The sequence below is a fragment of the Chelonia mydas genome, chromosome 17 (assembly GCF_015237465.2).
Source record: "Chelonia mydas isolate rCheMyd1 chromosome 17, rCheMyd1.pri.v2, whole genome shotgun sequence".
Lineage (NCBI taxonomy): Eukaryota > Metazoa > Chordata > Testudines > Cheloniidae > Chelonia > Chelonia mydas.
This window is the reverse complement of record NC_051257.2, coordinates 21,966,617-22,235,684: the sequence shown is the minus strand read 5'-3', so window position 1 is coordinate 22,235,684 and position 269,068 is coordinate 21,966,617. Positions and strand designations below refer to the sequence as shown.

The window sequence follows — 269,068 nt, the reverse complement described above, 5'->3', positions numbered from 1 at the left end:
TAATATGTAGGAGGAAATATACCTCGTGTGCAACTGTTCAAGGTCTGTACAAGAGTCTGATACTGTCACTTTCAAAACTTTAAATAGTGCGGTCTCTTATTGCTGGGGGTGTGTAACAGCCCAGAAGTTGAGACTGAGAAGGCTCCCACCAAGGCTACTTCTCAGGCACCTAGAATTCTGAAGAAAACTGCCTTTTAGGCTAGAGAGGAAGGCATGGCCCGGTTATTAAGGTACTGTTGTGAGACTAGATTCATAGGGTGCAGTTATCCCAAAGTAATTCCTGGAGCAAAGCTTTTAGGGAAAAACCCAGTCTTGATTTTAAAAACTGCCAGTGATGAAGACTCCACCGTGATCCTGGTAAATTGTTCCAGTAGTTAATTACCTTTACTGTTAATGTAAGCCTTATTCCCAGTCTGAATTTGTCTAGCTTCTGCTTCCAGCCATTGGACTTGTAACTGGGTCTTGGGCAAATCACTCTGGTCCTCAATCCCCATCAGTGAAATGGGGATAATAGCTCTTCCCTACCTCAGTGGTATTGATACATGAAAGAATGTGAGTTGCTCAGATACTCCCATGACTGTACAAGTGCAGTAGGCTGCAACTCTTTGCTTCCCCACCCCCAAAGTGAACTTTCTGGGGAGTTTACAGTATCATTTGGCTGGTACTTTGAACAAAACTTCCTCGCTAGTTTCATTGAATGCTTGTCTGGCTCTCACGATCCCAACAGCTTCATTTTCAATGTTATTGAGGACACGTCCCTTTGGCATGTCTGAAGAAACATGACTTCCAGATAATGAAGTTAGCCACTGAGGACATTTCACACTGCTTAACACACAGATGAGTCATGCTGCAGATCTACACAGAAGCCATGCGGATTGGGACATGATGGGTTACGATGCTTATCTCCGTGATTAATTGCCCATTCGAATAAACAGAAGAAACTAAAATCTTGAGCCAGATTGGAAACTTTTGCTGGTGTTTATACTATCAGTTCAGGGTGTGATTATTTTTGTGGGGAGTGTGGGGAGGCACCATTTTTATACTGGCAAAAGTCCTCATGTAGACCCAGACCAGCATAAAGGTGCTTTTGCCAGTACAGCTTCTTTTACTTGGGACCACGTATAAGCTATAGCCATATAAACTTTTTTTTATGGACAGTATAAGCTGCATCTGTGCCTGGAAGATATGCCAGTATAGCTACACTTGCAAATCTTTCCTGGCAAAAACTAGGTTTCTTCTGATGCCTTCTTGTATTTAAAGGCAAAATGCTAAATAAATGCAAACCTAGTTTTTGTAGCAACTGTCTTGGAACTTACCGTCTTGGAACCATGCACTGCTACAGACTAGGGACCGAATGGCTCGGCAGCAGTTCTGCGGAAAAGGACCGAGAGGTGACAGTGGACGAGAAGCTGGGTATGAGTCAACAGTGTGCCCTTGTTGCCAAGGCGGCTAACGGCATTTTGGGCTGTATAAGTAGGGGCATTGCCAGCAGATCGAGGGACGTGATCATTCCCCTCTATTCGACATTGGTGAGGCCTCATCTGGAGTACTGTGTCCAGTTTTGGGCCCCACACTACAAGAAGGATGTGGAAAAATTGGAAAGAGTCCAGCGGAGGGCAACAAAAATGGTTAGGGGGCTGGAGCACAAGACTTATGAGGAGCGGCTGAGGGAACTGGGATTGTTTAGTCTGCAGAAGAGAAGAATGAGGGGGGATTTGATAGCTGCTTTCAACTACCTGAAGGGAGGTTCCAAAGAGGATGGATCTAGACTGTTCTCAGTGGTAGCTGATGACAGAACCAGGAGTAATGGTCTCAAGTTGCAGTGGGGGAGGTTTAGATTGGATGTTAAGAAAAACTTTCTCACTAGGAGGGTGGTGAAGCACTGGAATGGGTTACCTAGGGCGGTGGTGGAATCTCCTTCCTTTGAGGTTTTTTAAGATCAGGCTTGACAAAGCCCTGGCTGGGATGATTTAGTTGGGGATTGGTCCTGCTTTGAGCAGGGGGTTGGACTAGATGACCTCCTGAGGTCCCTTCCAACCCTGATATTCTATGATTACAATATGTACTGAGACCAAACATGACATATTTACAAGGAGTCTGAGTTGCTCTGTTGTGAAAGAACTGAATTTCCTGCCTTGCTGTAGTTTAAAATCTCAGTGAGTGGGGCTCTGGCTTGTGCTGTATGGTGGAAGCCTGTCAGTCTGTTCCAGTGGATCTCAGAGTGGAATGGGGAGGTGTGAATGCTTTCTCCAGCAAAGATGCTGGACTTATCTGAGGCTCCTCTGGAACCTAATTTTTAGCTCCTGGAAAGTACAGTAGAACCTGAGTGCATTAAAATGTGAGACTCAAACTGATCTCTCTCTAGCCTTTAGTATGGAGACCTCACTCTAGGACCTGCTCTGAAATCCAAGACTTTTACAGCATATCCTTGCTCGTGCTGTTGCTAGTGTCCTCTGTGGTGTCTACACACAAACTGCCTACAACTCAAAAGAACAGTATGTTTTGTGATGCATAGAACACCTTTAATTGCAGTGTGGGTTGGGATGAGGGGTTTCGGGTGCAGGAGGGGGTTCTGAGCAGGGGCTTGGGGTGTGGGAGGAGGTGTGGGGTCCCGGCAGCGCTTAGGCACATGGGCAGCCAGGGAGGCTCTATATGCTGCCTTCGCACCTGCAGGCGCTGCCCCCGCAGCTCCCATTGGTCAGCGTTTCCAGCCAATGGGAGCTGCAGAACCAGCACTCAGGCGGGGGCAGTGCACAGAGGCTGCCCATGCACCTAGAGGCCATAAGGACCTGATGGCCGCTTCTGGGAGCTGCGCAGAGCCAGGGCAGGCAGGGAGCCTGTCTTAGCCCCAGGCCCCCTGCTGTGCTGCTGACCGGACTTTTAACGGCTCAGTCAGCAGTGCCACTTGGAGCTGTCAAGGTCCATTTTTGACTGGGCGTTCCAGTCAAAAACTGGACACCCTGGCAACCCAGCTGAGCCCAAATGTCTACATTGCAATTTCATAGCCCTGGAGCCGAAGTCAGCTGATCCAGCCCAGATGCAGAGGTTTTATTTAGTGTAGACGCACCCTCGGGCTCCATCAGGAGCTCTGTAATGAGCTGGAAATCAAAAAGGATTCCACCAAAAACTGGAAACATGGATGCATTAATAAGGAGAAGTACAAAAGAACTCGATTTCCTGCTTTGATTGCATTACTGGCCTAGTGGATAAGGGCACAAGCAGTAGATGTGATATCTTGTTTTTAGGAAGACTTTTGACACAGCCCCACATGACTTTCTCAAAGCAAAGAGGGAAAGGTGGGTGTGCAACTGGCTGAAAGACTGTACTCCAAGAGTGGTTATCAATGGCTCACTGTCAAGCTGCAGGTGGGGTGGAGTTCCCACATGGGTCAGTCCTGGGTCCGGTGCTGTTCAATGTTTTAATTAATGCCTTGGACTCGGGAAGTAATTATCCTGCTATGCTTGGTGCTGGGGACTGTGTGTCCAGTTTTGGGTGCCACACTTTAGGAAAGATGTGGACAAACTAGAGAGAATCAAGAGGGGAGCAACAAAAATGATCAGCGCTTTAGAAAACTTGACCTACGAAAAGTAGGCATGTTGTCTTGAACAAAGACTGAAGGAGATTTGACTGCAGTCTTCAAATATATGAAGGGCTGTTATAGAGGACAGTGATCAGTTGTTCTCCATGTCCACTGAAGGTAGGACAAGAAGTAATGGGCTTAATCTGCAGCAAGGGAGAGCTGGGAAATGCCCTATGCAAGCGCTTTGCTCACTTTCCTTTTGTGGGAACAGAAGGTGGGGCTTCTGAGGCCAGAAATAGTACAACTGTGGGCATGGATTTCTGCATGCAAGGTGTTACTTGCAGGGGCAGGGATTTCAGCCACTGGGTCTTCTGCCTAAGTCAAGCTTGGTTTCCCTTTTCCCTTTCCAATGAATTGATTGTCAGAAGTTTGGAATAAATTGACTGATCAATGGGGGAGGAGGGTGTAAGCAAGAGGAACAGACAGTTTGGATAGTTTGAAAACTTTCTGGAAGGTGTAATTCACAGCAGCTGCCTCCCCTCCCGTGCGCCTGCGCACACACCCTTCTGCTGCTGGTAAATAGTTTATGCCACTGCTTCTGAAAAATGTTACCACTTCCTCATCTCTCCTTGCCCCCAGCCTAGCAGCCAGGGTCTAAACTCTCCATTGCTGTAGTGTCCCTGGGGAAATGCCTGCTTGGCTCCTGGTTGGCAGAAAGGAGGTGTACTAAAGCGAGTTGTGTGAACTCCCATGAAAGGGGAGAGAAGCCATTGCTAGGGCCAGTGGTGTTCACCCGTTTCTCGAAGGATGCCGAGGCAAGGGCAAATAACTCAGTGTTGTGCGGGGCTGGGCAGTAAGCACCACGCTTTCCTCTGAGCTGTGGAGGGGTGGCCCAGAATAGTGAGGAGCGAAGGGGGTCGGATGGCGTATACAAGCTGGAGTGGATTTCTGGCGCTGGACCAGCTTTGTTGTCTGTAATCACTAGTGCGTAGGAGGGGAACGAGGCCCCTCTGGGAATGTGACATTGTTGCACTAGAGGAGTCACCTGGAAGCCCAACGTGCGCAGTCAGTGTCCGCACCAGAGCGGGAGCCATCAATCGGCCTTAGTGCATGCTCAGAAAGGGCACAGAGGGAGAGTCAAACATAGGTGCTGGAACTAGGGGTGCTTGGGGTAAAGCAGCACCCCCTGGCTTGAAGTGGTTTCCATCATATACAGGATTTATAGTTTGGTTCAATGGCTCTCAGCACCCCTGCTATAAAAAAAAAATTTTCACCACATTTGTAAGGGGACCCAATGGGTGAGAGTAAAGGGGAAAGCCTGCTTCTTCTAGCAGTCCCTGCCTCCCTCACGGCCTGTTCCCTCCCTTCTGGTCTGTGAAGACAATGGAGTTTGGCAGCTCTGGTTTTGTCCCCAAAGTCAGGTCGGTAGGGGGTGCTATAGGGAATGGTGTAGGAGGGCTGGCTGTGGGGTGCGGTCCCAGCAGGGGGGTGCTATAGGGAACTGTGTAGGAGGGCTGGCTGTGGGGTGCGGTCCCAGCAGGGGGTGCTATAGGGAATGGTGTAGGAGGGCTGGCTGTGGGGTGCGGTCCCAGCAGGGGGGTGCTGTAGGGAACTGTGTAGGAGGGCTGGCTGTGGGGGGCGCTGGAGGAAACGTGAAGGAGCAGTTACCACAGCTGGACCCTGCTGACATAGGTGCTGGAACTGGGGGTGCTCCTGCACCCCCTGCCTTGATGTGGTTCCATCACATGCAGCGTTTACAGCTCCAGTGCCCCTGCCCGCTGATGACGCCCCAGTGGCCCTGGCTGCAGTGAAGGTGGGTCAGTCCACGTGATGCCTTCGCGCCTGGGCCACAGGAGCGCTGTTGTGTCTCAGCCTCCGAGTGGATGCTCTGAGGCGCTTGGGTTTCCCGCTCCCCTATCCCGAATCCATTCGTTGCCTAGCGTGACGCTAGCAGGGCCCCCAGCCCTGCTGGGCTGACCTCCAGCCAAGGCAAGAGTGTAATGCCTGGCATAGGAGCCAGCACGCCCCTGTGCCCCGGGGGCTGAGCAGCAGGAGCCAGCGCCTCAGCCACCAGGCCCCGGTGGGGGCACATGGTTGATAAGGGGGTGCTGGTCCCAGTTGTCCCGAGGTGTTAGATAGCGCGGCACTCCCAGCTCCAGCCGAGGCTGCTTCGCATTCTCGGCTGGAGCTGGGAGTGCCGCGCTATCTGCCCCTCGCGCCCCGGCCCGCGGGACCCACTTATCTCAGGATACTTGAGGTGAGGAGTTACTTCATTAGCGCAGCTGCTCGTCAAGGGCAGGCTGCCCCTTCCCGCCAGCCAAGCGGGTTTGCCTGGCGGGGACCCAGCTTCTCTGAGCCCCTGAGGGCGCTCAGCTCAGGTTATAACTGGCCTGGGCTGGGATGTAAATGGGACCCTCCTCGCATTCCAGACCCATGGGCTCTCCGAGGTGGGGCCTGGCTCTGGGATACACTGAGGGGCCTGCCTGCAGGTGGGGCGCCAGCTGTGGGGAACCCAGTTGTTTGAAGTGTAGGTGGGCTCTTAAAGGGGCCGTGGTCACAGGCAGTGAGAGGCAGAGCGGGGAGCAGGCCCTACCTCTGCTGTTCCTACTAGGCTGCGCTGCTCCTGGCCTGGATGCTAGCCCACTGGCTCTCAACCTTTTGGGGCTCAGGCCCCATTTGTAAATCTTGGGGGCCTGCTGTGAGCTAGTGACAACCCCCCTGGCTTACTACCCATGTCCTAGCCACGCTATGTCAGACACACCTTAACGTGCTCCAAACTGAATAAGTGTCCACGCGTACCATAGCTGCCGCTCCTGGGGCTCCTGTCCCGCAGGGCTGGCTGGGCTCACCGCTCCACGCCGGGCATTGGGCTCTCCATTGCAGCGCTGCTCAGGTTTGGCCCAGCGCCCTGAGGGCAGGCCCTCAGCTCCCTTGTCCCCCACATGACCCTGTGGCACACTCCAGTGACCCAATGCTGGGTTGTGACCCACAGGTTGAGGAGTGCCCCCCAAGTGCCAGAGCTATCCCAGTGCATGCTGGGGCAGGACACTGAGCCATTGCAGGGCTGCCCACAGGGGACTGGTGGTAGCAGTGGTGAAGCCTGCCCAGTTTATCATGCCCAGCTCCAGACACGATGTCTTTGGAGATGGATTTCTAGATCTTCTGCTCAGCAATAAGAACTGTAATCCCAGCCTCTCCCAGCGGGGGCGCCGTGGGGCGCGGGACAGGAGCGCTGGCTGTGCGGGTGCTCCCAGCTATGCCAGCCCAGCCTCTCCCAGCAGGGGGCGCCGTGGGGCGCGGGACAGGAGCGCTGGCTGTGCGGGTGCTCCCAGCTATGCCAGCCCAGCCTCTCCCAGCGGGGGCGCCGTGGGTCACCGCGCGTGCTGGTAACAGACCAAGCACAGCTGCCTCCTAATTCCCTGCGTATGGGTTAGGAAGAAACCGCTCCCCACGCGCCAGCCCCAAGGCGGTGCCCCCTGCTGACAGGCCCATGGGCCCGGGGTGGCAGCCGAGCGACGTCTCTGCTCACGCGGCAGCAAGACGAACCGGAGTCCAGGACAGTGAAATGAATCACAGCCCCCTGCACTGCCACAGCTGCCTCCCCCAGGCCCTACCTGCCTCCTTTCCCCTCCCCTACTTCCTGTGTCCCAGCACCCCCTCCTGTAGCCCTCCCCCCCACACCCATCACCCCCCTCCTGCAAACTCTCCCCCCCATGTCCTACACCCCATCTCCTCCTGCAGCCTGTCCCCCCAACCCCTCTCCTCCTGTGCCCCCTCAGTGCCCACTCGCCTCCTGCACCCTCTTACACTGTCACTCCACTGACGCACCTTGCCTGTTTCCCTGGCTCCCTCCCACACATGCCAGCCCCTGCCCCCAAGTCCCTCTCTGCTCTGGCAATGCCCTGCCCCGGCCCTGGATCGCTCACCTGCCTGCCTAGCAGCACTGCCCTACTGCGCCCCACTGCCCACAAGCTGTAGGTGCTCACCCCCACCCCATCAGCACCCGCCTCGCACCCCTCTTGCAGCCATGTGCCTTGCCAGATCCACCTGCCCCAATGCCCCTTGTCCCCTGTCGGCCTCATCTCCACGTCCCTATCCCCGTCCCTGGGTTCCCAGCTCTGCCCGGTCCCCGTGTTCCCCTCTCGGCCTCATCTCTACGTCCCTATCCCCGTCTCTGCGTTCCCAGCTCTGCCCGGTCCCCATGTCCCTAGCTCTGCCTCATCCCTGCGTCCCTATCCCTGTCCCTGCATTCCCAACTCTGCCCGGTCCCTGTGTTCCCCTCTCGGCCTCATCCCCATGTCCCTATCCCCGTCCCTAAGTTCCCTGTGTCCCCCCTCTTGGCCTCATCTCTATGTCCCTATCCCCGTCCCTGCATTCCCAACTCTGCGTTCCCCATGTCCCCATCCCCACATCCAGCCCTGCCCCATCCCCATGCTCCTCTCATCCCTACATCCCAATCCCCGTGCCGGCATCCCCATCCCCAGCTCTGCCCTGTCCCCGGCCCTGGCTCTGTGCTGTCCTGGGCACGTTTCCATGTGGGCCCAGCCTGGCGCCTTTGGGAGGCAGCCGTGAGGGGTGGAGGTGTCACGGGGCCCAGCACTGTGCTGAAATCTCCTAAAAAGGCAGCAGAGCCAGAGGGGCAAGCGAAGTGCAGGGGCTGGGGGGGCGGGGAACCTGGTCATAGGGGCATTACCCAAAACAGCCATGGCCGGAATCCCATTGGAGCAGCCAAGCTGCCTATTAATGAGTTATAAATATGGCTTGGCGGATGCCTTTGGTCCCCCCGCCCCACAGCACTGTCCTCTGGGGTGACCTTCCCTCTGGCCCAGCACAAACCCCGGCCTCTGGGTGACCTGCCCCCCATGTCCCCCAGAACAGCCCCCTGAGCCGCGCTCTCTGGGCGACCTTCCCGGGTTCTGAACTTTGGATTCTTTCCCCGGAGCCAATATTGACTTTTGCTGCCCAGGAGTCGGGGCTGCTGCTTTCATCTTCCCCAAACAAACAGCCGAGCACAACAGCTGCTGGGAATCCCATCCAGGGAGCCAGCCTGGGCCGCCTCCCGCTGAGCCCCACCTGAGCAGAGGCAGGCTGGCAGCACGCTGGGGGGCCCTGCCTCCCCGACCCCGAGCCGCGGGAAGCTTCCTGAGCAGCGGGGCAGGGCAGGGAGTACCCCACTCGCTGCTGAGTCCCCCAGGAAGAGCAGGCCCTGCCCTGGAGCGTGAACTGCTAGACCTTGCTCTCCCCAGCCCCCGGAGGACCAGGCATAGCGGGAGGGAATGCCACTTGCCAGAGACAAGAGCTAGCCAGAGAACTCCTTGGCCCCCATCTCGTGTTTTCCACCTGGCCTCTCAGGCATCCCCAGCCAGAGGAGGCAGCAGAAGTGACCCAGCCCCAGCGCCTGGGAGAGGCCCCGGCTCCTGGCCTGTCCTCGAGTGCTGGCCTCGCTGGGAGCCTCCCGGGGCTCGGCTGCAGTTCTTCACCCTGGGCCTGCAAACCTCTGCAAAGACAGCGAGGCCTTAGCAAACACCATGCAGCTTGGCCGACAGGAGCAGGCTGCGAGCTTCCCAGGGAGACACCCCTCCCCATGGGGCTTCAGTCCATTGTGACCCACAGAGCGGCAGCACCGTGGCAAAGCCTCCACCAGCCAGCTGGGTTGGAGGCCCTGCTCCAACTGAGGCCAGGACGTGAACCCAGGGCTGCCCTCGCCACGGGCTCTCACACGAGAAAGGTCTGGGTTTTGGGTCCCCACGCAGCGGCCCTGGCTGCCAGGAGACTGGTCACAGCTGAGACTCTGGCGCCAGGTTGCCTAGCAAGCCAGGTCAATGGGAGTTAGGTGCCCAAATATCCTGGAGGGGATGGGGCTAGGCCCCACACATTTTCTCTGTGGTGCCCTCCAGGGCTGTGCGGCTCCCTTCCCTGACACACACAGCAGTACCCAGGGCAGCGCATGGAGCCCGGCGAGCGCTCTCCCCCCCGGCTGGTGGCTCGCAGCACGGCCTTGCTCTGCGGATGGGGACACGGGGCGGGGGCGGTGCAGCAGGGCTGGGAGGCTGACGCCAGCTGGAGGAATTACCTTGGCCTTGGCCTTCACATGCTGCTGCCTCTGGGCCTCTCAGCGGGCAGCGGGGGAGGTGGCTGCCTGGGGAGGAGGAGAGGGGCTAGGCGGGGAGCATTTGGAGCCCTGTGCCCCGCTGGAGGGCGGAGACAGGCAGGAGTGGGGCCCCAATGCACTCAGCCCACTGGCCCATGAGCTGCAAACGCCTGCCCCCCAGCTGTGGCTAATACCAGATGCTGCATCCAGGCTGGGGGAAAAAAGCCCCTAACACTGTTATTTGGGGGCGGGGAGGTCGGTTCCTGACCTCGAGGCAACCAGCTCATGCCTGCGTTCACACTGAAGCCGGATCCCCTGGGCATGCCAGCTGCGTGAGCACCAGGGGGCATCCGCCATGGGCAGCACTGCCTTGTGGCACGGCTGTGGGAGGCAGGACAGGAGGGGCGCAGCAGGCAGCAGCCCCAGAGCACAGGGCCCCATGGGCGGGGGGCAGGTTCGGGGGTCGGGGCGTGGACCAGTCTGGCACTCAGAACAGCTCTCGGGTCAGAGCTGGGTTGGGGGCTGCAATCCAGGCCTAATGCTTGGCTAAGCAGGCTCCGTCCGCTGCCAGTTCTGCCCTCACCCAGCGGCTGGCCAGGGAGCCTCATGCCCCACTGGTTAGCGCCAGGGCTTCCTTCCCGCAGCCAGGATCTGCCACAGGGAGCAGGGCCAGCAGGAGCCGCAAAGGGGCTTGTGGGGGGAGGGGATGGGAGCACACTTGTGGTGAGAGCACAAACGGGCCATTCATGAGCACAGCAGATGTTTTCTGTAGGAAGGTCGTTAAACCAGGACACTGCTCCTATTGAAGGGCCCACCCCCACTCAGCCTGGGCACCAGCTCCAGAACCCACCCCTTGCCCGGCCCGGGCACCGGCCCCAGAACCCACCCCCTGCCCAGCCTGGGCACCGGCCCCAGAACCCACCCCCTGCCCGGCCCGGGCACCGGCCCCAGAACCCACCCCCTGCCGGGCCCGGGCACCGGCCCCAGAAACCACCCCCTGCCCGGCCACCAGCTCCAGAACCCACCCCTTGCCCGGCCCGGGCACCGGCCCCAGAACCCACCCCCTGCCCGGCCCGGGCACCGGCCCCAGAAACCACCCCCTGCCCGGCCTGGCCACCGGCCCCAGAACCCACCCCCTGCCCGGCCCGGGCACCGGCCCCAGAACCCACCCCCTGCCGGGCCCGGGCACCGGCCCCAGAAACCACCCCCTGCCCGGCCCGGCCACCGGCCCCAGAACCCACCCCTTGCCCGGCCCGGGCACCGGCCCCAGAACCCACCCCCTGCCCGGCCCGGGCACCGGCCCCAGAAACCACCTCCTGCCCGGCCCGGCCACTGGCCCCAGCACCCACCCCTTGCCCGGCCTGGGCACCGGCCCCAGAAACCACCCCCTGCCCGGCCACCGGCCCCAGAACCCACCCCTTGCCCGGCCTGGGCACCGGCCCCAGAACCCACCCCCTGCCCGGCCCGGGCACCGGCCCCAGAACCCACCCCCTGCCCGGCCCGGGCACCGGCCCCAGAACTCACCCCCTGCCCGGCCCGGGCACCGGCCCCAAAACCACCCCCTGCCCGGCCACCGGCCCCAGAACCCACCCCCTGCCCGGCCTGGCCACCGGCCCCAGAACCCACCCCTTGCCCGGCCTGGGCACCGGCCCCAGAACCCAGCCCCTGCCCAGCCCGGGCACCGGTCCCAGAACTCACCCCCTGCCTGACCCGGGCACCGGCCCCAGAAACCACCCCCTGCCCGGCCTGGGCACCAGCCCTAGAACCCACCAACAGGCCGGCCACCGGTCCCAGAACTCCACCCCCTGCCCGGCCTGGGCACCGGCTCCAGAACTCACCTACAGCCCAGTCCGGCTACCAGCTCCAGAACCCACCCCTTGCCCGGCCCGAGCACCGGCCCCAGAACTCACCCCCTGCCCGGCCCGGGCACCGGCCCCAGAAACCACCTCCTGCCCGGCCTGGGCACCGGCCTCAAAACCCACCCACTGCCCGACCTGGGCAACAGCCCCAGAACCCACCCCTTGCCCGGCCTGGGCACCGGCCCCAGAACCCACCCCCTGCCCGGCCCGGGCACCGGCCCCAGAACTCACCCCCTGCCCGGCCCGGGCACCGGCCCCAGAACCCACCCCCTGCCGGGCCCGGGCACCGGCCCCAGAAACCACCCCCTGCCCGGCCCGGCCACCGGCCCCAGAACCCACCCCTTGCCCGGCCCGGGCACCGGCCCCAGAACCCACCCCCTGCCCGGCCCGGGCACCGGCCCCAGAAACCACCTCCTGCCCGGCCTGGGCACCGGCCCTAGAACTCACCCCCTGCCTGGCCCGGGCACCGGCCCCAAAACCACCCCCTGCCCGGCCACCGGCCCCAGAACCCACCCCCTGCCCAGCCTGGCCACCGGCCCCAGAACCCACCCCTTGCCCGGCCTGGGCACCGGCCCCAGAACCCAGCCCCTGCCCAGCCCGGGCACCGGTCCCAGAACTCACCCCCTGCCTGACCCGGGCACCGGCCCCAGAAACCACCCCCTGCCCGGCCTGGGCACCAGCCCTAGAACCCACCAACAGGCCGGCCACCGGTCCCAGAACTCCACCCCCTGCCCGGCCTGGGCACCGGCTCCAGAACTCACCTACAGCCCAGTCCGGCTACCAGCTCCAGAACCCACCCCTTGCCCGGCCCGAGCACCGGCCCCAGAACTCACCCCCTGCCCGGCCCGGGCACCGGCCCCAGAAACCACCTCCTGCCCGGCCTGGGCACCGGCCTCAAAACCCACCCACTGCCCGACCTGGGCAACAGCCCCAGAACCCACCCCTTGCCCGGCCTGGGCACCGGCCCCAGAACCCACCCCCTGCCCGGCCCGGGCACCGGCCCCAGAACTCACCCCCTGCCCGGCCCGGGCACCGGCCCCAGAACCCACCCCCTGCCGGGCCCGGGCACCGGCCCCAGAAACCACCCCCTGCCCGGCCCGGCCACCGGCCCCAGAACCCACCCCTTGCCCGGCCCGGGCACCGGCCCCAGAACCCACCCCCTGCCCGGCCCGGCCACTGGCCCCAGCACCCACCCCTTGCCCGGCCTGGGCACCGGCCCTAGAACTCACCCCCTGCCTGGCCCGGGCACCGGCCCCAGAAACCACCCCCTGCCCGGCCACCGGCCCCAGAACCCACCCCTTGCCCGGCCTGGGCACCGGCCCCAGAACCCACCCCCTGCCCGGCCCGGGCACCGGCCCCAGAACTCACCCCCTGCCCGGCCCGGGCACCGGCCCCAGAACCCACCCCCTGCCCGGCCCGGGCACCGGCCCCAGAACTCACCCCCTGCCCGGCCCGGGCACCGGCCCCAAAACCACCCCCTGCCCGGCCACCGGCCCCAGAACCCACCCCCTGCCCGGCCTGGCCACCGGCCCCAGAACCCACCCCTTGCCCGGCCTGGGCACCGGCCCCAGAACCCAGCCCCTGCCCAGCCCGGGCACCGGTCCCAGAACTCACCCCCTGCCTGACCCGGGCACCGGCCCCAGAAACCACCCCCTGCCCGGCCTGGGCACCAGCCCTAGAACCCACCAACAGGCCGGCCACCGGTCCCAGAACTCCACCCCCTGCCCGGCCTGGGCACCGGCTCCAGAACTCACCTACAGCCCAGTCCGGCTACCAGCTCCAGAACCCACCCCTTGCCCGGCCCGAGCACCGGCCCCAGAACTCACCCCCTGCCCGGCCCGGGCACCGGACCCAGAAACCACCTCCTGCCCGGCCTGGGCACCGGCCTCAAAACCCACCCACTGCCCGACCTGGGCAACAGCCCCAGAACCCACCCACTGCCCGGCCACCGGCCCCAGAACCCACCCCCTGCCCGGCCTAGGCACCAGCCCTAGAACCCACCAACAGCCCAGCCACCGGTCCCAGAACCCACCCCCTGCCCGGCCTGGGCACCGGCTCCAGAACTCACCCACAGCCCAGCCCGGCTACCAGCTCCAGAACCCACCCACCGCCTGGCCTGGCCACCGGCCCCAGAACCCGCCCCCTGCCTGGCTACCAGCCCCAGAACCCACCCACAGCCCGGCCACCGGTCCCAGAACCCCACCCCCTGCCCGGCCTGGCCACCGGCTCCAGAACCCACCTACCGCCTGGCCTGGGCACTGGCCCCAGAACCCACCTACCGCCTGGCCTGGGCACTGGCCCCAGAACCCACCGACTGCCCGACCTGGGCACCAGCCCCAGAACCCACCCCCTGCCCGGCCTGGGCACCGTCCCTAGAACCAACCAACAGCCCAGCCACTGGCCCCAAAACCCACCCCCTGCCCGGCCTGGGCACCGGCTCCAGAACCCACTCCCTGCCCGGCCACCGGCCCTGGAACCCACCCACCAGCCGGCCACCGGCCCCGGAACCCACCCACTGCCCAGCCTGGCCACCAGCCCCAGAACCCACCCACCGCCCGGCCTGGGCACCGGCCCCGCAGGGTAGGGAAGGCTGGGCTCTGCCCCTCACCTGGCAGCCAGCAACCCCCTGCCCTGAGCTGGGTGAGGCTGAAAGCTGCTGTAGTTCTGACCCCTGCTGTCCCGCAGCCCAAGGAGCTGGGGGTTGGGGAGTTACCTGGCCTCCTCTGGGACCCTCTGCACAGTGACCACCCCACTCCTCCTGGCCAGAGCTGGGTGTGGGACTCAGCTCCGCTGCCGGTGTTTCCGCCCAGCGGCCTTCAGAGTCTGCCTCTGACCTCCAGCGCTATGAGCAGCCTTGGAGATGCAGCCAGCGAGACCCCTCCTCACTCCCTTTGGTCGCCTGCAGCAACGTCCTGCTGGGGGGGGGGGGAGGGGGGATGGGGAGAGGACCCGGTGCAGCAGCTCCCACCACGGCTGCAGGGGACACTGTAGGGAAAGGCACAGGTGCTGTGGAGCTCCCATCCCGTGTGCTTTCATCCATCTGTCTATGGCAGTTAGCACAGGAGCTGAATGGCAGCGATTAAATGCCCTGCCGATCAGGATTGCTCCTGGCAGCCTGCTCTCCAGTGCCTCAGGGGTTATTATTACAGCAGCTCCTAGAGGTCCCAGCTGAGATCTGGGGCACATTGTGCTGGGTGCTTGGCATGTACAGAGCGAGAGACAGCCCCTGCCCCAAGGACCTCACAGTCTACATAGACCAGACAGGGTGGAAGGGGAAACTGAGGCACAGAGAGGGGAAATGACTTGCCCAAGACCTCACAGCAATTTAGTGATAGAGCCAGGAATAGAACTCAGATTCCCCCTGACTCCCTAGCCAGTGCTTTAGCCCACAGATCTGTGATATAGATCTGCTAATTGGGCTATTTCCCAGGATATTCCACTTCACTCCATAATTCCTAGTTATGTAACCTTGGAGTCGCTCCCAAAAATGATCCGTCCTCCTGCACAGAGTGTTGACCTTCCAGGTACCTGTCACTTGCCCTCCCGTCATTGGTGTTTAGCGCTTTATATTTCACATGTTGAATTTCTCCAGACCCTTAAGCATGAATGCTGCTCTTCTCTGTGTTTCTTTCTGTTTTCTGGCATCTGTGGCATAGAGAGAGCCTGGTACCCAGCTCTCAGCTGCTTGCTGAAGACAAAGGAGTATTTCCTTCTGGGAAGACTAGCTGCATGATTCCAGACTGACATTGTTGATGTAATCACAGTCTATCTTAACCAGGAAACATTTACTAAAGAAAATGGCTACAAACCATAGACGCAAACACAGCTTGAGTTCCAGCTCTGTTTTCCTTGTTTACCAGGGATCACAAGCTGTCTGGAATGCCTGAATACTATACTGCAAGGAAACACATTACAGCCTCCTGCTCTGGAGTTGAACTAACTCAAGGGAACCTCAGGGACTAGCCTGCTCTGCTTGGTGGGTATCAATCACAGCTGTACTATTCAAGCTGCCTTACAATCCTTGCATGGGGAGCTTTCACAGCTGGATCAGACACTGCAGAAAGTTGGGCGCTGGGACTCCTCTGTGCTGGATGTGTGTACTGGACTGACAGGCTCCCGTGCTCTAATACCCCAGGCCCCACAAGGCTCCAACATGACAGCACAAGGCTCACTTGCTGCCTGTTACAGGCTCAGTATGTGAACTCTGAGCACCGTGTCTCTTGGAGGAAGGAACCTCAGATGTCTGATTTCTCTTGGCAGGTGCATGGTGGAACCAGCGTGTTCTCTATCAGCACTGCTGAGCTCCCATCCTGTCTCTCCACCTGACATGACGCTGAGCATCTTCCAGCGGGAGCTCCAACACTGAACTGGCCTTGTCCAGGTGACCTTCTGGTTCCCCTGCCTGTCTCCCCAGCGCATGGAACCTGGCTATGCAGGACACAGATGTGTGTCCAAGGGGGCCCTCTCCTTTGGCTCCGGAGCATCAGTGAAGCGTGGCTGAATGGAGTGGCCGCCTTTGGCTAGGAACACTGAGACTGGGTGGAGGTGGCCCTTGGCCAGCTGTACAGATCCACCCACACTGGGCCCGAGACAAGGGAAACTGTGTTGTTAGAAAGTCTTGTCCTGGCTGCTGTGGATTGTCATGTGTAGCTGGTTCGTGTGAAAGTAACAGATTCTCTAGCTTCCCTGTGACACAGCCCTGGGGACATGCGGTGAATGCACTAGTTTGTGTCCCAGTGTGGCTCTCTGCACCTATCCAGCTCACATAGGGCAGCACCTGGCCCTGCCAGGGCAAGGGCGTTGGCTGGCATCAAAGGCTCTGTCCTTGTCATTGGCTTGTGAGGCGGATTCAGAGCTTCCTAGCATTTACGGCCAGAAGGGACCATTCCAGAAGCTAGCCTGGCCTCCTGCATAGCTCGTCCCGCCAGCTACCCCAGAGCGAGTGCAATAGCTTGCATTTAGCTGACATATCTTCCTGAAAGGCCTCCAGCCCTGAACTGCATACACCAGGCCCTGGAGACTCTGCCTTTCCCTTGGGTGTCTGGTCCAGAGGTGACTCACCGCAGTGTGAAAAGTCTGTGCCCTGTTTCTGGTTGGAATTTGCCTGGCTTCAGCTCCTGGCCATGGGGTTTGTTCTGCTTTTCTCCGCTAGGTTTCAGGGATTCATGGATCCTAAGGCCAGACGGGACCTCTGAGATCATTTAGTCTGACCTCCTGCAAGACCCAGGGCAGAGCCCTGCCCTGAACTAGAGCAGATCTCTTAGCAAAGCACCCAGCCTTGTGAGGCTGACAGTGCAGGCTCAGAGTCCCCACTCTCAGGGATTGTTACTGGCCCCCACGTCTTCCTTCTGCTCCTCCCCTGCACGCGCAAACACCCATCATGCTCCTCCCTCAGGTCTGACGTATTTTCCTAGTACTGTGGGGTAATGGGCCCTGAACTCTGCTCACACAGCGCACTGCCATGCACATCCCTGACACCCGCCAGGCTCAGCCAGAGCTCCCTGCTCCAAGCTGGCTGATGGCTGTTTGTCACGGGAGACTGGCTCACTGGCTCCTACGGCTCTGACCCATACCTTCTTGTGACGGGATCTGCCCAGGGTGCAGCCTGTGGGGATTGCTGTGCCCCCTGAACTGTCTCCAGCCTGGGCTGTCTCTCACAATGCCTTGGTACTGACCAGCAGCAAACCCCTCCGGGCGTTGTGATCACTCAGCACAACAGCACGCGGAGCCCCCACACCCAGCTAGATCGCCTGAATGTTCCCTGAGCCACTCATGAATCACACGAGAAAGGCACCAGAGCCACATCCCCCCAGCTCCCAGCACTGCACCCCAGGAATATACCATCTTGCACTGCTCAAGATGGGCAGTGCACATTTATAAATTGGTGTCATGGAGTCCCTGGGCGATGCTCTGGAACTGCTCCCCATGAAGCCAGTCAGGACTCTGGGGAAGTCTCCTCTCTGTGAGCAGCCTGTCTGCAGGACACACAGCTCACACAGCTTCCACCTTCCTGGGTCTGACCTCGGAGCATTCAGCCTCCTCTGCCCCTCCGTGCGCTTCCCACAGTGAGTCCGCTCAGGCGGGGTCCTGGGGAAGCCAGAGGGTCCTGCCCCCCAGCTCCGCAGTCAGACGTGACTCTCAGCCAGCCAGTAACACAGAAGGTTTATTAGATGACAGGAACACGGTCTAACACAGAGCTTGTAGGTGCAGAGAACAGGACCCCTCAGCTGGGTCCATTTTGGGGGGCAGTGAGCCAGACAACCACGTCTGCACTTCACTCCTCGTCCCCAGCCAGACCCAAACTGAAACTCTCTCCAGCCCCTGCCTCCTCTGGGCTTTGTCCCTTTCCGGGCTAGGAGGGCACCGGATCCCTTTGTTCTCCAACCCTTTAGCTCTCACCTTGCAGGGAGGAAGGGCCAGGCCATCAGTTGCCAGGAAACAGGGTGTCAGCCATTCTCTGTGTCCAGACCCCTGCACACACCTGCCCTCTAGGGCTCTGCAACGATCATACACCCTTATCCCACCCCCTAGATACTTAAGAACTGCACTGGGGAAAATGAGGCACCCCCACACTATTCAGAGGAAACATTAAGAACAGTCCTGCTTCGTCACAATTGGTTCACCACTTCATCAATGGAAAGTGGACATACACCAGCCTTTGTCAAACCTGAGCAGATTTGCCCCACACTTCATACAAATTCACTGGTAAAGATAAACAATTAAACAAATTTATTGATTATAAAAGGTAGATTTTAAGTGATATTAAGTGATAGGCAAAAAGTCAGAGTTAGTTACCAAAAGAAATACCATATAATCACGCAGTCTAAACTCTCAACCCTATTAGACTGGGCAGCAACTAGATGAAGCAGTTTTTCTCACCCCACTGGATATTGCAGTCCTTAATATACAGGTTTGTTCCTTAAACCTGGGCCAATCTCCTGTGTACACTCTGTCTGTTTTATACCCTCAGTCCATGTACTTGGGGAGCACAAGTCCAGGCATGGCTGGGGGGCATTGCTGAGTCTCTCCAATCAAGGTTGAGCAATTCCCGTGGTGGGGCTTCATGCAGGTGAGTCATTGCATTGTAAGTCCCTTGCTGGACAATGGCTGTTGATGGGTTGTTTGACACCCCGCCCGAGTGTTGGTTACTTTCCTTGCTGTTGCCTCTGGGGAGCTAATATCTGGGTGATTCCCCAATTTACAGCATCTTTTAGTGATCACCATACAACACAATTCTCATAACTTCATATGCATGAATGATACACATATATGGATAGAGAAATAACTTTCAGCAAATCATGACCTTTCCCCGACACCTTATAAGGCATGCTTTATATGTGAGCTCATGATTATATGAAAATGAGGAATATGGAGGTTACAGCGTCCAAGGTACAGAATGTCACACTTGTTCCCTTCCGCACTGCGTGCCAGGCCCCCTGCTGCTGCAGGGCTACAATGGAACAGGCTGGAAGCCTGCAGTCTACCCGCCACACGCACGTTAAACCTCTGCAGCCAGGCTGGGCCTGCAAAAGCTGCCTAAGGGATCTGGACACTGATCTCCTGCTAGTTCCTAGTGAGAACGGGGCATTTAAACTCCTTGGGTGGCCCCTGGTCTTACTGTGCCCCCCCTTTCATGGAGCAGCAGAAGGAGAATGGATGGGCCAGTGGTTCAGGTGTGTGCCATTCAGTTCCCTGCACTGCCATGAGTGCCCGGGGTGGCTTTGGGCCAGTGAGTCAGTCGCTGTGCCTCAGTTCCCCAGCTGTACAGTGGGGGTGAATGGGGCCATGTCCTGCCTTAGCTGGGGGGAGGGTGAGGCTAATGACTGTGAAGAGTGTGAGGCGCTCAGGTCCTGTGGTGATGGGGGACATATGAGCGATCGATAGACAGAGGGGGGTGTATGAGGATAGATAGATAGATAGATAGATGGGGCTGCATGGGGATAGATAGCTCGACAGATCTATGGCTGGGTGTGGATGGGGATGGACGGATCTCTCTGGGTTACCCAGGAGCGCATTGGTCGGGTTCAGTTCAGGCTGATATTAGGGACCCTCAGGTGACAGCTGCATTTGCTCAGGGGGTTGTTTTGAACCCGACAGGATTGTGAGGACGTTACTGTCCCCTTCTGCCCTTCCCAGCTCTCTGGCTCCGCGGTGCTGTTCCCCTGTGACCTGGAGGGGTGCGGGGGCTGGTCATCCAGAAACTGGTGCCAAGTGGTTGCAAAGAGGCCCTGCTGCCTTCCTCAGGAATTGTCCCAGTGCAGACCCTCCTGGCCCAGCGCAGAGACATACCCGCGCCCAGCGCCGAGACCCCCCTGTGCCGATCCTCCGCCCAGCGCAGAACCCTGCCACCCAGCACAGAGTCCCCCCTGCCCAGTACAGAGTCCCCTGGCCCAGCGCAGAGTCCCCCAGCCCAGTGCACAGCCCCCCTGCCCAGCTCAGAACCCCCAGCCCAGCACCAAGTGCCCCCTGCCCAGTGCAGCCGCCCCCCCCACCCAAGCCCAGCGCAGAGCCAATGCGGTGCTGCCTCCATTGAGGCCCTGTGCTCTCGGGGACAAGGGGAGGGGGATGACTTGGGCCACTCCTGCCACCAAGTGATTCCCCTTGGCCACAAGCCCCAAGGGGCTCTAGCAGCAGGAGCACAAATTCGGGCAGCCTGGCCAGGATGGCGGTGCTGCTGACAAGGGGCATCACTGGCTCCCCATCCTGTCCCGCTGGGCTCAGCCCTGCTCCTGGGCACCAGCCGCTCGCACCCACCTCCCTGGCCCTGTGGGCTGCCTTGGGCTGAGCCTGGGGGCTCATTGCCAGTGTGGGTCCATAGCGCCCAGAGATGGGCCAGCGTAGGGGAGAGATATGGTTGGCCCTGCAGGGACTCAGCTGGGGACTTCCCTGCAGGCTGGGCCTGACTAGCCTCTTGTCAGCATCTTGGGAGCATATTTCGGGGGGTTGTGGGCTCCGGGCCCAAGGTCTGCTGTGGGATGCGCAGCGGGCTGGGGGCGGAGCGGAAGGGGGCAGTGCGGTGGGGGACGACGCTGCGTAAGGAGGGAGACACAGAGCCTTGAATTGAAAGGACCAGGGGGCAGCCAGTGGGGACACTCAGAGATGGGTGCGTGGCCAGAATGGGGGGCTGCGATGAGCTGGGCAGCTGCCGGGGGTGGGCTGGAGGCCAGACAGAGCAGGGCCTGGAATCAGCGTTAAGTCTTGGGACAGAACGCACCTGCCCTCTGCTCTGCACCCTCCGTCCCCTCGGCTGCGTCCCTCCACCTCCCCCGGCCCAGCTCCCAGCCGCCCTGGGGAACAGCAAAGGGCTCAGTGGCTGTGCACAAGGGCCAGGCCAGGCCCCCAGGCCCATGGGGGTGGGGGAACATCTCTCACCCTGGTTCACTCCAAAGGGACCAATTTGAAAGCAGCCTGAAGAAGGGAAGGGGGAGCGGGGAGGGGAGGGGAGGGCAGGGAGACTGGGACACTGCCATGGACATTCTGCCCCCCTCCCTGCTCTTCCACCGCTACTGCCCCCTGGCCATATCCTCCCTGCGTCACAGGGCTGTGGGCAGACCTGGGCCATGCCCATCCCCTGGGCAGCAGGGATGTGCTCACCCCAAAGCCAGGCTGCCCAGTGCCAGAGCTGGAGCCCCAGGGAGTGTGGCTGGCAACCTGTGCATTCCCTCGGTTAGCCCACCTCCCACACCCCACCCACAGGCCAGCACTCAGGCCTCAGCTCTCACAGCGCCCCCTGCCAGTGTTTTCCCCAGCAATTGAACTGGGCGGGGGGTGTTTGAATATACAGGGGGAAGGGAGGTGATGGCTGACAAGGATTGAGACCATTATGGGGAAGGTGGGCTGTATGGCACCATAGTAAAAACTGAAAAATGTTTCACAACCATTTTATTAGCTTTAACTCATGTTTTAAAATCATCACAGAAATTAAAGTTGGCTACTCAAGCCTACTATGAAGCAGTACTTGGTACATCTGCATCCTTCTTGGTTTCTTCTTGTAAGTTTTCACAACTCTTTGGTGTCTTCTTGTGTATCCGGTACTGCCAGTCCTTCCTGATATGCTCATGATCAGGCAGAAGGCGACTTCTTTCAAAACACAAAATTCTATTCAATGAGGAAAAAGAACGCTCAGCTGTAGCTGTTGTGACTGGGAGTAGCAAGAGATGAATTCCTACTTCTGTCATCCCAGGAAACAGCACAAAGATCGGGTCGAACCAGTAGTGATGATAAAGAAGAAGTTGAAGTCAAATCTTCATTCATTCATCGTATGATATTCCACTCTGTGTTCAAATTCTCTATTCTGCCCTGATGACATGGCAGCCCCATTGCTGGTCGTGCCTCACTCCACTCAACTGTCGGTGTTTTATGGGACAGGCATCTGTAGAAGCTACGTGGAGGTTGAGTAGAATCCAGAAATCGCTGTTGTCGATTTGTAAGAATCAAGTCTGTGTGCTTTTTCAGCTGGCTTAGCAAGCACTTCTTGTCCTTTTCACTTCAGGAGTCAATATAAGTGCCTTAATTAGTCAACTTCTGGACTGAAGTCTTTACTTCTTCCAGTACGTTTTCAATGGATAGCTCTCTGATTGATCCAAGTGTAACTTCTATTGATGGACAGAGATCTACTACTGTTGTAGCAGATGCCTGGATGGCATTGTTTAATGACCCAAGTGGTTTCAACAGAAGACTTATGAGAGAGAATGGCGATTGTCTTCTCTGAACTTAGTAGCAAAAGTAATCCACGAGCCTCATTACTTAGATCAGTCCCATCTTGTTAGATACTTTCCAAAGCCAATAATAATGGTTTCAGTAATTTTAAGACAACAGCCAAGAACTGTTCATGAGAAAGCCAGCAGGTTTTCCCAGGTTGGACTAATCTGAACTTCAGTCCCAGTGTATCTTCTATTTGTTTCCAAGATGTTCAGTCCTTTTGGACTCTTGCTGAAAAGAGTATAACAAAGCAATTACATTTATGCCTTTTTAACATCTTTTGAAGATTCTGCAGCTCGTACTAGTGCTATTTGGAGTAGATGGCCTCTGTAGTGTGTATAGGAGAGATTAGGGTTACTCTTTTCTCTGAGAAAAGCTTGTACTCCACCATGTCTTCCAGAGAAGTTTGTAGCTCCATCAAATGCACAAGCAGCCATCTGTTTGGGGTCCAACTGACAAGCATTTAACTCTTCTAAGATGTCACAGATGCAGCTGATGTGTCTTCTAGAAACTGAACATCTAGAATGCATCTACTGGCCTACCCCTGACATCAAAATAACGTACACAGTGACTTAATACTTGATGCCCATTTGCATCGGTGCATTCATCAGCCATGTATGCACATTTTTGAATATGGTGAGAGAGTCTTTCACTTTTTCAACTGCTGAGTCTTTCACTGTTGCACCACATGCTTCTAGCCAGTCAGCTAGGTTTTTTCAGAAAGACAACAAGCATTTACCAGTGTTGTTCAAAACCAGAGTCCAACTTCAGGATTAACAAGTGACAATGCACTTAACACTGGCCCTCAGTCTGTAGTGTGCGGTGTCTCTTGCTTAAATAGAAAGTAGGATTCAACAGCCATGTTGGGTCACATAAACTGAGTTGTGTCTCCAGCATTCTTAACAGCCTCATTAAGTTCTTCTAAAATTGGCTTTGACAGTGACTGGCTTATAAGGCTTTCTGCATGTTGATGCATTTCAGAGGCTTGGTGTTTTGCAGCCTTTTCATATAGGTTGTCAATATTGGCTTGGCTGATCAGTCTGGCAAACCAAGCTCCTCCACTTTTACTGTATAAAAACATGGTACGCCCACATCTTGAATACTGTGTGCAGTTCTGGTCGCCCCATCTCAAAAAAGATATAATGGAATTGGAAAAGGTTCAGAAAAGGGCAACAAAAATGATGAGGGGTATGGAACAGCTTCTGTATGAGGAAAGATTAATAAGACTGGGACTTTTCAGCTTGGAAAAGAGACGACTAAGAGGGGATATGATAGAGGTCTATAAAATCTTGACTTGTGTGGAGAAAATGAATCAGGAAATGTCATTTACCCCTTCACTTAACACAAGAACCAGGGATCACCCCATGAAATGAATAGGCAGCAGGTTTAAAACAAGCAAAACGAAGTATTTCTTCACACAGCACACAGTCACCAGTGGAACTTTTTGCCAGGGAGGTTGTAAAGGCCAAGACTAAAACAGGGTATGAAAAAGAACTAGATCAGTTCTTGGAGGATCGGTCCACCAATGGCTATTAGCCAGGATGGGCAAGGATGCAACACCATGCTCTGAGTGTCCCTAGTCTCTGTTCACCAGAAGCTGGGAATGGGTGACAGGGGATGGATCACTCAATGATTCCCTGTTCTGTTCATTCCCTCTGAAGCACCTGGTATAGCCACTGTTGGAAGACAGGATACTGGGGTAGAAGGACCTTTGGTCTGACCCAATATGGCTGTTCTTACATAAAAAATAATTATAATACTAAAAAAGTTTAGTACAGAAACTCCCCAAGATAATGACTTCTTGAGATAGCGATGATGTGAGATAACGATCTTGGCAAATAATGCATTTTTAAAATCTGGGCCTACTAGGAAACGTATATTTATATAAGTTTCCCAGTCATAAATCTAGCATTCTGGAGTGAAGTCACTAAAACATAGTCCAACAAATAAATGCTCTGGCCGCTGTTGTTTGTCATGCCACCATTCACTCTACCGCTCCATCCCCAGTGGCCTTGCACCATCACCTTCTGCTGCCACCTGCCACTGTGACCCCTGCGAGTCGGTCTCTCGCGGTTACACCGGCTCTCAGTGATATCAGCTCTCAGTGGGGGAACCTCACAGCAGTACAGTCTGGGCTGTCTCTTCCACAGAAACACTGTCCCCACAGCAGATCTAAGCACTTAGACCTGATTCTCAGTGATTTCAGCTGCAGTGGTCACTTAACAAACCGAAAGACTCTCTATGGAGCCTAATCAGCTCTCTCTCTAAACATGAAAGTGTGGCAGGTCAAATAGTGTCTGTGACTCTTATGCAGAGCCCACACCACCAAGCGAAAAACCTGTTCCTCCCCCCCCCTTCACTGGGATCTGCCATCCAAACCCCTTGCTTAGCGAGTGCAGCTCAGTTGAGGGTGACCAGGGCTTAAGTTGTAATGAAAGAGGTGCCAGGGCTCAAGCAAGTTTGTTACTTTCATAATGGATGTGGCAAGCCCAGAGGTGCCGGGGCTATGAACTGCCGAGCCTAGAGGTGCTGGGGCTCGGCCCTGGGAAAAATTAAGCTCTGAGGGAGACCCCCCCTCAATCAGGACAAGCTAAGCACAGTTCTGCTGCCCTTTACTCTTACAATAAGGATAACAACATGTCATGACCCCCACAAAGTGATTTGTAACCCAGCACCAGCCAAAACTGATCACTTGGGCAGCACAGCTCCGTCCGCTGATACCTAGGCAGAGTAGGTGAGTTCATGTAAATACATTGCCGAAACGAATGAGCCGACGTTGTCAGAAATAACAGCCGTGAGAGGAAGCTAGTCTTTGTTCAGACTTTTCAAACACATTCTGCTTTCTCAGATACAAGTATTTTCTCATACACTGTTTCTGCTTTTAAAGTGTGTATTAATGTTTCAATTTCAATTCAAATTTCCAAACGAGACTAAATTGGCAACGCTACATGTAACTGGGGGGTGTTGGGGAAATTCAGGGGAGGTGTACACCCCCATAGGGGGGTCTAGGGAAATCTCTGCCCCCTGCTGAGCAACAGGCCCCCCCCCACCCGTGGGGAGGGCCCCGCAGGGGGTTCCAGACTGCACCCGGGGCCTACGAGCACAGGCTCTCAGGTCTCCCGGTACTGGCCACTTGTGCGGGGAGAAGGAGCCCAGGTGGAATAGCCAGCACCTTCCACTAAGGCCAGCTGAAGTGGATGCAGATTAGCTCATTCGGTGATTTCCATAGAATGTGGAAGGGCACACAGCCCGGCAGCTCTGGGACCACAGCCAAGAAGGGCCCTATTGGACACCCAGTGCAGCAGAGGGAGCTGGCCACGGACAGGCCCCTCTCTGCCACCCAGTGCAGTGCGGGGCAGGTTGGGTGGAGGGCTCAGGCCACGGCCAGCATGGCAGAAGCTGTCCGGGGGGATCAACAATCCAGAGCACTTGGGCCCTCACAGGGCAGACATTGCTAGGACGGTTCAGCTGTGAATCGACGCGCGCTGCGTCTTCTCCTCCCCCCAAGATACACATGCCCCCACTAGTACACCGCATGCCCCCCCCGTACAACCGGCGATGCATTCACACGCTCTCATATACCCTTAGACACACACACACCTGCTCTGGGACATGTGTGCACACATCCCTATCTGCATATACCCTGACACACCCACAAACGCACACAATCTTGCACACAGAGACCCCCCCCGCGCCAGACAAACATCAGGCCTGCCAAGATACACCCGTGCAGTTGACACAAAACCACACAGCTACACACACATGTACAGATGCACACAAACCCTGCACACTGCACACACACAAAAACGGAGTGTGAGCTGGGCTCTAAACCTTGCTGAGGAGCTGCCTCTTATCTCCTGCCTTCAAAGCAGAGCCCCTAGTGCTGTTGCGGCTCTGGGCCGGATTAATGTTCCAAGTGAAGATCTCCAAGGAGCGCGGCTCCCCACTTGGGCCTGAACGCACCAGCTCCCAGGGGAGGGGGAGGCAGATGTTTTATCAGATCGCTCTCTCAACTTCTCCTGAAGACAGGGAGCCCCAAAGGGGTTGGGGGGCGGATTAAAGGCGCTCCCAACATCAATCACATCAGATTGAATCGAGTGAGCAAAGGAGCTTCCATGCTCAGATCTGCAGGGCTGGGGCTGCGGTGTCAGGCGAGCAGCAGAGACGCTTAATCCTTTGGCTGCTGCAGCTGCCAAAGCAGCTTCCATGGAGTCTTGACCGCCCACGAGAATCAGGCCTCTGCCAAGCATCAGCCTCGAGCCCCCACACCCCACACATACGACCCTGAGCAGCACCCAGCATAACCGCTGTCCCCATGCGGAGACAGCAAAATCAGCAGCATTGCATGGCTCCGTGCCCCCCTAGGGTCCCTCTGGGGGGCTCTGGCACAGGCCCTGGTCCTGCAGGGGCGTGGGGGACCTGATCCCTCATGCTGATGGAGGCTGAGCATGGATCCCAGCGCTCTGGGTGTTGGGCACAATGCTACCGGAGCCCTGCCCCTCTAGTCCGGCATGGATTGGTGGGGCTCTGGTAGCTGCAGTGTGTGGGGGACTGGAGCGGCCAGGGGCTTTTCACTTCGGCCCCTGGGGGCTGGGAGTGGTGACCCTTTGCAAAGCCCCCCATGCAAACCCACTCCCGCGAGTGGCCCCTTGCAGGCAGAGAGGAGCCAGCTGCTGGAGTCCCACCGAGGCAGCCTTGTCTGCACTGAGGCTCTTGTGTCTGGTCTCCTCAAGGATGGGCCCTCGCCCTGGCTTGCTTAGTAGGCTGGCTTTCCCCAGGGCCTGCGACAGGGCAGCATTGCTGAGAGAGAGGCAGAGACCGCAGCTCCTCGGCCAGCATCAGCCCGGCTATGCCCCATGAGGCCTGAGGCAGTAACTAGCACCACTGGAGGGTGGGCGGAGTGGGCCGGGCAATGGGTGGAAGAGGGTCCGGCCTTGCTGCGCTGATCCGTGTTCTGAGGGAAACTCGCAGTCCTGGAGCACGGGGCTGCAATTCCCAGCAAAGGCTACGAACCCCCCAGCAGGATGCGGCCCCAGGCTGGTGCAGGCAAGGGGGCTGCTTTATCTTACGCCCTCCTTGGGGTTTCAGAGTAACAGCCGTGTTTGTCTGTATTCGCAAAAAGAAAAGGAGGACTTGTGGCACCTTAGAGACTAACCAATTTATTTGAGCATGAGCTTTCGTGAGCTACAGCTCACTTCATCGTTCCACAGTATGCATCCGATGCAGTGAGCTGTAGCTCACGAAAGCTCATGCTCAAATAAATTGGTTAGTCTCTAAGGTGCCACAAGTCCTCCTTTTCTTTTTTCCTCCTTCGGGTGTTTTTCCTGCTACCCCCGCCCCCACCAACTGCACCCTGCTGAGCACGTCAGTGGCACACGTGTCACTCCCCAGCTGGAGGCTCCCCAGGTTAATCTGCCACGGAGACCCGTTTCAGCAGCCATGCAGATGGAGCGAGGCTCCTGTACGGCCATGCCTGACTCCCTTGAGCATGGCCCAAGGCTGCCCTCAGCACTGCGGCCCCCTGCAGCATCTGGCCCCTGGTGTGGCAGAGCGTGGGATGCTGGCAGCGTGCAATTGGGTCACTTTCAAACACTCAGTGAAAAGGAGTTTTATTTACTGCCCCCCCCCAAGCCCCAGCCCACTGACTGGGCTTTAACAACAGCTTTTCCCTGTTCGCTGAGCTGTTTCTCTCTTCTTGCTGCCTCTGTGTGAGACCCGCCCTAACCAGCAGAGGAGAGTGACGGATTCTGCTGGGGAGAGAGCGACAGAGATTCAGCACCCAGCTCTGTCAAAGCCGCTCAGCAAACCAGGCCCAGCAGAGCAGAGCGCTCCCCCTCTGACCTCTGCCAGCCCTAGGGATCACAGCCGGCTGCAGCATTCAGACACAGGTGTGGTTTGTAGATTCGTTACGTCCAGCTTTGTTCCTACATGGCCCCTGTTATCCTGGTGTCTGACACCGCGAATCTTGCTGAGGACGTGTCTGCACCGAAACCCTGCACCAATTTGCCCTTAAGTTGGTTTTTAACCCAGCTTAAGTAAATCGGTGCCAACCCGAGTGGACATTCGCCTTTCAGTTGAAGAATGGCATGTTAAATAGACTCAAGCTAAACCCACCTAACATGATCTTAAACCGAACTAAGAGCGTCTATATGGGGGTGGCACTGGTTTAATGAAAGTTGTTTAAGTTCACACTGTATGTTAAACTGGTGCGACTTCCTCCTGTCCCCAAGGGCTGCGGCAGCATCCATGCAGGAGGGCAAAGGGCTGAGTTTGGTGGCTGGGCCAGCCATGTGCGCTGAGTGGGAGTCTGCTTCACTGAGTCCGTGTGGCTCTGCAGGAACTTCCAAGGACTTACCTTGCCTTTACGTGGGAGCAGCTTATGGCCCTTTCTAGGTGCGTTGAAAGACGTGGTGAAAAACTCATCCATCCACATCCCTCCACGGCTCTCCTCACTGCAGTATCTCCTAGCACCTTCTGGAGGTGGCTGGTTTCAGCCTCCGGAGAGCATTCCCCAGGTCAGGGAGACGCAACCCCATGGAGACCCAGTGCAGATGAAGGCTGCAGGATCACCTTAGCAGCAGCAGGGTGGAGATCTCTCTCCGTGACAGAAGCACCAGCAGACATTGCTGCTCCACTGAGTCCCCCACACCGGCTCAGGATGGGCGAGAGGGACCCCAGCCCTCACATGTGACAAACTGCAGGGATGGGGCACTTGGACCTGGCTGTGGGCTCCTGCAGGTCAGCGATGAGCAAGGTCCGCAGCTGCAAAGAGACCGAGAAGGCGAGGCTCATGCATGTCTGCTCACCCATCGAACCCCCACCTGGCTACCTTGCTCTCAGCATCGCGAAACCTGAGCGTGTATCCCGCACAACACCTGTCCGGATCTGACAGGCCTCATTGCAAACTGACTCTCCCAGACATGTGGGTCTGGCATAAGCTGATGAAGGCAACCAACTTGTCTGAACGGCTAGGGAGTTGCCACAACACCTCTGTACTGAGGCAATAAAAGTTCCTCATTAGCTCAGCAAACAGCCTGTCTAGCAGCTGGTATTGGCCGTGTGCCTCTTCCTGGAGCGGACAGAGTGAAGACTGCCCGGGATGCCACAGCAATCCTGCTCCTTGGGGAGAAAACACTTGCCAGGTATTGCTGGAGCTGCCTGATGTGACGGAGCAGGGAGTGGGGCGGACTGACCTGGGAATATCGCAGGGGAGTTTTACTGGGACTGTCTGCATGGGGGACGGGATAGCAGGGGGTGGCTTCACTGGAGGGACAATACCTGAGCCTGTAACCTGAGCCAGGAGAGGGGTTGGGGGCGAGGTGACACCTTTTCCCTGGGGAAGCTGGACAAAGACTGGAGGAGGAGCCTGGGGGAGGCTGGGTGAGACGGCTGGAGGGGATTTTGAGTTGGGAGTGGACTGGGAAAACAGAGGGAACCCCAAGGCTGGGGTCTAAGTTCCCTGCCCCCCAGGAGGACCTGAATGAGGGGTCCTGGTTGTACCAACAAGCTCTGTTTGGGATTGTGTTCCCATCATGCATTAAACCTTCCATTTTACTGGCTGGCTGAGATTCAGGGTGAATCGCAGGAAGGGGTGCAGGGCCCTGACTCCCCCACACTCCATGACACCTGGGGAGTTGGTCTTGCTGGAGTTTCACCAGGACTAGCCAGAATGGGAATGCCCGGTGCTTTCCAGCCCCTGCGCTCTGATCCTGCTCCCTGTGGGAGGGGTGAGGATTGTGCCTTTGAAATCCGGTGGCAGCAGCTGATTCCCAAGTGCAGAACCCAGCTGCGGAGGACAGGGGTAGGCACCCCGTGAGGGCGATGCAGCAGCCCAGCAGGAGCGTCTGGAGGGCATGGGCAGCCTTCAGGCCTCCTTCCAAGATGGCGGCCGGGGAGGGCTTGAGTGGGCTCTGCCTGGGCTCTGTTGTCAGCTAACACAGCATGCGTAGAAGATGCCAGAGACAGCCCTGCCCTTGAGTGGCCTACAGCTCCCAGCAGGGCACCATCACCTCTCTGCTGATGAGCTCTCTGTTGGGAGTGGGATCCTGGGCTGATCCAGACCTGCTCAAAGCCCCAGGTGCTCCAGGGTGGCTCGAAGCCCCAGGTTGCTCAGCCCTGCGTGGCTGAAAGCCCTTGGCTCTCAGAAGATGGACTTTGACCACTAGGGGACATAACTTAGCCCATGGCCCAGCTCATGGTATTCTTCACCTGTTCCCCACCCTGCCATTCTGCAGGTGTCCTCGCCCTGGCCCACCCCTTTCCGACACGCAGCCCGCATCGTTCCTCATATTCCCATGCGCCTCCAGCGTGCCTCACGCCCCTCCAGCATCCCCCATCCTCCCATCCCACTCCATCATCCCCATGTTTCCCACACCCGCCTTCCCTTGTGGGAAGGAATGAGACTCTGCAGGCTGAGGCAGGAAGCCCTTGGCCAAGCCAGACAGCCAGGGACTGTCCCCAGCAGAGCCTGCCAGGAATGCCAGGAGCATGCTGCTGCCCTGAATTAGCAGGCCCAGCAGACCAGCATGTGCCCCCGCCCAGGGCTCACCCGGGCACAGTGGGTGAAAGGCCCATCTTGGGCTCAGCACACATGCAGTGGGAGCCAGACCCTGTTTCTCTGGGGTTCCATTTGTCAGGGTTGAGATAACCATGAGAGGCAGGCAAGCAATGGCGGCCGTGGCGGGAGGAGGGGAGAGGTGTGTCGAGACTGGTAGCAGGCCCTTCTCTTTTGGGCCAGGAGTCCTCCCTTTGCCCGCAGGAGGCCATGCGGGCAACCTGCCAGGTCCCCACAGGAGGAGGCAACCTGACCCGTGTAATAGGAACTGGCCTGTCTGCAGCCTCCCCAGCCTTCACCATGGAGACCTTGCATGCAGCAGCTACTTGGGCTGAGATGCAACGCTGCATGCAAGGCTGTGCAGCGAACCCAGCACCCAGTACTGCCACCTCCCCCTCGCGGTCTCTCACCTGGGGAACCTGCACCACTAACCCCTGGGCCCTCCTGCTCCAGCTCAGAGCAGGAGAAACCGCCCCCTTCTCAGGGCCCCGAAGCGAGGGCCGAGCCCCGGGGGGCTGCCAGAGCAGGAGGCGGGCCTGGCTTTGGCATCTTTTAGCTCTTGTCCTTGCAGCGGATCCTGGCTCCATTCAGCCCCAGATAAGGCTGGCTGCTCAGGGCACTGCCCCACAGTGGCTGGGCTGGCCAGGGTCCCCCAGCAGCTCCTCTGGAGGGGCCACAGTGAGTCCCCCTCTGGGGTGCAGCTTGTGCCAGGGGTGGATGGGGGCTACTGCGCAATGCCATGGCGTTGCCTGAGGGTGGGCAGGGAGGGCCCTAGCTGCAGTGCGGGCATGGAGCAGAGGGCCCCCCCCTGCAGCGAGCATGTTAATGAGCTGATTGATGGGCTGGGCCTGTGCAGTGCAGTGAACCATACGTGGGAGATAAACACCGTCATGACTGCTTGTTTCCATGCTTCCTAGGCCTTAAGCACCTGCAGGTACATTAGCACCAGCTGCCTGGGGAGCCTGCCCCAGGCCGGCCCTGCCTCAGGCCCCTTTCCTGCCAGTGAGAGCATGGGCAGCGCTTCGCCCACGGCAGGATGTCCTGCTGTCCTGCAGCTGCTCTTTGTAGCAGGGCTGAGACCCCGCAGGCAAGGAGGAGCCCAGTGCTGCAGGGGGTGGAGGGGAAGCTCTCAAGGTGAGCGTGGGGGATATTCAGGGGCCGACTCCAGGCCTGCTTCCTCCCCCCTGCCCTCCACCCCCAGAGCGAGGCAGAGCAGGGCACCCACAGAGCTGGCTTCTCCACTGCCCGAGCTCTCGGCGCTCTGCCCCATGCCCCTCCTCCTCCTCCCCCCACAGGGGAACAAGGTGGAGAGATGGCAGGTGGAAATGCCAACCGGTCGCACTGACCTGTGCACGGAGACCCTAAAGCCAGGGGCTGCAGGCACAGAATCTGCTCCAGGTCCTTCTTTGCAGGGCAGCAGCTGGCAGGAGTGCCTGGGAGCATCGTCCTCCTCCCGTCACCCCAGGGGCCGGTCTGAGCCAGCCCCGTGGGCACTAATGCTGATCCTGTTAGCTGGGGCTCCTCACTCAGGCCACGCAGGGCCCGCTCATGCCCTGAAACAGGCCCCACCTCCGCACCTAGCCACCCATCCATCGGTGCATCCCCCAGACCTTACTCCCCGCTACCCCTGTCCACGGCTGTGCAACTCCCTGCTGACAGAACCTGCACTCCCCCCCCCCACCCCACAAAAAAACCTACAGCATCAGGAGGCCCTACTCAGGGGCCGGCTGGCAGCCTCCAGAACAGGACTGTGACCCCAGGAGCCTCCCGGCAGCCCTGGGCCTCTTTCCCAAGGGCACTGCTCTGCGGCAGAGCTGACGTGACTGGAGGCAGGTGCTGCAGGACCAGCTCCTCCTGCAAGTTCTGCCGCAGCCTCCCACCCGTGGCACGTCTCCTACCCCCACAGCCGAGAAGCCAGCCCTGGGCAACCTGCACAGGAGGGTGAGGAGCGGAGCCCGGGCCCTTTCTGGCTTCTTTACAAAGGGACCTTGGAGCTTTGTTCTAAATCACAGGCGTCCACCCAGCTCCGCCAGCCCACTCAAAGGCAGCCAGGTCAGTCTGGTCCTGATGGAGGGCTCCCTGCAGTACCTCCCTCCCACCGTCGCCCCCAAGGCTTTAGACTCTGTGCCCAAGAGTCCCCCCACATGCCCATCTTTCCACACTCTTGGCTCTCCACTGGCCATGCCGTGCCTGCTCTCCAGTTGCCGTAGAGCCCTGCCAGGGGGCCACGCAGGAAAACTGCTCGCTGGGACAAACCCTCACAGCCGCATTTCTACCCCAGGAGGAAAAGGGCACAAGCTCCCGGCATGTTTAACTCTGGAGATCACCGGAGCACAGGGCACAGCAGAGCCCTTAGACCGCTCCAACGTAGGGCCCAGGGTAGGAATAACATCACCTACAAGAAGGATGTGGAAAAATTGGAAAGAGTCCAGCGAAGAGCAACAAAAATGGTTAGAGGACTGGAACACATGAGTTATGAGGAGAGGCTGAGGGAACTGGGGATGTTTAGTCTATGGAAGAGAAGAATGAGGGGGGATTTGATAGCTGCTTTCAACTACCTGAAGGGGGGTTCCAAAGAGGATGGCTCTAGACTGTTCTCAGTGGTAGCAGATGACAGAACAAGGAGTAATGGTCTCAAGTTGCAGTGGGGGAGATTTAGGTTGGATATTAGGAAAAACTTTTTCACTAGGAGAGTGGTGAAACACTGGAATGCGTTACCTAGGGAGGTGGTGGAATCTCCTTCCTTAGAGGTTTTTAAGGTCAGGCTTGACAAAGCCCTGGCTGGCATGATTTGATTGGGGATTGGTCCTGCTTTGAGCAGGGGGTTGGACTAGATGACCTCCTGAGGTCCCTTCCAACCCTGATATTCTATGATTTTGTGTCCCATGGCCCAGTCTGAGAGCAACCCAAATTCCTGCCGGGAACAAATGCGATGGCCTCAGCGTAGGGCCCGCTCCCATGGCTTCACTGGGAGTCCCGCGCATCAGGGGCAGAGGATCCAGCCCTTTAACGAGCATGTCCCCGATAGCGAGTGACCTAGCTCCGTGACTGTGCCCAGCCCCAGCCCCATGCCCAACGTTAACACACACAGGCAGGCCCAGTGACCCGTAGCGTCAGGACACAGTCAGCCAGCACAGGCGCACACACCAAGCCACAACAATGCGTGTGCATGCACCCCCGGGGACATGGTCACTTGCACCCCCCCAAGGCACAGCTACGTACAGTGCTGCATGCGTGTGTGAACTGCAAGCCAGAGGCACACACGGACCCACACGGTGTTTGGGCAGCAAATTCCTCACTTGCGGCGAGAAGCCAGCTCCCCTCCCCGTGCCCCATGGCTAGCTCCCTGCCCCCAGGAAGCTCATTGCACCAGCTGAGTGCCGAGTTTCTCTCCGGACAATGGGGAAGCTGAGATGGGACTGTAACCAGATCAGAGGATAAATTAAGCCGCACAAGTTTCCATTCGCCGCACCTCAAAGCCAAGATGATCCCCTCCCTGTTCAGGTCCAACTCCCTCAGCCTGCAGCCCACCTCCGCACTCAGACCCCAACCTTCCCCATTCAGGGTAGGCACAGTCCTCCATACTCCCCGTCCATTCAGACCCCAAATCCCCATGTCCCCTTTCCCTCTCCCCCTCACACAACCCCCACCCCTTTTTCAGGCACTGAATACCCCTCTCCCCCTGGTTCAGCCCCAGAGCTTCCCTATGGAGCTAAATCCCGCTCCCCGTGCTGGCCCAGGGCATGCGTTCAGGACTTGTTTTGGGGGAAATCAGACAGTGACGTGTTTCCCCGCCGCTGTCGAAGGCCTGGGGTTCCCCCCTGGCACTGAGCTCCGGTGGCGCGAGGTACCAGCACAAGTCACCTACGGGGAGCCGAGTGGAAAACATTATTCATGAGCCTGACACTCGGCATGAAAACTGGCCTCCTGCGGCGGGAGGGGGCGGGTGGAGCAGGGTGCCAAAACTAGCACTGGGGAGCCAGGCAGCTACTCCGGCCAAGGGGAGGGGGAAGGGAGCCTCCCCAGGGGGCTGAGTAACCCAGTCCAGCTCCAGGGGAGTGATCGCGTGGCAAAACAAACAGCCCTGGAGTCGGACTGGCCCATGTCACCCCCCCCCCCCCACACACACACATTTGCCTCCCAAATCTGACCTGTTTACAAACCAGCCTCCCACTGCTCATTGGCTGGCAGCTGCAGGATCTCCCCAGGGAGCACATGCTTCCAGAACCCAGCGCTCGCTTGCGGTAAAACTCATGTCAGTGCGAGGAGCCGCAGGGCCAGGCTGGTGCAGGAAGGGAGCCCAGGGTTTTCCTCTGAGCAAATATAAGACAGCTGGTGTGTAAGCCACATGGCCAGCCTCCGAGGGGAACTGCGCTGGGACAGCTCCAGCCTTCCGCACTCTGGGGGCTAGGGCTGCCAGGGCTGGGAGAGCAGAGCAGAATGGGCGCAAGGACTGAGCGGTGTGGGGAGCCCAGGACTAGAATAGGAGGGGGGTGGGCTGCAGGTCAGGGCATCAGCAGAAATGTGGGGGGCTCAGGTGTGAGACAGAAGGGGAGCTGCAGCGTATGGTCAGGCTGTGTGTGCGTGGGCACAATCACCCCACTCAGCAGCACGACTGTCCCCTCTGGCACAAGCGACAGTCCCCATTAACGTTGCAGCTCACCACCCCACGCCACTCGTCCAGCCCATCGCCCTGACCCCCACACCGCTCCATTGCCAGCGGGCGCCTGGAGTCCCTCTGCTAACTACCAGCCCCACTTCTAGCGCTCGGCTAGTCCAGCCCCGCCCCCTGCCGGACCCCTTCACCAGCCCAGTTCCCAGGTCGGGTGGGAGGGGGTGTCGCCCAGGTCAGGAGGGGAGCCACGCACCCAGCCCTCAACCCCCACCCCCCAAACAGCGCGAGGCTCGGTTGAAGTAACACATCAGGGTTTATTGTTTCCATTCCTTGCAGCTAATGATTAAAAAAAGTTCTAAAATAAATTACAGAATTAAATAACCTCAGGTTGGATTATACCCCCCGCCAAAAACCAAGGGTTAAATCAGTCACTGGGTTTGGCAATAGCAACAAAAAAAACCAAACACTCAAGGAAAAGCAGCTACCGGTTTAGCAGGTATCACGGCACCTGGGCCAAGACCCTCTGCCAGGGAGCTCCCGTCGGGTCCCTCGGCTCTAATACCCACGTGCCAGGGTGCATTCACCTCCTCACAATTCAACCTCCTCTTTTCCCCACTCCTCTGTTGGGCTCTGCGTGAGCACCGTGCCGCTGGCCAGCCCTGTCCCCCCATGCACTCAGCAGGCCCGTTCTCTTCCCTCCTAGTCCCTTACCCGTGAGAGATTCTCTGTGCTGCGTCCGCAGTCAAAGGGAGACCCCTGCTAGACGTGAGTGGGGTGGTCCAGGTAAGGGTCTGTTTTGGTCATGTGTAACATGACCGTAGGGGCTTTGTAATGGCAATGTGCCCCAGTGCAAGTGACCCCGCTGCATGGCTTCTCCCTAGTCCTCATGCCCAGTTTTCTGTTGCACAGGCTCTGCCAGGTCTGGAGCGTTTTGGAGCTCCACACCCACACGCCACTGGTGATGCCCACCACCAGCGACATGAAAATCTTTAGCATAAAGACGGCCACGGTGGGTACCGAAGCTTCCAAGGAGCAGTGGGCGCTGCGCCTACTGGGGAAGGCCATGCAGCCATGCTCCAATGCCCTGAGGTTCCAGTAATCCATATTGAGCCGCTCGTAGAAGTAGCAGACGATGACGCATGTGGCTGGGACGGTGTAGAGGATGGAGAAGACCCCAATCTTCACCATCAGCTTCTCCAACTTCTCTGTGTTGGTGCCTCCTGTCTTCATGATCTTCCGGATGTGGAAGAGGGCGACAAAGCCCGTGAGGATGAAGGAGGTGCCGATAACCAGGTAGCAGGAGAGTGGGATGAGCACAAACCCCGTCAAGGCACCAACGTCCATGCTTCCCACGTAACAGAGCCCGGTGAGCTCATCTCCCGCCACCTTCCGCATGGTGAGGATGACGATGGTCTTCATGGCTGGGATGCCCCAGGCAGCCATGTGGAAGTAGCTGCTGTGGGCTTCAATGGCCTCGTGACCCCATTTCTTCCCAGCTGCCAGGAACCAGGTCAAGGTCAGGATGACCCACCAGAGCGAACTGGCCATGCCAAAGTAGTAGAGGATGAGGAAGACGATGGTGCAGCCAGTGCTTTCTAGCCCCTCCTGGATGACGTACAGCTCCCCGTTCTCACGGTCGCAGGCTATGTTCTCAGCCCCAGCCACCGAGCGAATGATGAAGGCCACTGAGTAGACGTTGTAGCACATGGAGAGGAAGATGATGGGTCTCTCGGGGTATTGGAACCGGTGCGGGTCCAGCAGGAAGGTGAGCACTGTGAAGGCCGTGGAGACGAAACACAGCGTTGACCATACCGCCATCCATATGAAGGCAAAATCTTTGTCCTCCCGGGACCAGTACACGTCCACCCCAGGGGAGCATTTGGGGGCACAGGAGAGGCTCTTCTCCACATACTGGAACTTCTCGGGGTTTTCACATGACCCCAAGCTGTTTGGCCCCCTGCCCTCTCCAGTCCCTGAGGGCCTGGGGCGCGGTGCCACTGGGAGCATGCCCTGTCCCTTCGGAGCGTCCCCGGGGGTGGCGTTCTCGGGCGCCTCCATGCACAGGGCATTGGGGTCGTTCTTGGTGGGCAGCTTGCTGCAGTCCAGGGACTCCGGCCAGCCAAAGTTGAACTGCTCCATGATGGGGGCGCACTTGTGCCGGGCCTGCTCACACATGGGCTTGCAGGCCGGGATGCTGGTGCTCACCTGGTCCGTGCACATGGGGGCGTAGAGGGAGCAGAGGAAGAAGCGCAGGTGGCCGTGGCAGCCGTACTCCACCAGGGGGGCAAACTCATGCAGCTTGATGGCTGCCTCCTGCTGGTTCTCGTGCCCCATGTAATTGGGCATGCGGGTCATGTTGTAACCGATGCCCTGGCACATGGGGATCTCGATGGGCTGGCATCTGGCCTCACGCCCCCGCTCGATGTCATAGGAGCCGATCTCCAGGGTGGAGCTGGCCACCACCAGCTGGCACAGGAAGGACAAGGTGATTTGCAGGCGCAGGGCTGCCATGGCCGGCTCCTGGCACGTCCTGGGCACCCCGCTACCGCCAGGGCTGGGCGCTGCCAGGGCGCTACACAAACGCCCCCATCTTGCCCCAGGCACGGAGGGCACCAGCCGGGCAACCCCCTAGGCGCGTCGCGTCGCCTCGTCTAGCCCCGGGCTGGGCAGCGCCCCCCAGGCAGTCCCATGGCAGGGGCCGGCTCGCTCGCCCCTCCGCAGCCCAGGCAGCCGGGTCCCTCCCGCGGCACCGAGCCCCCGCCGGCGCCGGCGGCTCAGAGCGGCGCCGAGGGGCCGCTCCCCCCACGGGGCGCCCGGCCGCGCCGGGGCTCCATGCGCCGGGCACAGGCGGACGCGCCGGGTCGGGGACCTAGGAGCCGCCGCCGCCGCTCCTGCCTCCGCGGCCGCTGAGCCGCCGCCAGCCCCCGGAGCCGGCTACACCCCCGGGAGGGCGGGCCCGGCCGCCGGGACCTCCCCCAGCGGGCGGGGCGGCGTTAGAGGCGCAGGGGCTGCGGCCGGGGAGCTCCGCGCGGGTGGGGCTGGAGGCCGTCAGCGGGGGGCGAGAGCCCGCTCCGCCGATCGGCCGGGGCAGCGCCGGAGACACCCCCCTGGCCCCCCTTTCACCCCTCCTGGCCCCCCCTTACACCCACCCCTGCCCCCTTGAACCTCCCTGCACCCCGCTTACACCCACCCCTGGTCCCCCTTTTACCCCTCCTGGCCCCCCCTTACACCCACCCCTGCCCCCTTGAACCCCCCCTCCACCCCCCTTACACCCACCCCTGCCCCCTTGAACCTCCCTGCACCCCGCTTACACCCACCCCTGGTCCCCCTTTTACCCCTCCTGGCCCCCCCTTACACCCATCCCTGCCCCCTTGAACCTCCCTGCACCCCCTTACACCCACCCCTGGTCCCCCTTTTACCCCTCCTGGCCCCCCCTTACACCCATCCCTGCCCCCTTAAACCCCCCCTCCACCCCCCTTACACCCAACCCCTGGTCCCCCTTTTACCCCTCCTGGCCCCCCTTACACCCAGCCCTGCACCCCCTTACACCCCTCTGCCTCCCTGCACCCCTTAAACCCCCTTGCACCTCCCTTACACCCACCCCTGCACCCCCCTTTTACACCCCTCCTGGCTCCTTGCCCCCCTGCCCCCCTTAAGCCACCCTGCAGCCCCTTTACACCCAGCCCCTGGTCCCCCCTTACATCCACCCCTGCACCCCTCTTATACCACTCCTGGCACCCCCGCCCATACACACACACCCTGAGAAACACACACACCCTTACGCAAGTCTGAGCCACATACTCTTACTCATACACATAGAGCCCGGCACTCAGAGGGCACCCTTACACATGCAAACACACACTTTCTGAGACACACATGGACCCATTCCCTTACACACACAGATACAAATACATCTGGTGACACACGCACACTCATCTACACATAGACCCATGCCTACACACAGATGCACACACATTTGCACACTCATTTGCTCACAGACACACTCACATGGAGACCCACACACACTCACAGATAAGTGGACACACATGTCTACACAAACACACACATCCCCTTTCCTCTGGCTGAAGGCATTAATGATGTTTCAATAACTTGAGCAAAATGCAGGAGATCCCAGGGAATTCTCTACCTGGTAACAGCTGAGGGCTACCCAGAGGGGCATCACCTGGTGAGCGAAAGGGACCCACCTCTAGACCCCATCCCCAGCCATGGTGCTGGCAGTGATTTTCAGGGGGCCCTGGCTGAGATGATGGAAAATCCCATGCTAAAAAAGCAGGCCCTGTCCCCTGGTAAACAGGGCAGGGTGGGGGCAGGGGACATGTTTAATTCATTAGGGAATGTTTATAAAGTGCTTTGAAGATGAAACGCGCCCTAGAAGTGCGCGGGTTGATTATGTATGTGGCACACACGGCCAAGAGAGACGGGGATGCTGAGGTGCTGGGATTTCATCCTCCAGAGCGTGCAATAAACAGAATATTTAACAGGCAGTCTGTTGTTAAAAGTGCCCCATTCGCCTCCTCGCAAATGTTCCTCCCGAAACACACTGCACTTCCCCACAGGGCTGCTGGGATTGACGGAAACAGGAGAACGGTCCTGGGCACCCAACCACGGCTCTCTGTTCCCAGTGTCGCTGAGAGACCTGCGGGGGACTGGCTGCTGGGAACGTCCAGTCACTGCCCCAGCAGAGCAGGCTGCCAGACTCCCAGTGGGGAGGAACTTTTGATCTGTTAAATCTGTGTGGCTGGTTCAGCGCTGGTAGGTGAAAGGCGCTGGGCTGGCAGCCCCGGGGACCAAAGTCCCGTTTATGTGTGCAGCAGCAGGACAGCTTCCTACCTGCATACCCAGCAGGGCTCTCCCATGTGCATGGGCGAAGGTTGGCACAGCTGGAGACCAGGGGATCAGTAACCCCAACCCGGAGTGCTGTCCCTGCAAGGCCAGGGCACAAGCTGGCAGCCTCACTCTGTGACTCACCGGGGGACGGGCCCTAGATTCAGCTAGCCATTGTCGTGGGTTGCTCTTCGCCCCCTGCAGGGAAGTCTCGCACCTTGCTTTGGCCCTCTAGGATTGTATTTGGCACAAGGGGAGAAATGCCGGAGGCTCCATGGAGTCCAGTAGGGACTTGGCTATTGCTAATCGATTTTATGTACCAGGTGCTCAGATACTACCAGGATGGGCAGCCAGAGAAAACAGAGAGAGAGAAGGTATTTGGTGAGGCTTTAATTGCCGTTCCTTATTGTTAATTATTTGGGCAGCATTATGGTGAGTGGGAGAGGATGCTTTATAAATGACGTTATTTTTGGATAGTTGGAATGATCAGGTGTATTGGACACAAATCTGGGAGCTGGGAACGCCTGGCTTCTAACCCCAGCCTCACACTGACTCGCTGTGTTCCTGATGTGCACGCTTAGCGTAAAGCATTTAAACCAACCCACTGATTTCAAGGGGACAACTCAGATACTTAGAGCTGAGCCGATGCTTCAGTGCTTTGCTGGGCTGAGGCCTTTAGCTGTCACCAGCTGAGCACCTAAAGACTGAAGCTCCATAATTTGGGGCCACTCTTGAATAAGAAGGTTTTAGCCTCGCCAGGTCTCAGTTTCCCCATCTGTAACTTGGGGATAATAATGCGCCGCTGGCTCAGATGGCAGTGAGTGTTCATACAGCACTTCACAGATGCAAAGTGCCAGCATTTAATTTGTGCCAGGGCCTGGCAGTTCCTAGCCCCGGCACTTCTGGGCCTGGCAGTTCCTAGCCCCAGCACCTCTGGGCCTGGCAGTTCCTAGCCCCAGCACCTCTGGGCTTACAGCGTCAGTTACGAAAGTAAAGACATTGCTTGAGCCCCGGCACCTCTTTCATTACAAATTAAGCACTGGAAAGTGCTACATCAGCATCGGCATTAATTAGTATTATTAGCGCCTCTTGATCAAAGCTGAGAACTGGAAAATTCACTTAGCTCAGCAGCAAAAGCCAGCGAGTGTTAAGTGACTCTCCAAACACGGGCAGTCCACACCCAAGCAGCCCAGCACAGAGCACCATTGTGCGTGCGAAGGCAGCTCTTCTTTCCTTTCCCTTCATTTCTTCCCTTGTCCCCCGAGGGAGAAGAGATATTGATGACAGGGCAACTGACAGTTTAATTAAAGCCAGTACTTTACACGCAGGTAGCATATTTGTGACCAAGTGGGAGAGCAGCAGAGAAAGCAGCAGTGGGAGCTGGCAGGAGACCTGGTGAATTTCCAGCGGGTCAGGTTAACAAAAACTGCTCCTGTCTTTCCACAGAGGTGCCAGCTGCTCAGGGCACTGCCCTCTCAGGGCTGTCACCAGGAGGGGACGTGGATGGGGAGGGCTCAGGCACTGCAGAGGAAGGCAGTTGGAGAGATGCCCCAAACCCATTAGGACAGAGGAGCAGACAGGCAGACGGATAGGGAAGGGGAAGGGGAATTTCTGTGTCCAGACTTTTAGCTGAGCCTTGACCTACTCGGCCTTCTGCAGGCTGCCCCAGAATGAGGTAATCACGGGAAGCTGGGCTCACAAAGGCAAGGGTGGGAGAGGGCTCCCCAAACATCAGCTGCACATTTCGCACAAACCCTCGTTAGCGCATACCGCCTCGTTAGCACAGGTGGAGAACAGACTCGTTTCTGAATGTTCTGCTGCCCGGCCCTCAGATACCATGGTGTTGAGCTCAGGATAAGAACCCACCTAGACTGGAATCGGTGTGCATGGACACCCATTAGCCCACACAGTCCCCCATTAGCACGGATCCCGGCTGGCATGCATAGACCCCTGTCAGAACACATGGACTCCCCGTTGGCCTGGAAAGTCCCCCACCTGTGCAAAGAGGAAAGTGCCCACTGGCCCAGTGCAAGCCCAGCAGTGCTAGTATCGGATATAGGGCCTGCAAAATGCACCCAACTCCCTTTCCAGTTTCCCAGCCCCATTGCATTGCAAAGGCAGCAAAATCTCTCCTCCTCCCTGTGGACTGAAAAGACGGGTGCGGACGCGGAGGGCCTGTCTCTGCTGCCTGGCTCCCTTGGTGCTGCCATCCAGTAGCGGTGCCCCCAGGGCACTGAGCTTCCGCAGCAGGAACAAGTTGGAGCGAGGCTTGGAAACAAGCATTTATCTCCAATGAGGAGCACAAGGCCATGAGACAGAGACAGCTGCAGCTGGCTCTAGTGGCAGAGGGAAACAACCTCCGGCTCAGCCCCCTGGCTTCTCCGGGGCAGGCTGGGGGCTTGGAGGATGGTGTGACAGCTGTCTGTGCAGGGGGCTGCCGATCGTGTTGGGATGGGGTTTACGGCCAGGGCTGAGTCTCTTCCTTGGCATCCACCCGCTCGCTGACATCGCCGAGCGGCTGGCATCAAAGGGAACTCACCCTGCTGGCTTTCCTCTTTGCCTCGCAGGCAGGGGAGTGAGATGCCCATGTGCCACCTAGCTACAGGTCGCCCCACACCATGCCCACTGCTGAAGCACAGAGACAAATCAGCCCCCTCCCTTGGCAGATTGTCCAGCAGGGCCCTCATGGGCTCTGGGTTATGGCACTGTGACAAAGTTCCTGCTCTCCCTTGGTGGATCTTGCGCTTATTGGCGGATTTGCTCACCTTGGAGCTCACGGCAGCCCTCAGCTTGGCCGTTTTTCTGAACCCACAGTCCAGGTCGACTCCTCCTGTGTCTAACCAGGAGTTGGGAGAATTTGGGGGGAACCCGGGCCTGCCCTCTACTCCGGGTTCCAGCCCAGGGCCCGGTGGAATGCAGCTGTCTAGAGCGCCTCCTGAAACAGCTGTGCGACAGCTACAAGTCCCTGGGCTACTTCCCCATGGCCTCCTCCCAACCCCTTCTTTATCTTCACCATAGGACCTTCCTCCTGGTGTCTGATAATGCTTGTACTCCTCAGTCCTCCAACAGTCCACGTTCTCACTCTTAGCTCCTTGTGCCTCTTGCTCCCAGTTCCTCACACACACACCACAAACTGAAGTGAGCTCCTTTTTAAAACCCAGGTGCCCTGATTAGCTTGCCTTAATTGATTCTAGCAGCTTCTTGATTGGCTGCAGGTGTTCTAATCAGCCTGTCTTAATTGTCTCCAGAAGGTTCCTGATTGTTCTGGAACCTTCCCTGTTACCTTACCCAGGGAAAAGGGACCTACTTAGCCTGGGGCTAATATATCTGCCTTCTATTACACTCCTATAGCCATCTGGCCTGACCCTGTCACAGGCACCAACACAAGGGGAAAGAGAGAGGCAGTTTGTCCCTGCTGTTCCCACTTCAGGGCTACTGCTTGGCCTGGACACTCCTGTGCCAGGTACCTCCCTGGCCTGGTATTAGGAGCTCACACACCCAGGGGTGGGTGGCACTTCAGCACAGACTCACATGTGATCTGATCTCTTGGCGGGTCTAGTGAGCCCACTCGCTCCCCAGAGGTCATCATCAAAGCTGACATTTCTTTTGGTGGAGAATGCAGATTCAGTGACCCCGCAAGGTTTGGTGAATTCATGTGGGCTTTGCCAACTTGTTCATTTAAAAAACAAACAAACAAACAAAAAATTCCAAAACATTCAAAAATTTTAAATTTTTGGGGTTCAATTTCAAAACACTCAACATTGAACGGAAATGTTTAATTTGAAATGCATTTCTTTTCCAACTTTTCGATTGGCCACAAAATTCAAAACATTTAGTTTTTGGTTTGACTTAAATCCCTCCCGCTCTCCCCCCCTCCCCCGTTTTTTTGGAACGGCCCGTGGACTGGAAAATCTCTCATTTGCTCGGCTCTCATTGCCATGTCACCTCCATCCTAAGTCACCTCTAAACATGGAAACGGCAGCTGAGTGTCACATCAGCAGGCATTGTGCAAATGACGCTCCTGACTCTATGTTCCCAAACCACATGGGGAGCAATAACAGGCCCCTCCAGCAGCCTCTGGTGGGTGCTCGCCCCATCCCCTTGAACCCCAGTTACATGTCTGCACCCCCCTGCCACACTCCAGTCACACATACAACAGAGAAAGAAGACCACAGTGTATTTTTTATAAAAAACTGGTTTAGAGGGGAAGTGAAAGGAAGTATTTTTTAAAAGCATGTGTAACAAATGGAAGAGAGAGAAAGATGATAGCAATGAATATAAATAAGAAGCTAGGAAAAATAGAAAATTGGTAAGGGAAGCAAAAGGACACAAGGAGAACTCCAAGATCAGCAAAGTTAAGGACAATAAGAAGGAGTCTTTAAAAGTGTATTAGGGACAAAAAGAATCCTAACAATGGAATTGGTCTATTACTAAATGGAAAGGGCAGAATAGGCAGCAGCATTCAATAAATATTCTGTTCTGTATTTGGGAAAAGGTCAGACGCTGTATTCATATCCTATGATATTGATGAAATACTTTCCATTCCAACAGTAACTAAGGAGGACATTAAATCAGCAGGTCTGAGTAACTTGCATCCAAGAGCTTTAAAACAGCTGGCCGAGGAGCTCTCTGGACCATTCATTGTGATTTTCAATAACTATTGGAACACTGGGGAAGTTCCAGAGGCCTGGAAGAAAATCAATGTTGTGCTAATACTTTAAAAGGGTGAACAGGATGACCCAAATAATTATGGGCTGTCAGCCTGACAGCAATCCTGGACAGATTAATGGAATGGCTGACACAGGACTTGATCAATAGAAAATTAGAAGAGGATAATATAATTCATGTCAATCAGCATATATTTATGGAAAATAGAGCTTGTCAAATTGACTCGATAACTTTTCTTGGTGAGATTACAAGTTTGGCTGGTAAAGGGAGTGTCACGGAGTCCCCAGGCGATGCTCTGGAACTGCTCCTTACGAAGCCAGTCAGGACTCTGGTGAAGTCCCCTCTCTCTGAGCAGACTGTCTTCAGGGCAAGAAGCTCACACAGCTTCTACCTTCCTGGGTTTGACCTTGGAGCATTCAGCAGCCTCTGCCCCTCTGTGCGCTTCCCACAGTGACTCCACCCAGGCGGGGTCCTGGGGAAGCCAGAGAGTCCTGCACCCCAACTTCGCTGTCAGACGTGACTCTCAGCCAGCCAGTAAAACAGAGGTTTATTAGATGACAGGAACATGGTCTAAAACAGAGCTTGTAGGTACAGAGAACAGGACCCCTCAGCCAGGTTCATTTTGGGGGGCAGTGAGCCAGACAATCACGTCTGCACTTCACTCCACGTCCCCAGCCAGCCCCCAACTGACTCACTCTCCACCCCCTCCTCCTCTGGGCTTTGTCCCTTTCCCCAGGCCAGGAAGTCACCTGATTCCTTTGTTCTCCAACACCTTTAGCTCTCACCTTGCAGGGGGGAAGGGCCAAGGCCATCAGCTGGCAGGAGACAGAGTATCGGCCATTTATGTACACTGGCCCTTTGCTCTGCAACAATTACAGCCCCTTATCCCACCACCTAGAGACTTAAGAAATGCATAGGGGAAACTGAGGCACCCCTGCAGTATTCAGAGGAAACATTAAGAACAGTCCCACATCGTCACAGGGAGCAAGTTGATGGAATACGCAGAAACGTCTATGAGGCTTTGGGCTTGGTACCGCGTGGCATTTTGATTCACCATGTTTATTATGGTAGTGCCTAAGGACCTACCACAAATGGGCCCATTGAGTGAGGCATGACACAAACACAGAGCAGCAGAGGGTCCCTGCCCCAAACAGCTGACAATCAAAATAGAGAAGACAGACAAAGGAGGGAGAATCTTCGCATCATAGAACTGCAGGGCTGGAAGGGACCTTGAGGTGTAGTCCAGTGCCCTGAGCTGAGGCAGGGCCAAGTAAACCCGACAGCTGTTCGTGCAGCCTGTTCTTGAAAACCTCCAGTGACGGGGATTCTGCAACTCCCCTCGGAAGCCAATTCCCGTACTTACCTGTCCTGATAGAAAGTTTTTCCTAATATGTAACCTAAGTCTCCCTGGCTGCAGATTAAGCCCATTGCTTCTTGTGCTCCCTTCAGTGGACATGGAGAACAATTGATGCCCATTTCCTTACAACAGCTGTTAACATATTTGAAGACTGTTATCAGCACAGGTGCTGACTTTCCAAAGTGCCAGGGGTGCTCGATCCCAGCTCTGCCCCAGGCCCCACCCCCACTCCACCCTTTCCCCCAAGGCTCCTCCCCACTCTGCCTCTTCCTGCCCCCACTCCACCCCTGCCCCGTCTCTTCCTGCCCAGTTTGGCCCCCTCCCCCGAGTGCATGCTACATCCCCGCTCCTCCCCCCCCCCCCCCCCCGAGCCTCCTGAATGCTGCAAAACAGCTGGTTGTGGTGGGCGGGAGGCAGGGGGAGGGAGGAGGAGGTGATGATTGCTGGGGCTGCCGGTGGGCAGGAGGCGCTGGGGGTGTGCGGGGGAGCTGATGGGGGGCTACAGCCCTGGAGCACCCACGGAGTTGGTGCCTGTGGTTCTCAGGTCACCCCTCAGGCTTCTTCTATCATGGCTAAACATGCCCAGGTTTTAACTGTAGGTCAGGTTCTCTAAATGTTCTATAATTATTGTTACTCAGCTCAGGACTCTCTCCAATTTGTTCAGATTGTTCTTAAGTGTGACGTCCGAAACTGGACCCAGAACTCCAGCTGAGGCCTCACCAGAGCTGAGCAGACCAGGACAATTATCTCTTGCATCTTCCATACAGCACTCCTGTTCATGCACCCCAGAATAAGATTAGACTTTTTTGCAGTTGCATCCCATTGTTGGCACATGTTCCGTTTGTGATCCACTCGAACCCTTGGACTCTTTTCAGCAGCGCTGCCGCCGAGCCAGTTATTCCCCAGTTGGTACTTGTGCATTTGATTTTTCCTTCCTAAATGTAGCTCTTTGCACTTGTCTTTACTGAATTTCATCTTGCTGATTTCAGACCAATTCTCCTATTTGTCAAAATCATTTTGATTTCTGATCCTGTCCCTCCAAAGTGCTTGCAGTCCGTCCCAGCATGGGGTCAGTCGCAAATTGTATAGCACCTTCTCCAGCCGTTATTCAAGTCGTTGATGAGAAGGGATAGAACACACCAGCAGAGTGTGCAGTGTGATGGCAGCCAACAGCATGCTGTTTATTTCCATGATTTTTTGAGGGGTGGGCTCAGTTGGGAGGTGTTCAGCGACATGCTTGCCTTGTAGCACCTCCTGCTGGCCGAGTGTGGCTTTGTGGAGTCCTGTTTCAGTTTCCCCTTCTCTCGGGACTCCTTAGGGCTGGCTAATGCCGTCCCTGCCTGGGCTGGTGTAATCACATAGACAGTTCAAATAGGGATGTAAAGTACTAAATGGTTAAACGGTAAACCGGTAAGCATTAGTCTTACCGGTTAACCGACCCTAACCGCTAGCCCCCAGCCCTGGGCCAGCCGGCCGACCCCAGCCCCAGACCGTGCTGGACAACCCCAGCCCCGGGCCGCACCAGCCAGAGCAGTCCCAGCCACAGAGGCCCCCACCCGTCTCCCTTTAATGTGTTAACTGTTTAAACAACATAATTTTAATAGTTTAAACAGTTAACTTTTTAAATGGATATTTACATCCCTAAGTTCAAAGCAATCCTCACAGTCCCCAGACAAAGTCCATCACAACAGCACAAAAGCCCCAGCTTAGCTCTGGCATCTTCAGCCAGTGCTGGAGCGGTTCTCCTGTCCCACTCTGCTCTTCGCCAAGCATTTCCCAGCCCTTCCCGCCTGGAGCTCAGCCTTCTTCTCTCTGGCTCAGACAGGTCAGCAGGCCACCCCCTGGGGCTGCTCCCCTGGGCTCCCCTGGTTCCTCAGGGTGTCCTGCTCTCTGCAGCCTCTGCCACAGCTTCCAGCAGTGCTCTTACATCCCTGGGTTGAGAGAGGTCAGGGTGTAGCCCGCTTGCCCTGCTGCTGATTCCCCCTTCCTAAGGCACAGGTCCCTTCCCTTAAACCCAGCTGAGCAGCAGGTAACCAGTCACATGTGCACTGGACTCCCCCACTCTCTCTTAAAGGGGCCAGTCACCCTATGACATAGGAGATGAGCTACATGGAAAGAAAAGTGAAGGGAAAGGGGACATTGAAAGGATGGGTAAAGGGCGACAGGGCCGGGGAGAAGGGGTAGGAAGAGCAGGTATGGAGTGAAGAAACTAGAACCCAAGAAACTAGAATGATACAAGGTCAACATGGCCCAGATTAAATGGATTAATATCTAGCTAACTAACACGGCTCAAAATGTAACTGTAAACGGGGAATCATCATTGAACAGGAGTGTTTCCAGTGAAGTGTGGCAGGGATCGGTTCTCGGTCCAGTGCTATTTAACACTGATATCAGTGACCTGAAGAGAACACAAAATCATCACTGATAAAGTGTGCAGATGACATAAAAACTGGGGGAGTGGTAAACAACTGATGCAGAGTGATCTGAAACTATACGCATTTAAATATGGCCGCAGGACCCCAGAGTGGGTGGGTTTGAGCCCAGACCTCACTGGGAATGGGGCCTAAACTCCATCATTCTACAGTATGGATGCAGCTCAGGCCCTGAGAGTCCACCAACACTATCCCACAATCCCCTGGGCCGGCCGGTATTCTTCGTTCCCTCTATTCCAAGAGTAGCCAATTGGCTCCCGGGAAATGGAGGCCACCTCCCCATGTTGAAGTACAGCATCTCTGCACTGAACTCGTCCATTTCCTTCTGGCCGCTGAGCTGCAAACACAGTGACCTTTCTCCTGTGCTTGCAGTGGCCACCAGCCAGAAGAAACCCTTTGCCAAGTGCGCTGCTCCCTGCTTGCAGGAGCATGGGCAGATATTGGTGAAACTCCGGTGTGAGGCGAGTAAGTGTCTGAGGAATGACCACGCACACCAGGAGACAGCGAAGCTGGCAGCGTGCGGGATTCACCGGGCTGGGGACGAGTGCAGGGGGTAGCGTGAGCAGCCTCAGACAGTACCGGAAAGCCAGGGATGAAAACCGCACTCCTGGGACCTCACCATCATCCTGCCTCTTTTATGAGGACCTTGACTGGGTGCTGTGCTGAGCATGGAGCCACCAGCCCTTCACAATGGCCTGGTCAGCTGTGAGGGCGACCATCTGACCCCCAAATCCAGCCACCGGACCAGGGTGAAGCCAGCAGGCACTGGATCAGTAGCCAAGTGATTGTGGGGCTGGAACTTGTCCCTCATGAGGCTTTGCTTCTGGAGCAGCTGCAGCAATCCTGGGCCTTACTCGGAGGAGGGTTTTGATGCCACCACAGAGCAGCCTGTCACAGAACCGGCAGCAGAAACAGCAGAGACTGAACTTGCCTCGGAGCTTGGTAAGTTTCTGTCTCCATGTTTGTTTGGATTACTGTACGAATGGGAGGGATTTCCAGTATACGAACCACTGCAAACACTATTACAAGCCCAGGGCAGGAGTGTGTATCCACGCCTGGTGGGTTGCACATGGAATTCGGAATGGAGACTGGGAAGCACAAACAGTGAACCATGCATTTAAAAAGTGAAGTTTTCCTAGAAATTTGCACATTCTAGCTAAGATGTGTTGGGCACGTGGAGGCTGCAGAGTGGGAGGACAGAGAAGCCGTGCAGGAGCCGACACTCGCAGACACTGGAACAGGAACTTGGTTGAGGGAGGACGACCTGTGTGAGTGGCTGCTTTCGCTATTGGCCACAAGAGAGCAGGCTCCTGCAGTCCCCCCAAGGTGCCAGGCGCTGCAGACCAGTGAGACTTTGGACAATTCCATGGTTGGGTGGCCCATGTAGCCAGGACTTAGCAGCAGCAGGACAGGGCAAATCTACACCCTGCATACTGCCACCCCCACGCTGACCCCCTACCCCTGCGTACTTCCACCCCCATGCTGACCCCCTACCCCGCATACTTCCATCTCCATGCTGACTCCTACCCATTCATACTCCCACCCCCATGCTGACCCCTTCCTCCCAGCATGCATCCACCCAATCCAGGCCCCTCCTGCTTCCAGTCCACCACCCACTGCAGGCCTCTATGCCCGGACAGCAGCACTAAGTGTGTGCTAAACGCACAAGGAAGGGGAAGGAGAACATGCCAGGGGACATGCACCATTTGGGATTGTTGGGCACTGTTTGCACTGTCCCATGTTTGGTTTACGCCCTTTGTTTTACTAGTGGCTGTGGTGCTGGTTTATGACCGTTGTTTCGATGCTCTAATGGCAGCTGGCCTGCCTGACGAAGCTCTAAGACTGTTCTATTTGTAATACAAATAAAGGAATGTATGTGATCACAAACGTTTATTGCCAGCCCTCGCTCACATCTTATAATGTGTGTTTTGAATAATTAAGATAAACACATGGCGAGGCACAATGGGCAAGTTGTATCCAACTGTAATTTCTCAATACATCTGTGTACATCAATCCATAATGTAAATGCCCCACCCAGCCCAGGAGATGAGCAGTCTTCCGACAGTGGCCAGTGCTTGGTGCTTCAGAGGGGGTGAACAGAACAGGGCACTCTATCAAGTGATCCATCCCCTGTCATCCAGTCCCAGCTTCAAGCAGTCAGGAGCTTTGGGGCACCCAGATCATGGAGTTGCATCCTTAGCCCATCTTGGCTAATAGCCATTGATGGACCTATCCTCCATGAATTTATCTATTTCCTTTTTGAACCCAGTTATACTTTTGGTCTTCACAACATCCCCTAGCAATGAGTTCCACAGGTTGACTCTGTGTTGTGTGAAGAAGTACTTCCTTGTATTTGTTTTAAACCTGCTGCCTATTAATTTCATTGGGTGACCCCTGATTTGTGTGTGATGTGAAGGGATAAATAACACTTCCTTATTCACTTTCTCCACATCACTAATGCTTTTACAGATCTCTGTCATATCCCCCTTTAGTCAGCAGTCTTTTTAATCTCTCCTCCTATGGAAGCTGTTCAACACTCTAATACATTTTGTTGCCTTTCTTTGTACTTTTTCCAATTCGAATATATCTGTTTTGAGATGGGGTGACCAGAACTGCACTCATTATTCAAGGTGGGAGCATACCGTGGATTTGTATAATGGCATACTGATATTTTCGAATTTATAATCTATCCCTTTCCGAATGATTCCCAATGTTCTGTTGGCTTTTTTGACAGCTGCTGCACATTGAGTGGCTGTTTTCAGAGAATTCACCACACTGACTCCAGGATCGCTTTCTTGAGTGGGAACAGCTAATTTAGACCCCATCATTTTCTGTGTGTAGTTGGCACAGCATTTCCCATACCAACACTGACACACATGCACATGCGTGCATGGACATATCCGTACGCGCCCATAGCCACACGGGCACTCACACAAATACATACACAAGCACACACCCCTCCCGCAGCACACACTGCCAATACAAGTTTTCTATGCATGCTAGAGTAGGAAAGCTCTCAGGCTTGGCAAAAAGGGGGATATACTCTTTTGGTCTGCATGTGTAGCTACAGGCGCTAATCCAGAGCCAGTGTCATAGAACAGAATCATAGAATGTCAGGGTCGGAAGGGACCTCAGGAGGTCATCTAGTCCAACCCCCTGCTCAAAGCGGGACCAATCCCCAATTAAATCATCCCAGCCAGGGCTTTGTCGAGCCTGACCTTAAAAACTTCTAAGGAAGGAGATTCCACCACCTCCCTAGGTAACGCGTTCCAGTGTTTCACCACCCTCCTAGTGAAAAAGTTTTTCCTAATATCCAACCTAAATCTCCCCCACTGCAACTTGAGACCATTACTCCTTGTTCTGTCATCTGCTACCACTGAGAATAGTCTAGATCCATCCTCTTTGGAACCCCCTTTCAGGTAGTTGAAAGCAGCTATCAAATCCCCCCTCATTCTTCTCTTCCATAGACTAAACATCCCCAGTTCCCTCAGCCTCTCCTCATAACTCATGTGTTCCAGTCCCCTAATCATTTTTGTTGCCCTCCGCTGGACTCTTTCCAATTTTTCCACATCCTTCTTGTCGTGTCGGGCCCAAAACTGGACACAGTACTCCAGATGAGGCCTCACCAATGTCGAATAGAGGGGAACGATCACGTCCCTCGATCTGCTGGCAATGCCCCTACTTATACATCCCAAAATGCCACTGGCCTTCTTGGCAACAAGGGCACACTGTTGACTCATATCCAGCTTCTCGTCCACTGTAACCCCTAGGTCCTTTTCTGAAGAACTGCTGCCGAGCCACTCGGTCCCTAGTCTGTAGCGGTGCATGGGATTCTTCCATCCTAAGTGCAGGACTCTGCACTTGTCCTTGTTGAACCTCATCAGATTTCTTTTGGCCCAATCCTCCAATTTGTCTAGGTCCCTCTGTATCCTATCCCTACCCTCCAGCATATCTACCTCTCCTCCCAGTTTAGTGTCATCTGCAAACTTGCTGAGGGTGCAATCCACACCATCCTCTAGATCATTTATGAAGATATTGAAGAAAACCGGCCCCAGGACCGACCCTTGGGGCACTCCACTTGATACCAGCTGCCAACTAGACATGGAGCCATTGATCACTACCCGTTGAGCCCGACAATCTAGCCAGCTTTCTATCCACCTTATAGTCCATTCATCCAGCCCATACTGGGTCGGCAGGAGGGGCCTGAAGCCAGACGCTGGGAGCCAGGCATACGACCAGACACCAACAGGCACAAAACCACAATGCTACACAGACAGGGCATCGCCTGGTGGAGGGGCCCCTGCACAGAGCATCAGCCCCCCCCTTCCCACCTCCCCAGCTGGGTGAGGGGCCGCTGCAGAGTGTCAGCTCCCCTCCCCCCACTGCCCCCAGTTGGGTGAGAGGCCCCTGCACAGGTCCACCCACCCCGGCTCACAAGCTGGGTCAAGCGGACAGCCAAAGGGCTGTCAAAGGACAGCAAAAGTGTCATCTGCCCCTTTGCTCCCGCCGCTGCGTGTGAAGACAGGTGCTGAGCCTGGCACAAGCCTGGGCCATGTAGGACCAGTAGGCCCTGATCCCTGTCACACTGAGCGAGGGAGAGATGTTGTCATTACTGAAATCCTCTAAGTGTGGGCTCAAGTGGGAAAATGTCCCGGGGGATCTGGCCATGTGCATAGCAACGTGTCTTTGTTAGCACACACATGGGCTAGTGTGTATGGTAGTGTATGTGTGCGTCGGTGTGCATGTGTATTAGTGTGGGGGTGTACTAGTGTGTGAACATGTATATGTTTGTGCAGTATTAGTGAGTGGATGTGTGTGAGAATGCATTATTAATGTGTTTTCACTGGTGCGTGGATGTGCACAATGTAATTCCAGAGCAGTCCCCTATACTAAATAAATAACAGGGCATTAGTATTGTATTGACATAACGGACTCTTGAGAAACTGCCAGATCTGGTGCCAGCTCTTGCCAAAGTCCCCCAGTCTCAACAGACCACTGAGCTGGCTCCAGGCACTCCCGGTCCTGGGTGCCCCACCCATCAGCGCCCCCCTGGACATTCCTCCCAGCAGCAGCCCCCCTAAATGTCCTCTTCCATGGCCATCAACTGTTACAGGCCGTCATACCTAGACAGTTGGCCACACTCCAGGAGAAGCTGTGTCACCATATCATCATGGATTGGTCCGTGAGGAAGTGCGGCAGACATTATGGACCGGGCCAACAAGAGGTGCAATCCAAAAAGAGAGAGAGATTCACGGCAAGAGGAGAGGCAAACAGAAAGGCTCAGGCTGGCTGCGCAGCGGGAGGACAGGGGCAGATACATGCTGGAAGAGGCACGGCAGTTATGAAGATAGAGCACAGTGCAGAGAACTACTGGAGTGGCTCCTTTCACTAATGGCCACCAGATGGCATGGCCTGAGTCACCCGGGCACAATGGGCTGCAGACCAGGAGCGGTTTGGACAAAGCCAAGGCTGGGTGGGCCAGGCCCTCGGGCCTATCAACGGATGGACAGGCTGTGCAGTACCCCGCCCCCCTAGGCACCTCCACCCTCCGTCCCAGTGCCGAGCGTGTGGCAGATGTATAAGGAAGGGAAGGGAGAAGGGGAGGCCAGGAGACATGGCCCAGTAGGGGGGTTCCATCTTGGAAGTTGTTTCCCTGGTTGCTGGTGTTCCTGCACTTTGCTCATGGGTGTGTTAAAGGGTTTGGTCGCACTGGTGTTTTGGCATGCTAACAGCAGCTGGCCTGCCGGGCAGTGGATCAATATTGTGCTTTTCTAATAAAGATTTTAAAATAAAGATTTTTATTTTATTAAGAAAATGTGTCACCCTCACTGCTTCCCGTCAGATGACGTGTAGTTCCGTCCATACTGACAAACACACGATAAGGGACAACTTTGAAGTGGGGTGCGACCATTACTGGTTTGTCAGCACAGACACCCAAATCCGCAGTTCTCCCCCACCCATGCCCACCCGTTCAATAAGTGGTCACGTCATTCACAAGTACAACACATGGCAATCAACCCTAATGTCCTGGGAGCATTTCACACTCAAATTCACAAAGGTACTAGTCTCCCGCTGCCCTTGGGCCAGGCGAGTCCACCTTGTGGGAGCACAAAGCGGCCTCGGCTTCTGGTGCCAGGGAGCATCCAGCTCTGGACTTTCTGGCTGAGGGTGCCAGGTCAGCAGCCGCCGCTGTCATGGGCCCACTCAGGGGGAACGGCTCACTCTGGCTTTGCAAAGAGTATGACGATCACAGGTCCTGTGCTAGGAGAGTGCAGACCAAAAGCCGGATGCGTGGGCAGGCTGCTCCCAATCCCGGTGATGAGTGGGCGTGGACGGTCACGGTTTCCACACTGAACCACAAACAAAGGGCTGGAGAGGCCATGTTTCAAGAGGGCGCAAGGAAGTCTGGGATCTGGTGGGATGGACTTGGGTCTGTGTGCTGTGGTTGTGGTCAAACATTCTCCACCTGGGGTGAGGAATCAGTGTAGATGCTCAAGCCCTGGTTTGCTGACTCAAGTTCCTCTAACCCTGGGCTTCCAGTGCAGCGTGGACGTTCTGAGTGTGAGGGGGCTGTTGCCCCCTTACTAACATTCATTGGGGTGTTTTGGTTGGCTAGCTCCTAGTACTAAAAGGGGAAGGGTCTATGGGAAATCAGGACCCTGAGACTGGTAGCCCCCAGGAACAATGGGGAGAGGCCAGTGCTCCAGGTCAGCCTGAATGACAGGGCGGGCAGGCTAATCAGGGGGTCAGGAGGCCAGGGAGGTCCCGTCCTCCGTGTGAGCTGGATTTGCCTGGGTCAGACAGAGTGGGGCCGAGCTAAGGAGAAAGCAGGGGCCCGAGCTGAGCTGGGGAGCAGAGCTGGGCCAGATCCAGAGGGACCAGAAAAGCAGCCCAGAGAGAGCAGACCCTGTCCTGGGAGCAGAGCTGCAGCCCCAAAGCCAGAGGCCCAGCCCAGAGAGAGCAGACTTGCCCTGGGAGCAGAGCGGCAGCAACCAGAGCCAGAGGGGCCAGAGAAGCAGCCCAGGGAGCTGGAGGCAGAGCAGCAGCAGCCGTGCAGAGACCGAGTGGTGGAGCTGGGGCTGGAGCAGTCCGGAGCTGGGTGTGGTGAGCAGCTGGGGAGAGCGAGGGGGACCCTGGGCAGCGGGCCCAGCCCAGGGAGACGCCTCAGCCAAGAGGCTCTGCAGGCCAGGCTTGGATCATAACCCCGACAGGGCGGGGGCGACACTGGGCAGAAGGGTCCTACCACTGAGAGCCTGAGAGCGTGTGGCCACCATCAGAGCAAGTGTCCGACCCGCAGCATCCCTGCAGCACAGCCAGGGCCGGAGCAGGAGGCCTGGGACTTGCAAGGAGCAGACTGTGAACTGCCCTGACGTTCCAGAGACGCTGTTTGTGATGTTCCCTGCCACAGAGCGGGGTGATGTGTTTCCTTTCACCTTTCCCATTTTTCCCTTATTCTTTTTAAATTTAATTGTTGATTAAATAACTTGCATTTGCTTTAACTTGTATGTAATGGTCAGTGGGTCAGAGAAGTGCCCAGTGCAGAGAGAGTACCTCGGAGTGGGGACACCCTAGCCCCTGTCCTAGGTGACCACAGCAGGGTTGGGGGTTGAGCCCCCCAGGAATCCTGGGCCCAGCCTTGTTGGGGTTACGAGGACTCTGCCAGACAGAAGAGTGGAAGGGGAGTCCTCAAGGGCAGGGAGGCCACTGGGTAAAGGAAGTGGGAGCGAGGACTCCCATCCTTTCGCTAGCCCACTTCACCGGGGTAGTGCAGAAGCCAGGAAAGTTCCCCACAATAGCGGGACTATTCCCCCGCTTACATAATTGGTGTCACGAACAGGATCCTTTCCACAGGGTCCACCCCACTGGTTTACTGGTTGAGTTCTGGTAGCACTGTCCAGGCCTGGTCAAGCACCCTACCATGGCTGGAATTGAAGAACTACGGGCCCAGTTTGCTGAACTTCAGCGCAGATTGTCAGACCAAGCTGCGGCATTACAACAAGCTAGAACAGAACAGAGACGTCTTATCACTGGCTAAGGCAGTAATGGACCAACAGGCAGCAGAAGGTAAGAAACCCCCTACTATTTATGTCCCACGGGAGCAGAAGGTCACAGAGTTTGGTGGCTTCCCGGCAAGATCAGGAGACATTACGGCAGAGGAGTGGGTCAAGTCTGTGAAGGTGGCTCTGCGTGTGCCAAGACTACCTGAATAAGATAATGTGGACTTCGTAGAGGAGCACCTCAAGGGCCAGGCCAAGGCCACAGTAAAGTTCATGGCAGTGGCAGACAAAAAAGATGTGGAAAAGGTGTTTGAACTCCTCCTAGAAATGTATGGAGATAAGGTACCTATTGGAACCTGACTAAAGGAGTTCTTTGAGCAAAAGTAGGAGCCCCGTGAAACTATCCAGGCATATGCATATGACCTCCAGGAGAGAATGAGCAAAGTGGAGCAGTGAGACCCTCAACGAGTTCTAGACCCAGATACGGTTCTGAAAGAGCAGTTAGTGCTGGGGCTCCAGGATGATTCCCTCCGCCATGAAATGAAAAGGATGTTTAAGGAAGAGCCCAGTAAGAAGTTCCATAAACTCATGGAGGCTGCCATTATGTGGTCAGAAGAAGAGGAAGTTCCTGTGACAGAGACAGCCAAGCCTAACCCCCGTACACGAAGTGGGGGCCTAGTGAATGCAGCTGCTGGGGAAAAGGCCCTGCCCCAAACACAGTTAACACTGGAAAGTTTAAGTGAGGCTGTCCAAAAACTGGCGATCCAACAGGAGGAGATGATAAAAGTGATGACTGAGTTAATGAAAGAAAAAAATCCCATTAGTATGTCAAAGTATACAAGGGCACCAGGATCCCGAAGAGCCCCTCTAAAGGATGAGCTGGGAAGGTACATATGTTACACTTGTGCAAAGCCAGGGCATACTAGCCGGGAATGTCCACTGAGAAGGAGAACAGTGTCCCAGGCACTGAAAACCAATGGGGCACCAGGAGCGAGTGGTCCATCTACAGTAGAAGGGCAAGCAGGGGCAGAAGGATTCGTAGGCCTCTCCTTGGTGGAAAATCACTCTGCATACAGTGTTGAAAGGAATGTGGGCAATGTCAGCATATCTAGTGACTTCTGTAAACGAGCATTTGGAAACTAACTGCTGACGTACGTATAGCAGGGGTGAAGACCAGATGTTTGTTAGATACTGGCTCAGAAGTCACCACCATTACTGAGTTGCATTTTCAAAAATGTTTGAAAGACAAGGAGCTGACCATGCACAGCACAGAGTTTGTACGTCTAACAGCAGTTAATGGACTGGCAATCCCAGTGGTGGGATGCCTCGAAGCAGACACAGACTACATGGGCCAGACACTGCCAGGGAAATGCATCTTCATCCTGAAAGACAGAGACTCTGAAGGGAGCCATATGGGAGAAGGAGTCCCAGGGATTCTAGGGATGAACATCATTAGTGAGCTGAAGGAGCTACCATGGCTAGAAGAAGGAACCAGGAGGATGAACCGTCATGGGCACGCTAAGAAGAATGCTGTGCGGAGTAGAGTACTGGCTCGAGCACAGAGACAAAACCATTCATTGGGCCCTGCAGGGCAGATTGGAAATGTTGAAGTGGGCAGAAAACAGAAGACTGTTATTCCTCCTTGGAGAGGGAAGATCCTTGACAAACACTGCTGTGTATCAGAAAATACCAATAGATTTCGAGCTCTTGTAGAGCCTACATCTGGGGTAAATCTACCTAATGGACTTCAGTTAGCCAATGTACTGACTAGTGCCATCAAAGGAAGAGTACCAGTGAGTCTTCTAAACTCAAGCGTGAAGGCTAGGGAGTTGCAGCCTGAGGAGGTGATCCATCAGGTGAAGGTAACATCTGGGGAGAGGGGAGAACAAGTTACCTTTCCTCAGGAAAGATGTGGTGGGGGACTGCCAGTTCCAGTTCAAGCAGCATGCCAAGGGCTGATTCCTGCACAGGTGGCTAACTTAAGGGTGTTGCCAGAGAAGCATCAAGAAGCCTTTTCAAAGGATGAGGTGACCAGTTTTGATCACTGGGTCAAAGGTGTCCATGACAGGCCAAAGACAGCCTGTTGCTGAACTGAAGTTGCTTTCAGTACAACTAAAGACACAGCCCAAAGTAGGAAAAGGACTTATGATCGCAAGTCCAGTGGGGCTCTCATCAGACCTGGTGACTGTGTACCAGTTTGTAGCCACAGACGCCAGAGACGTAATAAAATACAGGACAAATGGGAGCCAAATCCCCACACTGTGGTCACCCACAACAATCCCGAACTGCCAGTGTACGCTCTCCAGCCTGAACACGGAGGTCCTGAGAGAGTAGTACGTAGGGACCAGCTAAAGCATTGGACTTCTAGTCTTACCAGGGCTCGTAGGAGGCATAGAGCAGCATTTCCAGAGGAGACTAAAACAAATGGGGTAAACCCAAACCCTAACAGGAATGGCCAGATCCCTCAAACTGACCCAGTATTACCCGAGAACAGAGAAATAGAAAATATGAGTAACGAACCACCAGTTTTAAGAAGGTCCCAGAGGGCTAATAAAGGTGTACTTCCTCTTAGACTTAGAGATGATTAGGTTATTGGTTCTATGTAGTGTTTTAATGAATATTGTTATGTATAGTATGAAGAAGTAGATGTAAAACGTTAAATATGTTAAACCTTCTTTTGATCATTGTTAATGGGTTTTTGATATATGATCAGATGTGGGTATACGTTGTTACTATAGGACCCAGATGTACTGGTGTGAATATTGTGGCTGTGGCAGAATTTTAGCAAGGGGGAATATAAGGGGACTGTTACCCCCTTACTAACATTCAGTGGGGGTGTTTTGGTTGGCTAGCTCCCAGTACTAAAAGGGGAAGGGTCTATGGGAAATCAGGACCCTGAGACTGACAGCCCCCAGGAACAATAGAGGCCAATGCTCCAGGTCAGCCTGAATGACAGGGTGGGTAGGCTAATCAGGGAATCAGGAGGCCAGGGCGGTCCCGTCCTCCCTGTGAGCTGGATTTGCTGGGGTCAGACAGAGTGGGGCCGAGCTAAGGAGAAAGCAGGGGCCCAAGCTGAGCTGGGGAGCAGAGCTGGGCCAGATCCAGAGGGACCAGAAAAGCAGCCCAGAGAGAGCAGACCCTGTCCTGGGAGCAGAGCTGCAGCCCCAAAGCCAGAGGCACAGCCCAGAGAGAGCAGACTTGCCCTGGGAGCAGAGCTGCAGCGACCAGAGCCAGAGGGGCCAGAGAAGCAGCCCAGGGAACTGGAGGCAGAGCAGCAGCCGTGCAGAGACCGAGTGACGGAGCTGGGGCTGGAGCTGTCCGGAGCGGGGTGCGGTGAGCAGCTGGAGAGAGCGAGGGGGACCCTGGGCAGTGGGCCCAACCCAGGGAGACGCCTCAGCCAAGAGGCTCTGCAGGCCAGGCTTGGATCATAACCCCGACAGGGCGGGGGCGACACTGGGCAGAAGAGTCCTACCACTTAGAGCCTGAGAGCGTGTGGCCACCATCAGAGCAAGTGTCCGACCCGCAGCATCCCTGCAGCACAGCCAGGGCCAGAGCAGGAGGCCTGGGGCTTGCAAGGAACAGACTGTGAACTGCCCTGACGTTCCAGAGATGCTGTTTGTGATGTTCCCTGCCACAGAGCGGGGTGATGTGTTTCCTTTAACCTTTCCCATTTTTCCTTATTCTTTTTAAAATTAATTGTTGATTAAATAACTTGCATTTGCATTAACTTGTATGTAATGGTCAGTAGGTCAGAGAAGCGCCCAGTGCAGAGAGAGTACCCCGGAGCGGTACCCCGGACTGTTCCCCCGCTTACATGAGGGAACGTGCAGAAACACGTTTACACACACAGAGTGCTCTGGTGGGTACAGGAATTCACAGGCGATTCAAGCTCAGTTTGGGGCAAACTACAGTATAAGCTTCAATTAAATTGTAAGCAACATCTCATGCTTGATTGTTTGTTAAACTAATTCACACTGAGCTAATTGCATGCCAGATCAGAGAGGAAATCCTACAGCCGTGCCCTGTGCTCACTGCAATAAATCATCATCCCTTCTAGGGAGCATCAGACACATTTCCTTACATGAAATGCAGTGGCAGTGTTGTTAGATGCCCACGGGGGAGCCCGATATTATCTTAGGCCCCGGTCCTGTGACTGCGGCAAGGCAATGCGACCTAATGGACGGACAGATCATTGGACAGGGACAAGACCTGGGCTCTGCTCCTGGCTTTGCCACTGACCTGCTGTGGTACCTTAGAGACTAACAAATGTATTTGAGCATAAGCTTTCTTGAGCTACAGCTCACTTCATCGGATGCATTCAGTGGAAAATACAGTGGGGAGATTTTATGTACACAGAGAACATGAAGCAATGGGTGTTACCATACACAGTCCAACAAGAGTGGTCAGGTAAGGTGAGCTATTACCAGCAGGAGAGCGGGGGGGGGGGGGGGGGGGGGGGGGCGCAGGACCTTTTGTAGTGATGATCAAGGTGGGCCATTTCCAGCAGTTGACAAGAACATGTGAGGAACAGTGGAGGGGAGGGAGGGAATAAACATGGGGAAATAGTTTTACTTTGTGTAATGACACATCCACTCCCAGTCTTTACTCAAGCCTAAGTTAATTGTATCCAGTTTGCAAATTAATTCCAATTCAGCAGTTTCTTGTTGGAGTCTGTTTTTGAAGTTTTTTTTGTTGAAGAATTGCCACTTTTAGCTCTCAGAGTAGCAGCCGTGTTAGTCTGTATTCGCAAAAAGAACAGGAGTACTAGTGGCACCTTAGAGACTAACCAATTTATTTGAGCATAAGCTTTCGTGAGCTACAGCTCACTTCATAGGTCTGTAATCGAGTGACCAAAGAGATTGAAGTGTTCTCCAACTGGTTTTTGAATGTTATAATTCTTGACATCTGATTTGTGTCCATTTATTCTTTTACGTAGAGACTGTCCGGTTTGGCCAATGTACATGGCAGAGGGGCATTGCTGGCACGTGATGGCATATATCACATTGGTAGATGTGCAGGTGAACGAGCCTCTGATAGTGTGGCTGATGTGATTAGGCCCTATGATGGTGTCCCCTGAATAGATATGTGGACACAGTTGGCAACGGGCTTTGTTGCAAGGATAGGTTCCTGGGTTAGTGTTTTTGTCGTGTGGTGTGTGGTTGCTGGTGAGTATTTGCTTCAGGTTGGGGGGCTGTCTGTAAGCAAGGACTGGCCTGTCTCCCAAGATCTGTGAGAGTGATGGGGCATCCTTCAGGATAGGTTGTAGATCCTTGATGATGGTTGGAGAGGTTTTAGTTGGGGGCTGAAGGTGACGGCTAGTGGCGTTCTGTTATTTTCTTTGTTGGGCCTGTCTTGCAGTAGGTGACTTCTGGGGACTCTTCTGGCTCTGTCAATCTGTTTCTTCACTTCAGCAGGTGGGTATTGTAGTTGTAAGAATGCTTGATAGAGCTCTTGTAGGTGTTTGTCTCTGTCTGAGGGGTTGGAGCAAATGCGGTTGTATCGTAGAGCTTGGCTGTAGACGATGGATCGTGTGGTGTGGTCTGGATGAAAGCTGGAGGCACGTAGGTAAGCATAGCTACACATACACAAACATGTGAACACCTGCAGCACACACATACATGCATAGCACAATGCAAACGTATTTGGTACTTGCTAAGGTATGCAGTATACACTCCCACAAACACACACACACATCTCGCTTTCACACACAAACAGCGAAAGGAAGATGAATGCACTCACATGCACACAAACATGCACCCATGTGGGTGCACCTACTTGCTCATTCAAGCACACACTTCTGCACGTGCCCAGTCACACACCTGCAGGAATGTACATACCACTATCTCCACACCTCTTGTCCGCACAGACACAAACATCCTTTCACGCATGTGCAGCAGCACCTGTGCGAGTACATTAGAGCACAAGCAAAGATACTGATGCAGTTGCATGCACAATCTTGCACACAAATGCATGCACATGCACGACCCCGCACGTATGCACAAGCCCACATTCCTCCAAATGTATACACATGCCCAAACATTCACTCACCTACTCACATGCAAATACAGCCTTGTCATGTATACACACACTTACACATGCACATTTGTGCACATGCACACAAGCCATGCCTATAAGTAGGCATGCAGAGGCACATGGATCCATACATAGGCACCCATACACACAAATATTGATAAACATGAGCCACTGCATCACATGCATAATACACACACACACTCACGTGCACACAGTCGTACGCAGGCTCTCAGACCTATTGCACACAACTATGTATATTCATGCATGCACACCCATACTCACTAATGCACACAGGCAAAAGCACCCCTGCTTATATAACCACCCATGCAACTCATTTGTGCATTATTGTGGCAAATTGCCGGCACTACTATGATGGGTCTCACACTTTCTCTTCTTGTGTGTGTGGGGGGGTTTTCAGGGCACCATTTCTTGCCCCTGATCTGGGGTATTAACTGTCCCACTAGTATCCCAGAGAAGGGGAGTGGAGAAGGAGGGACCCGGGCCCACCCTCTACTCCGGGTCCCAGCCCAGGGGCCCTAGGGATAGCGGTAAACCACTTGAACTAGCGATTCCTTCCCCTGGGCTACTTCCCTCTCCGGCCCTTCAGCTTGTGGGGCTTCCTGCCCTCTCTCTGCTTGGGCCAGGTTTCTCCCAACCCCTTGTGTCTGTGGAGTCCCTCCGCTCTGCACAAGCCGGGTTTCCCTTTACGCAGGGTCTTTGTCTTCTGGCCCACCACAGCACTTCTCCAAACTCTCCTCTGGTTCCCTCCAAACTGCTCTTTACTCCAACACCAAACCCCTCTGCTTCAACTCCTCCTCCTGTCTGATTGAAGCAGGGGGGTTTTATCAGGTGACTGGCTTCAGGTGCTCTAATTAATCTATAGCAACCTCTCTTCCCTCTACAGGGAATAAGGCTCTCCTCATCCTGGGACTTACATATCTCCCCTCGATCACCCTCCTGCGGCAGGCAGAGTTCCTCTCCACTGACTCCCTTGACGCCTTTGAGGAGCAGTGGGCGCTGTCCGGGGTCCTCTTCTCTGTGTCCCCGTCCGGTTCCCTTCGTTTGACCCTTTGACCGCACTCCTGTCCCTGTTATTTCATTAGTTGTCCCCCGGATTTATTTGGTATCCAGGTCCTGTGGATCCCCCTCTTAGGCTGGGGGGGATCCTTTAGCAGTGGACGGGCTTCGGGGAGGGGAGGGTTAGCTCTGTGGTTTGAGCATTGGCCTGCTAACCCCAGGGTTGTGAGTTCAATCCTTGAAGGGACCATTTAGGGATCTGGAGCAAAAATTGGGGATTGGTCCTGCTTTGAGCAGGGGGTTGGACTAGATGACCTCCTGAGGTCCCTTGCAACCCTGATAGTCTATGATTACCACTGATAACGCAGCTAATGGGGCCAAATCTGTCAAATGTATAATTGAAGAAGAGGAAAAAAGATGAACTTGATGATGAGAGTGAAAAAGAGGGGGACAATAATGAGGACTTTAAAAAAAAAATCACCCTCCTGCTGCCTTCTGGTCATGATGTATCACAATATGCAAACGCAATCATGCATATTCCTATATGGGGCTCACCAAATCTTGCACATGAGCTCACACGCATACCTGTGCAAACATATTTCAGCATGTTCATACAAGCAAGAACTCACACAGGCATGTACAGCTATAAACACTTATGTACACAAACTCACGCAATGCTGTCACTTGCCCTCTCAGGTCCCAAATGCACTCGCTCACCCACTCTCAAATTCACAGACCTACATGCCTGTACGCACATCACAGCCCTATGCTGACACATACATGTATTTATCTGTGTTTATGTACACACTCCCACGCTCGTTTGCCTATAAACACATATGCACAAACTCACACATGCACAGCCCCGCTCGTGCAACCATACCACTTCATGTCCAAATGCTGGCGTGAACATTAAAGGGTGTGTCCACACTGCATTGTAAACCTAGTCTATGGGACTGGGGCCTGGGGACTCAGTGTTTCCAGTCCTGCTCTGGAGTGTCCACACTGCATTACAGACCTGGATTTACAGTTGCTGGACCTGGGTCTCCCAGCAATGCTAACACGTTCAAACTGCACTGCCCAGACCTCTTGGCTTGGGTCTGCAGCTTGACCTGCGTCCACACTGCAAAATGACAGGGCTTGAACCCTGGTCGCAGAGGGACACAGGCTCTGACTCACGCCCTCCCCCTCCACGGGTTTTAGGACCTGAGTCAGACTGACTTGAGTGTGGACGGAAGTGGCACATAAGCCAGAGCCCGGACTTAGTGTGCAGTGTAATGTAATGCCCAGATGCTAGTGCACATAAACCCATGTGCACACATTTGTGAACAAGCAGACATGTACACACCAATTTCCACACACTCACTTCTGCCCTTACACACATAGGAAAACTCACTTGTGCATGTACACAATAATGCACATGTATATTTCCCCCCCACACACATACACACATACTCCAGGCCACGCAAAACCGCACATCCCATGCACAACCACACGCCCAGACAGCCACCCCCATCCACACACTCACTGTCTACGCGCATGCTGTCAGGTGTATACCCATGAGCGCGCACGCAGACTCCCACACTGCAGGCACCACTCCCTCCCACGTGCACACAAACTCACAGGCATGCCCTCATGCTCAGCTCACCACCGGGCTTGGGGCCTGTGGTGCCTAGACCAGGCAGAGATGAAGGGATGCCGCAGCCCTGTACTAAGACACCTGCTGCCCCTCCTGCACCTGCTCACACCTGCACCCTCGCCCAGGCATGCACACCCCTACATGTGGGTGCACACAAGCGTGCAAACAGATTCAGATGCTGTCACGGAGTCCCCGGGCGATGCTCTGGAACTGCTCCCTACGAAGCCAGGCAGGACTCTGGGGAAGTCTCCTCTCTCTGAGCAGAATGTCTTTAGGGCAAGAAGTTCACACAGCTTCCACCTTCCTGGGTCTGACCTTGGTGCATTCAGCATCCTCTGCCCCTCTGTGTGCTTCCCACAGCGAGTCCGCCCAGGTGGGGTCCTGCACACACGTGTCTATGCTGTCAGACGTGACTCTCAGCCAGCCAGTAAAACAGAGGTTTATTAGATGACAGGAACATGGTCTAAAACAGAGCTTGTAGGTACAGAGAACAGGACCCCTCAGCCAGGTCCATTTTGGGGGGCAGTGAGCCAGACAACCATGTCTGCCCTTCACTCCATGTCTGCAGCCAGCCCCAAACTGAAACTCTTTCCACCCCCTCCTCCTCTGGGCTTTGTCCCTTTTCCGGGCCAGGAGGTCACCGGATTCCTTTGTTCTCCAACACCTTTAGCTCTCACCTTGCAGGGGGGAAGGGCCAAGGCCATCAGCTGGCAGGAGACGGAGTGTCAGCCATTTATGTACACTGGCCCTTTGCTCTGCAACAATTACACCCCCTTATCCCACCACCTAGAGACTTAAGAAATGCATAGGGGAAACAGGCACCCCTACGGTATTCAGAGGAAACATTAGGATCAGTCCCACTTCGTCACATCTGTCCCCCCTTCGAGACCGAACTGAGCGAGGTCACTATAGCTGGTAATCTGGGGAAGTTCGAAGCCACCAACGTTCGCATGGATGCCCCAGCATCTCTCCCATTCCTTGGTGGGAGTTACACCAGGCCCTTCCAGTTTTATGCCCTTCCTTGGGTCGGGTGTGCTTGATGGCACTTGCTGGTGGCATGTGGGAAGGTTTTTGCGGCCCATGCCCTTTTTCCACCCCAAAACCCCAGGGATTCAAACTGGGATTGGGTCTTCTCCCAGCAGTCCAGTCTGGAGGGCTGTGATTCGGGCTCTCTTGGTTAAGAGCCCCCATCTTGACCTTGGCCACCCTCTGACCATGTGTCTCTGTCACCCGCCGCTCGGCATCAGCCCCTTTCATTGGATGCAGCCACGTTGGGGCAGAGGGGTCAGGATACACCGCAAAGCGCTGCCCCAATAGGTACGGCTGCAGCTCTTTAAGGGCCTGCCCCATGGCCAGGCATTTCTTCTTTATGGCCACGTCGTTCTGCTCCCAGGGCAGCAGCTTCTTGCTTGGGCACCCAGTGGGGTGTCTCCCCCCCTCAGCATCGACCTGCATCATCACCGTGCCCAGCCCTGCGTCTGAAGGTTGGTGAACACTGAAAAGGGCTTGGCACTGTCCGGGTTTACCAGATTTAACAGGTCCTGGGTTAGAGCCTCCTTCAGCGCACAGAGAGCCCTCTGACACTGCTTGGTCCAGACCACCTTGTCTGGCTTCTCCTTCTTACATAGCTCAGTGATGGGGGCATCTAGGGAGCTAAAGTGGGGTACAAACCCCCAGTAGTACCCCGCCATCCCGCTAAAGGCCTGGGCCTGCTTCTTGGTCTGGAGAACGGGCCAATCTCTGATCCTCTTCACCAGCCCGTTGGACTGAGGGTGATATGCAGAGGTTCAGGGCCAGACCCCACATTTCTCCCACAAGCCTCAGAGCCGGGCTGTCATGAATCATAGAATATCAGGGTTGGAAGGGACCTCAGGAGGTCATCTAGTCCAACCCCCTGCTCAAAGCAGGACCAATCCCCAATTTTTGCTCCAGATCCCTAAATGGCCCCCTCAAGGATTGAACTCACAACCCTGGGGTTAGCAGGCCAATGCTCAAACCACTGAGCTATCCCGCTTCTGAAATTTGAAATTTGACCCCTAGTCTGGAAGGACTTCGCTGGGGACCCCTTCTTTGCTGAAGATGGTCAGCAGCATGTCTGCCTCGGCGGAGGGCAGATCCCCCACCCCTGGGTAGCGGTTGGCGAAATCCATCACCACCAGGATGCATTTCTTCCCCAACCGGATCGCCTTGCTAAGGGGCCCCACTATGTCCAGAGCCCCCTTCCCTGCCGTGGAATCACTTCCCAGCAGCGCCTCTGGACCAGGCAAACCTGGTTGGCAGCCGTCCTGCCCTGCCTGTGGGGCCCCCCACTCAGCTGGGGTCTTATCTCCCCCCGTGCTCAGCGCTGTCCTTGCTGTCCCAGTGGGGGCAGGCAGCGAGCTCTCTGCTCTCCTTACAGCATCAGAGCCAATGTGAGCCCCCTCTCCGGTGTGCAGGGGGGCAGGGAACATCCTTCTGTCCCACTCAGCCCCAGGGGTCTTTTTACAGGCAGGCAGGTAGCCTGAGCCTAGCAGCTCCTCCCCGCTGCCAGCCAGGTCATCTGCATTTTCACTGACCATTTCCCTCTCCGCCGATTGGTTCCCTGGATTCAAATTCCTTGGCCGTTACAGGAGCAAGGCCTGGATCCTGTCCCAAAGAGACACAGTCACCCCCCAACAGGGTCTCACAGCTGATATCCTGGGGGAACCCCAACGACCAGCCAGGCTAACCCCTACTGGGTCTGCACAGGGATCTGGGCCATAGGCAGGGCGAGGGGCTTTGTCCCTAGGACCCTCACCCAGGTCACACAGCCCCTCAGCATCTGCTGAGGCTTCACCACCTGGGGCCTGACAACAGTTCTCTCTGTTCCAGGGTCTCGCCACCCCAGGAATGTCTCCCCATTGACCATCACCTTCTGCTCTCACTGGGGGTCTGAGGGGCCTGACCCCAGGAGACTCCACGCAGACCTATAGGTTGGGGTCAGGAGTGGGAGCCTGTCCACCTCCCCACCCATCTGGCTGATTGCATCTATGGCCTTGGGACCCAGCAAGGGAGCTAGACACCGGAGTCCCCCTGGTTCAAATCACCAGCCTGGTCAAAGGCAGTGAGGTGGGCATCCACACCCCCCCCTCCTTAACCAGGGGCAGCAATTAGTCTCAAGCTTCCCTGCGGAACTGGCACCCTGGGGTCTATCCCCACTCACCCCTGGGAGGTCCCCTATGCCTCTCCGCTCCCCCACCGCCAGTTCATGCTGCTGCTGCTTCTGCAGCTTTCTTGGGCTCCTGCTGTCTCTCACAGTCCTCTTGCTCTCTCGGACACAGCTCCAATCCCGTCCGTCTCCGATTCTCCGATGGGGAACCTGATCGTGAAGACCCCTGTCTGGTCAGGGACAGGAGTCTCGGAGATGCCTGGCTACTACTCCAGCTGCTCCCAGATCCTGCTGTAGCCCCATTTGGGTCAGGAATCTGCTCCTTAGAGTGGTCATCCTCCTCCAGCTGCACAATTAACTCTACTTTGGTGAACTTTCCAATGCTCAACCCTCTCTTTCTGCACAGGGTTACAATGTCCTTCTTCAGGAGATGGTGACAGGCCATCACTCCTCTCTTCCCAAGTTGTTGTGGACTCACAGGCCTGTGTGCTCTCAGCTCCCCACTGTTTCCAGGGAGAACCCCTAGTGTGCCAGCCCTTCTCCAGGTCACCGCCTGTTTGCCAGGGTGAACTGCAGACTCCTCCGCCCCTGGGACCGCTTGCTGCAATCCCCCAGGAGACCCAGTTACTGCAAAAGTCCTTCTGGCTGGTCACACACTCCCAGGGGTTAACCGCCCCCCCAAAACCGCTCCTCTCTGAGCCTTCAGCACTCCTGGTCCTTGTTACTCCCCCTTCATTTTACTGCTCCTCAGTCACTTACTGCAGGAAGCGCCATCCACGGGTTGCAGTACATCCCACCACTGCCACCAGTTGTCACAGAATCCCCGGGCGATGCTCTGGAACTGCTCCCTACGAAGCCAGGCAGGAGTCTGGGGAAGTCTCCTCTCTGTGAGCAGACTGTCTGCAGGGCAAGAAGCTCACACGGCTTCCACCTTCCTGGGTCTGACCTCGGAGCATTCAGCATCCTCTGCCCCTCCGTGCGCTTCCCACAGCAAGTCCGCTCGGGGGGGCTCCTGGGGAAGCCAAAGGGTCCTGCCCCCCAACTGCGCAGTCAGACATGACTCTTAGCCAGCCAGTAAAACAGAGGTTTTATTAGATGACAGGAACATGGTCTAAAGCTTGTAGGTGCAGAGAACGGGACCCCCCTCAGCTGGGTCCATTTTGGGGGGCGGTGAGTCAGACAACCACGCCTGCACTTCACTCCACTTTCCCAGCCAGCCCCCAACTGACTCACTCTCCAGCCCCTCCTCCTCTGGGCTTTGTCCCTTTCCCGGGCCAGGAGGTCACCGGATTCCTTGGTTCTCCAACCCTTTAGCTCTCACCTTGCAGGGGGGAAGGGCCCAGGCCATCAGTTGGCAGGAGACAGCGTGTCGGCCATTTATGTACCCTGGCCCTTTGCTCTGCAACAATTACACTCCCTTATCCCACCACCTAGAGACTTAAGAAATGCATAGGGGAAACTGAGGCACCCCTACAGTATTCAGAGGAAACATTAGGAACAGTCCCACTTCGTCACAGATGCACACCCAGGCCTGCCCTTTCCTCCCCATAGACCTGCCCCACCCTCAGCCCCTCACAGCTGCTCATTATCACAGGGGAGTGCTCCACTGCCAAGCCCTGATGTGTGTGGGGTGGTGGGGGAGCCAGCCCATGGAGGGGATTCCTGGAGAGCTCTCCACACACATGCAGGGCCTGGGCCCATGGCAACCAGGTCCCTGCAGCAAGGGAGAGCCCTAGAGATGGGCGGGGGGTGGAGCAGGGCTGCTGCCTTTCTCAGTCATGCAAATCTGAGGGGAAGGAGCAATGAGCCTTTCCCACTCAGGGTGGGGGGCGTCTCCATAGAGAGCAGCGGGGAGGCCTAGCCAGCCTGCGTAGCCCCCACCCGGCCCCTCTTTGTGGTGCTTGCCCTTCCTTTACAATTGGGGAACAATAGCCAGCCTCTCCACTGAAAGGGAGACCACGAGGGGCTTCTTCCCCATCAAAGGGGCGGGGGTGGGCAGGGAGCAGGGGAAGGGGGAGCCGGGATGGGGGTGGGGTGGGAAGTGGGGGAAGGCCGAGAGCCGGGGCAGGCGCTGGCAATGGTTGGATGGCGTGTAGCTTGGAGGAGATTCCCTCTCATTTCCCCTGAGCAGTCGTCCAAACCAGGTCTGCCCCCTCACCCCCCGCCCCACCCTTGGCTGATGCTCCATATTGGCCAGGCACAGACACCAGTTATGGAGTCACCCAAGGGGCCATCTCTGCCCGGTGTCAGGGGCAGCAAAAGGGCTGCGGGCAGCAAGGGGACCCAGCTGTTGGAAGGGCCTGGGCACACTGGGGCTGGGCGTGCCAAGGTGTGTCCCAGGACAGCGAGGGGAAAGTCCTGTACACAGCTCTGGGGAGCCAGAGCTGCCTTGCCTCTGGGCACTTGGGTCCCTGCACCATGGGAGGGCTGGGCCGGCCCTGTCTGTGGGGAGACTCCACCTGGGAACCCGTGGCCAGGCCTGGGCACCCCTTGGCAGAACAGGGAGAGCAAGCTGCAGGGAGCCCTGGGAGGCGGTGGGGGGGGGATGCAAAAGGAGGGGGCAGCTCCTGGAGAGCATTGTCAGGGGAGTTGCAGGGTGCAGGCAGGAGCAGTGGGGTGAAATCAAAAGGAAAGACACAGGCTCAGGACCAGCAGAGGAGAGGCAGCGTGGCCTAGCGGATGGAGACCTGGCTCCCGTTCTTAGTTCTGCCATCGACCAGCTGGGGCAAGTCCGTCCCCTCTCTGGCCTGGCTGGGCGGAGCAGGCTGGCAGCTCGCTGGCTGTGGAATCGGCTGCCCCAGGGAGTTACCTGAGCCGAGTATTCGGGGTTTTCCCACCAGATGGAGGACATGGCAGGGCTCCAGCAGCTGGCTCCAGGGCAGGGAGGTGCGGCACATTTACACCCCAGTCTCTGAGTCTATTACATGGGGAAGAGAACCAGAGGAGCCCAAGGCTGACTGACTGCGACTGAAGACCCTCAGCAATGCAACATGCCCACGCCATGCCACCCACTGCAGGAATGTAGCCACCTCTGGGGTGGAACGTAACTGCTGTATGACAGTGCACAGCAACACCAGGGATCAGTTTAGGACAGGAAGAGAAGACGAATGAAAGAGCAGGGGGGGTTCAGGAGGGCAGAATGGAGTGACCGGAGCTGGAATTAGACCAGAGCCACAAGACTAACACTGCAGCTCCTGTGCAAGGCACCCTGAGACTGCTTGCTGTGTGCTGCACCAGACAAGCAGCCCCTTCCAGCCCAGCAACACCCCATTCGACAGCACCCCCTTTCCTCAGCAGTCTCCCAACCAAGTACTGACTCAGCCCTGCCCTGCTCAGTACAAGATCCAGGAGAAGAGACACCTGCAGGCTCATGGCTGGCAGGCCCGATGCTGCCCTCAGAGAAGCCCCGGACAACCCAGGCCTGGCGCCCCCCCCACCCCGCCCCAAGGCTATTTCAGAGCCTGACCTTCCCACATGGCTCAGGAACGCAGGTCTGTGGGTGCGCTGTGTTCGGGATTCATGTTCTTCTGGCTCATAAAAGGAAAAGAACTAGAAACAACACTGGTGAGTGGCTGGCACAGTGTGGGCAGGCCCTGTGCCCATGAAAGCAGCCGCAATGCTCCGCCAATCCATCGCACGCACCAGCTGCAGCCTGGCCTGCTACGACAGCCTTTGGTCCACACACCCACCCACAATCCCAGCATGGAGCTCCCTGGGCTACATGCACACACGGTGCCCCTCAGCCCCAGCCCCCTGCTACCCCAGCCCACGATGCTCTGCCAAGGCCTGTCAGTCTCCACCTCCCCCCGCCCCTAGACTGTACCTAGCTATTTGAAATGGGCGTCACCGGAGACACCTTTCCAGGCAGGTGTCCCCACCTGCTCTGAAACCAGGAGCCGGTTACTGTCCCTCCCCCTAAACTGGCACCTTCTCCCCCTGCCATGTGCTAGCTCATAGAATGGCTCTGCCGCCCCTGGATGCCCTTCTGCATTGAGTGTTCCCCAAGTGGGGAGGGGCTGTTGGGCCCCCTGTCCACGGGGAGGGGGGCACAGGAGACATTATGTAGCTTAATGAGCCGTGAAGAGAGATGGCTCTGTATTGGGGGCAGGTGAAAAGCAGCAGCTGATCAGGATCTCCCTGGGGGCTGGGAGGGACTAGCACACTCCAAGGCTGCTCTGGCTCTAGGCAGGCTGGGCAGCTGCTCCTTGGACCGTAGATTTGGCCTGGCCTGGCTGCCATCATGATGGAAGCATGGCTGGGCCAAGTTTGAGTGGCACTATGAACCCCATGCGCCAGCTCGCAACGCCACTCGCTCCAGTTTGGCCCAGCCACCCCTCCACCATGGGTTTGGGTGGCTCATGAGGCCCAAATGATGCATGATCCATGCAGTGTTGCCAACTCTCATGAGTTTGTCATGAGTCTCAGACTCGTGGTTGTTTTCCTTAAAGCCCCAGCTCCTGGAGTCAGGTGATTTCAGCCTTCATTCTTAAAGAAAAAGTAAGTGGCTGTGGAGAAAGCTTCAATATGTGACCCCAGTGCACCCTAAAGGCTCAAAAGGCCAAAGGCAAATTAAAAGAACCCCACAGCTATTCTTTGTGCAGAATCTCATGGTTTTTGGTGAACCTGATGCATGATTTTTGAACATTTGGGGCTGGCAATACTGGCCATGCTGAATTCCAGGTGCTGGATGGTGAGAATGGCACAAGACGCTCAGCCCCCCCAGACCTGCTGCCTGTCCCCCCAGCCCTGGGAGAGACATCCCAGCCCCATTACCTGGGTCCCCGGGGCGACACGTCCCCCCAGAAGCCTAAACCCAGCCCCCAACCTTGCTGCGATCTCCGGTCCAGCGGGGCCTGAAAACCCGCGCTGCCCCTGGGAAGTTTGCCATGGGACGTGTCCCCTGCCTGACCCAGTGCCTGTTCCCGGGGGCAGAGCCTGAGGCAACTGGGGTCCGCTTTGGCCAGATTATCCCCTGGGCCAGCAGCACTTGTGGAAGGGGGAGCAGGAGGCATTTTCCATGCCCCTCTTTGGCAGCAAACAATAGGGCCTGACCCCAGGGGCTAATCCCTCTGATCTGTGCTACTGATCACAGGGTCTCTGGCAACCATGGAAACCGGAGCCTGCGCGAGGGGGGCTGGGCTCTGGAGAGAGATCCCTCCACCCAGCCCTGCTCCCCAGCACCCCCAAACACCCCAGCCGCAGCACAGCCTTCAGGAACGGCCTGCCCAGCCTGCCAGTGGGGCAGGTCTCGGTCCAGTTCTGGCTCCTGCCCAGCGTGGAGAGCCAGGCAAACCCTCCTCCCTCCGTAAAGGAAAGCGGACCTGGGTCTGACCACAGCCAATGCCCCCCACTGGGGCTCTGGCCTGGGGATTCTCCACAAAGCCTGACAATGCAGAGGCCACACATCCCGGTGGGAGGCAGCACCAGAGACACCCCAACAAAGGCAAAAGCTGGAACAGGCTGCAGCCTGGCTAGGCGAGCGACACCTCCTGCCATGGGGGAATCCTCCCAGCCTGCATCCCACGATTCCAGCAGAGGCTGGGGCAGGAGGTTTATTTCTCCCCTGGCAGACGGGAGAAGGGAATGAGTCGTGTGGCTGGAGCCCCAGGGCTCACATGGGACAGGCTCTGCTGTGATATGAGGCCCTGGTGGGGAGGGAACTTCCCGACTTTTCCTGTTTAGCCTCCAGCTACAGCTTTGCTTTAACTGAGTGCTTGGCTCTGGGAATGTTCTTGGTTTTCCAAACAATCTGCCCAGCATTCTGCCCTGGTGTGATGCAGCAGGGAAAGCGGCCTGGCTGACTCTCGAGATTTCATTGCCCGTCTCCTGGAGTCTGGGGTTTAACTCAAAGCCCCAGCTCCTGGAGTCAGGGGATCTGGGCAGAATCGCAGCTTTGGGTTACTTTTGAAAGGTCAGTTGCTAGCCAGAGTGGTGGAGGAATAAAGCATGAAAACTTGGCTCTAGGGCACCCTGAGGATGCTGAAAAAACATGGCCCAGGGACACCCTGACGGCTCCAAAAGCAGAAGGCAAAGGCACAGCCCTGGTACTGATTATCTTTTAAAAAGTCTCCTGGTTTTTAAACCAATCTCATGATTTGGTGAGGCCTGACTCAGAGCCTGGGAATGTCTGAGGTTGGCAAAACCAGACAAGCACTTTCCTCTGCCTCCCCCACCCTTCCCTGCCTCGCGCGCTGAGATCTGCGTCTGGCAAGCGCGATGTCAGAGCTGGGGGTGTCATTAACCCCGGGGTGCTCAGGGAGGACTTGCACGCTGGGCCCAAAGACAGCAGCACCATCAGGTCTCTTTCGTAAACATTGGCTGCTCTTGCTCTGGGACCGTGCCTCGGTTTCCCCAGCTGCACCACGGTGATTGAGACTCACCCACTTGGGCCAGGGGCATCGCCATGCATGGCTGAAGAGTGCTATGGAAATGCCTGGCACTGCATACGAGCGGTGCCTGGCCTGCCTGGCACTGACTGGCATATGCTGGTCCTGAAGCCGCTGGGCTCGAGTTTGCAGTGCACTGGACAGTATGGAGCTATTGCTGGGGGATCTTCGGGGCTGTAGAGAGCAGAGGGGTGCAGCTGTGTCATATGAGTCCTGGACACATCAGGGTGGAGGCCTTCGGGGTATCGAGGCCCACGGCCCCTGCATGGGGGCAGGGCCCCAGGGGGACCTAGCCCCCTCGCCCACAGTTCACCATGGGTCAGGGTTGTTGAAGCAGCCCGTGGGTGAGCAGTGGGCATGAGGCTCCCGCCTGGGGCATGGGGGACACCCTTGTGCCTTTGGTCAGTCTGGCCGGGGAGCAGATGCCCCCACGGAGGCAGTTTGCAGTGAGCTGCTGGGCAGTAACCCAGATCCCGCTGGTGTGGCTGCATACACCCCCCACTCTCATTTCCCCCACCAGTCTGGGACAGAAGCTCGGAGCTGTGGTCAAGCCGGGGGGGGTGGTGCGGGGAGGAAGGGAAGTGGAGGGCGTCACCTGAGAACCCCCCAGCACACTCCAATCCCTTTCGCACGCCCCCAGCTCCTGTCAGCCGGGGGGGGGCTGCTCTGAAAGATGCTTTTGTCCCGGCTGAGCTGCGGCTCCTGTTTCATTGACGTTGGAACCTCCTGCTTGTTTATACAGCCCAGCTCCACAAAGGGAAAATTCAGCAGGAAAAAACCCCAAGAGCCTTGCAAAAGTGGGGCAACGTGAACAGGGCAGCATCTCCTGCCGCACCGCGGGACACGCTCCATCCCCCCCAGCGCCTGGGCACAGCCGGAGCAACAGCCGCGTGGGCCTGACAACACAGAACCTCACCCGATGCAAAGCCACAAGCTGAGCCACCTTGACAGCTCCCCCCAGGCAGGGCTGGGACGGGGTAGCTGGGACTTCCCCCCACAGCCGCTGCACCTGCCCCGCTCCCCACAGTGCCCCCTGCTGGGAGAGGCCAGAGCTGGCATAGCCAGGAGCTCTCCATACCGGCCGCCCCACAGGACTGGTGCCACGGTAGCGACTCTCTCCTTGCAGGAAGCTCTAACCCAGCCTGGTGCTGACAGGGCACAGGGCGCTCTGGCCTGGGCAGTGAAGAGTTAACAGCCCAGAGGAGGGAGGGAGAAACTAAAAAATCAGTCTTTTAATTTAATTTTGCTTTAATATGTAAAACTGTTGCTCTTGGCAGGATGTGCCAGGGCCCAGCCAAGAGCAATACGTGGATTTTCAAAGTCAAGGGGCTCTTTTTAGCACCGAGGCTCCGCTGTCAATCACCTCCTCCCCCCCACGGGAGGGTGGCTGACACCTCTGCCTGGCCCTGCTTCACACACCCACGCCCCTGGTGCCCAGGGGGATGCCCCGGGCTGCCGCCATGTCTCCCAACCCTCTCGTCACACTCCAAGGGGTAATTTTCTATGGGCTCATTCAAACTGGCGCTAGACAACCAGACGCCACCACCTGCTGGCCACAACGCAGGAGCTTCCTCCAGGGGCCTCCGCGGGGTGCGCCCAGCCCTGTGCAGAATGGGGTCCTTCTCCCACATGAGGGGTCTGGCAGAGTCCCTGTTGCCTTCTCGTGGGCCCAAATGAAACTAACAGTGACGCCAGGCGCCTCGTGGACATGCTCGCTCGGGAGTGGGGCAGGAGCAGCCAGTGTTACCAGTACTGCCTTCCCCAGCCAGCTCCCCAGAGCTGGGAGACAACATTCCTCCATCGGCCAGAAATGACCAGCCCTCGCGGGACTGTCCCGCAGCACCAGCCGAGCCTGCTCTGCCATGGCATAGCGCTCAAGCTGCGGTCTGACAGTCATGGTGGGGATGGGAGACAGGCAGCACAGGGTACTGGTTAGTTAATGTCTCCTGTCCTGATTAGTGCATAGGTCTACACCCCCCAGCTCTGACACAGAGAGGCTGTGTGCCCTTGGCCAAGTCCTTGCTCCTTCTTTTTCTATGGGGGAGGGTGTGATGGGGATCAATGAGGTAACTAATACTCCCCAGCCTGCCAGTCGTGTTGCAAGGCAACACGCCCATGTGTCTACAGCACTTGGAGATCCCTGGCTGGGCACAGTATAATTACCCATCCTGTGGTTGTGCCCAGTGCTTGCCTTCTCCCCTGGGATGGAGACCAGCTCCCCTCCGGTTGGTGCTGGAGCCACGACTGCCTGCTCTGAGTGGCATAGCAGGGGCGGGTGTCTGTGCGGGAGGCTGCCGTGGCCAAAACATTGTCCATTCGGCTCCCTGTCCTGTAATCCTGCAGTGGGGTGTTTGTGAGCAGGGCTGCAAGAAGGTGTAGGCATAGAGAGGAAGGTACCAGCAGAGGCCTCTGCCACCTGGTCTATAGCAGGCCTGTAGGGTATGGGAGGAGATATTTGGGGTGGAAGCTACAGCTCCCTCTGGAGAGCGGCGTGACCCACGCAAAGCCAGCACTGTGCATAGTCCTCTGGCCATTAGACATTCACAGAGTTCAAACCTAATGGCTGGGTGCCCATCCGTGCCTTTCCTTCCCAAGCCTCCCTTGCACTAGGACATCAGGGCTGTCCCATCCCAAGAGCGCCACCCCACCAACCCCCTTGCTACCCACAGCACCAGCCTAGTCATGCTTGACCCCTTTGATGGAACAGGGTCAAGTCTCCATGGGCAAGTCATAGGCCTGAGTCTGGCAGCTGACCTGGCCTCACTCACACAGCATCATCATGTGGTGAGCTCCAGCGTCAGCCATGGACATCAGCTGTTCTGTCTCTTCTACACACTGCAAGCCAGTCTCTGCCACCTCTCCTGGCATCAGTGGTCCAGCCCTAAGGAAACCTCCATCCTGCAGCCTTTCTAAGGGGGCATAGTTCACTGCCTGCCTGCTGCCCACGGGCCTGAATGTGACCATGAAGTGCTGACTGGCAGCACCACTGGACTCTGGAATGACAGCCTGCGCCCCTGGGCTGCTCACGCCTGCAGTTCAGCTTCGGTGTGGGAGGGGAGTGGGCGCAGAGCTAGGAAGGCAGACACTCACACAGAAGTAGCTCTCTCAAGCAGATCTGGAAGCCTTGCAGAGAAAACAAGCACACCAGGTAGCGAAACAAAGCCGATTTATGGCTCTGGAAGCGTCCCCGGGCTGGGAATCCAATCTCAACAGCTGGAATAAAGAAATCATAGACACTGTGCAGAAATCCTGCCCAGGAAGCGTCCTGGCCGAAGGAGCCAGATTAAAGCTGCATCTCCGGAGGCTGGGAGACTGTGGTGCCTGGCAATCCCTTTGCGCCTCATTTCCTTTCTTCCCGTCAACAGAGCCCACACACCTGGGCAGGAGACTTGGGAACAGGAGGAGACGCAGATGGGGAAGGGCAAGGGTTTGAAACCCCCCCAACCTGATGCTGGAGGGTGTGAAGTGGCTGTGAGCCCAGAGCAGCGTGAGAGGAAGCCGTACTAGACAAGAGGGCAGGGAGATCGGAAGGACCTGAGCAGACTGCAGAGGGTTGGAAATGATTCTGCAAGGCCGGGGTAGCTCTCTGTCAGAGCCAACATGCTCACAATGCCCGCATCACTCCAGAGGCCCTTACGCCAAGTGAGCTGTCCTGGGCTAAGAGGGAAGATCCTCTCCTGGCTCAGTAACTGGTTAACAGACAGGAGGAAAAGGGTGGGGAGCAATGGTCAGTTTTGTAGTCTATAGGTAAATTAGCTGTTCCCACTCAAGAAAGAGATCCTGGAGTCAGTGTGGCTAGTTCTCTGACAACACCCACTCAATGTGCAGCGGCAGCCAAAAAAGCCAACAGAATGTTGGGAATCATTCGGAAAGGGATAGATAATAAGACAGAAATAATAATAATGTCACAATATAGATTCATGGTACGTCCATTCCTTGAATACTACGTGCTGTTCTGGTTGTCCCATCTCAAAATAATATACCAGAACTGAAAAAAACTACAGAGAAGAGCAACAGAAATGATGAGGGGCATGAAACAGGTTGCCGATGAGGAGAGATTGAAAAGACTGGGACTGTTCAGTTTGGGAAAGGGACAACTACGGGGGAGATGACAGAGGTCTATACAATCATGGCTGGTGCAGAGAAAGTGAACAGGGAAGTGTTATTTACCCCTTCACATCACACAAAAACCAGGGATCACCCAAAGCAATTAACAGGCAGCAGGTTTAAAACAAACAAAAGGAAGTATTGCTTCACACAACTCACAGTCAACCTGTGGAACTCATTGCCAGGGGATGCTGTGAAGGCCAAAAGTATAACTGGGTTCAAAAAAGCATTAGATAAGTTCCTGGTGGACAGGTTCATCAATGGCTATTGGCCAAGATGATCAGAGATGCAACTCCAGGTGTCCCTAAACCTCCAACTACCAGAAACTGGGACTGGATGATAGGGATGGATCACCTGAAATGACTGTTCTGTTTGTTCTCTCTAAGCATCTGCCATTGGCCACTGTCAGAGACAGGATACTGGGCTAGATGGACCATTGGTCTGATCCACTATGGCCGTTCTCATGCTGTGTCCTAGCCTGTAGACTCCGTGTCTCATCTCGAGGCTTTGCCGCCCACTTTCAGAGGGTAGAGGCCTGTGTTTGGCTCTGGGATGGTTAAGGTTTCTATGGAGAGAGATAGAGGCTCCTGCTGCGCAGTCACGACAGCCCCCAGGGGCCATCTCAGCCGGCAGTGATCATGGGATCATCGGAGGCCCCAGCCTCTGACATCTCACAGTATGGGGGAAGTTGGGCTGGCACCTCCATTCCACCTTCCAGAAATGTCAGCCCGTTACAGCTCCAGGCTGGCGCAGTCATGCCCATGCAAGGGGGCAGACCGCTTCCGCCCCCGACCCCCTAGCAAAGCCCTGAGGAAGGCGAAGGAACCAATTAAAATTGATCCATGAAGAGGATTTTCCCATCCTCAAGAATATCACCAGAATAACGATCATGTCCCTCGATCTGCTGGCAATGCCCCTACTTATACAGCCCAAAATGCCATTGGCCTTCTTGGCAACAAGGGCACACTGCTGACTCATATCCAGCTTCTTGTCCACTGTAATCCCCAGGTCCTTTTCTGCAGAACTGCTGCCTAGCCACTCGGTCCCTAGTCTGTAGCGGTGCATGGGATTCTTCCGTCCTAAGTGCAGAACTCTGCAGTTGTCTTTGTTGAACCTCATCAGATTTCTTTTGGCCCAATCCTGTAATTTGTCTAGGGCTCTCTGTATCCTATCCCTACCCTCCAGCGTATCTACCTCTCCTCCCATTTTAGTGTCATCTGCAAACTTCCTGAGGGTGCAATCCACACCATCCTCCAGATCATTAATGAAGATATTGAACAAAACCGGCCCCAGGACCGACCCTTGGGGCACTCCACTTGATACCGGCTGCCAACTAGACATGGAGCCATTGATCACTACCCGTTGAGCCTGATGATCTAGCCAACTTTCTATCCACCTTATAGTCCATTCATCCAGCCCATACTTCTTTAACTTGCTGGCAAGAATACTGTGGGAGACCGTGTCAAAAGCTTTGCTAAAGTCAAGGAACAACACGTCCACTGCTTTCCTCTCATCCACAGAGCCAGTTATCTCGTCATAGAAGGTAGTTAGATTAGTCAGGCATGACTTGCCCTTGGTGAACCCATGCTGACTGTTCCTGATCACTTTCCTCTCCTCTAAGTGCTTCAGAATTGATTCCTTGAGGACCTGCTCCATGATTTTTCCAGGGACTGAGGTGAGGCTGACTGGCCTGTAGTTCCCAGGATCCTCCTCCTTCACTTTTTTAAAGATGGGCACTACATTAGATTTTTTCCAGTCATCTGGGACCTCCCCCAATCACCATGAGTTTTCAAAGATAATGGCCAATGGCTCTGCAATCACATCCGCCAGCTCCTTTAGCACTCTCGGATGCAGCGCATCCGGCCCCATGGACTTGTGCTCGTCCAGCTTTTCTAAATAGTCCCAAACCACTTCTTTCTCCACAGAGGGCTGGTCACCTCCTCCCCATGCTGTGCTGGCCAGTGCAGTAGTCTGGGAGCTGACCTTCTTCGTGAAGACAGAGGCAAAAAAAGCATTGAGTACATTAGCTTTTTCCACATCCTCTGTCACTAGGTTGCCTTCCCCATTCAGTAAGGGGCCCACACTTTCCTTGACTTTCTTCTTGTTGCTAACATACCTGAAGAAACCCTTCTTGTTACTCTTAACATCTCTTGCTAGCTGCAACTCCAGGTGTGATTTGGCCTTCCTGATTTCACTCCTGCATGCCCAAGCAATATTTTTATACTCTTCCCTGGTCATTTGTCCAATCTTCCACTTCTTGTAAGGTTCTTTTATGTGTTTAAGATCAGCAAGGATTTCACTGTGAAGCCAAGCTGGTCGCCTGCCATATTTACTATTCTTTCTACACATCGGGATGGTTTGTCCCTGTAACCTCAATAAGGATTCTTTAAAATACAGCCAGCTCTCCTGGACTCCTTTCCCCCTCATGTTGTTCTCCCAGGGGATCCTGCCCATCAGTTCCCTGAGGTTGTCAAAGTCTGCTTATCTGAAGTCCAGGGTCCGTATTCTGCTGCTCTCCTTTCTTCCCTGTGTCAGGATCCTGCACTCGACCATCTCATGGTCACTGCCTCCCAAGTTCCCCTCCACTTTTGCTTCCCCTACTAATTCTTCCCGGTTTGTGAGCAGCAGGTCAAGAAGAGCTCTGGCCCTAGTTGGTTCCTCCAGCACTTGCACCAGGAAATTGTCCCCTACATTTTCCAAAAACTTTCTGGATTGTCTGTGCACTGCTGTATTGCTCTCCCAGCAGATATCGGGGTGACTGATGTCCCCCATGAGAATCAGGGCCTGTGATCTAGTAACTTCTGTTAGTTGCCTCCTCCACCTCATCCCCCTGGTCCGGTGGTCTATAGCAGACTCCCACCATAAGATCACTCTCGTTGCTCACACTTGTAAACTTGATCCAGAGACACTCAGGTTTTTCTGCAGTTTCGTACCGGAGCTCTGAACAGTCATACTGCTCCCTTACATACAGTGCTACTCCCCCACCTTTTCTGCTCTGCCTGGCCTTCCTGAACAGCCTCTTGCTTTTCATGCTGAGATCCCCTCCCACAAGCACCTGGTGGTATCATTCCCTAGCGGTCTGTCCTGGATCCAGCTACTGTCTGCACAAAGGAGCTATGCCCTGGGCACAGCAGGGTCCCTTGGGCCATGTGGAGGGAGGGGGCGGTTGGCACTCGGGGCAATTCCCTGCTAGTTTAACTCTGGCTCCTTAGCTGAGGCAGGAGCAAGGGATGTGGTTTGTGCCAAGGGACCCATATATCCCATTTCCATCCGTTTTCCTCTCAGTGACTCATGCCAGGGATAGCACCGCCATTCCTGCCGGGACTGCTTCTGCTCCCCCCACACCCCCCGCCAGCCTGCCACACCAGGACACTGGGCACCCAGCTCACCCACCCAGCCAGTCGCACCGGGACATCAGGCACCCAGCTCACCCACCCAGCCAGTCGCACCGGGACATCAGGCACCCAGCTCACCCACCCAGCCAGTCGCACCGGGACATCAGGCACCCAGCTCACCCACCCAGCCAGCTGTGCCAGGGAAGGTTTTGGGCCCTTGCCAGGCCCTGTGTCCAGAGACCAGCCACACCCTCTATTCTTCTGCCCATTAAGCGTCCTTTGTAGGGGTCTCATTGATGCAGGTGCCTGCCATAGATTGTTCCTGTCTGCAAATGTCTTTGCCGAGGGCATTAGGGATGAGGACGTATTTGTGTATTTGGGGGTCTGTCCACTCAGCCCATCCCCCGACACGTACACACACACTGCAGGGGAGGGGCCAGACAGAGTGAATTTGCACTGAGCAGGCTACCCAGGTCCACTCATTGCTTTGCAGAAGTACATAGGGCAGCAGGACCATGGTGGGCTCCACAACCCCATGGATTTCAGTGGGGCTCCAGGCCAAGGAGGGCATCTGCCTCAGACTGAGACATGGCTCGGCATCAGTCTGAGCTGGGGGCTGGGAGCCAGCACCGGGCAGACTCAGTGCAAGGGAAGCTGGCCTGATGCCATGGAGAAGGCTGAAGCGGGCGTGGGGAGAGCTGTGAGAACCTGCTGAGATTCGAGGGGTGGGCAGGGGCGAGAGGGGGAGGGGGCGCTCCGCTGACCCATCCTCAACCCCAGGACAGTGGGCAGAGCGAACGGAAAGGCCACAAAGAACAAAGCGTTTGGCTCCTAAGCCAGGTACTGAGAGGGCAGCACAATTAGCACAAGCCCCAGTGAGAGGGGGAATTAACAGCCACGCTAATTATAAACTGAAGCGGTGGCTATTTTTACTCCAGCAGCCGAGGTTAAGCTCACTGGCATTTCCTCTGCTGGCCTGGCTGCACGGTGTGTCATCCGGCTGGGCACTCACGCCCAGAAGGGCTGCTTTTGGATGCCATTCCAGTGTGGCCAGCACACGGTCACTCTCTGCAGCCAGGGAGAGCAGGGAGCGGGGGGGCCGTGCCAGCAGCACAAGGTGTCAACGAGCTCCGGTTAGAGGGGCGTGCAGCTGTCTCCTGCTAGGGGATGGGCCCACGGGGACGTTCCCGGAGCCCGTCGGGCCCAACCCCATTCGCTGCGAAGCCGGCGGGCACGTTTCCCCCTGGGCTTGACCCTGCCGCCTGTGCCCCTGCAGAGCCGCATCCCACTGCACTGGCAGCCCCAGGGAGTCCCCCAGGCCACCTCAGCCGGAGAGGGGCTGCCAGTGCGGGGGCCCCTGCTGGGAGCTGGCTTGGGCCCTGGACGGACCCAGGCCCAGTTGGAGCTAGGTGCCCATGTCCCTTTGAGGACCTGGACCACACAATCTGTTTTCGCTGCTGCTGCTCCTGTGATTTTCCATGTGCTTGTAGCCCTGGCCTGTGTGAAGGCTGAGAACGGTGGGGGTGAGCCCGGCCAGCCCCCTGAGACGAGGGAGCGCCACAGAGCAAGGTACGGAGGGCAACAAATGAAAGAACCAGGATGGGCATGAGGTTATGGGTCCAAGGGAAGGGAACCGGATAGGGACCCTGAGCAGAGAGCACCCCCCGGTCCGCTAGGATTGCCAATTTTCTAATCGCACAAAACCGAACACCCCTGGCCTGCCCCGTACCTGAGGTCCCTCCCCTTCCCTGCCCCGCCCCTTCTCTGAGGCCCCGCCCCCTGACCGCTCCATCTCCCCTCCCCATCCGTCGCTCGCTCTCCCCCACCCTCACTCACTTTCACCAGGCTGGGGCGCTGGGCTGGGGTGCGGGAGGGGGTGAGGGCTCTGGCTGGGGATGCAGGCTCTGGGGTGGGGTTGGGGATAAAGGGTTTGGGGTGCAGGAGGGGGCTCCGAGCTGGGGCAGGGGGTTCAGGGTGCAGAGTCCCAGCGGCGCTTATCGTGACTCCCAGGAAGCAGCCGCCAGCATCCCTGCCTTCCCCTTTCGACTGTCCATGCGCAGGGTTCCCCTGCCGCTAGGGGCTGTCCCTGTCACCCTCAGTTTCCCAGGTGCTCGTCCTTCTCCCGCAGGCTTCCTGAGGGGGCTCAACTCATGGCTGCAAACTTCTTCCTTGCTCTTATTTCACAGTGCTGCTCTCCAGGGCTTCCCCCCAGCACCTCCCGTCCGTAGGGCTGCTGCAGAAGCCGGTCCCTCCCTGCAGCTCCTCTCCGTTGCTCCCCAGCCTTCAGTTCACGTACCCCTTCGGCTTTACCATCACCGCCTCTTGGGCTCCACCGCCTCCAGCCCCCTCCTGGCTCAGGATAACCCACCTCTGGCCCCGGCTTCATTTACCCAGCCTCCCTCCCAGCTCAGACCCTTCCAGTTCTGGCTCCAGGCCTCTCAGGCTCGTTTCAGCTTTTAGCCCAAGAGAGGAAACGTTCAGCTCCCTCTCTCCTGGGCCCCCTCCCTGACCTTCTCCCACTGCCCTGTGCTCCTTCCGCTGTGAAGACCCAGCTCCTCCCCAGCTGGGTTTGATCACTGTTCTTGGGGTGCCCAGGCCTGCGAGTCACCTTGTTACCCCCGGCTTCTAGTGAATCTTGCCTGTGGGGGCTGGGTGTCAGCTTGCTACCACCAGCAGCCTTTCAGCCACTCAAACCCTCTCCTCGGGGCTGTGCCAGCCAGGGCTTTGCCTTGCAGGTTAACAAGAGATGCACCCCAGCCCCTGAGTTCCCCAGTGCTATCCAGCTCCTGACACTGGCTGCTCACAGAAATCCCACCTCTACTGTCCCTCAGGAGCAGTGTACCCCATTTTACCCAAACCTTCGCTCCTGTAATACCCACGGCACTTGGAAGGGAACAAAAGAAGCTTAATTTAAGAAGGAACAGAAATTCCAGTAGGAATAAGAGAGAGGGTGGAAACAATGGTTAAACACAACACAAAACAAAACCAGAAAACACGAACTAGGGCCTACTCATTAATAGTTATCTTTCCTATCTACAAAGCAGGTCCTGCCCCACACCGCACCCACCAAGTTCAGTCTGGTGCAGAGCTGGCTGGCTTCACAGGAACCAGGATCCAAACTTTCATGCAAAACATCCCTGCTCCCCAAGATGTTTTCTCAGTGACTGGACACAGAGGGCCTCTCCCCACTCGGTGGTATATTGAAATAATCTTTTGTCTCTGTTCATAGACTGTGGGATTCCCTGCCTGGTTATTCTATGGTTCCTTTTTTACCTCCAAGTGATTTCCTTTGTTTGCAGTTGTCTCTGATGGATTTCCAAGGATAGTCTTGGGATGGAGCAAGGCTGGACAACTCCGCCTTGCATTACGTCACCTGCTAACCCAGGAGGGGTGACAACTCCCTCCTGCTGGAATGGGCCATCATCGAGACATCTTCTCCCCTAGTGACTGACTTTTACTCTAAGACCACAAAGCAGACCGTCACTATAGTTACATTATGCCTTAATAGGTTACCTGTACACACAAGTCAACAATGATATGAGTCTTGATAAGTTTTACCCTGTCTGTAGATACCTTACATGATACCCCTTATGGATAAATACCCCGAAAGACACATTTGGGGCAGTGAATTTGTCAGGTCTGAGGTGAGAGTTGTTTGCAAAGAACAGGGGACCCTTTGCCAAGAGGTCTCTGTGTCACAATCACCAATTATGCCTTTCACCCTCCAGGTGCCACCCACTGTCCTCATTAGGCCCAGACTCCAGTTAACCCATGGTTAACCAGTGTTGGGTTTATACATTCTATCACCTGTACATACTCCATTAGCTACGCACCAGAGATGGAATTTCTGTCCTCCATCTAAAGAGAGGGATGGGTCCCATCAAGTTACAGATGTTGTCCCTTTGTTGGAGCAGCACATAGGAAGCCCAGGAGTGACTCACTATGGAGAGGGATTCCACCCCCACCTCCATGGTGCCCATCCCCATAGTATCTTAAAAGGAACAATGTGACAAAGCCAAGGAATGAATTCCCACCTCCCCGGCAGAGAAGAGCATGCAGATGTTTCTTCCAGGTCCGGGTTGAGGTCATGGCTCATGTCTGGGTGGACAGGACTGATCTCCAGCTCCCTGCACTGGACACAACCTGCAGAGGCCCCGGGGCTCAGATTCAGTGGCTCTGTATAATGCTGCTGAGAGTTTGTGTTAAGAGGTCTCCTTTTGTGGGTGTGTGGTTTTGGTAATTCTAGCAGCTGTGAGAGCTGGATCTTAGAGGAAGGTCAACATGACCCATTCCCCTGTCCACATCTGTGTGTGCCTGGGGGCCCCCCAGAACTCAGGCCCTGAGAATATAGCTTAGGAAATGCTGCACATTTAACAAACTGAGATGGAAAGTTTTGCTCCTAGGGAAAAGGAATCAAACCCGGAGCAAAGCCTGAAGTTTAACCTAAAAACTCCCCACGCGTGTGCTGCGGGCTGTGCTTCTCCAGCCACACGGGCCCTGGCTGGCTCCTCGGGGTTTTCTCTCCTTGGAGAATGTGGTATTTTCCCCTGCTGGTTGTCTGCCTTGCATTTCCAGCTGCGCCTCCTGAAAGGCTGATTGTGCAGCTTGGCCAGGAAACAGCCCGGCAGGAGCTTTGGCTGTGAGTTGTGTCTTTTCCAGTCCAAATGGAAGAGAATGGGGCCTCTGTGCAGTGCTGCCCACACCAGCCGCAGGGCTCCAAATCCCGGGGGGAAGCGCTCACAGCCTCCAGGGAAGGAGAGAGAGGGAGCGAAGCACTGGGCCCTGTGCACCCCGGGGCTTGGTGGCCTGAGATGATCGTCATCACCCTCATGAGCATTACTGGACGGTCCCCTCACAGCTTGTTCCTGTGGCCTTTCCAGAGCGGCCGCACATAGGATCATGGAAAGGTTGGGCTGGAAGGGACCTCGAGACGTCAGCCAGTCCAGCCCCTGCGCTGAGGCAGGACCAAGTGAACCTAGAGCATCCCTGACAGGGGTTTGTCCAACCTCCAGTGACGGGGATTCCACAACCTCCCTTGGAAGCCCGTCCCAGAGCTTCACCACCGAGAGTTAGAAAGGTTTCAGAGTAGCAGCCCTGTTAGTCCGTATCCGCAAAAAGAACAGGAGGACTGGTGGCACCTTAGCGATGAACAAATTTATTAGAGCATAAGCTTTCGTGGGTTACAGCTCACTTCATTAGATGCATAGATCCTGCTGATAATAGCTCATCTTAACTAATTAGCCTCTTACAGTTTGTATGGCAACTTCCACCTTCTCTGTATGTATATATATATATCTTCTTACTATATGTTCCATTCTATGCATCCTTCCCACTATAGTACTTTGCACTTGATTGAATTTCATCTTGTGGATTGCAGACCAGTTCTCTAATTTGTCACGGTCACCCTGGACTCTAATGCGTGTGCCAGGGGGCACGTTGGTGGCATGTCACACCGAGGACACCAGGCATCTCAGAAACTGCTCTCGCCATGTTCTTTCCTTCAAGTGCTAATTCTGTTTTACAGGCCAGCACAGTCGGGGTGCTGGGATGGGGCAGAGTGGATCGATCCAACGATTTTCCGTCTCCTGCCTCTGCCAGGTGTTGTGTCTGATGGGGCAAAAGGCCCTGGTAATGCAGCTGGCTGACTGAGCATGTGGGGTAAAGACTAGTCCAGGAGCAGGAGAGCTGATGAGCCCAATGTGGCATTTGCAGTACCAATTATTATAATGATTACTAGGTGGTATTCTAGGACTCTGGAGACCTGGGGACAATTCACTGCTCTGCTATAGACTCCCCCTGCATGGAATATTAAGGTTGTAAGGGACCTCAGGAGGTCATCTTGTCCAACCCCCTGCTCAAAGCAGGACCAATCCCCAATTTTTGCCCCAGATTCCTCAATGGCCCCCCTCAAGGATTGAACTTGGAACCCTGGGTTTAGCCGGCCAATGCTCAAACCACTGAGCTATCCCTCCCCCCGTGACCTCAGGCAAGTTACAAAGGTCCTGATCCTCAACTGTTTTAGGGTCCTAACTTTCACTGAAGTTTGAGGCTCTGGCCCTTCATCTCTCTGTGCCTTTACTCCCCGCCTGGCCCATGGAGATAACAGCCCTGCCCTACCTCGCAGGACGGTGTGAGCTGCTCAGATGCTCTGATCATAGGACCCATATAAGTGCCATAGAGAGATGATAGTTGGATGATCGTGCCTCTCTTAAAATCCATCTGCCTCCTGGGCTCTCTGCAGATGCAGACCCCCCGGGCTGGCAACGCCCCGTGGGCAGCCGGCATTACTAGAGTCACTCAGCCTTTTTAGCATTAAACGTGGATTTATTTTTTGCCAGAAAATGGCCTTAGACCAAACACATGTCCTGAGCAGTTCTCGTATGTATGTCCTTTGTGATCAACCCACCTGCCCTTCGCAGTGGGTGACCCCTTGGTCTGGTCCACCAGGACAGAGTACAAGGCAGAGACTGGTCGGTCTCATGGTGCCCCTCCTTAAACCCTCACCCAGGAGCCCTCCAGCTCCCCTCTCGCCAGAGCTAAATAAGCCTCGTTTTTACAACCTTGCTGGGTGTTTATGTGCAGAGTGTTCAAGAAACAGTCCTCAAACACTGTCTCCTTATGCACCAGGGCACGTCAGCGTTCAGGGTTGGAGATCAAACAGATGGAAAATGAAGCTAGAGCTAGTTTTGGCCTCAAAAGAGGAAGACATGGGGAAGGATCAACACTGGGCACCAGTCAGATTTCAGCCTAAATTACAGGAAAACCAAGAACATCCTCAAAGCCATGAGCACAATGAAAATGCTCGTCAGCCCTCCTACGGGCCTGTGCAGCCATTAATTCTGTCATGCCCCCCAGCCCGCTGCACACACCAAGGGATGGAGAGCCTTCAGCGAACTGGGCATGGGCAAGGAGTCCGTCTGAGCGTAGAGCGCCAGCGGCTGCAATCTGGGGGCCTGGGTGGCATGGCCCATGGAGTTGGAAACCTGATGACTCCCCCGGGTGGGATGGGAAAGCTGCAAACGTCTGTCGTTTCTGCAGAGGTGATGGCAGCAAACCTCCTGCTCAGTGCAACCATTTTAAACCCATGGAGCCTGGCTGGCCATTGGAGACAGGGCTGGAAACACAGGCCGGCCTGAGGGGGTGAGGGTCCCTGGCACTGAATGCCCCTGAGGAATAGCACCTTGGTGGACAGAAGGTGAGCGCACAAGGGCGCCGGAAGAGATCCTGTAACGCAGGGGCATTGGGCCTGGCCAGGCAGGAGGCACAGCCCTAGCCTCACACCCCAGAGCTGCTCAGACGGCGCCTTGGAAGAGATCCTGCCTGAGCCATGCTTGCAGCAGAGTGTTTGAGCCACCCCTGCAGGCCAGGGGTTGTAGAGTGCTGGGAGGGCCCCCGGCTTGGAGGCCAAGCGCTGTCGGTGCCCCCAGCACTGGGCCCTCCAGTTCAACCCAGCCCCGCATGGGAGTGCAGAGCTCCTGGCCAGAGCTGGGGGGCTGGGACCTGACCACACAGCATCCCTGGTGCAGGCTGCTCCCAAGGATCTGTCCCCTCCCAGTCCAGCTCCTGGCCTGACCTGCCTCCCGTCCCAGCCGGCTGCCTGCAGCTTCCCCGGAGCCCTGTCCCCGGGGACACTAGTACAGCCCTCAGCTGGCTGATGTTGCAAACACAGCACCCAAGCAGGAGGCAACAGGGCCCAGACCCTCAAAGCTATTTAGGCGCCTAACTCTCATTGGAATCAATGGGAGTCAGGTGCCTAAATACCCGTGAGGCTCTGGGCCCTGGTTCCTGACCCCATGGGACAGTTGTGAGCTGACCCCGGTGCAGCCAGACCGAGCACTCGACCCACTGCCATTGCCACCCCACCAGTGGCAAAGCTCCCTTGATTGTCAGCCCCACACTGCAGCCATGTGGCAGAGCCGGGCTAGCGGCTGCCTTGGGAGAGCCAGGGACATTCGCAGCATCCTGGCGGTTTAAAAAGCAGGGACGTGTGTTCCAGCGGTGCTGGAAACCACCTGGCAAGGGCAGCGCTGGCATAGCCATCTGGGACCGTGCCACCCGCTGGCACAGTGCAAGTGGGGGCCAGGGCTGGAGCATGGCTCCCCAGGATTGAGGGTGCCGAGCACACCTCCCTGCACTGCCCCACCCCACCCACCCTGGAGGGCGTCCATGGGCGGGAGAGGGGCGAGCTCACTTTGTGCCCCCTCCACTCTCTCTGCCAAGGAGGCCAGGCAGTGCCAGCTGGGGTGGTGGGTTATGTGATGTGGGCACTGGGTTGAGACAGCCCCCAACTCATTCCCTGCCGGCCCCTGGCAGCCGTTAGCTGGGACCTGCTCTCAGGCACTAGGACCCGGTGAGAAGCGGCCACTCAGTCCAGGGGCTCCATGAGCTGTGCAGTAAGGGAACCGGCCCAGCACAAAGGACTCCTCCCAGAGGAAGTATTGCCCAGTGATTAGAGCACTAGCCTCTGGCTTCGGAGGCCTGGGTTAAGTCCCTGCCTCACTCCAGGCTTCATTTGTGACTTTGGGCAAGTCACCTGTCCTGTGTGTGCCCCCGGCAGCCACCACTGCCGAGCCCACGCTGCTGAAGATGGAGTCCTGGGCTCTGGCAGCTCGTTTGCATGGCCTCTGCGAAGTCCGAGCTCGGAGCTGCACAGACACTGACATGGGGGAGCAGGGTTACCACAGAGCCGCGATCCCTTCCTGCAGGCCATTCCAGGCCTCGGCTCTAAGGACACATCCAGGGCTGGCTGCGAGGCTCCTGCTCCCTGGACAGCCTGGGGGGCTAAGTACAGCAGGAAGCACTGCCCAGAGATGCCCTGACAGGCTGGGCCCCCAGGGGCACTGCCTGGCCCCGGCACACTGCGTAAGCCTGCAGGGACACCAGGTGCAGCTAGGTGGATCCCCAGCTGGTTGCTCCTCTGCCTTGCTTCGGTTCCGAGCGTCTGACCCTTGGCTCTGCTTCTGTGTCCGACCCTTGGCTCTGGCTCTCCCCACTAGCCCTGCCCATCCGTGCGCTGGCTGTGACACTGGCCCCTGCGGGGATGGCCATGCTGTGACCGATCAGAATAAGCCATTTCGACGCCTCTGTGAATGATCAGATCCAGGTGCAGCCCTTGAATTCCCTAGCCCCCAGCTTGGCAAGAATGAGGTGGGAGGTGGGCATGGTGGATGTAGCCCGTATTGGCAGTGTGGAATTGGGGAGAATGGCCACTCCAGCGAGTCAGGACCCCTCGATGGACCATCTGGCTTCTAAAGGAGCCTCGGGACATGCAGGCAGCTGTTCGAGTGTTTATCAGGGTTCGGAGCAGGGGGTTGGAGAACCAAAGGGATTTCCAAACTCCTCGGCTCTCTTGTCAAGTGTTGCTGAGTGTGCTGGGCACGTCACTCCTTCCCAGCACAGGGATTGCCCCTATGGATTTACTAGGCTGACACACTGGGACTCTCTTTTTAGCTGGTGTGGGTGCTTAATCAGGGCCTGAGCATATTAGCAATGGAAGCATCATGGCTAAGATTTTACAAGCACCAAAGTCAAGAAATTCAGGGTTGTGGCAAAGCAGCCATGGTGCACAGACTGGGCCAAGGGAGCTGGGCACGCACGTCGTGGGGCGCTGCTCGTTCCTGGAGGGCAGCATGTGTCCAAAGGCATGACCCTGCCCCACCCTTCCTCCAGGAGCGCCTGCGGGTGTTGGGGAGTCTGTGGGCTATAGGAAGGTGTGCAGGATCGGGGCCTGCCCCATCCACCTTCCTGCCTTGGCGCTGTGGAGTCCCAGCAGTGAGCCAAAGGGGACGCCCAGGGGACGGGGCTGCTGGAGCCATTTGGCCACAGGCTCTGTCCTGGCTCAGAGCAATTAGACACTTAGCACTGGAAGGCTCCGAGTGCAGAGGGGGGCTGGCTGGAGAGAATCGGGGGAGCTGGGAGCCCCTGGGGTGGCAGGGGGCGGGAGTGCTGGGCCTGGTGCTTCCCTCCAGTCCAGCTCCCTTCCCCAGCCAGCCCCGTGGTCATTTTTAGCTCTGGGAGGCTCCAGGGCCCAGCTGATAACACCGCGGGGGCAGCCCAACGGGCTCGTTACAGCCTCCTTGGCGGCCTTGGAACGCGCGTCGCCCTGGAGCTGCAGGGGGCACGGAGGGAGCCTCCCTAGTCCATCAAAGGGCTCCCCACTGTGTCCCACGGACCCGCACCCCCAGACAGTCACACACCCCCTGCTCCCCAGGGACCCGCCCCCCCCGGACACTCACCCCCCCTTCTCCCCAGGGACCTGCCCCCCCAGGCTCTCACACACCCTTCTCCCCAGGGACCCGCCCCCCCAGACACTCACGCTCACCTTCTCCCCAGGACCCACAACCCCAAGCACTCACACCCCTGGGCACTCACCCCTCTGCTCACCAGGGACCCCCACACCCCCGGGCACTCACCCCCCACCCCCTTCTCCCCAGGGACCCCCCGACCCCCAGGCACTCACACCCCCTGCTCTCCAGGGACCCCCGAACCCCCAGGCAATCACCCCCCTGCTCACCAGGGACCCACACTCCGGGCACTCACCCCCACCTCCAGCCCCAGGACCTGCACCCCCGGGCACTCACCCCCCCCCCCAGGGACTCGCACCCCCAGGCACTCAGACCTCCTGTGTCCCAGGGATTCGCAGTCCCACGCAGGTTTCAGAGTAACAGCCGTGTTCGTCTGTATTCGCAAAAAGAAAAGGAGGACTTGTGGCACCTTCGAGACTAACCAATTTATTTGAGCATATGCTTTCGTGAGCTACAGCTCACTTCACCTTCCTGCCGCGTGCCCCCCCCGGGTCTGCCAGGGATCCCTGCTACCCTACAACCCTGGGCACCTGCACCCCCCCCCAAACCTCAGGGTCCACACTCTCCACTCACTCAAACCCAGGAGTGGGTGTTGCTCTGTCATCCCTGGGGCAATGGGGGTGGATGATGCAGTCGTCTACCAGCAGCAGAGACCCCTCCCCAGCTGCTCCAACCTCCAGCCAGGGTGAAGAAATGGGGCTGCTCCATCCCTGGCCTTTGGCTTGTCCCAGCACAGACCCTGGGGAGTGACTCAGGGCTGTGACATTGTAGGCAGCATGGGGACACGTGCAGGGTGGAGCGTGGGCTGAGTCGTGGGGCCTCACATCCATCATGAGCCCACTCGGGTTCTTGCAAACAGCAACATCACAGGCCTGAAACTGAGCCAGGCCCCCAGCCTCTGCCTCCAAGCACCCGGCACCCCTGGCTGGAGCCACATGCTCTGGCCACTGCTCCTGCCCAGGGGCCTGCAAGCAGTAACCAGGCGCAGCGGCCTTTGCTCCGCAGCTGGGGCAAGCGGCCTGGCTAGAGCATCCCGCAGCTGATGGCAGGATGTAGCCAGCCCTGGGCTAGGAGGAGCAACCGTGGAAGCCACCAGAGTTTGCGGGACAGCAGCCCAGGGTGGTAGCAGAGGATTCTTCCACTCCAAAAGCCGTAGTTCGGGCCTCAGGGACGGGCATTTGCCGCCACGCGCGGAAGGAAGGGACCGCAGAGCCGTCGACCGGGCAAAGGAAGCCTTTAGTCAGTCACATGTGATCCCAGGTTCCTGCCCCCAGCCTGCACAGCTGTGCTGCGGGGCCCAAGCCAGGAGCTGGGGAGAGCCGGCACGCTGACAGCACCTTTGTCTTTCCTCTGGGAGCCCCGGCTCCGTCTGCGCCCAGCACCCTCAGCAAAGGCTCCAGCCGCGTGCTGGCACACAGCTGCCCGCCGGCATTGCTGGCCAGTGCCGGGTTTACCATGGCTCCAGTGGCGCCATGGAGCCGGGCCCATGCTCCGCTTGCCCTGCGCCCCGAGACCCTGCTGGCTCCCCCCCCCCCACCACCTGCTCCTCCCGGCCTGCCCGCTGGCTGGCCGACGGCTCCTCTCTGCCCCCAGGGCACCCCCCTGCTCCTCTCTGCCCCCTGCCCCCTCCACTCCTCTCCGCCCCCTGCCCCCCCGCTCCTCTCCACCCCCTGGCCCCACCCCGCTCCTCTCCGCCCCCTGGCCCCACCCCGCTCCTCTCTGCCCCCTGCCCCCTCCACTCCTCTCTGCCCCCTGCCCCCCCGCTCCTCTCAGCCCCCTGGCCCCATCCCTGCTCCTCTCAGCCCCCTGGCCACCCCTGCTCTTCTCTGCTCCCTGCCCCCCTCCCCGCTCCTCTCTGCCCCCTGGCTGGACCCCAGGGCACCTCCAGCTCCGGGCAGTCTCTGCTTGCCCCACCTGTCCCCCCGGAGCGGAGCTGCCTGGTACTGGGGCAGAAGCCCGGCCCGTCTCCGCCAGGTGTGGGGGGGAGACAGTGGGGGGGCTTGGCTGGACCCCTCCAGGCAAGTGGGTCCTGAGGGGGCCCGGCCGGGCAGGCCCTGGCCTGGCTGATCGCACCACTCCCGCGGGGCCGCAGCGATTCCCGGCGCCGGGACCAGCCCTGGCTGCGCTGCCGGCTCTGCCCGGCAGACACAGGCGCCTCCCAGCAGGGCCGGTGCGTGCGGCCGGGAGGCAGGGCGTGGGGCCGGGGGCCCGTGGGGAGCCTGGGGGGTGCTGGGCTGTGAAGGGGCGGGGAGGATCTGTGTGTGTTGGGGCACTAGGGAGCGGGGGTCCTGTGGGGGGGCGCTGGGCAGGTGTGGTGGGGCTGTGGGCAGGGGTGGTGTTGTGCAGGGTGCTGTGCATTTGTGGGTGGGTCCGGGGGGGCTCTGGCCATAGGGAGTCAGGGGCAGTTGGGCAGGGAGGCTGTGTGGTGTGGCATGGGCCTGCCCCCGAGGGGAAGGGACATGCTGGCAGCACAGGGCCGGGCAGGCCACTGTGTGTCTGGCAACCGCCGGTTTGTAAATAGCGCCCACGCATTGGGCGGAGCGGGGCCGCCCCTGCCATGCCCCATTGCCTCGGCTGACCCCTCGCTCCAGGGACTGACTTCCCCGCGCCACGCTCCGCTGCCTCCATGGGGGCTGCAAATATGTTTTGCGCCGGGCCCACAAAAGGTTAATCCGGCCCTGCCCAGGGCCAGGCTGTCTGGCTGAGCCAGCCAAGAACATGAATGGCCCTCCCATTCACCTTGGTGGGGTGTTGACCCTGAACCCTAATGATGCCAGTGTCAGTGGCAGCCTTGTTACTGGTTTCAGCAGATCCCTTCAGCTACTCAGGGGTTGTGGCTGGAGTCTGAGTATAGCCTTCCCCCACCCCCACCCCGATCCGTGCGTACCAGATCCAGCCTTCCATGCAGAGTAACTGGCACGTGTGACAGCCCTGAGGCCACCCCTAGGTGTGGCTGCGTGCCACTCTGCACCTGGCATGTGAGTTCCTAGCATTGGGACAATCTGGCCACTGCCCCCCACCTTCCCTCACACCTCACCCACAGCCGGCCAGCCCATCCATCCTCAGGAGCCTAACAAAGTGCTGAAGAAGGTCAGCTCGTTAGCAGCGGGTTCCGTGGTGCCAGCCTCCTCCATCCCACAGCCGGGTGACGTCTGTGCGCCCCATCCCCGCGGCCTGGGAGCTGCCTCTCCCCACCCCTGGCACAGAAGCCCTTTCATTCCCTGCCCTGCTGCCTGTCGCCCACTGTATTTTGCTTGGACAGAGCAGCTGGACCGGTGCTGGGCTGCCCTCCCCTTCCTGGCCCCCCTCCCCGCTCCTGCTGCTGACACACACTCCAGCTCTCACCCCGCTGTAGTGCATCAGGTCCTGGTGCGTGCACAGATTGCTCTTTCTTTGCCTGCCTCCCCCTCAATCCCCAGCCTGGCCCAGCTCATGGGCCCAGGGCTGGCAGGCTGGCCTTCTGCTGCACAATGCGCCTCCTTGTTCGCCCCGTTGCAGGGCCGGCTTTTGGGGAATGGCAGGGAATCGCCTCCATTTCCTGCTGGAGTTTTATTACATTCTCCATAGAAATAAATAAATACCATAAAAAAGAGCCCAGGCCAGCTCGGAGCCTCTGGGATGCTGGAGCCGAGCCTCCAGCAGCAGCATCGAACCTCGACTCACGCCGAGGGGTGCAGGGTGTGGGGCACTGGGCATACAAATGCCTGGCCCTGCCTGTGGGTCCTAGACCCCACGCTGCACTCTGCTCCTGAGTGCCGGATCCACCCCCTTACCCCAGCCTCTGAGCGCAGGAGCCACCCAGATGGGGCGCAGGATTCACACTCATGCTGGGGAGCAGAATCTATGCAAATCCATCTCCACATTCATCTACCCTAGAGTAAATGATCCACCCCCAACCCATCCCCTCCTGCCCCAGGGTGTAGGATCCACCCCCACTTCCAGCCTGAATACAGGATCCTGGGGGGGGCGACAGAATACATTAGCCCAGTGTCTTGTTTTAAACATCGGTTGATTTAATTCACCCACAGAGGAAAGCTCCTGAAAAACAGGGGTCATGGCGACAAAGGCAGTCTGGTGTGCCATGCAGCAAAGACCCAGTCTCCCCCAGTGGCCGTTTACGGGGGCGGGCACGGGGCGTGACACACAGTGCTGTGGCTCAGCGCTGCCTCCCAGGGAACAGCATCCCCCTGAGTCACCAGCGCCACTCCCTTGGTGGGCCTGGAGACCCCCCCATGCTCAGTGTGTAACATCTATACTCCCAGCACGGGCAGGGGCTGCAGGCAAAGCGTTCTGACTGGTCAGTGCCCAGCTTGGCGGGTGTGCCCGGGTCTCTGCGTGCCCTCCCCTGTGGCTCTGCGGGGGTGGGCAAGCCCTGGGAAGCTGTCATGGGCAGGCACCTGCCCATTCAGTCTCACTCTGCTGCAGCTCCAGCACGGAGGGGGACGCGCCTGCTTCTCCTGCAGGCCGGGAGCCATCCCCCAGCTCAGCGTCCTCCAGCCCTGGAGAGCCAGGCGCCATCCTGCGGAGCAGCAGGCAGGAGTTGGGACCACTGGCCATGTTAGACGAGCTACAGGCCTGAGACAAAGGCCACCGAAGGCCATGGGAGTCTCTCCACTGATGTTAATGGGGTTTGGATCAGGCCTGGCTGCCATGCCTGAGCTGACTGGAGCAGGAGGCAGGGAGTCGGGGGGGGGGTCCTCCAGGAGAAAGAAGGGGGGAGCAGCATCGAGGGCCCCACAGCAGTGGCGCTGGCTGAGGTTGATGCTGTGCATCCTGGAATCTTTCCACAGGAGGACTCACCCCCGCCGGGCCAGGAGAGCGAGGGTGGTGTGGAGCAGTTGCTCCGAGAGGGGGAGCGTTGGTGCCGTAGGCACGGGGAGACGCTGGGGCAGCAGTTCAGTTACCAAAGTGGCGCTACCGGCTTCTGGGTCCCCCAAGTCCTCTCCCCTCTGCCAGTTGGGGATGCCCTGGCTCTGGGTATAGCCGGGGCAGCTGGGTAGGCCATGCACACCAGGCTGGTGTGGTCAAAGCATGGGGCTGGCACCGCACAGGCCAGCTCTGAGCAGAGACTGTTGGCACTTGACAGGCTGCAGCTCGCAGCAGAGCTGGGCCAGCCCCCTAAAACCGCAACAAAAATAAAGACAAAATCAGGACCCCCCAGAACAAACCCATGGATTTTCCAGTGAAACGAACAAGTGAAACATTTTCATTTCATTTGACGTTTTAAAATGTTTTTAACACTAAAATGGACTGAAATTCTGCAACTCACCCTCTGTCTGAAAGGCAAGGTTGAAATAGCTTATTTCAGAAACGCCAAAACCAACCCTGCCACTCCGGAAGGGGCGGGGCTTCCTGCCACTCCAAGGGGGTGGGATCATATCATGGGGGCGGGGCTGTAGAGAGGTCCCATGACTTGGTGTGCCTGGGTTGCACTGCTGGGCCCCCTCTGTTTTGCCTAATGGCACACAGGCCATCGCAGGCGAGGCAGAGACCCTGGGTTGCAAGCACCCAGCGCTGAGTCCCTACAGCCAGGGAAGCTAGGGCCAGAAAAGCCATCCAAGACCAAGTCTGGCTAAGAGGCCCACGGGCAACATGCAAATCCTGGCCTGCCTGTGTGGCTGAGCCCTGCTGAGTGCCCTGGGTCATTGGGCCAGGGTGGCCAGGGGAGAAGATCTCTGCATTCTGGATTACAGGCAAAGATTCAGGTGATGGGGCTTCTACCATGTCCCCTGGGAAATGCCCCACAGCCTGGGCGAGCTCCTGCCTGCAGCCCAGACTTCCCTTTGCTCAGCAGTGTCTTGCTGCGTCCTCAGCAGCTGTCAATCGTCCTGGTATGGAAACACGAGGCCTTTCCCCCCCACTCCTTGCCTCTTAGGTTAACCTAACTCACACAGATGCCACGGTCTGGAAGATGCTCCATGGCGTTATTTATGGGATGCACTGAACAATGCACAGCAGCTTCAGTAATATCATCCCTTAACAAGGGCAGCTCAGCCTGGGAGCATGGTCCACAGTTCTGCTTTCCCATCCAGCGGCTGTAGGTCTCTGTCCAAGAGATCAGTTGTGCTGTGTTTGCTCTTCCTGCCAGCGTGCCCCATCGTTACAGGGGCCCAACGAAGGATGTGTCAGCATCAGCCAACTACATTGGTCACTACTGACTTATCCGAATTGGGGTGCATACGTTACCATGGGCTCTTAGGCCCACGGATTCACAAGCACCATTAATTGTTGTGACTCTTAAGTAACTGCACAGACACCATGGGTGTCATTGGACATCGAACCTGGGAGCTTCAGCACCAAAAGGACAGGCCTCTCCCACTTGAGCTACAGAAGAACTCCTGTAACACTGGTGTGCTCAGTCGGCTGTTATAGCTGCTGTGACCAGCCTCGAGAGGGAGACATGGGCATACACAGAAGGCCAGTGGATTACATGCTCCCGCATTAGACAAGTTCGTCCCAAGGGTCTGAGGTCTCCAGTAGCGCAAGTGCTAACTGCAATCACTTGTATACAGATGGCACTGTCCCTGGCTGAGCTCTGCCACTTGAGCTCCACGCACACACATTGCCCCCACGGATGAGCCTGCCGCGCTGTCAATCCACCATGAGGCCACGCTGGTCGCATGCCCAGGAAACTAAGTAGTGAGGCTCGGCACTCTCTTGTGAATCTACCCTCAGATACCTGCTCACCCCACCTGTTTGCTTTCTCAGCACCTAGCCTGTTGCTAAGCAAATTCACATGTGCTCAAACATGCTTGATGGCCGGTGGGCTGGCTAGACGGAACTCAGCTGGCCTGCCTGCCGTGACTTTACTCCTGCAGTGACCTGCCATTTTGACGAGATGATCCATGACAGAGTCTCTTTCACAAACACAGGCTGGGGATGGACAGCTGGATCCTCCGTTTTAAACACTAGAAAGGCAGGCAGGAGCCCAGGGCTACGTTCCACCAGCCACATTCCAGCCTCTTCCCATTCTAGGCTCAGCCTCTGACCTTTGGGTTTGGGGTCAGACATGCTGGTTCCATCATGGAAAGGTCCCGTGGCATCTCTGCACAGGTTTTGATCCGTGTACACTTTGTTGTTGATTTAGATCAAGCCAGATCTCCAGAGGCCTCAACAATATGATCCTTCGAGTCCTCCCGAATCCTCCTCTGACGGCTTTTGGAAGTTTAGTGCCTCTCTCGAAGGCCCTGTTTTCTGTGCACAATGCCTGCTGTACTTTGATCAAAGCGCTCCTTGAGCACGCAGCAAATTGCAACATACCTGTGGTAGCTGGCTGCAAATGTCAGTCTGGGAGTTCTACCAAGTGTCACCAGGAAGCCAGAGCATCAATCCTCCTTCAATCAGCCATGCGTGCAGCCAGTGGGGGCTTGGGAAGCTCAAGGACTGCGGTAGCTTTTCCTTCTCTCTCAGCGAGGTCTAAGGTTTATGGTTAGTGCACCCAACACCAGCAGTGCATGCCGAAGTTCTCGCATCTCTTCCATTCCATTTTCAGGGTCTAAGCAAGTGGCTGAGACATTCTTGTCATACTTTTCTCTCCATTCTCAGATGGGCTCTTCAGCACCTTTGAGTCATAATATGCTGCTCTTTGCTTTTCAGGTATAGAGTCAGTACCATTACATAGAAACCGGTTTTTCCCACCTGGCTGCTCATAGCCTTTATTGGGTCATTTCTTGTGTTTGTTCACCCACCTTCCATGAAATGCCAACACTGGGTCTTCTATCTCTTCCTTTCATCTTCTCCTCTGTTTCTTCTGCAGCATCCAATAATGGGCCTGTGAGCTTAAATCTGTCTGGAGGAGCATATCCTAGAGTAAAGTGCTTCAGTTCTTTCTTTAAATTGCTTATCTGGTGCTACGCAGAAGGTGACATTACAACTTCCTTTTTAAGATGAAGTCGTTGCCTTGGGGCTGTTTTGATGGCATGAACAGAAGTTAAACTTTGCCATTTTTGGGGTGTGGAGGTCAGAGAGAGCTCCCGATTGAAGCTGATGCCAGAGAGGCCTAGAACAAAGACATAAATGATCACAGCAGCTTTGTTTTGATGGGGACAATGGAGGGCATGTCAACACTACAAATTAAGTCCGCTTAATTAATTTATGTTGGCATAGAGCTACCGCAGTAATTCCATCACTCATGGGTGTCAACATTTTGCTCCTTGTGTCCGCGTTGCGTGTCCTCACCAGCAGCGCTTGTATTGATTGTACTGGCAGAGTGGGGCATTGGGGGATGGCTTCTGAAAGCCAGTAACAGTTGATATACGCAATGCAGTGTCTATACTGACACTGTGTCAACCTAACTACATCAACCTGGACCCTACACTGCTCGTGGAGGTGGAATTACTAAGCCGGTGTAGCAGGGCAGTTACATCAGTGGGACAGAAAATTTTAGTGTAGACACTTGGATAGTTAGGTCTATGTGAGCTACCTTGCATCCATCTAGCTCCCTAATATAGACACCAGACCTGAGAAACTGCCCTTTAAGTTCCCCAGGGCTCTTTCCCACTTCACTAGACAATGTTTCAGGCAGCGGCACATTGGATCCTGAAGAATCTGAAGCATTAGATTTTCTACTCGTTTTGAGATGAGCATGAATCTTTTCCGTCTTGCTGTCTGACAACTCCTGATCTTGGTGTTTTCCTTTCCAGGTATTATGGTTTCATTACTTCAGTCCCTCCAGTCACCTGTTTCTTATCACTTTCTGCAAGTTTAGGTGAGCTGAGTCAGATCAGCTAATACAACCTCTCAACACTGATCCCCGACTACCGTATTGATCAGCAGCTTTCACTGCTCCACAGACAGGAAATCACCTCCCATGGTACCCTGACCTCACTGAAGTCAACAGCAAAATTCCCACTGACTCCAGTGGAGCTGGGATTTTATCCTTAGTGAAGACTTAAAAACAAGATGACCAGCCTGTTTTACACAAAACCAGATGATCAGTCTGCCCACCCACTTCCTAGAAGCGTCTAGATTTTATTAATCCAACCCCCCTTTAACAATTCACAGCGCCACCGGCTCCCCTCTGCTCAACACCCAGGCAGCACTGATCCCACCCACAAGCCCGGCCCCTCTCTCCAGTGGCTCCACCTATTCCTCTGGGCTTCTAGACAGTTCTATAATGTTTTTATAGCTTCCTAACAGGCGTACCAGGAATCTGTTTTCATTACGTCCTGTTAGCACTTCAGAATGGTTAAAAGCTTTTGTTCATGATGAAACTGGACCTTAATGTTTTCAGCATAAAGAAATTCAAATGTGGCAAATTTCACGGAAACACTTCAAAGTGTCACAGCAATTTAAAAAAAAAAATCAAACCTCCTTTTCTTTCTTTTTCCTTGGGGAAAAAAAAAAGTCTTTTCACAAATCTAGCCACTGTCTCTTTAGGAACATCCACACATATTCTGCAGGCCAAACCAAGCGCTCCGAAGGAGGAAAATTTGGAGTGGAAACCCTCAGGTATGTTAAATCAAAATATTATTTACCGTTCACTTACTAATCCTGTTCTCCTGTAGAAAAAACAATATTTATTTAGCATAACTCAGCAGTTTTGGGTTCTGCCGATGCTACCTAAATATAGCTCATGAAAAATAAATCGCCTTCTGAAGGCGGGCGGGGGTGGGCCCCATTCCCAGTCGTCTCTGCGCCCATCCCGCTCTACAAATGACAACAGGAGAGCGGCAGGTTTCACTCCTGAGCTGGGGGCAATTGTTATATATTGAAAGGAATAACGAGAAGAACCGTAACAAAATAATCAACCCCCCCCTTTAAAAAAACGTGTCATTGTTCTGAATAAAATGAACAGTGAATGCTCAGATCTTTGGAAAGCGACAGTAATTGCAACCAGACGGCCCAGCTGGTGCCAGGTGGGTGCTTTTCGCTGCTCTCTCACAACGGCCTTCCAAAAAGCACAGCTCTCCAATGTTTGCAGAGCAAAGGGCTGTGGCCAGTGAACCATTTCCACTCCCCCCTGGGGGCAGGACGAGGGTCTTTGTTTTGCACTCACCACGTACAGGCTGAGTGTTTGTTGGCAGCAGGGTGGCTGAACTCTGCCCTTTGGGGATGGGGTGAGCCATTGTTTATTCTGGAGGAGACAGCACAAACCCTGAGCTGCTCTGCAGGGATGGAACAGGTGACAGGGACCTGCTGGGCGAGCATGAGCACATGCTTGCTGTGTGTGTGTAAGCGCGCGCGTGCGGGGCGTCACTCAGGGGTAGGACAGCAGGGGGCTGGCTGGGCTGCACAGACAGTGGCAGTTAAGGAGTCTGTGGCATTTCTGTATTTGAACCTCTCATTGCTGGGCTGCCCTGCCCGGCGCTCTCTGCCGTGGTCCCAGGTATCTGATACACCAGCAGTACAGCAGGTGTCCTCTGCTTGGCTGCACCGGGGATGCTCAACAGTAGCTAAGCCGTTCCTGCTCCCCGCAGGTGCTAAGCCATGCACATTGTACACGATGGGGAGGGTGCCTAGCGTACAAGCTGTAAACTGATGCAGAGTCCCAGGAGGAGGATCCTTTACTGGCTCCCACCTCTCTTATGGGAAGGTAGATCTGGCACTTCCAGATGCTTGGCACAGGGGACTGGCAAGGAAGCCAAGAGGTAACACACTCAGAACTGCTAAGAAAGAACTACTGTTTACACAACGCACACTTGGCCTGTGGAACTCACTGCCACAAGATCTCACTCCCACCACCAGCGCATCAGGATTCCAAAACAAGGCCCAGAGCTTTTATATGGCCAATGAGGCCCTCCAGAAATACACAAAACAGGATACAAATGGAAGGGATGGAAACCCTCCCACTTCAGGACATAAACCAGCCTCTGACTGAGTGGTCTGGGAAGAAACTTCCTCCGTGGGCAGGTTATTTTGCCCTGCAGGGGTTGTTGCACCTTCCTCTGCGTTGGTTCTGGCCACTGTGAACCAGACGGACCCTGCTCTGATCCAGTCTGTCCAGGCCTAAGTCCCCTTTCCCCCTTCCTTTGAGGCCCTCACGCTCTCCCCCCCGTCTCCCTCGGGCTCTTTGCCCTTCTGTTAAATCCAACCCCAACCCCTGCTCCCCAGGCCATGCAGCCATCTCCCACAGGGGCTGCAGGAGCTGAGAGCACTGGACTGGGATCTTTTTGGGGGACAGCCTAAAGACACTGTCAGGGCTGGGCTTTCTGTAGCTGGGGAGAGGCCCCTGCCTGTCACCAGGCCACGTTCCAGGGCGACCGGGCTCAGCTGAGCCTGACTGCCTGGAAGGGGCAGGGGAGGCTAAGCGCTGGTCTTCAGCAGCGGATTTCCAAGTGGAGCCTGGGAGGGTTATCAGCAGCCCTCATGAAGTCCACCCATCACCTTTTGCATCCATGAGCCCGGGGATTGGAACAGACAGAGGGCAGGGGTTTCGGATAAAAGCTGCCTAGTAGAAAACTGGGTTCTTTTTAGCCAACTGGATCCACGGAGGTAAGGACTTCATCTGCCAGGCAAAGGGCCCCCAGCTGTCACAGCTGGGATATGCGTCAGAAGCTGAACCTATCAGACTTTGTTACTTTGAACAGAAGTTTTCTAAGATAATAACCTACACTTTTCTGGGTCTTTAGCATTCTTAGCACTATGCAAATATCTCCTGCTTCTTTTCCATGTAATTAATAAAGCCTAAATCAGTTTATTACAGTATTGGACTAAGCATTGCTTTAGAATCATAGGAAATTAGGGTTGGAAGAGACCTCAGGAGGTCATCTAGTCCAACCCCCTGCTCAAAGCAGGATCAACCCCAACTAAATCATCCCAGCCAGAGCTTTGTCAAGCTGGGCCTCAAAAACCTCTAAGGATGGAGACTCCACCACCTCCCTAGGGAACCCATTCCAGTGCTTCACCACCCTCCTAGTGAAATAGTTTTTCCTAGTATCTAACCTAAACCTCCCCCACTGCAACTTGAGACCATTACTCCTTGTTCTGTCATCTGCCACCACAAAGAACAGCCGAGCTCCATCCTCTTTGGAACCCTCCTTCAGGTAGTTGAAGGCTGCTAACAAATCCCCCCTCATTCTTCTCTTCTGCAGATTACATAATCCCAGTTCCCTCAGCCTCTCCTCGTAAATTAAGTGCCCCAGCCCCCTAATCACTGCCCTCCACTGGACTCCCTCCAATTTGTCTACATCCTTTCTGTAGTGGGGGGCCCAAAACTGGACGCAATACTCCAGATGTGGCCTCACCAGTGCTGAATAGACGGGAATAATCACTTCCCTCGATCTGCTGGCAATGCTCCTACTAATACAGCCCAATATGCCATTGGCCTTCTTGGCAACAAGGGCACACTGCTGATTCATATCCAGCTTCTTGTCCATTGTAATCCCAGGCAAGCCAGCTATGGTCACTCAATTAGGGTGAACTGCAAAGAATGGGGCAGACAATCCCCGAACACTGGTGGATATTCCAATACCTAGATTCACCAAACCAACACATACAGCTTCTTTATTACCTTACTAGTTACTCAGAAGTCCAAACAACACAGTTCCCTTAAAGTGATCCAGCCTCAGGCCCCCATGCAGGTATCCACATCAAATATGATGAAAATTTCTGTAAATCTTATTTCATCATATAAAAGAAAAGGTTCTACCAATCCCAAAGGATCGGACACGTCACCTCCCAGGTTCATGAATGTTCCAGATCTTACCCAGATACACGCTACAGGTGTAAGGGAAGGTGGGGGAGTAGCACTGTATGGTAAGGGAGCAGTATGACTGCTCAGAGCTCCGGTACGAAACTGCAGAAAAACCTGAGTGTCTCTGGATTAAGTTTAGAAGTGTGAGCAACAAGAGTGATGTAGTGGTGGGAGTCTGCTATAGACCACCGGACCAGGGGGATGAGGTAGATGAGGCTTTCTTCCAGCAACTCGCAGAAGCAACTAGATCGCACGTCCTGGTTCTCATGGGTGACTTTAATTTTCCTGATATCTGCTGGGAGAGCAATACAGCAGTGCATAGACAATCCAGGAAGTTTTTGGAAAACGTAGGGGACAATTTCCTGGTGCAAGTGCTGGAGGAACCAACTAGGGGCAGAGCTCTTCTTGATCTGCTGCTCACAAACCGGGAAGAATTAGTAGGGGAAGCAAAAGTGGATGGGAACCTGGGAGGCAGTGACCATGAGATGTGCAGGATCCTGACACAGGGAAGAAAGGTAAGCAGCAGGATACGGACCCTGGACTTCAGGAAAGCAGACTTTGACTCCCTCAGGGAACGGATGGGTAGGATCCCCTGGGGGACTAACATGAAGGGGAAAGGAGTCCAGGAGAGCTGGCTGTATTTCAAGGAATCCCTGTTGAGGTTACAGGGACAAACCATCCCGATGTGTCGAAAGAATAGTAAATATGGCAGGCGACCAGCTTGGCTTAACGGTGAAATCCTAGCGGATCTTAAACATAAAAAAGAAGCTTACAAGAAGTGGAAGGTTGGACATATGACCAGGGAAGAGTATAAAAATATTGCTCGGGCATGTAGGAATGAAATCAGGAGAGCCAAATCGCACCTGGAGCTGCAGCTAGAAAGAGATGTCAAGAGTAACAAGAAGGGTTTCTTCAGGTATGTTGGCAACAAGAAGAAAGCCAAGGAAAATGTGGGCCCCTTACTGAATGAGGGAGGCAACCTAGTGACAGACGATGTGGAAAAAGCTAATGTACTCAATGCTTTTTTTGCCTCTGTCTTCACTAACAAGATCAGCTCCCAGACTGCTGTGCTACATGGGGAGTAGATGGCCAGCCCTTTGTGGAGAAAGAGGTGGTTAGGGACTTTTTAGAAAAGCTGGACGTGCACAAGTCCATGGGGCCAGACGAGTTGCATCCGAGAGTGCTAAAGGAATTGGCGGCTGTGACCGCAGAGCCATTGGCCATTATGTTTGAAAACTCGTGGCGAACGGGGGAAGTCCCGGATGACTGGAAAAAGGCTAATGTAGTGCCAATCTTTAAAAAAGGGAAGAAGGAGGATCCTGGGAACTACAGGCCAGTCAGCCTCACCTCAGTCCCCGGAAAAATCATGGAGCAGGTCCTCAAGGAATCAATCCTGAAGCACTTACATGAGAGGAAAGTGATCAGAAACAGTCAGCATGGATTCACCAAGGGAAGGTCATGCCTGACTAATCTAATCGCCTTCTATGATGAGATTACTGGTTCTGTGGATGAAGGGAAAGCAGTGGATGTATTGTTTCTTGACTTTAGCAAAGCTTTTGACACGGTCTCCCACAGTATTCTTGTCAGCAAGTTAAAGAAGTATGGGCTGGATGAATGCACTATAAGGTGGGTAGAAAGTTGGCTAGATTGTCGGGCTCAACGGGAGGTGATCAATGGCTCCATGTCTAGTTGGCAGCCGGTGTCAAGTGGAGTGCACCAGGGGTCGGTCCTGGGGCCGGTTTTGTTCAATATCTTCATAAATGATCTGGAGGATGGTGTGGATTGCACTCTCAGCAAATTTGCGGATGATACCAAACTAGGAGGACTGGTAGATACGCTGGAGGGCCGGGATAGGATACAGAGGGACGTAGACAAATTGGAGGATTGGGCCAAAAGAAATCTGCTGAGGTTCAATAAGGATAAGTGCAGGGTCCTGCACTTAGGACGGAAGAATCCAATGCACCGCTACAGACTAGGGACCGAATGGCTAGCCAGCAGTTCTGCGGAAAAGGACCTAGGGGTGACAGTGGACGAGAAGCTGGATATGAGTCAGCAGTGTGCCCTTGTTGCCAGGAAGGCCAATGGCATTTTGGGATGTATAAGTAGGGGCATAGCGAGCAGATCGAGGGACGTGATCGTTCCCCTCTATTCGACATTGGTGAGGCCTCATCTGGAGTACTGTGTCCAATTTTGGGCCCCACACTACAAGAAGGATGTGGATAAATTGGAGGGAGTCCAGCGAAGGGCAACAAAAATGATTAGGGGTCTGGAACACATGACTTATGAGGAGAGGCTGAGGGAACTGGGATTGTTTAGTCTGCAGAAGAGAAGAATGAGGGGGGATTTGATAGCTGCTTTCAACTACCTGAGAGGTGGTTCCAGAGAGGATGGTTCTAGACTATTCTCAGTGGTAGAAGAGGACAGGACAAGGAGTAATGGTCTCAAGTTGCAGTGGGGGAGGTTTAGGTTGGATATTAGGAAAAACTTTTTCACTAGGAGGGTGGTGAAACACTGGAATGCGTTACCTAGGGAGGTGGTAGAATGTCCTTCCTTAGAAGTTTTTAAGGTCAGGCTTGACAAAGCCCTGGCTGGGATGATTTGATTGGGGATTGGTCCTGCTTTGAGCAGGGGGTTGGACTAGATGACCTCCTGAGGTCCCTTCCAACCGTGATATTCTATGATTCTATGATACAGCCAGTTCTTATTAACTAAACTAAAATGTATTAAAAAGAAAAGAGAGCGTGGTTAAAAGATCAATATCCATACAGACATGAGTTCAATTCTTAAGATTCAGATTCATAACAGAGATGGTGAGCTTTGAACTTGCACAGAGTTCTTTCAGAAATAGTTCATAGGTTATAGTCCAATGTCCAAATATATTCAGGGCGTACCAGCATAACTGGGACCTGTCTTGCGACTCAAACTTCCCCTGATGAAGCCTAAGCAGATCTGAGATGAAAGAATCAGGCCCCAAGGATCTTTTATCCAATTTCATGTCCTTTTTGACAAGTTGGAGTTCAAAAGGTTATTAGCATGACTTTGAAGGAGATCCATCACTGGAACTTAGCTATAGAATTAACATAAAGCAATTTGCTTGTTCCTCCACCATTCACAAATTATTTGCTATACATTTCAAAGAGAGATGAATACTGAGATATCCCGTATTTACAATTCTTTTGACCTCTGAATTATCAGAATACAGCATAAACAGGGACTGTTGATTACATCGTTGACCCTACTCATACGTATGTAAATACACAAACATTATCCCTCCACATTTCTTTTGAGGATTATTTATTTTGCGGGATGTTTAACCCTTTCTGACCATGTGTCACAGTAATAAATATCCAACATTAGTAATAATGGGCTACAAATCGCATCCCAATACTCTTCAACAGTCAGACATATCCACCCTGAAATCAAATTCCCCCTCCCCCCAGCTTCTGCAGTATCTGTCCTCACCCCATTTGTATAATGGCAGCCTTACTGCAGTAATATAGAATTGAAGCCTTGTTTTAAAGAAATATTCTTTTATCACACTGCAAATCCAGGTTGCTGATCAAAAGCAGTATATAAGAGCTTGGTATTATTATTAATTATCATCTTCTTGTTCCTCTGGCATAATTTGTCTACCCAAATCCTGTTCCCATTGTATCACATATGGGCATTTCCTTACCAGTAGAGACTGATCAAAATTAGTTATCACTGAATTGCTTCCTATTTGTCCAGAAGCCATCCCTTTTAATAAAGTAGCTTTCTGTACAAAACAGCTTTTCTACAAAGCTGACAAAAATAAAGCCTAATCTAACAGTCCCATGAGAAAGTGGGACGATTATGGATGGTTTTGATTTCTAAAAAAATTAGAAAAGTCTCTTTGGCAAACAATTGACCAGCCACGTGTATTCCATGGCTCTCCACCCCTGGAAAACTCTTTGGTTCATTATTTGGGCAGGGCAGTTTTGTTGCCAAAAGTGGCATTGAGTGTGTCCACCTTCACTGGTTTGCTACCAAAAGCTGCCTTTTGCTGACAAAACTCTGTAGGGGAGATAAGGCCTCAGAGTCTCTTCTTTTCCCTTGTACATTCTACCAGTGTCCATGCTATAACTACCACTGCTTGATCTGGAACGTCTGCAGGGAGATTTTGAAATGAGAAAGATAGCCTGGAAGAGATGTTTGTTTTGACAGTGGCTATTCGCCCCGAGCAGGATAATTCTCCCAGAATTCTGCATCTCCGCTGCTTTACTCCTCTCTTTGTTGTTTAATGTTGTGCTTATCACTGGGAAGTCCGACAGTACATGGGAGCAATGGTTTATAAACTGATGCCTAATAACACTGAGTGATCCGCCGATCCTCAGGCAGAATCCCAGCTGCTGCATTTTGTACCAGTTGCTCACAGCAGGGTCCATCAGCCTTTCACTCACTGAATCACTCATAACCCGGGTGTGCAGGACACATTCGCTGGCGTCATCCCAGAAGAGCCCCTGGGATGAAGAAACAGAGGGGGGCAGGGAGGTAGGAATAGAGAGCAGTGGGTTGATAGAAGGGAGAGGCAGAGACAACAGCGACGGTAAAATGGATGTGTGGAAAAGGGGTAAATTTGAGAACGAACATCCTAAAGAGAAGAACTTTAGAGAGAAAAGTTAATGGAAATATTTATACAGGGTGAAAAATGTGTGTATTCTACCTAAAAAGAGATGTTTTTCTTGACATTCAGCCTAAACATTTATTTCCTTAATTTTGTCCCATCAGTCCTAGGTAAAACCTTAGTATCTCACCCTAAATCATGGCATTTTGGAGGGCAAACTGGCTAGCTACTTCCACTCTGTGTGGTCATGCTCGATTTCAAAGCCAGGGACACGGCCAGCCAGTCATATGTCTGCTGTTATGATGCCTGCTTCCTTATATTCATGAAGAGCTCTCCCTGGGGTAAGCAACTGACCCTGAGGAGTCAGAGCAAAGTCAGGACATTGGCTCTAGATTATTCTTGTTATTCCCCTCAGAGGTCACATTCTAGCAATTTCTATTTGGGTGTAGGCATAAACGTCCTGCTCGTGAAAGCTGCCGGCTGGATGGCTCTGGAGATGGAGTTGAAGAGCTGGTCCAGCAGCCAGGGCAGTGTTGCCAACTCTCACAATTTTATCATGAGTCTCGAGATATTTGGTGGTTTTTTAAATCTACAGAGAAAAGCTTGACAAGGTGACACGAGGGCACCTGAAAGACTCACAAACCCAGATGCAAATAGAAGAACCCAACAGCCGTTATATTTTTAATCTCATGAATTCTTGGGACCCGACTCCTGTTTCTTGAGCTTGTGGGGTTGGGAACACTGCTCACCAGCCTGTGCGTCCAAGGTGACCGAGTCAGCTCTGACCTGGAGAGCCTTTGAGGGGCAAGACGGCAGCTCAGCCTGCACAGCCCATTCAATCCTGCAGAGGCTACCAATGGGGGGGCCCAATTAGCCCCAAGATCATTAGGAATAAGCCTGACACCAAACATGGCCTGGGCTGGATATGAACCACCAAGCTGTAAGGCTCTATACTCCATTGTTAATCCTGAGACAGGCTGACCCTCCATAATACCCACTTCTCCCCATCTCCTCCACACACACATGCACGAATATCAGAGCAAAACCAGCTCTGCCGCTGGTGCACCCAGGGCAGGAGGGCTCCAGTTTCTCGGGCAGGCCCACCCCACAGCACTCGATAACAGGCTTGTCTCCTGAAGCTAACACAATAGAAGGGCTCCAGAAGGGCGGATTGCTGACTGATGGGGGAGGGGGAAACGGGCTATAAATACACACACACAGAGGGCTGCTGTATTTATGTCGAGGTGAATGGGGCTGGGGGTATTTATATCGCATTCACGGAGGGTACATGCATGGCTCACACTGTTTCCTGGGGATGGGTATAAATAGCACGAAGGCATGCGTGGCTTATGCCCAAACAGACCGTTGTACGTACCTTTCCCCTTTTTCTTCCTTTCTCTCTGGGCCCAGACTGTGCACATCTAATATTTTCCATCTCACAGCAGCACAGCTCAGCCAAAACAAAACCCAGCGACGTGTTCAACTAACACATTGCCACTGCCTCCCCTCGAGAAGAGCATTGGGTCTGTGGAGCGATGGGGTGGGCCCTCCCCGCTCGGACACCTACCCTGAGAGCAGAGATCAAACCGCTCCCTCGGGCCTGGCCATAGCCTCTCTCCCCAGAGCTGTGTGTGTGTCCCTAGAAGACCATGGTTGCAGGGCTAGCTTTACCTCTGACTCCTCTCTGGTCTCTCTGACACCTCAGGAGTCAGGCCACGTGCCTTTACCTCTCCTGGGGTGGAATTCCACCATCCCCCCACTCCTAGACCAGGCCCCGGGCTACAGAGCCCCATGGATCCCCTGTTCTTACCCTGAAGGTCCGACGGGGCTTCTGGCACCTGCGGTTCTTTCCTTTGGGAGTCTGTGACCAGGGGATAAAGTGATCAAGCAGCTTTACACCAAACACATTGTTCAATTTCAGCAGTAGGAGCAACACGATTAGAGAAAGGCTTTTAAAACAACAGCCTCGACCCACGTCTGTCTTGCCCAGAGTGCTCCCCCACCCCAGTGTCAGCCTATGGCAGCTGAGTGTCTTTAGACACCCCGGCAGGTGCCTGGGTCAGTCTGAACAGCAACCCCAGCAGCTGCTCCTTTCTGGAAATGGGCAGTTTTTTGAACAAGCCGATTTCCTCTCTCTTTCTCCAGGTCCCGGCTTTTGGCCCTGCTTGTCCAGAGCCAGGTGGCGGCTCTGCCGGGGGCTGAGCCAGCATCTCCAGAGGCAACAGCAACGTTGTCCTATAACAACCCCCAAGTGTTTACTGGGGCGTGGCTCTTCTTGAGCCATTGTTTCTCTTTCCTGCTCGCCCGGTTGACCTAACCCAATATCCACATACTGCAAACAGTCTAATGAATTCTCAGCACCATAAATTCTTCCAGAGCCGCTCACATCCACCACGCAGCGTATACGGACACATGCTGCAGCAGCACTCCCCACAGAGCTCTCTGAGCACCTCTTCTCAGGAGGTTGCTTGTACATTGGCTCCACGTTACTCAACAAGCTGTGCTCTGGCTAAGGAAGCTCTCCGGCTAGTCCTGAAAACACCTGGCTCCCCAGAGTGGGGGGCAGGGACATGGGGCCTGACTTGCAGGTGTGCCGGAACTGAACCACACCAGCTGAAGTCCATGGAAGCTGCCGGCATGCAGTGCTTATTGAGGAAGCAGTGCAGTGTAGCAGCAAGAGACCGGGAGGCTGGACTCCTGGCTTCTACTCCCTGCCTGACTTGCCACCTGCAAGATGGTCTCATGTACCTGCCGCTGTCTGGACCTCGTCTGGGCGAGGACAGAAGTGTGTGGTTAGGGCGCATTCGCTGAAAACCTCCTGTGGAAAGACCAGGGTGGACAAGGCCATGTTGTCCCCAACATGGGGTAAGTTGGCTCCGTGAAAGCCTGGACTCCTCCCTATGGGGATGCTGCAGCTGGAAGCGTGAGTCTCAGCTCAGGCAGACACACCCTTGCTGCCTTTGATCGAGCTACCATGTGGCCACAGGGTGCTGGCGGTGGTTCGGGCTGGCCATGTGGGCATGGACTGGGGACCTCAGACGGGACTGCACTCGGGTGACTAGCCCAAGCCACCACCAGCGCTCTCAAGGCCATGCTATTTTTAGCACACTAGCTCAGTCTAAGCTAGCGTGTGTACGTCTACGCCAGCTGGAAGTTACACCTCCCGCTGCAGAGGTAACACAACCAGCTGGGCACACTCGGAAAAAGTTGTGTGAGCCTTGTCTGCATTAGCTAACATCCCGGGCGGTTCGAGCAGCCCCGACACCAGCCAGGCACCTCGGGGGTCTGTAAAGCACATGGCCACCCTCTGAGCAGAATGCTCTGTAGAATCTCTTCTGTCCCCAGGCTCTCGTTCATGACAGAGGGGCCGGTTCCGGTAAAGCCACAGGCTGACCCAAAACAGCACAGTGGAGGGGAAAACAACGAGAAACCAAAAGCAGACGCCTGAGTAGGGATTTTGGTGCCTAAAGTAGGTATTTTGGGGGTTCAGTCTAAGCACTCCATCAGGCTGGGCCCAAGGAGTCTTCTCCTGCCATAGATATCTACATCCAGTGGTGCTAATCACCTTGGTTCCCAGGGCTGACCCTTCATGGGGTGGGGCCCAGACCTCCTGGGGCCCAGTTCAGTCCCCACCGACTCCAGGAGGGGCAGGACCATAACGAAGGAGATTCTCCCCCTGCTTTTGACACCCAGAGCCGAATCATCCCTGGGGGGGCTCTATGGGAGGCAGCAGACGAATCTGGCCCCCTAGTTGCCGAGCCAAGAAGTTCTCTTGTGGCACGGCCAAGCTCCTCCGCTGTGGTCACTGCTGAGAACACCTGGCTGGCTGGTCGGCAGCAGTCAGCGGCCCATCTGTAGCAGCTGCACTCCCGATGCCAGTGCAGTGCTTGCCACTTTGTGCCCACTAGAGTTCACCATCTACATAGACAAGACAGGGCGCGGGGAACCCAAGACCCGGGGGTGAGGGGAGTGACTTGCCCGTGGTCACCCAGCAGGTGAGGGGCAGAGCCAGGAAGGGAGTACAGGTCTCCCAGGCCAGAGTCCTGCTCACTGGCCCACGCTACCCCCAGGGAACCCCAGGAGAGAGGGAGGAAAGAGCTCCCGGCTCCAACCCATCGGCTGCAGAGGGCAGGGACTGAGGCAGACCCTGTACGTATAGGGAGAGGCCATACTGCTGCCAGTGAGTCCTTCAGGGTAAAATCAGATATTATGGGTCTAATTCCCCTGGGTCTACAGGACAGAGGCCCCCAGCCCACTGTCTGCAGGTTCGAGTCTCTCTTTCAGTCCCATTCCTTTGCCTTTTTTCTCTATTTCTTGAGCAGCCCTAAGCACACATGGCGCCCCAGCCATTCAGCATGCCCAAATGATATGGCTGCACATCAGGCACCAGGGCAGCCTCACCTCTCCCTTGCAAGGCTGTGCAGAGCTCTGGGCAAGGCTGTGGAGAAGGTGGGACTTCACGACCACACCTGATTTGCTACAAGAAAGGCTGAGGCCAAAGGCCCAGGTGGGGCCCAACATCCAGATGCCTTGTGCTACCAGTGAGGGCTGGGCTGACCACGTTCTGCCCTGAGTCTGACAGGCTAGTCGCAATTGCCCTGAGCATCCTCCACAAGCAAAGGTTCTTTCTCGCTCCCTGCTCCAGCCCCCTCTGGCATCCACATTTTTCACTTTCACTGCATCTGCTTCAACCACAGAGGGAAAAGCAACAGCTTGGAAAGCCAGCCTATTCCAGGAGCAGCCATGCCACCTCCTTCCCCGCCCCTTCACAACCATAATGTTCTGACTAGGTCCTGATTAGATCAGTCACTCCTGATCTCCAGATGCTAGGTGCAATGTGATGGGCATCCTAGTGACTCCTGGATCTCATGATACCTGGGTCCCAGGGACAGCACTGGACCAGGAAGGTCCATCACTCTGTGCCAGGTGTCTTGTTGTCCTGCTCTGCTGCTGAGATGCTCCCCCTCCCTCCAAGCTCTATGGGCCTCCAAAGCCAGGAGCACTCCCCCACTTGGCAGAGCTGATTCCACTGGCTGAGGGTTTTGAGGAAAACAGTAAAAGCAGCAGGACCTGAGGCAGGTAAGTAACCGCGCTGTCATGTACGGGACCAACACAGCCTCTTGGGAAAAGAACCAGAAGCAAAGTCACTAGCATTTGGAAAAGTCCCTGCAATTTGCCCTGATATTATTTCTCACATTCTGCACTTCTCCACCAGTTCCACCTAGGAAGGAGCCTCTCGGCTCCCAGGCCAGCCCTGCCATGTGCTGCTCTCACACCAAGCCCTGAGTAGAAACATAGTGTCCAGCCATAACTGCCTCTGCCTTATTGGCTAAAGCGAGCAATTCCCAGAGAGAACAACCAATCAGTCGCTATGAATGGGGAAGCATCTGAAACCTAACCCAGCTGGGAGAAGTGGTTAGCTCTGACCACTGAATACTTGGGAGGTTCTGTTCCTTCCTCCCTCCTCCCCCCTATCCCCCTCCCATTTACTATCCCATTGCTGGGACTCACCACTGTACCCTCTCTTCTCCCCTTAGACTGACTGAGTCAAACACTCACTCCAGGGCAGGGACTTCAGTTTTAAGCTTAGACCCCATTTTCCATTTTAAGCCCAATTCTCAGCCCCCTGCTCCCGAGCCCTGTCTTCACTGCATGCTCACAGAAAAGCTCCTTTCTGCCTGAAGCTTTTCATGTGTGGTCTCCTGCCAGAGGAGAATTTTTGGGGGAAAAGTTTGAGGTTAATTGGACAAGGCGTTTTTGAGATGTGGGGCTTTGGAAAACACAGATTGATTTCCACTCCTGGAAAAATCCAATCTTTACACACACACACAAAGTCATGTTTCAAAGAAAAAAAAATCCAGCTCTGTCTAGAAACTTCAAATGTGTCTTCAAATCCTTCCACAAGAACTAGTGCAGAGAGCTATTTTGAATAAGAGTGGGTAGATAATTGGAGTGATTTGCTATGCAGATGCAAAGCCCAAGGCTACATGAGGTCTCAGTGGATATTACAGAGCATATTGCTTGGTCTTGCAGAGCTCTCGTGCTTCAGAGACAGCCAGAAGAGCCGGTCAGGTCAATGAGTCAGATTACTCACGTCAAGGAGCTTACAAGCCCCAAAGCTCTTAAATTCCATGATCCTCCCACTAGTTCAAGGAGTTTTCAATCTCTGCTGGCAAATATGGTAGAACTTGTAAACCACCCATCACCATCACAGCAAATGCCAAAGGGACTGGCCTCCTTGCAAATGGAGGGCCACCCAGACTGATCTCTGGCAAGGTGTGTAAGGGGGTCTGATCGTATATTCAGTTTATGACCATTACGGGCAATCTTATCATTCCACCGAAGCTTTTGGTGCCTACCTGATCACTGGCCATGTGGCAACACGCCTTGGTACATAAGCTTTGGATTTAGCTGGTCTTCCATTCCTATCATATATGTCACACCAAGCTGCTGAAACCAAACCAGTCCTGACTAAGGCAGCTGCTGGGTTCAGCTTTGAATATCCTCATTGCTGATCTTGTCCTGCCACGTGACATGGAGCAGCTGATGAAGACAAGACTCAAGAACATCACTCCAGAGTTCTTCAGCCTTGCTGAGCACCCACGTTTCACTTCCGTACAGCGGAGCTAGTACACCTGTGGTTCTATAGATCCGCAGCTCTGTAGCAAGCTTGACAGCAGGACGTCCCCACAAAGGCCACCCAAATAGTGCTGCTATGGGAGCATTCACATCCCGTCCTCCAGCAACTCCTGTGATGCTGCCCAAATATTTGCCTACTCAACGTCCGGTCTGGACATTTGCTCTCAGAAGAGCAGCCGTGTTAGTCTGTATCTGCAAAAAGAACAGGAGGACTTGTGGCACCTTAGAGACTAACCAATTTATTTGAGCACAAGCTTTCGTGAGCTACAGCTCACTTCATCAGTTTTCTACTGCATGCATCCGATGTAGTGAGCTGTAGCTCACGAAAGCTTATGCTCAAATAAATTGGTTAGTCTCTAAGGTGCCAACAAGTCCTCCTTGTCTGGACATTAGTTAACATTAGTCGAGCTGGTTGTAAATCTGGAGCTGGAGACTGCTTGATGGTAATGGTGAGGGACTTCATTTTATTCAGCTTAATAACTGGACTTACGCATACTGCTTCTTGTCTGACCAAACTGGCCATCAGCTTGTACCTTGGCCCAATAACTATCCATGGGCCACAGACTCTGCACAGCCCACAGAACATTGTATACATCAGTCATTCTGCAAAGAACAACAGAGAAGTTGAAGGGTCTGCAGAGAAGCCTCAAGCAAGGGGGAATTGGTTGGCAGAGGAGTATTGGAACATTTAACTTGGGGCAACTGCAGGCGAGGGGAGGCTACTAACCCCCATTAACTTTTCTATTACACATTCACCATTTAATAAAATTCCCTCGAGTGTTAACAGGCAGAATGACCAAGTGGTAAGGAGGCTGCCAAGCAGGAGAGTCAGGCCGGAGTGCTGGAGATAAGAGACACCTGGTAAAGGAGGGTTCCACTAGAATGCTGAAGCACAAGAAAACAAAATATGTGAAAGTCAGGAAGTTCCAGGCTAGGGCTTCACACCTTTCCTTACCTCTGAGCCCCTAACCCTGCTGAGACTCCACCTGAGACTAGAAAACCCCCTACCAAGCCCACCCTTCACATCTACATTTCCAGACTGTGCTACCCCAGATTGCAGGTAAGTACCAGTCACCACAGACCTGACCCACCACCACCTCGTCTACACCTTCCACACGCGGACTGGAGTCCCAATCCTCTCAAAGGTTATTCTCATACTATGAGCCAATATCACCATACCTTCCTTTACTCGGGCCGGTTTTGTTCAATATCTTCATAAATGATCTGGAGGATGGTGTGGATTGCACTCTCAGCAAATTTGCGGATGATACTAAACTGGGATGAGTGGTAGATACGCTGGAGGGCCGGGATAGGATACAGAGGGACCTAGACAAATTGGAGGATTGGGCCAAAAGAAACCTGATGAGGTTCAATAAGGATAAGTGCAGGGTCCTGCACTTAGGACGGAAGAACCCAATGCACAGCTACAGACTAGGGACCGAATGGCTCGGCAGCAGTTCTGCGGAAAAGGACCTAGGGGTTACAGTGGACGAGAAGCTGGATATGAGTCAGCAGTGTGCCCTTGTTGCCAGGAAGGCCAATGGCATTTTGGGATGTATAAGTAGGGGCATAGCGAGCAGATCGAGGGACGTGATCGTTCCCCTCTATTCGACATTGGTGAGGCCTCATCTGGAGTACTGTGTCCAATTTTGGGCCCCACACTACAAGAAGGACGTGGATAAATTGGAGAGAGTCCAGCGAAGGGCAACAAAAATGATTAGGGGTCTGGAACACATGACTTATGAGGAGAGGCTGAGGGAACTGGGATTGTTTAGTCTGCAGAAGAGAAGAATGAAGGGGGATTTGATAGCTGCTTTCAACTACCTGAGAGGTGGTTCCAGAGAGGATGGTTCTAGACTATTCTCAGTGGTAGAAGAGGACAGGACAAGGAGTAATGGTCTCAAGTTGCAGTGGGGGAGGTTTAGGTTGGATATTAGGAAAAAAATTTTCACTAGGAGGGTGGTGAAACACTGGAATGTGTTACCTAGGGAGGTGGTCGAATCTCCTTCCTTGGAAGTTTTTAAGGTCAGGCTTGACAAAGCCCTGGCTGGGATGATTTGATTGGGGATTGGTCCTGCTTTGAGCAGGGGGTTGGACTAGATGATCTCCTGAGGTCCCTTCCAACCCTGATATTCTATGATTCTCTCCACACTGCTCCTAGAGACATCCCTTCCCAGCCCCACTGCACTAGGAGCCAGAGAAGCCAACAAACAGATGAGAAACCCCCTGGATCCACTTCACTCACCCTCCTGATATTACCCTGAGGGTGTGTCTCCGTGGCAGGGTTAACTTGAGTTATCAACGCTCAGGTTACTCCTCTCCAGTTAGCCTGGTTCGAGTGAGCATGCCCACATGGCAGAAGCATATCGAGCTGCTTCATTCAGACTGGCGCTGCACTCACTCACAGGTGCTCAGCCTTGTGGGGCATATCCCAGGGTTCTTAGCACTGCAGGAGGCTGAGCTGCTCTGGGGACCCCTGCCAAGTGAATTGTGGGAGAACTTGCCTGTCCTTTCTGGGCACACGGGGGAATTGTGGGAAGGAAGTGGAGACCTAGCACGACTTGAGTGGCGCCAACCTGCATACACACTACAGAGTGGTCGTGCTAGCAGCTGATGAGTTGCACTTCACTTGGATTTTAGCTTCTACCCTCTCTCAGGCCAGCCAGCTAGCGTTAAAAGCACCATTGCACTCAAGTGAAGGATTTGTGTGCACAGCCAGGACTCAAATTAGGGGTAACACTCGAGTTATAACTTACGTTAACTGTCAAGTGGAGTAACCCCTTTGTGTACTAACTCACGCTGCAGTGAAGACAAGCCCTTAGATGCTATTCTTCATCCATGGGCCACATAGATGCATTTTCATCCACAACATACAGGACCAAGTTCAACCCAGTTTAATGCCAAGGACCCCGAGTTTGTGAGTTGCTATAATACTTCATAGATGCCCATTAGGGGGACAGTAGGCCAGGATACGGGTCACGAATATGGAGTCTGTCCAGACTGGCTTGGCAAGTTAACTCAGTTTTCTGAGTTTTAGATGTTAAAGCTCTTTTTAAAGCATAACATTCTGAGGAGGTTTTTTCTGTTCATGGCCTATAAATAACTAGCTTTAACTTTATCCTTAAAGAGCTTTTGTACTGGTACACTCAAGAGAGTTTTCCCTGCACGGGGAGGGAGACGACCGTGTCATCCATGCCACAGAAACCGGCATCAGTAGCAAAAGCAAACAGACATTCACTGAAACAACTGCTAATTTTTACCAATTATGCCTCATTCTTGAATGATCATAATTACACGGGACCGTCCCTAATGCATTTCCCAGGACTGTAAAGAATGATCATAGCTGACAACAGGGAAAAGAAACACATTCACTTGGCTTCTGCATTTTGAAGCCAGACACAATGGGGGGTTGTGTGTGTTTACATTCCCTTAAAAGAAGAAGAAATATGTACTTGTGCAATACTACTGCTATACGCTTCTCCGGGCCTTTCATTTGAGGAGTTCAAAGCATGTATAAAACATTAATCATGTCTCATCGTGGTTACGAGGTAGATAATGAAGATCTAGGGGGACAGCTTTACCCACTACTGAAATGCAGCCACTTCTCAAGTGGAACATGGCAGCTGATTTAACAGCACACAGCAACACTGCACAATACTTGAGGACAGAAAGTGAAGGAAAAGCACGGTCAAGGTAGTTGTGTCATAAAGGCGCTGGAGGAATTGACCTAGGGTCAATTCCCTGCTCTGCCACAGACTGTCTGCATGATGGTGGGAGAGTCATTTAGGCTCAGATCCTGCAATCAGTGGAAGTTCGGAGCCTGGAGGACCTGGGCAGTAGTCTCTCTGTGCCTCAGTCTGTCTGTCTGTCTGTAAAATGGGACTAGTCTGTCCCTGCCTCACAGGGAGCTTGTGAGGGGACGTTTGTGCAGCTCAGTGCTCTATGAGGAGATAACTGGCTCTGTGGATGAGGGGAAAGCAGTGGACATATTATTCCTTGATGTTAACAAAGCTTTTGATACGGTCTCCCACAGTATTCTTGCCAGCAAGTTAAAGAGGTATGGGCTGGATGAATGGACTATAAGGTGGACAGAAAGCTGGCTAGATCGTCGGGCTCAACGGGTAGTGATCAATGGCTCCATGTCCAGTTGGCAGCCGGTATCAAGCGGAGTGCCCCAGGGGTCGGTCCTGGGGCCAGTTTTGTTCAATATCTTTATTAATGATCCGGAGGATGGTGTGGATTGCACCCTCAGCAAGTCTGCAGATGACACTAAACTAGGAGATGTAGATAAACTAAACCGGTAGATACGCTGGAGGGTAGGGATAGGATACAGAGGGACCTAGACAATTTAGAGGATTGGGCCAAAAGAAATCTGATGAGGTTCAACAAGGACAAGTGCAGAGTCCTGCACTTAGGATGGAAGAACCCCATGAACTGCTAAAGACTAGGGACCGAATGGCTAGGCAGCAGATCTGCAGAAAAGGACCTAGGGGTTACAGTGGATGAGAAGCTGGATATGAGTCAGCAGTGTGCCCTTGTTGCCAAGAAGGCCAATGGCATTTTGGGCTGTATAAGTAGGAACATTTCCAGCAGATTGAGGGACGTGATCATTCCCCTCTATTCGGCATTGGTGAGGCCACATCTGGAGTACTGTGTCCAGTTTTGGGCCCCACCCTACAAGAAGGATGTGGAAAAATTGGAAAGAGTCCAGCGGAGGGCAATAAAAATGATTAGGGGGCTGGAGCACATGACTTATGAGGAGAGGCTGAGGGAACTGGGATTATTTAGTCTTCAGAAGAGAAGAATGAGGTGGGATTTGATAGCTGCTTCCAACTACCTGAAAGGGTGTTCCAAAGAGGATGGATCTAGACTGTTCTCAGTGATACCAGATGAGAGAACAAGGAGTAATGGTCTCAAGTTGCAGAGGGGAAGGTTTAGGTTGGATATTAGGAAACACTATTTCACTAGGAGGGTGGTGAAGCACTGGAATGGGTTACCTAGGGAGGTGGTGGAATCTCCTTCCTTAGAAGTTTTTAAGGTCAGGCTTGACAAAGCCCTGGCTGGGATGATTTAGTTGGGGATTGGTCCTGCTTTGAGCAGGGGGTTGGACTAGATGACCTCCTGAGGTCCCTTCCAACCCTGATATTCTATGATTCTACAGGGATGAAAACGAGACAGAACTCAGACTGCAGGGGAACTAGAACTAGATCATGGACTGAGTGTTAAAACCACCCTCACTCAGCTTGTGGAAAGTGCCATGAGAGCTTTAACGAGCATAAATCTTCAGACTCGTTTTTTAGATTTGTTTTAAAGTCTCACTCAAAAGGCAGGATCTCCAGCAGCACCATGGCATGACCAGGTAGTGCTCCGTACAGACTCGGGGGGGAGGGAATATTCTAATGGGGTACCTCGGCGTTCCTGGGAAGCCTGCCATCCAAGTACTGGTCTGGATCAACCCTGCTGAGCTTGCGAGACCTGATGGGATGAGTGTGGAAAGAGTCATGGATGCAGGAACAGTTCGATACTTGATACGGGTTAGACCAAACACCGGTTACTGCACAGGCCGACTGCATTAGGACACATTGAGAGCATGACCTCCCAGGGAAGGGGTTTGAGAACACAGAATCAATAAGCATATCATGCAGGGTGAGGTGGGCCTGGCCTGCATGGCCCCCTAGAGGCCTCTCCTTGCCCAAGGCACAGGGAACAATGCAGGAATTCCAGAGCAGGCTCAGAACAGTGGGTCAGGCCTGGATTCTTGTCTCAGAGTGGCCAGAACTAGATGCTGCCGCCGAATTCTGCAATAAAGTGCCCCAAGGAGACATTTCTTCCTAAGGCCAGAATCAATGCTTGGTTTGGGTCCTGGATCACGACAGCCGTCCTTCCCGCATCCAATCCCAGCTGCTGTAATGAAAGCTACACCAGCTATTCATACTGATTGAGTTCTACTGATAGGCATAGGGGCCTTGTACTAGTTCCTGTCTGTGTGCAGTAACCACCTTTCAAAGACAAATGTCTTGGAGGCTTTACGGGGGTGGGGGGGTGGTTAGCCCAAAGTACTTTTTTAAAAAAATAGTTGAATCATTTCATTTCATAAATCACAGCAGGGGTGAGTTGTACCGATCCAAAGGCGTCTTCAATTTGCTCCCTTTCAATTCCATAACTCAAACGAGGCCACGCCATTTTCTTGTTTCAACATTTAAAGGAAGAGGAGTTCTGTCTAGCTTCCTCTTCACGGGATCCTGTGCAGCTGGTGGCAGCCAGCAGTGCAATTTTATTTGCAGCTGAGTTCTAAAAATCCTTGGAAAGCAAAGCTCTGAACGATTAACTCAGACGCAAGTTCGCAGCCCCTTGTGAGCTGCCCTAGCATAACCCCTGTGGCAGAAGGCCTGTCAGAGGAGCTGTGCCCCAGCAACTGTGTGGATCAGCCTTTGATTCCTTTTTGCAGGGTCTGCTTTTGTTTGAGAGTCTAGTCTATTAAGGGCTTTGTGAAAGAAATCTCTCGCCATGGTATTTCTAATGCACTTATCACCGGAGCATCGAGAGGCCACATCCCAGACCCTTCTCTAAGGTTACAGTATCCTACTCAATTTACAGGGTAATGTATATTAAAATCATGTTCGTGTCAGATGTGTACAGAGAGACCATCAAGCTGAGACAAGCTCATGAGCAATCGTGCTGGCCCTTCCCGTGGGGGTGGGATGGCAGGAGGGGGAAGGGAGATCTCTCTGGGGCTCAGCAGCTGGAGCAGCTGCACATGGCCATGGCCAGGTCACCTACGTGCATGAGAAAAGGGTTCAGGTCCATGTCCCGTTCACTCCTCAGCCTCCCCATGGCCATGTCCAGCTATGAGGGAAGTTTCTGATAAAAGCCGACTGAAGACCAGTGAAGGATCTCTACCTGGTCAGCATTTCGTTCGTTACTGCCACGGGCTGGATTTGAACAGTGAGCAGAGAGTGACATTACTCTGACTTCCGGCTTGTGGCCAAACCCTACATCGGACATGTAACCCCCTAGTTAGCAACATTCCCAAAGCCAACACAAAACCAGGGACCTCCATGGGCCCAGAGAACAGGGCTTTCACGGAAGCCAGGTCTCCCCTCAGTCACACCTTGTGCTGAGCTGTCTCAGCCAGTTTCCACTGGTGGCACATTTTACATTCATGCTGTCCTACAACTTGTTTCTCCAGACACAGCCCTACACTGACATCAAGGTCTCCATGCAAATGGCAAGAGTGATACGGCAGTGCCCAGCAGAAAGCTGTTGATAAGCGTGATGCATTCAAGTAGTTTCCGCCCCTCCAAAGGTGAACTGCCAGCTGCTGTGTATTATTTACAGCAAACACACAATGGTTTGCCCAGTGTTAGCCTGCTGCTCTCAGGGTGATGGCCAGGAGCCCGGCTCCCTTTCCAGGTGGCCTGGATGAGGAGGCATTTCTGAGGCTGGAGCCTCAAGTTTATCAGACCATGCAAAATGACCTGAATGTGTCAAGTGCTGTGACTAACTCAACAAACAACACCGTCTCAGGATGCGAGTGCTCTCTCCTTCCCCTCACTGCCCTGCACTTCAGCAAGAACACAAGAGATGAAAACAAACCTGTTAACCCCTGGACTAAGCAAGGCCTCCAGCCTGTGTGTGTGCCTGAGACCTCAATGTTTCTCCTGGGCTGTGCAAGACTGGATGCTCTGTGGACGACGAACCACCTGAAGCCCCTCAGCATGCCTGAAAGGTTCTCCAGCCCTTTTCACTCCCCACCCACAGGCCATGGGGGTTTGTGGCTTTCCCAGGGAATGGGTTAGAACTAGCTACTGAGCTGGAAACGCCACCTCACATCACCTTGCAGCTGCATTCTCCAAGGCAAGAAAGCCCTCGCTGCATCAGTCCCCTTTCAAAGGAGAATGGATTTAAATAAAATACATGTAATGTAGCTCCATCCCCCTAAACCCGACTGATGCAGGAAAAGTCTTTACCACCTACTAAAGGAATGAGCTGAGTAACCCTGTGAAGCGCACACAGGATTTCCTGAGATTGAGCCTCTATGATGCGTGATCGAGTTGTGTCAGGAAATGCCAGTTTTCAGTCCACTGGACAATGCCGGCAGCAGACAACCACTTGCGTCTCTGCTCCGAAGAGAAAAATCCCCCTTAAACCAACATACAATAACAGGGAAATCCTGTGACAGAAAAAAGCAAATGAACCCCAAAACTGGACTGCACAGATCTCCTCTGAATTCGCCCTCAGAGAATCTCATTCCTCACATACAAAGAACCCGCTCCATCGCCGTTTGGGAGAAGGCACGAGGGTGGCTCGATTTTGCAGCCAGTAGCGGTACCAGCACACTGGGGCAGTGTTCCACCACCCTGGGAAAGAAAGGAATTTCTGTTTAAATCCCAGATACCATCAGGTTTCTCACTTCCCTTCCACCAGAAAAGCCCAGCCCTCAGAATAGTGCTGCATGAAGAAACTTTTATAGATATTTTTGGAAGAGGGACTTTTTTCTGCAAAAGAACCTCTTTCAGCTAATAATGAAGTGAATATTATATTAAGAATGAAAACACAGTCAGTGTAACTTACAGAGAGACAGAAAACCTTTTCATAACACCCTGGCCACAAACACAACTGCCAATTAAATCAGCTCCATTCTCCAGCAACTGCCAACGCAAACGAGGGGAGGAGGAGAACAGAACATGCAAAAATAGTAGCGCTCAAGGCGCCAGTTCTGGGGTTCACGGCTGCGAGTCAGCTGGCGCCAGCGGGCAGTTTCCGCTCGCTGAGTTTCAGAAACAGCAGCCGGGAGTAAAAGGCTTCTCAAGCAGCCTGTGTTACAGCCGGGCCGCCGCTCAGGCGGCCTGGGAAATCCCTGCAGTGAAATAGATTTCACCAGCTCTGAGAAGAGGAAGCAGTGAGAGGCGACTATAATGAATTTGGGAAAGTGACGGCTTGCATCAAGCAAGAAGTGACTGAATTCCTGCATCCCTCCAGCTCCAGATGAAAGTGAGCAGAGAGGGGAGATGCACTGTGATAACCTCCTGAGATACATACCTTGCTTCTGAGGGCACCACAGGGGCACTGGGCTGTTATTCCTGGGCATCTGCTCCAGTGTAAAATTATACTGGAAAACTGCTTTAAAAACAAAACCCCTTTGGTTCACGTCCTCTCCCTCCAGCAGAACCCTTGGCCTGGCTCCTGTGACACTGAGCACTCCAGCCCTGACCACGGCCACAGGGGAAGATGATCATTAGCTATTAGAGTCCCTACGGTCATATATGCAAATAGGCACAGAGCAGTGTGATTTATATGACAGCAGTGCCGAGAGGTCTCGACATGGTAGGTGTTGCACAGAAATTCTACTCCAAATGAACAAGATGGATGAACGGTGGGAGGGGAAAAGAACCTCAGTGAGGCAATGTCGCTTGTGTAAGGTCATGCAGGACACCAGGGGCAGAGGCAGGACTAGAACCCAGGGCTTCAGATTGCCCTGCCAGTGCCCTAGCCGCTAGATGATACGGTCTCCTCAGACGGTCACAGGCTTCACCGAGTGGCGCAACTTAGAATATTCAACAAATGGACAATTCAGAGTCCCAGGGAGCCAGAAGCCAGTCGGGGTCCTGGTGGCCCTCCATCTCTCCCGCCATCCGTTCTTAGCTAGGTGTCCGCATCTCCTGACAGTCTGTGCAGAGGAGATCTCAGCTCAGAGTCTGGGGGCCATAGAAAAAGATGAACAGGTGCTGGGGAAACTCTCATGGTTTTCCAGCCCCCTACAGAGTATGTTCATGCCAAGCTTAGACTGTCACCCACTCATGCATCCCCTGATGTATTTGACCCACTGTTTGGAAAGGAAGGAGCTCTCACCCTCATCGACCAAGTAGTTACAATGCTGGTAGTCAACCAACTTGTGTGGGAGCTTAGATCTTCCATGGCCAAGCAGTCACAGTGGTGGTGAGCGGAGAAGAATGCAACCTTCTAAGTATGGAAGGCAGTGGGGTCATCGCCATCCCGAAGCTTTTGCTTACCTACCTACAGTTCTAGCTTACCGTGACTCCATCCAGAAGACAGAGCCCGCTGAACCCACCTCAGAAATGGTAGACAATGTGAGGTACCATGCAGCTGGTACCTTAGCTTACCCTGGATGCCTAGCTGTTGAAAACCAAGATACCATGGTATTCACGCTCTAGTAATTTCAGTTGTATTTACATTTGCATTATATTTCTTGTGTGGTTACTAGCAAAGATGCAATTTGTAAGAGCTGGCAATAACCAGGAAATACTGACTCATCTCTCCGGCACATAAGAGCCAATGTGTTAGTTTATTTTTTAGAATTAATATGTTTCATCTTAGCTTCACAGACTGCAGGGTAGAAGTGGGAGCAGACTATGTCCTGGTCTTTTGGCTAAGGTCAAGTACCTACATAGGGAAAATACAGCTGATATTATGTGTCTCTTAATTTAGCAGACAAAGGCATAACCAGATCCCAGGGCCAGATGTTGACATTTGAAAAATCCGAACTGGAACTAGGACAACTTTTGAATGGTGAAGGTAACGAACTCTTGGAATAGCATACCAAGGGATGTGGTTAGTTCTACAGCTGGTTGAAGTTTTTCATCAAAAACATTTTCTTTTGATGAAAGATAGCTTTTTGATCAAAATTAAATTTTCATGGATATTTTTCATTTTGGTTAGTTTTCTGGGTTCATGAGTAAAAAACCCCTAAAATTCTCAGTAAAATTGTTTGGATTTTGGTAAAAATTTCCATTTTTCTTCATCTTTTTTGTTTTGTTTTTTGTGGAGAAGCTGAAAAATTTTCATGGTAAATTTCAGAAGAGAAATTATCCACATTTCCTGCAGGAAATAACTGGTATTTTTGGGCAAGCTCTAGTTAAATCACGTGGACTGGCTGTCTTCCTAGGGATGTGCTCAAGGTAATCCACAGGTAGAGAGAGGAGAAACTCTTTTATTGGTTTCCTGCAGTTTAAAAAAAAAAAGTTTGTGTTTTGTTTCAGGTCAACTGAAAACTGAAATTTTTCCACTATTTTTGATTAATTGAAAATTCAGACACAAAACAGTTTGGAGTCAAAAAGTGTTTCATGGAGCAGGAGACAGAAATTCACCGCCCACCCCAGTAGTTAGGGCCCTCACCTGGCATTTGGAAGACCCAGGTTCAACCCCCTCTTCCTAACCACCAGGCTCTTTGCTATTCTGGGATGAATCTCCAATAAATATTCATTGAGCCACCGAGTGAGGAGGAGTGTAGTCTGGTGGTTAGGGCACTCACCTGGGTCAGGAGACACTTGGGTTCTAGGTCCTGTTCTGGTGAATGTTTAATTTACACCAAGTGAAACAACTCCTACAGGAGAGACAGACCCCCACCCCAAAATAACCAATAGTGTAGCACCCAGAGCACTCACCTATGATAGGGAGACCTGGGTTTAAGTCCATGCTCCAGGTGGGTGCCCTAATCACTGGGTGTAAGGGATACCTCTGCCTTCTCCTCCGATTTGTTAGTCTTTAAGGTGCCACAAGTACTCCTTTTCTTTTTGCGAATACAGACTAACACGGCTGCTACTCTACATCCCCTTGTGAATTTAGCCCCCCAAATTAAAAGGATAACTCCTTTCACTGCAGGAATTACTGTGTGAAATTCTATGGCCTGTGCCAGGCAGCAAATGATCACAAAGGTCCCCTTCTGGACCCAGGGCCCAATCCTGCAACCTTACACCACTGCTTAACTTTATACACTCTGAGCAGTCCCATTGAACAAGACTATTCACATGCACAATGTTAAGCAGAGGTTTGAGATTTCTGCGGGATCTGGGCCTTAGACTCTGCGAATCACAGTGTATAAAGTTAGTAGCTGGCAGATTCAGCCTTTGCATAAGGTGGAGTCAAATACTGACACAGATTCTATAGGTTTCCATCCCTAACTGTACAGCACCTGTGTTCATTAACCACGAAAGACAGCATGCTAGCTCTCCTACAGTGACCATGCTGGACAAAGCTAGCTGCTGGATAAGGTCTGGAAGCATAGTGGAAAGCTCCTGCTGCTGAAGACATGGGTAGCTACGTAGTGGAACTCCATTATACATGTGCCTTCTTCAAGAATTTCTCTCGTCCTCATGTGGAGTCATGAGATACGAAAGCTCTCTGATTCTGGCAGGGAAGTGCCATCAGCTTCTGATCAAGGAAGTAATCAGAACAATTTGTAGAAAAGATTATTAATATTCAGCAATATAAAGTCAGACAGACACTAACCCATAAAAGTTGCTTGTATTTATGAAGAAGAGGGATATATTGCCACCTAGTGTCTAGTCAATAAAATCTACAAGACTCATTTTAACATCTTCGGTATCAACTTGTTTCTTCAAACCTATCAGTGCCTAAAAGAGACATGACCCCCTAATATTTATCATCCTGAAAGAAAAACCGCACACAGAGCTAAAATATAACTTGCCTGAGAAGCTGGCTGCACATTACATCTGACAAAAGAACAGTTAGGACAAGGAGTAAGATTAGGTCTCAATCGTTACTGAGGCCTGTAGAAAAATCTGTCAGGTGAAGCAAGATCAGATACATGCACAAAACAGAAATGATAGTTCATGTTTACAATTTTATCTACTTGTGTGTTGGCTTCGTAACTCACACCTAATGACCCAGCTAAGCCTTCCTGGCATGCACCGTACGGAGTTCAGTTGTGGATTACTGCAATGTGCTATTAATCAAGACCTAACATGAGCCAAGTCCCTAAATCTATTACAAACTAGGAGAGTTATTAGCCAAAGCTACTATATAGATGCATTTTCCTTCTCCCCAAAGAGAGAGTTTTAAGCTCCTCTGATCCTTTAAAAGGAGCAGATATGGAAGTCTGAACTGTTCTGCTTAGTTTAACTTTTTTCCTAATGTGCTAATATCCACCAAGTCCACACACACTTTCATTTTGGGCCCAGTTTTACTCTGAGTTAGACAGGTGCAACTGTCACTGGAGGTCAACGGGAGAATTACATCATGACACAGAGGAGAATCTGACCCTCTGCCTAGCTAAATAGGCTGTAGGATGTACTTTCTCCATAAGCAACAAAGTCTAGCATAAATTAATCATGCTGTAAATTAAATATTTAGTACTGTGCTTACAAGACACTAACAGATTAAGTCTTTCGGCACCGTAACTTACCAGTGTACTATCTTCGCTTGCTGATATTTAAGTCAGTCAATAACAACAGTTAAGTTTGTTGCTCATGTGGAATACAAGAGCCAGAAGGTGGAGAAAAACAGGTTGAGAAAGCTCAAGTGGTTTCTTTCTTGGCAAGCAGTCTCTGGAATGTGCATTCACCAGGGGTGATTCTCCTTCACACCCTGCTCATTTCCTTACCACTGATGTGCAATGTCTAGAGGGCATGAGCTGGGACATACAGGGTGGGAGCAGTACGTTCTGCTTTGCCAGTTTCCCCTTCCATGGAATCTTTGTAAGGTTTCTTACTGATTTTGTATTTGCTGTATGTTGTTCATTAGCATGCATTCAAATCTACATTTAACAACTCAGTCACTCTGCAAGGCACAACCATTCAAAAACAATTCAGGGAAAGTGCATGTTTTTCTCCAAAGGGAAATCTACATGAACTAAGTGGGGAGATTTGATACTTGGGGGAAGAGGAAAAGGTAAGGGGTATATTCTGAAGTAACTTGGGATTTAGCATCAATATGCACGAGAATGTTCATAAAGCAGAACATCTTGTATTATCTAACAAGTGAAGCAGCAAGTTGGCAAGACAAACCAAATCATGTTTTCAAATTCTGATTCCTCACTTTAGCTTCTTAAAAAAAAAAAAAAAAAAAAAAAAAAAATCACCCTTGGACAATAAAGTGGGGCCAGTCCTGCTAGGGTTATTTCCCATAGATCTGTTTATTTTTTCAAAACAAAACCAAATTTTAAACATAATTATTCTACGAACAATCTGCGTAAATACAAATTCCATGGCATCCTACTTTTATTTACGTATTTCCTCTGAGCAGCCCAAAACTTGGAAGAGGTCGGAGAAGACTGAGAAAGTCTGTTTCAAAATAAAGTAAATATCAGCTTCTGGGAATAATCCAGGATTCCAGTAATGAGAGAGAGTAAAGCCCGAGGGGCAGTCTCTCCTTTTCTACAGCAGAGTCTAATCTTATTTTCGAAGATTGAGACTCAAGATTTCACAAACAGGAATTAATATCTGGAAAAATACGTTGTACATATAAAACCGAGAACAGGCTTGCAGCATCCTCAATTCTGAGCTCTCCAGATGAAACAACGTTCCTTCCTCCTTCCTCCCAAAACATGGAAGCAATGTTTGCAGGCTAGAGGTAGGCTTCCTTCGGTTATGGAACCGTTCCTTTCATCTGCAAAGGATTCTAGAACAAAAACCACAATCTGCAACATTCAAACACTAATCACGAATACAGTTTGATTAGATCTGATTGGCTGTAACTGCTTAAAGCCTAGTTTATTCTCAGACACTTGTGATTTATGATTGACATTACTGGCTCTGAAAGAATGCTGTATTTATTCACAGCCCAATACACAGAACACAGTAAGAGTGAAGTTCCCACAATATTCCTTCAACAGCTCACCTGTGGCCTGAAAGGGAATGCCATCTCTAAATATTATGGACTCCAATCTAGCCTTTATTTACCCTCGTAGTCCACTGAGTAACTTTCCCTTCACTAGCATTTATACCCATCATATATACTTGTAGATGGTTCCCACCTTAGTTTGCCAAGAAACAAATGATTCAACTCTATTCAAAAACAGTCAATACTCCCAGCCCTCTGATCATTTTTGTTCCTCTTATTTACTCCCTTCTAAATTTGTCAATATCTTTTTGGGATCGAGGTGCCCAGAAATGAACGCAGGTACACCTGAGTGTCACCTCCTTACTCGGTGACATAGTTGTACAAGAAGCCCCCACAATGCACTACAAACCCCTACCTAATTTGCTGTCTCCCATCACACACAGGTCTCTTCAGCATTACGGCTTCTCTGCTTTCTTCTGCTCACTGAATATTTGGGTTTAAAGCATTAGTTGGCATTTTTCTAATCTGTTTGTCATTTTTTGTCTGTTTTTCCAATCAGAGTCCTTTTGTGGTCTTTACTGATCCTCACATCACCTAGGTTATCATCTTATTCTAGATTAACATGGTTCAGTCTTCATTATTTTATCCAAACTCTATACCAGCCATTGGATTCTTCCTTCAACGCTACATTCTCATTTAACAAGACCTGAAGAAGAGCTCTGTGTAGCTCAAAAGCTTGTCTTTTACCAACAGACGCTGGTTCAATAAAGGATATTACCTCACCCACCTTGTCTCTCTTTTGTTTGTGGTCTTTCAGCTAGTTTTCACTCCAGATGATACTGTTCTTCTCCAAGTCTATTTGAATTATTTTTGTAAATTTTGGACAGACATTACAAAATGTGCCACTCAAACCCAGTTATAGCACACATACTGCAACACTTATTCTCTAGTTTTATAATTCTACCTAAAAAGCCGTCAAGTGTGTCAGGCAGGATTTGTTCTTTAGGTTAACCCACACTGCTTGCTGCTCATGATTCTATGAAGCCCTGCCCCCCCATTTCAATATCCTACTGCTCACGACGCCACAACATACCGAATTGTTTGCAGTCACAAGTGGTAGCGTTGGAAATGTTCGCTAAGATGCACTAAGGACCAAGAAGATGTTCTACCCACTTGCCCCACACAGTGTCTCAGATAGGACTAACCCAGATTTAGAAGTACTCAGGCCCTAATCCCATTTAGGATACGTCTACCCAACAAAAAACCCCAACGGCAGTGAATCTCCAAGCCCAGCTCAACATACGCTGCCTCATGGGGCTCATGCTACTGGGCTGAAAATAGCAGTGTAGGCATTTGGGCTCAGGCTAGAGCCTAGCCTCCCAGACCCTCCCCACCTTGCTGGGTTTATGACCTTGGGCTCCAGCCCAATCCTGAATGTCTACATGGCTATTTTTAACCCTGCAGCGCAAACCTGAGTCAGTCAAGCCAGGCTCTGAGACTTGCTGCCAGGGGGAGAGGGTGTCTTTCTGCTGTGTATATGTACCCTTACACTGAAATTCAAGCTTAAAAGAAAAGCCATTGTCAAATTCGCTAGGAGTTAATCCAAATCTGTTCATGCAGTTCATGCAGAGTGAAAGGTAATCAAAAAACAAAAAGTAGTGTATATGCAATGGCTGTTTTATCTTCTCTTAGTTCATAGTATCCACGTTTCACTTGTTACAGTTTCAACAGCTAGATCCACTTCAGTCTGTTTATCAAGCCAGTTACATAGCTCTTGGGTCATCACCCCACTCTGCAAGCTTTTAAAAATTAACTTCCCAGTATTTACTTATCTGCAATGATATGAAGGAGAACAGGCCACAATTTCCAACTCACTAACCAAAACACAAAGCCCAAGAACTGGGAGAAAAACAGATCCCTCACAGGCAGACGGCGGGAAAGGCCAATGCACAGCAGGAGGCAGGAAAGTTATCTTTTTTGCAATATTCTATCAGAACACAAAATATTTTGCACTTTTAAACCCTCTTCTGTCACATGGTCGTAAAGCACTCTACAAACGTTTCACTTGTAAGTCTAGTTCCATTTCAAGGCTATGAAAGGCACTTAGGGCCTGCTTTGACTCCAAACAACCTCAGTAAGATTGGGATGAGGCCATTCGTGAATTCAGACGGGTCTGTCTGTGAGGTAGCTATCCCCATTTTGCAGGTCAAAGTGAAATCATGGAAAGGTCACACAAGCAAGCCAGTAGCTGGACTGGGAGTTTCCAGATGTCTATTCGGGCACTTTACATCACTAGCCCATCCTCCCTTCAAACTAGGTCAGCACATCCCTCACTACTGCGACACTGTCCTAGTTCAGACTGAATCATCATGGGGCTTTGATATGGGATTGAAATATGCAATATTTTGAAGCCAAACTTTAAACACTCCTGGGTTCAGGAGGGTGGTACAGCTCTCGGCTGTGCCATACGCTGCCAAGGGTTCATCCTGAAAGGAGGTGGCGGAAACAAGGAATTAGGATGGGAAGGAGAAAATCTTTATATATCACTCTCTTGACGGCTAATCCACTGGCTCTGAATGCCAATCAGTCATTTACTGAACCTGCAGCCCAAAATTCCTATCAGCTATGACAAAGTATGACAGATGTTTTTAGATAAAGTACTCCGTACTTTATTAGAGCAAAGCATCGCTCGACCACGCGAACGCTGAGCCACCTTCCATGTTATGGACATACATAGCTCTTTTTATAGGTCCCTGACAGGCGTACTTAAAGATAATCACTTGATGTTTCCACTGGCTGTTAGTTGTGCTTGGGGTGTCTAGCTGGGTGTAAAAACTGCATCTACTGAGACTTCTTGTGCACCATAAGGGGAGAAAATGATCAAACTAAGAATCTTCTGTGATCATGGTTATTTGAAGTAATAAAGTCTTTACATGGAGCTAATTAAAAATATTCAAGCTGAAACCCTAAAGGCATTTCAAGGAGTGTCTGATCAGTTCATCTCTTTCATTTCCACCTAATGGCTACACAATCACCAAGGAAGCGGAGGGGGACTCTGTGGCCTTAAAGGTGAGAAGACCTGGACTTTGTTCAAGGGGCTGCTGCTCTGGCAGGTAGGAGAACTACGTGCCCCAACCAGGCCATCCCTCCAGTGTTTCTCTCCTTCCTTTAAAAGTGGTTTGGCAAGAACTACACAAAAATCAACACAAACATATGCTTTCAAGCTCAGAGAGAAGTCTGTTATTCACAGGGCTTCAGGAAGACAAAAGTCAGTCATGAATTTATAGTTAGGAAATGCCATTTCACGGGTCATTTAAAAATCACAATTGCCTTTATTCTGCATTTAAAACAACAGTTAACAGGCAGCATTTAACTAATACTTTTAATTATTTTAAGCAGCCTGGACACTGGTGCCTCCAGAGTCAGATCAGCAGCCACGCAGCAGGGCTGCTAAGAGAGAACAGAGATTGCTCCTCTAACTCTGCTTCCCTGCCAGCCTCTCCTAAGGCAGTGGGAAGAGCAGTGCTGAACAGACACATCACTTACACCAGAGCTCGGGCTCTGCCAAAAATATGCAGGCGTGTGGAATCTGGAAAATAAGCACTGCACACTTCTTGACAAGGCACCAATCCAATGAGGAGAGTCCCTGCCCTTTAACCCTCTCATTAAATCCAGGCTCCACACGGGCTGCTCTCAAGCGACTCACTGAAACAGGTCCATCTGCTTGGCATCACACCCATCCATCCACATGGAAACATCCATCGGGTCAAAAAGTCATGGAGATCGTTAAATAAAAACCGGTAATGGAATTTGTGACTTCTGTGAGTAAGATGCAGCCTTAAACAGAAGACGAGCTTGAGCTTTTAAATGAAAGAAAAGCAGCTCTCCAGAAGGGTAAGACGAAAGCTACTTTTACAAAGAGAATGAGCCATCAGTTTTACACAGGATGCCTCCAATTTCAATCGGGATTTCAGTTTAAAGTCTGATGATATACTACAGCCCAAGAGCGTTAGGGTGTGTGTTCGTTTTCAAAGCTGGCCTTCAGGTCAATATGGCGCCTTCCATGCTCAAGCTATAGAGGAGCCCTCCGTAAGGTACAACCAAAGCTTGGGAACAGTATGCACACCAGTGGTGTACTGTACTATTCAAGAAGTTTATGTCCCAGATCTCCAGACCAGCCAGATTTAAAAAGGAACACAGCTGGCTGGTCTACAGTTAGCAGGAGTTCTCTTTGCTCCTTCTCACTCCTTTTGAATTCCACTGTCTGAGCTCCTCAGTGTGTGTGTATCTAAAGTTAGCTACTTCTGGAAAATCGGTATGCTTGAGAGTAGGCAACGAAGTATCTGGTAAGAACGTGCAATAGCTCAGTCTAAAAAATTGGAAGCTGCTTGTCCAATTGCCATGCGGTTTAATGCTCTTATTGATTAAATCTGACTGAGTAATTTAATTGGCCAGGGGGTTCTGCTCTAAATACAGAAAAGGCACTCACAGCTGAAGGCCTGGGATGCAAGATCCCTGCAATTACTGGCCTGAGGCAGCTACAGTTGACAGGGCTGCAACTGCTTTAAGTTTCAGACCTATCCTTTAGGGCAGGCCCTCAGGAAATATACGAGACAAGGTTCAAGGTGGCAATTTAGATTTTTGCTGCCATTTGCTGTTTGCATACAAAGTTATTTTTTTCCTGATCAAGTCTGTTTAATCTGAACATGTTCCCCTTGAGAAAGAACTAACTATTTATATGCTCACCACACCAAACCCCACTCCAGGAATGTGCAATTCTGGCATGACTGGCTCATATATTTTCCAACACAGTAGGAGCAGGATATTAGAAAGGGAAGAAAGCGGTTTAACAAATTTGTCTCTTCCTGGTGAAGTGACACCAATCTAAAAATCACATCAGCTAAAAATATGTAATTTGCTATTATCAGAATGTCTTGTATCAAGAAGAGTTAAGTCAGAAGGAAAGGAATTGCACATGGATTTTACATGGTACCATATGGCAGGACCGGAAATGCTTGCCATTGGCTCAAGCTCTCATTAAAAATTACGTTTCTAGCTCTTACGGTTGTAAGGTCAGCTGCTCCCACACAAAACTGAACGTTAACCAGTCCAAGTCTGGCATTCCAGAGCCTGCAGCCAGCAGAGCGAAACTGAAGAGACAAACAACTTTTCCACTACTGCCAAATGATTCATAACAGCAGCAGTGCTGCTAGACAGAGCTCCAAGTCCCAAAAGCAGGCTCTGTTTATGGAGTCCCCCCCTCCTATCTCCCCTAAAACAGAGGTTGAGATCAGAGCAGGGTAAGAGAGAGCCCTTCGCAGCAGCCAAGCAGGAGGGCGGGGGAGAAGTGTAGCAGAGACCCCCTCCCACCTCCCTCAGGAGTGCAGGGTAGGGAGGCCTCATGTTGAGAGACCAAACTCAAAGAGTAGTTATCGATGGCTCACTGTCAAGCTGGAAGGTCCTATCTAATGGAGTTCTGCAGGGGTCAGTCCTAGGTCTGGTACTGGCGAATGCTTTCATTAATGACTTGGATAATGGATGGAGAGTGTGCTGCTAACATTAGCAGATGAGGCCAAGCTGGGTGGGGTTGCAAGCACTCTGGAGGACAGGATCAGAATTCAAAATGACCTTGACAAATTGGAGAATCAGTCTGAAATGAACAAGATGAAATTCAATAAAGACAAGTGCGAAGTACTACTCTTAGGAAGGAAAATTCAAATGCACAATTATAAAATGGGGCATTAACTGGCTAGGTGCTGAAAAGGAACTGGGGATTATCATGGATCACACACTGAAGATGAGCCAAAAATGTAATTGATACACAGGCAAAAAAGACTAAATGTTCTGGGGTGTATAAACAGGAGTGTCCCATGTATGACACAGGAGGTAGTTGTCCTGCTCTACTTGGCACTGGGGAGGCCTCAGCTGGAATCCTGTGTCCAATTCTGGCCTATGTGCTTTAGGAAAGATGTGAATAAATTGGAGAGCGTCCAGAGGTGAGCAACAAAAGTGATAAAGGTTTAGAGAACCTGACCTATGAGGGAGGGTTAAAAAAAAGGACACGTCTAGTCTTGAGAAAAGCAGACTGAGGTGGGGACCTGATAACAGTCTTCAAATATGTTAAGGGCTGTTATAAAGGAGGACAGTGATCAATTATTCTCCATGCCCACTGAAGAAAGGACAAGAAGTAATGGGCTTAAACTGTGGCAAGGGAGACTTAGGTTTGATATTAGCAAAAACTTTCTAACTCTAAGGGTAGTTGAGCTCTGAAATAGGCTTCCAAGGGAGGTTGTGGAATCCCTATCACGGGAGATTTTAAGAACAGATTGGACACAACAGCTCTGAGGTCTGGTCTAGGTTCACTTGGTCCTGCCTTAGCACAAGGGGCTGGACATGAGGAAGTCTCGAGATCCCTTCCAAACAGCAAAGTTCTGTGACTCTATGTTTCAGGCACTTACTAGCTAGGTGTCTATATTAAAGATGGCACCCCTGAGCACAGTCCAGGGACAGTATCCTGATAGGAATCGCAGAACCTCCTCCTTACCACAGTCCCCTTTTAGAGGGAGAGAGGGGAGGGAGGAAGGAAGGTGAAGAGGGCTTGGACCTTTCACCAGCACATTGTATTTGAATTTCTCTGGTGCTACAGCTCCGTCATTTGTACCACTCTGTGGGGACTCATCTCCTTGCACAAATATTGATGTGAATCAGCGTAACACAAACTTGTTTGGGGTTTTTTTTGGCAACAAAGTTATCACATTCCAAGAGAGCAAAACACCAAAGCTTACACAGAGCAGTAATGTTACTGGAGCACACGCTAGTGCCTAATGCTCTTATTCACGTCCTTGTTAACACCATCTCCTCTATGCCTTCTTCCACACGGCCCCCTAAGCATGCTCTCGCCCTGAACTGATCCACAAGGCCCCTGCCTCATCCTCATTCTTCAAGACTCTAGTTCACTTATCTAAAAAAAACCCCTACTTTGGTGGTGTTCTTCCCCTAATTTCTGTCTGTCCATTTGTTTGTACACTGAGAATGCCTCAGGAGAAGGATTGGCCTGCCTTCAAGATCTGTGACGTCCCTAGCCCATCACAGGCACTGCCATAGCTACAGCACTGTCCTGCAAACCAGAAGGAAGGGCTGGGATCTGAAGAGACAAGAGTTGCGAAACAACCCTAATAAATCTTTTTTCCTTCTTCTCCTTATGGAGGCTTTTCCCAGCAGGGGTGGTGTCTAGTTAAGTTACGCATGAAGCCTTCTTGTTATTTATAGCAGCACTCAGCTACTTCACAGAACTTCCTTACCTGGGAAACCCCCGCAGGTAGGGTATTTTGAACCTGCTGAAGGAACATGCACAAATGTGTGTGAACTTGGTAGTGTCTTAGATGTGCAGCTCTGTACCATGAGTCCACATAGCACGGGCAGGAGGCATTTTTAAAGTCTATACCTCAGCTATAAATGGGTGGGGTGGGAGGGGAGCAGCAAGTCACTGTTTACTTGAAGCCTGGAGTTATCCCAAGTCAGGAGTTTTGACTGTATTATGCTCATACTCCTCAGTTTATTCGCAAGTCTTTTAGCTCATTAGGTCAGTTTAATTGGCAGCAGCCGCTGGTTCTAAGCCCAGTTATAGTCATTTCTACCTGGCGACCCAATCCCAGCGCGGCAGCCAAGTCTCACCAATTAATAGCAGGCCTAGCAATCTGGACGCCATTCCTAAAATCTAGACGTTTGACCTTAGGAGTCACAGTTTCCTGCTGTAATTTCAGCAGCGCTTGTTGTCATTGGAACAGCTCTAAGCATTGAGCCTCTCTCTCTCTGGTGTATGACAATTAGAGCGTATATTAGAGGCAAGCTTTCAACTTTGGCCCACCTTAGTACAAGGAGACTCATCCTTCTGGAATGAAACTATCCTCCTCCCTGAGCGCACAGACATTTCTAAGGAGCCTGCTCCACATTCACAGAGCAGCATATGAAAGAAGGATTTCTTTAGTTCCCTGTTGCCTACACGAGGCTCTGTAGGGCAAGGCATGGATACAAAATTCCATCCCAGCCATGTGAAGGAGCAGAAATCTTTCCATGCTAACAGTCCAGGCTTCACAATACAACAGTGAACTTTGGTAACCCAGCTTTCACTTCCTACCTCAAGTTTTCAGATAATGGCCCCTCACCTATGTACAACTCCCCCCCCCCCCACACACCATGCATGTGCACTGATCATATGCACACAATAAATCCCCTCACTTGAGGTATGTAGGTGATGGGGGGGCGGGGGGGGAATGTGAAAGTTTTGATTGTACAATTGTAGTGCCCTGAAGTAGGATAAAGCAAACAATTGGAGTCCACCTACTTTTAGTGGGCAAAGAGTCAGGCCCTGTCTTTCTTTGCCAGAAGTTAACCCACTATGGAAAACAGGCACCCCACTTAACAATTCTTGCTCTCTGAAATGTTCATCATCCGTCTCCTCCCTTTCTCCCAGTGTGGAATTCAGGGCTGTGCTAGAAAGAGGCAGTAGACACGAGTGCACATGTTCAGTTTCTCCGCTTTCCCTGCAACCCTAAAAAAATTCTGGAGATGGGCAAATCCCGCCACCATTTGCAATTCAAGAAGCAAGTCCCAGGAAGTCAGTTTTACAGCTTTTATTTTCCATTCCGTACACTTATCTGCACTTTGCCTGAGCTGAAACATGCATGTGGGATGAACAAGAATTTTAAAATGCTATTTAAAGAGCCTAGGAGTCTTGGTGTTGACTAACTGAATTGAAGATGGTGCCCAGAATTTTGCTGATCCCAGCTGCTGACCCTATCAGAATTCTTGAGGTGAGAATGTACTGAGAGTTTTCAGCTCCCATGAACAGCTGTCAATGTCTGAGCTACCTTGCAACAGTTGCAACACCGTTCAGCCTGTATTTTTGCATGTCCAGAAGTCAGGTACTGTATTTAGCATGGTCAGAGTATAAACTGAAATGATCACTTCTGAAGCATTCTTCACACCTTGGGACACATGTCTGATCGGGGGGAGAAGGGGATGGAAGGGGAGAGAGGAGAGATTTATGCCAACCGGAATCTCCACAAAGAAAGTCTATTCGGAGCAAGACACTGCTTGTGGTAGCTAAAGGCATGCCCTACTTTACAATTCCTGTCTGACAGGAAAGGATCAATCTGCAAGCTTGATCTGTGGCAACACCACATAAACAGGCTTGCTGTTAGAGACAGGCCAATTGATATTCCAAAATAGAAAAAAAAAAATAATGATGATCCAGGCCACTCATCCCTGACGAGTTGGAGATGCCAAGTAGCATGTACTAAGCATTAGAGAGAGGCTGGGTATGCTTAATCATGTCTAGCTTGACTTGTCAATAGGTAAGGTTCATGCCTCCAGGTTCCTGGATCAATGCAGAGAAATTGTTACAAGAACAAATGGAGGTAAAAAAAAAAAAAAAAAAAAAAAAATCAAATAAGCACTTCAAAAACTGGTCAGCATTAAATGACTATTGTCAGGGAACACCTACACAGAGGTTGTGTGTGTGAATCAGACAGTTTTAAGAAAAATCCAACAAAATGGCAAAATTGTAGGCTTGAGTACTGAATTTAGCTAGACATTAGTCCAATTTCTCACCGGTGATAACAAAATTGACTGTGAGTAATCTAAAAGGCTTTAATAATTTACCTATGTGCGGTTCTTTAAAGTTGGCTATATGGGAAAGGTTTGAGAGTAATTTTAATGAGTAATTTTATTAGATTATGTTATAAGGAGTACCTGTGGTTTCTTTTTAAAGCATCAGTTGACTCCAAATGTTCACAGGCAGTAGACCTGAGATAAAATGATGAGACAGGACCAATTACGGATTGGCTTAACATAAACTTCAGACTGTAACCCCAAGTTAAGACAGATCTTACCTCATTTCTGCATTAGTTCTAGATAACCACAGTTTCCTTTTGATAGCGTTTGAGCTAATTACAGCTGCAAGAGTTTTGGTTTGATCTTTATGTGGACTTATTTAGCCAATGCATTTTTGTTTCTGCCATGGCATGCTGAAGTGGCCTCGTGGTAGAGTGAACTGATACCCTTGAAGAACCTTGGCAGCAGCACGTACAATAGATTCTATTGCAAAGTCTCAATGGATTGCATTCAGTTTAAAGTTGTCGGGCGGAGGAAGGTTAAAAAGCAATCTAGAATGGCACTAGCCCTAGGAACTTCACAAAACAAGAACTAGAGGATTTATGGGTTCTCAACTTTCACAGTTTAAGCCTGGATGAATGACAAAGAGCTCCAGTGACTGTAATGGAAGAAAAGCAGCCACTGCAACCTATTGCACTAGTATGATTCAATATATATTTACCAATGACCTGGCACCTACTGTTTAACCCTCTACCCTTCTCAATTTCCTTGGGGAAAATGCTCAACGCATTAATTGGCAGTGTCAGACTGGAAATAAGGCATAAATGTAACAGTGAGAGTAATTCGCCATTAAAACAAGGGTTGTAGTGGATTTGACATCACTGACCATTTTTAAATCAAGTCTGGATGTTTTTCTAAGAGACCTGCTCTAGCCATTATTATGGAGCAGTTCTGTGGCCTGTGCCATATGGGGGATCAGACCAGATATCACATCACTGGCCCCTTCTGGCCACAGAACCTATGAATCTACTAGTAGCAATTTCTCCCCTGGGGCGTTCTCAATTAAAGGGTTACGTCACTCCTCAGCCTCTACTGGTCTTTTTAGAATGTTGTTTTAGAGCCGCTCTTTCCCTGCCACATTAAGTGTGCAGAGAATTAACAAACCACACCGAAACAGGGACCTTTCATTTTTCCAGCCCAGATTCAGGAAGGGCTATTTTAAAAAGGAGCATGTAAGCTTACACCTAAGTAGAAAGGTAACCTTCCCCTACTGCTGCTTCTGGGAAAGAACTGTTGAGGAAGGAAAACAGAGTTCTGGCTCACCACTCTATTACTCAGGAAATTACGCATTAATAGCTCGGTCACAACAGCAAAAAACCCTCTCACCCAGCTTCATACTCCTCCTCCAACACCTAGGCTGCAGTCACTCGTGGGAGTCAGATCCAAGGCTGACCACCACCTGAAGGAAGAATGAGGTTCTTGGCGTAGCTGAATGCATTGCCGTCAGTACTACTGTGTTAACACCCCATCGTGATTTTCCACTGTGGCACTAACATGTAATTAATAGGTTAAAGGAGGCAAACATGCCAGGACAAACAGCAATGGGCCCAATGTGCAACAGAACATTTGGACTGACTACTTAAGCGCGCACACTAAAACTACAAAAAGTTAATTCTGGTCTCTTACCGACTGTAGTTAGGACCCAGAACATGGATCATGATTTTTGTAGATTCTGGGAATGTTGGAGGTGGTTCCACGGTAACAGTTTTTCACTGCCTGGTATCAAAATATCAACTCTGCCCACATATCTACACCAGCGACACCATCACAGCACCTAACCAGATCAGCCACACCACCACTGGTTCATTCACCTGCACGTCCACCAATGTAATCTACGCCACCATGTGCCAGCAATGCCCCTTTGCTATGTACATCGGCCAAACTGGACAGCCCCTACGTAAAAGGACAAATGGACACAAATCAGATATTAGGAATGGCAATATACAAAAACCTGTAGGAGAACACTTCAACCTCCCTGGACACACAATAGCAGATGTAAAGGCAGCCGTCCTGCAGCAGAAAAACTTCAGGACCAGACTTCAAAGAGAAACTGCTGAGCTTCAGTTCATTTGCAAATTGGACACCATCAGCTCAGGATTAAACACAGACTGTGACTGTCTTGCCAATGACAAAAGCAGCATCTCCTCGTGGTGTTCACATCTCAACTGCTCAAATAGGGCCTCATCCTCCCTGATGGAACCAACCTTGTTTTCCCTAGCCTAATTCTTGCTTGAATATTTATACCGGCCTCTGGAAATTTCCACTACATGCATCCGACAAAGTGGGTATTCACCCACAAAAGCTTATGCTCCAATACATCTGTTAGTCTGTAAGGTGCCACAGGACTCTGCCGTTTTGCTACATATGTTTGTCTTGTGGGTACTTTGGAAGTACAGCAATATTATTGTTGTTAGGAAAAAGTCACAAAGAATAGTCAGTCACAGTCTGCTATGGTTCCATGGTCCAGACAACCACCCTGTGTGTCCAGAGGAAGATCTGACCTTGTTTCTATGCAAGATGATCGGGAAGTGTGGGGAGTTGAACTACCGATGCTTTTGCCAAGGCTAGATGGGCTCCCAGTACCTGCACTAACGGGCCCTGTAGGGAGCCCTCCACAATGCTGGACTTGGTGTTTTATCTTCCTGGATACTTTGGGAAGTAAAGTGTTGAACTGTACAAAAGAACCCCCTTGCTACAGTCCAGTAAAAAGCCACCTGTCAGAAAAACAAAAACCAGAAAACCCACTCTTTTCCTTTCCACTCTGTAAAAGAAGTGTTGACACCCCCCTGCAAATAGATCTTTGAGTTCTCTCTCTGCAAAGGCATACAGAATACAGAATTCTTAAATATGCCGTTTTCACACAGCAAACCTCACTTGAGATCAATCCACTGAGGCGTTGTTCTTACCCAGAACACCACCACCAACATGGAAAACATGGTGATGGACACACTGACGGATGGAAATTGCTTTCTAACAGTGGCCATTAGAACGAGCAAACTGACGTAACACATGGTAGAACCTGGATCACTCTCCCCTTTGCGTCAGGCAGAAAGGCCCTGAAAGCCAGCGAGACAAATTTAAAATTATATTTGTTAGACCTCATTACTCTGGCTTACTTTGAATAACACTTGTGACATATTACGGATGCATAGAATATCCAAGGACTATAGCATCAACTTTATAAATGTTACATGTACCTGCATGGTCGAGGTATTGTATTCTAGCTCCACAGGGGAGTTACCGGACTTTCCTGTGGGAACTAAAATCACTGCACGGTAATTAACTCAAATCCCCGGGCTGATCACCAGCCTGGAGAAGCTTTGCACCTTGCGGAAAGTTGCACAGACTGGTTTGACCTGGTTAAAGAGAAACTGGTAAACAAGGGACAGAAAACTGTATGAAGTGACCACCCTAGCATAAGGGGAAAGATCACTCTCACATAATCCTCACTCTCTACTGTTGTTAAGTCCTGTTTTTGTAATGCTTTTTTTCCTAAATAAATAAATACAACTCTGCTTTGTGGACGTTGGCTGGTCCTTGGCTAACCCTGTCATTGCTCTGCAAGAATAGGACTGCGGGTGCTGAACTAAGGGAGGATTGCCCCAGCCACTACTTTCCAAAGGGTTAAAACCTCAGTGTTTAAGGCACATGAAGACACAAGAGTGGGGATCAATAACTACAGTACATGAAGTACTGGCACATTTTATCTGTGGGCTGTAGTGAGTTCATCCTTCACTACCTGCAGCATTGTTTGTGCCATGAGCTGGTTTGAACCCTGATTGGGAAGGGAGGGATTGAGGGGATCAGCAAGAGAGTCACATGCTGCTGAGGTCCATTCGCTACCGCGTCTCATAATGAAGATTGTTGGCATAAGACACTTAGAAGACAGTCAGACTACAGCATGTCTCAAGGCAAGCGCTAGACTGCCCCCAGGGAGACAGTGATCTCCCTAACGGTTCTCACCAGCTAGTAGGGGCACACAGACAAACTGCAGGTGGGTGGCGAGCAGAGGCCTGTATTCTAAGATATGCAAGGTTACAAACGCAGCTCCGTCAGCGATATAAAACTGTTTATAAAAACAAGCCAAAGCTGGAGACCAATGCTGGTACAAACTGGATTGTTAATGTTAAAAGGACAAGCTTCAGGTTAAGTCACAGGTAGACAGGACAACAATCAGAAAGATTCTGTAAATGGGAGAAGGTGGTTAGGTTGAAATCAGAATACTTTGATTGGTTAATCACAATGGGAAGAGTCTGCCTCCCCCTTTTGGGCACTGTGTATCTGGAGATCAGGGAAAGACTCTGGGGGGCAGCAGGACAGGAAGGAGGAAGTGTCACCACATCATGGCTGCTGCTGCCCCTCCTGTCTCCTGGGATCCACCACGGAACCAGTGGGCTTCCACTGCAAGCCAGAAAGGGAACCAGATGACATCCCAACCTGTTTGGCAAAATCCTGAACATCTGAAATGTGAACTTATGGTTCTGCTGTTAAACCCTCCCCCTAGATGAGGAAGGAAAAGGATGTCTCTTTTTGCCCCATCTAACAAGAGCCTGGCTTAACTGACCAAGACAACTCCACCTTTTGCAACACTGCTATGTGCCTGTGACCAGAAAGCAACACCTCCCAATGTTGGTTAAGTTTGCCAGATCTCAGAAAAGCTAACAGCAGTGTGTATTGGGCCTTTCTCTCCAGAAAGCTTGGTTGCAAGTGAAAACAAGCAGAGAAGATGACAGATAACGTATCTTTTGTTAAAAGACAGTTACCTTTTCTATAACTGGTGTTCTTTGAGATGTGTTGCTCATGTCTATTCCACAATAGGCGTGCGTGCTCGCCACATGCACCGGTGCGGAAAGTTTTTCCCCTAGCAGTACCGGGGGGGGAGGGGAAGAGCGCTCCCCACGACCCCTGGCATGGCGCCTGCCTGGCGCGATATAAGGGGAGCTGCGCGCTCCCTCCACCCTCAGTTCCTTCTTGCCAGACAACTCCGACAGAGGGGAAGGAGGGTGGGGTGTGGAATAGATATAAGCAACACATCTCGAAGAACACCAGTTACGGAAAAGGTAACGGTCTTTTCTTCTTCTTCGAGTGATTGCTCATGTGAATTCCACAATACGTGATTCCAAGCTATGTCTGTTGGAGGTGGGTAGGAGTTCACAAGTTCCCAGGACAGAGGACAGCCCTGCCGAACCCAGCGTCATCCCTGCTTTGGGAGACGATTGCACAGTGCGAGGTGAATGTGTGAACCGAAGACCACGCGGCGGCCCTACAGATGTCCTGGATGGGGACATGGGCCATGAAGGCAGCTGATGAGGCCTGCGTCCGAGTCAAGTGTGCCCTCACAATGCGCGGCGGGGGGAACACCTGCCAGCTCATAACAGATACACGAAGTGATCCGATTGGAAAGCCGCTGAGTGGAAATCAGCTGGCCCCTTGCACGCTCAGCCGAAGCAACAAACAGTTGCGAGGACTTTCTGAATGGCTTGGTCCACTCAAGGTAGAAAGCCAGAGCCCGTCGCACATCGAGCGTTTGGAGATGGCACTCCTCACTGGACGCTTGGGGCAGAGGACCGGAAGAAAAATGTCCTGACCCATGTGGTTGGCGGAGACCACCTTCGGGAGGAATGTGGGGTGTGGGCAGAGCTGGACCTTATCTTTATGAAAAACCGTGTACAGCGGCTCGGAGGTCAGGGCCCCGAGCTCCAAGACTTGCCTGGCCGACGTGATTGCAACCAGGAAGGCCACCTTCCACGAGAGGCGAGACCAGGAGCACGTGGCCAGTGGTTCAAAAGGGGACCCAGTGAGACAAGCCAACACCAAGTTCAGGTCCCACTGCAGGACTGGGGGTCTAGAATATGGGAAAAGACAGTCCAACCCCTGAGGAACTGGCCAGTCATAGCATGGGAAAATACTGTGTGCCCCTGCACCAGCGGATGGTAGGCTGATATGGCTGCCAGGTGCACCTTGACTGATGAAGGCACCAGGCCCTGGGCTCTCAGGTGGAGGAGGTAGTCAAGAATAAGCTGGATTGGAGCGGTCGTGGGAGATACACCGTGGTCCGCCGCCCATCTAGCAAAATGGGACCACTTCGCCAAATAAGCACAGCGAGTGGAGGGCAGTCTACTTTCAAGGAGGACACACTGAACCTGTTCTGAGCATGTCCTCTCCTCTACGCCTAACCACTGAGCAGCCACGCCGTGAGGTGAAGAACCACTAGGGTGGGATGGAGGAGGCAGCTCTGGTCCTGAGAGAGCAGGTCCGGGTGGAGCGGCAATGGCCACGGCACAGCTACCGCCAGGCCCGTGAGGATCCTGCACCAATGTTGCCTGGGCCACACCGGGGCAATCAGGATGACCCAGGCCTTGTCAGTCTTTATCTTCTCCAGGACCCTGCTGATTAGAGGGAACAGGTAGAAGGCATAGAGAAGCCGGCCTGACCAGGACAGGATAAAGGCATCAGAGATAGCGCCTCTCCCCAGACCCCCCCTCCCCCAGGAGCAGAACCAGGGACATCGCTGGTTCTGCCGAGCTGCGAATAGGTCCACCTGGGGAGTTCCCCACCTTCAGAAAAGCCAGTGGGTCACTTCCGGGTGGAGGGACCACTCATGTTGTGAGGAAACGTCCCTGATCAAGCAATCCGCTCTCTTGTTCTGGACACCCGGTAGGTGGAAGGCCTTCAGGTGGATGTTGTAGGCTATACAGAAGTCCCACAGCCTGAGGGCTTCGTGGCAGAGGATCGGGCTCTGCCCTGCCCGTTGATATAGAACACTGAGGCTGTGTTGTCCGCGAAAACCCTGACTACCTTGCCCTCCAGGTGCGAGTGGAAGGCCAATCACGCCAGCCACACTGCCCAGAGTTCCTTGACGTTTATATGTAGAGTCAGGTCTTGGGCCGGCCACAGGCCTTGGGTCTGAAGGTTCCCAGCATGGGCCCCCCAACCCAGGTCCAACGCGTCGGACACCAGCTCCAACGACGGGGACCTGTACCTGAATGGGATCCCTTGAAGCATGTTGTTTGAGGCAGACCATCACCGTAGGGAGGTGATCACAGAGTTTATTTAGTTGGGGATTGGTCCTGCTTTGAGCAGGGGGTTGGACTAGATGACCTCCTGAGGTCCCTTCCAACCCTGATATTCTATGATTCTATGAGTCAGGCACAGTGAGGATCTTGTCCATCCTGTCCGCGGCCTGGGAGAACTTCAAGGCCAACCAGAGTTGGAGAGGCCTCATCCTGAGTCTGGCATGATGGACCACGTACATGCACGCCGACATGTGACCCAAGAGCTGCAGGCAAACCCTGGCTGTTGTCACCGGGAACTTTGAAACCGAGTCCATGAGACCTTTCAAGGGTCTTGAATCTGTTTGGTGGGAGAGAGGCTGTGGCCGACACTGCGTCCAGGAGCACCCTGATAGTCCTGGTCCAACGCATAGAGTTTAACGTGGATTTGGTGCTGTTTACCAACAGGCTGGGCCACGTGGAGGGCTTCAGGAGTGGAAGGCATCCAGGCTACTCTGCTCAACGTGAGTCGGAGGCCTGGGGAGTGGGGAGTGAGGACTGCCCAACATGGGTCTAGCCTCTGTCCCAGATTTCCCTTGGTGCCGCTGCGAAGAGGGAGTCTTCCTGGCCCTCTTGGCGTGCCCTGTGAACGGGGAGTGATGCCGACTGGTCGATGGCACGGGAGGGTTGCTGCATACTGACGCTGCGGTACCGGTTCGGAGCAGCGTGCCAGAGTCAGGGTCAATGTTGACTCCATCAGGATGGCCCAGAACCTAATGTCCCTTTCTCTTTTGGTCTGAGGCTTAAATGACTTGCAAATCTTGCACCTTTTGCTTATATGGGTTTCTCCCAAACAGCACAAACAGTCTGCGTGCGGGTCACTTCTTGGCATAGAACACTTACAAGAGCCGCACGACTTAAATCCCGGGGTGGGCCCAGGCTTGCTGACTAACTAAACAGCTAACTAACTACAGGTACTAACACTGAACAAATTAACAGTACTGGGGATCGAGCTACAGCAAAGCTAGAGCACAGTAGTTCCGACACACCTTCACTGGCGGCAAGAAGGAACTGAGGGTGGGGGGAGCGCGCAGCTCCCCTTAAACTACGCCACGCAGGCACCACTCCAGGGGTCGCGGGGGACGCTCCCACCCTACGGGTACTGCTAGGGGAAAAACTTCCAGCACCAGTGCACGTGGCAAGTACGCACACCTATTATGGAATACACATGAGCAATCACTCGAAGAAGAACCTTTCTTTCTCCCTGTATTGGACTTAATAGAAACAGGATTGGACTTCAACAGCAACAACATTTAAAATAACTTTCTTCAACCCCTCAAAAAAAGAACAGATCAAATCATTTAAAGAGACCGTCAAGCAGTAACTTCCCCCCTAAAAGAGACTCTGTACAGTAAAAGTGAATAAGGAAAAGAGTTAAAATAAATGCCTTTATTCTTTATGACAGGTTTCAGAGTAACAGCCGTGTTAGTCTGTATTCACAAAAAGAAAAGGAGTACTTGTGGCACCTTAGAGACTAACCAATTTATTTGAGCATAAGCTTTCGTGAGCTACAGTTCACTTCATCGGATGCATACTGTGGAAAGTGTAGAAGATCTTATTATATAAACACAAACCATGAAAAAATACCTCCTCCCACCCCACTCTCCTGCTGCTAATAGCTTATCCAAAGTGACCACTCTCCGTACATTGTGTATGATAATCAAGGTGGGCCATTTCCAGCACAAATCCAGGATTTAACAAGAACGTCGGGGGGGGGGGGGGGGGGGGGTAGGAAAAAACAAGGGGAAATAGGCTACCTTGCATAATGACTAAGCCACTCCCAGTCTCTATTCAAGCCTAAGTTAATTGTATCCAATTTGCAAATGAATTCCAATTCAGCAGTTTCTCGCTGGTGTCTGGATTTGAAGTTTTTTTTGTTGTAAAATAGCGACTTTCATGTCTGTAATCGCGTGACCAGAGAGATTGAAGTGTTCTCCGACTGGTTTATGAATGTTATAATTCTTGACATCTGATTTGTGTCCATTTACTCTTTTACGTAGAGACTGTCCAGTTTGACCAATGAACATGGCCACTAACCCAGGAACCTATCCTTGCAACAAAGCCCGTTGCCAACTGTGCCCACATATCTATTCAGGGGACACCATCACAGTGCCTAATAACATCAGCCACACTATCAGAGGCTCGTTCACCTGCACATCCACCAATGTGATATATGCCATCATGTGCAAGCAATGCCCCTCTGCCATGTACATTGGTCAAACTGGACAGTCTCTACGTAAAAGAGTAAATGGACACAAATCAGATGTCAAGAATTATAACATTCATAAACCAGTCGGAGAACACTTCAATCTCTCTGGTCACGCGATTACAGACATGAAAGTCGCTATTTTACAACAAAAAAACTTCAAATCCAGACTCCAGCGAGAAACTGCTGAATTGGAATTCATTTGCAAATTGGATACAATTAACTTAGGCTTGAACAGAGACTGGGAGTGGCTTAGTCATTATGCAAGGTAGCCTATTTCCCCTTGTTTTTTCCTACCCCCCCGCCCCCCCCCGACGTTCTTGTTAAACCCTGGATTTGTGCTGGAAATGGCCCAACTTGATTATCATACACATTGTAAGGAGAGTGATCGCTTTAGATAAGCTATTAGCAGCAGGAGAGTGGGGTGGGAGGAGGTATTTTTTCATGGTTTGTGTGTACATAATAAGATCTTCTACACTTCCCACAGTATGCATCCGATGAAGTGAGCTGTAGCTCACGAAAACTTATGCTCAAATAAATTGGTTAGTCTCTAAGGTGCTGCAATTACTACTTTTCTTTATTCTTTATGTTTTAAAGCATTTAACTGTTTTCCTTTTTCTGTGTGCTTAATAAGGGGTTGAGAAGATTTAGGATGATTACAATGGGAATAATGCCAGTGCAGACACAAAACTCCAGACCACACTTAATTGCTTAGATGTTATAGAAGCATGCCAGGTTTTTTATCCACATCTTTTCCCTTGCTGGGCCTGAGATGCCCCCTAACCACCACAACAGTGGCATGGACTTGTCAGTCCCATGTGTGGAACTAAGCTCAGTTCTCAAAGCGGATGGTGGAATGCTGCTTTCTGCTCCAATATGTTTCTCTCATGACCCAAAAGTTATCAGATTCTCACAGTTCTGTCAGCAAGAGAAGAGAGCTCCTGTGCTTATCTGTAGGCAGTCTGGGTTTATTAGGCATATAAGTCAGAACAGTTCCTCTGGTCGGTGTCTGGCAGATGCTATGGTCACAGAGAAGGAGATCTGTAGCATTCACTACCTGCATAGAAGGTCTCCGTACTGACACTTCAGCCTCAGCAGAATTGATCAGAGAACCATAAGTGACCTGTGCAGGCAGTGAAATGGAACAGGGCCATTGATCCTGAGGGAGGATGGCTTCCCTGATGTGCAGTTTTGGAAGTGTATGAGGTCCATCAGTCTTTGCGAACAGGTCTATTTGTTTAGCTGCTAATAGACAAGATTGGGAGTGGGGCTGGAGAAGTTTCTAAATTGAACCTGAAGTTGATTTATGGATTAGGATAAGAAGGTGACTGCTACATCTCTACTCACTGCAGACTAGATCCAGTGTGTGACTCTCAGACACTACTAGCCTGGATGTAAGCCATGATTGCTCCTGGGAAGCTGAGATTATTGGCCAGCCAATTCGTCCGGCTTTACAAGGGTGAAGCTAGTTATTTTGAGCGCAGTGGACTCCAATGTTGAATCTGACTTAAGCTCCTTCAGTTTCAGATGGGAGTTGGTAGTTAGGAAATGTGCCTATCAAGACTGTTGTCATTTGGGAATGGTACTCCAGCACATACACTAAGAAGGATTTTGATTTAAGAGTGTGGCTCTCTTGCATGGCCTCGGATGCAAACCCTGGAGACATGCCTTATTTACCAGCCTTGGAGTATATCTGAGGTGAGAGCACAGGGCTGGCAGAGTTCTCCAGCCACATTTTGGAGATACGCAGGTCAGGGTATCTCAACCAAGATCAGATCATATATGAAGGTTTTTGTTTTTATGACCTTGATATAGTCACTTGACTGATATACCCCTTTATTTCCTGCAGGCCAATCTTTCCATGGCCTTAGAGTAGAAGCACGTGTGATTGGAAGTAGTTTATGGATTTGCTCACAACAAAGATTTAGTGGTATCAAAACAAAAAAACAAAAAACAAAAAACCCCACCCCAGTTCCAAGTTCTTAGCGCCAGTTCAGATATTGCAATTGGGATACACATCCAACTCAAAGAGCAGAATTACTCACCTATACAGCAAAAGGCCAATCTCAGAATTCTGAAAGCCTCCCAAATTCCACTTTAGCTAAAGCACATATCACTAATGCACCACAGTCTAGGGACAGCCAATCCCAACATTCTGAAGCCATGTCCCTGCCAATGTACTGCTGCATTCTGTCCTCAGCCACTGTGATAAGACATATGGCCTTCTCTGGAGGCCTGCAGTCCTGTTTAAAATGCATATTAAGATTACCCAGCATCTCAATACCATGAAGCAGAACTCCAGATTGACCCTCTGAAGCAATTTTCTCTTATAAGGCAGGCCACACCTAGCTTTCCCTGGAACTTGCCGTTGCTGTGGTGATCAGGCAGGAGACGTGGGGGTTGTGAGGGGAAGAATGAGTTGCTGAAGATGTTCTTGTTGCCAGTTTAGCGATTTCCTAACCCATTGATCTGCTGCTAGACTGCCCAACTGATAACCCTCCTCTCTGAGAGCAGAAGGTTACTCACCTTGCAGTAACTGAGGTTCTTCAAGATGTGTCCCCCTGTGGGTGCTCCACTCCAGGTGATGGTGTGGCCCGGTGCCATTGATCAGAGATCTTCGGTAGCGGTGCCTGGTTGGGATGCATGTGCTCAGCTGCTGTCCCGTGGCATAGTTAGGGTCTGCCTAAGCACGCACGTCCCGCACCCCCCTCAGTTTCTTCTCTACCACAGAGATGAGAGAGTAGTACTCCAAAGTAGAGGGAAGGAGGGTGGGTAGTGGAGCACCCTTAGGGACACACATCTTGAAGAACCTCAGTTACTGCAAGGTGAGTAACCTTCTCTTCTTCTTTGAGTGCTGTCCCTGTGGGTACTCCACTCCAGGTGAATGTGAAGCAGTACCCACTATGGTTGGTGGGATTTTGGAGTTGCTGCAGTGACCACTGTAGACAGTAGCGTGTGACCTACTATGGTGTCTGCCGTAGTATCCTGTGCGATAGCATAATGTTTGGCGAAAGTGTGGTCAGATGCCCACATGGCTGCCTTGCAGATGTCAGTAATAGGTACGTTATGGAGGAATGCAACTGATGTTGACATCGCCCAAGTAGAATGAGTTCTAATGCCCTGGCACGGTTGAGCATTCTGAATCTGGTAACAGGATCTGATGCAGTCAGAGATCCACTTGGAGAGTCGTTGCTTAGAGATAGCCGCACCCTTCAATCTCTCCGAAGTGGAGACAGCCTAGGGGATTTACAAAATGGCTTAGTCCATCTACATAAAATGCGATTACCAGTCTGATGTCAAGGGTATGTAATGCCGCTTCCTGTGGAGTCCTATGAAGTTTGGGATAGGATGCAGGCATGTATGTTGGCTGGTTAAGGTGGAAGATAGACACCACTTTGGGGAGAAATGTAGGGTGGGGTCGCAAGGTAACCTTGTCTTTAGAGAAGGTCGTGTAGAGAGGGTAGGTCATCAGGGTGCTTATTTCCCCTATTCTTCTCGCTGACATTATGGCAACCACGAAAGCTACTTTCATAGACATGTGGAGCAGGAATGAGGTAGCTAAGGGCTTGAAGGGAGGTTTCATAAGACCTCGGAGGATAAGGTTGAGATTCCAGGCGGCCGCTGGTGGATGAATCTCAGGGTAGAGATTTTGCAGGCCTGTGAGGAAGCGTTTTATTGTGGGGTGGGCAAAAAGTGAATATCTGTCCAGCAAATCATGGAAGGTGGTGAGAACTGCAAGGTGTACTCTGATGCAGCTGAGCAAGAGCCCGCCCTGTTTTAATTTCAAAAGGTAATCTAGGATGTCAGGGAGGGTCACGGCGTGGGGCGTCAAGCGTCTATGGGAGCACCATACAGAGAAGCATTTCCACTTTCGCAGGCAAGTCTTATGAGTGGAGTCTCTTCTACTGTGCAGGAGGACATACTGGACCTGCTCAGAACAGGCTAGTTCGTGGGTTTGAAACCATGAAGGAACCACGCCGTCAGATGGAGTTTCTGGAGCTGTGGATGAAGAAGCCAGCTGTTGTCCTGAGAGAGAGCAGATCTGGTCTGCTGGGGAGAGTCCTTGGAAGACGGATGGACATGTGCAGCAGGTAAGGATACCATGTCTGTCTGGGCCAAGCCAGGGCAATAAGCATGACCCTGGTCTTGTCCCCTCTGATCTTGTGTAGAACCCTGTGTATCAGTGGGATCAGTGGAAAAGCATACATGAGGGAGTTGTTCCATGGGATGAGGAATGCATCTCCTAGGTATGTGGTCCTGAGTCCCGCTCTGGAGCAAAATAGATGGCATTTGCGGTACTGGGTTGTGGCAAAGAGGTCTATCGACAGGGTGCCCCAGTGGGAGAAGAGCTGTCGTAGTATCGTGGGATGCAATTCCCATTCGTGTTCCTCGGAGAAGTGTCTGCTGAGTGTATTGGCGGTAGCGTTGACACACCCGGACAGGAAGGAAGCGGTGATTTTTATGTGATGTTGTATGCACCGATTCCATAACCAGATGGCTTCTATGCATAGGGAGTGCAGTAGTGCTTCCCCTTTCCTGCTGATGTAAAACATACATGCTATATTGTCTGTCAGGATCCAATGGATTTATTCTTTATGATGGAGAGAAAGTGAAGGCAGATGTGTCTGACTGCTCTGAGCTCTAGGAGATTTATGTGCAGACGTGTCTCGGACAGGGACCAGCGGCCCTGTGTCGGGTGTTCCCCCAGGTGCGCTCCCCAACCTATCAGGGAAGCGTCCGTGGTAAGCATAAGCACTGGGGAGTGTTGATGGAAGGGAACGCCCTAGCATGTGTTCTCTGGTTTTGTCCACCAATGTAGGGAGGCCAATACGCTCGCTGGAGGAGTTAGTGTCATGCAGAAGCTGTGTCTGCTGGGTTTGTAGTTGGAGTTGAGCCAACCCTGAAGACCTCTCATGTGCAGCCTGGCACACTTGACCACGAAGGTGGTGGATGCCACGTGGCCAAGAAGTTGTAGGCAGGTTCTTGCCTGTATTCTGGGGCAAACGGAGAGCATGCGTATGAAATGTGTAACAGTGAGGAATCTGTTGTGTGGGAGCGAGGCTCTAGTTCCAGTTGAGTCCAGATGGGCTCTGATGAATTTGATCTGCTGTGTGGGTGTCAGGGTGGATTTTTAGAAGTTTATTTGCAGACCTAGAATGTGGAAGAAGGAGATGGCAAAACGGGTCGCTTTTAATGTCTCATCGTATGAGCCACCTTTGATGAGGCAATCGTCTAGTTGGGGAAAAGTATGATCCAATGTTTGTGGAGATGGGCCACGACTACGGCTAGGGTATTGAAGAATACTCTCGGTGCTGTGGAGAATGGGAATACTCTATATTGGAAATGGTCGTGTCCGAGTGTGAATCGTAGGAAGCGCCTCTGTGCTGGATGAATGGATATGTGAAAATAGGCGTCTTGTAGGTCGAGGGCTGTGAACCAGTCCCCTTGTTCCAGTGTGGGTATGATTGTGACCAATGTGACCATCTTGAACTTCTGTACACATACAAATTTGTTCAGCCGGCGTAGGTCTAGTATAGGTCTCCATCCCCCGCCTTCCTTCTGGGTCAGAATGTAGTGGGACGGTAGTGAACAGAACCCTTTTCCCCAACGTTGCGTTGGTACAGGCTCCACTGCACTTAGCTGTAGAAGATGAGCCACTTCTACGCGAAGTAGGTGCTCGTGAGAGGGGCCCTGAAGAGGGACGGGGAAGGGTGGGTGGGGAGGATATGAAAGGGATGGAGTAACCTGAACGAACTATTTCCAGGATCCAATGTTCCTGTGAGACCTGTTGCCAGGCATGGTGGAAAACCTGGAGGTGGTGGCCAAATGGGCAAATAGGTGGCAGAGTCAAAGGGTGGTCACGCAAACCCCCGACCAACACTTCAAAATTGCTGTTTGTTTCCCGAAGGGTGGGAGGTAGCTGGTTGTGCATGGTTTTGTCTGCGCCTAGGAGGTGATTCCTCCCTATATCATATGGTCCGGGCTGGGGCTGGTGATATTGTTGTGTGCGGCGCCTCGGATAAGGTTGATACCATTATACCCATCCCTCCCCAGGAGACATGCCCAGTGTGCGCGGGGTTGCTCTAGAGTCTTTCATAGTGTGACGGACTTCATCGGATTTTTTTTAGAAAAAAGCTTATCTTTATCAAAGGGGAGGTCCTCCACTTTGGTCTGCAGATTTTTCGGGGAAACCAGATGCAGACAGCCAGGAAGACCTGCACATGACCACCGCAGTTGCGGTAGTGCGGGCTGCTGTGTCCGCCATGTCCAGGGATGCTTGTAGCGCTGTCCTGGACACCAACTGACCCTCAACAAGGACTGAAAGTCTGCTCTCCTGTCCTCTGGGATATGGGAGATAAAATCAAACAGCTTGTTGTAGTTGTCCAAGTCATAGCTTGCAAGTAGGGAAGAGTAATTTGGAATTCTGAATTGCAAAGCAGAAGAGGTATAACCCTTGTGGCCCAGGAGGTCAAGCCATCTGAGGTCCTTGTCCTGCGGGGTGGGCCGATATTGTGGCTGTTTTGTCCTGTGTGTCGCTGCATCCACTACAAGAGAATTTGGTTGTGGATGAGAAAATAAGAAATCTACATCCTTAGTGGGAACACAATATTTACGTTCAGCCTTTCTGCATGTTGGTGGGATGGAGGCAGGGGTCTGCCAGAGGGTGTCAATTGGTTCTAGCAGTGCTTTGTTTATGGGTAGCGCGATCTTTGAGTGCGCAGAGGGTTGGAGGATTTTGAGGCGCCTGTGTTGTGTCTCCTGGACCTCCTCTAAAGGAATGTCCTGGCTGAGTGCCACCCCCTTGAAAAGTTCTTGGAATTGCTTAAAATCGTCCACATTCTGTGGAGGTGGAGGCATGAGGAGCTGATGGAAAGTTAAGAATCGGTGAATTAGGGTATGGTTCATAGCCCACCTCTTCCGGGAGGGGGAGGGAGTCAGGAGCTCTAGTTGTGCATGGAGCTGGAGACAGAGGTGCAGAACAAGCTTGTGGTCTGGTGGAAGAGTCACGAGGATGAGTGGCAGCAGAAGCCAACCAAGGGTACCACTGAGGCCAAGACATGGGGTAAAAGAAGTGAGGTCCCACCCATGGGGGAACAAAGTAGGGAAACTGAGGCTGGTGCTTGTGAGGCACCGTGCCTTGAGGTATATATGGTTCTGGTGGAGGAGGAGAAGCAGGTGGGGAGAACTCTGCCTGCTGCTGCATGTCGGTCTCGCTGACAGTGAGGGTAGCCAGGTCGGGTGGCGAGAGCAGCTGGTCAAACAGTGAGCGCTGTGTGTCACGGCGCGAAGAGTCAGGCTCAGGGGTCACTGAGATGTCCTCTTGATGTAAAAATTGCTGCTGCTCCATGGGGTGTGATCCTGCAGAGTGTGAAGTGTGAGCGGAAGCCCTCAGCGACTTTTGCTTTGCTTTTGTGGGTGCTGTGGGCCGTCTATGGGCACCCTGCAGGGGGTCCGCGTCTGCTGTGGGAGTGATGGGCAGGTTTGGTGCTGACATTCTTGTCGGGGCCGGGGTAGAATGCACTGTCAGCACCAGGTCTGTCTTCGGTGCCAAGGAGAGCTTCCCACTGCGGGAAGTTGGATCCCTGCTTTTGCACTCCGCATGAGCCATGGCTGAAGTGCTGGGGCGGTTGGAGGCGCCTGCCTTTGGTGCTGTCAGCACCAAGTGTAAAGATCTCACATGAGACCCTTTACCTTCTGTGAGGTGACACTGGGGCTTCCTGCCTCTTCGCTTGAGACGGTGAAGCCGCGCTCCCAATCGGTTCTGACCTAGCCAAGGAGCGTTTGGGAGAGAGCTTACTATTGCCCATCTCCATAGGTGGCTGTAGGGATTTCTCCATCAGGAGCATTTTTAGCCACAAGCCCCTGTCACGACAAGCCCTGGTTTTCAGGCTGGTACAATGAATGCACTTAGCAGGGACGTGTGTCTCACTGAGGCACTTAACACAGTGTAAGTGTCCGTCAGACCACAGCATAGGCTCCTTGCAGGAGTTGCATTTCTTAAATCCTGGGGACCCTGGCATTATTGAACTAGGAATGTTTGGAGAGGGCGTTTCAATGGGAGACGAACGTGAGGAAAAAAGTTTGGGTTTTTTTGTTTGTTTGTTTTTTTAAATTAGGTTAACTATTCTAAGGGAAAGGAAATATTTCTCACTATTTCTATGTCTTTGTACTTATTTCCTTCAGTGACCAGGGAAGAGGTTCAGCACTGCCCCGAATCCCGTCTTCAGCCAAGGACGTTTGAGAAGGAACTGAGGGGGGGTGCAGGATGCACACGCTCAGGCAGACCCTAACAATGCCGCGAGACAGCAGCTGAGCGCATGCATCCCGACCAGGCACTGCTACTGAAGATCTCCGATCAACGGCGCCAGGACGCACCATCACCTGGAGTGGAGCACCCACAGGGACAGCACTCGAAGAACACCACATCTTTCCTCATAGCATTAGGGTGACTAAATGTCCCGTTTTTAAAGGGACAGTCCCATATTTAAGCCCTCCTGCAGGTGTCCTGACTTTTTCTTAAACGGACAAATTGTCCTGTATTTTCTGTCTCCCCTCGATCAGTACTGGTGGGTCCTGCTGCTGGCTGGATCCCTGCTAGTCAGATGCCCGTCCGTGGTGGCGGTGGGAGGGGTCCAGTGACTGACAATGGGGGTGGGTGTGAAAGGCTGGTGGCGGAATGAAGATGCAGCATGCAGGGCCGGCTGCTCCCCTGGCTGGTCCATTAGCACAGGCCCAGCTGCATGCCGACTCTCAGCCAGCAGGGCCCCGCTGCTCGTCTCATTTCCGGCAGGCACTGGCTGATGAGTGGGGGCAGGCACCAGGCGGCCAGTCACCTCTGCTGCCCACCCATCAGCCCTTTATGTGCTCCCAACCTTGCTGTCCTCTCCCTGCTTTGCCCCTTCCTCCCCGCTCCCAGCCCCGATGCTCCTCCATATCTCCCTCGACGGGGCACGTCCCGCTCCCAGCGCTGTGCGGAGAACCAGCCTCTGGTCGGAGTGCTCAGCTCACCAACTGCCTGGCTGGGCTGGCGCCCCGCGAAAACCCAAGACCCTCCAGCCTGGGGCACTAGCCAGGGGGAGTCAAGCGCTGCATGTGCCAAAGCCCCACACAGCGCTGGCATGGGGAAGCATCTCCGCCCCTCAGCTAAGCTCTGGAGTGCAGGGGGGGGTGGGGGTGCGGGGGAAGCGATTTCCAGTCTATTCACGCCCTGAACCTGCAGGCTCCACAGCAGCCCCCGGGGCAGGGGCTTAGCACCTTCTTCACCCTGGGTCCTTCCCTCAGGGAGCGTGAGGCTGCTCCGTCCCCTAGGCACCCTCCCATACTGAGACACCTCTCTGGCCGGGTTCGTTGAAGCCTCTGCAGTCAAGTTCTCTGGGCCCTGGTGCATAATGCATCTTCAGGACTTAAGCCCTTCCTGCCCACACTGTAGCCGGGATGATGTCAGTGGCCAGCAGCAACCTGGAGTTAACTGCCTTTTGACACTGTGTGGACAGGAAGGGACAAGCTGCTTCCAGCCACACGGGAGGAGGAAAAGAGATGAGCTCTGCAAAGACATGGGCCAGGTCATCCCTCCCCCACCCCCGCCGCACTCCTCCCCTGCGGCTGGAAGCAGCTCCTATCGCTCCCACACAGTGCTGAAAGGCTGCTGCTGGCCACATTCTGGTATGAACCTGGCAGAAATTGGGGGAGGAGGGGAGAAGCAGCATGTGATCCTGCATGCCCCCCTCCCCGAACCGGGCAGGGAGGGTTGGGTCAGTCGGTCATCCCCACGTGTGTGAGTATGAGAGTGAGTGAGAGAGAGTGTGTGTATGTGTGACCCCTCCCCATGTAATCCCTAAAGCCTTAAAGATAAGAAGGTAAATAAAAAGACTCCAACTACGCAGTATTTCTATTTAACAGGGGCTCAGTCAACTTGATGTTAAATTTCAACTTTTGTGCTGCATAGTTCTGAGAGATTGCCATTGAACTCGCTTGAATATGAGTAATTTTACCAGGTGTCCCGTATTCAGCATAGGGAAATATGGTCACCCTACAAAGTGTAGACAACATTTTACAGGTCCAGAAGTTAGCGTTGCCACCCGTTTCAACCCACGTGCTACTCTTGAGTGTTCTTTGTTACCTTTACTTCTGGTTCCACGGGAGAAAAGCTGAGAGGAGCGAACATTCTGCAGCACATTTCCTTCTCTTTATCCATATAGTCCCTGTAGCAGCTGCAAAATAGAGCACATTGTTATAGGATGGCTACTTCTCCCGCTAGACCAATATATACACTGAGGGAAGAACCGCTCTGAACAGGGCTGTACCAGGACAGGATCACAGGTGTAAATGATAGGTTTCAGAGTAACAGCCGTGTTAGTCTGTATTCGCAAAAAGAAAAGGAGTACTTGTGGCACCTTAGAGACTAACCAATTTATTTGAGCATAAGCTTTCGTGAGCTACAGCTCACTTCATCGGATGCATACCATGGAAAGTGTAGAAGATCTTTTTATATACACACAAAGCATGAAAAAATACCTCCCCCCACCCCACTCTCCTGCTGGTAATAGCTTATCTAAAGTGATCACTCTCCTTACAATGTGTATGATAATCAAGTTGGGCCATTTCCAGCACAAATCCAGGTTTTCTCCCCCCCCCACACACACTGGAGAGTGGGTTTGTGTGTTGGGGGGTGGGAGGAGAAAACCTGGATTTGTTCTGGAAATGGCCCAACTTGATTATCACTTTAGATAAGCTATTACCAGCAGGAGAGTGGGGTGGGGGGAGGTATTTTTTCATGCTTTGTGTGTATATAAAAAGATCTTCTACACTTGCCACAGTATGCATCCGATGAAGTGAGCTGTAGCTCACGAAAGCTTATGCTCAAATAAATTGGTTAGTCTCTAAGGTGCCACAAGTACTCCTTTTCTTTTTAGGTGTAAATGACAGACTTATCACCTTTTTGACTGTACTAAAAACTTCATTTTTGATTCTATACAAACAGAAGTATGTTGCAGAGTTGGAGGTGTCCGAGACCAAGTCTTTTTTGAGCCATCACTACCACCAAGTGAAATACATCACTACGCTCCAGACACAAATCTCACCATAAAAAACAACCTTATTCTTTCAGTTTTGGAAACATAGGTGAAACAGGGAGGATACATGTAGGTGGCATAGCAGGTTCAAACATTTTATCTTTGGAAATCCAAGTAGAGGCCATGCGAAAGCAAAAGTCAGTCTAGATGACACCTGTTCACATCATGAAAGCCATCACAACCCAATAAAATGGGGAACCTACCACAGCTAACAAAAGCTGTGCTCATAAGCACCAAATGCATCTGGAAGCATTTCTAATGGTTCTGTAACCTCCAAAAAATCATGCTTTGATGGGATCTTGCCTACATTATCCCCACTGAGAACAAGTTTGGGTTTTCCATCACATTTGACTTTTGAGACAGTTGAATTATGGTTTTAGCTGTGGTTTTTCAATACTCTGTTAACCAGTGACATCCAGTTATTGAATGAGCTCTACTGATGAAAAGAGCTATATAAGAGCTGGATATTATTACTAATCAACATACTCTGTTGTTTTTGAAAAAGGACTTAAATAGGCAAGTAGAAAGCCTTTTGAGAGCTTGGTATTATTTTAAGAACTGCTGGAGAACAGAGCTCCACCAAATGATGGAATGATTTAGTTGGGGTTGGTCCCGTGCTTTGAGCAGGGGGTTAGACTAGATGACCTCCCAAGGTCTCTTCCAACCCTGATCTTCAAAATCAGGGGTCTCAAACATGCGGCCTGCGGGGTTATTTTCTGCGGCCCGCCAGCTCCCCGTGGGCTCCCCTGCCATTTACCTAGAGCAGCTCCAGCCGGGCGTGCACCAGGGACAGGGCAGGCTCCCTCCCTGCATGCCTGCCTGCCCTGCCCCCACGCCGCTCTGGGAAGCGGCCAGGACCTGGGGGCGGGGGAGCACAGGGGTCTGTGTGTTGCCCTGGCTGCTCCTCCAGGTACCTCCCCTAAAGCTGCCATTGGCTGCGGGCAGGGAGGGGGCAGAGCCTCATGGAAGGGGTGGAGTGGGGGAAGGGGTGGGGCTGGGGCAGCGGGGGGTGGTCAGTGGTGCGGCCCTCGGGCCAATGTACTAGTCCTCATGTGGCCCTGGTGGTCACTTGAGTTTGAGACCCCTGTTCTAAATAGAGAAATTCTCCTTTGGCTGGTGTGGATTGTTTTGGATTATACTCCATCTTTTGTAGTTTTTCCCAGATCACATCAAGGAGCCTTAGAGGTGTGCCAATCTGACAAAGCTAAACAGGTTTAGCCAGTTACCTCACAGTTCAGCCTAAAAACAGTTTTCTTCTATTTTACATTATCTTTCTTTTTAGAGTAGTAAATTGCAAAAAAAAAAAAAAAAAAAAAAAAAAAGCTAATTTTAACTTCTGACACCAACTCAAAGAAGCAGATACTCCAAGCTGACATTCCCTTAGCGAGCTCCCCCATTGTGCTCAAGTTCCAGGGTGTATGTTTTTTAAATTGCACATGCCGCAGCACCCAAAGACAAAAAGGGGGAGAAGACGACAAACTTGAATTCAACCTGGCCTCTAGAGAGTCTAGAGCACCTTGTTAGTTGTCTGTGGTTTAGAAATATTTTAATCTGATGGGTTTTATTTTGCTCAACTCACACTTAAGAAAAAGATTAGGATTAGCTCATAAAAGTCAAGAGAACGACACACCTTGTACTGGTCAGAATGAGACCCTATATCTATCATCAAGAGTCTTGACAAAAATTTAGATGGTCTAAACTTAACGTAAGATTTTAGGTGAAGTTACCCAGAATCAATTACTTCTTGGGCATCCTAGTACAGTACAGATCAGTCCACAAGCTATAAGACTGGATCCAAAATCTAGTCCTGAATCTAATAGGCTAACTACCTAGTAATCCAGAATCATTTTATAATTACTGCTTGTTTAGATGTGTTTGTAATGCACTTTGTGCCTTGGGATTTAAATATGTAATTGACAGATTAAGATGCTGAACATCATATTTCATAGTCCCTCATCAACATCCACTGTCCTCTGTAAGGCAGGCTGCTACTTACAACTTGATTACAATTTACAAACAGATTAACAGCACAAAACTGAGTTCTGAGAAATAGAGCCTTTCACCCACACTGGTAATGCAATTTTCCACAAATGGAGAAAGGAACAAACAAGCCCATGCCTCAATGGGGACATCATTTTCCATCCCTTTATTTCTCTTTTCTTCTGCCTTCTCTCTAAGGGCACAGAAATAATGCTCCTGGTCTCTCATAACACCAGGTCCATTTCACTTCCTCTGTTCTGTATTTTCTCTAGTCTAATTCACGGGCAGAGCAAAGAACTAGAGGATTGCAAAACGGCCAGGCAATACCAGAGCTCAGTGAGCAGTCTGCCACACTGCAAGCGCTTCAACCAAGGCAAGATGTTGTCATGCCAGAGAGCTGAAGAGTGGAATGTCCTGACATATACAGGACAGCGAAGAAGTATGCTTTCACCTCTTCCATTGCAGACTTGGCCTGGAGTTAACCTGGGCTGACCAGAATGAAACTGGTTAGTTTGATCCAACAGATGTTCTGATGCCTACCTAAAGTGAGTTGGTGACCCCGCTGTAGCTCTGAGGCCCTCACTGCATAGTTCCCACAAGTGTTTGCAACATAACGGGCACTAATAGCTCCTCTGTTGGTACTTTCCCAAGACACAAAGAACAGAATGAGATGGGGACACTAGAGCTGGTCTCATGAAAACATGACCAAGCACATTGGTAGGGAAGACTGCTGCAACTGCTTGTGGTGTTCTTATTCTGTGGGCAAACAAAGTTTATTTCTCCAATACTGTTGATTTATTATCTCCAAGACAGCATGAAATTCACTTTCAAATCTTCCCGCAAATTAGTCAGTGTTTGCAGAGTGCTGTACGTTGTAAGTAGAAAAGCAGGGGAAGTCAACCAACACATCTTAAAGGACACAGAACCCGATCGCAGTGAACTCTATTGTACAATATTTTATTGATGTCAAGATACTTCAGCACTCTCAGTCTAGCCTGTCATCAACAGCCTGCCCTACCTACTCAAGTGAAGTGTATAGCAGCTGCAACAGAGATATCCCCCCCAGAGCAACTGTATGGAAACAGTGGATCTCTGTCATCTACTCAACCGTCACTCTTAAGTACTGCATGCGCAAATTAATCAAACTAAATCCCCCCACCTTTTTTTTTTTTTTTATTTAAAAGACTGGTATTCCCACAGTTCAACCATTTGCTGATTTAATCCTTACAAAAGCTAGTCTGCTGGCTCTTTCTTTTAACACATTATAAAGAGAATTTCTAGACAGTTATTTGCCTCGTGGAAGTGAGGTGTGTATTTTTTTGTCCACCTAAGCATTCTCTCCCGCACATCTCACAAGAAGCTAAAAGGAGTTCTCTCACCTGGCCAGCTTTTTCAGCTCATTGTTAATATCATGGTTAAAGGGCTGTTCTTTTTGAGCTCTGACAAGGAAATCCCGAGCTTTTTCATACTCTGTCAGAGAGAGACAAGCCTGTCATTGAAAGAAGGTCAAGAATTAGAGAACAAACATCTACTCACAGTAGCTCTTCAGGATTCCTTTATGGGAATATATGTTTCAAGTTTTGGAAATAGGTAATTTCTAAACAACTCTCTGGATGCATGTGTAACGATGCTGGTTCTGGCAGTACCCAACTGAGAGTGCCAATTCAGGACAAACTGCTTAAAGCAGGGCAGTTACAGCCCAAGGCTCGGGTTTTTCCACCTCTAAGGCAAACCAAACCAGAGCAGACTTTGGTCTCACCCCGCTGGCTAACCACAAGTCACACAAACAATTCCCTTAGACACTCCAGTTTCCCAGTATCTCCACCAGTGCCACTCATTATGGGGACGAACGGTTATGAAAACCAATACCCCAGTAAAAGAAAAAAGGTTCTCTCGATCCCAAAGGATCAAGCCCCAGACCCAGGTCTATACACAAATCATAGAATCATAGAACATCAGGGTTGGAAGGGACCTCAGGAGGTCATCTAGTCCAACCCCCTGCTCAAAGCAGGACCAATCCCCAATTAAATCATCCCAGCCAGGGCTTTGTCAAGCCTGACCTTAAAAATATCTAAGGAAGGAGATTCCACCACCTTCCTAGGTAACGCATTCCAGTGTTTCACCACCCTCCCAGTGAAAAAGTTTTTCCTAATATCCAACCTAAACCTCCCCCACTGCAACTTGAGACCATTACTCCTTGTTCTGTCATCTGCTACCACTGAGAACAGTCTAGATCCATCCTCTTTGGAACCCCCTTTCAGGTAGTTGAAAGCAGCTATCAAATCCCCCCTCATTCTTCTCTTCCGCAGACTAAACAATCCCAGTTCCCTCAGCCTCTCCTCATAAGTCATGTGTTCCAGTCCCCCAATCATTTTTGTTGCCCTTCGCTGGACATTTTCCAATTTTTCCACATCCTTCTTGTAGCGTGGGGGCCCAAAACTGGACACAGTACTCCAGATGAGGTCTCACCAATGCCGAATAGAGGGGAACGATCACGTCCCTCTATCTGCTGGCAATGCCCCTACGTATACATCCCAAAATGCCATTGGCCTTCTTGGCAACAAGGGCACACTGTTGACTCATATCCAGCTTCTCGTCCACTGTAACCCCTAGGTCCTTTTCTGCAGAACTGCTGCCGAGCCATTCAGTCCCTAGTCTGTAGCGGTGCATGGGATTCTTCCATCCTAAGTGCAGGACTCTGCACTTGTCCTTGCTGAACCTCATCAGATTTCTTTTGGCCCAATCCTCTAATTTGTCTAGGGCCCTCTGGATCCTATCCCTACCCTCCAGTGTATCTACCTCTCCTCCCAGTTTAGCGTCATCTGCAAACTTGCTGAGGGTGCAATCCACACCATCCTCCAGATCATTTATGAAGATATTGAACAAAACAGACCCGAGGACCGACCCTTGGGGCACTCCACTTGATACCGGCTGCCAACTAGACATGGAGCCATTGATCACTACCCGTTGAGCCCGACAATCTAGCCAACTTTCTATCCACCGTATAGTCCATTCATCCAGCCCATACTTCTTTAACTTGCTGGCAAGAATACTGTGTGAGACCGTGTCAAAAGCGTTGCTAAAGTCAAGGAACAACACGTCTACCACTTTTCCCTCATCCACAGAGCCAGTTATCTCGTCATAGATGGCAATCAGATCTTACCCACAAATCACGCTGTTGCCAATCCTTTAGAATCTAAAAATCTAAAGGTTTATTCATAAAAGGAAAAAGATAGAGATGAGAGCTAGAATTGGTTCAATGGAATCAATGACATACAGTAATGGCCAAGTTCTTGGTTCAGGCTTGCAGCAGTGATAGAATAAACTGCAGGTTCAAATCAAGTCTCTGGAGAACATCCACAGCTGGGATGGGTCTTTCAGTCCTTTGTTCAAAGCTTCAGTGCAGCGAAGTCCCTCCAGAGGTAAGAAGCAGGATTGAAGACAAGATGGAGGAGCTGCAGCAGCTTTTTATATTCTCCTGCCATGTGGTCTCTGCTTTCTTTGTCCCAAAGACAAGCTGTCCATCACATGGCCTGGAAAAACCTCAGAGTTCTGTCCATAGGCCCGTCCCTGCATACCTTGCTATGGTGTGTCTGCCTTCTCTCAATGGGACAATTGTACAGCTGATGGTCCTTAATGAGCCATCAAGCAGGCTAGGCAGAGCTGACACCAACTTGTCTGGGGTGTCACTCAGAAGCACAGCATAAGTTTGAAATACAGACAGTATAGAGCCAATATTCATAACTTCAACTACAAAAATGATACACACATATAGACAGCATAACCATAACCAGCAAACCATAACCTTGTCTTAGACACCTCATTTGACCCCCTTTATACAAGATTTGGTGCCACTACAGGACCTTGGTTGCAACAATGATCTATATGGTCCCAGTTCAAGTCAATAACATCATAGCATGAAAAAAACAGAGCAATGCAATGTATCTGCAAAGGGCCAGGTTTTCAGATGTGAGCATTCAGTACAACTCCCACCAACTATTATGGTAGCTGTGGGCACACAGCACATCTGAAAGCCTGGCCCAGTATTTCTAACAGATTTTCTGAGCGGCTCATTTTATTCTATTGCAGGTCCTCCCCACAGACTAGAAAGGCTGGGGTTTAGCTTGATGCAACCTCTTAACCCAACAGAGGAATCTACTTTTGCTCACCTGGCCACACCTGAATAATGCTTTTGCATTTCTCTTGTCAATCTCCAGCGCCTTTTCTCCATATGTCAGAGCTCGGACAGGACGCTCCAGCTTCAAGTAAGTAAATGACAGATTCAGGAACACCAGCAGTTTGGCAGCATCAATCTGGCACTGCTCATCCCCATTGGAAGGCCTGCGACACAGGATCAAGGAGGCCTGGACAGATGGGGTTAAAAAAAAAAAACCCAGAAATAATGCACAGTGCATACGTTTGTGGAAAATTGAGGACTTTATCTGACCACTGATCTAGAGAGAGACATCAACTTAGCCACCTTTGAAACGTTTCAGATAAAAAGCAAAAAAACAGAATCGCATTAGCAGGATGCATCCTGAACATGACCAATCAGCTCAGTCATTCGCAGTGTGGCATAGCATACCTCTTCCCTCCTTGCTGATTGAGATTAGACCAGGGACCTCGTTTCTGTTTTTGATTTTAAAGTGCCTATCTCATTGTGAATGCTACAGAGGTTGTTCAGTGTTTGTTTGGAGTTGCTGTTTTTTCAAACATATATATATATATATATATATATATATATATATATATATACACACACACACACACACACACACACACACACACAGCAGAAAGGAAAAATCGCACAAATTTTAGAAATGTGGGTGGGAAGAGGAAACCATCCCCGGAAATTTCACGTAAATACATCCATTCACAGGCAAAAAGTGGCGGTAGAGAAGGTATCCTCAAACAGGAACAAAATTTCCATAAGACACAAACATTCATGTCCTAACTAAAGACTAGGAGTGTGGAGTGCATCTTGTAGCATTAAAAACAAAAAGATAAAGTTACCCCATCACTTGTTTCTGGGAGACATTTCCTTGCTGGGAGACTACGAGTAAAATTTTCAAAAGCACTTAAGTGATTTAGAGGGATTAGACTTTAATAAGTCTTGGTGTTCCAAGTGCCTAATGACAGGTTTCAGAGTAGCAGCCGCGTTAGTCTGTATGGGCAAAAAGAAAAGGAATACTTGTTAGTCTCTAAGGTGCCACAAGTACTCCTTTTCTTTTTCCGAGTGCCTAAGTCACTTCTGAAAATTTTATCTCAGAGCTCTCTCACTGCCCAAGGCCATGCTCTGTGGAGACTCTCCTCTTTCTGTTGAAAGCTGTGCTGGCAGATTCCAGCTAGGTGATTGTTGCAATTGAAGTAAATATGTTCAAAGCCTGCAAGCCATTTCTAGAACTTGAGATGTATTCCAAGTACACCAACCCATCTGTACATTTCCTTGCCTATACTAACCGGGACCAGCAAGGTGTAAATGTGGGGGAAGCGAGTTCACATACTAGTACCAACCTGTATTTCCTTTCATTGCAGCTCAACACATACCTTGGCTGAGCATACGAAGACAGCTGCTTAATACTGTTCTTAAATTATCAACGTCTACCAGAATTTAAAACGTTAGCTTAACTGTGTCTCCCAGGTGTATTATGCTAGAGGGTAATTGTTCTCTGAACTGTTTTCCACTTTGTGCTTTCAGCTAATGCTTAGTCGTGACTTACTATCTTCTACAGAGTGCATAACCCTGTTATCCTGGTTTTATTACCCGCTTGTATCTCTCTCTGGCATCCATGAAGCGCTTCTGGCGGAAGAGGTAATTGCCAAACTCCCTCTCTGTATTTGCCACTTTCAACACCTTCTGTAGGGGGAACGTATCCTGCTGCTCCTGTGTACAGAAGCCAAAATTCAGCTGTTTAGTAGACACAAAATAGGAATGCTGAGACAATAGTAAGTACCTATAGCACTTCCAAGTGGTCAGACAAGAGAGTAACATTCCGAAGTCTAACACATCCAGAGTTGGTATAAGAACAGCTTCAAAAAGGACACAGGAGACCTGTGGCGACAATAGGCCTGTAGGAGTGGAAGCCATCCAACCAAAGAGCGACGCTTGGAAAGGTCAGCTCAGGAGCAAAGAAAATGCCCTCCCCAACCTAACAAACACTGATAAGAATTTCCTACGTGGACCACAAGTTACATCCTTGAGCAGTTTCACAGGAGTGAGCTACATGCCAAGGTTCTTGTAGGACTCACTAGAAACAACAAAATGCCACCCTGACTAGCTTCTCCCCTGGATTACACTCTGAGTTGCAAATATGCAAACATGTTTATTTGCAAACATGCAAAGCAGTTTTAAGAACTACAGCTTCAGTTTGTTTTAATGCTACTCCCAAGAGTCTATTTTCTTTAATTTATACTTTGAAATGTTCTTGATGCAGGCTGGGAAGGAGAGAAGTTTCAATTGTGAGGGAAAACTGGAAGATTTTAGGGCCAATCCTTCAACTGGTTGTAAACAGATGTAGCCCCACTGACTTTCACTGGGCTGGAACAGCATTTTTTAAGTCACATTAAGCATCTCAGCATGCTTTATTTTCTTTGCAAGCTACAGGGCCTGGAACATGGAGCACTGCAAGGAGTGAGATATGGACAGTATGGTGCAAGCATAACCGTGCTGTCATTTTAGAAGTACATAAATAGAGGCATGAACATGGACATCAAGCCCCTTCACACAAACGTACTACAGATGCTATTAGCTGGAAGCTATTTTGAACAAGAGTATCTGACATCATCCTATTACGGCAGCAATAGGCATACATAACAGGGAAGACAGCAAAGAACAAAGTCTTAAAATTCAGTGTTTATGGCTCAAAGCTACTTGTATAACTAACTCACAGTAGTCAAAACAAAGAATTTGTCAGATTCAGCTGAGTCTAGAAAGTCCAGCAGCTCCATCTCAAACAAGACTGTGGCATTAGGTGGAATCAAAGGAGGACAGCCCAATGCCCCATAGGCATAACTTGGTGTGAAGAGAAATCTTGCCAACTCTCCCTTCTTCATGGTCAGTAGGCCAACCTCCATTCCCTGTAGCGTAATCTCTGGCAAAACAAGAAGTGGAACTTTTGATGCGGCCCTCAAAATCCTCAACTTGAAGGACTCATGTGTCTTAAAACCTGGTTTTCAAGCCTTCGCTTTTCCAATTTTCAGCATTTTTGACTACCAATTCTTAACCAGCAATGGTAATTTTATACACATCCAGCAGCACAGCATGCACCCTGGATCACAAAAATGATCCACCCGTATTCCAGTAGCCTGGCAGACACCAGTATTCAGTCTCATGTTGATAAATGCAAAGTAATGCTCATTGGAAAACAATCCAACTATACATATAAAATGATGGAGTCTAAATTAGCTGTTACCACTCAAGGAAGAGATCTTGGAGTCACTGTGGACAGTTCTCTCAAAACAGCCACTCAATGTGCAGCGGCAGTCAAAAGAAATCGAACAGAATGTTGGGAATCATTAGAAAAGGGATAGATAATAAGACAGAAAATATCATATTGCCTCTATATAAACCCACAGTACGCCCACATCTTGAATACTGTGTGCAAATGTGGTTGCCCCATCTCAAAAAACATATACTGAAATTGAAAAAGGTTCAGAAAAGGGCAACCAAAATGATTAGGGGTTTGGAATGGCTTCCATATGAGGAGCGATAAATAAGACCGGGACTTTTCAGCTTGGAAAAGAGACGACTAAGGGGGGATATGATAGAGGTCTATAAAATCATGACTAGTGTGGAGAAAGTAAATAAGGAAGTGTTATTTACTCCTCATAGCACAAGAACTAGAGGTCACTAAATGAAATTAATAGGCAGCAGGTTTAAAACAAACAAAAGGAAATATTTTTTCCCACACAACACACAGTCAACCTGTGGAATGCCTTGTCAGAGGATGTTGTGAAGGCCAGACTATAACAGGGTTCAAAAAAGAACTAGATAAATTCATGGAGGATAGGTCCATCAATGGCTATTAGCCAGGATGGGCAGGGATGGTGCCCCTAGCCTCTGTTTGCCAGAAGCTGGGAATGGGTGACAGGGGTTGGCTCACTTGATGATTACCTGTTCTGTTCTTTTCCTCTGGGGCACCTGGCATTGGCTGCTGTTGGAAGACAGGATATTGGGCTAAATGGACCTCTGGTCTAACCCAGTATGGCCGTTCTTATGTTCTCTGCCTCCAGCTTTGGAATGTAAAGAGTGTTTAAAATACAGCATAAGTTGCAAGGCTCATGTGTTAAGCAATCAAAGCAAGCATCCATTTTGAGCCACAAAATACAGCCAAATTCTACAACTCACAAGTAGCTTACATTGTCCCCTCTGGACTCATTTCCAGGAGGGAAAAAAAGCTCTCAATCATCCCTTCCCCCACACCTGGAAACAGGAGGCAAAGGCACAGCGGTAGCTTGTAATCCCACAAACAGTAATGCCAACATTACTTAGAACATATGACATTATGAAAGCACAAAACCTATACCAGGCTTTAAGGTATTAACACAACCAGAGGGCTATAGAAGGGGCAGGGTCCTTACAGCCTTGTACCTTCAGTACTAGTTCTTCAGTCTGGATTTACCTTCTCCAAGTTTCATCAGCCTAGGATTCCTCCTGTACCAGTTTGTGTCAAAGGGCTTATCCATGTATTCCAGGTACCCAGAATATTTCACTGCAAGAGTTCCAATACAAAGGGAGAAGGGCAGGAGATGTTAGAGAACTTACGTTACAAAATACTCAAGAAAACTGATCACTTCTTTGGTGATACACCCGCTAACCACTCACTCTCTCATTGTACTGGACAGTTCTTTTGTTCTGCTTTTCCACGGGCTGCCGAACAGCAGAGGGAGCACAGGCTACTCACTCCAGGATCTCTCTGCCATCAAATAAGTAGGACAGTGTTGATTTCACTCAGCGCTGCCTGCAACTTTTTACAATACAACACAACTCTGTCTACCAGTTTGTCATTTTCTATCTAGCACAAAACGTTGATTTAAAAAACGTGTGTGAATTTAGTACTGGGGAAAGATGGGCAGATGGGGAGTCCTAGAAACAAAATCCTTGATCTATCTGCAGAATGCACACAGCATGTACAGCGAGAGCACACAAGCTCACCAATGTGCTTGAATGCTGACACAAAGGAACCAACGCTCAAGGGTGGGCCCCTTACTCAGAGCACTGCTGCGACTGCCATCTCCTATTCGCATACATACAACGAAGACCATTAGCATAGGACTAAAGCCAATCTCATGTCTGGTCTCCCATGTTTAAGAGAGATGAACTCAAACTGATACTAGTGCAGAGAAGGGCTACTAGGATGACCAGAGAAATGGAAAACCTACCTTACAAGAGGAGACTCTAGGAGCTTGGCTTGTTTAGCCTATCCAAACTAAAGCTGAGGAAAGATATGATTGCTCTCTATAAATACAACAGAGAGATAAATACCAGGGACAGAGAGGAGTTAAGTTAAGCACCAATGCTGACACAAGAATAGGACTTGGTGCTGATGGGGGACTTCAACTACTCCGACATCTGTTGGGAAAAAATACAGCAGTGCACAGGTTACTGGAATGCACTGGAGTCAATTTTTTGTGTCAGAAGGTGGAGAAAGCTCTTGGGGAGAGGCTGTTCTAGATCTGATTTTGACAAATAGGGAGGAACTGGTTGAGAATATGAAAGTGGAAGGCAGCTCAAATGAAAGTGATCGTGAAATGAGAGAGTTCATTATTCTAAGGAACAGTAGGAGGGAAAACAGCAGAACAAAGATAATGGATTTCAAGAAGGCTGACTTTAGCCAACTCAGGAAGTTGGTAGGTAAGATCCCATGGGAAGCAAGTCTAAGGAGAAAAACAGTTGAAGAGAGTTGGCAGTTTTTTAAAAGAGATGTTACTAAGGATACAAGAGCAAACTATCGCACTGCACAGGAAAAATAGGAAGCATGGCAAGAGACCACCCTGGCTTAACCAGGAGATCTTCAGTAACCTGAAACTCAAAAGAGTCCCACACAAAGTAGAAACTAAGTCAAATTATGAAGGATGAATATAAACACACAAGCATGTAGAGATAAAATTAGAAAGGCCAAGGCACAAAATGAAATTAAACTAGCTAGAGACAAAGGGTAACAAGAAAACATTCTACAAATTCGTTAGAAGCAAAAGGAAAACCAGGGACAGGGTAAGTCCATTACTCAATGAGGGGCGAACACAGTAACAGAAAACATGGAAATGGAAGAAGCGCTAAATGACCTTTTTGTTTATTTTCACCAAAAAGGTTAGTAGCAATTGGACATCTAACATTGGTGAATGCCAGTAAACAGGATCTGAGGCTAAAATAGAGAAAGAACAAGTTAAAAGCTACTTAGACAAGTTAGAGGTCTTCAAGTCAGCAGGTCCTGATGAAATACATCCTAGTATACTCAAGGAGCTGACTCTGGAGATATCCGAGTCATTAGCAACTATCTTCAAAAAAATCATGGAAGACAGAAGAGATCCCAGGGGAGAGGAAGAAGGCACATATAGTGCCCATCTACAAAAAGGAGAATAAGGATAACACAGGGAATTACAGACCAGTCAGCTTAACTTCAGTACCAGAAAAGATAAAAGAGCAAATAATTAATTTGCAAACACCTAGAAGATAATAAGATGAGTAACAGTCAACATGGATTTGTCAAGAACAAATCATGTCAAACCAAGCTAACAGCTTTCTTTGACAGGGTAACAAGCATTGTGAATGGGGGGGCGGGGGGAGAAGAGTAATAAATGTGGTATCTTGACTCTAGTAAGCTTTGATGCGGTCTTGCATGACCTTCTCATAAACAAACTAGGGAAATACAACCTAGATGCAGCCATTGTAAGATGGTTGCATAACGAGTTGGAAAACCGTTCCCAGGGAGTAGTTATCAGTGGTTCACTGGAAAGGCATATCGAGTGGGGTCCTGCAGGGATTGCTCCTGTTCAATATCTTCATCTATGATTTAGATAATGGCATAGAAAGTACACTTATAAAGTCTGCGGATGACACCAAGTTCAGAAGGGTTGCAAGTGCTCTGGAGCAGTGGTTCTCAACCAGAGGTACGCGTACACCTGGGGATATGCAGAGGTCTTCCAGATCTAGATCATCTAGACCAGTGTTTCTCAACCTGGGGAGTGCAACCCCCTGGTGGGTCATGGGACAGGTTTAGCAGGGTTGCAAGTACAGGGACAGCATTAGGGGGTGGCAAGCAGGGCAACTGCCTGGGGCCACCCAGAGCTAAGTTACATGCTTCAGCCCCAAGTGGTGGGGCTCGGGCTTCAGGCCTGGGCAGCAGGGCTTGGGCTTCAGTAATCTGGAAAGGTTGACAACCACTGCTTTGGAGGATAGGATTAAAATTCAAAATGATCTTGACAAACTGGAGAAAGTCTGAAGTAAACAGGTTGAAATTCAATAAGGACAAACGTGAAGTACTCCACTTGGGAAGGAACAATCAATTGCACACATAAAAATGGGAAATGTCTGCCTGGGAAGGAGTACTGTGGAAAGGGATCTGGGAGTTATGGTGGATCACAAGCTAAATATGAGTTAACAGTGTAACGCTGCTGCAAAAAAAGGTGAACATTCTGGGATGTATTAGCAGGAGTGTTGTAAGCAAGAAGTAATTTTTGATTCTATTACACACTGGTAAAGCCTCAGCTGGAGTATTGTGTCCAGTTCAGGGCACCACATTTCAAGAAATATGCGGACAAACTGGTGACAGTCCAGAGAAAGGCAACAAAAAAATGATTAAAGGTCTAGAAAACCTGACCTATGAAGAAAGATTGAATTGGGTTTGTTTAGTCTGGAGAAGAGAAGACTGACGGGGGACATAACAGTTTAAGTACATAAAAGTTGTTACAAGGAGAAGGCTGAAAAATTGTTCTTGTTAAACTCCGAGGATAGGACAAGAAGCAAAGAGCTTAAACTGCAGCTTCTTGGGTGGTTTAGGTTGGACATTAGGAAAAACTTCCCAACTGCCAGGATATTTAAGCAATGGTACAAATTGGCCTAAGGCAGTTGTGGAATCTCCGTCATTGGAGATTTTTAAGAACAGGTTAGACAAACACCTGTCAGGGATGGTCTAGTTATTACTTAGTCCTGTCTTGAGTGCAGGGGATTGGACTAGATGACCTACTAAGGTCCTTTCCAGTACTACCCTTCTATGATTCTATAAACTGGCCATCAACAAGTTCAGGTTTGAAATTAGATGAAAGTTTCTAACCATCAGAGGAGTGAAGTTCTGGAACAGCCTTCCAAGCGGAGCAGTGGGAGCAAAAAAACCTAACTGGCTTCAAGACTGCAACTTTCTCAAGAAAGCACCCCCCCGAGCGCTGCAAGTTTCAGCGCTGTGAAGTGGCAGCGTAGACAGTGCACCAGCACTGGTAGCTACTCCACTCGTGGAGGTGGGGTTTTTATAGCATTGGCTGGTGGGTCTCACTTACATGCTCAGGGTCTAACTGATTGCCATACTTGGGGTTGGGAAGGAATTTTCCCCCAAGTCAGCTTGGCAGAGACCCCGGGGAGTTTTCGCCTTCCTCTGAAGCCTGGGGCACAGCTCAGTTGCAGGTTTAAACTAGTGTAAACGGTGGGTTCTCTGTAACCTGAAGTCTTTAATCATGATTTGAGGACTTCCATAAACTCCGGCTGAGTTACTGGTCTATTACAGGAGTGGGTGGGTGAGGTTCTGTGGCCTGCAACGTGCAGGAGATCAGACTTGATGATAAAGATGGTCCCCTCTGGTTTTCAATCTATGAGTCATGTCACAAAAGGCAAACCCCCATCAAACTGAAACAGCTTTCAGCCAATACTGACCGAGGCTCAATCTAGTGGTGAAATGCTTCCTGCATTTCTTAAAAATCGACATGCCTCTTCATTTAATCTATTGTACACTGCACTTTGATGCCAGCACTTGGAACAGAATCTGTTAACTTGTAACTCCCTCTGATTGTCAGCTTCCGGGACAGCAAACAAAAAAACTATAAAGATATGTTAGTGTCTTTATGACACCAAGAAAGAAAAGCTCTACAAGCCATTGCAATACTGGAAGATACTCTCCAGCCAATCGACATTTCAGCTTTCAGTCAAATTTGAGTCTAAACTCTTCAACAATGTACTTTATAAAGAGTAGTCACCTCAGGTTCACAAGAGTAGTACTTCTGGACAGCCAAAAATACTCACCGAAGGCACAGATCCTGCAATAAGAGCGAGACCAACATGTGCAGATCTCATTGCAGGGCTGGGATCAGCTGACTGAACATGAACCTAATTGAAACCTACAGCTTTCAGGAAAGAGGTGCGATTCCTTTTACAGATTTCCTTGAGCAATACAACCCATATTTTACCGAGACTGATTTTTTGAAGCAAGCAGTTTAAGAACAGCCTAAACCAGCAGTCCTGAACAAGACATTCTTAAATAAAAATCAAGCACATAGGGCACGGCATATTGCTCTCTATAGCAAATTATGGTTACAGCTCTTTTTTGCAACATCTTTGGCGTCTCCTGGGAGGGGAGTCTGTGATAAAATTGAATTCAGATTTGTATATTGTAAGTGTTCAGAGACATGAAGGGGCCTAGAGAATCCTAGAACAAACTGGATGCATCAACAACTACCTCCATTTATTCACATGTGCTGCAGAGAAGCACAGTCACCTAGGGCTAGGGCAAGGTTTCTCAACCAGTGGGCTGCAACCCAAAATTGCATCCGATGAAGTGAGCTGTAGCTCATGAAGGGTTACGCTCAAATAAATTTGTTAGTCTCTAAGGTGCCACAAGTACTCCTTTTCTTTTAACTCAAAATTGGGTTACCAGAACGTTTCAGAGAGTCGTGCGGCAACTGTTGTGGCTGCTCAGCTCTCCGCTCTGGGCATTGTGAACTCCGGGGTTGCAGTGCCACTCTGGTTTGACCCAGATGCCCCTCCATCATAAGAGACTGGCTGGGACAAGTTTGAGTGGCACTACAACCCCATGTACCAGGTCGCACCCCCACTCACACAAACGTGGCCCAGCCAGCCAGGGCCAAGCCTGGATGCTGTAATGTCCAAAGCAGGGAGCTGAACCCAGCCAGCCCTGCGGGACCAGAGCTGCAAGAGCCATCACTGCAAGATGAATGCAGGGTGGGCTCTGGAACCCCACCCCCAGGGCTTCCCCCTTCCCCTGGGGGCAGGATCCAACACCCCCCACACCACCCATTTACTGGATTGCAACAGGCCATCAACAATTACAAATGGGTCCTGAACCCAAAACGGCAGAGAACCAGTGGTCTAGAACAGTAGTTTTCAACCTTTTTTCATTTGTGGACCCCTAAAAAATTTCAAATGGAGGTGCAGACCCCTTTGGAAATCTTAGGCATAGCCTGCAGACACCACAGGTTGAAAACCACTGGTCTAGAATACCAGCCACTAAGCAAAAGTCAAAATTATAAAGTGGATGTGGACACTTAGTATAAAAACAAAAACAAAACACATACATGCTCTTTGGCAGATAATCCCAGTAACAGGCCTCCAACAAAGAAACTGGTTTTACCTAATACAGAAGCATCCTCAGGCACCATTTCTCCAGCACCAGCACGGATAACCTCCTTTAACACCCCTCTATCACCAGTAATATCCTGCATGCGTTGGCCCAACCGTTGGTAAGGAGACTATGAATGGTGGGAAAAGAATGAGGCCACTTAGCCATCGGAACGTAACAGTGCACTTCTACATTATTAAATGAAGACGTTGCAGCTGTAATTAGAGGGTTTCCACTCTGAAGGACCCTAAGCCCTGTGCTGAAATACTGCAGGACAGGAACAATCCTGCCTCCAAGCTGTATTGTGACAGAAGCATCTCATGCTCCAGACAGCGTGCAGAGCTTACGCAGCTGTGATGTTCTTGGATTTCTTGCACTGCAACAAACTTTATTCACTGCCTAAAATTTAAGGCAAAAACCAGATATTCACTTTCTAACGTGCAGGGTGCAGAATGCAGATTCGATAATTAAACAGAGGGATAACTGTAACCTCTCCCATTGCTGCCAGGACCTCTCGGGTCTGAGCACCGCCCTGGGAGCTCCCGAGCACAAGAGCCGCCCTAGAGACAAGCCAGCCCCACCTAGTCTCCTGCCTGGGCACCCAGGGGATCTGCGCTTATGGAAACGGGCTTTTCCCCTCCAGACTTCGGGGTGGGCCCCGCGAGGGAGAGAAGGGGAAATAAACCCGCTTCCGACCCCAGCCGAAACAGGCCGCCGCTCTGGCCGGCTGGCGGCGGGGCTCAGCACGGCAGGTCCCCGCACGGAGCGGAAGCAGCCGCAGGCGCCGGGCCCCGCGCTCGGGACCACACGGCGCTGGGGGGCCGAGTCGCTTCGCCGCCAGCAGGGGGCGCCAGGCTGCACCCCGCGGCCGCTCCCGGCGTCTCCCGGGCCGCTGAGGGGCCCCAGGCCGCGGCCGCCCCGCCCGATCTCCAGCCTCACCGCGCCGCCCCCGGCCCCGGCCCGCGCGTGCAGCCCGTTGAGCTGCCCCCGCTGCCACCCGCGGCCGCGCCCCGCCATCCCCCGCCGCCGCCTCCTCGCGCCGGCTCAACCGCCTCAGCGCCGGCCTCAGCGGGCCCCGCCCCCACACGCTCCAATCCGAGCCCGTCCTTCCCGCTCCAGCCAATCACGCTCCGAGAGCCCTCCCCCGCCCGAGCACATGCCCGCTCCGCTGAGCCTCAGGCCCCCCGGCTCCCCGGCTGCCAATCAAAGCTCCCGCGTCCCCAGTCTCAACCAATCACACAGAGGAAGCGTGGCGACGACCCTGCCCCACCCATGCACCGCCCACCGAAGAAGTGAGGCATGCTGGGACATGTGGTTTCCTTAGCGCCCCGCCCCCGCCCTGCCCCTGCCCACCTCTTCCCGCCCCCACTCCAGCCCTTCCCTCAAGGCCACATCCCCACCCTGCCCCTCCCCACCTCTTCCCACCGCTGCCCCACCTCTTCCTGCCCCCGCTCCAGCCCTTCCCTCAAAGCCCCACCCCCGCCCTGCCCCACCTCTTCCCGCCCCCGCTCCAGCCCTTCCCTCAAAGCCCCACCCCCGCCCTGCCCCTCCCCACCTCTTCCCACCCCTGCCCCACCTCTTCCCTCAAGGCCCCACCCCCGCCCTGCCCCTGCCCACCTCTTCCCACCGCTGCCCCACCTCTTCCCGCCCCCACTCCAACCCTTTCCCCAAGGCCCCACCCCCACCCTGCCCCTCCCCACCTCTTCCCGCCCCCACTCCAGCCCTTCCCTCAAAGCCCCACCCCCGCCCTGCCCCACCTCTTCCCGCCCCCGCTCCAACCCTTTCCCCAAGGCCCCACCCCCGCCCTGCCCCTCCCCACCTCTTCCCGCCCCCGCTCCAGCCCTTCCCTCAAGGCCCCACCCCCGCCCTGCCCCTCCCCACCTCTTCCCGCCCCCACTCCAACCCTTCCCTCAAAGCCCCACCCCCACCCTGCCCCTCCCCACCTCTTCCCACCCCCGCCCCACCTCTTCCCTCAAGGCCCCACCCCTGCCCTGCCCCTCCCCACCTCTTCCCACCCCTGCCCCACCTCTTCCTGCCCCCGCTCCAGCCCTTCCCTCAAAGCCCCACCCCCGCCCTGCCCCTGCCCCACCTCTTCCTGCCCCTGCTCCAGCCCTTCCCTCAATGCCCAACCCCCGCCCTGCCCCTCCCCACCTCTTCCCGCCTCCACTCCAACCCTTCCCTCAAGGCCCCACCCCCACCCTGCCCCTCCCCACCTCTTCCCACCCCTGCCCCACCTCTTCCCGCCCCTGCAGGAGGTGCTGGGTGGGGCGGGGGAGGTGCTGATGGGGGGCTGCCGAGCACCCGCCATTTTTTACACCTGGATGCTTCAGCCTCGGCGCACCTCATGGAATCGGCACCTATATACTTGCTATCTGACACTGCCAGGGGCCATGGCCGGGGTGTGGGGCGCCACATCTGTGATGCCCTGATGAATTCCAGTCAGGGCCTCGCAGTTGCTGCTTATTTGCTACTAGAAAAGGCTCAGCCTGCCTCCCCATTCCTGCGCTGGTCCCCCGACCCCCAAGAGGCTGTGCCACCAGGACTCTGACTCAGGACTGTGAACTCTCTCTTCACTTGCCTCCACCCTTGAATCCTGTCGCTGGCTTCCTGTCTCCTTTTGCATCACACCTATGCTCTCCGTTCTCACCTTCAAGGCTGTATGTAATATTGCCCCCACCTACACCTCAGTTCTTGTTTCCTCCTCTCTCCCTCCTGCTCCATATCTGTCTCCCCATCCTTTCTCCTCACTGCTTCCGTTAGCTCCTTGTCCCACTCTTCGCAATCTCTGTCTTCCTGGCATTCTCTCCCAAGCCTTTTCAAATCCCTCTTTGGAAGCCTCTTCTTCCTGGACTCTGTTTCTCCTGCAAAGATTTCCTCATTTTCTATTCATTACAAATTTTAAGCTCTAGCAGTGCTCGTGGTGCTTTACAGGCATGTAAGATGAAGTCCCGGTCCCAAGGAAGTTACCATCAAAACTGGACAGGAAACTCATTGTCATTACTCAATAAAAGGACACTAAACTCTCTAAACTACTACATGCCACAAGGGGTCACAACACTGGTTCCCTTAACCTACCCAATAGTATTGTTAATCTATCCAACTATACTCTTAGCCCAGCAGAAGAATCTGTCCTATCTCGGCGCCTCTCCTTCTGCCCCTCCACCCCCACAAACATGATACAGTTCTGTGGTGACCTAGAATCCTATTTTTGATGTCTCCGACTCAAGGAATATTTCCAACACACCCCTGAACAACATACTAACCCACAGAGACCTTTCTACCAAGACTACAAAAAGAAGGATTCTGGGTGGACTCCTCCTGAAGGTCAAAACAACAGACTGGACTTCTACATAGAGTGCTTCCGCCAACGTGCACGGGCTGAAATTGTGGAAAAGCAGCATCGCTTGCCCCATAACCTCAGCCGTGCAGAACACAATGCCATCCACAGCCTCAGAAACAGCTCTGACATCATAATCAAAAAGGCTGACAAAGGAGGTGCTGTTGTCATCATGAATAGGTCGGAATATGAACAAGAGGCTGCTCGGCAGCTCTCCAACACCACTTTCTATAAGCCATTACCCTCTGATCCCACTGAGGGTTACCAAAAGAAACTACAGCATTTGCTCAAGAAACTCCCTGAAAAAGCACAAGAACAAATCCGCACAGACACACCCCTGGAACCCCGACCTGGGGTATTCTATCTGCTACCCAAGATCCATAAACCTGGAAATCCTGGGCGCCCCATCATCTCAGGCATTGGCACCCTAACAGCAGGATTGTCTGGCTATGTAGACTCTCTCCTCAGGCCCTATGCTACCAGCACTCCAAGCTATCTTCGAGACACCACTGACTTCCTGAGAAAACTACAATCCATCGGTGATCTTCCTGAAAACACCATCCTGGCCACTGTGGATGTAGAAGCCCTCCACACCAACACTCCACGGCAAAGATGGACTACAAGCTGTCAGGAACAGTATCCCCAATAATGTCACGGAAAACCTGGTGGCTGGACTTTGTCCTCACCCATAACTATTTCACATTTGGGGACAATGTATACCTTCAAATCAGCGGCACTGCTATGGGTATCCGCATGGCCCCACAGTATGCCAACATTTTTATGGCTGACTTAGAACAACGCTTCCTCAGCTCTCGTCCCCTAATGCCCCTACTCTACTTGTGCTACATTGATGACATCGTCCTCATCTGGACCCATGGAAAAGAAGCCCTTGAGGAATTCCACCATGATTTCAACAATTTCCATCCTACCATCAACCTCAGCCTGGACCAGTCCACACAAGAGATCCACTTCCTGGACACTACAGTGCTAACAAACGATGGTCACATAAACACCACCCTATACCAGAAACCTACTGACCGCTATACTTACCTGCATGCCTCCAGCTTTCATCCAGACCACACCACACGATCCATTGTCTACAGCCAAGCTCTACGATACAACCGCATTTGCTCCAACCCCTCAGACAGAGACAAACACCTACAAGATCTCTATCAAGCGTTCTTACAACTACAATACCCACCTGCAGAAGTGAAGAAACAGGTTGACAGAGCCAGAAGAGTACCCAGAAGTCACCTACTACAGGACAGGCCCAACAAAGAAAATAACAGAACGCCACTAGCCATCACCTTCAACCCCCAACTAAAACCTCTCCAACGCATCATCAAGGATCTACAACCTATCCTGAAGGATGACCCATCACTCTCACAGATCTTGGGAGACAGGCCAGTCCTTGCTTACAGACAGCCCCCCAACCTGAAGCAAATACTCACCAGCAAACACACACCACACAAGAGAACCACTAACCCAGGAACCTATCCTTGCAACAAAGCCCGTTGCCAACTGTGTCCACATATCTATTCAGGGACACCATCATAGGGCCTAATCACATCAGCCACACTATCAGAGGCTCGTTCACCTGCACATCTACCAATGTGATATATGCCATCATGTGCCAGCAATGCCCCTCTGCCATGTACATTGGTCAAACTGGACAGCCTCTACGTAAAAGAATAAATGGACACAAATCAGACGTCAAGAATTATAACATTCAAAAACTAGTTGGAGAACACTTCAATCTCTTTGGTCACTCGATTACAGACCTAAAAGTTGCAATTCTCCAACAAAAAACTTCAAAAACAGACTCCAAGGAAAGACTGCTGAATTGGAATTAATTTGCAAACTGGATACAATTAACTTAGGTTTGAATAGAGACTGGGACTAGATGGGTCATTACACAAAGTAAAACTATTTCCCCTTGTTTATTTCCCCACCTCCACCCCCCACGGTTCCTCACACGTTCTTGTCAACTGCTGGAAATGGCCCACCTTGATTATCACTACAAAAGGTGTCGCCCCCCCACCCCCCAGTCCTGCTGGTAATAGCTCACCTTAAGTGATCACTGTATGGTAACACCCATTGTTTCATGTTCTGTGTGTATATAAATCTCCCCACTGTATTTTCCACTGAATGCATCCAATGAAGTGAGCTGTAGTTCACGCAAGCTTATGCTCAAATAAATTTGTTAGTCTCTAAGGTGACTCAAGTACTCCTTTTGTGAATACAGACTAACACGGCTGCTACTCTGAAACCTGGGAGAGAACAGTAACAGTAGGAAGGGATAATTTTAGGAGGGAAGCAGATGGCACATTTTCTTTCTTGTAAGTTTATTGATATTCCACAAAGAGCTGCGAGAGTATAAGAATGTATCGATTTAATCTGCTGCTGTTTGGTGCCCACTGAATCTAGGTATAGAATAGCTTCATTTCTGACCCCCCAAAAAGGCCCAAACCCTCTCATTTGGGGCCACTGTTCTAACTGGGAAAGGGTTTATGTGGTTTTATCTATGGCACTCGATACACGCTTGTTAGATTAATAAATAATAAGCAAATGTTTCTCAACATAATTCTGTACAAAAGGAAAACCTAGCCCTGCACCACCAAACTGCAGGAGAGGTATTGGTGGAGAGCCTAGATCTGTTTGGTCTATATAGCCCCTCTCACTGTTGTATCTGAGCACTTCACAAACATTAACAAACTCTATCCTTATAACAGCCCTGTGGATGGGAAATATTATCAACCCCATTTTACAGAGAGACCCAAATGATTCGCTGAAGGTCACACAGAAACATAGCAATTGCAAGACTGGATCAGAGCAAAGCAGTCCCTCTCTGACAGTGGCCAGAACTATCTGCTTCAGAAGATGTTGGAAGAACCACACAGTAGCAGATATGGGATAATCTGACCCACATATTGGGTCTCCTAATCCTTTTTTGTTAGAAATTGGCTTAAACCCTGAAGCATGAGGTTTAATATGCCATCCAAAATATTTTCATTAACTACCATAAAAGTTTCCCCCCGAAAAAAAAAATTCTCATGAAAATGTTTCTCTAAACTGTTTTCAGTAAAAGTTTCAATTTTTGGTTAAATAGGTGACCAAAAATTGAAAAAAAAATCGTTTCTGTTTTTGTAGAAAACCCAGAAAATTTCAACCCAAGTGAAAATGTTTTTTTCATTGAAAAAATGTTTCCATCAACTCTGCCAGTTGGACTGGATCCATGTAAAACCCCAAAAGCAATGGTACTCGACTGTTCGAGACTACTATATCCCTTTCAGGAGGCTGATTTGTCTTGTGTACCCCAAGTTTCACCTCACTTAAAAACTTCATGCTTACAAAATCAGACATAAAAATACAGAAGTGTCACAGCCACACTAGTATGGAAAAATTGCGTACTTTCTCATTTTTACCATATGACTATGAAATAAATCACGACCCCCCCCCAGGTTGGGAAACACTGACATAGAGCAGTATAAACAAGTCATTGTCTGTATAAAATTTTAGTTTTTACTGACTTCGCTAGTGCTTTTTATGTAGCCTGTTTAAAACTAGGTAACTCTCTAGAGGAGTTGACGTACCCCTGGGAAGACCTCTGTGTACCCCCAGTGGTATGCGTACCCCTGGCTGAGAACCACTGCCTAAAGGACTTCCTTGGAAGCCGCATGCTGACTGAAATAACCATCTGAATCTTTCTTATCAAGTGTGGAGCTCTCGGTGGCTGGCTATTCAGTCATATGATGTGTGTGTTTACACCTGATTTACAGTGAGCACAGGGGGAGTGGAATAAGGGGTGTGATAGGGTGTTGTCATGAGGTAAGCACCATGGATTGGTGCAGGAAGATAGCTAGGCTCTTGTTCTTAGTACTTGTTCTCTCCATGTCTGCGGGCTGTGGTGGGTCCCATCTTTCTGTACATTTGTGGGCCAGGTGTAAGAAGACAAGGGGGAGAGCTCTCAGTAGGATTTAAAGAAAAGGGAAAAAGAAGTGGGTGTGAAAGGGCGCTCTTGCTTTGCTGCTGTGGAAGCTGCGTGTCCATCATTTGTCACAGTTAGCTGGATTCTGTCTGCCTAAGGGGACTGAACGTTTCTGTCAGTCACGGACAGGCTGAATAATACCCCTCAAGGTCTGATCTCTTGTCGAGCACCCTGCAGCTTTGAAGGGGCAAGCAGGGGAAGAAAAGAAAGACTGAGCAGTGGAAGGTGAGTAGTTCTGGGGCTCACTGAGGGCTGTAAAGTTTATATAGAGGAGTTTATTTTGAAAACCCTCCCCAATCTATGCACTGTGGAGCCATCAGGTACTGAACTTGCTTCATCTGAAGTGTCTTCTCCAGCCTCTCTCCCCACTTCAATAAATCAGCCAAGCCTGGTCCTTTTTATCTGTGTTTTTAGTCTTTTACTATCTTGCAATTATGTATTTAGTTTTTGTTTTGGGCTGTGATTATATTCTAATTCTTTGGGCACTGTCCGAAGCACAATCTCTCTGGGCATTTGTCCTGAACTCTTTGCATTGGGGTTTGAGTCATGTTGCAAGTTTTAAAAGCCAGTACAGGGAAAGGTTTCTGTATATGTCTCCCCATTTCCCCTTTGGTCTGCATGATTTGTTGTGGGAAGATGAGATCATGGAAATGGGTCTGACAGTCCCACTTAGATCTGAAGGAGGGTTGCGGTCCTCCTGGTTTCTTTAGGCAATGACCTTCCTTAGTGAGCATGCCCTCAATGAGAATGACTTCACGGTAGTGGCTAGTCCCTTGCAAAACTCCCATCTCCTTACCAACATTACCTCCAGCTTGGCTGGGTTTGGCTTGAGCCTGCTGCTTTTTGTTTAAGTGCTGAGGTCCACCAAGCACTGAGAGATCTGGGAGAGGGTGCTGTTCACATTAGCTGGAAAGCTCCGTGCTTCGTGTTGTGTAGTGCTGGCATTTGAGCCCATGTGATTCACAATCCCCAGTTTCTGTGGCCAGGAGCACAACAGAGAAACCTAATTGACATAATCTTCCCTAGCTGCCTCCTACAGTGGTTAAGCAGGATGGGAGAGAGGATGGATCACTGTGGAACTTTACAGGGGAGGCGGAGAAGCTGGTGCCCATCACAGCTCTCTGGCTCTGGTCCAAGAGGAATGATTGTAGCTACCTCAGTGCTTTCCCACAAACCTCAGCTTATGCCCCTAAGGCAGGACATCAGCATTTCATTGATTGACATTGAATGACATGAAGAGATCCTGCACTATGAGAATCGATATATGGCTCGTGATCATGGCCATTTCTGTTCCTTCTCCTGACCTGAAGCCTGATTGGGAAGGCTCAGAATATTGGAAGTATCCAGGTGGAATTAACAGAGAGCCTTGATGAGCCTCTCACTTAGCTTGCTCAGAAGTGAAAGCATAGCTAGTGGGTGGTGCAGGAAACGCTGGCAGCATGGAGTGTTTCCCAAGTTCTGGCTGGACTAGGACATGCTTAAAGGAGGTGCTGTCAGTCTCAGTTGGAAGGGGCCCCGTGAGCTCTCCATTCTTTCACTAGCCAAGGAGAAGGATCAATCATAGGTGGTGAATGGATTTTCTGCAGTGTTTCTACGACTTCCAGGTGAGGGATGGGCCAAACTCGGAGGGAGGATGTTATGTTATTGCTCCGATGTCTATGTCTGGAGAGGCCACCCCAGATGTGGGGGAATCTTTTCTGAAAACAGGCTGATTGCATCCTGCAGCCCAGAATCTCTTGCTGCCAGGAGCCCTGGAGACGTTCTGGGTTGGCAGAGTGATTCTTGCTCCAGAAAAGTTCATTGGGGTTTAGCTTAGGGGCAGGGCTGCCATGGCAGAGGAGATGTAGGATATTGCCACGGATCCACATGACCCAGCTTTTAAACAGTCTCTTGAAGGAACCTCTTCAGCCCAAAGAGTCCCACTCCTCCTTCAGGGTTGGCCTCGCAGCCTCACCACCTCCAAGACCGAGCCCCTGGGATCCAGAACTGCTGTTTCACTCCATGGGCTGTGTCCAGCAAGCCCTACTGAGATATACTCTTGGTCAGAGACTTTTGTGCTCTTCAAGGACTACTGCACTTCAGCAGGTATTTGCAGTGACACCAGCCAGCATTTTCAAAACAGAGTAGGGTTTATTAGTCACCTGGAAAGCAGCATTGGGCTTAGGTTAGCACAGAGAAATCAAGGTTAAGACATAGTCCATGTGGCCAGGCCAGCTGCTCCAGACTTCATTTCAGGCTCTCGGTCCCTTTGCCTGTCCGTGTCCATGGGAGGACCAGCCCAGCCTTTCCAAAAGCTACTCTTTATCCCCTGCCTGGTACCTCTCAGTCCTTTGTTCTGGAGCTGGCCTCTGCTCAGCTTCCCTGCTGAGAGGTGGGGGGGAAACCTCCTTCCTCTTGGTCACTGGTTGCTAGGTGTGAATGGAGGTTTCCCATTGTCGTCTCAGATTTTCCATTAATACGGATCAGCCTCAGCCAGTCCTTTAATGATCCACTGAGTCTATCCTGACAGGTTTCAGAGCAACAGCCGTGTTAGTCTGTATTCGTAAAAAGAAAAGGAGTACTTGTGGCACCTTAGAGACTAACCAGTTTATTTGTCTATTATTTATTAAGTCTATCCTGGTGAGCAGGTGACACACACACCTCATGTCTCCTGCGCTGACCCAGGAGCAGATTTAACCCGGTAGCGCCCTTTGGATAGAAATGCAAAGTACAGAGGAAACTGCAGCACATACAAGATTCATAAAAATATTACAGAAAATTCCCCACTTCATCACAGGCCTCTTCGCCTTTTTCGTGGCCAAGGCACTGCTTGTAAGAATTCCATGCACTTGAGTCTCTGCGTTTACTCACATGTTAAGTTTCTTTCCCTCCAGCTGCTTCTGTTGCAGGTCATGGGAGAATCATAGAAATGTATGGAAGTGAAGAGGGGAGCATTCATGGGCCAGAGGGACAGTGGCAATTCCTCAGGGAACTCTGTACATGCAATCATTATTGTTAAACTAAAGTCAATTGCCTGTAGATTTATTAGAAGTTTTCCAGCAAGATGGTGCATGTGTATACCCCTTAAATACCCTGAAATGTCACAACATCTAAGGGGAAATCCTCCACCAAGGCCTGACTCAAGAAGGGAGTGGGTGTGAGTCTCAAACCTGGATTTCACAGCTTTGCTTCAGTATCAGATTGGAACAATTTACCCAGGGTCCTGATGGATTTTCCATCCCTGACAATCTGTAAATCAAGAATGGATGTTTTTCTAACAGATGTGCTCTAGGAATGATTGTGGGGCAGGTCTCTGGCCTGTGCTCCACAGGAGGTCAGACTAGATGATCACAATGGTCTCTTGTGGCTGTAGAAGCTCTGATTTTTTTCTCAGCAGATTTCTGTGGGTGGTTGTTCTATAGTCCTGTCTTTTGAGCGTTGACTCTTTATATGATTTATTCCTCCATTCATTTTGATATTTCACATGCATTAATTCCAGGCTTCCTAACCATGGGCAGCGGATATCATAGGCTGGGGGAGGCTGAGCCTCCCCAGACAGCCTTGTGTGGCCCCACCCACGCTCCGCCCCCAGGAGTGCCTGTGAGTTTCTGCTCTTTCGTGGCCCAGGCTGGAGCTGGGCTTGACGGCCTGCTGCCGGGACTTGGGGAGGCTAGGGCTGGTGCCCGCCTGGTGCTCCGTGGCTGGGGTTGGGGGCCATGCGGCCGCGCCGCCCACTCCATGGGTCAGGGTAGGGGTTGGAGGCGCTGTGGCAACGCCACCCGCCCAGTGCTGGGGGGGGGGCGGGGGCTGGGGACGGAGGCGCTGGCCTGGGGTGGTGGGGCAGTGGCTGTAATGGGGCTCTGCCGCTCTGGGCTCCAGTTGGGGAGGGGGAGAAAGGGGAGGGGCAGGGCCTTGGGCACAAGGGGAGGGGAAGGGGCTAGCCTCCACCAACTGCCAGTTCACTCGCCACCCATGCTCCTAACTCATGTTACTTCAGTCCTGCCAGTCCTACCCTTCTATGATTCTATGTACAGTATTTGAGAGAAGGATTCAACAGAGACTTTTAGAAACAGAAATGAGCCCAGTGCCGACGAAGACGTGTCCCCGCCATCAGGGAACACCCCACTCCACTCCCCCGCTATCCCGTGCAGAAGGCCGGGGAAACAGATCGGCCTTGCAGCTGGTGATCAAACATGGGCTCTGGCCAGCCCAGAGGGGAAATAAGCTCAGTCTATGCCCTCTTATCAAGAACAGCCCTATTTTGTGTAAACGGGGCAGCCACCAACGGGAGCTGAGCACCGCTGTCCTGCGAGCACACCAGCAGCGGGGCAGGGTCTCAAAGGTCAGCAGAACCCAAACCATTCCCAGTTTCACAGGTTAAACCAACACCTAACACCTCACACAGAAGCAAGTGGGCAGCCGGTGTGGATCACAAGCACCATTGGAATGTGCTTCCTGTGGAGGGATCTCCCATCCTAGGTGGATAGATGTGTTTGGAGATTTATTCAGTTAAACACCCCAAAGGGATGTGCTCCTCCTAAGCTCCTCAGCCAGTGGCTGACAGATTTCCACTGGAGGCATCCTGCTTGTTACATTAGGAACTGTTCTCATTAACTCCATGTTTTCCAGCCCAGGTGCTCTTCCTCCAAGACTGGACCAAGCCACCGTGCCGGGACAGACGCCTGTTGCAGGATGGCTCGGAAGATGAGTGTCTGTGAGCTGGAGGACCAGTTGCTCTGCCCCATTTGCCTGGAGGTCTTAAAGGAGCCCCTGATGCTCCAGTGTGGGCACTCCTTCTGCAAGTCCTGCGTGGGGTCCCTCATGTGCAACCTGGACCAGCAGCTCCTGTGCCCCGTGTGCCGCCAAGCTGTGGACTGCAGCACCTTGCTGCCCAACGTCACGCTGGCCTGCGTCATCGAGGCGCTGCGGACCATGGGCGATTCAGATCCCAACCAGGAGTCCTGCCCTGTCCACCACAACCCCCTCAGCCTCTTCTGCGAGCAGGACCAAGAGGTGATCTGTGGGCTTTGCGGCATCATTGGGGCTCACCGTCAGCATAAGATCATGCCTGTCTCTACCGTGTACAGCCGGATGAAGGTAAGTGCCTGGGGAGCTAACAGCTGGTCATGGGCACTGCCTGCCTCATGGCAACTGCTGGGGAAAGACGCAGGCCTGCGGCTGGGCTCCTTGGAGGGTGGGAAGGGAGGAGCTGGGTGGGTTTCAGGTGATAAAAGCACAGCCAGTGGAGCATCCCTGGTTGGATTTCCAGACCTGGTGTGGGTGTGAGAGAGGAACAAGGGTTCTGGCACAGGCTGGTAGTTGAAACAAACCCTGGATCCCGGTGTGTGGGAACTGGGAGCACACCAAGACGGGGTATCGGGCTTGCTGGGGTTTGTCCCGCAGCCGCAGTAACCCGGGGGTCTGTACACTGCAGTCAGAGGTGTGATCGCAGCACCAGTACTCGGATAACAATAGTCGCGAAGCTGTGGCAGCACAGACAGTTACCTGGGCGAGGCCTCCCCATACAGGGCCCACCTGGGCTGCCAGGGTCTCACTGCGGCTCTTACTCAAACTAGCTTTGACCTAGCCAGAGCTGGCTGGCTGGCGTGCTGCAGTCCCACACCTGCTCCTGGGGTGAGGGCTCAGAGCCCATCATCAGTGTGTCGCTCCTCTGAGGCCCAAGTGAGCCTTGACCCAGTAGCACGGGGGGGCCAGCCTGAGTCTGAGAAGGAGCCAGAATTTACCAATGTACATGTCCAAAGAGCCACAGTAACACGTCAGCAGCCCCCCACCAGCTCCCCCCACCCACTCCCAGTTTTCTCCCAGCCAGCGCTGGCCCCTCCCCCCTCGATCAGCTGTTTCTTGGAGTGCAGGAGGCTGGGGGGGAGGGGAGCGAGGGCACGGCAGGCTCAGGGGAGGGGGCGGGAAGGGGTGGAGTGGGGGCAGGGCCTGGGGCAGAGCCAGGGGCAGAGCAGTGAGCCCCCACCGGCACATTGGGAAGTTGGCGCCTGTCGCTCCAGCCCCGGGGTCGGTGCCTGTACCAGGAGCCGCATAGTAACCTCTGAAGAGCCGCATGTGGCTCCGGAGCCACGGGTTGGCCACCCCTGCAGTAGCATCAGAGCAGAGACTCCGACCATTGACACTACTGATTGGAAGGATCAATAGGCCAGGGAAAAGCATCTGCAAACCAATTGCTTAGGCCCCTAATTTATTAACAGAATCTCTGTGCAGCCCCGAACTGGACTAGAACCTACCATCCCGTTCTGGATGCCCTAGACTTTGGGGAAAGCAAGACCCTGATCACAGCTTGGGCCCGTCTCTAGCATCAATTAAACATCTCAGAGCCCAGCCTTGCAGGGTCTGTGCCTTGCAGGGTCTGTGCCTGCTGTGTCTCCCTGACTCCAGCGCAGATGCGCTCACTTGATGGCCTAGTGATCTGATCACGGGGCTGGGAGTTACAAGCTCTTCTGTTCCAGCTCCATTGCAGACAGTGACTGGCTCTATCTGTCACCTTGAGCAAATCCTTCAATCTGCTTGGCTTGCTTTCCCGCTCTGTAAAACACGGATAACAACCCTGACCCAGCTCCCCGGGGGCTGCAAGGGTTAATGTTTGTCCCAGGAGGGAGTGCAGGAGACATTGGGCGGGGGAGTGCTGGAGGGAGAGGCAGTCTTGTTCCCAGTTTACTCCAGGGTCCTTTCATCTCCAGTGCTCAAACACCTCTGGAAAAGAGTGGGCTGATAAGACTGAGATAAGGCGCAGGGAGGCTGGGAGACAGAGCACTCGGCTACACAGGCTCTGAGCTGTTGATGCAACCAGCAAGGGTCCCTTCCAGCAGATCATGTGACAGCCAGTAAGTGGAAAAGCACAAAGAAAAGGAGTACTTGTGGCACCTTGGAGACTAACCAATTTATTTGAGCATAAGCTTTCGTGAGCTACAGCTCACTTCATCGGATGCATACTGTGGAAAGTATAGAAGATCTTTTTATACGCACAAAGCATGAAAAAATACCTCCCCCCACCCCACTCTCCTGCTGGTAATAGCCCAACTTGATTATCATACACATTGTAAGGAGAGTGATCACTTTAGATAAGCTATTACCAGCAGGAGAGTGGGGTGGGGGGAGGTATTTTTTCATGCTTTGTGTGTATATAAAAAGATCTTCTACACTTTCCACAGTATGCATCCGATGAAGTGAGCTGTAGCTCACGAAAGCTCATGCTCAAATAAACTGGTTAATCTCTAAGGTGCCACAAGTCCTCCTTTTCTTTTTGCGAATCATAAAACTGTAGGACTGGAAGCGGCCTCAGGAGGTCATCTAGTCCTTCCCCCTGCTCTGAGGCAGGACCAAGTAAACCTAGACCAGCCCTGACAGCTGTTTGCCAGACTTCTTCTTCAGAACCTCCACTGACAGGGATTCCACAACCTCCTTTGGAAGCCAATTCCAGAGCTAACTATCCTTATAGCTAGAAAGTTTTTCCTAATAGCTAACCTAAGTCTCCCTTGCTGCAGATTAAGCCCATTGCTTCTTGTCCTGCCTTCAGTGGACACAGAGAATAGTTGATCACTGTCCTCTATAACAGCCCTTAAAATATCTGAAGACTCTTGTCAGGTCCCTTGTTAGTCTACTTTTCTCCAGACTGAACACACCCAATCTTTTTAACCTTTCCTCATAGGTCAGGTTTTCCAAATCGCAAATAATTTTTGTTGCTCTCCTCTGGACTTTCTCCACATCTTTCTTGAAGTGTGACTCCCAAACCTGGACACAGGACTCCAGACGATGACTCAGCAGTGCCGAGTAGAGCAGAATAATTACCTTCAATGTTTTACATAGGACATTTCTGTTAATACACCCCAGACTTATTCTAGCCTTTTTTTTCAACTGCACCATATTGGCCCACTGTAACCCCCCATCCTTTTCTGCCGTGCCACCAGCTCACCAGTTATTCCCCATTACTGTGCTAGAGAGGACACTTGCCAAAGAAAACCATGTTAAATGTGCAGGGTTTGTCCCTGCCAGGAAAAAGGGTGCTTTTAAAATTGAGTTGGCTAACGTGACTTGAAACACCACTTACCACCAAGCGTAGACACAGGTTATTAGTATCTTACTATCGTGTTAGCTGGCTGTATTGTAACCTAGAATCTTTTCCTAGTCTAGACAGACGCTGTGTAGATAAGTACTGTCCTATTTCACAGCATGTCAGTTGGTCATGGTTAACTCTGGTGTCCACCCAAAAAAAAAAAAAAAAAGGAAATGTGATTGTTCAACCAGAACCACTGGCTGGGGGACTCGGGGGCAGGTGTCATACCTGAAACTGCTTTTAACTCAGTTTTTTAAACTGATGAGGTTTCATGCTGACGATGTCCTTTTAAACATGTAGCATATTTCTGTTTAGGTTGTAATTGTATCCTATATAACATACAGAACACGCTACATAGCCCAAGGAATGTAGTAGCCCTTGGAATCTCAACTTTTGCATTTCCAGACTCTTAAGAGTTTTTGTGCAAACGTAACATTGCAAGAGTTCTGTGCTTTTTGCATTTGCTATACAACACCAGTTCGCTCACCACCCAAATGCAGCCACCTCTAGGGTGAGATTCAGCAACTGTTTAACAGTGCAGAGCAATTTAGATGTCAAATGAGCCCACAGGGAGAATCTTAGATGGACAGAACAGAATTGCCCAGTTCTCAATTTGGCCCAGCTGCTAGGGTTAACAATATTGAGGTAACTTAACATTAAAGAGGCCTAGAGGTGAACTCTGGCAGGATGCAAAAGGAATGATAAATGAATTTCCCATGAAGCCTCGGAGAACGTGGTCTCATCATGCCCTGTATTCCATGGGGGGAAGCCAGTGATCAAGGGAAGTATGACTGACCCCAGGAGAACTGGTTCCATTCAGGGCCAGGCTGGCCTGCACAGATGGGGGAGTGTGGGGCCCAGAGCCAAACCCCTGCCAGGTGACTGCCACCTGGCTACTCCCTTGGGTGCAATATCCTAGACTAGAGACTCCAGTCTAACAGGAGTATGTTCTGCCTTTGCAGGAGGAGCTTTCAGTGCTAATAACGGAGGTCCAGCAACACAAGAGGAAGCTGGATGAGCACATCAGCAAGCTGGTTAACAATAAAACCCGGATCGCAGTGAGTGCAGGGAGCTGTGAGAGGAGCCCATGACCATGAATCTCCTGGGTCCCAACCCGGGAGCAGCCCCAGTTCTGATTACTGCTCCCGATTGGCTAAGGATTGCACACATCCTTTTAGTTGTCTTACCCCGTCTTTCCCACCCTGGCTAGCTTGTTTCTCAACCCCTGCAATGTCTTGTTTTAGCCTGTAAGCTCCTCCGGGCAGGGATGGTCACTGCTAACTGTTTGTACAGTGCCCTGCACAGTGGACCCTGACTTGATTGGCCATTAGGCACTCCAGCCATATCAATGTTAAATAAATAAAATAAAATAATAATAATAATAATAAAATCCCAGAGTGCCCTCTGCCCCACATTGGGAACGGTTCTCCCATCCCTCCCAGAGTCCCAGCCTACCAACCCACACCATATCAGAGTCTCCTTGGTCCCATGTCCTCCACCTGCTGGGCGAGAGGCAGGTGAATAAGTGTCTTGCTTCCCAGGGCTGGGCTAAGGTTACCTGGGCCAGCCCCAGCCCAGGGGGAAGGAGTAGATGACCTCCTGAGATCCCTTCCAGCCCTACCGTTTTACGCTTGCTTTCTGTTGCTAGCAGAGGAGAGGGGTTGTTGTTCTTCACAAAGTGTGGACTAAAAATAGCCCTGCTTTTCGAAGGGGTGAGGGAGCCATCTCTTGTGGCACTGAACTTCCTGGCAGGCGTACAGACAGGCTGGGCAATTCGTTGTTCAGAGCTGGTTTGACCCAGTGTCCTTGAAAGTGAGATAACCAGCGTAAAATATCCTGGCCAGAGCTAGCTCTCCAACAAGATCAATACTGATAGCTTCAGGGCATGTTTGCCCTGCCAGGGGAAGTCAGCTTCGGGTGATTTCCATGTCTTAAGCAGAAGCAGTGGCCACAAAACAAGAGCTCCATTTTGTGAAAAAATAAGTGGAGGTTTCTGCATTTGGTTTCATTCTGTTTCGGGACAAAACCAAGGCAAGGACCTTCTAAAAAATGTCACAAAGAAAGAGAGATCCACTGACCCCAGAATAGCCAATAGCCACTTGCCTGGATCTCCCACATGCGGGTGAGAGATCTAACCACTAAGATATTCCGGAGGGTGTGTGCCTTGCTGTAGAAGGCAGGTGGTCTACAGTTGGCCTATGGTCTGCATCGGGCATAACACGCTGTAAGCTGGTGGAATGACTGAGTTGTGCTGAGTAGGGAGCGGGCAGGGCCACCCCACGTCTTGTCCCGGGTATTTTCCTCTGGCTCCTAGAACATACTGTCCCCCTGCAGAATGAGTCAGACGTCTTCAAGTGGGTGATCCGGAAGGAGTTCCAGGAGTTGCACCGATACATTGACGAGGAGAAGGCCAGCTTCCTGGAGAGCATTGAGAGGAAGGCTGGCCACCTCATTGCCTCCATTGAGTCCCAGGTCACGCAGACGTCAGACACCCTCCACAAGCTGCAGGAGATGGAGAGCTCGCTGGAGAAACTCAGTAATGAAAGTCAGCTGGATTTCATCCGGGTGAGTCTGTCTGCCAGGGGAATGACCATGGAAACTCTGGAGAGGAGACTGCCCTATACCCCACAATGCAACCTGGGAAACAGCCAGATGCACCCCATGCACCCTGCGGGGAGAGCAGACAGACAGATATCTCCATGCTTCCTCCCTGGGAAGTAGAAAGCCAGATCTCCCCCCAGGAGAGGGGAGAGCCAGGTACCTCCACACAGCCTCCTTGGGAGAGCCAAGAGACAGGCACCGTGCCATGCCTGTCTATGGCGGAGGAGCCTAGACAACTATGGTTCTATCACACCCTCTCCAGCCTCTTTCCATCTGGCAGTTGATTCCTCCCATCCCTGTGTCCCTCAGCCCCATCCTGGCTGCCGGAGACCCCCTGCCCCCAGTCTGTGCAGCTTCCATTGACCTTCCCTGCACGGGCGGGAAGCGGAGGTGGCAGTGAGAGGCGCCATTTGCTGGTGCCAGGGTCAGATGGAGAGTTGGTGAGAGTGCTGGCCAGGAATCCTCTGCAGCATTCCCCGGCCATGGGGCTGAGGCTGTCAGCGCTAACTCTGCCTTTGTGTGTGTGTTGTGTTTTACAGAACTACGGCTCGTTCCCCTCCAGGTGAGCACTTACCCTCCACCCTTGGGACCCTCCTTCGAGCCATGGGGCAGCCAGGATGGCTAGAACCCAGGAAGGGGAAATGTTTCCTAGGAGTGGTTACTGCGATGGCCCTTTCATGGGAGTAGCAGGAGGCACTGAGGGCTTGGCCCCAACTCTAGTGGTGAGAAAGGGCTTGGCCCCAACTCTAGTGGTGAGCAAGGGCTGTGCCCATGCCAGCTGCGGTTTGCACTCCTCCTCCATGCCAGTGGTGCAGCAGCATCTCCAGTGCTGCTGGGAGCAGCCTGGCAGCGAGGCACCAGGCTTTCTGCTCCCATGGTTTACACTTTCCTAGAGGGGAGTGACGTAGTGCCCATGCCCCCCTCCATCTGGCACAGCTTAGTGCCCATGCCCTGGGGGCTGCTGAGCACCCACTGCCCGGCCTTCAGCTCACAGGTGGAGGCTAGAGCAGCCAGGGAGACTCTGAGTTCTGCGAGATGTGGGCAATGGGGCGGGAAACAGGGCCCTTAAATGTTCTCACTAAACCCCACTGCATGGGAGTGTCTTTCCCTCCAGGTCAGAGTTTCTCCCCCAGCACCCAGCTGAAGGGACCTTCAGCGCCATCTCCTTTAAGCCAGGTTTCCACCAAGATGACATCAAGATGACAGTATGGAAACGTCTGCTCCGCAGAGTCCTGCCAGGTACTGCCCCACACATAGTAAGTCCCCTGCAGTGTGCTCAGAGTGTGCGTGTACCTGTGGTCAAGTGCATATGCTCCCTCTGGCATGCACCAGGCTGTCCCACCCACGCAGGGCTGCTCAGGCATGTGGCAGGGGAAGCTTTACATGGGTCACTCTCCTGGCTATGCAAGACTCAGATAGGGGTGCTGCCTGTGGACAAGCTCTACTGGATCCGGCCCATTAGGCTACTCGGGGCTCTCCCAGGGTTCCTTGCACCTGGCCAGGCCTGCCTCTCTGCTCAGGGCTCTCCTGGTCCTGGTCCAACCCACAAAGCTGCTCAGGGTTCACCTGGGCCTAGCCGCTTGGGTCTCCCGCCCTGAGGTTCCTCTGCTTGCCATGTGTTTCCTTAGCCCCAGAGACACTGAAGCTGGACCCGGTGACAGGACATCCTCTGCTGGAGCTGACCAAGGACAACACTGTGGTGCAGAGCAGGCTGCTCTACCAGCGCCGGGGCAGCAATCCTGAGCGCTTTGACTCCAGCAACTGCATCCTCACCAACAAGGGCTTCTCCTGGGGCAAGCACTACTGGGAGGTGATCGTAGGCACCAAGAGCCACTGGCGCCTGGGCATCATCAAGGGCACAGCTAGCCGCAAGGGCAAGCTGAACAAGTCTCCTGAGCATGGCGTGTGGCTCATTGGCCTGAAGGAAGGAAAGGTCTACGAGGCCTTCAACAACCCCCGCACCACGCTGCCGCTTACGGCCCGGCCCCAGCGCATCGGCATCTACCTGCACTATGAGAAGGGTGAGCTGACCTTCTACAATGCCGACAGCCCCGATGAGCTCATCCCCATTTACACCTTCCGGGCGGAGTTCCAGGGCAAGCTCTACCCCATCCTAGACATGTGCTGGCACGAGCGGGGCACCAACGCCCTGCCCATTGTGCTGCCCACGGCCACCATGATTCGACACACACAAGCTCCTGACAGCAGCCTGGACCCACCGGAGCCCACAAAACTATAGATCTCCACCCAGAGCCCCACACCCTACCCACTGTTTGGGGATTGTCAGACCTCTCTGAGCTGTGATGCCCAGCTGGGGAGGGCTTATAGCTGGTATCGTTCTCTGCCATTCAAGTCTCAGGGTTGGGAAAACAGGATCTTTATCCCTTAAGAGCAGAGATGGGCATGAACCAAACCAGCCTCCCACCCCCACCCTCGGGGGAATTGGGACCTGATTGCTGCGGTTTGGACCCATCCCCACTGCTGTGTTCCACCTGTCACTGCCGCCTATTCCCTGCCTAGACTCCTGTGTGGGGCACTGTAATGACTGCTAGGGACTGATGATTGTGTCCCAGGATAAGGATCATGCCGGAGCAGCAGGCACAGAGAGAAGTATCCTGCCCCCACGCACATGGCCCCAGCTGTGCAGAAGTCATAGAATCATAGACTATCAGGATTGGAAGGGACCTCAGGAGGTCATCTAGTCCAACCCCCTGCTCAAAGCAGGACCAATCCCCCAATTAGAGAGGATGAAGACAGAATCCAACCAACCAAGACACGATTGTCTCAGTCTGTGGTCAGAGCTTTGCATGGAGTGTCAGCTGCTCCTTAAACAATCCTGTTCTCCCTCCCCAACCCGACTGTTCCACTTAACACAGTGAACCAAGGCCCACATGCATATGTCCTTGTACAGCCCCTAGGATCTCCCAATTCCACAACTCAACCCTGGCTCCCTTTAGCTCATGCTTTCAAATCAAGAGCCCAGAGTTCATTCTGTCCCAGGTGACCTGACGTGGGGCATCACTGCACACTGTTTAGTGGCTGGCTGGAATTAAAAAGCCATCTAGCATTAGTGTGGGTTGCCTATGTGCCCTAGCTAGGGAGGCTTTCCCCAAACGTGAGAAATCCACAGTGGGGCTGATCCCTCTCTGTGTCCGCAGGGAGTTAACCCGATGTGACAGATTAGTTAAGTCTGTACATGTCTAAATGAAACTACAAACACCAAACACCATTTTGAGTGTAAACTGCACTGTATCTTTGCTGTTTTCTTTTTATCTGCATCTTGGACTGGGATTCCTGGAAGTGTTAGCACATGGCTAACAATGCAGAGCAACAAGAGTGGTTAACCTGGTGGTTCTCCCATCAAATGGAAGCACCCTAGGACAGCAAGCAGCCTACTTCCTAGGGGAACCAGAGCTCCCAGATGGGCTTGTAATCAAGTAATGTATCAGCTGACAAGGGACTTGAAGCCACTGAGAGTCACCTGATGGGGCGCACTGGGACATTAGAAAAGGAAGCCTCTCCCATCAGCAATTTCTGAGAGAGGCCATCAGGCCCAGAAGGCAAGGCTGTACAGTGGGTGGCAGGTAGGGGAGCGAAGGAAAGGAGGGTCCTGGGACCCTGAAAGGAATTATCGAAACCCAAAGGGCTCTGTGAGTGGTGTGAACACTGGAAAAAAAAATTCTGCTTGTGGGTTTTTGTTAGTTTCCATAGATCGGTAGCTCTCTAGTGCTTTATCTGTGAGTAAAGGGTGATTGATTTAGTAATTCCTTTGTGTCCCTTGTGTTCACTGTCACATAGTTCCTGAAGGGGGAAACAGTCATCCACAGAGTGCCCAACTTCAGAGGAACTCGGGGAACATGCAACAACATCAGGGGGACAAATGGAAGATGCAAGGGCATAGTGAATGACATAATCAGCAGTGTGGCCCCGCTCAGCCAGAGGATGAAATATGTCACAAGTTTATCATAGAAATCAGGTGGTGGTGATGGGAATATCCCATCCTAGTTTTGTTTTCACCTCTGACTTCTATGGTAACAAGCTTGTCACATGTTTCAGTCCCAGCCCGAGGCCTGACATAGAACTGCTTTTACAGAACATTCACAAGTGCTTTTACCCAACCATTAATGTGTAAATGATGGAGTGCCACAACTTCCCTGGAAGAAGCTGTTTCAAGCTAGATACATCTCACTGTCAGGAAGGGTTTTGTGATAGTAAGCCTCAATTCTCCTTTCCTTAGTTTTGTCCCATCCTTTCTACATACAGGGCCTTGTGCCACTCTCCATCTTTGGTGTTTGGACTTCAAATCCTTTCAGAGGACGATCATATTTCTCATTTGTGGCATAGCCAAGCTATAAGCATTTATTCTCTCTGACACAGTAAGTGTCACCAGCTGAGGCTGAGAGGCTAGGCAGAGACCAACCTTGAGACTGAGACGTGCAGGTAAGTGGGTTAACTCGGCCCAGCACAGCTACCATGTCTATTCGTCCTGTAGAAGGGAGTTTGTCTGGAGAGCTGAGAGAGAGCCAAAGGGGATTAGTGTTTGGAGAGAAGCTAATTAACCCCTCTGTCCTCTTTGCCTCCTCCTCCATCCTTGCTGTGTGACTTACCTCAAAGGTGTCTTTGGAGGTGGGAAGGAGGTGGGGACCTCTGCCTGCTGTTCCACCAGTCACCCCTCAGTTGTTGCTGGAGGGTGGGGAGAAGCATTAGCCCCCATTTCTGCTGTCTAAATTGAGGCTGCTAGTGTGTGTGAAGCATGTTCGCAGAGGGGCTGGTGGAATTAAATCTGACCCCACCCCACACACTTCTCCTGGGTACCTGGGCCAGCCGAGCACTGGGTGATCCCAATTCCATCTGGGTACCTGGGCCTGCCCAACACTGAGGAATACCAACCCCCTGGCTAGCAAACCCCAACCCCCTGCCTGGGTATCTGGGCCTGACCAGCCCTGAGGGACCCTAACCCCTCCCCGGGTACCTGGGCCTGCCCAATACTGAGAAATACCAACCTCCCTGGATACCAAACCCCAACTACCACCACCCCAGGTACCTGGGCCTGGCAGCACTGAGGGACCCCAACCCACCCCCGGGGGGTACCTAGACCTGCCCAGCATTGAGGGACACCAACACCTCCCCGCCCCGGGTATCTGGGCCTGCCCAACACTGAGGAACCCCAATCTCCTCTGGGTACCTAGGCCTGCCGAATACTAAGGAATACCAACCCGCCTGGGTACCAAACCCCAACCACCACCCCCGGGTACCTGGGCCTGCCCAACACTGAGGAACCCCAATCTCCTCTGGGTACCTAGGCCTGCTGAATACTGAGGAATACCAACCCGCCTGGGTACCAAACCCCAACCACCACCCCCGGGTACCTGGGCCTGCCCAGCACTGAGGGGTGGGGGGTCCTGACTAACCCAGCCCTTCCTCCTCAGGGCAGTGACTGCTCCCAAGATCCTACCCCTGCCCCAACCCTGAGCATGGGGCAGGGGTACTGCCCCAGGGGGCTCTAATCTCCCTCCCTGCCTGGGCAGCTCAGAGAACCCTGTTTCCCCCTCCCTGGCTGCAGCCTCCTGCCCCCACCCCATGGCTCTGGGCACTGTGTGTGTGGGTGTCACTGCCCCTCACACCGCGACACCCCCAGCACAGCTTCTCCCCGCTTCCCCACCTGCTCCATGGGAAGCCTCCCATTGGAGGAGGTTCCTGTCATTCACTCAGGGCAGCTTCTTGTTCGTTGAAATGTTCCAACCTGGGACTCATTCCCTCCCCCTCCCTAGGGCTCCTGCCTTGGCCTCCCCCATTCCCTCCCATCTCTCCCAGCCCCCACACCAGGGGCTCCCCATTCCCTGCTTCCGCTGCCCCCCTTCGCCCCTCCCCTACCTTTTCCATTTCCCACTCATGAACCCCTGCCCCCCAGCGCCCCTGCCCCATTCACATCCCCACCACTATCCACCAGCCACTCCAGCCCACCCAGCAGCTTCCCCTTCCCCGCTCCCCTCAGCCCCTCTCCTGCACCCCCCGAATTCTCCCTGGGCACACGCTGCAGGGCACCCTGCTCATGCCATTTTCACGCTCACGAGGGCATTTGCGGACACCTAGTTAACTACAACTCCTTTGTCATGTTTCCCAAGGGAGCAGGGGCTTTGCTTTACTAAATGACATGCTGGGGAGGGGGCAGGCAGGTAATTTCCCCTGGTGGCAAAGCCTGTCTTCTCCTGACCTTCTGCCCCTACCCCTAGCTGAGCCCAGGCTCCCCCTCATGCCCTCTGCAACACAGCAGTCCCCCTCCTAGCCCCCCAGCAAAACATCAGCCCCAGCAGCTTTCCATCCTCACCTCCCAGACCCTGGCAGCAGGCCTTCCCGCTCTCTCCTTCTAGCCCACAAAGTCCCATCCTCTCCATCCACTCCCAAACAGGTAGCTCCAGTGCCTGCCCCCTGCACCTCTCCTACCCCTTCCCCAGGCAAGCTCCCGCCTTCCTTCCCCTGCCTTTCCACTTCCCTGGGGACTGCCTGGATTATATACCCCACCCCCTTATCACACTGATGGGGCAGGAGGCCATGGCTGCTTGCTTCTGCAGGGAGAGGGATTTCACCTCGGTCCAGGGACCAACAGCTGAGCCAGAGTAACTGAGCCAGCTGCAGCGTCTCACCTTATCATAAGGAGCCTGGAAAAAATGGACTCAAATCACAACACAAGAATAGTGTAAACACTGGCAGCGCTGCTCCGTTAACGGCTGCAACAGTAGCCAGTCCTTCCCGCAAAGCCCTGCTGATGCCGCGTCCCCCAGCCCTCTGGTGTGGCAATGCCGCTGCGCTCTCTCCTCCATGGGGCATCAGCGACCCAGCATCACAGGTGCACTGTTGTGGCTCATTCTTTAGTTCCCCTGTTTCCTGCTTTCCTGCCTCTGAGCCTGGCTCCCAGACTTGTTCCTGACAAACACAGGCACAGAATATCCATTGAATCAATACAAGCTTTCACTGCTCCTGCAGCTGCTGCCATGTTCCGGCTTCAGACACATGGGGAGCTGTAAGGCCAGGCCCAGCCAGCATTATACTTACTGGCTCTACGGGGCAGAGCTGGGGCACCCCTGTTTCAGTCCCAGGGTGATTAGAAATGTGATCCCCAAAACGTTTTCATGTGGCAGCGTCAAACTATTGCTGTGATGGCACAAGATGAAACGTCCTCGAAACCCAGCGCGATGCCGCATGGGAGGTGTCCTGATGTCATCACCACATAGTGGGGAGGAGGGGGCATCAAAATTCCACAGCAATAAGGCAGCAAGACCAGGTGCCAAAATGTCATTCTGCCACGGTGGGATCAACACAGCAATGCCCAGGACAGAGTCAATACCGTAAAGAGCGCCCCGAGATCTAGCCGGCACATTCCACCCTGCCTCAGAGCCCGTGAGACTAGAGCCAGGGCAAAGGGTGAAGCATTGCGACAACCGGAGCTCACAGTATGTGGCCAGCCTGGATTCGAAACCTGATCAAGGCACACTCCCTAAGGAGGAGGGTAGGGGAACTGGAAAAGGAACAAGTCCCCATTTAAACCCCAGCCCCGTGCACAGGCCTGGAACATGGGTCAGCAGGGCCAGCCTGACTTAGTGGCTCACGTGCTTGTTTGCTTTGGCCTAAGTCCTGGATGTAGTAGGAAGAGAGCCTGAGACATAAGACCTTGTATTGGAGGCCTGGTATGAGGCAGGACCTGCTCACAGAATTTGGCAAGAACAGGGCTGATATTGCAGAAATACACATTCCTAAGAAGTGCTCACGCAAACACATCCCGATATCGAGTGATACCAGAACATCCCGATATCAGGGATGGAACAAAAACATTCCCCAAGGATAACAGGAACACACTGACCCTCCTAAAAGATAAGGTCAGGATGACAGCAGATAATAAAGATGTTTTGATCAAACCAACAAGTACAAGGTAATGGGTAATAACTAGTCACGTCGGGGGTGGTAACTAACTATGTCAAAGGGGCAGTACTAACTTATTTGTATCGGGGTATAAAGATGTATATCAGAGGGAGTATCTTTGTCTGGCCTTAGGGAGGAATGGAAAGTCCTGCCGCTCACTGAGCTGGTCCATTGTTACGGGCATACATGTATTAGTGGTCCAATAGAGTCTGCGGGATACTAGTACCAGCCTTTGTAGATAATAAACCTGGCTGGATGCCTTCATACCTTAGTGGATCTTGTGGTCATTGGGCGATTCCCTCGAGGTCTGCCATGCCAGCTGTCTGCTCAGGGCTGGGGCGGCACACAGAGGGAACACACTCACACAGCCAAACACCTATCAACATCTAACCACACTGGAGAACAGATTAGACCTATTGATTTGCAGTAAATTGCTTTCTCAACAGCTGAAGCATCCAACCCATATTGTTCCTGAGTGCAGGGATTGTGGCACTGCCTGTCCCTCCCCCGCAGCAGGGTAACTGCATGTAGCTTTATTTTTAACCAGACTTTTCTGTAGCCTTGGATGGGAGGCCAGGGCTCAGGGCACGTCTCGGAGCACATATATTATCTGTCTGCAGGAAGGTCCTTCCCAGTCCCACTCAATGAGCGGACACCTCCCAGACACCTGCAATAAACTCTCACAGGCTGCCGCCCCAGAGCTTGGCTGAACCAATGATTGTGCAGGTAACACCCTGTAAGGGGAAAGCACTGTTTGCCAAAGCTTTGAACCTGAGCAGAGCCCCGTCTCACGTCGCGAGTGACTACCCACATCCCTACAGCCTCGCTTCACGATCCAGCTGCAATATTCCGGGGTGGTTCCTTTTCCAGACTCCCTCCTCTGCTGCACTGAACTGTCTATAGTGCGACAGGCCTCAGGGTACAATCTGGACTGTTGAACAGCTGTGGCTCCTTAATCCTCTAGCCTGGGGGGCCTTTTACACACTGCTGTGCTGTCAGAATAGCTGTTCCTGTCTACATCTCCCCTGTTTCCTATTTACATCTCCCTCGTCACATATTTTACCAGGACAATAATGTTCATCAGATTATGAGTTTTCAAATGATACCTCACAAGGCTTACTTTGCACAAAATTTACTATAGTCTTGTAAAAGTGGTGACCATAATAGTACAGACATCATACAGTCCCGTGAGCCCATTAGAGAGGCACCACACAATGGCTTTTTAGCTTATTGTTTTTAAAGTTAAAGGTCAGTAAAGCCCTGCTGTTGGGGCAAACCAAGGCCAGACTCTCGTGTGTTCTCAGAAGTTTAATGTCTCTGCAGAAGAATAACATGCACAGATCGCCCCAGGCTGGGACCTAAGGTCTCCCCAGAAGTGACTGCCTAAGAAGGAGTACTGTGGAAAGGGATCTGGGGGTCATAGTGGATCACAAGCTAAATATGAGTCAGCTGTGTAACACTGTCACAAAAAAATCAAACATCCTTCTGGGATGTATTAGCAGGAGTGTTGTAAGCAAGACACGAGAAGTAATTCTTCCGCTCTAGTCGGTGCTGATATGGCCTCAGCTGGAGTATTGTGTCCAGTTCTTGGCACCACATTTCAGGAAAGTTGTGGACAAATTGGAGAAAGTCCAGAGGACAGCAACAAAAATGATTAAAGTGCTAGAAAACATATGATCTATGAGGGAAGATTGAAAAATTGGGTTTGTTTAGTCTGGAGAAGAGAAGACTGAGAGGGGACATGATAACAGTTTTCAAATACATAAAAGTTGTTACAAGGAGGAGGGAGAAAAATTGTTCTTGTTAAATTCTGAGGATAGGACACGAAGCATTGGGCTGAAATTGCAGCAAGGGAAGTTTAGGTTGGACTTCCTAGGAAAAACTTCCTGTCTGGGTAGTTAAGCACTGGAACAAACTGCCTAGGGTGGCTGTGGAATCTCGTCACCGGAGATGTTTAAGAGTATGTTGGACAAACACCTGTCAGGGATGGTCTAGCTAATACTTAGTCCTGTCTTGAGTGCAGGGGACTGGACTAGACGACCTCTCGAGGTCCCTTCCAGTCCTACCCCTCTATGATTCCTTAGCTGGAAGGAGTGGGCTGCTGCTCTCACTGAGACAGCCACAGGGACAGATGTGCACGGAGAGCCAGTGTTACACACAGCACCTAACACTAGCCTTTTCCAGGTCAAAATGTCCCCTAGGCCCTAAGGTCCGTGAAGCTTGCTTCTCTCTCCATCACAGCAGAGCAAGGCAGTGCTGGTGGCCACTTCTTGAGCCTCTGCTAACCTCTGGTAGCCTGATAGGGTGGGAGTAGGCTGGGAGACGGTGTGGGGGAAGGGAGGCTGAGAGAGTCTCTTTAGAGGGGTTTGGGGTTTAAAAGAACAGCCCCAAAGGAGCTTTTATCAGGTCAAATAAGTAAACCCTGGAGCCTGGAAGTAGCAGAGAATCCCCCGGTAGAATTGCATTGCGCTCCCCCCATGCAACAGCACTGTCCTACCCGGAGCAGCATTTCAGAGTCAATGGCAGGAGCTGGACTTCACCCAGGAGAGCAGGGAAAGGTAGGGGAGGACACTCTCTAGAGAAAAAGCCATGGCTAAATCACAACCTCCTTTCCTGGCACAGGCCGGCCTGCGACTCACCTGGCCAATAGCCCCACCCAGCTGCCATCTCACCCCATGGGCATTCAATTGTGCCAGGGGACTTTCCCCATGGTTCCCATATTTATGGCTCCTGCACCTTTAGCAGCCCAGTCTGTGAGATGCCCACGCTCCCAGCTCCTGCTGACTCAGGGCTGGGACTGACTGGGGCCCTGGACTCAGACTCCGACGAGATAGCAAAGCCCAGACCACGGCTGGAAAGGCACAGAATATATACACATATCTACACATCAATGCCCAGAGTCCCTTGAGTGCGGGGAACACTCGGTTCCAAAGGCCCCAATCCTCTGCTCTGGCAGCAGCACCCATCTCCTTCCAACATCAGCTGCTGGAGATGCTATCTGACTCTGTGGCATCCAGGGGCCCTGCCAGGGGTTTCCCCTTCCCCTTCCTCCTGAAGAGCTTCTTCACAAAGAGCAGTCTCCCTCGGCCTCTGGGGCCTGTGTGGCTGGGACCTGGCTCCTGCAGGGCTACCCGCTGCTTCTGGCTGATGGTGCTGACAGCTTCTGCCACAGCAATCTCGACAGCAGTGCTGGGGTCACCATGCAGCGCCTGGAGGGCTGCGGGGAGGAAGAGAAACCCCTTTGGGATGAGATACCTGTGTATAAACACAGATCCCTGGGGCAAGGACCACACTGGCCAAGCCCTACAATGACCATGGGCTGCATCCTCAAGGTCAGAGCCCCCAGCATGCGGACCAGGCACTGACAGCACCAGGTGCATTTCCCGCAGTCCTGGGCTTGTTTGTGCGAGCAGTGGCAGTGCCTACCGAGGCTGGATCCAGCGTCCCGCTGGGAGGGGGTGTTTGGCCCCCACCATCCAGCCCGTGAGCTTCCAGCCACACTCACCTGCCAGCTGCCCTGATGTCAATGCACAGCCACCCCAGTGACCCCAAGGGCATTGCTCCCCATTTGCTCTGCTGCAAGCAAGAGCAGAACGTGGCCCTCGGCATCAGCAGTTCTCATGTTTGCCCCTTCTGCTCTGTGCCAGCTGGATGGGCCCTGGTGGGTGGCTCCTTGGGCAGGGGGTGGGGTGGGGTGGGGTGGTCTGGGGAACTTACAGCACAGCAGCTTTCCCAGATCCAGCTGCTGGACATGCTGGGCCTCCATGTTCTCTGCAAGGATCCCTGGAGACACAAGAGGAGCATGTTGTCCCAGGGTGCTGGAAGGTAGGGTGGGTTCCTGACACCTTGAACCCAGGGCCCCAGGCTTTGGGCCAGAATCTCACAAGAATGGCTGTTCTCATGAGATTCTGGCCTTGTCTGGACCAGAACCACAACATGGCACCTCCTGGGCTAGAGCCAATCTGGGCCCAAGCCACAGGGGCCGATTCAGAGCCAGGGGTTCAAACTGGACCCTCCCACCGCATTCAAAAGGGGTCAGATTAATGGCTCTGTCTTGGGCCTATCTCCTGGCTTTCCCTGGAGTCACACCACTGCCCTCGTGGGCCTGGCTCCGGAGCTGCAACCTGGCCGCGAAGGCAGGGTCACTCCACCCTGTTCCCCGTCGCCATCGGGGTGCTGATCACTGGGCACTGTCTCACCTGCCAGCTTGGCTGCTGCCAGTCTGATCCCCTCCCAGTGGCTGTGGAGGTGCAGGCAGGTCTCAATGATGAGACTGTCCAGCAGCACAGGGTCCTTCTGGGCCTAGGAGGGACCAGCGACAGAGACGGCATGAGTTCCTCCTGACCTAGAGACAGGTCAGCCCCCCTGCTCACCACAGCCTGATCCTGGAAATGAGGGGTGGGGAGGGGGATGGAGAAATCAGACCAAACCCTGCCTGGGGCTGGGGAGGCTAAATCCTAAACAACAGAGCTGTAGAGCCCTGAGCTCCCATGACACAGGTGCTTTGGACACACAGGTGTGCTCACAGCCTGCCTCTCAGAGCTGCTCCTGGGGCCTTAGCAAGGGAATGAGCAGGAGGGAGGAAGGGCTACCCTGCTGTTGGGTCTAAAGCACAGTCACAGAGAATGGCCCAGCTTCGGCAGCTCTCTCACCAGCTGTTTGCAGACGTGTCCCATCAAGTGTTCGTGCCTCTCCCCGGAGGCGCCTGTCAGGAGCCTACTGTCAAAGGCTCCCCCGAGCCCCGTGAGGCCTATGAACGGGGCGCACACCTGGAAGGCAGTGTAGCAGGCCTGGAAGCAGAGAAGTGGTGAGTCGGGGCCCCATGCACAGGGACAAAGCTCTCCACTGTCCAGACTATTGCAGACAGGTGGGGGTGGGGACTCTGCTGGGACAGAGATCAGGTACACAAGGGGTGTCCGCTACACAGTGACCCCTGTGCAACCCCCTTGTGAAGGGGTCACTAACCTTGCCCTAGCATGGAAGAGGCTAAGGAGCTACCCTGGGCTGGAGAGGCCCAGCCCCCACAGTGGCACCTCATATATGGAGTAACTGGACTCCCACATGTGCATCCCCATGTAGCCTAAAGGGGGTGCCCCATCACGGACAGATTTGTGATACCCCTCCAATGGGATACACCCAGGTACCCCCAAAGCCCGATCCAGCCCCTCCCAGTGGGTTATACCCACTCAATGCACCCTCAGTTCTGCTCCCTATGACCCTCATCTCACTGGGGTTACTCTGAGGGCAGCACTTGGCCCAGGATCACCCATCGCTTGTCAGCCTCCCTCCTTGGCAAAAGCAGTGCGAGCAGGTTGAGATGGGGCTCTCTCCCTGTCTGCGTCTGTGTCTCAGGATCAGGCCCAGCAGGGGGTCTCTCTCCCTGTCAGTGACTCTGCACCCGCGTCTCAGGATCAGGCCCAGCAGGGGGGCTCTCTCCCTGTCAGTGACTCTGCACCCGCGTCTCAGGATCAGGCCCAGCAGGGGGGCTCTCTCCCTGTCAGTGACTCTGCGCCAGCATCTCAGGATCAGGCCCAGCAGGGGGCTCTCTCCCTGTCAGTGACTCTGCACCCGCGTCTCAGGATTAGGCCCAGCAGGGGGCTCTCTCCCAGTCTGCGCCCGCATCTCAGGATCAGGACCGGCAGGGGGGCTCTCCCTGCGTCTCACCGTGGCTGCTTCGGGGCTTGGATCCCGCACATGGAGCATGAGAGCGGCCCAGCTGCTCCTCACTTCCCCTGTGAAGAGCTGCCGGTGCTTGTGGTGGGCCGAGCTGGCCAGGGCCCCGAACAGGCCAAATGCTGCCGCGCGCACGGTGCCGTCCTCCTGCCGCAGAGAGCAGAGGGCAGAGTCAGTGGGCACGCCCGAGAGTGGGCAATGCCCCAACGGAGGGGCAGCAAGCACCCACCCCATTCTCTGTCCTGCTCCCAGGTCCTATGCCTGGAGAGCCGGAGCTGGTCTGGGGAACCCAGGCAATGGGGGTGTCCCTGAGAGCCGGCACCCTGAGCCCCTGCTCTAGGGGGTGCAGGGGGAGAGCTCTGTCCGTGCACTGGGGTGACTCACGTGTGGGAAGTGTGCCCGGGCCTGCGCAGCCATGGGCTGGTAGAGGCGGCCCATGTCACGCTCGCTCAGCTGCTCCAGCATCTTGCACAGGGCCCGCATGCTCTCGCCCACGACCTGGGGGCTGCTGGGCTCAGCCAAGGGGCGGCGCAGGGTGTCCAGCAGGAGCTGCCTGTGCTTCTTCACCTGAATGGAACCCGACAATCAGACAGACCCCAGTGCCCCCCAGGATCCAGGTGAGTGGAGCGCAGAATGTGATGGGGAGGGGCCAGCTGGGGGGCCAGGTGAGGGAGGGGGCTGTGTGGTGGGAAGGGGCTGGCTGGGGGTCTGGGTGAGTGGGAGGGTGTGACGAAGTGGAAATGTTCTTAATGTTTTCTCTGAATAATGTATGGGTGCCTCAGTTTCCCCCATGCAGTTCTTAAGTATCTAGGTGGTGGGATAAGGGTGTATGATTGCTGCAAAGCCCTAGAGGGCAGGTGCGTGCAGGGGTCTGCACAAAGAATGGCCGACGCCCTGTCTCCTGGCAACTGATGGCCTGAGCCTCTCCTGGGCCCCTCCTCTGCAACTGAAGGTGTTGGAGAACAAAGAGATCAGGTGCCCTCCTGGCCCAGGAGAGAGACAAAGTGTGAGGAAGTGGAACGGTTCGATGTGACGAAGTGGGACTGTTCTTAATGTTCTCTCTGAATACTGTGTGGGTGCCTCAGTTTCCCCTAGGCATTTCTTAAGTATCTAGGTGGTGGGATAAGCTGTGTAATTGTTGCAGAGCCTTAGAGGGCAGTGTGAGGCTGTCTAGGCAGAGAATGGCCGACACCCTGTCTCCTGGCAACTGATGGCCTGGGCCCCTCCTCTGCAAAGTTGCCAACTAAAGGTGTTGGAGAACAAAGAGATCAGGTGGCCTCCTGGCCCGGGAAAGAGAGAAAGGCGAGAGAAGGGGCTGGAGAATTTCAGTTTGGAGCTGGCTGGGGAAATGGAGGGAGGGCCAGATGGGGCTCTGGCCACCCTGCCCCCAAGACTGGGGAAATGGAGGGAGGGCCAGATGGGGCTCTGGCCTCCCCACCCCCCAAGATGGACCTGACTGAGGGGTCCTGGTCTCTGTACCTACCAGCTCTGTTTTAGATCATGTTCCTGTCGTCTAATAAACCTTCTGTTTTACTGGCTGGCTGAGAGTCACGTCTGACTATGGAATTGGGGTGCAGGGCCCTCTGGCTTCCCCAGGAGCCCCGCCTGTGCAGACTCGCTGTGGGAAGCGCACGGAGGGGCAGAGGATGCTGAATGAGCCAGGAAGGTGGAAGCTGTGTGAGCCTTTTTGCCCTGGAGAGGAGGCTGCCCCAGATTCCTGACTGGCTTCGTAGGGAGTAGTTCCAGAGCATCGCCTGGTGACTCTGTGACAGAGGGATATGCAGTCGGGAGGGGCCAGCTGGGGGGCCGGGGGAGTGAAGGGTGATATGTAATGGGGAGGGGCCGGCTGGGGGGCCGGGTGAGTGGAGGGTGGTATATAATGGGGAGGGGCCGGCTGGGGATCCTCCTGCTTCAGTCTCTGCCCCAGGTGCAGGAGGGGTGGCACCAGCCATACTGCGAACATCCCCCAGACCTGACTGCCTCTAGTGTTAGAGCCCAGGGCAAGGAGGGTTGCTGGAAATAAAAAAATGCAGCCCCTGGACTTCCCTCCCGCCGGCCGCGCTGCTCCCCTTGCGCCACCTCTGGCCACACTGCCCTCTGCCCACCTTCTGCGGTGCCCCCTGGGGCATGTTCCCCAGCCCACGGGCTGCCAGCCAACGGATGGTGTCACTCTCGTCGCTGGCCCCTGCCACCAGGTGCTTCAAGACAGGTTTCAGCAGCTTCCTCTGCCACAGCACGGGGTGACTCATTAGCTGAGGGACAAGAGACCACGATCATGGCCAGGGACGCGGAGTCACTCATCGGGCAGTTTGGCAGCAGGGCACAGCCCCAGCTCCCTCCGGCTCCAGGCTGGGGGGTTCAGCTCTGCCAGGCACCACAGTGCCTCTCGGCGCTCTCATGGGGTGGGGTGACTCTCCCCCGGGCTCAGCGCATTGCACGCAGGGGGTGCGTGGGTCTCACTGTCCTCTTAGCAGCTGGGGAAACTGAGGCAGTGAGCGGGGAAGTGACTCACTGAGGGGCCAGTGGCAGAGTGGGTACAGGACCCAGCCCTCCAGTCTCACTCCCCTGTCCCAGCCTGGCTGGAGAGGAGATGGGCGTGGCTGGGCTGGCTCTCCAGGGAGTTTCTCCAGGCCAGACCCTGTAGCTCTCTCTGGCTCCCAGGATAACCTGCCTCTACTGCTGCCCGGGGTCTGCCAAGGCCTGGCCTGGCCTGATGGGAGGGGCGGAGTGCACTGAATGGGCCAGTCCTACAGCTGGGATCCTCCTTTCCCACAGTCCGTGAGGCTTTGGCTCAGGGCAGCCATTTGGGCCCACGGCCAGTGCCAGCCTGTGACTTCAGGGTGCTGTCTGGCTGCTCATCCACCCAGTGAGGAGGAGGGCGAGCCAGGAAGCCTGGGCTGGAGGGCGAACTCCTCTGGGCTGGACTCTGCTCTCCCCAAGGGGGTGTCAAGCAGGGTGGAGCCAGAGAAGGGAGAGCAGGGCCTGCCCTGGTGTTGGTTCTGATTCCCAGCACAATGGACAGGGGCTACTCCCAGCTGGAACGAAGCAGGGGTGCAGCAAGGGACCCTGGGGTGCAAAGGAGCGGGGCCTAGAGCAGGGTTGCTCAGCCTCTGCCCAGCCTCCCAAAATCCTGCCCCCCATGTGCAGGGCAGTGGGGCCCTGCTCCCCTGAAAGGAGGGGCAGAATGTGCCCTCAATGTGCCACTGCTGGCCAGGAGAACGAGGGGCACAGCAGAAGTGCCAGGGGGTGACGGCTCTCAGGGGGTTCTATGTAAAATGGAGGGAGAACACAGCCCCTGGGCCCATCCCATTGCCTGCCCAGCTGCCTTCCCACCCCGTGCCCACCCATCACCCGCCCAGGCAGCACCCTGGGGAGAGCCCATCTGGGGCCCGTCTCACCTCAGCGTAGAAGGCTGTGCCAGTGACTCTCCAGTCCTCACACGGGGAGCTCAGGGACGGGGACAGGAGCTGCAGGATCCTGTCCAGTGGTGCCTCGCCCACCTGCACCAGAGCCCTGTGTACAGAGCAGCAGGGGTGAGTCTGGGCAGTGTCTGGGCTGGCAGAGGTAAGCAAGAGCTGCCTGCAGGGGCTCTGAGCACCCCCTGGGGTGAGTGGCCCAAACCAGCTCCTCCGCCCAAGGGCCCCAGAGTCACTGTGGAGGAGGCAGAAAGGTTTGGAATATTTTTCTGCAAAGGATGTGTGGCTCCGTTTCCCCTCTCTCTGGATTGCTACCCACTGGTGTGAAGGGGTTCCCTTCCCCTCTGGACCGGGGAGCAGCAAGAGTTGGGTAAATGGCCCATAGACTGCAGAGTAGGAATGAGGTCTCAGAGAGATGCTGCCTGGGAGATGCAGTGGAAGACCCACCATAAGGCCTGGCAGCCAAAGGGAGCAGTGATCACAGTGGGACGGGTCTGGGAGAGGAGGGGCTGCCACGCAGCAGACTGGGGTATGGGAGCTCTAGCCAGGCAGGGACAGACGAGTCCAGGAGTCTTGGCCCCCGAGAGTGAGGTGCTGTCCAGCACAGACCCCCAGAGGAGCTCTGCTTTGCCATGAATTCCTGTATCCCTGGCCACTAGTCACTGCCCTGCGTCGCTGCCTCACTTCACAGGGGCCTGAACTCAGCGGCATGGGGAGGGCCCAATCTCGAAGCAGTCTGCCTTGCAGAAAGTGGAGGCCCAGGGTCTAACACACCACTGGGGACTCTGCAGAGAGACAGCAGAAGGGCTGGAGGCCCACTCCTCACCTGGCCAGCAGGGAGACACCTTCGGGGAAGCTGCGGGGATCCTCCAGAAGGCGCCAGCCTTGCTCCTTGTCCAGGGTCCTGGACACGTCCTGCAGGCCCTTGGCGAGCACGGCTCTGAGCGCCACCACCATCAGGCTGGGGAGACAGCAGGGCTGCTCTGGTGAACGGGGATGCAGGCTCCAGCTAATGCCTGGCTATCCTCAGCCCTGTGCCCCCATGTGTCACTAACCCCCATGGACAGAGGGGGAAAATGAGGCCCAGAGAGGGCCTGGGACTTGGCCAGGAATGCCTAGAGAATGAGGCAGGACTGAAATCAGAACCCAGCTGGCTGAATCCCAGGGCCCAGCCCCACTGCCCAGGCTAAGGGGCACAGCTGAAGCGGGGGAGCAGAGCAGAGATGGGGGAGGGCAGAGGCCAGAGGGATCCTGTCAGCGGCAGACCATGGGGCTAGCGGCACCAGATCCTTCCCAGGCACTGAGTGCAGGACGGGACGAATGGGGACCTGGGGGGTGTTCTTGCCCCTGGGTGTTTCCTCTGAGGGGATGCTGGTGCAGAATGGGAAGGAGTGTCCTTGTTCTCAGACAACACCTATGACGGGTGGGGACGGCCTTGTCCTTGGGCATTGCTGGTAGGGTGACCAGATACCAAGTGTAAAAAATCGTGACAGGGAGTGGGGGGGTAATAGGTGCCTATATAAAAAAAAGCCCCCAAAATCGGGACTGTCCCTATAAAATTGGGACATAGGGTCACCCTAATTCCTGGTTAGGGGTGGGGGGCTGGGGTCGATAGGAATGCCTCGCCCCAAACACTACCTGTGGGGGACAGAGGGTGGAGTGCCCTTGCCCCAGGCTTAACCTGTGAGGAGTGGGGGTGGGGTGCCCTTGCCCCAGACGCTACCTGCAGGGGTGGGAGTGGGGTGCCCTTGCCCCAGACGTTACCTGCGGGGGGTGGAGGGTGGGGGTGCAGCTCCCTTTGGGCCGGCCAGGGGTCTCTCAGCCCTGGAGGGCAATGGCATGTCGCTGTCCAGGGTGCGGCTGAGCTGGTACAGGAGGGCATAGCAGAGCTCAGGGAGCAGTGAGCCTAGTCCATTCCCGACCGCTGCCCCCATCACCACCTCGCCGATGGCACAGACCACCTGTGGGACGGGCCCACACGGCGTTAACAGGAGCTACCCTCCCCCTGATGGCATCCCCTGCACCCTGGCGGATGCTGCCTAGTGAATCACAGGTGTAGGGGCCCAGCGTCCCAGCCAGGGTGCTGAACTGGCCAGGAGGGATCTGTGTCTGGTTGGGAAAAGAAAGAGAATAACAAATGGGCTTCACCTGGGTGCAACCAGCCCCTCGCCTCGCCTCGGCCCAGGATCTGGTCCATACCAGACAGTGACCTCACTCTGCCAACAGCTGCCTGCTCCCAGGGAACAGCCTGACTGCTCCTGAGAGCAAGCTCCACTCCCCTGGCTGACATGGCCCATGGGCCCTTCTCTGCCCCAGAAGGGTCTGTGGAGAGAGGAGGGGGCAGAGCCTGCCCCAGAGGGGTCTGTGCCTTATGCCAATCCAGGGCCTTCTTCCTTCCATGAAATCTGCCCTGGAAGGACCTAGCAGCTCCCTGCCCAGCCAGCAACGGGATCCAGCAGCCCATGGACTGGGTCATAGAATCATAGAAGATTAGGGTTGGAAGAGACCTCAGGAGGCCAGGGGGCTCAAAGCAGGACCAACCCCAACTAAATCCTCCCAGCCAGGGATTTGTCAAGCCGGGCCTTAAAAACCTCTAAGGGATGGAGATTCCACCACCTCCCTAGGTAACCCATTCCAGTGCTTCACCACCCTCCAGGTGAAATAGTGTTTCCTAATATCCAACCTAGACCTCCCCCACTGCAGCTTGAGACCATTGCTCCTTGTTCTGTCATCAGCTACCACTGAGACCAGTCTAGATCCATCCTCTTTGGAACCCCCCTTCAGGTAGTTGTCCCACAGCCCAGTGCTGGTGGAGGGTGGGGGCTGGCTGTCCCCTCCCTGTAATTGCCATACCCACAGCCCCCCTGCACTCACCGAGAGGGGACTGGCAACTGCTACCTCCTGGGTCTCAGCCCCTTGCTCTGCTGCTGGCCCCCTGGGGATCCGGTCTAGCAAATCCTTTAGGATATCCTGGAAGAAATCCTCAGCAGCCAGAGCTGCCCAGAGCTCCTTGCTGTCCCTAGAGCATAGCAGACCCAGAGACATCTGTTAGTGGGAGCCCCCGCTCCAGGCCCAGACACCACCTCGCTGCAGCTGGGGACCTTTGTGTGGGCAGGGCCCACTCTAATGCCCTGGGGTGAAAGTCTCTGGCTTTACTGCCCCTCTCATGCTCCTTTGGGAGTCAGGGCCCAGCTTAGGGGACTCAGCTTCTCCGGAGTCCCAGGCCAGAGCAGGTCAGACCTCTCCCAGCCCTGCGCCCCCATTGGCTGGAGGAGTTTGGGGGTCTAAACTTGGACCCGTGACCTTGAAGCGCATGTGGAGCAGGAAGTGAGGCTGACTCAGCAGGACCCCAAAAGTGTTGGGCTAGATGTGGGTGCACCCCTGGCTTGTGTTTAGGGCCAGCCTGCACCTGTTCCCCCTGCCCTTGCCCCAGAGATCGGGGGGGTGGGGGTGGGCGGGGGGTAACCCTCGCTAGGAAAGCGCTGAGGAACCTTGCCCAAGCTGTGGAATCACATCAGCCCTTGGACCAGGGATGTGGGGCAAAGGGCACCTCCTGGGTTGCTCCCTGGTACATGTGGCATGTGGCTCACCCCACCGCTAGGAGACCTGTGCTGGGCCAGGTGCTGCACTCACCTATCCAATGGCAGGGGGCGCTGTAGGAGGTAGGTGATCACAGTCTCCTGGTGGTGCTGAGCCAGCAGCGAGACTGCCTGGGCCAGGAGCCCTCTCGGCGCAGGGTCCTCCGTGCAGCGCAGGTAGGTGCTGGTGATGCTCAGGATGGCCTGGACCTGGCCATGACAGAGAGGTTACCCTGGCCCACTCCTCGGGAACGCCAGCAGCGGAGAAGCCTCCCTACCACATATCTTCTGCCACTCACTTGGCCCCCCAGCCAGCTCCTCCCCATCACATATCATCCTCTGCTCACCCAGCCCCTGTCCCCTCCCCTCCCCGTGCCTGGGGGAAGGGGCTGCTGCCTCCCTGCAGCTCTTGATCAGAGCCCCTGACAGACAGTCTCAGGGAGCCCCGCTGCCACAAACCCAGCCCTGAACAGCCACGGCCAGCCCAGCTTTACTGTGTCCTTCAGGTCACTGGCGCGGTCTGTCAGGAGCGTGTGAAACCACAGGACACTGGCTTGGTCACAGGCCTGGCTCACGGCCCCCAGGCTCTCCAGCAGGGTCTGGGTGAAGGGCAGGATCTCCGCCTTGGGCAGGGCCCTGCTGACGATCTGCAGAGAGAGGGGCACAGCCATGGCCTGGGGTTGCTGCTCGCTCCTCAGCCAGGCAGGGCCCCAGGGAGAGTTTGGCCATGAGCAGGGAGCAGGGCTGTCCCTGGCTGCTCTCCCCTGCAGGCTGCTGGCCCCTCTGGGGAGAATCCCTGCCCCAGAGATCCAGCCAGAGCCAGTGTGTGCTGGGAGGGGCGTGGGAAGTCTGCTCAGTGCTGGGGCATCCCGCATCCAGGTAGTGGAGTTCCTGGTTCTGCCCCTTGCTTTTGCCCATGGGAGATCCACACTGTCACCCAGCATGCCCCTGTGAATCCCCTCCTGGTTACTGACAAGGAGCCTCCCAGTTGCCAGCTCATTGCCCCAGCCGCCCGGCCTCCTACAAGCAGCTCAGCCCAGTAGCCCCCTCCCCAGGTGGCCCAGCCCAGTAGCTGCCTGACTCAGCTCTTGGAGTCCTTACTTTGGCCAGTTTGATAGATGCATCCCACACCTTGCCGGGATCTGCACTCTGCAGCTCCTGACACATGCACCTCAGCGCCCACTCCTTATCTCGGCCCCTCAGGGTCCAAGGCTGCTTGGTAACTGCAGGAATCAACCAGGGGAAGATGCTTAGCCTGGCCTGTGGGCCCGAGCCACTGCCCCTTGGGTGCCATTATTAGTGCACCCGGAGCTGCTGAGGCTGGGGGCCCAGCCCCTCATGGCATTGAGCCTGGCACATGCTTGTGTCTGGCCCTCTATTCACCCCAAGGCATCTGCAATGCCATACCCTGAATGGGCCCTCAATTCACCCCGGGACACCCCTGGGCCATGCCCTCTATTTGCCCCAGGCACCCCCGGGCCATGCCCCATGCCACCCCCGGGGCCATGCCCTCTATTTGCCCCAGGGCACCCGCTGCCCCTGAGGCCTCCGCACCTTGTATGTCTAGCAGGCACCTGATGGCATCCCCTGCACCCTGGCGGATGCTGCCCAGTGAGTCACAGGTGTAGGGGCCCAGCGTCCCAGCCAGGGTGCTGAACTGGCCAGGAGGGATCTGTGTCTGGTTGGGAAAAGAAAGAGAATAACAAATGGGCTTCACCTGGGTGCAACCAGCCCCTCGCCTCGCCTCGGCCCAGGATCTGGTCCATACCAGACAGTGACCTCACTCTGCCAACAGCTGCCTGCTCCCAGGGAACAGCCTGACTGCTCCTGAGAGCAAGCCCTTTCCCCGCAGGGGCTGAGTGTGCTCACAGCCAGGGAGGTACCGAGGGGCTGCCCCCAGGCCACTCGCTGCTGTGCGGGGGCTGCTGGGGCCCAGGGATCCTGCTCTGCCCTTCCCCATATGGGACCCATGGGGATATCCTGGGGCAGAGGCAGAGTGCCTGAGCTGGCTGCAGGCAGGCGCTGGGCCAGGCAGGTGGGGTGGTACTCACGGTGATGGTAACCATCTGGAGATACGCCCTCAGCAGGTGGGTACTGACCCGCATGGCACGTGCACGCTCCCACACCTGCTCTGACACCAGCCATCTCTGCAGGAGCTGTGGGCAGAGCAGGGCAATGAGCAAACCCCCCACCAATTGCACCTGGGGGAGGAGGGGCCCAGCGAGGGTGGGGAATGGCACCTGGAGAGGCCTCCGCATGGCACCTCCTGGGCCATGCCTGGAGCAGTGCTTGGCTCCCAGCCCCCTGAAGGGGGAGGGGCTGTGCAGACAGCCTGTGGCTCCTCTCCCCCTGGCGGTGCAGGTCTTCAAAGAATGGAGACCAGGAAAGTGGGGGCAGTCCAACCACCCTTCCCTCTGGGATGCAGTGCTCCAGGGAGTGTTTCTGCCCAGACAAGGAGGTTTTTCTGTGGGGTCCTTCCCCCCTCTAGCTCCTGTCTGAAATGAGCCCCATGTTGGGCAAAGGCTGAGCCTGACCCTCCTAGACTCCGGGCACCCCCCAGGGGACCCTGAGGTGACAGGAGCCATCAAGGAGTCTGGACAGATGGACAGGAGACCTCCCTGCCCAGCCCCCACTCACCCGGAAGGTTCTCTGGAGTCGCTCTGGCGTCTCATCCTCCTCCAGCAACATCTCCATTAGCCCCTCCAGGGTGGCCATGGTGCTGGCATAAAGAGTCTGCAACCCAGAGGGAGGAGTGAGGCCCTGGTGGGGCTGGCAAGGGGCAGAGGGGGCTGGTACCTAGGCCTAGCCCTCGGGGGAGTGATGCCTAGGCACCATGACCCTGCGGGGGTGCCCGGTCAGGGGCAGGGAGGACGGGCTTTCACATACCTGGATGGGCCCCACATCCGCAGTGAACTCCTGGGGAGGCAGGGAGAAGACACTATCAAGACACTGCTCCATCAACTCCTGATTCTTTTCACAGCTCAGTGGCTGCTTCACTTTACTGGCAGGAGAGAGCATGGCGGGAGGTGTTAGAGGCAGGGCAGAGACCCACAGACCTCTCCAGGCCAACACCCCTTCCCCCTGCTTCCTTCCCTGCCTCCCTTCCCCTGGGGCTCCCCCAGTGCCTCCATCCCTGCCTCCCTCTCCCCAGGGTTCTCCCCTTGCTCTCTTGGGTGTGCAGGGGTTGCTCTGCCAGCAGGCAGGGGCTCTGTGCCCAACAGGGCTCTCCTGCAGAGATCAGGAGCAATCTGCAGTGATCTGAGTGCCAGTGATCTCGACGGGACTTTTTCAGCTCTGGGGCCCAAGCCACCCTGGGAACTGAGCCCCTGGCTCTAGGAAGGCTGGGCAGCTCTCCCCACACTAGTGGCACCATGGGGGTCACCCTCCTGCTTCATACGCTGCCCTGCACAGCCCATGTCAGGGCTTGCCCATGCTAGTCACCATGAGTAAGGATGACCAAAGTGCCAGCTGGTGTAGAGGGGGCTAGGGGCAGAGCAATACCCACCTCAGGTGCCCGATGGCCACCATTGCCTCCTGACGAACTGTGGAGAGCAGGGAGCTGCGTGGCTCAGCCTTAATGATCTCCTGAAGTACACACAGAGAGACCAAGAACCTGGGGGGAGGCCATGGTATCCCTGGGGGCGACAATGGGACTCCCCCCCCGCCAGGGGGACTGACATAATGCCCAGAATTGATGGGGGGGGGGGGGGGAAGGGCTGATGGAACTTCCCAGTGCCCATGGGACTGCATCCCCTGACCCCAAGCCAGCCTCTGCGTCTTGCCAGCAGCCTCAGGGCAGGTTTGGACAGCGTTGGGATGACCTCCAGAGAGCAGCCCACTCCCCAGCTACTCCCAAGGACACAGTTATCCAGTTCTATCCCAGAGCCCTAGCCTGCTGGAGCCAGGGAAATGAGACCCCAGCTCAGGGCAACCCCGAGGCCATGAGGCTGCTCCCCCAGGACTGGGGATCCCCGCACTCACCAGCAGCTGGCTGAGCAGCACCTGTTTGTGGGGAAGCTGGTGGGGTTGGGATTCCCCGCTCCTCTGGACGGCCAGGCTGACTGCGGAGGTGCTCTCAATGAAGCGCAGAGTAAGGGCCGTGTCCTACATCCCCGCAGAGAGGAGAGTGGGAATGAGAGTTGGACACAGCCTCCCCAGCCCTTTGGGGTGAGTACAGGCTCCCAGTCCAGGGAGGCCCCCCGACCCAGGAGAGGACCCTGGCCGCCCCATCACTCCCCTCATAGGAAGGGCCCAAAGTCATATGGCACCCGGATGGGGAGGGGCCCAGAAGCTTATGAATACCCCCACCCCACAGAAGAGAACCAGATTCATGGAACAGCAGCATAAACTAGTCCCATGCACCAGCATCCCCAGGGCTGAGACTGAGCCTGGCTGCCAGCAGCCCACAGCCTGGCCCAGCCCCAGCCTTCCCGCAATTCATGCAGATGCCCCAGCCCGAGCTGCATGGGCCCTGGGGGACACACTGGGATCATACTCGCTGCTCGTTACCATCTGCCTGGCGTTTAGTCCCAGCGCCTGAAAAACAAAATGGGAGCAGCTGTCAGACATCAGCATTGAAGCCTCCAGGGATAAGCCAGGGCCCCCAGAGCCACCTCCCCCTGCGGGGGGGCAGCATGGAGCCATGCTCATTGTGCCAGGGGGCCCTCAGACCCACCTCCCTCTGGTCCCTGTGCAGGTTTAAAGCTGTATGGCCCAGAGAAAGGAGGAGGGCTGGGCTGGGCGCCACAGGGCCCTAAGAGGTGAGCAGGGCCCCAGCTGTCTCCTTCCATCCCCGCTATACTCCCATCAATCCATCTCTCCCCCCCTCCCCTCCCCCCGTGGCTGCCCTGGACTCATCAGTGGCCCCTTCAGTCCATGGTGCCCTCACCCCACGGCCTGAGACCCGATCCTGTGAGGTCCTGGGAGCCCAATCTCAGAAGGCAGGTGGCAGGGAGGTTGGGACCAACTGCTGCGGGAAGGTACCTGGGAGCTGGTGCTGTAATGGTGCAGGATTTTGGGTACGATCTCATCCACCAGCAGAGGGAGCAGCTGCTGGGGGGGTGCCTGGGCTGCTGCACTGCTGTAGAACAGCAGGAGGGCGCTCTTCACTCTGTCCCTCTCCCATGGGGCCAGGCCCTGGGACAACGAAGAGAAGAGCAGGGATGTCTCTGGGGAAAGGCCTTTCCCTCCCCAGCTCCAGAAGCCCTGGGCAGGCATTTCCTTGGGGCTCACGGGCTGGGAAGATTGTTCCCTAGATTCTATAAACATTGTCCCGTCCCCCTGGCCCTGTCCAGCGCCAAACCCCCCAAGAACAAACCTCTGGCTCCCCATACACTCCCCACATGCCCAAGGGGTGACCCTAAGCCTCATCCCTGCCTACTTAACCAGTTCCCTCAGGTGATCCCCCCAGCCATGTGGCGACAGAGTGGCTCCATGTCCCAACCCAGACAGGGTCAGAACCATGGTTCTGGCTGGGCCAGCCTTGGGCTCTGACAATCAGAAACTTGGCTAACCCAGCCCAGCCCTTCTGCACCACGTGCCTGTGCCTTGCTGGCCTGGACCCCAGCCAACAGCCCCATGCAGGCAGGGTTGGGGGCTAGGAGAAGGTGTGGTACTGTACCTTGCACAGGCTGAGATGCCAGGAATCCTCCCCCTCTGCCATTTCCTCCTCAAAGTCGCCGAGAGCTCTCAGGATGGCATCCAGCTGGTCCCTGGCACAGAGCTGCAGGCAGGAGCCAAGGCACTGGGAGCGAGAGCTCGGGGTCAGTTGAGACCCATCAGTACCTCCCCAGGGCCAGGGCTCCCAGCCATAGCCAGTCTCCCCAGTCCCTGGGGCCAGGGCTCCCAGCCACGACCAGTCTCCCCGGTCCCCGGGGCCAGCGCTCCCAGCCACGGCCAGTCTCCCTGGTCCCAGTGCTCCAGTCACTCATTAGTCACTCCCAGGAGCTCCAATTACACACCAAGGCCACAGGCCTCTTCCTGGGGGAAGGGCCCTCCAGAGCTGCTGGGTGCTCTGGGGTGCAGGCGGTCTCAGCCCCTCACCTCCAACTCTGTGCCATTCAGATAGTCGGCCATGCGCAGCAGCTCCAGGAGCTGCCCTTTCACTGCAGCCACATCCTTGCCCATGGCCAGGGCTGTGCCCAGCACCTTGCAGAGGAAAGCCTGAAAGAGAGTGCAGGGGAGGGGCCAGCCCCAGCCTCGGTGAGGGTGGTCTGTGCCATTGCTGGGGCGAAGGCCACGCCAGCCTGGGCCAGGATCAGGACCTCTAGCTTCAGGCAGGGGCTGGCCCCACATGCACAGGGGGAACTGCAGGGCTCGGTCTCACTCGTGTGGGACTGCCCCAGCACCCCCTGCCCCTCCCCAGAGCCCCCCAGTGCCAGAGAGGCCTTCTCTGGGAACTGACCTTCTCCACAGAGCCACTGGCATAGCTGCCCATCTGCTGGCCCAGCTCCTGGCTCAGATCCTGGCTCCAGCCACCCTCTTTGCTCCTCTCCAAGGTCTTTCGGAGGAACTGTGAGGAAAGGAGCCGAAGGGGGGTCATTTAGGGGCAGAGTCTCCTCCTCTGCTCTCACCCACATGAGGGATCCTGGCCTCCAGCCTCCGCAGAGCCCTCCTGGGCTGCGGTTCTAGATGGAGGACACTGGGGCCAGCATCGAGTGAGCCCAGCTCAGGGGCTTCCAGCTGCCACTCCCAGTGCAGAGACTCCCCCCACAGATAAACGCAAGGGGGCTCTCACCACTGGGCACTGAGCAGCTGGGCATTTTAGAACTGGCAGAGCAAGTGTGCTAAATCACCTGCTGGGGCAACTCTCCTGACCACAAGGGGTGCCAGCAGAGACAGCCCTGGCCCAGGATCTAACGCTCGCTTCCATAGCACTGCTCGTCCCAATGCTCTTTCCAGTAACACACGGGAACCCCCTTTTCAGTGAAATGCAACCCCCTCTGGGGTGGAGCATGGCAGCTGCTTAACAGCCCAACAGTGGGTGGGGGGCAACAGGAAATTCTGGCCAAGGACACCAGGCCAAACTCCAACTCTCTAACCCAGGTCCCTCCATGAGGAACTAGCCCAGGGCTGCTCCACTCTGGGGCTGGGAGAATGAACAGAAGTCCTCGTGTTACCTCCAACAGCTTGTGCTCCCACGCGGTCTGGTCCAGAGAGAACTTGCTATGTCCTAGAGAGAGGGGTACCAAGCTGGCCATTAACAAAGCACCCCACGGATGCCCTTCTGGATCCCCTTGACTCCACTGGGATCCCATCTGCATTGGCATCCTGCCCTTCCCAGGGGACCCTACACCAGGGTCCCATCCACACTGGAGCTCCTGCCCTTCACACTGTGCAGGTCCCTACACAGGGGTCCCATCTGCTCTGGAGTTCCTGCCCTTCCAGCCGTGCACGGGGGATCTCTACACAGGGGTCCCATCCACACTGGAGTTCCTGCCCTTGCTCCCATGACAGAGGTACCCTATTCCAACGTGGCATGGCCTCATAGGGAAGACATGTCCCATCTGGGTTTCCCAGGAGCCAACCCTAGCCAGTCTGGTCGCAGGGCGCTGGCTGTGCGCTCAGCAGCTCTCTCTCCCACAGCTCAGCTCTGCTCACACCTCATTCTCCCTGCTCCATTCCTCACTCTGCTTGCTCACCGATTATGTTCTTGACCCCTCTCTACAGATCCATCCCAACCCCTGCCATGGGACATCCGGGGACCTAACCACGCAGCAGAAGGCTGCAGGTGCGACAATCCAAGAGGCTTCGTGCTCTCCCTGGCTCCACTGCTTGCGACAGGAAAGGGCATTGGCAGGACGATGCCGTCTGCTGCTCTCCCCTTGCCCATCCCAGCTGCTCCCATCCCCACCCCTTACCGTCAAGATACTGGACCATAGCTGGAATCTCCATCCACCACTGCTCGGCCTCGTCCCCATACAGCTCAGGGCGCAGGGCATTCAGCAGGAGCAGGGCAGCCACTCCGCGTCCTTCTCCCTCGAAGGGGGATGCTGACAGCACCTGAGAAGGAAAAGGAGGTGACTTGCACCAGCTGAGCCCCCTCCATACTGGGGAGGGGAGAGAACGGGCCCTGGTCAGCATGGGGCCCGTGCAAGAAACATGTGCTGAGCGTCTTCCTCCTGAACAAGGGGCCCAGAAGGTGGAGTCAGGGAGGGGGCACAGGGATGTCCCCATATGGGCAGCTCTAGATAAGGGACCCCATCGTGGCTGCCCCTCCCTCCAGGGCAATGAGGACTTGAGACTTGCAGGGGCTGCTCCCCAGTGATGGGGCCCACCCTCAGTGTGAGTGTAATGATGCTGGTTCTGGCGGGACGCAACAGAGAGTGCCAGTTCAGGATAAATTGCTTAAAGCAGGGCAGTTACAGCCCAAGGCTCGGGTTTTTCCACCTCTAAGGCAAACCAAACCAGCCAAACAGAGCAGACTTTGGTCTCACCCCGCTGGCTAACCACAAGTCACACAAGCAATTCCCTTAGACACCCCAGTTTCCCAGTATCTCCACCAGTGCCACTCGTTATGGGGACGAACGGTTATGAAAACCAATACCCCAGTAAAAGAAAAAAGGTTCTCTCGATCCCAAAGGATCAAGCCCCAGACCCAGGTCAATATACAAATCAGATCTTACCCACAAATTACGCTGTTGCCAATCCTTTAGAATCTAAAATCGAAAGGTTTATTCATAAAAGGAAAGAAATAGAGATGAGAGCTAGAATTGGTTCAATGGAATCAATGACATACAGTAATGGCCAAGTTCTTGGTTCAGGCTTGCAACAGTGATAGAATAAACTGCAGGTTCAAATCAAGTCTCTGGAGAACATCCACAGCTGGGATGGGTCTTTCAGTCCTTCGTTCAAAGCTTCAGTGTAGCAAAGTCCCTCCAGAGGTAAGAAGCAGGATTGAAGACAAGATGGAGGAGCTGCAGCAGCTTTGTATAGTCTCTTGCCATGTGGTCTTTCTTTCTTTGTCCCAAAGACAAGCTGCACATCCCATGGCCTGGAAAAACCTCAGAGTTCTGTCCCTAGGCAGGTCCCTGCACACCTTGCTGAGTCCCAAGGCATGTCTGCCTTCTCTCACTGGGTCAGTTGTGTAGCTGATGGTCCTTAATGGGCCACCAAGCAGGCTAGGCAGAGCTGACACCAACTTGTCTGGAGTGTTCCCCAGAAGCATAGCACAGGTTTGAAATACAGACAGTATAGAGCCAATATTCATAACTTTTAACTATAAAAATGATACACATATAGACAGCATAATCATAACCAGCAAACCATAACCTGGTCTTAGACACCTCATTTGACCCCCTTTATACAAGATTTGGTGCCACTACAGGACTTTGGTTGCAACAATGATCTATACGGTCCCAGCTTATGTCAATAACGTCACACCCCCAAAGCAAAATTGATGCAGGAAAGGATGGCACAAACATCACTGACTGCATCCCAAGAGCTCCCCATCCTTGGTTCTGTCTTACTACAGCAAGTATTGGTGTATAACCGAAATGGTTTATCAAAGTCATGTTCAATAACATGATTGAATCTCTTTACAAACTCAAGGTAAAACTTGGTTAGAACAATAGCTGATTGGATCTGCTTTTCCAGCATGGTTCCTGTATGTCTCATGTGATCTTGCCAAGAGCTAAAGGACATAACTACTTTATCCATACAAGCTCTGGCAAATGTTTGGAACCCAATTAACATCAACTTAATGTAGATATTACTGTAGTTTATAGTACAGGAATCTTGGCAGTTAGCCATTAAAGCAATATGGTAGTGTGCCTCAGTTTCCCTTTTTATACAGCACATCAGGTTTGGAATATCTTTTCCCCTGCGAAAAGTCCCAATACTGTTTACAGGCATTAACTGTGAACCATCAGTATAACAAGGCCTCTTAACACAAAGTGTGTTCTCATGTATTCCTTTTACCATGTTCAAGGGATTTTCCAAAAGATGAGGCACATTGTACATTTTTACAGTTATTGGTAATAGCACCGTATTAGTTACCAAAATTACCATGAGCAATAACAACAAATTCATCCCAAGTGTCCATCTACATTCATGTTTCAGAGTAGCAGCTGTGTTAGTCTGTATTCGCAAAAAGAAAAGGAGTACTTGTGGCACCTTAGAGATTACCCAATGCTCAAATAAATTGGTTAGTCTCTAAGGTGCCACAAGTACTCCTTTTCTTTCATCTACATTCATGTTTGTTATTTCACACCTTTGGCTCAATACTATTGGGGTTTGGGACATTTAGGGTTAGCCTGTGGCTTCCCTTTGCAAAATTAAGGTCTTTCTTTCCTCCCTGTCCTGAAGGATCAAACCCTGATTCCTCTTGCTTAACATAATTCACTGGCTGATTGGGTGTGCTCTCTGTGCTAACAGCTATTAGCAAGCCCTTCTCCCTGCCAGCTAAGTAATTTGCATTACCACAGACAGGAGCCAGGAGCCAGTTCACCAGTTTTCAGATCCTTAACTGCTACCAATTCCAAGGCTGGACTCTGTCTGAAAGAGAAACCACCCATTTTCACTAACAAGCTAGACTCAAAGTTCTGTTGTCCTTCCTTTACCAACCTCTGCTTCCACATGGAATCAGGTATTAAGTTCACTGAGAGACTACAGGTCTTATCCAAAAAGTGTCTAGAGATGAGAGTATACCTGCCATCCCCTGCATTCTCGAGAGATTAACTGCATAGCTGTTCTGCTTTGCAGACTCAGCTACCCAGTCTTCCCTTTGAACCTGAGACACAGTCTGGTCACTCAAAGAATCAGCATGGAGACATTCCTCTCTCAACAACCTTGTCTCCCCAACAAGCTGGCCAAACACAGCCACTTGGTTATAGGACTCTTCAACTTTCTTAACAGCTTCCACTCCACCTGAGACCTTCTCAAAGCTATCCACACTGGATCTTTCAACAGGAAAGTCAGTGGATCCATTCACAACAGAAAATTCCTGGCCGTTAGGAACGGAAACTTTCTTGATTAAATCACTTTCACAGCCTTCAGCTAGCTACAGCAAACTGCTTGCAAAGACTACTATGAGGATTCCTTTCCTCAGGAACTTCTTTAAGCAACAACTCACTCCTCACAGAAATTTTTCCCTTACCCTCTTCACCTAGGGCTTGCTCTAAAGGAACACTTCCCTGAGCAACAACAGACTCTTTCTGGGTCTCATTTAGATCCAGGTTTCAGAGTAGCAGCCGTGTTAGTCTGTATTCGCAAAAAGAAAAGGAGTACTTGAGGCACCTTAGAGACTAACTAATTTGTTAGTCTCTAAGGTGCCTCAAGTACTCCTTTTCTATTTACATCCAGGACCACCTTTGACTCATCAGGCAGATTTCTACACAATCCCCTTTCAGGCAAACTGCTAGATTTCATAGTCAAAGGTCAGAATCATTCTCCTTCCCTTTGCCATACACAAGTTCAGGAATCTTTTTCTTCTTGCTACAAGTTTCCACACCATCAGTAGGTAACACAATCAAATCACTTTTATGCTCTCCTTGTGCCCTGGCTAGGGTATCACGCTGATCAGACAAAGTTGCTTTCCAGACACACTTTAGCAATAGGCAAAATACAAGCACCAGAATTGTCTGGTCTCTGGGATTTTGCTAAGAAACTAACTGGATGCAACCTAGTTACAGTGCTATTCTCCCTAACAGACGCAAACTTAGGACCATTCCCTTCCTGGGCTTTAGCTGAATCCAGAAACAACTCTGAGACAACTGCACTACCCTCAACCGTCACAGGCTGAAAGGCACCTTCTGTCTGCTCCACAGACAAAGAAGAGTAGGAGACGCATTCTCCTTTACCAGACACACAGCTTGGGATCTCATTTCCTTTGTCCCAGTGCACAGGGCTGTTTGCAGACAACTGCTTGGAGACTGGGGTAGCTCCCTCCATAGGCAAGTCAATACCCCTGACAGACACAGGCACATTTCCTTCACTGTCCCAATTCTCCACACAGGTAACAGGTAAGGTAGAGGGACACTCATCTTCCACTATCCTCGCTTTCCGAAACTGCTGACTAGACAAAGCCATCAGCTCACAAGGCTGCCTAGGCTCATCCAAACTTTCCTTCCCAGGCACATTGCCACTCCCCACAGATAACCTGCTGCTCTTCTCACTACCCTGAGCTACTTCCAGCAAATCACAGTTACCTGTTTCAGGTTCACTTTTACAAGCTGCACTAGCCAACAATCCATCACCCATCAAAAATCTACCCTGTCCTTCCTCAGTTAGGGCTTTAAGCTCACCCTTCACTTTAATCTGCTCCTGAGAAACATTTTCCTGACCAATGAGATCTTTCTGTGCTTGATTTAATTCCAGATTCACTTCTGAGACATTAGGCAAACATTCAGAAACTTCATTCATAGACAAACAGCTTTTTTGCACAGACAAAAAGCTGTTTCCCACCAGGTTAGAATCCCCCTCTCCCTCTCCATAGCAAAACTGCTTAAACACAGAAAACTGCTCAGAGTAATACAATATATCAACATAGTTATAAACTGGACTTTCAAGAGGATATAGTTTCTGCTGTTCTTCCATTGCTTTTTTGACTTGGAGCTGGAGTCTAGCCGTCTCCTGTTGCATTTGTTGAGCTTTCTCCTCAGCAGCCAGCAGCTCCAGATGCCCCCTGCGAGCCCTTTCCTTTCTTTCATTAGCCTCCTTCTCCAGCTGGGCCAAGGCTTGCTTCTCTCTCATTCGAATTTCTGCCAGTTTTTGTTCATGTTCCAGCTGCAGGCCATCTCTCAGGGCTTGCAGTTTCATTGCTTCTGCAGCTTCTTTAGCATCAGGTAAGGGCTGTGCTCCTGCCTTCTGATCACTGGCCATTAACAGATCTCTCAGTGCTTGATTAGTAGCTTTCTTTCTAAAGCTTATCCCCTTTTCTGAACACAAACGTTCCAGGGCTTTTTTGCCAAGGCCTCGTATGCTCTTTGCTCACCCATTGCAACTGCTCTTTAACCAACCAAACTCTCAATACCAAAATTCAAATTTGGGTAGCGTGGGGTTCTGACCCAAAGTTTAATTGACCTGGTTCTGTGGATCCTAGCACGACTACGCCACTGTAACGATGCTGGTTCTGGTGGGATGCAACGGAGAGTGCCAATTCAGGACAAATTGCTTAAAGCAGGGCAGTTACAGCCCAAGGCTCGGGTTTTTCCACCTCTAAAGCAAACCAAACCAGCCAAACAGAGCAGACTTTGGTCTCACCCCGCTGGCTAACCACAAGTCACACAAGCAATTCCCTTAGACACTCCAGTTTCCCAGTATCTCCACCAGTGCCACTCGTTATGGGGATGAACGGTTATGAAAACCAATACCCCAGTAAAAGAAAAAAGGTTCTCTCGATCCCAAAGGATCAAGCCCCAGACCCAGGTCAATATACAAATCAGATCTTACTCACAAATTACGCTGTTGCCAATCCTTTAGAATCTAAAATCGAAAGGTTTATTCATAAAAGGAAAGAAATAGAGATGAGAGCTAGAATTGGTTCAATGGAATCAATGACATACAGTAATGGCCAAGTTCTTGGTTCAGGCTTGCAGCAGTGATAGAATAAACTGCAGGTTCAAATCAAGTCTCTGGAGAACATCCACAGCTGGGATGGGTCTTTCAGTCCTTCGTTCAAAGCTTCAGTGTAGCAAAGTCCCTCCAGAGGTAAGAAGCAGGATTGAAGACAAGATGGAGGAGCTGCAGCAGCTTTTTATAGTCTCTTGCCATGTGGTCTTTCTTTCTTTGTCCCAAAGACAAGCTGCCCATCACATGGCCTGGAAAAACCTCAGAGTTCTGTCCTTAGGCAGCTCCCTGCACACCTTGCTGAGTCCCAAGGCGTGTCTGCCTTCTCTCACTGGGTCAGTTGTGTAGCTGATGGTCCTTAATGGGCCACCAAGCAGGCTAGGCAGAGCTGACACCAACTTGTCTGGAGTGTTCCCCAGAAGCATAGCACAGGTTTGAAATACAGACAGTATAGAGCCAATATTCATAACTTTTAACTATAAAAATGATACACATATAGACAGCATAATCATAACCAGCAAACCAGAACCTGGTCTTAGACACCTCATTTGACCCCCTTTATACATAATTTGGTGCCACTACAGGACTTTGGTTGCAACAATGATCTATACGGTCCCAGCTTATGTCAATAACGTCACAGTGAGTCACTCACCAGCAGCCGGGCCAGCAGCTGCTGGGGAGTCGGAGATGCCACTGGGAAAAGACGGAAAAAAAGCTGTGAGCAGTCAAGTTTGGGGCACTGCTCTTCCAGAGCCAGTGTGCCCTCCTGATGGGGGTGGGGCCATCTGCATCAGTGGGACAGGGTTTTGCATCTCCCCTGCTGCCCAGGCTGCTCCATGACCCCCACGCCACACAGGGGGATTGCCTGGAACCTGGACAGGGGCAGAGCAGCAGGGCAGCCGCTAGCAGAGCTGTGCTGGGGGTAGCGGTGGGCACGTCTGACCAGCAGCAGCACTGCAGAGCACGTGCAGCGGTGCAGACATTTGGCCTTCTCCCCCAGGGATTGCCCTCAGGACCCCCCTGCTGCCCCTGCCTCTGCATCCCACGGAGAACAGCTCCCATTGCATGGTGGGAGAGGCCTCTAGGGGCTCCCTGGGGCCTGCCCTCCCCTAGCAGATCCCCGCTGGTACCCCAGGGCCCCCATGCCCATGACTGGGGCAGCTTGGGGCTGTGATCCCAAGGGCCGAGCACTGCCGCACTGACCTGGCTTCCTGCAGTCGTGGGCTGCTTGTCTGTGCTGCTGCCGCTTCTCGGCCAGGATCCTCAGGCAGCGGCACAGGGGGGTCATGGAATCAGTGTAGGGGGTGCGGGTAACGTACCCCAGGAGCCGTGCCCACAGCTCCTGCAGAGACGAGGGTGAGAGAGCCCAGGGCTAGGTGAATCCTGCCTCTCCAGCTCCCCCCAACCAGTCCTAGCCTGTGTCCCTGCTGGTGGACTGACTCATCACTCCTTTCAGAGCCCCTCCATGCCCCTCCCCCCCAGAGCCCTGCTCTGCCCTCCCCCTCACCCCCTCAGAGCCCCGCTCTGCCCTCCACCCCATCCCCCCTCAGAGCCCTGCTCTGCCCCTCCCCCCTCAGAGCCCTGCTCTGCCCTCCCCCCTCACCCCCTCAGAGCCCCTCTCTGCCCCTCCCTGTCCCCCTCAGAGCCCTGCTCTGCCCTCTGCCCCACCCCCTCAGAGCCCTGCTCTGCCCTCCGCCCCACCCCCTCAGAGCCCCTCTATGCCCACCCCCCTCAGAGCCCCTCTCTGTCCCTCCCCCCTCAGAGCCCTGCTCTGCCCTCCACCCCATCCCCTCAGAGCCCCTCTATGCCCCTTCCCGTCCCCCCCAGAGCCCTCCCCCTCACCCCCTCAGAGCCCCGCTCTGCCCTCCGCCCCACCCCCTCAGAGCCCCGCTCTGCCCTCTGCCCCACCCCCTCAGAGCCCTGCTCTGCCCTCTGCCCCACCCCCTCAGAGCCCCGCTCTGCCCCTCCCCGTCCCCCTCAGAGCCCCGCTCTGCCCCTCCCCGTCCCCCTCAGAGCCCCTCCATGCCCCTCCCCCCCAGAGCCCTGCTCTGCCCTCCCCCTCACCCCCTCAGAGCCCTGCTCTGCCCCTCCCCCCTCAGAGCCCTGCTCCACCCCATCCCCCCTCAGAGCCCTGCTCTGCCCTCCGCCCCACCCCCTCAGAGCCCCTCTATGCCCACCCCCCTCAGAGCCCTGCTCTGCCTCCCCCTCACCCCCTCAGAGCCCCTCTCTGCCCCTCCCCGTCCCCCTCAGAGCCCCTCTCTGCCCCTCCCCGTCCCCCTCAGAGCCCCGCTCTGCCCTCCCCCTCACCCCCTCAGAGCCCTGCTCTGCCCTCCCCCTCACCCCCTCAGAGCCCTGCTCTGCCCTCCACCCCATCCCCCCTCAGAGCCCTGCTCTGCCCCTCCCCCCTCAGAGCCCTGCTCTGCCCTCCCCCCTCACCCCCTCAGAGCCCTGCTCTGCCCTCCACCCCATCCCCTCAGAGCCCCTCCATGCCCCTCCCCCGCAGAGCCCTGCTCTGCCCTCCACCCCATCCCCTCAGAGCCCCTCTCTGCCCCTCCCCCCTCAGAGCCCGGCTCTGCCCTCCCCCTCACCCCCTCAGAGCCCCTCTCTGCCCCTCCCCATCCCCCTCAGAGCCCTGCTCTGCCCTCCCCCTCACCCCCTCAGAGCCCTGCTCTGCCCTCCCCCTCACCCCCTCAGAGCCCTGCTCTGCCCTCCACCCCATCCCCTCAGAGCCCCTCTCTGCCCCTCCCCGTCCCCCTCAGAGCCCCTCCATGCCCCTCCCCCCCAGAGCCCTGCTCTGCCCTCCCCCTCACCCCCTCAGAGCCCCTCTCTGCCCCTCCCCGTCCCCCTCAGAGCCCCTCTCTGCCCCTCCCCGTCCCCCTCAGAGCCCTGCTCTGCCCCTCCCCCCTCAGAGCCCTGCTCTGCCCTCCCCCCTCACCCCCTCAGAGCCCCTCTCTGCCCCTCCCTGTCCCCCTCAGAGCCCTGCTCTGCCCTCTGCCCCACCCCCTCAGAGCCCTGCTCTGCCCTCCGCCCCACCCCCTCAGAGCCCCTCTCTGCCCCTCCCCCCTCAGAGCCCCTCTCTGCCCGTCCCCCTCAACCCCTCAGAGCCCCGCTCTGCCCTCCCCCTCACCCCCTCAGAGCCCCTCTACGCCCCTCCCCCTGTCCCCCTCAGAGCCCCTCTCTGCCCCTCCCCCCTCAGAGCCCTGCTCTGCCCTCTGCCCCACCCCCTCAGAGCCCCTCCATGCCCCTCCACCCCACCCCCTCAGAGCCCCTCTACGCCCCTCCCCCTGTCCCCCTCAGAGCCCCTCTCTGCCCCTCCCCCCTCAGAGCCCTGCTCTGCCCCTCCCCCCTCAGAGCCCTGCTCTGCCCTCCGCCCCACCCCCTCAGAGCCCCTCTACGCCCCTCCCCGTCCCCCTCAGAGCCCTGCTCTGCCCTCCGCCCCACCCCCTCAGAGCCCCTCCATGCCCCTCCACCCCACCCCCTCAGAGCCCCTCTACGCCCCTCCCCCTGTCCCCCTCAGAGCCCCTCTCTGCCCCTCCCCCCTCAGAGCCCTGCTCTGCCCCTCCCCCCGCAGAGCCCTGCTCTGCCCTCCGCCCCACCCCCTCAGAGCCCCTCCATGCCCCTCCCCCCCTCAGAGCCCCGCTCTGCCCTCCGCCCCACTCCCTCAGAGCCCTGCTCTGCCCTCCGCCCCATCCCCTCAGAGCCCCTCTCTGCCCCTCCCCGTCCCCCTCAGAGCCCCTCCATGCCCCTCCCCCCCCAGAGCCCTGCTCTGCCCTCCCCCTCACCGCCCCTCTCTGCCCCTCCCCGTCCCCCTCAGAGCCCTGCTCTGCCCCTCCCCCCTCAGAGCCCTGCTCTGCCCTCCCCCTCACCCCCTCAGAGCCCCTCTCTGCCCCTCCCCGTCCCCCTCAGAGCCCCTCTCTGCCCCTCCCCCCTCAGAGCCCTGCTCTGCCCTCCCCCTCACCCCCTCAGAGCCCTGCTCTGCCCTCCACCCCATCCCCTCAGAGCCCCTCTATGCCCCTCCCCGTCCCCCTCAGAGCCCCTCTCTGCCCCTCCCCCCTCAGAGCCCTGCTCTGCCCTCCCCCTCACCCCCTCAGAGCCCCGCTCTGCCCCTCCCCCTCCCCCCTCAGAGCCCTGCTCTGCCCTCCGCCCCACCCCCTCAGAGCCCCTCTCTGCCCCTCCCCCCTCAGAGCCCCTCTCTGCCCGTCCCCCTCAACCCCTCAGAGCCCCGCTCTGCCCTCCCCCTCACCCCCTCAGAGCCCCTCTACGCCCCTCCCCTGTCCCCCTCAGAGCCCCTCTCTGCCCCTCCCCCCTCAGAGCCCTGCTCTGCCCTCTGCCCCACCCCCTCAGAGCCCCTCCATGCCCCTCCACCCCACCCCCTCAGAGCCCCTCTACGCCCCTCCCCCGGTCCCCCTCAGAGCCCCTCTCTGCCCCTCCCCCCTCAGAGCCCTGCTCTGCCCCTCCCCCCTCAGAGCCCTGCTCTGCCCTCCGCCCCACCCCCTCAGAGCCCCTCTACGCCCCTCCCCGTCCCCCTCAGAGCCCCGCTCTGCCCTCCGCCCCACTCCCTCAGAGCCCTGCTCTGCCCTCCGCCCCATCCCCTCAGAGCCCCTCTCTGCCCCTCCCCGTCCCCCTCAGAGCCCCTCCATGCCCCTCCCCCCCAGAGCCCTGCTCTGCCCTCCCCCTCACCCTCTCAGAGCCCCTCTCTGCCCCTCCCCGTCCCCCTCAGAGCCCCTCTCTGCCCCTCCCCCCTCAGAGCCCTGCTCTGCCCTCCGCCCCACCCCCTCAGAGCCCCTCCATGCCCCTCCACCCCACCCCCTCAGAGCCCCTCTACGCCCCTCCCCCTGTCCCCCTCAGAGCCCCTCTCTGCCCCTCCCCCCTCAGAGCCCTGCTCTGCCCCTCCCCCCGCAGAGCCCTGCTCTGCCCTCCCCCTCACCCCCTCAGAGCCCTGCTCTGCCCTCCACCCCATCCCCTCAGAGCCCCTCTATGCCCCTCCCCGTCCCCCTCAGAGCCCCTCTCTGCCCCTCCCCCCTCAGAGCCCTGCTCTGCCCTCCGCCCCACCCCCTCAGAGCCCCGCTCTGCCCCTCCCCCTCCCCCCTCAGAGCCCTGCTCTGCCCTCCGCCCCACCCCCTCAGAGCCCCTCTCTGCCCCTCCCCCCTCAGAGCCCCTCTCTGCCCGTCCCCCTCAACCCCTCAGAGCCCCGCTCTGCCCGCCCCCTCACCCCCTCAGAGCCCCTCTACGCCCCTCCCCTGTCCCCCTCAGAGCCCCTCTCTGCCCCTCCCCCCTCAGAGCCCTGCTCTGCCCTCTGCCCCACCCCCTCAGAGCCCCTCCATGCCCCTCCACCCCACCCCCTCAGAGCCCCTCTACGCCCCTCCCCCTGTCCCCCTCAGAGCCCCTCTCTGCCCCTCCCCCCCTCAGAGCCCTTCTCTGCCCCTCCCCCCTCAGAGCCCTGCTCTGCCCTCCCCCCCACCCCCTCAGAGCCCCTCTACGCCCCTCCCCGTCCCCCTCAGAGCCCCGCTCTGCCCTCCGCCCCACTCCCTCAGAGCCCTGCTCTGCCCTCCGCCCCATCCCCTCAGAGCCCCTCTCTGCCCCTCCCCGTCCCCCTCAGAGCCCCTCCATGCCCCTCCCCCCCCAGAGCCCTGCTCTGCCCTCCCCCTCACCCTCTCAGAGCCCCTCTCTGCCCCTCCCCGTCCCCCTCAGAGCCCCTCTCTGCCCCTCCCCCCTCAGAGCCCTGCTCTGCCCTCCGCCCCACCCCCTCAGAGCCCCTCCATGCCCCTCCACCCCACCCCCTCAGAGCCCCTCTACGCCCCTCCCCCTGTCCCCCTCAGAGCCCCTCTCTGCCCCTCCCCCCTCAGAGCCCTGCTCTGCCCCTCCCCCCGCAGAGCCCTGCTCTGCCCTCCCCTCCGCCCCACCCCCTCAGAGCCCCTCCATGCCCCTCCCCCCCTCAGAGCCCCGCTCTGCCCTCCGCCCCACTCCCTCAGAGCCCCTCTACGCCCCTCCCCCTGTCCCCCTCAGAGCCCCTCTACGCCCTCCCCCCCTCAGAGCCCCGCTCTGCCCTCCGCCCCACCCCCTCAGAGCCCCGCTCTGCCCTCCGCCCCACTCCCTCAGAGCCCCTCTACGCCCCTCCCCCTGTCCCCCTCAGAGCCCCTCTACGCCCTCCCCCCCTCAGAGCCCCGCTCTGCCCTCCGCCCCACCCCCTCAGAGCCCCGCTCTGCCCTCCGCCCCACCCCCTCAGAGCCCCGCTCTGCCCTCCGCCCCACTCCCTCAGAGCCCCTCTACGCCCCTCCCCCTGTCCCCCTCAGAGCCCCTCTACGCCCTCCCCCCCTCAGAGCCCCGCTCTGCCCTCCGCCCCACCCGCTCAGAGCCCCGCTCTGCCCTCCGCCCCACCCCCTCAGAGCCCCTCTACGCCCCTCCCCCTGTCCCCCTCAGAGCCCCTCTACGCCCTCCCCCCCTCAGAGCCCCGCTCTGCCCTCCGCCCCACCCCCTCAGAGCCCCTCTCTGCCCCCCGCCCCACCCCCTCAGAGCCCCTCTCTGCCCCGTCCCCCTCAGAGCCCTGCTCTGCCCTCCCCCTCACCCCCTCAGAGCTCCGCTCTGCCCTCCCCCTGCCCCGCTCAGAGCCCCTCTCTGCCCCTCCCCCGCAGAGCTCCTCTATGCCCCCCCCCCCAGGTAACTGCACTTAAGCCAATGGAGTCACTCACCTGGCTGATCCCCCTGCCCGAGGCAATGATTATTTCTAACGCGGCCAGGCTGGTTTTCTGGACCATTTTTTCCAGCAGCCCCCCCAGGGGAAGGCTCCGCACTGGACGCTCCTGGAAAAGATGAGCACAAGGTCACTCTGCGTGGAGGAGGAGCTCCCATGCGGGTGCCTGGGAGGTGGGGGGGCGGGTGACACTCGGCAGGGAGTGGGGAGAGGGTCCTGCAGGCATCTCTGGGGTGAACCCATTAGCCAGGATCTGGGGGTGAGTGCGTTCCATGCTGGGGACGAGCTGGCCAGAAACCGGTTGTAAGTGGCAAAGTGCAATTTGCACCAATTTGGCATTGCGGGGAGGGGGACCAAAAGGAGTGTGACTCGCATGCCATGGGGATGGAGGTGAGTGACAGGAAGAGCAACTAGTGGGAGGTGAGAGGGGGGGTGAATCCAGGTCTGAGGGCAGAGAGCTGACGTTGCCCCTTACCAGCGAGTTGGCCGACACAGCAAGCTGCAGGGCAATGTAGTTGAGAGGCCATCCCTCCACCTTATCCAGGTACCCTGCTGTGACCAGCGTGCCAATGGCCTGCAGGACAGCCACCCTCACCTGCAAGGCCAGGAGGAGACACTGTCACAGGTGGTGGTGAGATACAGGGTGAGACGGCTGGTAGGGTGTCCCTGCAGCAGTGCTGGGCACTGTCCCTCCACAGACCAGCACTAGGCCCCGCTGGACCAGAGAGAGAGACAGACAAGATCCTGATCTCATGATAGTGTGTGATTGGCAAATCAACAGGCAAACACAGCCACCCTGGAACGTTGTGTCCTGTCACAATGCCACAGTAAAAACTTTCTGGTCACAGTGGGAAAACATGGCGTTTAAAGGTGAAATATGGTATCAGACAGTGGGTGATGGGTACAGGTATCAGCTGCTTGTACCAGACACACTGAAAAAGGAGGTTTCAGAGTAACAGCCGTGTTAGTCTGTATTCGTAAAAAGAAAAGGAGTACTTGTGGCACCTTAGAGACTAACCAGTTTATTTGAGCATGAGCTTTCGTGAGCTACAGCTCACTTCATCGGATGCATGAAAAAGGAGGTGCTGAGCTTGTGTCATGGTGTGACAATGTGACACAGCAGGGAGAGGGGAGTGTTGACCTGGAAATGTGCCCTGGGGATGGGAGACCTGAGAGCCTGTAACCTGAGCCAGGAGGAGGAGGGGGAGATGACACCTCTGCCCAGGAATGTGAAGACAGGCTGCAGAAGGGAGCCTGCTGGAGGGGTTTAGTTTCAGTTTGGTGCTGGGTGGAGGAATGCAGGGAACCCCAGGGCTGGGGTCTAAGCTCCCTGCTCCCCCAGAAGGACTTGTCTGAGGGGTCCTGGTTGTACCCTCAAGCTCTGTTTTGGACTGTGTTCCTGTTGTCCAATAAACCTTCTGTTTTACTGGCTGGCTGAGAGTCTCAGTGAATCCCAGGAAGAGGAGTGCAGGGCCTGGACTCCCCCACACTCCATGACAACTGGTGGCAGCGGTGGGATGTACTGCACTCCGTGAACGGCGCTTCCTGCAGTAAGTGACTGGGGAACAGTAAAACGAAGGGGGATTGACGGGGACCAGGCATGCTGAAGATTCAGAGAGAGACGGTTTCAGAGGGCAGTTAACCCCTGGGAGTGTGTGACCAGAGAGAAGGACTTTTGCAGTAACAGGGTCCCCCGGGGGATTGCAGCGAGCGGTTCCAGGGGCAGAGGAGTCTGCAGCTCGACCCTGGGAAAGAGGTGATGACCTCAAGAAGGACTGGCACACTAGGGGTTTTTCCTGGAAACCGTAGAAAGCTGCCCGGCCTGCGAGTGGCCAGCAGGGAGATTTACGCTAAACGCCTTAAGAGTGACCTGGTGGAGCTGTGCAGGCAGAGGGGGCTACGCATTGGGAGGTCCACCAAGGAACAGCTGATTGCCCATTTGGAGGAGAGGGATCGCTTGGATGACCCGATCCCTGTCCCTGAGGGAAGCTGCCCGGTGGACGCAGCGTGGGCCCTGGGGCCTGACCGGGCTGGGAGGGGTCAGACTGCTGCCGAGGACACCCCGAGACCCTTCCTACCTATGCCTGGGGGAGGGGTTGGGGGAAGCCCAGCGAATACCGAGGGCACCCTGACCCCGGCAGCCAGCAGGGGATCTTCCCGGCGGAGCTCCCCATCCCTGGAGCGGATGCGGCTGGAATGGGAGAGGGAGATGAAAATGAGGGAGCTGGAGGATCATGAAAAACAACGTCAACATGAGGAGAAACAACGTCAACATGAGCAGAAGGAGAAGGAGAGGGAACATCAGGAGAAGGAGAGGGAACGTCAGGAGAAGGAGAAACAAAGACAGCATGAACTGGAGCTGGCCAGGCTGAGGAGCAGTGGGACCCCGGCTGTGGGGAGTGAGGGGGGACCCAAGACTGCAAGGAGCTTTGATAAGTGCTTCCTGGCCCAGCGGAAGGAGGGGGAGGACATAGATAGCTTCCTGATGGCCTTTGAGAATGCCTGTGAGATGCACAGGGTTGACCCTGCAGACAGGCTCCAGTTTCTCACCCCCTCACTGGACCCCAAAGCCGTGGAGGTGTACAGCCAAATGAAAGGGCCGGAGGCAGGGGACTATGAACTGTTCAAACAGGCCCTGCTCCGTGAGTTTGGGCTGACCCCCGAGATGTACCGGAAAAGGTTCCGGAGTCAGCGTAAAACGCCTGAGGTCACCTACCTACAACTGGTCAACCGGATGCAGGGGTATGCCCGCAAGTGGACAGCTGGGGCCCAAGCTAAAGAGGACCTGCTTGACCTAATCGTCCTGGAGCAACTGTATGAACAGTGCCCTTCTGACCTGAGGCTATGGTTGGTGGACAAAAAGCTAGAGAACCCCCAGCACACAGGGCAGCTGGCCGACGAGTTTGTGAACAGTCGGTCAGGGGGTAGCAGGGAGGAGTCCCAAAAGAACAGGCCCCCCCCGATGCAGAGAGAGAGTCACCATGGGGCCTCCCAGCGGGGAAATAGGGAGAACCCCCTCCAAAGGGGAACGCCTGGCGTCGGGCCCCTCCGACCCGCTCGAGGGGACCAACGTGACCTGAGCTGCTATCACTGTGGCCAGAGAGGCCACGTACGGACCCAGTGCCCCAGGCTCAGGGACAGACTGAGCAGACCCAACCTACCCAGGGTTAACTGGGTAGGGACCCAGCCGGACGAGGGGAAGACGGCCCAGGCAAGGGGGGCTGCCAGCTTACCACCTGCTCGGGAGGGAAGAGTACCCCCGGCCAGCCCCACCAGAGGGCTGGATGCTCTGGACTCAGGGTGCTCGGTTTACAGGGTGGGCGCGGGGTTGTCCCTCCGGAGAGAGTGCCTTGTTCCCCTGGAGGTGGATGGGAGGAAGGTCAATGGACACTGGGATATGGACGCGGAGGTGACGCTGGCCCAGCCCGAGGTGGTGACCCCAGATTGGGTGGTGCCCAACACCTACCTGACCCTGACGGGGGTGGGCAGGACCCCATTTAAGGTGCCCGTGGCAAGGGTACAGCTGAAATGGGGGGCCAAGGAGGGCCCCAAGGATGTGGGGGTACACCACCATTTGCCCACTGAGGTTTTGATGGGGGGAGACCTAGAGGACTGGCCAAGCGACCCCCAGACCGCCCTGGTTGTGACCCGTAGCCAGAGCCGGTGAGGGGCACTGCGCCCTGACCTTGGGGAAGGTACCACACCGGAGGCGCAGGACCCTACCCTGGTGGGGAGGGAGCGCCGAGGGGCACGGCTCAGAGAGGCTGTGGCCTCAGACCCGGCCAATGAGAGGGAACCAGTCCCCATCCCTTCCCCAGCCGCTGAGTTCCAGGCCGAGTTGAGGAAAGATCCCTCCTTGCGGAAGCTCAGGGACCTGGCCGACCTCAGTGTGGTACGGACCATGAGGAGAGGCTGCCAGGAGAGGTTCCTGTGAGAGAAGAGGTTCCTGTACCGAGAATGGGATCCCACAAGGGAAGTAGAGTCCTGTGGGATCAGGAGGCAGCTGGTGGTCCCCCAGAAGTATCGCCGCAAGCTCCTGTCCCTGGCCCATGACATCCCCCTCGCAGGGCACCAGGGAAGCCGGTGCACTCGGCAGAGGTTGCTACAGAACTTTTACTGGCCCGGGGTCTTTATCACTGTCCGGCAGTATTGCCGATCCTGTGACCCCTGTCAGAGGGTGGGGAAGGCCCGGGACAAGGGGAAAGCAGCTTTGAGACCTTTGCCCATCATAGAGGAGCCTTTCCAGAAGGTGGCCATGGACATCGTGGGGCCTCTCAGCAAGACGACCCGGTCGGGGAAGAAATACATTCTGGTGGTGGTAGATTTCGCCACCTGCTACCCCGAGGCAGTGCCCTTAGCTTCCATTGAAGCAGACGTCGTGGCAGATGCGCTCCTGACCATTTTCAGCCGAGTGGGGTTCCCCAAGGAAGTCTTGACAGACCAAGGGTCCAACTTCATGTCGGCCCTGCTCCAGTGCTTGTGGGAGAAATGTGGGGTCCGGCACAACTGGGCCTCAGCTTATCACCCCCAGTCCAATGGGCTGGTGGAGAGGTTCAATGGGACGCTAAAGATGATGCTGAAAACCTTTATGAACCAGCACCTGCAGGATTGGGACAAGTACTTACCTCACCTGCTGTTTACATACAGGGAGGTGCCCCAGGAGTCTACCGGATTTTCGCCTTTCGAACTGTTATATGGAAGGAGGGTGAGGGGCCCCCTGGACCTGATGAGAGACGAGTGGGAGGGGAAGGCCACTCCCAATGGAGAGTCAGTGGTGGAGTATGTCCTGATCTTCCGAGAGAGACTGGCTGAACTCATGGGCCTGGCCAGGGAGAATCTGGCCAGAGCCCAGAAGAAGCAGAAGGTCTGGTATGACCGCATGGCGCGGGCCCGTGCCTACGCCACCGGGGATCCGCTGATGGTTCTCATCCCCGTGAGAAAAAACAAACTACAGGCCGACTGGGAGGGCCCTTTCAAGGTCGTCAAGCAGCTAAACGAGGTAAACTATGTGGTGGAGCTGTCGAACCGGGCGCACCACCGCCGGGTGTACCATGTGAATATGATGAAGCCATATTATGCCAGGGGGAATGTGGTGTTGGCCGTGTGTGGACATTGGGAGGAGCAGGGAGATGACCCTTTAGTAGATCTATTCCCTGGGACCAGAGCTGGTTCCCCCCTGGAAACAATTCCCTTCTCGGATCAGCTAACCCCTGCCCAGCAAGCTGAGGTCAGGGGGGTGCTGCATCCGTACCGACAGCTGTTTTCCAACCAGCCTGGATGCACTAATCTGACTGTCCACCGGGTGCAGACAGGGTCGCACCTGCCAATAAGATGCTCCCCCTTCCGAGTCACAGGGAAAACTGCTCAGGACCTGGAAAGAGAGGTCCGGGACATGCTGGCTTTGGGGGTGATCCAGCCATCTGCCAGCCCTTGGGCCTTGCCGGTGGTGCTGGTCCCCAAAAAGGACGGGTCGGTCCGGTTCTGTGTGGACTATCGGAAGCTCAATGCCATCACTGTATCTGTATCTGTGCAACCACCGCTCCCAAGAGAAGGAGGCGGGTGATGGTGGTCGGGGACTCTCTCCTCAGAGGGACTGAGTCATCTATCTGCCGCCCCGACCGGGAAAACCGAGAAGTCTGCTGCTTGCCAGGAGCTAAGATTCGCGATGTGACGGAGAGACTGCCGAGACTCATCAAGCCCTCAGATCGCTACCCCTTCCTGCTTCTTCACGTGGGCACCAATGATACTGCCAAGAATGACCTTGAGCGGATCACTGCGGACTACGTGGCTCTGGGAAGAAGGATAAAGGAGTTTGAGGTGCAAGTGGTGTTCTCGTCCATCCTCCCCGTGGAAGGAAAAGGCCTGGGTAGAGACCGTCGAATCGTGGAAGTCAACGAATGGCTACGCAGGTAGTGTCGGAGAGAAGGCTTTGGATTCTTTGACCATGGGATGGTGTTCCAAGAAGGAGTGCTAGGCAGAGACGGGCTCCACCTAATGAAGAGAGGGAAGAGCATCTTCGCAAGCAGGCTGGCTAACCTAGTGAGGAGGGCTTTAAACTAGGTTCACCGGGGAAAGGAGACCAAAGCCCTGAGGTAAGTGGGAAAGTGGGATACCGGGAGGAGGCACGAGCAGGAGCGTGTGAGAGGGGAGGGCTCCTGCCTCATACTGAGAAAGAGGGGCGATCAGCAGGTTACCTCAAGTGCCTATATACAAATGCATGAAGCCTGGGAAACAAGCAGGGAGAACTGGTAGTCCTGGCACAGTCAAGGAATTATGATGTGATTGGAATAACAGAGACTTGGTGGGATAACTCACATAACTGGAGTACTGTCATGGATGGATATAAGCTGTTCAGGAAGGACAGGAAGGGCAGAAAAGGTGGGGGGTTGCACTGTATGTAAGGGAGCAGTATGACTGCTCAGAGCTCAAGTATGAAACTGCAGAAAAACCTGAGAGTCTCTGGATTAAGTTTAGAAGTGTGAGCAACAAGGGTGATGTCGTGGTGGGATTCAGAGTAACAGCCGTGTTAGTCTGTATTCGCAAAAAGAAAAGGAGAACTTGTGGCACCTTAGAGACTAGGGAGTCTACTATAGATCACCAGACCAGGGGGATGAGGTGGACGAGGCTTTCTTCCGGCAACTCGCAGAAGTTACTAGATCGCGGGCCCTGGTTCTCATGGGAGACTTCAATCACCCTGATATCTGCTGGGAGAGCAATACAGCGGTGCACAGGCAATCCAGGAAGTTTTTGAAAAATGTAGGGGACAATTTCCTGGTCCAAATGCTGGAGGAACCAACTAGGGGCAGAGCTCTTCTTGACCTGCTGCTGGGGAGAATTAGTAGGGAAGCAAAAGTGGATGGGAACCTGGGAGGCAGTGACCATGAAATGGTTGAGTTCAGGATCCTAACACAAGGAAGAAAGGAGAGCAGCAGAATACGGACCCTGGACTTCAGGAAAGCAGACTTTGACTCCCTCAGGGAACTGATGGGCAAGATCCCCTGGGAGAATAACATGAGGGGGAAAGGAGTCCAGGAGAGCTGGCTGTATTTTAAAGAATCCTTATTGAGGTTACAGGGACAAACCATCCCGATGTGTAGAAAGAATAGTAAATATGGCAGGCGACCAGCTTGGCTTAACAGTGAAATCCTTGCTGCTCTTAAATACAAAAAAGAAGCTTACAAGAAGTGGAAGATTGGACAAATGACCAGGGATGAGTATAAAAATATTGCTCGGGCTTGCAGGAGTGAAATCAGGAAGGCCAAATCACACCTGGAGTTGCAGCTAGCAAGAGATGTTAAGAGTAACAAGAAGGGTTTCTTCAGGTATGTTAACAAGAAGAAAGTCAAGGAAAGTGTGGGCCCCTTACTGAATGAGGGAAGCAACCTCGTGACAGAGGATGTGGAAAAAGCTAATGTACTCAATGCTTTTTTTGCCTCTGTCTTCACGAACAAGGTCAGCTCCCAGACTACTGCTCTGGGCAGCACAGCATGGGGAGGAGGTGACCAGCCCTCTGTGGAGAAAGAAGTGGTTCGGGACTATTTAGAAAAGCTGGACGAGCACAAGTCCATGGGGCCGGATGCGTTGCATCCGAGAGTGCTAAAGGAGTTGGCGGATGTGATTGCAGAGCCACTGGCCATTATCTTTGAAAACTCATGGCGATCGGGGGAGGTCCCAGATGACTGGAAAAAGGCTAATGTAGTGCCCATCTTTAAAAAAGGGAAGGAGGATCCTGGGAACTACAGGCCAGTCAGCCTCACCTCAGTCCCTGGAAAAATCATGGAGCAGGTCCTCAAGGAATCAATTCTGAAGCACTTAGAGGAGAGGAAAGTGATCAGGAACAGTCAGCATGGATTCACCAAGGGCAAGTCATGCCTGACTAATCTAATTGCCTTCTATGACGAGATAACTAGCTCTGTGGATGAAGGGAAAGCAGTGGACGTGTTGTTCCTTGACTTTAGCAAAGCTTTTGACACGGTCTCCCACAGTATTCTTGCCAGCAAGTTAAAGAAGTATGGGCTGGATGAATGGACTATAAGGTGGATAGAAAGCTGGCTAGATTGTCGGGCTCAATGGGTAGTGATCAATGGCTCCATGTCTAGTTGGCAGCCGGTATCAAGTGGAGTGCCCCAGGGGTCGGTCCTGGGGCCGGTTTTGTTCAAAATCTTCATAAATGATCTGGAGGATGGTGTGGATTGCACCCTCAGCAAGTTTGCAGATGACACTAAACTGGGAGGAGTGGTAGATACGCTGGAGGGTAGGGATAGGATACAGAGGGACCTCGACAAATTGGAAGATTGAGCCAAAAGAAATCTGATGAGGTTCAACAAGGACAAGTGCAGAGTCCTGCACTTAGGACGGAAAAATCCAATGCACCGCTACAGACTAGGCACCGAATGGCTCGGCAGCAGTTCTGCAGAAAAGGACCTAGGGGTTACAGTGGACGAGAAGTTGGATATGAGTCAACAGTGTGCCCTTGTTGCCAAGAAGGCCAATGGCATTTTGGGATGTATATGTAGGGGCATTGCCAGCAGATCGACGGACGTGATTGTTCCCCTCTATTCGACATTGGTGAGGCCTCCTCTGGAGTACTGTGTCCAGTTTTGGGCCCCACACTACAAGAAGGATGTGGAAAAATTGGAAAGAGTCCAGCGGAGGGCAACAAAAATGATTAGGGGTCTGGAACACATGACTTATGAGGAGAGGCTGAGGTAACTGGGGATGTTTAGTCTTCAGAAGAGAAGAATGAGGGGGGACTTGATAGCTGCTTTCAACTACCTGAAAGGGGGTTCCAAAGAGGATGGATCTAGACTGTTCTCAGTGGTAGCAGATGACAGAACAAGGAGTAATGGTCTCAAGTTGCAGTGGGGGAGATTTAGGTTGGATATTAGGAAAAACTTTTTCACTAGGAGGGTGGTGAAACACTGGAATGGGTTACCTAGGGAGGTGGTGGAATCTCCTTCCCTAGAAGTTTTTAAGGTCAGGCTTGACAAAGCCCTGGCTGGGATGATTTAGTCGGGGATCGGTCCTGCTTTGAGCAGGGGGTTGGACTAGATGACCTCCTGAGGTCCCTTCCAACCCTGATATTCTATGATTCTATGATGCCTACCCTTGCGCAGGCCTGACGAGCTCCTAGACGAGCTGGGAGGAGCTCGGTACCTTACCACCATGGACCTTACGACGGGCTACTGGCAAGTGCCGCTGGATGCAGATGCCCGGCTGAAATCGGCCTTTATCACCCCTCTGGGGCTCTATGAGTTCCTGACCCTGCCTTTCGGCCTCAAGGGAGTGCTGGCCACCTTCCAGCGCCTAGTGGACCAGCTACTGAGGGGGATGGAGAGTTTTGCCGTGGCGTATATTGATGACATCTGTTTCTTTAGCCAGACCTGGGAGGACCATGTATTCCAGGTTAGACAAGTGCTGGACCGACTCCAGGGGGCTTGGCTGACTGTAAAAGTGGAGAAGTGCAAGGTGGGGACGGCTGAAGTAACTTAGCTGGGCCATCGGGTGGGGAGCAGCCGCCTAAAGCCGGAACCAGCCAAGGTGGAGGTGATCAGAGACTGGCCCGCTCCCCACACCAAAAAGCAGGTACAAGCCTTTATTGGGATGGCAGGATACTACCGAAGATTTGTGCCCCACTTTAGTGCCATAGCCACCCCCATCACTGAGCTATGCAAGAAGGGGAAGCCAGACAAGGTGGTCTGGACCGAGCAGTGCCAGGAGGCTTTCCGGGCGCTGAAGGAGGCTCTGGTCAGTGGCCCAGTTCTGGCAAACCCAGACTTTGACAAGCCCTTTGTGGTGTTCACCGATGCCTCAGACACGGGACTGGGGAGAGACACCCCATCGTGTACCTGAGCAAGAAGTTGCTACCCCAGGAGCAACACTACTCGGCCATTGAGAAGGAGTGCCTGGCCATGGTGTGGGCCCTCAAGAAACTAGAGCCCTATCTCTTCGGGCGACACTTCACCATGTACACCGACCACTCTCCCCTGACCTGGCTGCACCAGATGAAAGGAGCAAACGCCAAACTCCTGAGATGGAGCCTGCTCCTGCAGGATTACGACATGGACGTGGTCCATGTGAAGGGAAGTGCCAACATGATAGCGGATGCGCTGTCCCGGAGAGGGGGCCCTGAACTTCCCCAGGTCACTGGTCACAGTGACCCCGCTCAGTTCAGTCTCGAAGGGGGGAGAGATGTGGCGATGTGACGCAGCAGGGAGAGGGGAGTGTTGACCTGGGAATGTGCCTTGGGGATGGGAGACCTGAGAGCCTGTCACCTGAGCCAGGAGGAGGAGGGGGAGGTAACACCTCTGCCCAGGAATGTGAAGACAGGCTGCAGGAGAGAAACTGCTGGGGGGGTTTAGTTTCAGTTTGGGGCTGGGTGGAGGAATGCAGGGAACCCCAGGGCTGGGGTCTAAGCTCCCTGCTCCCCCAGAAGGACTTGACTGAGGGGTCCTGGGTGTACCCACAAGCTCTGTTTTGGACTGTGTTCCTGTTGTCCAATAAACCTTCTGTTTTACTGGCTGGCTGAGAGTCTCAGTGAATCCCAGGAAGAGGGGTGCAGGGCCTGGACTCCCCCACACTCCGTGACACATGGTCTCAAAATGGCTGGACATTCTGGGGTTGCAAAAACCTTACACAAGCGAAGAGAGACTTTCTAGTGGGTAAAATGCAGGCAGACAGGAGATAATTGGTGCAGGAAATCATAGGAATCGCCATGGAAATCTCAGGTTGGAAGGGACCTCAAGAAGGCATTGAATCCAGTCCCTGTGCTGTGACAGGACCAATGTGCATAGCAAAGAAGGGTCCCTCTAAAACCGGGAGAGCCCCTTTGCTGCAGTATCTGGTGGTGGCACCAGTGGAATGAATTGCCATTGATGCGCTGGGCCCTGGCTGGAGACAGAGGCAGGCAAGGCAGTCTCTGCTGGTAGCAATGGACTGTTTCACCAAATGGCCTGAGGCTTACCCAATAAGAACTCAAGAAGCTGGGACAGTAGTAGGGGTCCTACTGACTGGATTCTTTACTGGGTTTGGGCCTGGGTGAGCTACAGACAGATCAAGGGAGAAACTTGGAATCCACAGTTTTAAACAGGTTGGTGAGATTCTAGGGATCCACAAAACTCACTCCAGCCCAGCCCCAGTCTCACAGGATGGTGGAAAGGTTCAGTGGGACTCTAGGGTTCAGCTGGCTCCCTTTTCAGAACAGCACCAAAGGACTGTGACAGCCTATAGAACAGCAGTCAGTTGGAGAGACTCCTGAACCTCTGGGTCCAGACCCTGCCTCACTGAGCCACTGGGAGTCCAGTGAGAGTCCCTGCCCCAGGGGGCTAGAGCAGGATTTTCCCTGGGAACCCAACTGAGAGCCTGACCCACAGCCCACTAGAGTCAATGGGCATATTTCCATGGGATCAGGGCCTGAACCTTTTGCCCAGATCCAAGCCCCTCCTGGTCCCATGGTCCTGGGCACATGATCAAGGAGCTGCCTTCAGCACCACAGACAGCTCCTCAAAGCCAGCATCAGTGGGGAGCCAGGCACACCAGCCCTGCCCCGGTGCCCTCGCTCACCGGAACAGTGCCGGGTTTGGCTGGAAGGCAAACGGGTGGAAGGCAGCAGGTGACTCCCGCGCAAAGGCCAGGACTCAGCAGGGTCTCTCCTTGGGTTCGTGTGAATAAAGAGAATAACCAGAATACAACCCTGCCTGGGGCTTGGCTCCCCTCCCCTTGGATCCCTGTGGCCTGCCCCCAGGCCTCCTGCCCCCGCTGCCTCGCCAGCAGCCAGTTTATAGCCCCACCCTGACACCGATGCATGGGGAGGGGGAACTGAGCTAGAGTTAACTAAGGACCCTGCCCTCGGCTCAAAGAGCCAGATTCTCATTCAAGAATCAAGAGTAACTCACTGAGTCAATGGAGAGATGCTGGTGTGGGTGGGAGGGGAATGGAGCCTGTGAGGTTTATGCTGGGTCAGAGAATCTCACCCTGAGCTGCCCACTCTCTGCCCGCCTCTCCCGCGCCCAGCGCCGCCCGCCTCTCCCGCGCCCAGCGCCGCCCGCCTCTCCCGCGCCCAGCGCCGCCCGCCTCTCCCGCGCCCAGCAATGTCATTCTCTCACCCTGGGACTCCCGTCAGTAAGAACTGATTTCACTGATTTGATGCACAGATGTTTCCAGCTGGGCATCCCCGGAACTGGAAGAGACAGACACCCAGCATCACTAAACCAGAGCCACAGACTAGCTCTTCATGGCCTGCGGCAGGATCACAGAGTCCTCCTGCCTCACTGGAACAATGTACCCGCGTGTCACCAACAAAGCCGCCTGGTGAGGGCTCCCCCACTTGCCCTCACTCCCCTCCTCCCCATCCCTGAGTGCCCCCTGCAGGCTGGGCCCAGGCAGGGGCACCACACGCACACCTGTTCCCAGCCATGGCTGGTGCAGGCAGACTCACTGTCAGTGGTCGAGTGTGCAGAACTTTAGGGTGCACAGCATGGGAGCACGGGGGGACTGTCCATTGCTATAGGGAGCAGGACACGCCCAGGGCCCTGCAACCAGACCCACAGGTCCTGAAGCTGCATAGTGGGCCCCATGCTGCACCAGGCGCTCGCACTGACAGGATATAAGGGGAAGTCTCTGAGCTCTTGCCCCCCTGCTCCTACCTTCAGCACCGATAACATCTGACATCAGGGCCAGGATCCCCACACGGGTATCTCCCCTGCCCATCTCCAGTTTTCGATGGAAAATCCCCAACAGCTCTGAGGGATGGGAACGGGCTACAGAGAATAGGAAGCAGAATGATGGGCAGTGAGGAATGAGCTCTCCTCTCCTGTGTTAGGATATAGATATTCAGGCCTGTCTGTAGAGGCCTATACTCTAAGAATTTAGGTGTATTCTTATCACTTGACTAGTTATAGAGGTACAAAAGAGAATCAAAATCACTGTCTGCTGGTGTAAGGGCCTTCTCTTACTGTGACAGTTTGAGGCCCTGTTCTTAGGCTAAGGCCTTTGGCTAAGCAACAGAGGCAGCCATAAGTTGGGAAGTGAACGGTCACATCCTCACATTCCAAACTAGTCACATTGAAATAAGGTGCTATTGGGCTGTTAGGAATACAATCCTGTCCTGAATACAGTCCTGTCCTGATAATGCCTATCACCTCCAGAGAAAGGGAAGTGCCTAGAAAATGTAAAAGGAAACAGCATCCTGTCTGGCAAGAACTCACTTATCAATACTGGGATGTGAAATCCTCACTTCTGTATTGTTTTGTCATTATAGTTCCCACTTTGCTATTGTTTGTCTGTATAATCTCTGTCTGGTTCTGTGATTGTTCCTGTCTGCTGTATAATTAATTTTGCTGGGTGTAATCTAATTAAGGTGGTGGGATATAATTGGTTAGCTAATCATGTTACAATATGTTAGGATTGGTTAGTTAAATTTCAGTAGAATGATTGGTTAAGGTATAGCTAAGAATATTACTATATAAATTAGGGGCAAACAGGAAGTAAGTTGGGATTCGAAAATAAGGAAAAAGGAACTTGTATTTAAGCTTGCTGGAAGTTCACCCCAATAAACATCGAATTGTTTGCACCTTCGGACTTCAGGTATTGTTGCTCTCTGTTCATGCGAGAAGGACCAGGGAAGTGGGAGAGTGAAGGAATAAGCTCTCTAACATCCTGTGCTGAATCAGAGATCCTGACCCAGCAGCGGGAGCTTCAAGGCACCCCATACACTGCTGGTCTGGGCTGCAGCCTCTCATCACCACCCCCTTACCGAGTTGCAGGAAGATGTGGGAAATCTCCGTGTGGTTCTCCCTGCAGAGCCGATAGGGCCTCTGCGCTTTGGAAGTGACCTGTGGGGATATGGGAACAGGTCAGAGAAGTCTGCTCACTCAAACAGGAATCTCCCAAAGGGTTCAGGGCCCGATTCTGCAACTCCTCAGACTCCAGTGCAGATTCACACTGATGGGGCTGTGAGTAGGATTGAGAACTGGATTGGGCCATGTGACCATCACAGACACTTAATAATTAATGGCAATTAATTGCCTGTACGTACTGTGTATGACACAGCCAGAGCCCTGAGAAGGAACTAAAGGGCCTGATCCTGCTCTCACGTATACCAGGGTAAATCAGGAGAAACGCCCCTGGACTCCATGCAGGAGAGGACAACTGGGCCCACAGACACTAAGGGCCTGATCCTGTGAGGTGCTGAGCACTGTCAACTCCCGTTGTATGGAATGCTGAGGGCAAAGGGAGGTCTCCAGTACCGGGGGTGGGGAGCATTGTGCACTCTACGGATGCCTGCTGGGGTCCCTGAGATCTCCTGGCCCCAGCACAAACATGCCAGCCCCACTTTCCCATACCTGGTAGCTCAGCGTATGGGAGAGAGCCTCCACATGCACCTCTGGGATTGGGTTGTTGGAGGAAGAGGCCTGCAAGATCTGTCCCAGAACCTGCAACAGACAGGGAGAGATGTCAGGCCGAGCTGGCACAGTGAAGCACTGCACTGACATCAACTCATCAGCCACAGGTGTCTGCTTCACCCCTGGCTGAAGGCTCTGGGGAGAAAGGAGGGAGGTGAAGAGGGGAATTCTGCTTAGTGCAGAGATCCAGATTCTGCTCTGACCCTGGTGCAGCAGCTCACTGGCCATGATGGAGTCACTCGTGCCTGACATGGGTGGGATTGGGGAATTGGGCCCCTGGGCTGCCAGAGCCCCAGATCTGAGCAGCCCTGACACATGGACTGCTGGAGTTCTGGATCCTGGTCCAGAGTCAGCCTCTCAGCCAGCCCTTCTCCACACAGCAAGAGCCATCAGTGCTTTGCAGCCTGGCTGCTGGCTGGGTGTGTGCTATGCACACTTGTGGAGCTGGTGAGAGATCTCCTTCCCTTCCCCACGCCCCAGCTACTCTGCACAAACCTGATTGGCTGGGGGGAGTGCCACTCAAACACACAGAATTAACTGGGTGGGAGGGAGGTTGAACGAATGGTGTGGGGCAGCCTGGGAAATTTGGCTAGAAAACAAAGCAGCGGCAGGACAGGAGCCCTGAGCTGGGGCAGGGCGGGAGCTGCTGGCAGGAGAGCCGGCTGCTGGCAAAATGGAATTTGTGTAAACTCTCAGCCTTCAGCAGACAGGAGCTGAGACCAGCTGAGACCCACCACGCTGAGCTCACCCAGCCTGCCAGCACCACCCAGAGCACAGACCGGCTGGGCTGACCCAAGGGGCAGAGAGTCTGCGTCTGTCGAGCCAGGCTTGCCGGGGGGGGACAGCTGCTTTGCTGTAATCTGTGCTGTGTAACCCCTACTGGGGGTCCTGGCCTGGGTCTTCTCTGGGTTTTGCCTGGGTCAGAGAACAGTGTTGTGCTGTTGTTACGTGTGGTGGTTGTTCCAGGGGTTAACTCTGACCCCCTAGGAGCGGGGTTGGTGTTTTCGCGAAGGCACGTGGTGGAAACCTGGGACCTCTTCCCAGCCCTGGGAACCCCCTCCAACATACTGCAGCTGATCTGACAGGTCACTTGCTGACCCATGGAGCCTGCAGGGGGCTGCCATAGTCCATGGACCCTGCAGGGAACGCCCCCACCTCCTCACCTTGGTTATGTAAAAGGCCTCAATGTTCTCCCTGTACTGGGCCAGGAGCAGGGGGATGTCCCCGTAGATCTGGTTTTGCAGATCCTTCCTGGGCAGCAGGATGTTCAGCATTGGCCCCAGGGCCTTGAGGACAGCCAGTTTGACCTGTCAAGAGACGAGTAGAGGGGTGACTGCCGGCTCGGTCCCCTGCGGCTCAGTCACTCGGCGCTACTCACTGGATCCAGTACTTCTCCTTCCAGCACTGGCTGAGGCACCGAGAGGGGTAGGGACCAGCCTGAGGCGCAGGGAGACCAGTTTGGCCTCTAGATTTGCAGATTTGTAGATTTGCATGGACATTGGCCAAGGAATCCTGGCTCTTAGCCTATTGCTCAGTCCTCCACCCCCACAGCCCCTAGCATCCAGTGACATTACCCACCCCAAGACAGGAGAGATTTCCACCCTGGGGTCTGCTCCTTACAAAGGGGCCGGGGCAAAAGGGCTTGTGGGGGAGATGCAGAGCGAGTGAGCCGTGGTCACAGCGCCTGTCCGAGCCCCTCACCTCCGTGTCCTCGCTGGGCAGCCAGACGCTGATGAGGTGCTGGTACATGGGAAGCAGGTACGCAGAGAAGCGCTGGAGCGTGATTTGTGGATAGGTGCTCCTCTCCCAGCTCCTCAGGTAAGTGCTGATTGCCCCACACATGCACTCCAGGGCTATGAGGGGTGGGGGGCAAAGGGCAGCTCAGTCCAGAGCTGAGACATGGTTCATTACAGACCAGCTCAAACTCTGCCACACTCAGGAACTTCAGTCTCTGCAGGGGTCCATTCCCGCGTAGCCCCCTGTGCCCCGGGGTTCATGCTGCAGACTCCGCCCCCTCCCTCTGGGGTTCATGCTGCAGACCCTGCCTCCTGCCCTCTGGGGTTCATGCTGCAGACTCCGCCCCCTCCCTCTGGGGTTCATGCTGCAGACTCCGCCCCCTCCCTCTGGGGTTCATGCCGCAGTCTCCAGCGGCCAGGACACATGGGTCTCTGCAGATAGTGACCTAGGGTTGCCAGCCCTCCAGGATTGCCCTGGAGTCTCCAGGAATTAAAGATTAATCTTTATTTAAAGATTATGTCATGTGATGAAACCTCCAGGAATATGTTCAACCAAATTGGCAACCCTAAGAGGGTCCTCAGGGCATGACATGAGTCCCTGCAGTCAGCAGGCATGACAGAGACAAGGCCTGGACCTAATGCCATGGAGCCAATGATGACGCCCTGTCAGTGCGCCCAGATCCAGCACCTACACACCCTTTCCCCAAGACACTGGAGGGAACCAAGACCTCTGCTAAAAACTGCCTTCCATGTACAGGCGTTTCTATGGCTCCCACCATCATAGTAACTGGAGCACCTCCCTGCCTAATGAATTAACCTGCCAGTCCCCCCTTCCCCCGGCAGAGAGAAGAACCCAGGCATCCAGACCATATTCTCCCTCCACTTCCTCCGCCTCAGTAGACTAGAGACAGGGTCAAGAGGCAACGCTGGGGTCTAAATCAGGGTTACACACCCAGAGTCCAGGGCTGTTCAGATCCCAGGGTTTGGTCTTTATAAAGATGGTTCAATCTGCTAAATTGGGGTCCTGCTCCAGCTTCGATGTGGGAACACACACATCGTGGTCATGGGGTGCTGGGATCCGGGGCCAGACCAGCTCCATCTCTACCCACCATCTAGAACAAAGGGTTGCCCCAAGTGGTCCCCTCACCAGTGCAGAAGGCCCCTCGTCTCCTGCTGTCATCTATCCCTCGCATCACGGTCTGCATGGTGGTCAGGGTGATGCCCAGGAAGGGGACACACCTGTACACTGCACAGAGAGAAGACCCAATCAGCCAATCGGAGATGGAGGGGACCGGCTCTCAGCCAATCGCAGGCCCAGGGACACTGCAGGGTGCGAGCATCCCCGAAGCACTGGGCCCATGCAGGGGCGGGGCGGTCCCGTACCGCTGGCAGCTATGACCTTGCCCAGGGTGAGGAGGGTGAACTCTGCTGGCAGCACAAAGGGCCTCAGGTGTTTCTGGAGCTCCCGCATCACCGGGCCGAAGCAGCAGCCAGCGAGGGCAGCCAAGGTGTCACTGGCAGCCGCCTGGAGCTCACTCAAGGCCTCCTGTGGAATGAACGGCAGAGCCCATTAGTGATCCAGAGCTGTGGGGGCATAAGGGCACCAGCCCCAAGGGGGGACGAGCCCTGGCTGAGGTGGCAGGGGCTCAGGTACTAGGGGGGCATTCTCCGAACACCATGAGAGGTACTGACCCCACAAGGCGGAGAATATTTGGCATGGCCTCTGCCTAGGATGGGTCCCCTTCTCTTCCTGGGTGACCTCCCACCTTGCCTTCTCCCTTCAGTGAAGCTGGCCCACTGGGCCAGAGCACCCCGACATGCAGCCCTGTAAGTGCCCTTCTTCCAGCCTGTCTGAAGCCACCATTGGGATTTGTGCAGTGTCTCAGGCCAAGAGCCGCCAAGGAGATTTACATACAGCTCCTCTAAACCCAATGGGACTTGTGAGTCTAAAACCCCTAGGGGGCTTTGAAAATCTCAGCCCCAGCCCAGAATGTGCCCTGGAGAGGCCCCACCCCAGACAGGAGGTCCTGGTCAGACGTCTCTTTGGAGCAGGGGGTTTGGCTCTTCCAAGCAAACTTCTGGGCTTTTCCTCTGGGCAGAGGCAGTTTGCCCTGAACCTGATCCTGTGGGTGAGCAGAGCTGGTGTAACAGGGCACGACCCCACTGGCCCCAGTGGCGCTGCACCCGCTCTCTCTGTGTCTCCTGAAGGAGTCTCTGGCCCAGGGGAGGTTCCTGGGGAAGCTGTGGGCTGCCCCCTCTTCTGGCCTCTGTGCCTAGCATGGCGCATCTCCTGGTAGGATCCATACGGGTGGCTCTCGCTGAGGGAGCTGGGAGCCCTCTCCAGAGGCCTGTATCCCACGCGGGGCCTGGGGCTTGGCTCCCCCAGACCCACGGAGGGAAGCTTTCACCGCGGGAGTCCCCTGTAGCTGCCCTAGGAGAGTCACTCACCTCTGGAGCCGCCCTCATGTGCTGGGAGGCCACAGCAATGAGGCTGCCGATGAGTCCTGCCTCCATCCCCTGCTCCAACAGCATGGTCCTGAGGCCTTCGTATGCCGCCACCTTCTGCCTGACAGACACCTGGGGGCAGAGAGCCCAGGGGTGGGGAGAAGGTCAGTGGAAAGTGGCCTGTGGCTTGGGGCACGGAGCCAGCTCCCAGGGACACCCGCAGGGCTCCAGTCAGGCCAGGAAATGGAGGCATGTGTGAAGCTGGGCTGGATTCAGCTCCCACTTACACCAGGGACCTCTGGGGAGTCCCTATGGATTCCCCCTGCATAGCAGGGATCAGGGTCGGGCCCTGACTGCCCAACACCTTGCTCTGATGGACCATGAGGAGCTTGTGGGATATTGCACCCACATTCAAATTAACCCCTTTGGCCACTGTCTGCTGCCTGTGATGCTGGTGTGAATCCAGAGTAGCCCCACTGAAGTGCATGGAGTCACTCCAGATTGAGTGGCTGGAACCTGGAGCAGGATGTGGCCCTTTGTTTTTAAAGCTCCTTCCATGGGGGGGACTCAAAGTGATTTCCAAACACAGGGACAATCCCAACTCTTCTGATGTCAGCAGCCCACTGGCTCAGCAGCACGGCTGGCAGCACGGAGGGGAGCAGCGTTTGGCCCTCGTCTGTAGGGGTCACTTCACCCGCCGCTGAAGTGCAGCCACCTCTGGGGAGGACAAGCACTTTTTAACTATTCACAGCAACACAAGGTAGAGCAGGAAGTGTCCTGGTGAGACACACAGTGCTTGGGGGCATTAGCTTTTGCTGTAGGTCAGCTGGCCGGCCACATGGAGACAGACAGGCCAGTATGTCACTAAAGGAGCTGCTTTACCTCATCCTGCTGGAGGATCTGGACTAGGAGGGAGGCCACAGCAGCTGGCTGGACCCTGGCTGCCTGCATGATGCGTGCCACAATGTCCTTGTGGTCTCCCTCATCTGCCAGCCACAGGAGGTTGGAGATCCAGTGGTGCAGACCTGCAGAGCGTTGACACGAGGCATGCAGGTGGTTATTACCCCAGAGCTGCAGGGGGCTGGGAAGGGGCCAGCGTTACCCTGGTAGCCAACAGGCAGGCCCTGAGCACCCCAGCCCCTGGCCCTGAGATCTCAGCTCAGCATCACTCAGCCTATCAGCTAGAGATATGCCTGGAGGGTGACCTGCCCTCAGACTGCCCCAGCTCTGGGTTAAATGGAACCTGGATCCAAAGTGACCCTGCACTTGGCTTGGGTTTGGTTCCCCTCAAACAGCTAAAGCCCAGGAGTGAGTCTGACTTGATTCCTCCCTCACTCCCCTCCCCAACCAGACACCCAGGGCCAGATCCCACCTTCAGGGATGCTGGTAGGCTCTGGGAGCTGCTTTGGGCGGTTGGAAATTCTCCTGCCTTGGTCGCTGGGTGTCCCTGGGCTGGGCAGAGGCCACTCCATGGGGTTGGGGAGCAGGGCCTGCAGTGCACACGATGCCCTTGTCAAGGGCAAGAGAGGACCGATGCTTCCAAGGTTCCTTTGCACCCATATCTTGACTTTAGCAAAGTTTTTGATATGGTCTCCCACAGTATTCTTGCCAGCAAGTTAAAAAAGTATGGATTGGATGAATGGACTATAAGGTGGATAGAAAGCTGGCTAGATTGTCAGGCTGAACGGGTAGTGATCAATGGCTCCATGTCTAGCTGGCAGCCGGTATCAAGTGGAGTGTCCCGGGGTCAATCCTGGGGCCAGTTTTGTTCAACATCTTTATTAAGGATCTGGATGATGGGATGAATTGCACCCTCAGCAAGTTCGCAGATGACACTAAGCTAGGGCAAGAGGTAGATACTATGTGGGGTAGGGGTAGGGTCCAGAGTGACCTAGACAAATTGGGTGATTGGGCCAAAAGAAATCTGATGAGCTTCAACAAGGACAAGTGCAGAGTCCTGCACTTAGGAAGGAAGAATCCCAGGCACCGCTACAGGCTGGGGACCTACTGGCTAAGCAGCAGTTCTGCAGAAAAGGACCTGGGGATTACAGTGGACAACAAGCTGGATATAAGTCAGTAGTGTGCCCTTATTGCCAAGAAGGCCAATGGCATATTGGGCTGTATTAGTAGGAGCATTGTCAGCAGATCGAGGGAAGTGATTATTCCCCTCTATTCAGCACTGGTGAGGCCACACCTGGAGTATTGTGTCCAGTTTTGGTCCCCCCACTACAGAAGGGATGTGGACAAATTGGAGAGAGTCCAGCCGAGGGCAACAAAAATGATTAGGGGGCTGGGGCACATGACTTACGAGGAGAGGCTGAAGGAACTGGGGTTATTTAGTCTGCAGAAGAGAAGAGCGAGGGGGGATTTGATAGCAGTCTTCAATTACCTGAAGGGGGTTTCCAAAGAGGATGGATCTAGACTGTTCTCAGTGCTCGCAGATAACAGAACAAGAAGCAATGGTCTCAAGTTGCAGTGGGGGAGGTCTAGGTTGGATATTAGGAAACACTATTTCACTAGGAGGGTGGTGAAGCACTGGAATGGGTTCTCTAGGGAGGTGGTGGAATCTCCTTCCTTAGAGGTTTTTAAGGTCAGGCTTGACAAAGCCCTGGCTGGGATGATGTAGTTGGGGTTGGTCCTGCTTTGAGCAGGGGGTTGGACAAGATGACTCCTGAGGTCCCTGCCAACCCTGATATTCTATTATAAGTGCTAGAAACCAAGTGTTTTGTGGCGAAAGCCAAGACTCGTGGCAGCGATTGTGCAGCAGGGACCCCAATTCCTGGCACACACAGGGCCTTGACTCTGAAATGGGATCCAGAGGGTATCCCTAAACCTGCTGGGGAACAAACAGGAGAGACCCTGCCTCCTGCCCCAACCCCTTCTGATGTCACTTCTTGGAGTGGTTCCTCTTACCTCCACTGGGCTGTCCCACTGTGTCAGCCATTCCTCCTCTTCCACTCCACACGCCGTACAAATAGATACTTGATCAGTAGCAGTGGCTAGTGGTGAGTTCAGAGAGTTTCTCTGCATATCACAAAGGGGAATAATTACAGATGGGCTTGAGCCAGTGCCCCTGACCCATGCACCTGAATGCTGGAGAAGTTTGGGATCCAAACTGGGATCTGGCTCCAAGTTTCATGGTTCTCCCCTTTCTCTGTAATGGATCAAACCAGAAACCCAGATCCAAACACCCCCAAATGCATTATGGGCTCAGTCCAGTTTGGAGTGGGCAGGAGCTCATCACACAAGAACCATGATCACAACTGACACTGATTGTTCCCCCACCCCGCAAGGCAGTGCAGAGACAGATCACCCCTCTTGCCCCTAGAGGGGTCCATCCAGGGTGGGGCTAAGGCACATTGACAGGGCATCGGGGCAAGAATAGATTTCCCCTGCTGCTTCCCACTGAGTCACCCACATGGATCCTCAGCACTGAGAAGAAACAGGCAACCAATAGCTCCCGTCTCTCCTTGGAGACGTGCCCTGATCCTGCTGTGAACATGGGAGGGGATACTGGCTGTATACCAAGCCTAGGAGTCACTTCTATTCCTACCCATCCATCTCTCTAATTTAATCCATCCAATCACCCCATCCATCCAATTATCCCATCCAATCAACTCATCCAATTCACCCTTCCATCCATCTGTTAGCAAATATCACAATTTATGTATGTTAATATGTATTTATGTATGTAATTTTTATGATTTTTGTATGTTAAACTCTCATTCTTCTATATACTAATCAAAAGGCTTTTTATTTTGTGCACCTCTATATTTATTGCCCTATACATACTGAAACTAAAATCTTCTTTGTCCTTCAATTGAATCTAATGGGTGAAGGAAAAATGATGGTGTGACATTGTCTAATTAAAATATCATGCAAATCATTATTGCTATCACTATTATATGATCGCAACAAATCTTATACAAAATATAATTTATGGCCAGAAAGGGTTAAACAGCTTGCAGGCTAACTAACCCAAAGCCAACCTTTAAAGACATGTGCAGAGAAAACGTTTGTGTTTTTGTGCATTTACATATGACTGCCTGATGGCTAAATTGCCTTGTGTTAATCTGTGTGAATAATTAACAACAATGCTTAGGAAATGAGGACCTATTGTTCCCTGAGTGATCCAACTTGTCAAAGAAGACCTGAAATTGTAGACCTTGAGTCCTGATCCTGTTTATCTCAGATCTACTTGAGGCTTCATAGAGGGGAAGCTTAAGCCGTAAGGACTGAGATCCCAGTCCTATGCTGGAACGCCCTGCAATGATATTGGACATTGGATTATAACCTATGAACTATTTCTAAAAGAACTCTTTGCAACTACAAAGCTCATCTCTGCTATGAATCTGAATCTTAAGAATTAAACTCATGTCTGTATGGATATTGATCTTTTAACCACACTCTCTTTTCTTTTTAATAAATTTTGGTTTAGTTAATAAGAACTGGCTGTAGCGTGTATTTGGGTAAGATCTGGAACATTCATCAACATGTCCGATCCTTCGGGATTGGTAGAACCTTTTCTTTTACATGATGAAATAAGATTTCCAGAATTCTTCATCATATTTGACTTGGGTACCTGGATGGAGGCCTGAGGCTGGGTTACTTTAAGGAACTGTGTTGTTGGTTTCTGGACAACCAGGGAGGTAATAAAGAAGCTGTTTTATGCTGTCTTAGTAAATCTAAGTATTGAAAATATCCACCAGTTTTGGGGATTATCTGCCCCATTCTTTGCGGTTTGCCCTAATTGGGTAACCTCAGTTGGCCCCCACCCTGGTCACAGATGGAATGTGTGCAATCTTTTACCCTGACCTTACTAATATAGCCCAGACACCCAGGGAAGGGACCCCCTCAAAATGAATGAAAGGTGTCTACAGAAGTATGTTATGGGAAATTAATAAGGGTACTTAGGATCCAGTTATGTTCTGTGATTGAGAAGAGGTCATTCTTATTGCAGATGGATTCTGTAATGGATGAGATAATGACCCACTGAAAGATGTTTTTAACTCATTAAGAACTCTGTTGTCACAGCTGTTATTCATGACTTGGTTAGAGATTCCTTTTTGCTCATCAATCAGGTAAACTGAGGAACATGAGTAATTAGGAAAATAGAACACATGGTAAAATTAATCACAGGAAGGTATTTTTCCCTCCAAAAAGAAGTATCTTTATCTCGCACCCTAGAAAAGGAAAGACGGTTAGATAGCTAATTTGTGAATGAACACTGCCAGCATTCCACTAGACATAGAGGAAAGGCCCAAACTACCTTCTCGTTGCCATCTATTGGGTGTGGTAGAGTATATCTTCTTTCTGCATTCTGTATAGTGCGGCATTAATCTTTTATTAAGTAATTCCATTTGCCCCTGTTATTTGACAATCGCAAATCATTATTTCAAACATGCAACACACCCATCCACTAATGATGATTATTTACTCACTCAAGTAAACCCACTGACTTCAGCAGGACTACTCAGCTGTGGGAATACACCCCAAGGTGTGTAAAATTTTCACAGTTGGGCCCTTAGTGAATCATTCTCCTGCCATCCCGCGTGATGACAGTTATAGATAATTACTGACAATGATTACTACTGAAAGACTGAGATGCTGTATCATTTTTTCCTTATGTTTTTCTCCATCAGGATATCTTGTTCTGAACAAAACACTGTTGCCCATCGAGCCTATGGATTTTCTCTTTTTAAATGTTTTGACCCGTAATTAATAAGTATCATAATTATTAAATGATTTTAAAAAATCAGAACCATGTGTAAATAAGCCCCAGGACAGACCCCCTAGATACAAATTCACCTGGAAAACCCACTCCTAGAATTAGCTTAATCCAAATTCTGGGGAGGGAATGGATCTGGATTTGGGGGGTCTGGGTCTGAGATTTTCCTTCTGCCGTACACAGCTGCCAACTGTGGGGCTGGTTACAGACTCAGAGTTTGTCCTCCCCTCCCCATTCTTTCCCCCACCTCCTCTCCTTGACCCAAGCCCCTCGTCTAGTAGAGGTGGACTCAAGCCACAGAATTCAAATCTGGATCCAGATTTCCATACCTGCCCCCCAAGTTCAGGGGTTGTTTGGATCTGAGGATAGGGTTTGGTCCATTATAAAAAGAAGGGTAATTGTGAAACCTGGATCTAGGTCCAGATTTCAAACACGCAAAGGTTTGAGGGGTTAGCTCTGGATTTGAGTTAGATCTTTCTCTGCTCTACAGACATTGCTCAAACCCAATGGTCCATTGTCCAACCCACCAGGCCTGCCTGCGTGCTCTGTCATGGAACGTCCCCCAAACCTGCATCCCCCAGTCCCAAACCTCTGCCCTTCTCAGTAAATAGCTGCTAATTCACATGGCCCCTTCTGGAATCCCCTGGCTCAAGCTCTTACCCACAGAAGGTCTCTCTGAGCTGTACTCACTAACCCTGCTCCCTCTGTAGCCCTTGGGTCTCAAGAAACCCAAGACCATGCTGCTCCCTCTACACCACCAAGCCAACAGGCACAGAGCTGGGGATGCTCCCCCCTCGTTTATACCGAGGCTCCGCCCATGGCCACACCCACCTGACCTGTCCCCAGTGTGATTTCACCCAGAGATGCTTTGTGATGTGGTCCCCACGGCAACAGCTGGTGGGGTCACCACAACACCTGGAGGGATGCTGCTGCCCAGCTTGGCCCCACCCCAGTGCACTCCTGGTAAGAGAAGAGGGATGAAGGACCCACCCCTCCCCTGGGGGTTTGTTACCACCAGCAGTTACCACGCCTATGCCATCACAGTTATGTCAGCATAGCCCTCTAGCCTAGATGTGGCAAAAACTGACAGAAGGAGCTCAGCTGCTGGTGCAGGAACACCCCCTCCCCAAATGACATTAGCTACACCGACTAAAGCCCTCTTCTCTTGGCATAGCTGCATCTCACTGGGGGTTTTGTCGGCAGGGCTTTGTTCCAGGGGTGTGTGGGCTTTTCCACACCCCAATTGACATAGCTAGGCCGGTTCAAGTTTGAATGTAGACCAAACCTCGAGGCTGGGATGCTGTGCTGAAAATGGCTTCATTTTAGAGGGGAAAAGCAGGAAAGTCCAACCCAACTTAGTGTTTCTCACCCTCTTCAGGCTGGCGACCACTTCTACAAAGTCAAAGTTTTTTACACCTCTCTCTCCCCCAACAACTTTTACTGTAAAATTAAGTGTAAAATGATATCCATGATAGCAGTCATAAGGCAACAGAATTGATTTGTGTGTGTGTGTCTGGAGTGGTGGACCAGGAATATTTAATCTTGAAGGGTAAGTATGTGCAGGGAGAGGGGGAGTGAGATTTTCTTTGCTTTAGATTGTAACACAGTTTTCAATGCCTCATGACTCTCCTGATTGCCTTTTGTGACTCTTCCTGGGGGATGGGACCCACCCGTTGAGAAATACTGCTCTAAATTAACTGTCAAGTAAGACCTTGTTAGGTCCACCCACCTCAGAGCTGCTCAGATGGGGAATCTCATTCAATTCATAGAGTAAACTGGACAGATCAAAAACTCCAACTTTTCAATAAGATCTTTTAGATCTCATCTTTATGCTCCTAATCAAGAGTCCCAGCAATTTGGACTCAGGCTGCTAACCAGAGAAACTTCAGACCTGAGTGGAGGCACCCACCTCAACTCAGAGGCAGAAAATCCAGCAGTGTAGAAAGCAGGACTTAACGGATATTAAGATTATATCCATGATATTGAATGACAAATCTGCCATGGCTACTGACAGCAACTTGGGACCAACTTGACCAATATTCAAAAGCCTTCACAATTCAACAGAATCAGAGGAAACATAGAGAAGTTCCTGCCTTGTTGCCTGAAAAGGAATGCAATGCTGATGTTAGGTCTGGCTTGTCCTCAAATCAGAACCCTAGATTAGTATGTTATCCCTGTGGGGAAAAGACTTAACTGACGTTTACCCCACTCACTTGTAGTAGAACAGACAATACAAGATGGAGCCTTTGATGGAGCATTTTTACTGTTGAGCAACAACTCTGCCTGAAGGACCTGTCAGTACATGCTCTTTCCCACTAGATAAAACATTGGATCCACCCAATGAGGATGCTGAACTTTACGAACAGGAAATTTCCCTGGCACAACTGGCTAGAGCAAATCCCTCTTTAGCAGTCTGTGAAACGTGTCTCCATATGCTGTCCATCAGAATTCAGACAGATTTGGGTTTCATAAAGCTTGGCAGGTCAGAGAAACAGCGCTCAGCTCCAGAACCTCTGTGTGGAGCTGTGATGTGGTGCCCACGCCATGCAAGGCCTTAGCGAGTTAAGGGGACCAGGTCAGACCGGCTGCATCTGGAGGAGGACCCAGGGAGCAAGGCGGACTAATTAAAGAGGAAGCTCAGGTGGACAGGAACAGGAGGAGTCTGTATAAAGCCCAGCAGCTGACTGTAGAAGGAGGCTGCTGAGAGAAAAACTGCAGTCACTGATAGGGTAAGAGAAGACAAGGTAGGAAATAGCCCAGGGATACAGCAGTAAGGGAGAGGACTGGGCAGACCTTGACTGCTCTGGGCTGGAAAAAAGTGTAGAGGGAGCCCCTAGGTTCCCCTCCCAGACACTGGAGAAGTGGGACCGTTAAAGGAGCAGTGGAAAAAAGAGTGCCTGGAACAGTGGGTCTGGAGAGACTTTGATGCACATGATCATCTGGAAGGGGGAGCTACAGTGACCTAGCTGGAGGGCCAAGCCACGAAGTGACAGTAGCCGAGTCCTAAGAGAGTGACGAGCGCTACCAAAGGGCATTGGCCTGGCAAAGCTAATCCCCGGATGCAGCCAGAAGGAGGCGCTCCAGCAGTGAGTAGAGAACCCCATGACAGGAGCGGCTGGAGATCAAGGTGAACTATCCTCACCACCATCTCGGGCTATTATTGCACGTGGCAAGAAGGAGATAAGAGAACGCCCTGGAGAGCATGTTCTAGCTCTCTCTTACACAATACAGCATCTTAAAAGTACTGAGACATTGTGGCTCAGGTGTTCCTAGTGTCAAGAAGGAGCGGGATTGTCTTGAACAGCCCTGCCAAGGCCTCAGGCAGCCTCGTGTTAAAGCTATCTCATAATTACACCAGTAAGGAACCTGTCCATTGCAGGGAAGTTTGCATGTCTGGAACATGTCAAGGTTTTAATGACCCCACAGCTTTTAAGCAGGGATGAAAGTGCCCTTGTTTACACAAAATGTGAGGGAAGAGCCAACAGAGGGTCAAGTCTAGACACAGGCAAAGATGCCCAGACATTCAGGGAGAATGATCGCACCAGCCAGATATTTGATGTAATATTTGCTGCCACAGAAAGGCCAAAGGGTGAGGTGCTGTTTTATTGATAGAGGTCTGCCCTGCCTCTACTTAGAGCCATGGACATGGAGACAGTGATACAAAGAGATGAAAGTGACTCTCTCTCATTGTTGCCGGCACCCAATAGTCACAACGGGGTGGAGAAGCAGAAAAGTTTATTTGCAGCTGCAACAAGGTACAGGGAGAATAGAATCTCCAATCCTGCACGCAGAGCAGGAAGTTACACAGGCTTTTATACATCCTTTCTTCAGCATACTTATCCAATAGCAAGCTGCCCTAAGTGTCCATATAGCCAGCCAATCCAGTTACCAGCTAGTTCCCTTGTTCTCTGTACCATCTGTTAAACCATACATAAAGCTGCTTTATTCAGCATTGTTCTTCCATATCTGCCCTGTTTGGCCTTGTTTAGTTTCAGGCAGTCTGACTTTGCAACATCTTGTTGCAGATCCTCAGCATAACTGCTGTGAGTGCCTCCAGGCGGGGGGGCACCAAGGACACTTGGGCCTAGTGCGAGGGGGCTTCATCGTGGTCTTCCATCCCCTCGAGTTACCTAGTGGCCATGCCCAGTGTCCCCAACATCATGACAGCTGCTGCTTGTGGCTTTGATGAGACTATGGCACAGAAAGGGGAGAACCTCTGGGTTCTTTTGCAAATCAGAAAGACCTTTCTCTGGCACACAGCAGTGAGTACAATATCCCTTAGGGTGTCAGTACAGATGCACAGCATTTAAGGACTGGGCCCCACATGCCTGTGAGGGTGTTCTATCGGCCACAAAAATGGAGTATTTCACCACATTGTGTATGCACCTGGTCCAGCTTTAGAATCTACTATATCACTAATTGGTTACAAACTCAGTTAGAAGCTGTAGTGTGGACAAGGCCTATAGGGAGGGGGCTTCCCCATTAAATTTCCTGGAAGTACGCACTGTGGGGAGCTGATATGGCATCTTCTATTGCAGAGCATGCCATGTGGCGTAGGCTCATGCAAATTCCCACTGAGTTGCTGTACTTGGGGCTGATTGCATTCCAGGACGCTGGCATTTTTTTTTCTTTAGCAAAAGTGCAGAGCCTTTTTTCTGTACTTGGCTATTGGGAGGAGTTTGCTTGTATCCAGTTCCAGCAAGGATAGGCCATGTTATCTGCCCCACATTATTACATACAAGGTGTTTGCCTGATTGTAAAGTAGGAGCCTAAAGATTTCCCTTCACGGTGCCACTCTTGGTAGTGGAATTTCAGCGTGAAATATTCCTCCATTCCAGGTTGCCATCTTGGCCCCAGCAACTGGAGCAGATCTTACTGCCTCTTGATAATCAAGAGGAAACTTCTGTTTCATGTTCCAGAGACATGATTTTGATTGACCTCCTGTCAAGGTTCCTTCCCCACTCTGAACTCTAGGGTACAGATGTGGGGACTTGCATGAAAGACCCCCTAAGCTTATTCTCATCAGCTTAGGTTAAAAACTTCCCCAGGGTACAAACTTTGCCTTGTCCTTGAACAGTATGCTGCCACCACCAAGCGTTTTAAACAAAGAACAGGGAAAGAGCCCACTTGGAGACGTCTTCCCCCAAGCCTTACACCCCCTTTCCTGGGGAAGGTGTGAGAATAATATTCTCAGTTGGTTCAGGTGAACACAGACCCAAACCCTTGGATCTTAAGAACAATGAAAAATCAATCAGGTTCTTAAAAGAACAATTTTATTTAAAGAAAAGGTAAAAGAATCACCTCCGTAAAATCAGGATGGTAAATACTTTACAGGGTAATCAGATTCAAAACATAGAGAATCCCTCTAGGCAAAACCTTAAGTTACAAAAAGAGACAAAAACAGGAATATACATTCCCTCCAGCACAGCTTATTGTACAAGCCATTAAACAAAAGAAAATCTAACGCATTTTCTAGCAAGATTACTTACTAACTTTACAGGAGTTGTAAGGCTTACATTCCTGATCTGTTCCCGGCAAAAGCATCACACAGACAGACAGATAGACAACCCTTTGTTCCCCCCCCTCCAGATTTGAAAGTAACTTGTCCCCTCATTGGTCATTTTGGGTCAGGTGCCAGCGAGGTTACCATAGCTTCTTACCCCTTTACAGGTGAAAGGGTTTTGCCTCTGGCCAGGAGGGATTTTACAGCACTGTATACAGAAAGGTGATTTCCCTTCCCTTTATATTTATGACACCTCCACTTCCTGGGATCTTCTGGGAGACAGCCAGATCCTCAGGATGAGGAAGGGGAGGGTGGACAGGAGAGAATCATTGCAATGACTCTTCATTCAGGTGAGACTCACTAGTTGATAGACGAAAGCTGGGTTCTGGAAAAACTCAGGCCCAGCCTAGGCCAGAGGGGATGGGGCACATCATCTGGATCTCAGCAGCTTTGTGGCCAGCTCCTCTCTGCATAGGGACTAGTGTGGGGAATAGCTGAGAGCACAAGGCTGAGCGTGAATCTGCTCCTTGCTGTAAGCTCGCTAGATTTGGATGGGCTGAGATAGGAGCAGGTCATGAGACAGAGGTTTTTCCAGCTACCCAAGGCCATGTTCCTCTCCTCTCCTTGACTGGAGTTCTGTTCTTCTTCTGCCCTGGGGTCCTCTCCACAGAATGATCCCCCTTCTCATCACTCAGTGAGATCTGGAGATTCCCCCATCCCTGGGGGTTATTTCTAACTTGTGCATTAGTCTAACTTGTGAGGGGTAGCGATGGGAATGAACTAATTGAAACATGAGCTGCTGGCTTCATACATGCTGCAAATTTCATGAGACAATGGCCATTGGGTAAAAGGGAACAGACCCCACAGTAAGGCCTCTGCTACACACCGTGGTATTGATTTGGCTCTTTTCAGTATGGCCCCACAAGACCCTGCTGGTACAAGGGTTTCAATCTCATGTGCATGACAAGTGGGATCCACATGGACAAAGAATCAATGAAGACCATGAAGGAGGAGGGGCTGGAGGAGAGTATGGAACAAAATTAATGGTTTGTCTCTTCAATAATCAAGTAGCTGCCAGACTTATCTAACTAGCTCACCTAGCAGGTGGACTCTGGCCTGTTTCCTAAAGAGGAGCTCGTGGTGCAGTACTGGTGAGTGACACAGGGCACAGCCTGCTTCATTATCATAGAATCATAGAATATCAGGGTTGGAAGGGACCTCAGGAGGTCAATCTAGTCCCACCCCCTGCTCAGGGCAAACCCCCTACTCAAAGCAGGATCAATCACCAATTTTTGCCCCAGATCCCTAAATGGCCCCCTCAAGGATTGAACTCACAACCTTGGGGTTAGCAGGCCAATACTCAAACCACTGAGCTATCCCTCCCCCTATGACTGGTTTCAGAGTAACAGCCGTGTTAGTCTGTATTCGTAAAAAGAAAAGGAGTACTTGTGGCACCTTAGAGACTAACCAGTTTATTTGAGCATGAGCTTTCGTGAGCTACAGCTCACTTCATCGGATGCATGCATCGAAAGCTCATGCTCAAATAAACTGGTTAGTCTCTAAGGTGCCACAAGTACTCCTTTTCTTTTTCCCCCTATGACTATGACTCTGCTATTTGTGGTATAGTTGATGCTATGAGCATTTGCAGAGGCACTCTGCTGTTACACACAATGCACTGGGCCAGGTCCCAGTGCAGAGTGTCCATTGTTACCCACAAGAATCCTCTGCCCCATTGTGGCTGACCAGATTTACAGAGCAGTGAAGATTGCTGGCTGAAAGAGTTCTGGATGCTGCTGGAGGAGAGAGAGCAAGGACGGAGCGATATCTGGGGCTGGAAGACAGGGTGAGGCATGATTGCTGCTGGTCTAGGGCTAAGATTCTCACGTGCAGCACTGGAGTCGAAATTCCTTGGAAGCTCTAAGGGCAGGTATGAACCGCGATTTTTATATAAAAAAGGAACCTTCATACCTACTTCCTCCCCCGCCATGGCTTGTTGGTACACAGGGGTGACGCTGCGTCCCTGGCAGGTCTCGCTGTGCGTGTTGGCCTTGGGAAGAAGGTGAATTGTGCCGGCCGCTTCCGGGGAGCTGTGAAGAGCCAGAGCAGGGCACCTGCCTTCGTGCTGCTGCAGTGCCAACCGGGAGCTGCCTGAGGTAAGTGCTGCCTGGCTGGAGCCCACACCCCAAATCCCTCGCCCCAGGTCAGAACCCCCTCCCACACCCAAACTCCCTCCCAGAGCCTGCACCCCGTACCCCTCCTTCACCCCAACTCCCCACCCCTGCCCTCTCCTGGAGCCCGTATGCCAACTCCTTACCCCAGACCTGAGCCCCTTCCCACACCCAAACTCCCTCCTGGAGCCCGCACCCGCTCCTGCACTCCAACCCCCTGCCCTACCCCTGAGCCCCCTCCCACACTCCAACCCCCTCATCCCCAGCCCCACCGCAGAGCCCCCACCCAAACTCCATCCCAGAACCCGCACCCCAGCCCTGAGCCCCCTCCCACACCCAAACTCCCGCCCGCAGCCCCTCCCGCACTCCAACCCCCTCATCCCCGGCCCCATCCCAGAGCCCCCACCCAAACTCCATCCCAGAACCCGCACCCCAGCCCTGAGCCCCCTCCCACACCCAAACTCCCGCCCGCAGCCCCTCCCGCACTCCAACTCCCTCATCCCCAGCCCCACCCCAGAGCCCCCACCCAAACTCCATCCCAGAACCTGCACCCCAGCCCTGAGCCCCCTCCCACACCCAAACTCCCGCCCGCAGCCCCTCCCGCACTCCAACTCCCTCATCCCCAGCCCCACCCCAGAGCCCCCACCCAAACTCCATCCCAGAACCCGCACCCCAGCCCCGAGCCCCCTCCCACACCCAAGCTCCCGCCCGCAGCCCCTCCCGCACTCCAACCCCCTCATCCCCAGCCCCACCCCAGAGCCCCCACCCAAACTCCATCCCAGAACCCGCAC

The 269,068-nt window shown here is 53.5% G+C and overlaps 6 protein-coding genes and 1 long non-coding RNA gene across 11 annotated transcripts; 2 read left to right on the top strand and 5 right to left on the bottom strand.

The window, feature by feature from the left end:
• Positions 1-35,634: 35,634 nt before the first annotated feature.
• On the bottom strand, positions 35,635-38,251 carry FZD9 (frizzled class receptor 9). Its single transcript, XM_007065453.4, has one exon. The coding sequence runs from the start codon at positions 37,849-37,851 to the stop codon at positions 36,100-36,102; it is 1,752 nt and encodes a 583-aa protein (XP_007065515.1). The 5' UTR covers positions 37,852-38,251; the 3' UTR covers positions 35,635-36,099.
• Positions 38,252-130,317: 92,066 nt separating this feature from the next.
• FKBP6 (FKBP prolyl isomerase family member 6 (inactive)) lies at positions 130,318-178,634 on the bottom strand. Of its 3 annotated transcripts, none has more exons than XM_037880810.2 (9): positions 178,579-178,634; positions 177,542-177,659; positions 171,590-171,679; positions 169,857-170,059; positions 168,733-168,852; positions 167,138-167,332; positions 164,348-164,457; positions 160,037-160,127; positions 130,318-130,821 (listed from the first exon to the last, which is right to left on the bottom strand). In XM_037880810.2, exons 2-9 carry the CDS (start codon positions 177,630-177,632, stop codon positions 130,789-130,791), a joined length of 933 nt encoding a protein of 310 aa, XP_037736738.1. In that variant the 5' UTR covers positions 177,633-177,659; positions 178,579-178,634; the 3' UTR covers positions 130,318-130,788. The 3 variants fall into 3 exon arrangements, with proteins under 3 accessions (XP_037736738.1, XP_043387209.1, XP_043387210.1); XM_043531274.1 differs by lacking the exon at positions 178,579-178,634 and adding an exon at positions 178,469-178,550; XM_043531275.1 differs by lacking the exons at positions 177,542-177,659; positions 178,579-178,634 and adding an exon at positions 171,793-171,882.
• On the top strand, positions 134,694-158,385 carry LOC119563907. Of its 2 annotated transcripts, none has more exons than XR_005222693.2 (3): positions 134,694-134,877; positions 153,830-154,007; positions 158,101-158,385. It is a non-coding gene; the product is annotated as an uncharacterized LOC119563907 (long non-coding RNA). The 2 variants fall into 2 exon arrangements; XR_006286346.1 differs by having other exon boundaries at positions 153,794-154,007.
• A 6,086-nt stretch (positions 178,635-184,720) lies between the features above and the next one.
• Positions 184,721-199,673, top strand: TRIM50 (tripartite motif containing 50). Of its 2 annotated transcripts, none has more exons than XM_043531273.1 (7): positions 184,721-185,079; positions 189,463-189,930; positions 193,876-193,971; positions 195,248-195,478; positions 196,054-196,076; positions 196,614-196,753; positions 197,143-199,673. In XM_043531273.1, exons 2-7 carry the CDS (start codon positions 189,526-189,528, stop codon positions 197,751-197,753), a joined length of 1,506 nt encoding a protein of 501 aa, XP_043387208.1. In that variant the 5' UTR covers positions 184,721-185,079; positions 189,463-189,525; the 3' UTR covers positions 197,754-199,673. The 2 variants fall into 2 exon arrangements, with proteins under 2 accessions (XP_043387208.1, XP_007065514.2); XM_007065452.3 differs by having other exon boundaries at positions 184,723-185,079; positions 196,629-196,753.
• A 5,447-nt stretch (positions 199,674-205,120) lies between these two features.
• Positions 205,121-213,481, bottom strand: LOC102940321 (maestro heat-like repeat-containing protein family member 2A). Its single transcript, XM_007065456.3, has 9 exons — positions 213,347-213,481; positions 212,503-212,617; positions 211,210-211,356; positions 209,489-209,671; positions 209,096-209,251; positions 208,084-208,221; positions 207,631-207,733; positions 207,149-207,214; positions 205,121-206,648 (listed from the first exon to the last, which is right to left on the bottom strand). The coding sequence occupies exons 1-9, from the start codon at positions 213,475-213,477 to the stop codon at positions 206,410-206,412; spliced, it is 1,278 nt and encodes a 425-aa protein (XP_007065518.3). The 5' UTR covers positions 213,478-213,481; the 3' UTR covers positions 205,121-206,409.
• Positions 213,482-214,280: 799 nt separating this feature from the next.
• On the bottom strand, positions 214,281-220,359 carry LOC122463228 (maestro heat-like repeat-containing protein family member 2A). The gene is made up of 12 exons (XM_043531437.1): positions 220,303-220,359; positions 220,080-220,202; positions 219,604-219,683; positions 218,985-219,099; positions 218,736-218,831; positions 218,150-218,254; positions 217,653-217,776; positions 217,200-217,321; positions 216,593-216,745; positions 216,154-216,308; positions 215,395-215,539; positions 214,281-214,481 (listed from the first exon to the last, which is right to left on the bottom strand). Exons 1-12 carry the CDS (start codon positions 220,357-220,359, stop codon positions 214,281-214,283), a joined length of 1,476 nt encoding a protein of 491 aa, XP_043387372.1.
• Positions 220,360-220,513: 154 nt separating this feature from the next.
• LOC122463227 (maestro heat-like repeat-containing protein family member 2A) lies at positions 220,514-268,290 on the bottom strand. Its single transcript, XM_043531436.1, has 23 exons — positions 268,078-268,290; positions 257,792-257,902; positions 255,761-255,903; positions 254,882-255,010; positions 253,817-253,979; positions 253,581-253,679; positions 252,399-252,550; positions 251,861-252,004; positions 250,638-250,727; positions 250,049-250,127; positions 248,940-249,053; positions 248,400-248,473; positions 236,771-236,890; positions 236,294-236,404; positions 230,808-230,946; positions 230,257-230,297; positions 223,958-224,099; positions 223,217-223,269; positions 222,502-222,609; positions 222,141-222,260; positions 221,719-221,841; positions 221,082-221,234; positions 220,514-220,634 (listed from the first exon to the last, which is right to left on the bottom strand). The coding sequence occupies exons 2-23, from the start codon at positions 257,820-257,822 to the stop codon at positions 220,536-220,538; spliced, it is 2,427 nt and encodes an 808-aa protein (XP_043387371.1). The 5' UTR covers positions 257,823-257,902; positions 268,078-268,290; the 3' UTR covers positions 220,514-220,535.
• Positions 268,291-269,068: the final 778 nt, after the last annotated feature.

Excerpts from the sequence above, each read along its gene's own strand:
- FZD9 (XM_007065453.4), bottom strand. The coding sequence starts at position 37,851 with ATGGCAGCCCTGCGCCTGCAAATCACCTTGTCCTTCCTGTGCCAGCTG.
- FKBP6 (XM_043531274.1), bottom strand. The coding sequence starts at position 178,546 with ATGGCGGGGCGCGGCCGCGGGTGGCAGCGGGGGCAGCTCAACGGGCTG. Across the intron at positions 171,680-177,541 it reads TGAGGATGCTTCTGTATTAG|TGAAATATTCTGGGTACCTG; the intron begins GTAAAACCAGTT and ends GAACTCTTGCAG. Across the intron at positions 164,458-167,137 it reads CATTATTCAGGTGTGGCCAG|GCTTGTCTCTCTCTGACAGA; the intron begins GTGAGCAAAAGT and ends TTTCAATGACAG.
- TRIM50 (XM_043531273.1), top strand. The coding sequence starts at position 189,526 with ATGGCTCGGAAGATGAGTGTCTGTGAGCTGGAGGACCAGTTGCTCTGC. Across the intron at positions 193,972-195,247 it reads ACAATAAAACCCGGATCGCA|AATGAGTCAGACGTCTTCAA; the intron begins GTGAGTGCAGGG and ends GTCCCCCTGCAG. Across the intron at positions 195,479-196,053 it reads GTCAGCTGGATTTCATCCGG|AACTACGGCTCGTTCCCCTC; the intron begins GTGAGTCTGTCT and ends TGTGTTTTACAG.
- LOC102940321 (XM_007065456.3), bottom strand. The coding sequence starts at position 213,477 with ATGGTGGTGGCGCTCAGAGCCGTGCTCGCCAAGGGCCTGCAGGACGTG. Across the intron at positions 209,672-211,209 it reads CCCAGGGGGCACCGCAGAAG|GTGAAGAAGCACAGGCAGCT; the intron begins GTGGGCAGAGGG and ends GGTTCCATTCAG. Across the intron at positions 208,222-209,095 it reads CAAGCCCCGAAGCAGCCACG|GCCTGCTACACTGCCTTCCA; the intron begins GTGAGACGCAGG and ends CTCTGCTTCCAG.
- LOC122463228 (XM_043531437.1), bottom strand. The coding sequence starts at position 220,359 with ATGACTTTGGGCCCTTCCTATGAGGGGAGTGATGGGGCGGCCAGGGTC. Across the intron at positions 218,832-218,984 it reads CGGATGTGGGGCCCATCCAG|ACTCTTTATGCCAGCACCAT; the intron begins GTATGTGAAAGC and ends TCTGGGTTGCAG. Across the intron at positions 215,540-216,153 it reads CGCCCCCTGCCATTGGATAG|GGACAGCAAGGAGCTCTGGG; the intron begins GTGAGTGCAGCA and ends GCTATGCTCTAG.
- LOC122463227 (XM_043531436.1), bottom strand. The coding sequence starts at position 257,822 with ATGGCTGACACAGTGGGACAGCCCAGTGGAG. Across the intron at positions 230,947-236,293 it reads CGGGCAGGGGGATCAGCCAG|GAGCTGTGGGCACGGCTCCT; the intron begins GTGAGTGACTCC and ends TCGTCTCTGCAG. Across the intron at positions 222,261-222,501 it reads CCAGTGGCTCTGTGGAGAAG|GCTTTCCTCTGCAAGGTGCT; the intron begins GTCAGTTCCCAG and ends ACTCTCTTTCAG.